Source organism: Lissotriton vulgaris, chromosome 2_1 (assembly GCF_964263255.1).
Source record: "Lissotriton vulgaris chromosome 2_1, aLisVul1.2, whole genome shotgun sequence".
NCBI classification, from domain to species: domain Eukaryota; kingdom Metazoa; phylum Chordata; class Amphibia; order Caudata; family Salamandridae; genus Lissotriton; species Lissotriton vulgaris.
In genome coordinates this window covers 1,228,326,103-1,228,614,460 of record NC_141687.1, presented here as the reverse complement: position 1 = coordinate 1,228,614,460, position 288,358 = coordinate 1,228,326,103, and positions in this window count along the sequence as shown.

Sequence of the window (288,358 nt, the reverse complement as noted above, 5' to 3'; positions counted from 1 at the left end):
TGATAACATGCTATGTACAAGCCATATTCACAAGGCACTACAAGTTATATTCACAAGCCGCTATTCACAAGGAACTCAACAAGTCATAATGATGACATGCTATTCACAAGGCATATTTACAAGGAGCTATTTACAAGGAGCTCAAAAAGTCATATTACACTGAATACATTTCACATTTCACAGCATAAGCAAATGCAGCAAGCCATTTAATAGGCAATTTACAAGCATTTTTCACACACATATGTACAACTGCATTATCACCGAGATGTAATTGGCTCCCTCACGTACTGTCACCCTTCAAGCCTGTCAGTTCAAACACCAAGATGAAAAGCATTTCTTCCACACTGCATAAGTCAGATGCCATGATGTACTGCAATCTCCTTACACTCCAACTGTTCAAGCCCATAGGTCAGGGACTACACCTCACCATGCAATTCACAGACTGTTCCCAGATGTCAAATTTAAAGGGTTTTTAGTCCAAATACATGTCAAGAGCTCCCTCCCACGCAACTTGTGCGAAGCTGCCGACTACGCCAGATGTAACGACCGGATTTTCGGACCAGATAGGATCAGCTCACCAAGACACCACCAACCCAGCCGAAACGTAACCACCTCCCTCCTCAGGACCCATCTATCCAGGCACCTGGGTACCTACCTGAGGATGGGGAACTAGCAATATACAAGCTCATATCATCAAAAACACCACTAAATCTATGGGGATTACTAGGAATACTCACTGATTACTAAGGACATCCATGCCCTACACCACACTCATACCTTATAGTCTCGCGGCAACTCAGACCCAGACTATGCTACCCTACTACTCATAGTGAAGGGGGCAGTTCCAATAACTTACCATTACACACTGACACACTTAGTGCTCTCTCCAACCACAATCTTGTGGGTATACGCACTGTGTCCTCCCAGTGCTCTCACTATTTCATACATACACAAGCCACAATCTTGTGGGTATACACATTGACCACAATCAATGCTCTCATTAACGCCTCTTTCCCTAGCGGCGATCACATTACACACTGACCACCATCAGTGCTCTTACTATTTCATACATACACAAGCCACAATCCTGTGGGTATCCACACCAGTATCCCCCCTGGTGTTTTCATTAACGCCGCCTTACCACGACAATCACTTTCCTATGAATACCTTCAGCTCTCTCTCTCTCTGTTGGGAAGATTCTCTCACTATCCACTAAAGGTACAATACTACAATGTTATGGATCACACAAGAATGGCCAAATTACACGGTGTACAACTTATTCTCTATTTCAAGGGCTCCTCTCTCCCTCATTATTCAGTTACCATTTACCTGATCAGGGGTAGCATCTGTTCATATAATAGTACCTGACTAGAAGAAAAGGTTACCTTTACTGTACAAAAACAAGAGGTACACACTGGTTCACTAAGAACTGGGGTTCCTTTATTAACAATAACATTAACAATATAATACTGCACTATAACACATAGCCTGAAAAGTAAAAGGGGCATAAACACATACACAGATCTGCGGGGTCTATTTATTATAATGGAAAGCTTTATTACTATAACACATCCACATGTAATTGACAGGGACTGTAAATAGCTAAAGAGGGACTGCACACCGCTGAAAGAAAAAGGATTAGCAATACAGTAGGGACAAGGTTAATGTTTAAATGTAAAGCAAACTAATATAACAGGACAGATATCACCTGATTAGTATGAAGTCTTGCTCTAGCTGTCATCTGGGTTCCTCTCTCGTCTGTGCCTTAGCTCGTCTCAGATTCTCTCCTGCACTCTTGGACACGCATCTGCGCTGATCACTCTGCACTGGATTCCTCTCCCCCACGAACTATCTTCACCTTCCAGCTTCAGTCTAATAGTTTCTGCCGCTCTGATAACCGTTCGCTCCACTAGATTCTTCACTATGTCTGATTATCTCAGCTCCAATGTCCAATTCACTCCAGCTGCTCCCACAGACTAATCCACGATATAACTTCAGTCTCTTCCAAAAGGCATCCCTTCAGACTCCAGCTGATCACAACTCCTCCTGATAAGTAACTGCTTCTGACTGCTTTCTTCAGCTCCAAACATCATCTCACTTCTCTCTGTTCAAAACACCATCTGCTCACAACTGCTTCTGACAACTCCAGCAATCATCTGTCTTCTCTCCCTCCAAGCATTAACTGACTTCTCTCTCCAGCTTCAACTGTCTGACTTCTATCTCTGGTTCCAACTCACTGATTGACTTCTCTCTGCTCCAAGCATCGACTAACTGACAAACTGACACTCCTCCTCTTCTGCACTTCGCTAATATGGAATGCTCTCTCCTCATGGGAAGTTCCAGCCAGTATTCTCCTCCCACCAGATCCATGTACGAGGCTCCTTGCTCTAGATGCCCCCACAGTGACCAGCTGCTTGTTTCGTCTAGAGACTTGAGCCCAGGGACACTTCTTGATTAGATTCAGCTCTGGCCGGTTCTCTCCAGTTTGCAAAGGGCGAACAACACCTCATAACTAAAACATCATCTTTACCCTGCAAGCATCTCAGTCTGCAGGGACAGAAAGCAAAATGGAGTCTCTCTAGTTCTGGGCCTTGTAGGCCTGAAAAGGATGAAATAACACTTAGCTCTATCAGAGTACCTACACAAACCATGCCAATATGTAATATAAAGTCAGGACTACAGGATCCACCCTCTACTATAGGTAGGATGATGAAAGGACACATAATTATGTCAAAGCCAATAGGCAATAGATGAATTAGAGTCAAAAATAAGGGATCTATCATCATATAAAGCAGCTATCCTCTAGTTTATGCTTCTAGGTCTGGAAAAGGCCTGAAAAGGACCAACACAAGGCAAGAATAAGGATTCAGGATGGTAGCAAGCTTAAAGTCACCATCACTCAGAAATAGAGCCAAAAACCCAGTCACTACAGAGTCTCACCCACTTCCGGAACTTGGGGCCAAATCCAAACTTGAGTAACACCCCCTCAAGGAAAGGCCAGTGCACCGCGTCAAACGCCTTTTCGGGGTCCAAGGATAAAAACACATGGGGATCTTGACGATTGTGCACCTCCATCAGCCAGTTATGGGTCCTCCTGAGATTCAACCAAGTTGCCCTATGGGGCAGGAAACCTGTTTGATCCAGGTGGACCAGGTCGGGAACTACCCGTTGCAGTCGGAGGGTCAATATTGTCGCCAAGAGTTTAACCTCCACGTTCATGAGTGAGATGGGGCGATACAAAGCGCACTCTTCGGGGGGTTTACCCTGCTTATAGATCGGAACAATTGTGGCCGTCCGCAAGTCGGGCGGTAAGATGCCCTCTTGGGCTGCCCCCTTGAACAGGGCCAACAGGTGGCCACCAAGGAGATCTGCTGTTTTAAAAAAAATTTCAGCAGGAAACCCGTTCGGGCCAGGAGATTTCCCCAGGCGGAGTCTGGTCAAAGCCTCTTTTATATTGGTGATCGTTATCTCACCCTCAAGGCCCAACTGGTCCTCTTCAGATAAAACGGGGGTCTCAATGTTATCAATGTACGTCAGTGTATCTTCTAGCGCTCCCAGATCCCTAGCTTTGTAAAAATCTTCATAATAGGCGGTGAAGGCTTAGACTATCTGGACATCATTCCGCCGAAGCTGCCCCTGCTTATCAAGCACCTGTTCCATCCAGTGGGCATCCTGCTCTTTACGACTTTGCCACGCCAGGAGCTTTTCCGACTTATACCCTACATCGTACAGTCTGTGAAGGGTCGCCAGTGCCTGCGTTTTGGCCTCATCCGTCACCAGGGCCTTGTATTGCTGTTGCTTGTCCAGTAGCAGTCTAAGAGCCTGTGCGTCCCTGTCAGTCACATGCCTGCGCTCTAGCTCTAGAATCTGCGCTTCCAAAGTATTCACCTCTTCCTGCACTTTCCTTTTTCCCAGGCTATTCTATTTTGGGCCCTGTCCCACAGAACTGCCTTGAAAGCTTCCCAGATAACTAACCCTGACGAAGCTGATCCTATGTTTTCCTTGAAGTATACCTTTATATCTGCCCTGAGACCCTTCACTAGGTCCTTATTCTGCAGGTCCCATGCATGCAGCCGCCATCCATCCCCTCTCCCCGATGCACACCCCCCCCAATCGCACCAGAAGAGGTGAATGATCCGAGATACCTCGAACTTGATACTCCGCCATATCCTCCACACTGAGAGCACGTCGCAGCAGGAAGACATAATCTAATCCGAAATACACCCTATGAGCCCCTGAGAAGTACGAGTAGGTGCTAGCGTCCGGATGCAGCCGCCTCCAAACATCCACTAGACCAAGAGTAGAGATGGTTCTAGCTAGGGGAGTTCGTACAGAGTCACCAAGCGGATTCCTTGACTTGTCCCGCAGAGATGACATAACATCATTAAAGTTCCCTCCCACCACCTGTAATGAATCTGATGTGTTCAGTAGGATATCAGTGAAGCCAGACAGAGTTCTAGCCTGTGTTTTCGGTGGCGCATATACTGAGATTATCGTGAGTCTCTGGCGTCCCCTGGTTCCCGTTACTCCCACATAGGTCCCCAGTGGGTCCGTCCATGTCTGAGTAGCCCCTAAGGGTGGTGATTTCTTAATCAGGATAGCAACTCCTCTGGAGCCTGCCGAGTAACCTGCATGAGCCAACACACTGTATGGTCCCCTCGCCAAGAACCCACACCGGGTGCCCTGAAGGTGCGGTTCCTGCAAAAGGACAATATCCGGCCCTACCCTTTTCACTTATGCCAGGACTACCCCCTCTTAACTTTATTGCCCAGGGCGTTCACGTTCCATGTGAGGATCCTGGCACCACCGTTAACCTGGACAGCCGCCCGGGGACTACCCGTCATTGTAGAGGGCATCAGGTGAAAAATACATCTGTGAAAGCAGGAGTAGGGTGTTTAAAACACAGGTGTGTGTGATGGTCCGAACCTTGACATGCCTAAAAAGCGTAACATACAGGCCCAACCAACAGGTAGCCCCCCTCCCTCCTTCCCACCCCTGCAAACATTCAAAATCCCCCTCGCAACCTCCCACCTTCCCACCTCCCTCTCCCCACTGTCCCATCTTCCACTAAACAGCAGAGAATAAGATAATCGGGTTATGGAGGTCTGTCGCCCTCCCTCTCCCAAACACCCCAAAAGAAAGAAGCCCGCTCTCAACCTTCAAAGTCACCACATTCAAAGGTGTGAACAAGAGCAAGCATGAACCAAAATAACAAAAGACCAAAGCAACAATCCAATCGGGGGGGGGGGGGATTGCCAGCTTGCACGCTCCAGGCGAGACAGTATCTAGACTTGGGCGGCCACTTCGGTCCCCTCTTCATGAGTTAGAGTCCTGGAGGTCCCCCGGAAACTCCACAGGTTCTGGCGTGGGCTCCAGGTCCATCTTGTTGATTTTGATTGTCAAAGGATGCAGCGACTGCCCGTCCAACTCTTCCCCTTCGAGGAACCCCGAGGCTCACCCTCCACATCTGAGTGCGATGTCTCCGCCAGGCAAGAGAACCAGGACCCCAAGAGTTGACTAAGGCCAAGGGACCCTTCACTTCATCTTCTCTGTCTTTCAAGTCCAGGTTTGGGGTATGGGGTCGCACCCGGAAGACGTTCTCCACAACCCTGTCTCGACCTCTGCGATTTGGGCGTTCCTCTGGGGCCTCCAGGAGACCTCTCTGCATCAAGTGATTTTTGAGCAGTAGTTGAGGGTCTCGTCAACCGGGGTCATTCCTCCAGCCATTGCTAGGCCTCTTCCGGAGTCAGAAAAAAATGTGTCTTGTCCTTGTAGATCACCTTCAATTTGGCCAGGAATAATAGCATGTACTGAATTTGGAGGGATCTCAATTTTGCTTTCACTGAGTCGTAAGAGTGTCGCTGCCTTTGCACTTCCTATAGTCCGGGAAAATCATTATTTGGGCATTGTCTAGCCGGATTTCCCCACACTTTCTAGCTTCCCTGAGGATCATGTCCCTGTCCAAAAAATTCAGGAAGCGAGCAATGACCAGCCTAGGTCTTGCTCCAGCCGGTGGCTTGGACAGCAGCGCTCGGTGAGCCCTTTCTACGACGAAACAGGTAGAGAATTTATCTTTTGGGAAAGTAAGCAGGAGCCATGAGTGCAGGAACGCCGCCATGTTTGTGCCTTCAATTCCCTCTCTAAAACCTACAAAACGGAGGATGTTGCGTCTTGCCCTGTTTTCTGTGTCATCTACCTTCCATAACAGCTGCTTATACGACGACTGAAGCTCCGCCATACCTTTTCTCACCTTCTGTATTGTGTTTTCGGCCTCCCCCAGTCTTGTTTCCGATTCCCTCACTCTATCAGCCAGATTTCTGAGATCCTGCCGTAGAAGCGTCACTTCCGTGCCCACCATTCCGATCTTGTTCTCCAGGGTTTCGCGGGAGGCATGGATTGCGTTCATCAGCAGGGCGTGTCCGAACTAGTGGCCGCAGAGACTTCATCAGTTGGGGGGGGGGCGAATTGGTATAGCGGTCAAGTGTGCCCAGCCGGGGGTTTCTAGGGTCCTTGTCCTTTATCCTGCCCATAGTGCACTGCGTCGTATCCCACACCTTGAAGGACTTGTCTTCCCAGACGTTTTTCCAGCCCAATGCCCTGCTTTGCCACTCTAGAACCCTCACTAGGCAGTCCCTCGGCCACTACTTGTCAGCATGCTCCATCGCCAAGCCTCCACCTCCACTGCCGACAGGTATTCTCCTCTGCGTTTCTGCCCCAGTTCACCAGCTTGCCCGGACCGCGTTGCCCTCCAAAACTGTGCCACTCATACCTTTTTTTGTTTGTGTTCCTTTGATGTCCCTCAATACACTGCACCGGTTGGAGGCCCCAGCAAGGGGGGGGCAGAGCAGGCCCACCCGGTCCCCACAGGATCATGAGGGGAAATCCGCCACTCCAAACAGGCAGTTTCTGTAGGCCCTCTTCACAGAAGACTCAGGGGGGCCCGTCCTAGAATTTGCCCGAGCTCCACACAGTCCCCCCGGGTGCCAGCTGTGTGAAGGACCGGCAGCTCATCCTTCGTTCCTCTGCTGCGTCGCCGGCACCGTACCACTCCCACTGGGCCCCGCAGACCACGGCTCCAACCCCCGCCTTCTCCTCCGGCAGCGCAGTCCTGGTCGGCAACGAGCGGGAATTCGTACCTCCGCTCCGCTGCTTTCCGTCGTGGCTCCCCCTCCTCCGCGGTGGTGACGATCGGCGTCCCCGGGGCCTCTTGTGCTTTCCCAAGGACACATGGTGGCAAGACAGGGAGACTCTCCGGGGCACCTGCAGCTCTCGATGGGCTCCGACGCCGCCAGCTGCACCGCTTTCGCTCTCAGCAAACCCTGGGCGCCAACTTGGGTCTCGCTAGCGGGCCTCCAGGCCAGCCCACATTGCCGCCAAACATGAGACAGCCACAGCCTCCACTTGCGGTCCTTGGGTGCCGGGGGGGATACTGGACCCCCAGAGATCAAATTGGGTAGGTTTTCGGGACCTTAGGCCCCCTTATCTCATGTCGGATCACTTGCCTCGGCCGGAGCTATGCAGACTTGCGTCTTACTCCGCCATGTTGCTGGCCACGCCCCGTGGATTCATATTGTTAATTCAATGGGTAATAAACTCTGTTCCTAATTCATTGCTGCCAGATAAGTCCATTCAGTTTATGGGTACTGTTGACCAGGTACTCTTGCTCTTTTTTTTTTCTCCTAACAACTGCTTGTTCGTCCTCAATATCACTTTGTTCCGACTGCTCAGAACTTTTGGGGACAGTTGGTGGTACTCATTCTGTTGTTAGGCAAGTTCTCTGAATCTCACCTCTTCTGGGCCAACAGTCTCTGGGTGCTACTCGCTTTCTTGTTGCACTAGGCCCTTCACCAGGGTCTGTTTCTCTCACAGTCAACTTTGTTTCCTTAGATCCTTCAGTACTCTCAGACCCCCCTCAGGCCAAACGAGTGTTCTCCCAGCAGTCTGCTGGTCCCCAACAGCTTGACTAACCTGATCCCTCTGCCTCAGTGTGACCACCAGTACATCAGGAACAGGTGCTGTTGAATCATTAAGGTCACATGGTACTCTGAAAGTGTGGCTTACATGTAATCAGTTTGAGAGACCTCTGAACTTCACAGCGCTGTTGGTCACTAAGATCCTGTGGAAAGACCCTCTCCAGCGTGGTTCCAGACCTATTTCATGCTTTGTTTCTTCACCATTTCCCAGTCAACAGTAAGGGTGGGCGTAGTGGGCTTACGTGAAGCTTCGTGACGTGGGTAGGACGCTACGCCCACCCACACACTTCGCGTAGCCCCACTACGTGCTGCCCGCCTCCCTCCTGCCCTCTTCTACATGCCTCATTTAATTTAAAATACAGTTAAAGTAAATTAAAAGCACTTACCTTATATGCGGCGTACCGGGGCTCCCTCTTCTGCTGACGAGCCGACTTCTTCCAGCCGCATTTCTTGCGAGAAATGCGCCCGCGCATGCGCATTTGGCTGGAAGAAGTTAGAGCGTCAGCAGAAGAGGGAGCCCCGGGACGCCTCAATCCCATTGCCCTCTCTTCTGGCACTCCCCTACATCACAGTCGGATTTCTCACAACCCCCCTCTCCCAACCTACATCCCTTTGCCCGCTCTCCTTGCACTCCCGCTCATCACAAAGAGGCCTCCCCTCTTGCTGAATTCACCCTCAACCAGCCCGGGTCTCCTCCACTCCCCTCCCACTGTCCAACCTCCACGTGATACATGATCCACATTCAGAGCATGTTGCAAAACTCAAGGAAATAAACCAAGTACTTATATCTCTCAAAATTGTCTTTCAAAAACTCATTGAGTCAACCTAAGAGCTGGCACGTGATCTCTCCTCTAACAAGATCTCTAAGAAGACCCCGCATAGGATTTTGTTGAAACCCACAGTCCAGAACTGGAATACCAACCCCTATCCTAATGCCCCAGCTAGAACCTCCAGGACCATGAAGCCTCTCTCAGTACCAGATATTATTCTCTCAGGTTAGAACTGGACCACCACCCCCTACCCGATCACTCAATCTAGACCCTCCAGGTCCTTGAATCCTTTTTCTGAACCAGATACTATCTCCCTGCTCCGATCGTACACCTCTCCACACTCATTCACCTCAGTCCCCTCTAGATCAGCATAAGTAGCCCCACTACCTGCCCCCGGCTCGAACCCTCCTAAGCCATGCTTCTCGAACCCATCCAAAGCATCACACCCAACCCTTACAGAGCACCCAGATTCAACACCAATGCCCTAAACACTAATAATCTCATGCAGATCTCCTTCAGACATCCACCGCTCACTGACAGCCTGCACAAACCGCACCTGAACTGCATGTTACTTAACTGCCGGTCAGCGTTTAAATATGCTGCAGACCTTGGAGATTTCATCCTTGCCCAAGAACTGGACCTCCTTGTCCTCACAGAAACCTGGCTCAACGACTCATCTGGGCCTATCCTTGACATACTAGTCCCTCCCAGCCACAATATTATCAGACTAGACCGCGTCAAGAAAATTGGAGGTGGCATAGCCTGCATCTTCCGCAACTCTCTCACAGCAAAACAATCCTCCTCAGCTAATCTCTCTTCCTGTGAATACTTAGGAATAGACATCCCTAGTGCACACAGACACTTATGCTCCCTTCACATCTTCTACCACCCCCTGATGATAACCTCCCTCTAATTGAACAAACTATGGAAACCATTTCCTCCAACCTGGGCCGTCACTGCCCACAGATCTTCCTTGGTTACTTCAACCTTCACTGGAATGACCTGCATGATCAGGCGGTTAACACTCTCAAGAACTTCCTAACAGACCTCTCCCTATCTCAATTCTGCGACAACTCCACACACAACTTAGACTAGACACTTGATCTAATCATTTCCAACCCCAACACCATTCATCTCGAATCTATTCTTGCCTGTGACTGGTCAGACCATCACTATATCAACTTCTGTATCCTTGAATGCTGGATCCCCAATCGATCACAACCACTTAAGTTAAAACACTGGAAAAGATCGCTTCTCAACACTAGCGCTAATGAGCTCATAGCGCACTGCACTGACTCCCTTCCACCGCCTGCAAACATGACCGACGTGCACGACCTCACTGAGCACTATAACAATGCCATGCTCTCTGCGCTGAATGCTACGGCCCCCCTACAACTAAAAAGAATACCCGCCAAGGATTCCAAACCTTGATTCAACGACAACCTAAACGCGGACAGACGCAGCCTTAGACTAGCTGAACGCACTTGGAGATCCTCTCCCTCCACGGATCTTCTGAAAATCCTTAGACTCAAAAGAAGTAGATACAACAAACTCATTAGAACCACAAACTTTCTTTCTTCAAAGTCCAACTTGACAAAGCAAGAAATCGCCAGAAAAAACTATTTTTAGCTGATTAAAATACAATCCAACAACGCACCCACCCAATCTCAGCAATTCACGCGTCCGCAGCCAAACTGCGAAGCGGTTGCTGACTTCTTCCTAGAAAAGTCGAACAAGATCGAATCTCATCTAAGGTTTACTGCACTCTTGCTCTCACCCCCTCCTGCCTCTCCACGTCCCCACTCAGCCAGTCTGTTTTCTCTCCCAAAAAAACAATGCCTCTTGGAGTCAATTCATATCCCTCAATGACATTACCATCCTCAACACTCTCTTGACCATTAAACCCTCAAACCACTTCAATGACCCTCTCCCCCCCAACTTCTATAAAGAAATGATTGGCTCATTAGCGCCACTCTGGTCCAAGATCATCAATGCCTCTCTCCGCCAAGGCGAGATCCCGGACTGCCTGAAGGAGGGCCTAGTGCTCCCCATCCTTAAAAAACCCTTGGCCGACCCTGAAGACCTGAATAATTACAGACCAATCACAAACATTCCTACCCTGGCTGAACTACTGGAGAAATGTGTTCATGAACAACTGCGTAGACAAATTGAACAATTTCAGCTCCTCGACCAATTTCAATCGGGCTTCCGCACTGGCCACAGTACCGAAACAGCCGTCACTCACATAATGGATGACGCTCTCACTTTACTGGACCAGAATGAAGCCTGCCTATTAATTCTTCTCATCTACATTCGACACTGTCAAGCATGACAATCTTCTCCACCTCCTTGAATGCAGAATGGGACTATCTGGCGCGGTCCTTAAATGGTTTTCCTCTTTCCTCAACAATAAAACTCAAAGAGTCAAATCCAATCAGACTCAATCCAACCCCAGTACCTGCATGCTGGGTGTTCCACAAGGGTCCTCACTCTCCCCACGCTCTTTAACCTTTTCCTGGAACCACTGACTTAAAGCCTCCAACATCCAATATCACATGTACGCCGATGACACCCAACTATGCATGAAAATATCCTACCCCAAAGACATCAATGCTCTCAACGGAACCCTGCTCAAAACCCTAAACTGGCTTACCTCCAACCACCTCAAACTAAATGCCCTCAAGACCGAATTCCTCCTCATTGCACCGGCTAGGCAATCCCCCACGGTTGTGAAATATCTCTCTAATCTCACCGCTCTCAACTGCACACAACACCTCATTAACTCCACGAAATCACTTGGAATTCTGCTTGATAAAAATCTAAACATGCAAGAGCACATCAGAGCATCTACCAAAGGAGCGAACTTTCAGCTGTGCATCCTAAGAAAACTCAAACCCTACCTGACCCATGAGGACTTCAAATCGGCAGTGCAAGCACTGGTCATCTTCAGACTAAACCATGGCAGTGCTACTTTATTCGGACTGCCGAAACTCAGTTTAGCCCCCCCAACAGAGCTTCGCTAAATGCGGCTACGAGACTCATCACGGGTTCCAAGAAGACCAACCACATCTCGCCGGACCTGAAATCACTCAACTGGCTTCCCTTTGAGGCAAGGATCCAATTAAAGACTGCTTGTATGACCCATAGAGCTCTTCACTTTAATACCCCACTCTACCTGGCAAATAAGCTGGAACTTTCGGGGAGCTCCCGGCCCACAAGGAGCACCTTGCTGCTCAAGCCAAAGAAATTCCATAAGCTTAAAACCTACAACCGTACATTCTCAGGCATTGCCCCGAGAATCTGGAACGCCCTTCCAGTGGAGACAAGGCTTATTCCATCCACCTTTGCCTTCACAAGAGAAGTGAAAGCACTACTAACGACGAACATTGCGCTGTTCTAGAAACTTTGCTCCTCTTACCTCGAGACTTTTTGGATATCCTAACTATAACATGTCATCTGTTGTGACCTACTGTTCCCTGCCATAATGTCCCTTTTGTTCTTGTTGTATATTGTTCTAATTTTCTTGCTACTATAGCCTTCTCCCTATTTCCCTCTACTATGTAATTTTGCTCTTGTGGCACATTGACCTACTTGTACCTTTTTGTCTCTTTGAGCTGTGTTCCTATTCCTTCTTCAACCTTATGTAAAGCGCTCTGATACCCACTTGGGTCATGTTCGCGCTATACAAAACTTATAAATAAATAAATAAATAGTGTACATTATTCCAATGCGCGGAGCCTATTGGGAATATAGGCACTTCACTACATGGCGCCCAATGGTTTGGTAAAGCACTAATTTAACGCTAGATACTAAAGCAACTCAGTCGTGCTTTTCTCAGAGAACCCTTTTTTCCGTAATACTCCAATAGACGTCTGGAGTGGGTAAAAGGGATAATAACTGCCAAAGCTGAGTAGGACGAAAAATCCTATGTATTAGCTTTTTGGTTTGTTCAATGTTGAAGGATACAGTGTTCCAAAATATTGGGCACCTTATCTTTGTTTCCTTGAAACTTGCTCTGCAGTTTTCATTAAACAATGTCGAATAACTGCAAACAACACCGAAACTGGTGGAGCTGCGGCTGGTTCAGTCGATGCAGCCTTAAACTATACAGGTTTCCAAGAAACCGACGAGGATGCTATAGCCATTCCTCTAAATTTAAGGAAAGCCATCACTATAAAACTTATAAAACATGGCCTAACATCAAGAGGTGGTAGGGCAGTTGTTGTGATAGAGACACATGAATATGACACGCTTTTACTCTTGCTGGAATTGTCATTCTTTTTAATTGTGCACTAACATGTCCTGAAAATCAACAGGTCACTAATCCTTACCTTGGTTCCTAGGGGCTGTGCGTGGCTGTCTGTCAGCTGATTACATCGCGGGCTTTCAGCGGCCGCGGCTGCCATCTTGGCTTGGGCTGGATCGCCCAACCCCACCCACGCCACTCCCCCCACGCTACTCCTCCATTTAGGAGTGTCTCTGACGCCTCCCCAGCGATTGCGAGCAGCCCGATGGCAGTGGGCTTGCTGGCAGGAGCTGGATGGTTGCATTCCTATTTTTAAACTTGTGCGCTTGTCACGCTGATTGCGAGCGGTGACACGCTTTTACTCTTGGTGGATTGTCATTCTTTTTAATTGTGCACTAACCTGTCCTGAAAATCAACAGGTCACTAATCCTTACCTTGGTTCCTAGGGGCTGTGCGTAGCTGTCTGTCAGCTGATTACATTGCGGGCTTTCAGCGGCCGCGGCCGCCATCTTGGCTTGGGCTGGATCGCCCAACCCCACCCACGCCACTCCCCCCACGCTACTCCTCCATTTAAACGGCCCTCATGTGTCAGCGCAGCGGACGAGCGCAGCGGGCACGCAGTAGGCGCGCCGGAGTCACGCCAGAGTCGAGCCCGTCTGCGCCCGTCCGCGGCAGGCCGGGGCAAGGGGCATCTCCTTATGTCCCCTCGCTCACATATTCCCCTTCCCATCTCCTTTCGTATTGGACTCCTGGATCTATTGGATCTTCCGTCACCGACCTCCTGACTCATCTTGGTCTACTCTCCCTCCCATCCTGCACTCCCCCGTCATCATATCACGGTTGACCTCCGTGCCCACCATCGTCCCGCCTATCCCCCCCCCCTTTCGCCCCTCACACTCCGGTATTCAATACCGCGGCCACGCTCCTAAACACCAGGTCGGCAGTCAATCATCAGTACGAGCTATTCGATTACATCGATACTCACGAACCAGATCTCCTGTTTCTAACGGAGAACTGGTTCAAGGCCGACTCCCTGCCCAACGTTCTAGCTGCACTGCCCCCCTCATACTCTACCATCCGAGCGGACCGACCGGAGGGCAGAAGAGGCGGCGGAGTGGCCTTGATAGCTCGCACTGACCTTCATTTCCAGATCCTCCCCTCCCCCCCCATTCCTGAAGTAGATTGCCTGATAATCCGGTCGAGCTCTCATCTGGCTCCCCTAACTTCTGTTCTCATCTACCGTCCCCCCCACTCCACCCCCTCTTTTGTTTCCAGCCTCCAAGATCTCCTGGCTACACTGGTAGTAAACAACTCGTCAGTGCTAGTTCTAGGCGACCTTAACTTCTGGCCCAATGACCCTGCTGAAAGCTCCCTCTCTAAAGAGTTCACCGATCTTATGACCAGTCTCAACTTTACCCCCCACATTCACAGCCCCACTCACATACAGGGCCACTCGCTCGACCAGGTCTGGACCTTGAATATCCCCATCACACCTCCCCTCATCTCCCCTTGTTCCTGGTCTGACCACTTTTTAATCTCCTTTTCCCTTGCCTTAGCCCCAGCGATTAAGCCTCCTCTCCCTAGGAACACCTGGGTTAGAAAATGGGGCAAAGCCGACATGCCTTCTCTTTGCTCGTCTCTGGCCAAATCCAGTCCTGATCTTTCCGGCCTTGCCGCCCCTGTCCAACTGGCCACCATCAATAACTGGCTGACCCAAGCGGGCGACGAATTCGCTCCCTTGAGGCGGATCACGGTTAAGCGAGCCCATGCTGCCAACCGCTGGTTCACCCTAGATCTCAAGGAGAAGAAACTGGCAGCACGGAGAGCCGAGCGAGCACGGAGAAGAGCGTACTGCCCTGCCCTAAAAGCCACCTATTTATCTGTTCTTAAGATATATAAGCAAGGCATTCTTGACGCCAAGACCGCATTCTACTCTAACAGGATACTGGCAGCGGAGTCCCAATCAAAAGAAATCTTTGCCACGGTGCATGAACTGGCTTCATCCGATAGAGCTACGGCCTCGATCCCCCCTCCCAATCCCTCTGCGATTCGCTCAACGATTTCTTTGTTGAAAAGGTCGCAAAGATTAAGATCAATATCCCTCTTCCATCCTCCACATTCACCAACCCCTCCCCCCCCACCATTCCTAAATTAACTTCCATTCCCCTCTTGACTAAAGCCACACTCCTCCCTCTGCTCCAAAGGGTGAAGTCGGGCTCCCCCCTGGACTTTGCCCCTGCTCACATCCTGAGAGAAATCTTCCTAGCTTGCCCTACCCCGCCTCTCACACTTCTCAACGATTCACTCAGCAATGGGGTTGTCCCTACCCCCCATAAATCTGCGGTCGTCATTCCTATTCTAAAAAAAGCTGGCGCCGACCCATCATCCCCTTCTAACTATCGCCCCATCTCTCTCTTGCCTTACCTGGGTAAGGTCTTAGAAACTCATGTGACCAGCACCCTGAGCACCCACGTGGAGACTAATCACTGCCTCTCCCCTTGCCAGTCGGGCTTTCGGCCCCTCCACTCGACGGAGAAGGTGGTGATCTCAGTGATGGACAGCCTACGCGAGGGCATTGATACCAACCTTCCGCAGGCCCTCATCCTTTTAGACCTGTCCGCCGCTTTTGACATGGTGGACCACTCCATCCTCCTCACCCGTGTCAGGGCGGCGGGCATAGAGGGCCTAGCCTTCGCGTGGCTCGAGTCCTTCCTGAGCGAGAGGGCTCAGGCGGTCCATCTTGCTGGTTTCACTGCCGCCTCCCGCAAGGTAGTGTGTGGTGTTCCCCAGGGCTCTTCACTTTCCCCTCTTTTGTTTAACTTATACATCTACCCCCTCATTTTTATGTTGCAGCAGCACGAGGTCACGGTGTTCAATTACGCCGATGACCTCCAGCTAATCTTTAACCTTTCCCACTCCCCCTCATCCGCCCAGAATGTCCAAACGGTCATGTTGTTCATTCAGGACTGGATGAACTGCAACCACCTCAAACTCAATCCGGACAAGACGGAGTTAGTCTTGACCGGAGGTGGTTGCAGCCCCTGGTCCCCGTCCCACTGGCCCCTCTCACTTGGTGTTCCCCCACTCCCAGTTCCCAAAGTCAAAACTCTTGGTATCCTCCTTAATCTCCAACTTTCTGTTCACTCCCAGGTTAGTTCTGTTGTGTCTTCTTGTTTCTTTTCCCTTAGGACAATCAGGAAGATTTCCCGCTTCTTTTCCCTTCCGGCTCTAAAAATCATAGTGATGGCAATGGTGCTCTCTCGCCTTGATTATGGCAACATAATCTATAATGGCACGCCGGCCTATGCTATTCACCGTCTGCAACTAGTGCAGAACCAAGCTGCCCGCCTGATTCATGGCCTGCCTAAATTTCATCGTGCCACCCCTCTATTGCAGGCACTACACTGGTTGCCTGTGAAAGAGCGAGCCTTATTCAAGCTTGGCTGCCTTACCTTCCAGGCCAAAATGGGCACCGCCCCGGAGTTTATACGCTCTGCCATCAAGCCTTATATGCCGGGTAGAGAGCTCCGCTCCACCCACATGGCACTCCTGACCACTCCTCGATTTAAAAAGAAGAAGGCTGGTGGAACAAAATTTGCGGTCCTCGCCCCTGCGTTCTGGAACTCCCTCCCTGTGGAACTTCGCACTTCACCCTCCTACACAGAGTTCCGGAAAAGTCTTAAAACCCTGCTTTTCTCCCGAGCCTTCGCTGCCTAACTCCCTCTGCTACTGCTGTTGTTTCGCAATCCAAAAAGCGCCATGAAACCGCGTGGTATAAGCGCGCTCAATAAATGTTTTTAAATTCAAATTCAAATTCAAATCACCAGACAGAGGTATTCTATTCATGGATAGTCTTCCCAGAAGCAAATCCAGTAACACATCTGTTTCACTCCTACAAAGATGAACCAACGGAGGAATACATTCCTTTCGAGGATACTGAATTTCCACTCACATACCAGGAGCATGAGCTCTGGTTTAAAGGCGCCCTAAAACATTTAAATCACATTACCAGGCTCGGTCCACGAGGTAGACCAGGAGCAACATGGCCAGTTTTGGTCAGCTATAAACCACATTCTGGCATTGATGACATGTCAGATGTAAACTTACTAGCTCAACTGAAAGAGTTAATCAAATCTATAGACAATTGGTTCAATATGTCATGCGGACTCTCACAGTCCAACCAACAGTAGTTATTCCACAACAAACCTCTCACCAGGGGAATACACTAAAAATTACACCACAGACTTAACACTCAGTCATAGGTAAATTACCTACAAAACGTAAACAAATTCCATTCAGGATAGCTCAGAAAACTACTCACATTAAAGCGGTATTTCCTAATACTAGCCCTCAAGAAAAACACAGGATCTTAACTATCTGTTTACCAATGGGGATCACGTGTGCAAGAAATTGGGGGTACCCCCGACTATAGTTCCTAATTCTGGATAAATCAATCAGTTGAAAACACAATAAATTAGGAACAGGTTAAATTGTGGACTAGAGCTGACATCAGACAATAATAAGTGTATCTAAACAGAAATTCTTGGTACAAAAATATGTATTCTTTATTTGTTATTATTCAGTCATTTGTTTAAAAAAGCAATCATTTTTAGCTGCTATATATATATGTGATAAACTATCTACATATATAACATGCTGTACATTCCAATTCATTTAAAGTTTGTGTTACATTACAGTGGTTGTAGATCCTACTGAACATTGTAATCTAAAACATGGCTAAAGGGTACAGGTTACTACGCGCGTTTTCGGCTGTGAGCCTTCGTCAGGAAGCCATGAGTATTCCAAGAAAACCTATACAAAGAAATATATACATAAAAAATACAATCAGTGTCAGTCTGTATATATCAGTGTCAGTCTAATGTCCTAAACGAATACATTAAAAAAAAGCCGTTAACAGTGTCTATTTATATACAATATTTACAGGTTTTTGGTCAAAACAAGTGGGACACAAAACCGCCTCACTTTCCTTATCTACATATATACAAATGTACAAATCCAGCAACTTAGTACACATCCTGACTAACTCTTTACATAAACTGGTACTTGCACTGAGATCTATGTGTTCTAACGGGGAAGAACAAGGGGGGGAAGAAAGGGGGAGGGGGGAAAAGGAAGAGGGGGGAAGAACGGGAAGAGGACTGTGGGGGAGGGGAGGGCGGATGGGGTTCAGTATGGAGGGAGGGAGAAAAGAAGGGGATAAAAGGGGTGTTTGGGGGTTTGGTTTGGAAATGGGGAAAAGGGGGGAGAAGGGATAGGTAAAAGTTTTGAATGATGGTTATATTGTATAGGTACCTGAAGGTGAGTTGCTGTTATCGAGTGCGGCCTGAAAGGGATATATTGTTACGGAGCAATGATAACTGCAAAGGGAGATGACATAGGGTTCCAATTAGAACAAACGATTAGATCGAGGTTTCTAAAAATTAAAGAGCACAACTATAGTGATGATATTGAAAAGATCTAAGTACCTTATTTGAAGGCGTTTGAAGCTACCGGGGCCATTGATGTAGATCTTACCAGAGTAGTAAACTTTGAATTAATGCTGAGGGGGAAAAAAAGGCATTTGGGTTTGGGAAGAATGGGTATCTCAAAAATGACCAAAATGTTCAGTCTCTGGGAGGGATCACACCCCATCTGGAGGACTGCACCACTTGGAGTAGAAGTCTTTGCTGCTATCTACACTAAAACGCATGGTGTTCCGTCCATGACGGTAATACCAGACATCCAGAAACAGATTCAAAAGGAATACGGGGCAGAGCCTGCTTTACATTTGGGTATGAAACTACTGAAAGATTTCAAACAGGTCTCAGCAATAATATTAGCTAATATTAAAAGAGAAGCAACATCAGTGGCGATCCGCCAGAAGTTAAGGGAATTTGATGTAACAGAACAACCACAAGAATTAGCCAGAATAATTGAAAAATCCTATGAAGAATTAGGTAGAGACAGTTTGGGTGGGAAACCAATTCAACCACAACTGTCCGAAGGTCCTGAAAAGATCTTTTCTAAAAATACTCCTACTCCTTCTAAAAAGAAGTGGGAAAATAGCAACCAAACTTCTAAAGAGAAGCGCTCTCAATCCCGAGGTAGGTCTACTCAAAAGGATTCCTTTGAAAGAAGGTATAAACTCTGGAATAGGGATAATTTGAGAAAACCTGATAGATATCAAGATACTGATACACGTTCCTCTAGCACCTTTCAGACTTCGTCTGAACAGCACAAAACACAATAAGTGTATATGATAGACAGCTGAGATTCTAAATGCACCTTTAATTTATGACATGCCAGCAGAACATACTCTTGTTAATCCTAGAAAGGGGGGTGAGAATATACACCTCCAATAAATCCGATTGATTCAAATGCTCTAGATGCTTTAACTGTTCCCGTTACTATTGGACCTGTTGTACCACTTTACAAATCTGGGTTACAGGTAAATACTGTAGAGGAAGAGCTATTGTTTCTCTGCAAAAACAATACTCGACGAGAGAGATTACTACATGAGAAATATGACCGGATTGGCTCAAAAAAATGATGTAGATATTCAAAAGTAAAAGGTTTTACAGAGATCGTACAGGTTAGACTTTAGTGACAAAGACTTTATGCATCTGAGAGCTCCTGTAATGAAGTTGCATAATAAAAAACTGATGACATTGATTAAGAAATGAAGTGAGAGACAAAAATGGGAAGGCAAATGGTTGAAAAAGAATGCAGACAGTATCCTTGCCTTGCTCATCCTTTCACTTATGCAAGGTGTGGTTCCTCGTGCTTTAAAAGAAGCAGTTGTAATTCTGATTCAAAAGAAAGCTGGCATAGATCCCCAATAGTTAGACAACTATGGACCCATCTTGCTTTTTCCCTACCCTGCAAAAATTCTTAAGGCACATGTAGCCAATCCTCTTTGTTGCAAAAAACACAGTTGATGGGCAGAATGTGGAACAATGTCTTACATTCACCCCAGTACAAAGATCTGGGCCTAAATCCATTGTTTTTTGCACTCCACATCACCCTAGGCCAGACACTGGCTATATGCAAATCAGCCTTGACCCTGTGCCTCATGGGAACAGTCCAGTCCGAACTACCAAGCCATGTCTTTCCTAGACCGGAATCAAGCATCCAAGGACTGGTTTCTGGCTATCAGCCTTCTTCAGGCTGGATAGCTGGACTCCAGTGATGTGGAGAGCCTGGGACTCACGTCTGAGCATACCTAGCCCACTCGGGGTGAAATCCTCTTTGTGCCTTTATTGAAGAGACCAATTTCCTAGAGCTCTATCAAGTAGGATTTTGGCCCTCTCATTCAACTGAATCCGTAATTTTAAATGTTGTGGACAACCTGAAAGAAGGAGCTGACAGGGGGCACACGCAAGCATTGGTCCTACTTGACCTGTTGGCGGCATTCGATACCATGGATCACACAATACTAGCACATAGAATGGTGGCGGCAGCTCTTAAAGGCATAGCATTAGAATGGATGAAATATTTTCTGAAAGATCGTACTCAATCAATTAAGCTTGGCCCCTACAGCTCTGCCATAGTAACCACAAACTGTGGGGTACCACAAGGCTCCTATCTGTCCTCCCCTCTTTTTAACCACTATATTCGGCCCACGATTCATTCCCTCCAACAAATGAAGGTTAATATTTACAATTACGCGGATGACATGCAACTGATTTTTTCAATTGATGATACACAGGAATCAAAGGTATTCTTCCAAAACACTATGTTATACATTAAAGACTGGATAAATCACAACCACCTTAAACTGAACTCTGATAAAACAGAGATAGTCATTTCCAACAGTAGTCTAAACTATTGGACTCCTACTCACTGGCCTAATGCATACGAAGCCCACCAACCCCTAAGAGTGTTGTAAAAAGACTCGACATTCAAATAGATGCTAACCTTTCCATGCAATCCCTGATAAGCATGGTTACGTCATCCTGCTTTTATCAATTGAGAAATTTCCGAAAAATCAGAAGATTCTTCACTAGAGAGGCCAGCATGTTAATCATGATGGCCATGATTCTGTCCAGAATTGATTATGCAAATGCCATCTACATAAGTTTACCTATCAATTAAAACTATTAGCTTCAGTTGATCCAAAATCAAGCTGCCAGAATCATTTTTCAACAACCCAGGCACTGTCATACAAAGCCATTGATGAAGAAGCTTCACGGGCGTACCGTAGTCAGAGGTCCATGTTTCAAACAGGTTGTATTACTTTAAGGCAATCAACAACAGAGGCCCCAAATTTCTTTCTACAAAGACGCATCCATACCTCCCAAAACAGAATCTCAGATCGGTACAAATGAACTTGATGACAGTCCAAAAATTCTAGCGAAAAGAATGAGCGGCTCGCACTTCTCCAAGTTGGGTCCCTAACTTTGGAACTCCATCCTGATTGACATTAGACAGACAGCTGATTTATATGTGTTTTAGAAAAAAAATAAAACCTGGCTCTTCACTCAAGCCTATTGCTAGACACAACTTCTGTGGTGGTTTTTTAACTTAGCGACAAGAGACCTTTGCAAAATTCTATGTCAGGACCGGAGGCTTCAGATTATGCTTTTCTCTCTTCGCTGTTTATTAACATAACATCGCACAACAGCCAGAAAAGCATCAAAACTTGAAATTTTTTTAGTATTCCCAACACAGGAAATATCAGAAAACATCGTAATAACATTGTTTAATAACTACAAATCCCATGAGATCAACATTAGGCAGTCCCTTTTTAGTGTCCATAAATCCCAATATAAGGCGTCCAACCAACGAACTCCTCCTCTTTCTTCGCTGCTTCGCAGCCAGTTAAGTGCTATTCTCCCTCTCTTGCACATTTTGTGTTTGTTGAGGTTTTTATGTTTTTTCTCATATTCTATTAGAATTGACTGTTGCTTTGGGGGGTCTGTGGGGTTTTTTCCCTTCCAGAGCCCCTTCCATCGCGGGGACGCCTTCGCCCCTTACGCGATGTCCCCGTGTATTCCGCGGTGTTGAGTTTGCCGCTAGAGGGCGCCATTGCGTCTCGCCTGCCCGCGCACAGCTTCCGTCTCGCTGATTGGAGCCGGGCTGGGGAGTCGACATCGCAGGTGCCCCGCTGCCGCCTAACCCTGACGCCCTCTTGGGTTGTACTGTCCTGTGCTTGAACGCCCCGGTGGGGTCTGTACTGGTGGTTGTAACCACGTTGAAGCCTGCGGGCGATTTTTCAGCACCTTTTTCCTACATCAGCTTCCGCTGGGGTGTTCCCCGCTCGAGCGCGCTGGGAGGCGGTGAGACCCGGTCTCTGGAGAGAGGGTCGGCGCGCTGTGAAGGCTGGTGCTGCCTTTTGATTGCCCAGTTCCACCGGCCTACAACCCTTGCTAACCTTCGGTTGGCCCACACGTGGCTGTCTGTGTACGCCATCGGAACCCTCAGTTTCCAATTTATTCTCTACTACGTGGTGGACGCCATGGCTGAGGGGTACTATGTCGAGGAGGAGGAGTCACACCAGTACCTCCAAGACGACGAGTTCTATGCGGCTGTGGATCATTCGATTTACCGGTGCGTGCAGGAAATCGTTGGGCCTATGGAGGACAGACTTTCAGCCCGCATTGTCGAAGAATGTGCCAAGTTGGCACCGGCCCTAGGGGGGTCACCCGCCAATGATCCTTGCCGGCCTCCGGCGGCCAAGAAGCCACGTGGGGACGCGGGTCCCAGTGGTTCACAAGGTGTGGACAAGGACGCCTTCGAGCGCCTACACGACGCTTTCCTGGCTAAGGCATCCGGGTCGGCCTCCGAGGCGCCTCCGCCTCAGACCCCTTCAACGCCAGCGGACGTTGTCCCGGCCTCCCCGGGGGGTGTTTCCCCCGCGGATACGGACGACGACGACGACGAGGACTCCGTGCGGTCATGGCGACCGGCGTCCAATTCGACGGAGTTGCCCAAAGACACTTCAGGCATGCTGGACCCGGATGAAATCATGCACCCGCGGTCGGCCGCTTGGGCGCCTGGTGACAAGGTGGCGCAATTTGTAGCGGGCCGCCTCCGCAAGTCCTTGGAGAAGGAGGCGCGCAGCTGTTTGAGGGGCGAATGTCCCCGCCCGACTTTGGATGGGAAGGTGGCCATGACGCCGGAGCTCGATGGGAAAAAGGCCACCTTCATGGCGAAGTTCGTGAAGGACCCCCGGAAGGGGATCGACCGTTCCTGGCGCTCCTGCCAGGACAAGCTCTTGGACACCATTGGCCCCCTCACCAAGATCCTCGATATGGCCGAGGAAGCCAAGGTGTCGGGCAGCGCCATTTGCCCGGAAGTACTGTCCAACTGGGCGCAGAGGGCTGTTATCTTCCTGGGGAATGCCAACTGTGCCCTTTCGACCAAACGGCGTCGGTCGCTGCTGATAAAACTGGATCCCAAGTTGGGCAATTTGGCTTCGTCGGAAGCTGGCGCTGTTGCCCAAGGAGGGCTCTTTGGCGAGCCATTCATAAAAGAACTGGGGAAGTTTGTTTCCACCTTCACCTCCCTGGATAAGGCCCAGTCGACCATCAAGCGGGTCTTCCACCAGCGTTTTTCCCAGGGGGCTGGTCGTGGTAGGGGCCTCATGACCGGCCGTGGTGGTCAGCAACAGCCCGGAAAAGGGCATGGCTCCGGCAGAGGGGGCTACAACTCCTCCGCGAATTACAGCAACTTTTACCCCACCAGAGGTCAGCATTTCAGAGGACGCGGAAACTTCCGGAACGACTCAGGCGGCAACAATTCACACGGTGAGTGTTATCCCTGCGGATCAGGTTGTTATTGGGGGGAGGTTGGCGTGTTTCCCCCAGGTGTGGGTGGCTATTACAGCGGACGCATGGGTCCTTCAGACCGTGCGGGGGTTCCGCATAGAGTTTTACGACCAGCCGCGCCAGGTAGAGCCTCCTCGGCCCATAACGTTTTCTCAATCGGACGCGCTCTTGATCGACGAAGAAGTCTCGGCGCTGCTGCGCAAGGGGGCTATTTGTCGAACAACGCGCCACCCCCGGGGTTTCCTGAGCAATATTTTTCTTGAGGAAAAGGTAGACGGGGGCAGACGACCAGTCATCAACCTCAGGGAGTTCAATGGCTGGGTGGTGTACAACCACTTCAAGATGGAGGGCATCCATCTTTTGAGCGACGTTTTGCTTCCGAACGACTGGATGGTCCGTCTGAACCTCAAGGATGCGTATCTGGTGGTTCCAATTTACCCCCCGCATCGTCGTTTCCTTCAGTTTTGCTGGAAAGACATGGTGTTCGAGTTCAAGGCCCTTCCGTTCGGTCTTTCCTCGGCCCCTTGGTGCTTTACAAAAATTCTGCACCCGGCCATCGAAGCCCTGCGGAGTCAGGGGATTCGGCTGATCGTCTATCTGGACGACATCTTGCTGTTGGGCCAGAACCAGAGCAAGTTGGCCGCTCATCTGTCTTAGACAGTCTCCCTGTTACAAGGTCTGGGGTTTATTGTCAACAGGGAGAAGTCGGTTTTCGCCCCCGCCCAGCAGATGGTGTTCCTGGGCTTTGTGGTGGACTCGGTGAAATCGACTCTCAGTTTGCCGTCTAGAAAGATGGCCAAAATCAAGCATGTGCTTCGGCAAACTATCTCCAAATCGCACACCTCCCTCCGGCAGGTGGCCAGAGTAGTAGGCCTTCTCTCATCGTCCATTCAGGCGATATTCCCGGGCCCTCTTCACTATCGGGCTCTTCAGCGATTGAAAGCGCATCATTTGCGCAGAGGGCTCTCCTACGACCGCTTGATTCCCCTGTCGGTGGAGGTCAAAGAGGAAATGTCTTGGTGGCTCGCCCACATGGAGGCGTGGAACGGCCGCGCGATTTTCGGGTCCGTTCCGGACTTGGTGATTGAGTCCGACGCCAGCAGGTCTGGCTGGGGCGCCCGCTGCGGGGATTTCTCCACAGGCGGCGCTTGGTCGTCCGACAAACAGCGACTTCACATAAACTGCTTGGAACTTCTAGCAGGTTCGTTCGCCGTCCGTTGCTGGACGAGGGACTCAGTGAAGTCATGCGTCCTTCTGCGGATGGACAACGTCTCAGCGGTTCGGTATGTGAACCACTTAGGGGGTCCGCGATCAAGAGCCCTTGCGGACCTGGTGAAAGACTTTTGGGATTATTGTCTCGCCCGTCAAGTCTCGGTTACGGCAGAATACCTGCCGGGTCGGGCCAATCAGGTGGCGGATTGGCACTCGAGATATCTTCGAGACTCCAGCCTGTGGAAGCTGGATGTTCAAGTGTTCCGCTGGCTGGCGGCATGCTGGGGCGTCTGGACTTCCAGCTCCCGAGGTTCTTCAGCTGGAGACCGGACCCCTCGGCGGAAGCGACGGATGCGTTCCTCCAAGACTGGAGTCAGGAACGGCCGTATGCCTTCCCGCCTTTCTCCATGATAGTACGGGCCGCGGCCCAGATTCGCCGTCAGATGGCGGACGTGGTGATGGTGACGCCCGTGTGGAGGTCGCAAGTGTGGTTTCCAGTTCTGCTGGAACTTTCCTGGGATTCTCCAATCCTACTCCCCCGGCTTCCTCGTCTTCTCCTCAATCCAGACGGGGTCCCTCACCATCTCCTCCCGGGTTCTCTCCGCCTCATGGCATGGAGGCTTTCAGGCGACGTTGGTCGCTCCCTGGCCTTTCGAACTCAGCTCAGCACTTTTTGTCCAAGGCCTGGGCAGGCAGCACTGCCAAGAGGTATAGATCGGCTTGGACCAGGTGGGTTCGTTGGTGTCTTCGACGGGATTTGGATCCCATGGTCGCAGGCCTCGTTCCTATCCTGAATTTCCTTGCAGAACTGTCTACCGCCGGCTTAGCATACCGGACGATTAATGCGATACGTTCTGCCATATCTGCGGCTCATGTGCAGCTGGATGGAGTGGCGGTCGGGGAACATCCCCTGGTATGCAGGCTCCTTAGGGGAGTGCGTCTGGCTTTACCACCGGAGCCACGGTATTCCGTCCTGTGGGATGTCAACGTGGTGTTGAACCTTTTTCTTTCCTGGCAGCCTAACAAGTACCTTTCCTTAAAGGAACTGTCAGCTAAACTGGCGATGCTCCTGTGCTTAGTGTCTTGTCGCAGGGTGTCTGACGTGCGTGCCCTTGATGTCACGGCGAGAGCTTTCTCCCCGGATGGGGTGACCTTTACCGTGGGCCGACGCACGAAATCGGCTACGAGGTCTATTTCCTATCCGGCATTTGCAGATGCCCCTAAGTTGTGTGTGGTACAGTGTTTGAAGACCTATGAGGATGTCACAACGGAACTTCGCCCTCCGGGCGAACGGCAGTTGCTGATTGCGCTGCGCAAACCGCACAAGGCTGTCTCTTCCCCCACTATAGCCCGGTGGGTGATGCAGGAAGCTGGTATTGATACAAGGCAGTTCGGAGCTCACTCAGCAAGAGGGGCCATGGCCTCTAAAGCATTTGCCCTTGGGGCACGATTGGAAGACCTCATGCGCGCTGCGGACTGGTCTTCGGATTCCACCTTCAAAAGGTTCTATTTTAAGCCAGTGGTGGATATTGCTAGTTTGGTGGTGGACAAGCTTTAAACAAGCATAATCTGAAGCCTCCGGTCCTGACATAGAATCGAAATTTGCCTAGCTTAGTAACGGTAAGTTTCAATTCTATTAAGGACACGGAGGCGAGGATTATTCCACCCATACCTCCTGCGGAGATCCCGCCCGTACTGGAGTAAGTAATCCGTTTTCCAATTTGCAGTATGGTTACTGTTTTCTTGGGTTGCATGTCGATTGACTTGATGCTCTGCTTTGTTGATTTGCCTTCATGCTTAGCGGGTATGGCTTTGCTCACGCTGTTCTTTTTCCGCCAGGGAATGATGGTGCGAAACGAGATGCTTGAGACTTTGGCCTGACTCGCCACGAAGAAAGAGGAGGAGTTCGTTGGTTGGGCGCCTTATATTGGGATTTATGGACACTAAAAAAAGACTGCCTAATGTTGATCTCATGGGATTTGTAGTTATTAAACAATGTTATTACGATGTTTTCTGATATTTCCTGTGTTGGGAATACTAAAAAAATTTCAAGTTTTGATGCTTTTCTGGCTGCTGTGCGATGTTATGTTAATAAACAGTGAAGAGAGAAAAGCATAACCCTCGCCTCCGTGTCCTTAATAGAATTGAAACTTACCGTTACTAAGCTAGGCAAATTTCGATTCCCCATAACATAGCAGAAGAATCTAGATGCAGACTAGTACTGTAAAGATGCTAAGTAGGAAGGTGAGAGAAATATTTCAGATGGCACAATTGGGGAAATATGTGGCAATGAATTTCAGCCTAACTTTCAATCAATCAACAGCTGCCATGGTATGCCAAAGAACATATAGCAGAACGTGTCACAAAAACTGAGGGCAATGGATATTGAATTCCATTATTTCTAAATGATTGCAATGTTTTGGTGGGTAAACAGAAGCAAAATACACGTCACAATTTGTGGACATTTGAGCATAGTCAGAAATAAAAACAGATTTGGGGGAAATTACTGAACTACAAGCTGGGTTTAGAAATGACGACTCACATTTCACCCAAAAGGGAGCCTATAATTTTGGCCAGTAGGTTGTAAATAGATGGGGCGGTTTTGAGGAACTTCGTTTTAAAAACTAGGCCAGATTGTATGGTGTTTACACAATGAGAGATGTACGAAACCCAAAGAGAAAACCGTGAGATATAGACCATGAGGAAATACTGGATTAGCACAAGCATCAGGGAGATTCCAGGAAGAGGCATTAAGAAGAGACCAGAAACTATGCAATGGTGGTGTAATTTCAGGAATTTCAATTGACAAGTACAATGCAAATTGCCAGAAAATCTGCATTGGGGTGTTCAGAGTATCTTGCCCATCAGACACAACAATAACCAAAAACTCTACACATCATGTAAACAATAAAAAGACTCTTGGTAAGGAAGTCAGGGGGGGGGGGGAATGTAGGGATAAGTTTTTCTTTTCCTATCAGCAATTTAGTGCTGTACTGCACGAACACTGGTCCACCAGAGACACTATGGTTCTAATTCCAAGTGGCCCAATAATCCTGGTGGTTTGGTTAACAGGAATTACTGGCTCTAGTGGGTTTATGAGAGCCACAGTAATGATCAAGAGTATTTCTCCCGGTGATAACATATGCCATGCGAAATAGCAGCTAACACATGTGGGAATCAATATAAAAACACTGATTCCTGTATATTTTCCCCTGGGTTTAGTAAAAGGGAGTAATTTTTACCTCCTACAATTCTCTTCCCAAAGAGTTAAGCGTGCTTCTGGCATTGGTAACCAGTGCCGTTTGGTGGCATACAAAAATGGTGAGGCACACAATCAAGCTCACAAACACACACACACACACACACACACACACACACACAAACACACACAATCAAAATATACCAAGGTCAGGAAGCACCACATTTAACAAATAACAAATAAAAGTTTGACTTACCTTAGCCTGCAGCACCTCAAGTTCTTCAGTTCGTGGCACCAATTCCAACGAGCTGAGATGACATCCCAAAGCAAACTATCTTATCCAATTCAGACGCTGCTTCTCTGGCTGTGAAGCAGCATGAGAGGAGTGTCTGGATTGGCTGGAGCTGGTTGCCTCAGTGCTCCAAAAGGCATTGGAGGCCCGTGCCTGCTCTTCAACCCAGCTGTATGAGACAGGACAGCTTAGTTGTTGAGTTTGAATTGTGCCTATCGGGCTGCCCGTAGCAAGCAAGCCAACCAAACCGACATGCACACTTCAATCTCGAAGGAGTCACTCCTCATTGCTGCCAATCATCAGCAATGACGCACTGGCCCGCCCTCATTCTCCATTCGGCAGAAAGCTGGAAAAATAAAATGGTAATAAAATCATTTGATCACCATCTTTCTGCGCAGCAGTGTGTATGTAGGGCGACTCCTCTGCTCCTATGGAGGAACCGCCACTACAGTAAGGGGAAATATCAGATACAAATCTGGCCTTCTCACATTGGAGTCATAGAGTCTGAACAGGGCCCAGGGGGCATCTTAGCTTGGTACAGCATGGGGTCTGACTTTCACCTACACACATCATTCTGATCAGGCTCAATAATACCTGCTGGATGTGGGTTCCAACTGGATCCCCGTCTTTTCCTGCACTGCTGGGTTCAATAACAAACAGCAATTAACACATTTTCCGAAAGTCTCACATATTGTAACCCTTCCGCTCGTCTGCATCAATTACCCCTAAGCTGGCATTTCGGAAGTATAACCTCCGAAGGCTGGGAACCCCGAGCATCAGCTTGGGGTGCCGCTTTGTTTTTCTCCGATGCCAGATTTCCGATTTCGCCCCCCTCCACCCCCGCACCATCTCACTCTAATGACAGCATCTTGCAGATGGAGGAAGAGCCCGGGTGATGCTTTTCAAAGGACAATCAATTACGCTCGATTGTTTGAACATGACATATCTGCATGCTCAGTGAAATGTACTCTATCAAAAGCAATCATTTTCTGTGTATGTCTCGCGGAGGTGCCTGTCAGAAAGAAGGCGGCGGACATGGTAAAAGCTGCATTTTTCAACACCTGCAGAGCTGGAGAATAACTACCTCTCAGTCAAAGCCGCTGGCACTTTGAGTTGCTTATGTCGCCAAATCTACCTTTGCAGTCTTCACACTTATCTGCAGATGCTGCTAGTGGCATTCTTCTGGCTCGAAGTCCTTTCCCCTTTCATCGCAATAACTGTCAATCGCCAAAGAGGGTTGGCTGAAGTATGAGGGAGAGCATTTATTTATTATTGTACCGATTTATAGTAAGAGGAAGAGTTTAATAGCTGTTCAAAAACTCATCTCTAATTTCCTTATTATAGCCTACTGTGCTATCACCACTCACGTGTCAGGACGGGAATGTCCCCTGCATGGTGTACATTCGTGTCCCTTGCCCTGAGTGTCCGACTGTGAGGGGCTGATGTAAGAAATTGGGTTATTAGTTTTGCAAGATGTGAGGCAGGCGCAAGTAATAGGTACACAATTTCCCCCTACTGGGAACCATGCACCCCACTGTTGCACTCGACTCTCAGGTTAACAAAGGAGAGCAGTCCAAGCCCTGCTCGGGGGAGGTGGCGTGGGCTAGTGATCACCATTTGCTGGCACACAACAATAAATGATTTTCCAGTCATTGCTTTTTCTTTAGAAAAAAGTACATTTATCACACCCACTGCTAAATACTATGCATTAATTTACAAATATATAGAGTAGTTGGAAAATACCTTAGGTGACATTCTGCAATCAAATCACTATACCCCCCCTACCCATAACAAACATGGGCAGGTATCATTTACATGACCCGCAGCGCAAACGTGGTGTCAGTTTTAAAAAAATTCTTCTTGGGAGCTGCTGTAAATCCCACAACCCAAACAATACTTCTTTACTTTGTCAGTGGTGCCACTGCCATCTTGGGGGATACAACAAGCCAAGAAATGTACATGAAAATTAAGCCCCACAGGATATTATGTGGCAATCCCTCATGGAAACAGTGAATATTTAATTATTGGCTCTCCCCTGCTTTCAGGAGAGCTGCATGGTTTTTCTTCTATTGTGAGTGACAGGTCCCACTCAGGCACCCTAACATTTAATTTGCTTGAAGTAGCACGGAGAGGCCACTCCTGTGTTGCCCAAGCAGCTCCCCGCCTGGCCAGCTCTCTTCCTTGCCTGTGCAGGAGCCAGCAGCTATATTCTTCACTGCCTTCTACCAGCAGGGAAAGGATTACATTCCGGTGGTTGCACCACTCCCCCAAGACACGGGCATGAGAAGCAGAGGTGAGGCCACCACCCTTTGTTGGGTGCGATGGCGCTTCCCTGGGTGTACTAAATAGACGGAACCCAACTGCAACATCTGGTAACTGGGTTTGGGGAATTTTGGCACTATACTCATTATAATGTGGCATACCGAAGGCCTAGGCATGTTTCTTGGTGTGAATGAGGTCTTGGGACTGGCCTTGACCTGGAGGGACTCACCAACAGTGCTCTCCTTTGCGACAGTGAACTACTAACCCCCTTCAGAAGTTAGCATACAGAGTAGTGATGGCAGCATACAATGTTTTAGTGAATCGTAAATAGTTAGTCATGGCCTTTCATTTTATCTGTGTCACAGATGAGAGCGACTACCAGTCTATTTGTGTAAAGTTCCATTGTGGCAAGCTAACCCAGGTCCTGGAGATAAAATCCCAGAATATGTATGCTTATGTGATAGTGTGTAGCCTGCACAATGCATACATAGAAGATGTGTGTGTGAGCCAGAGTAAAATATGCCTGTGTGTTCGATTTTGCAAGACCCTGTTGTGTTGACATGCACAAGATAGAGCTGAGGATATTTTCTCAGACAATGGAAGAGGATTGCTGGTATTCGTGAAACTTAGGGGAGGGTACCTAGACACCGAAATGGAAGAGGAGGCGGCAGAGCTTCCCTTGGAAATGCAATCAGGTTATTTTGCCCGAAAGGGCTACTGATTAGACTTCCTGAGCCTGCCATTTGGTAGACAGTGAAGGCAGAGAGGATGCCTGTAGTCCCTCTTGTTCAGAGTATGAAGGGTCCTTTACGTTAGGCAAGCCCTGTGTCTCTCTCCCTAATCACCATCTGTGTGGTAGCCAGTATCCAGTTGCAAAATGCTCACACCCCTTTCTTCCTCTGTTATGGGTGTTCCAATCTGGAGAGAAGTCTTCTCCATAGAGCATCATTCTACACAAAGTCTGGAAGTCAGTCTAAACAGGACGCTTGAGAGAAGATCCAAACTGATTCTGATAATGCAGACAGCGAATACCCATCCCCTGCCTGCTGTACTTGTATAGAAGTTGAGCTGTAGGACCACTGGTTCTTCCAGTTCAACATTCTTTCTGACCAAGGAGGGGAAGCTCCATAGACTACCCAGATGACTGCTGTCCAACAAGAGCTGGTATCTACCGGGCATCCAGCTGCCCAGTGGTAAGGGTACATCACCTACGTCAGAGGTAGACTTCCGAATCGAAACCACATATATAAACTTTTGGAGGAATGGTGGAGGATGGTATCCAAGAACATTTCATTGTACAGGCTTGGCTTGAACTCAAAGAACTTTTTGGTCAAATATCCATGAGTCCCCTGTAAAAAGGGGTTCAAAGACAACCAGTAACCAAAGACCCTTTTATGTTGCCCGGCGGTGTCGCCTCTATGACCCACCAATATTAATCAACGAAGAAGCAGGCGCTGGAGACTGGAAGGCAGGAAACGAGGATTTTATTCTCTCCGGAGGAGAACACATCAATTCAGACAGCAAGTATCATCACGAGGTGCTCTAACCACATTTCTGAGGCCTGGCCTCTTATACTAGGGTTTATGACCTTTATTGCACGTAACACATTCTCGCAACACTTTGATATTTTGAAAGAACATCCTCGGAATCTCCCCTACAGGCCCGTTCCCACATACATTTACAGTTGAATTCCCCACCCTGGTCACAACAGGTGATGATTGTCACGCAGCAGGGCATTCCGCCGATTCACGGAATGCATGGGGTTGATCGGATCTCATAGGGTGGGGGCTTTGATCGGCTCGAGGGTCTTTTGATGGGGAGGGGAAGCTTCCTACTGTACGGGGTAATAAACAGTATCCGCAGGGCCAGGTGGTGGCCTGGGAATAAGGAAGACAAACGGGGACACAGGAAAAAGGGGTTTGCATCAAAAGGATCTGAGACCATGAAAGGAATGAGGGGAGGTGTCGCGCTGGGAACAGGATGGGATTCTGTGGCGGAGCTGCGCTGAAGAGGGGTTTATGACCCAAGGCATGAGAGAGCGGGGGTTGTCAACGTGCGGGGGATGTTTGCGAGGTTAGGAGAGAGGGAGAGAGAGAGAGAGAGAGAGACGCGCTGGCTATCAGCGAGGGGCCGGGAGACCATGATGCTCAAAATGGCTGCTGCTTACGCGCACGAATGGGCTCGAAAGGGGCAAGATGGCGCCGATAATGTTGACGTTTGCAGTCTAATCTTTAACAGTCCTCCCTTTTCAACATATCTTAGCCAACTTGCTTACTCAATGTCAATCTTCATCAAATTCCTAACCTCGGCATCATATATTGCTCTCATATGTTCGTTCCCAAAGTCCACAGTCTTAGGGCAAATACAATTTACGCATAATGTACACAGAGGTGGCAGACATTGAATTCCTAAGCATAGACCGCATATTACAACTACAGGAATCAGGATAATGGTGAATAGCCTCCAGCCCCAGTTCTTAACGGTGCTCCAGAACCAACCACCAAGCGACCATTCTTCTTGTTCTTGGTGGACTTCCGAAGAGAGCCTATGAAGATGTTCGATGGCTTTGTACACTGAGGGTGAGTTGTCCGGTATGTACGTACAGCAGCTGGACCCGATAATGCGGCATGCTCCACCTCGATCCGCAAGAACCACATCCAGGACAAGGCGGTTCTGGAGGGCCACCAAGCGGACCGCTTGAAGTTCAGCGGTGTTGTTAGCAAGGATACCAGCCGTGATGTTCATTGTTGTCTCAACTGCTTGAGTCAGATGTCGGATGGCACGGCTGTTCGCCATCGGGCCCCAGAGGGGGACAAGTCCCTTCATAGCATCGAGGAACTGCGCTCCTGTTGAGTCGGCTTGTTCAATGTCTTTGGCTCGTTTTTGTCTGTGATGATTTGCTGGTGCCACATATGTCGGAGGAAGGATGAAGGAAATGAAACAAGTGCCCCCCCAGCCTTTGGGGAGCCAGGTGTAAGCCTTCGTGCCGCAGACGAAATACGTGTTTGGAGATGCCACAAAGGAAGGTGGGTCGGTGGAGTCCAGAGTTCTGGAAAACCGGCAAGCACTGTGGCCTACCAGCTGAGTCCCAAGCCCTTCCATGCACATGTGGCCGGTGACGTTGATGACTGACAGGGCCACAGTCAGAGTGGCAGCCGTTCGTTTTCGCAGGTAGGAGAAGGTGGTTCTGGTTGGATTATTGAACACTTGCATTTCGATTTGTTCTTTAGCCGGGATGTCCAAGTGGATTGTTTTGTTGGTGGTCTGTGGGCAGAAGTGTGTCTTTGTTCTGTTCCGCCAGACCCCGTGGTAGAAATGCGTTACGGTTTTGCTGGAGGTGGCATTGTCCTTAAAGCTTTCTTGCAGAAGCATCAGCCAAGCAAGACAGGAGCCGTGAACTGAGAAAGGTGAAGGGATGAATGGTATCGAGTGTCCAGTGGCGTGGGGTAGCAACCCACAGATCCAGCAGTTGGTGGCATTGGTGGCGAGGTTGTGCTGGTGAAGTAGTTGTACGAAAGAGTTATTCCAAAATTCCTTTCGCCTCTCTCTGAGTTGGGGAGAGAGCGAAATCAGATAATGTTCCTTCATGGTGGTAGGCTGAGCAGTGGTCAGGAATGTTTCGTGAGCGGGTGCATTTTCTTCCACAATCCAGAGTGTGGTCATGAGGAGAAAGCAGAAAAGGATCGTGATGAAGAGTGCAATTGTCTTTGAGCTGTGGAGTCTGTCTGCTTTTGGGTTTCTGTGGTGGGTATTTCCTGTTGCCTTCATCATCTTCTTATTTGGTGCTTCCATCATCTTCTTATCTGGCGCTTCCATCATCTTCAAGGTGCTCGGTAGCGGGCAGAACCACAGATTTTGTTTTGCTTCTCTCCGGGTAACCCTTGGTAGTGTTTAGGTCACCGTTCTGAGATTTAACTCAGTCCGTGGTCTACTTAGCCGAGGCTCCCTCCTTTCGACGCAGGAAATACCCTTCTCTCGATGGCACAGTGGGATCAGAGAATTTTGAAAGTTCAAGCGTTTCGGTATCAGGATAGCAGGTTAGTGACGGTCGGTCCTTGTTCAGGAGCTCTTCTTGGTTGTCGATGTTTTCGGTCGAGGTCAGGGTCGAGGAGACCTTCTTACAGTGGTGTGCATGCAGCCAGTTGCGTTTTCCCTCCACTCGAAGTGCTGTTCGGGTGGTGATGAGGACTTGCCAGGGGCCCGTCCACCGGGGTTCCAGACTCTTGGCGCGCTGGAAGTTCCGGATCAGGACGAAATCCCCAGGCTGGATGGTGTGTCCGGGACCCCTGGAAGTGTCAGGGATGGCATGCAGCACCTGTTGATGGATAACAGACAGTGTTTTAGTCAACTGGCATAAGTAATCAGACATTAGGACGTCCGGGACGTCATGAATGGAAGTTGGTTTCGGTGCAGACCAGACATTCATAGGCCGGCCGAATACAACCTCGTATGGTGTCAAGTGGTGTTTGGTAGGGGTGGAACGCATTGAGAGCAATGCCAGGGGGAGTGCGTCTGGCCATTTCAGTCCTGTGGTAGCCACTATTTTGGCCAATTTTAGTTTCAGTGTGGCGTTATGTCGTTCAACTAGTCTGGCAGATTGGGGGTGGAAGACTGCGTGGAACTTTTGTTTTACACCCAACCCCTTCAAAATGAGTTGGATAACTTCGGCTACGAAGTGGGGGCCATTGTCGCTCCACAAAATTCGGCAAAGGCCGTAACGGGGGAAAAACTCCTTTAACAGTACTTTTGCTGTGACCATAGCAGTGTTGTCACGGGTTGGGTATGCTTCCACCCATTTGCTAAATGCGCATACCACAACAAGTACATATTTCAGGCCTTGACATCTGTCTATTGGATGTAGTCCATCTGCAGGACTTCAAACGGGTGATTTGGGACCCCAAACCCTCCCCGGGGTACTACAGTTCCTTTTCCGGGATTGTGTTGCAGGCATATCAAGCATTGTTGGACCAGGCGTTTGGCGGACTCTGTGATCTTATCATTGTGCCAAACTCTGGAGACAAGTTCAATCATGGGGGCTGATCCTATGTGGGCAGGGGAGTGTGCCATAGTCAGTATGGGAATCAGATACGAGTCAGGTAGCAACCATTTGTTTGTGTCTTTTGTCCGCCAGCAGCCTTCGTCATCTTTCAATCCCACCCGTGTCCATTCAGTCAGTTCGTGTTGTGTGCTAGCCATTTGAATGTCTCTAATAGTGTCCCTAGCGTCAGACCATTTTTCTGCTTGTGACCTGGTCGCGTACATGCGTGTTGTCGTCCTATTTTCAGCTGTCGTTCGGGCAGTGATGTCGGCTAGTGCATTTCCCTGTCCAATAATGTCTGTCACCCTTTTGTGTGCCTGGCATTTGATGACTGCAAGTTTTTTGGGGAGAAGGACGGCTTCGATCAAGGCGGAGACTAGATCCCCGTGCAAAATGGGGGTGCCGTGTGGGGTCAAGAATCCCCTCTCCCTCCAAAGGAGCCCAAAATGGTGAACCACCCCAAAGGCATACTGGCTGTCGGTGTAAATGTTTGCTGTGGTTCCTGCTGCTAGAATACAGGCCCGTGTCAGGGCAATCAGTTCCGCTGCCTGGGCAGATCGTTGCGTTATGCGGGCTGTCTCGACTACAGTTCGAGCCGTGGTGACTGCATAGGCAGCTGAAGTGGTGCCATCGGGGAGTTTGATGCAAGAACCGTCCACCCACAGCTCTCCGTCGGGGTCGGGAAAGGCCGTGTCTCTGAGGTCAACCCTACTTCTGGTCTGTTCGTCTGTGAGGGTCACACAGTCGTGTACAGGGTGCACATTGGGATCGTTTTCTGGTAAGGGCAGCAGGGTTGCTGGGTTCAGTGTGGTGCATCTCTTCAGAGTGATGTGGGGTGCGAGCAGAGTCAGTTCGTATCCAGTCAGTCGTGCACTCGTCAGGTGTTGCGTTTTGGTTTGGTTTAGGAGGGTGTCAACTGCATGGGGTACCAGTACTGTGAGGGAATTCGAGAGCACGATCCCCTCACTCTGTCGGATAGAGATCGCAGCAGCAGCTACGGCTCGAAGGCAAGCAGGCAGGGCTCTGGCTACAGGATCAAGGGTGGCTGAGAAGTAAGCGCATGGTCGTTGCTTTGAGCCGATGGACTGGGTCAGGACAGATAAGGCGCACCCCTCCCTTTCGTGAGTGTAAAGGGAGAAGGGCTTTGTGTAATCGGGGGTACCCAACACAGGGGCCGAGCAAAGGGCATCTCGTAGTTGCGTGAAGGAAGTCTGACACTCAGGGGTCCAAGGGAGTGGGAAAGGGATATCCTTAGCTAGCAGTGAAAGCAGTGGTTTTACTACGAGGCTAAAGTTGGGTAACCACTGTCGGCAGAAGGAGGTGAGGCCTAGTAGGGAGCGGACCTGTTTCTGGGTCCTAGGGATGGGGGTGTCGAGAATGGTTTGGATTCGGTCAGGAGTCAGTTTCCTTCCGTCTTTGGACAAAAGGTGGCCTAGGTAAGTGACCTGGGGTTGGCAGAATTGCAACTTCTTCTTAGAGACCTTGTGGCCATTTTCTGCAAGGAAGTGCAGGAGTTGAATGGTGGCTGTGACAGCTAGTGGAGTGGTGTCGGCTGCCAAGAGGATGTCATCGACATATTGCACTAACACCACTCCATCGGGTAACTGGACTTGATCCAGTTGTCTCTTGAGGGCTTGGCTGTAGATGCTAGGGCTTTCTGTGTAGCCCTGGGGTGCTCGGCAGAACCTATACGAGCGGGCTTTTAGGGTGAAACCGAAGAGATATCGGCTGTCTGGGTGGATGGGGATGGAAAAGAATGCGTTTTTGAGGTCAATGACAGTGAAGGTGGTGGCAGTGGAGGGAATCAAAGTCAGGATGGTGGTAATGTCCGAGACCACAGGGTACTGGGGTACCACCACTTTGTTGATCTCTCGAAGGTCAATGATGAAGCGGTATGCTTTCTCATCTCCTTCTCCCTGTTTCTTAATGATGGGCAAGATTGGGCTGTTGCAAACGTTGCTAACCACTTCCTCTACCACTCCCGCGTCTATCAGTGATTGGATGATTTCTACCAATGCCTTCTCGCCCTCGGGCGATATCCGATATTGTGGAAGTTTTGGGAGTGTTGCATCTGGTCGAACAGTAATGTGCACTGGGTCAATCATCATGCGCCCTACATCCGAGTCCGTTTTGGCCCACAGATACGGAGGCAGAGTGTCAAGCAGGGAAGTGTCAGCGTCGGTGATGGAAAACATGTGTCTGGGAGGGCAATGTCTAAGCAGAACAGGATTGTCGTAAAGGAAAACTCGGACTCCATCTTGGGAACATCTAATCGTTGCTCGGAAGTGTTTCAATAAGTCAAGTCCCATAATTGCGTTAGGGCTGTTGGAGGAAAGCAAAAACGTAGTGTCAGTGGTGTTGTTTTCTAAGTCAAAGAGGATCGGGGCGGACAAAGGGTTAGTGGAGGGCGTTCCATCGAAACCTGTCGATGTTATTAGTGAGCCAGACAAGGGTGCCCTTGGAATCAGTCGTTTAGATAATGCACTACGTGTTGCGCCAGTGTCTACCAGGAATGGTGACTTTGTACCCAAGACCTTAGCAGTGACATAAGGGCCTTGCTGGTCAACATGGAGCTCGACTGGATCCCTCCCTTGCCCTAGGCAGTCCTATGCAAAGTCATGAACATCATCGTAGTCAGATTGCTGGCATTGGTTCTGTCGGGGTCGATCAAATGGGTTTGGCCTACTTGATCTATCATTAGTTGCGTTGTTTGGGGGCCCTCGCTGTGGTCCCCTATTTCTTGGGTCGCTTGCTGTATCTCTAGGATCTCTATTTCTGATGAGTTCCAAAAGAACTGGGCACTGAGATTTCCAGTGGCCCGTTCCTTTACAGAAAGCACACTGGTCCTCTCTAATGTCTGTACGTCCAATGTGGGGAGTCGAAGTACGGTCTTTGGGAGGTGCAGTTTTAGGGACGTTCATCTGGTGGTTTCCCCGGTATTGGTCTCGTCCCAGAGTCACCCCTTGCAGTTGAGCCATCATCACCCTCTCTTTTAAATCTTTCTTCTTTCTCTCTGTTGTCCTATCGTTTTCGTTTTTCTGATGTTCATAATATTGGGCCATCTGGAGGATAGCCGTAGGTTTGGAGGCTGCCCAACTACTTTCGCTGGCCTGCAGTTTCTGCGAGACCTCCGGTGATAAACCCTTAACGTAATTCTGGACAAACAGATGGTGTCCGGTTGCAGTGGTCAGGTCCTGGCCGCTGTAATCGGAGAACACCGTTTCAAACCGGGAGAAGTATTCCGATACATCCTCCTGAGGTTTCTGGCGACAAGCCGTTACTATCGACCAGTCCACTTTCTTTTCTGGGATCAGGGTTTTTAATTTCTGTACGATTTTATCCGGGAGGTCTAAAATGGCTTTCAAAGGCTTTTGTCCAGGTTCTCGCTGTCTGTCTATGCCATCGAGTTGTGACCAGTTATGTCCAAACAGCTCAGAGTGGTTGACTTTCCGGATTTGTTTCCACACATCAGCTGGTAGACATAACCCGAAAAACAAGTCGATGTCAGCCAGAGTCATAATCGTCGATCCTAGGGCTGTACCCAACTCAGTATAGAAGGCAGTGGGGTTTTTACGTAGGTCAGGCAGAGATTTCCGGAAGGTCAGAATCTCTTGCCGGTCCCATGGTTGGTAGACCCAATTGTACACTACCCGTCCCTTTGCGTCTTTGTTGTTTGCGTCATCGTGAGTCCCTTCACCTCGTGGAGGAACCCAGTAAGGGGCAGCCTCTCGTATCGGCATCATGGTGTTAGATCGTTCAGTCTGTGGTTCGGTTGCTATGGATGTTGTGGATTCGATTTTCGGCTTTTGTTCAGTGAGGTGGCGGAAAACCTCAAGCGTACGCGTAAGGAGGTCCGTCACATCACTCTCACTCTCATCCCCGATATCGACCTTCCGGTACAGAGTCGTTAGGCTCTGGGGACCTTTTTCTTGATATCGGTCCTCGTATGCGTTTAGGACGTGGTAACACAGTTGTACAGTAAAGTGTCGTCTGTGACTCCCTGTATAAGAATTAAACACATCCGTGACGGACTCTTCATCTTCCCTCTTCTCTACCAGTATCTTTGCTATCTTGTCGACCCCTGCTCGCTCATTTTTGTTTAGTCTATATGTTCTTGCAGGACCAACCCTTCGGGCCTCTGGGTCGCCCAACGTTGTCGTTTGCGTAGCATCTAATACAAGGAGTTCAGCCGGCACAGAGGCCATGGGGGCTGAAGCCGTGGTGCTACTCTCGCTTGTACCTGGGGGTAGTGGGTGCTGCGCTAAGGGTTGGGAAGGGGCATATGGAGGGGGCATGTGGATGATCGGAGGACCTAGCAGCAGATCATCGTTGGTTCGCTGTTTCGAGTGTAATTCAGGGTAGAGCGTGGAGGGTGTTCTAACCAGACACTGGCTTGACGTTTCTATTTCTAACTTCTGTTTGGTATCCTCTCTTTCTTTTATCTCTTTCTCTAGTTTCTGGGCCGCTAGGTGGGCTGCTTTCTGCAGCTCTTTTCCCAACCTACTCTCAGTTCTCTTTTTACGTTGTTCGGCTTCCTTTCGCCACATGCCGAAGCTGTCAAGCATAGTGGGCGTCGTCTTGTTTTTACCAAGGGCTGTTTCTAGTGCGTTTATTTTATCGTCTTCAAAGGATCCTACCAGTGGCCACTGACTTTCTGGATCCTTTTTCGTATATTTATGCCACAGCTGGCTATAGGCTATAGCGATTAATCCATGCTTCATGAACATGTCCTTATTAGGGGTGCCTTCCAGCGGAGCCGGATGGTTCATCTCTAATAAGCGGTCCGGGCTAAACAGGCTACTAACCAGGGGGGAGAAGACAGGCATGACGGATCACAATGGGATAATAGTCAGCACTACCTATCTTATCACTGCTTGCAAAGACTAGACAGAATATTTCTATTCTACGTTGTTTGCAGGTAGTGAATACCTCATGAACCAATCTTGAGCAATCAATGTTAGGTCAAAAATAAAAAATCAATATGGTCAATGGGGAGAATAAGTAGGCTTGCAAAGGTCCGCGTCACCTACCCTTTCACTATCTGCAAAGAGGGGACCTAATCTTCCCTGTTTGCAGACAGAGAATCTCCAGAAAACAATCTATAACAGTTAATCAATGGGGGAGGGGCAATTGTTTAGCGGGGGAGAAAGATAGGTCCGACGGATGCGTACCTATCCTTCGCTGTTTATAAAGGGAGAGCCTGTTGTTTCTCCGTTTGCAGACAGCGAATCTCCAAATAAATTAACAAAAAGTAATACTAGTATTTTCTCATCAATTATCAATCACTTTCAATTATCAATCACTTTCGCAATTCGTCGTGTTTACACGACCTTACCCGGACCGCATGGACAGTTTCTTGTCTTCCGAATCCAGCGCCCGATCGTCCTCTTCTCTTCCTAATCCACGTGGCACTCCTGATGGTTCCCAGTCAGGACCGCAGATCACTCGAGAGAGGTCTGTTCGGAACCAGTGAAGTTCGGATGATCGGCTGTCAGACGAGGGTCTATCGGACAGGGTACCTTCCGATCGTTGCAGTCGTTCACTCTGTCGTCAGGACCTCTCCCACTGGATCCACGAGTCGCTGATGGGCCCCACGTTTGGGACGCCAATTGTAAAAAGGGGTTCAAAGACAACCAGTAACCAAAGACCCTTTTATGTTGCCCGGCGGTGTCGCCTCTATGACCCACCAATATTAATCAACGAAGAAGCAGGCGCTGGAGACTGGAAGGCAGGAAACGAGGATTTTATTCTCTCCGGAGGAGAACACATCAATTCAGACAGCAAGTATCATCACGAGGTGCTCTAACCACATTTCTGAGGCCTGGCCTCTTATACTAGGGTTTATGACCTTTATTGCACGTAACACATTCTCGCAACACTTTGATATTTTGAAAGAACATCCTCGGAATCTCCCCTACAGGCCCGTTCCCACATACATTTACAGTTGAATTCCCCACCCTGGTCACAACAGGTGATGATTGTCACGCAGCAGGGCATTCCGCCGATTCACGGAATGCATGGGGTTGATCGGATCTCATAGGGTGGGGGCTTTGATCGGCTCGAGGGTCTTTTGATGGGGAGGGGAAGCTTCCTACTGTACGGGGTAATAAACAGTATCCGCAGGGCCAGGTGGTGGCCTGGGAATAAGGAAGACAAACGGGGACACAGGAAAAAGGGGTTTGCATCAAAAGGATCTGAGACCATGAAAGGAATGAGGGGAGGTGTCGCGCTGGGAACAGGATGGGATTCTGTGGCGGAGCTGCGCTGAAGAGGGGTTTATGACCCAAGGCATGAGAGAGCGGGGGTTGTCAACGTGCGGGGGATGTTTGCGAGGTTAGGAGAGAGGGAGAGAGAGAGAGAGAGAGAGACGCGCTGGCTATCAGCGAGGGGCCGGGAGACCATGATGCTCAAAATGGCTGCTGCTTACGCGCACGAATGGGCTCGAAAGGGGCAAGATGGCGCCGATAATGTTGACGTTTGCAGTCTAATCTTTAACACCCCCACACAACTTGTTGATCGTGCACATTGGCCCAGTAGCTTGATTTTAAAACAGCAGCCTCTGCCTTGTGGATTTTTCCTGGGTCATCCCATAATTTAAGTAAACCTAGCTTCTCGCATCAGCTAAAAACAAACCCCATCCAAGGAGTTTTCATAGCACTTTCCATTTTCATCAAATCCCCTAAGGAATCCCTATACTCTAATAGCTCGGCTTTTGACCCAATGTGAATCCAGTACTAATGTCCTGGATTCGTATTGGGTCAAAATCCGAGCTATTAAGAGTATAAAGCAGTGATACTCAAAGTGTGGCCCAGGGGCTGCATGCAGCCCTCCTGACCTTCACATGAGGCCTCCCAGTTGAATGATCACACTGGGGGCTGAGAGCCATAACAAGTTACAAAGATGTTAATTAAACCCATAAGCGTGTATTTACAAGAACTGAAATAAAAGATAAGAAGCAAATAAGATGTCCTGCACCATTTAATTTTAGGAACACATTCATTTTTCAGACATCTTTCAAGAAAAGTGTAAAAATTAAATCTCTTTAAAATAAAAAAAAAGTGTATTTCATTAGCATGCGTTTCATCTTAGTACATAAGATTATATTAGGACTTTGAACTTTTTTTAAAGTGACAGTTTTTAAAATTAACATAGAAACAGTCATGCCTCCACCCAACCTTGCAACAATAGCAATACTGAACTAATAGACAAGTCAGTGATCACGAGGAACCCTCTGAGTGGTTTTAGTTGTAATTATAGATGGACAACATTACAAGTCAAGTCAAAGAGTTTTATTTGCATAATTAATTAAAATTGTTACAAAATTCTCCTAATAAAATAACAGTGCAAAATGTAATAAAAATACTAAAATATATTGTCTCTCAGCTGCGGTTTTGTTGGGGACAGATGCATGAAGATCTAAAAGTTAGGGTGTCCCTAATAGTCCACCGACGGGTGAACCTCCTGTTCAGTTAGTCCTAGGCGTTTTCTTGCTTCTGCCATAAATTTAACTCCGCTGCAAGCCAGAATTATGGAGGAGCCTCCTAGCCAGCTTGTAACTGCATGTCTGCAAGAACGGATGTTTAATGCATTAAGGATGGGTTTCAATATGAGTTGTCTCTGAATTATCAGGGCCGGACATATACAGAAAAGGTGGACGAGGGTTTCATTTTTGTACCCGCAGAGGCGACATTCTTTCTTCTGGTGGGACTGTTTCCAGGACGGTGAGAGGTCCTTTGAGACGTGCATCCCCATCCGATAGGCTATAAAGGATTTTTTGAGATGGTCACTGAAGTGGGCTACTAGATATGCTAGTGGTTTTGGAGTTGTAAACGAGTTCATAACAGTCCAGCCATGCCGACGTTTTGCCAATGACTCTTTATCCTCCAAAAAGGATTTACCTCATGCTGCTGAGTTGGCTAGTTTGCTTAGACTTGCTTTGTCTGTCCCAGATTTCCAGACTGATTCCAGCTCCAACTTTTCCACACAGAGTTTAAGATACTTTCCCCAGATGTTCGGGGTGTAAGATTCCCCCCGTTTTTTAATTTCCTCCCAGCATAGCCAGTCCAATGTATCAGGGTCTGCAGAGCGAAGTTTATTGCAGAGTTTCACAAAGCCGCTCATGCTCCGGAACTTCTGATTTTGCAGACCAAATTCCAGCCTGACTTGTGAGGCAGAGGTGGATTTTGGCAAGTTGAAGACCGCTTAGTAGATTCTAATTTGTAGCTCATTTAAGAGGTCGGCCTCCTTGCCACACCATGTAGCTAGGCCATAAGATAGAGTGGGCATAATCTGCGCTGCCATTATTTTTAATAGATGGTTGTGGTTAGAGCAATCCATTTTTCTTTTAACGATCGGTGCGCAAAAATTAAAGATTGTGCTTTTGCTTTTAGTGCTGTTTTGTGATCCTTGTAGTTTGCACCTTTCGATATTGTTATTCCCAAGTACTTATAGTACTCTTGTTCTTTCACTATTGTCCCTTGGGCCATCCATTTGTACTTTAACTTTTGCGGGTCTACTAGACGGACCACTTTAGTTTTTTCTTTGTTTAATTCCAGGCTTTCCATTTTTAAGTACGATGTTAATTTGTTGATGGCTCTTTGTAGTCCGATTGGTGTTTTACTCAACAGTACAATATCGTCGGCGTATTGTAGATAGTGTATTGGGTTATTTGCCCAAAGATGGAGGGTGGCTATCTGCTGATTCGATCGCGCTTGTGAGGTCAGAGAGGAAAAGATTAAAGAGGGTGGGGGCTAATACGCAGCCTTGTTTTAGGCCTTCGTGCGTTTGGATGTTCCTGGTTGTATTGCCTCCATTTCCCAGTTTCACTCTTGCCTAGGTGTGGTGGTGTAGGGCTTTGATAGCTTTTAAGAGTTGAAGTGGCAACCCCCAACTCTCTGGTTTTCTCCACAAACGCTCTCTATTCACCCGATCGAAGGCAGACTTGATATCTATAAAACAGGCATATAAGCGGATGCCCTTTGCTACCGCTATGTCCGTTAGGATGGACAGGCAAGTGAGGTTTGTTATTGTTCCCATTCCTTGCCTGAATCCAGTTTGAAATTTTGGCATGATCTTTGTTTCTAATATCCAGGCTTGTAATTCCCTTAAAATGCAGGAGGCGTAGAGTTTGGCCTCTACGTCGATTAAGGATATCAGTCTGAAATGTGTGGGGTTGCGGTGATCGCCATGCTTAAATATGGGATGGATAATGCTGCCTTTCCAGGAGGCGGGTAACTCTGCTTGTTTGTATATTCGGTTGAACATGGGCGTTAGGGTCTCTGACCACAAGTCCGGGTCATGCTTAAAAATTGCGTTTGGAAGCCCATTTGGTCCTGCTACGCCCTCTAACTTTAATCTTAAAATTATCGTCATAAGTTCATTTTTGGTGGTTAGGTCGTCTGGCTCTGATGGCCCCTTCTGGAGTTTTTCCCACTCGGATTCCCTGTATTCCTTGTAGTTCACACATTTCAGTTCCTCCGTGTTATCCTTGACTGCCCCATAGCCGTTGACGTGGCCTGTCACTGTGCTGCTGTATAAAGTTTGCACGTGTCCGGTCCAGGTTTCTGCATCAACCCCGGCTTCTTGTTCGAGTTTTGCCCCTTGGTTAAGCTCATTTATGATGCCCCAGAAGTCCCGGCTGTTAGGGTGTTTGCCTGCAGTTAGAAGTTTGTTCCAGATGGTTTCTTTGTATAGATGCTTTGCGGCCCTCAGTGCCCTCCTGTAGATGCACCTGGCTTCTCTCAGATTGGATTTGTTTGCCACTGACCCCAATGTTTTTTGTCTTGCGACAGGGTGGGCCTCCTTTGCGACCTTTCTTTTTTTTGCTCTTAGGTCCATGTTAAACCAAGGCTCCTTCTTGTTGTTGAGATTTCTGTGAATCCCTGGCCTTGCTTGAAACTTTTGCTGCAGGACCTGAATCATTTGACCCAGTTGGATACTCGGTCTTCCTCCTTTTGTGTTCTTAAGTTGTCCATATGGGCTTTACCTGCGTCTGTAATTTTTCCCAGCCCCTCTCCACGCCATTTTAGTTTCCTCAAGTTGAAGTTTCATGCGTGATGCAACAGGGAGGTCGTTATAGGTGCCGTGCTTGGTACAAAGTTCAGACTTATTATTTGGGGAAAGTGGTCACTTTGTACTCGATGTTCTATAGCAAATGATTCGATACTGGGGATTAACTCATCACTTACTATGGAGTAGTCGAATATTGAATAGATCCTGCCTCTCAAATATGTGACGGCTGCTGGCATATCCCCCTTTGTGTTCCTGTTCAAGATTGACAGTCCATATTCTTTAAGGCTGGATGTTAACTTTTTTCCACCGCCGTTTGCGTTCGTCTTCACCTTCACCTTATTTTGGTCTATGAGGGCGTTGTTAAAATCCCCGTAGATAACCAGTGGGTATTGTGAGTAGGTGTTTTGCATGACCTTAATAAGTGACAGCAAGGTCGCGTGTTTTTCTTTTTGTGACTTTCTGTCAGGATGGATTTAAACATTGAATATCAATATCTTCCACGGTTCAATCCCTGGTAAGGGTGCTTCAGTGATTCTGGTCACTTGGGCCCACTTCAGGCCCACGTCTATCTCCTCAGATGCCCAGTTGTATTTGTGGGTTACGTATGTTGATAATCCACCGCGGGGATGGCCATACTTGGATAGGCTTTCTGCATAAATTTGGTGTTCTTTAAACCCTGGAATCGAGCTCGGTTGTAGTTTCCATGACTCCTGGATCAAAATTATGTCCTGTCGACGGAAAAAGGCTTGTGTTTCTTGATCTTGGGCCATTTCCCGAAAGCCGTGCACATTCCACGAGCAGATTGAAACTGTGGATTTCTTTGTTAGATTAGGCAGGATCATCTCGTTTCGCGGTGTGAAGAGGGAGTTTGGGTCTGGGTTAGGTAGCTTTATTGCTCAGGATGTTAGGTATCCAGGACCAATCCGTTCTGTCGGCCTGATGGAGGCCGATTGATTGTGGTTTGCGACTTGCGCTTAGCGGCTCTGGCGTGGAAGCCCGGGCGCCGCGTAGACAGGATGTAGGTTGCCCTCTGCTCTCTTGTCCCTTGGTTTGATCACGTATGTTAAATTGTAGGGGATAGTGGTACCTCGGGCACTTGTGTCGCGTTATAGATATTCCCCATAATACAAACTGGGATCTTGCAAGGTATATCCTTTCTGCCAAGTCCTTTGATGCCCAAGTTGTAACTGTGTCTTCAATAGCTGCATTATGCACGTTTTGTTGAAATTCGACGGAATGAAGGTCCTGGGTAGTGATTTCTTTTAAGGCCGATATTTCCTTAAACAATTTCAGCAGATTGCCTCTATTAAGAATATCCTGAGCCCTCCTTGTTGGATATTCGGGGATAAAGGTTAGTTTTGAGTCATACGCCTCTGGATGGTTGCCCGGCGGTGTCGCCTCTATGACCCACCAATATTAATCAACGAAGAAGCAGGCGCTGGAGACTGGAAGGCAGGAAACGAGGATTTTATTCTCTCCGGAGGAGAACACATCAATTCAGACAGCAAGTATCATCACGAGGTGCTCTAACCACATTTCTGAGGCCTGGCCTCTTATACTAGGGTTTATGACCTTTATTGCACGTAACACATTCTCGCAACACTTTGATATTTTGAAAGAACATCCTCGGAATCTCCCCTACAGGCCCGTTCCCACATACATTTACAGTTGAATTCCCCACCCTGGTCACAACAGGTGATGATTGTCACGCAGCAGGGCATTCCGCCGATTCACGGAATGCATGGGGTTGATCGGATCTCATAGGGTGGGGGCTTTGATCGGCTCGAGGGTCTTTTGATGGGGAGGGGAAGCTTCCTACTGTACGGGGTAATAAACAGTATCCGCAGGGCCAGGTGGTGGCCTGGGAATAAGGAAGACAAACGGGGACACAGGAAAAAGGGGTTTGCATCAAAAGGATCTGAGACCATGAAAGGAATGAGGGGAGGTGTCGCGCTGGGAACAGGATGGGATTCTGTGGCGGAGCTGCGCTGAAGAGGGGTTTATGACCCAAGGCATGAGAGAGCGGGGGTTGTGAACGTGCGGGGGATGTTTGCGAGGTTAGGAGAGAGGGAGAGAGAGAGAGAGAGAGAGACGCGCTGGCTATCAGCGAGGGGCCGGGAGACCATGATGCTCAAAATGGCTGCTGCTTACGCGCACGAATGGGCACGAAAGGGGCAAGATGGCGCCGATAATGTTGACGTTTGCAGTCTAATCTTTAACACCCCCACACAACTTGTTGATCGTGCACATTGGCCCAGTAGCTTGATTTTAAAACAGCAGCCTCTGCCTTGTGGATTTTTCCTGGGTCATCCCATAATTTAAGTAAACCTAGCTTCTCGCATCAGCTAAAAACAAACCCCATCCAAGGAGTTTTCATAGCACTTTCCATTTTCATCAAATCCCCTAAGGAATCCCTATACTCTAATAGCTCGGCTTTTGACCCAATGTGAATCCAGTACTAATGTCCTGGATTCGTATTGGGTCAAAATCCGAGCTATTAAGAGTATAAAGCAGTGATACTCAAAGTGTGGCCCAGGGGCTGCATGCAGCCCTCCTGACCTTCACATGAGGCCTCCCAGTTGAATGATCACACTGGGGGCTGAGAGCCATAACAAGTTACAAAGATGTTAATTAAACCCATAAGCGTGTATTTACAAGAACTGAAATAAAAGATAAGAAGCAAATAAGATGTCCTGCACCATTTAATTTTAGGAACACATTCATTTTTCAGACATCTTTCAAGAAAAGTGTAAAAATTAAATCTCTTTAAAATAAAAAAAAAGTGTATTTCATTAGCATGCGTTTCATCTTAGTACATAAGATTATATTAGGACTTTGAACTTTTTTTAAAGTGACAGTTTTCAAAATTAACATAGAAACAGTCATGCCTCCACCCAACCTTGCAACAATAGCAATACTGAACTAATAGACAAGTCAGTGATCACGAGGAACCCTCTGAGTGGTTTTAGTTGTAATTATAGATGGACAACATTACAAGTCAAGTCAAAGAGTTTTATTTGCATAATTAATTAAAATTGTTACAAAATTCTCCTAATAAAATAACAGTGCAAAATGTAATAAAAATACTAAAATATATTGTCTCTCAGCTGCGGTTTTGTTGGGGACAGATGCATGAAGATCTAAAAGTTAGGGTGTCCCTAATAGTCCACCGACGGGTGAACCTCCTGTTCAGTTAGTCCTAGGCGTTTTCTTGCTTCTGCCATAAATTTAACTCCGCTGCAAGCCAGAATTATGGAGGAGCCTCCTAGCCAGCTTGTAACTGCATGTCTGCAAGAACGGATGTTTAATGCATTAAGGATGGGTTTCAATATGAGTTGTCTCTGAATTATCAGGGCCGGACATATACAGAAAAGGTGGACGAGGGTTTCATTTTTGTACCCGCAGAGGCGACATTCTTTCTTCTGGTGGGACTGTTTCCAGGACGGTGAGAGGTCCTTTGAGACGTGCATCCCCATCCGATAGGCTATAAAGGATTTTTTGAGATGGTCACTGAAGTGGGCTACTAGATATGCTAGTGGTTTTGGAGTTGTAAACGAGTTCATAACAGTCCAGCCATGCCGACGTTTTGCCAATGACTCTTTATCCTCCAAAAAGGATTTACCTCATGCTGCTGAGTTGGCTAGTTTGCTTAGACTTGCTTTGTCTGTCCCAGATTTCCAGACTGATTCCAGCTCCAACTTTTCCACACAGAGTTTAAGATACTTTCCCCAGATGTTCGGGGTGTAAGATTCCCCCCGTTTTTTAATTTCCTCCCAGCATAGCCAGTCCAATGTATCAGGGTCTGCAGAGCGAAGTTTATTGCAGAGTTTCACAAAGCCGCTCATGCTCCGGAACTTCTGATTTTGCAGACCAAATTCCAGCCTGACTTGTGAGGCAGAGGTGGATTTTGGCAAGTTGAAGACCGCTTAGTAGATTCTAATTTGTAGCTCATTTAAGAGGTCGGCCTCCTTGCCACACCATGTAGCTAGGCCATAAGATAGAGTGGGCATAATCTGCGCTGCCATTACTTTTAATAGATGGTTGTGGTTAGAGCAATCCATTTTTCTTTTAACGATCGGTGCGCAAAAATTAAAGATTGTGCTTTTGCTTTTAGTGCTGTTTTGTGATCCTTGTAGTTTGCACCTTTCGATATTGTTATTCCCAAGTACTTATAGTACTCTTGTTCTTTCACTATTGTCCCTTGGGCCATCCATTTGTACTTTAACTTTTGCGGGTCTACTAGACGGACCACTTTAGTTTTTTCTTTGTTTAATTCCAGGCTTTCCATTTTTAAGTACGATGTTAATTTGTTGATGGCTCTTTGTAGTCCGATTGGTGTTTTACTCAACAGTACAATATCGTCGGCGTATTGTAGATAGTGTATTGGGTTATTTGCCCAAAGATGGAGGGTGGCTATCTGCTGATTCGATCGCGCTTGTGAGGTCAGAGAGGAAAAGATTAAAGAGGGTGGGGGCTAATACGCAGCCTTGTTTTAGGCCTTCGTGCGTTTGGATGTTCCTGGTTGTATTGCCTCCATTTCCCAGTTTCACTCTTGCCTAGGTGTGGTGGTGTAGGGCTTTGATAGCTTTTAAGAGTTGAAGTGGCAACCCCCAACTCTCTGGTTTTCTCCACAAACGCTCTCTATTCACCCGATCGAAGGCAGACTTGATATCTATAAAACAGGCATATAAGCGGATGCCCTTTGCTACCGCTATGTCCGTTAGGATGGACAGGCAAGTGAGGTTTGTTATTGTTCCCATTCCTTGCCTGAATCCAGTTTGAAATTTTGGCATGATCTTTGTTTCTAATATCCAGGCTTGTAATTCCCTTAAAATGCAGGAGGCGTAGAGTTTGGCCTCTACGTCGATTAAGGATATCAGTCTGAAATGTGTGGGGTTGCGGTGATCGCCATGCTTAAATATGGGATGGATAATGCTGCCTTTCCAGGAGGCGGGTAACTCTGCTTGTTTGTATATTCGGTTGAACATGGGCGTTAGGGTCTCTGACCACAAGTCCGGGTCATGCTTAAAAAATTGCGTTTGGAAGCCCATTTGGTCCTGCTACGCCCTCTAACTTTAATCTTAAAATTATCGTCATAAGTTCATTTTTGGTGGTTAGGTCGTCTGGCTCTGATGGCCCCTTCTGGAGTTTTTCCCACTCGGATTCCCTGTATTCCTTGTAGTTCACACATTTCAGTTCCTCCGTGTTATCCTTGACTGCCCCATAGCCGTTGACGTGGCCTGTCACTGTGCTGCTGTATAAAGTTTGCACGTGTCCGGTCCAGGTTTCTGCATCAACCCCGGCTTCTTGTTCGAGTTTTGCCCCTTGGTTAAGCTCATTTATGATGCCCCAGAAGTCCCGGCTGTTAGGGTGTTTGCCTGCAGTTAGAAGTTTGTTCCAGATGGTTTCTTTGTATAGATGCTTTGCGGCCCTCAGTGCCCTCCTGTAGATGCACCTGGCTTCTCTCAGATTGGATTTGTTTGCCACTGACCCCAATGTTTTTTGTCTTGCGACAGGGTGGGCCTCCTTTGCGACCTTTCTTTTTTTTGCTCTTAGGTCCATGTTAAACCAAGGCTCCTTCTTGTTGTTGAGATTTCTGTGAATCCCTGGCCTTGCTTGAAACTTTTGCTGCAGGACCTGAATCATTTGACCCAGTTGGATACTCGGTCTTCCTCCTTTTGTGTTCTTAAGTTGTCCATATGGGCTTTACCTGCGTCTGTAATTTTTCCCAGCCCCTCTCCACGCCATTTTAGTTTCCTCAAGTTGAAGTTTCATGCGTGATGCAACAGGGAGGTCGTTATAGGTGCCGTGCTTGGTACAAAGTTCAGACTTATTATTTGGGGAAAGTGGTCACTTTGTACTCGATGTTCTATAGCAAATGATTCGATACTGGGGATTAACTCATCACTTACTATGGAGTAGTCGAATATTGAATAGATCCTGCCTCTCAAATATGCGACGGCTGCTGGCATATCCCCCTTTGTGTTCCTGTTCAAGATTGACAGTCCATATTCTTTAAGGCTGGATGTTAACTTTTTTCCACCGCCGTTTGCGTTCGTCTTCACCTTCACCTTATTTTGGTCTATGAGGGCGTTGTTAAAATCCCCGTAGATAACCAGTGGGTATTGTGAGTAGGTGTTTGGCATGACCTTAATAAGTGACAGCAAGGTCGCGTGTTTTTCTTTTTGTGACTTTCTGTCAGGATGGATTTAAACATTGAATATCAATATCTTCCACGGTTCAATCCCTGGTAAGGGTGCTTCAGTGATTCTGGTCACTTGGGCCCACTTCAGGCCCACGTCTATCTCCTCAGATGCCCAGTTGTATTTGTGGGTTACGTATGTTGATAATCCACCGCGGGGATGGCCATACTTGGATAGGCTTTCTGCATAAATTTGGTGTTCTTTAAACCCTGGAATCGAGCTCGGTTGTAGTTTCCATGACTCCTGGATCAAAATTATGTCCTGTCGACGGAAAAAGGCTTGTGTTTCTTGATCTTGGGCCATTTCCCGAAAGCCGTGCACATTCCACGAGCAGATTGAAACTGTGGATTTCTTTGTTAGATTAGGCAGGATCATCTCGTTTCGCGGTGTGAAGAGGGAGTTTGGGTCTGGGTTAGGTAGCTTTATTGCTCAGGATGTTAGGTATCCAGGACCAATCCGTTCTGTCGGCCTGATGGAGGCCGATTGATTGTGGTTTGCGACTTGCGCTTAGCGGCTCTGGCGTGGAAGCCCGGGCGCCGCGTAGACAGGATGTAGGTTGCCCTCTGCTCTCTTGTCCCTTGGTTTGATCACGTATGTTAAATTGTAGGGGATAGTGGTACCTCGGGCACTTGTGTCGCGTTATAGATATTTCCCATAATACAAACTGGGATCTTGCAAGGTATATCCTTTCTGCCAAGTCCTTTGATGCCCAAGTTGTAACTGTGTCTTCAATAGCTGCATTATGCACGTTTTGTTGAAATTCGACGGAATGAAGGTCCTGGGTAGTGATTTCTTTTAAGGCCGATATTTCCTTAAACAATTTCAGCAGATTGCCTCTATTAAGAATATCCTGAGCCCTCCTTGTTGGATATTCGGGGATAAAGGTTAGTTTTGAGTCATACGCCTCTGGATGGTTGCCCGGCGGTGTCGCCTCTATGACCCACCAATATTAATCAACGAAGAAGCAGGCGCTGGAGACTGGAAGGCAGGAAACGAGGATTTTATTCTCTCCGGAGGAGAACACATCAATTCAGACAGCAAGTATCATCACGAGGTGCTCTAACCACATTTCTGAGGCCTGGCCTCTTATACTAGGGTTTATGACCTTTATTGCACGTAACACATTCTCGCAACACTTTGATATTTTGAAAGAACATCCTCGGAATCTCCCCTACAGGCCCGTTCCCACATACATTTACAGTTGAATTCCCCACCCTGGTCACAACAGGTGATGATTGTCACGCAGCAGGGCATTCTGCCGATTCACGGAATGCATGGGGTTGATCGGATCTCATAGGGTGGGGGCTTTGATCGGCTCGAGGGTCTTTTGATGGGGAGGGGAAGCTTCCTACTGTACGGGGTAATAAACAGTATCCGCAGGGCCAGGTGGTGGCCTGGGAATAAGGAAGACAAACGGGGACACAGGAAAAAGGGATTTGCATCAAAAGGATCTGAGACCATGAAAGGAATGAGGGGAGGTGTCGCGCTGGGAACAGGATGGGATTCTGTGGCGGAGCTGCGCTGAAGAGGGGTTTATGACCCAAGGCATGAGAGAGCGGGGGTTGTCAACGTGCGGGGGATGTTTGCGAGGTTAGGAGAGAGGGAGAGAGAGAGAGAGAGAGAGACGCGCTGGCTATCAGCGAGGGGCCGGGAGACCATGATGCTCAAAATGGCTGCTGCTTACGCGCACGAATGGGCACGAAAGGGGCAAGATGGCGCCGATAATGTTGACGTTTGCAGTCTAATCTTTAACACCCCCACACAACTTGTTGATCGTGCACATTGGCCCAGTAGCTTGATTTTAAAACAGCAGCCTCTGCCTTGTGGATTTTTCCTGGGTCATCCCATAATTTAAGTAAACCTAGCTTCTCGCATCAGCTAAAAACAAACCCCATCCAAGGAGTTTTCATAGCACTTTCCATTTTCATCAAATCCCCTAAGGAATCCCTATACTCTAATAGCTCGGCTTTTGACCCAATGTGAATCCAGTACTAATGTCCTGGATTCGTATTGGGTCAAAATCCGAGCTATTAAGAGTATAAAGCAGTGATACTCAAAGTGTGGCCCAGGGGCTGCATGCAGCCCTCCTGACCTTCACATGAGGCCTCCCAGTTGAATGATCACACTGGGGGCTGAGAGCCATAACAAGTTACAAAGATGTTAATTAAACCCATAAGCGTGTATTTACAAGAACTGAAATAAAAGATAAGAAGCAAATAAGATGTCCTGCACCATTTAATTTTAGGAACACATTCATTTTTCAGACATCTTTCAAGAAAAGTGTAAAAATTAAATCTCTTTAAAATAAAAAAAAAGTGTATTTCATTAGCATGCGTTTCATCTTAGTACATAAGATTATATTAGGACTTTGAACTTTTTTTAAAGTGACAGTTTTCAAAATTAACATAGAAACAGTCATGCCTCCACCCAACCTTGCAACAATAGCAATACTGAACTAATAGACAAGTCAGTGATCACGAGGAACCCTCTGAGTGGTTTTAGTTGTAATTATAGATGGACAACATTACAAGTCAAGTCAAAGAGTTTTATTTGCATAATTAATTAAAATTGTTACAAAATTCTCCTAATAAAATAACAGTGCAAAATGTAATAAAAATACTAAAATATATTGTCTCTCAGCTGCGGTTTTGTTGGGGACAGATGCATGAAGATCTAAAAGTTAGGGTGTCCCTAATAGTCCACCGACGGGTGAACCTCCTGTTCAGTTAGTCCTAGGCGTTTTCTTGCTTCTGCCATAAATTTAACTCCGCTGCAAGCCAGAATTATGGAGGAGCCTCCTAGCCAGCTTGTAACTGCATGTCTGCAAGAACGGATGTTTAATGCATTAAGGATGGGTTTCAATATGAGTTGTCTCTGAATTATCAGGGCCGGACATATACAGAAAAGGTGGACGAGGGTTTCATTTTTGTACCCGCAGAGGCGACATTCTTTCTTCTGGTGGGACTGTTTCCAGGACGGTGAGAGGTCCTTTGAGACGTGCATCCCCATCCGATAGGCTATAAAGGATTTTTTGAGATGGTCACTGAAGTGGGCTACTAGATATGCTAGTGGTTTTGGAGTTGTAAACGAGTTCATAACAGTCCAGCCATGCCGACGTTTTGCCAATGACTCTTTATCCTCCAAAAAGGATTTACCTCATGCTGCTGAGTTGGCTAGTTTGCTTAGACTTGCTTTGTCTGTCCCAGATTTCCAGACTGATTCCAGCTCCAACTTTTCCACACAGAGTTTAAGATACTTTCCCCAGATGTTCGGGGTGTAAGATTCCCCCCGTTTTTTAATTTCCTCCCAGCATAGCCAGTCCAATGTATCAGGGTCTGCAGAGCGAAGTTTATTGCAGAGTTTCACAAAGCCGCTCATGCTCCGGAACTTCTGATTTTGCAGACCAAATTCCAGCCTGACTTGTGAGGCAGAGGTGGATTTTGGCAAGTTGAAGACCGCTTAGTAGATTCTAATTTGTAGCTCATTTAAGAGGTCGGCCTCCTTGCCACACCATGTAGCTAGGCCATAAGATAGAGTGGGCATAATCTGCGCTGCCATTACTTTTAATAGATGGTTGTGGTTAGAGCAATCCATTTTTCTTTTAACGATCGGTGCGCAAAAATTAAAGATTGTGCTTTTGCTTTTAGTGCTGTTTTGTGATCCTTGTAGTTTGCACCTTTCGATATTGTTATTCCCAAGTACTTATAGTACTCTTGTTCTTTCACTATTGTCCCTTGGGCCATCCATTTGTACTTTAACTTTTGCGGGTCTACTAGACGGACCACTTTAGTTTTTTCTTTGTTTAATTCCAGGCTTTCCATTTTTAAGTACGATGTTAATTTGTTGATGGCTCTTTGTAGTCCGATTGGTGTTTTACTCAACAGTACAATATCGTCGGCGTATTGTAGATAGTGTATTGGGTTATTTGCCCAAAGATGGAGGGTGGCTATCTGCTGATTCGATCGCGCTTGTGAGGTCAGAGAGGAAAAGATTAAAGAGGGTGGGGGCTAATACGCAGCCTTGTTTTAGGCCTTCGTGCGTTTGGATGTTCCTGGTTGTATTGCCTCCATTTCCCAGTTTCACTCTTGCCTAGGTGTGGTGGTGTAGGGCTTTGATAGCTTTTAAGAGTTGAAGTGGCAACCCCCAACTCTCTGGTTTTCTCCACAAACGCTCTCTATTCACCCGATCGAAGGCAGACTTGATATCTATAAAACAGGCATATAAGCGGATGCCCTTTGCTACCGCTATGTCCGTTAGGATGGACAGGCAAGTGAGGTTTGTTATTGTTCCCATTCCTTGCCTGAATCCAGTTTGAAATTTTGGCATGATCTTTGTTTCTAATATCCAGGCTTGTAATTCCCTTAAAATGCAGGAGGCGTAGAGTTTGGCCTCTACGTCGATTAAGGATATCAGTCTGAAATGTGTGGGGTTGCGGTGATCGCCATGCTTAAATATGGGATGGATAATGCTGCCTTTCCAGGAGGCGGGTAACTCTGCTTGTTTGTATATTCGGTTGAACATGGGCGTTAGGGTCTCTGACCACAAGTCCGGGTCATGCTTAAAAAATTGCGTTTGGAAGCCCATTTGGTCCTGCTACGCCCTCTAACTTTAATCTTAAAATTATCGTCATAAGTTCATTTTTGGTGGTTAGGTCGTCTGGCTCTGATGGCCCCTTCTGGAGTTTTTCCCACTCGGATTCCCTGTATTCCTTGTAGTTCACACATTTCAGTTCCTCCGTGTTATCCTTGACTGCCCCATAGCCGTTGACGTGGCCTGTCACTGTGCTGCTGTATAAAGTTTGCACGTGTCCGGTCCAGGTTTCTGCATCAACCCCGGCTTCTTGTTCGAGTTTTGCCCCTTGGTTAAGCTCATTTATGATGCCCCAGAAGTCCCGGCTGTTAGGGTGTTTGCCTGCAGTTAGAAGTTTGTTCCAGATGGTTTCTTTGTATAGATGCTTTGCGGCCCTCAGTGCCCTCCTGTAGATGCACCTGGCTTCTCTCAGATTGGATTTGTTTGCCACTGACCCCAATGTTTTTTGTCTTGCGACAGGGTGGGCCTCCTTTGCGACCTTTCTTTTTTTTGCTCTTAGGTCCATGTTAAACCAAGGCTCCTTCTTGTTGTTGAGATTTCTGTGAATCCCTGGCCTTGCTTGAAACTTTTGCTGCAGGACCTGAATCATTTGACCCAGTTGGATACTCGGTCTTCCTCCTTTTGTGTTCTTAAGTTGTCCATATGGGCTTTACCTGCGTCTGTAATTTTTCCCAGCCCCTCTCCACGCCATTTTAGTTTCCTCAAGTTGAAGTTTCATGCGTGATGCAACAGGGAGGTCGTTATAGGTGCCGTGCTTGGTACAAAGTTCAGACTTATTATTTGGGGAAAGTGGTCACTTTGTACTCGATGTTCTATAGCAAATGATTCGATACTGGGGATTAACTCATCACTTACTATGGAGTAGTCGAATATTGAATAGATCCTGCCTCTCAAATATGTGACGGCTGCTGGCATATCCCCCTTTGTGTTCCTGTTCAAGATTGACAGTCCATATTCTTTAAGGCTGGATGTTAACTTTTTTCCACCGCCGTTTGCGTTCGTCTTCACCTTCACCTTATTTTGGTCTATGAGGGCGTTGTTAAAATCCCCGTAGATAACCAGTGGGTATTGTGAGTAGGTGTTTTGCATGACCTTAATAAGTGACAGCAAGGTCGCGTGTTTTTCTTTTTGTGACTTTCTGTCAGGATGGATTTAAACATTGAATATCAATATCTTCCACGGTTCAATCCCTGGTAAGGGTGCTTCAGTGATTCTGGTCACTTGGGCCCACTTCAGGCCCACGTCTATCTCCTCAGATGCCCAGTTGTATTTGTGGGTTACGTATGTTGATAATCCACCGCGGGGATGGCCATACTTGGATAGGCTTTCTGCATAAATTTGGTGTTCTTTAAACCCTGGAATCGAGCTCGGTTGTAGTTTCCATGACTCCTGGATCAAAATTATGTCCTGTCGACGGAAAAAGGCTTGTGTTTCTTGATCTTGGGCCATTTCCCGAAAGCCGTGCACATTCCACGAGCAGATTGAAACTGTGGATTTCTTTGTTAGATTAGGCAGGATCATCTCGTTTCGCGGTGTGAAGAGGGAGTTTGGGTCTGGGTTAGGTAGCTTTATTGCTCAGGATGTTAGGTATCCAGGACCAATCCGTTCTGTCGGCCTGATGGAGGCCGATTGATTGTGGTTTGCGACTTGCGCTTAGCGGCTCTGGCGTGGAAGCCCGGGCGCCGCGTAGACAGGATGTAGGTTGCCCTCTGCTCTCTTGTCCCTTGGTTTGATCACGTATGTTAAATTGTAGGGGATAGTGGTACCTCGGGCACTTGTGTCGCGTTATAGATATTCCCCATAATACAAACTGGGATCTTGCAAGGTATATCCTTTCTGCCAAGTCCTTTGATGCCCAAGTTGTAACTGTGTCTTCAATAGCTGCATTATGCACGTTTTGTTGAAATTCGACGGAATGAAGGTCCTGGGTAGTGATTTCTTTTAAGGCCGATATTTCCTTAAACAATTTCAGCAGATTGCCTCTATTAAGAATATCCTGAGCCCTCCTTGTTGGATATTCGGGGATAAAGGTTAGTTTTGAGTCATACGCCTCTGGATGTTTGCCATTCTCCTTTTGTGTTGAGCCTGCTTTGCAAAATGACAGGATATGAGCTTGTGTATTGTCTCAAACTTGGAGGATCGTTTCTTGTTCTTTCTGTACTACCTTGGTTGAGGTTGCTGTTTTCTGGGTTGGGGCTATGTTCGTTATCTTCATTTGGGCCGTGTTTTGCTCCCTTCACAGTAGTGAACATTTGCGATCCTTTTCCAGGACAGTATTTCGCATGGGGGTTGGCACGGATTTAATTTCAGGTGCTGCTACTGGTCCATTAGGTTTGTGTGCGTTCCTTTCAGGTGTTGTAATTAGTTGTTGCTCAATAATGATTTTTGAGCCAGGGTTAGAACACTCTTTATGAGTGCATTTTGAGCCCGAACTGTTTTATGCCTCGGCTAATGTCAGTTTGTGTTGCTCACTTTCTCAGGTTTCAGGTTTTAAAGTCTTTATTGCGATTTTTACATCATAAAAGACATCTTATAGCAAAGGAGTATTAAACATACAATAGAAAGAAATAAGTTAAGATCATCATAATTACATAAAACATTTCATCGTTAATAAAGAATTAAACAGTATAATAAAGACCTCATATTTTAAAACCATAAAAAAAAATAAGATCAAGATGCCTGCAAATGTCTGGCTCTTATAACCCATGCCCACCCCAGGTATTTGGCAACACCTATGACTACCACTTCTGAGGTGGTGGTACGTAACGCCCACAAGGCCTCAGCAATCCCTCGAACTTTAAGCTGGCGGCAAATAGGCCTGGTACAGTTTTTTATCAAGTGACTTAGTAATGACGTCCCAGTAAATCTCATAGGAGGGATCCAGTTTGTGAGACAGGAATCTACCTGCTAGGCTAGTGGCATCTGAGCTAATAACAGACTCTCGTTGAACAAAGGCCCAATATAGTGCTTTGAAGTCTTGCTTGGAGGGAAAGATAGTGGACCCTGGGGAGGCCCACAGCTGGTTACAACCCATGTCTTCCAAGATTAGTTTAACTTCACGCAGCCAGGGTATACTACTGGACCCCCAGGCTGATCTTACTTCCTCTAATTCCCTGGCAAAGAGGCTTAAATCTGGGGACATCCAAATGCGTCTCCACAGAGCTACTAGCCGATATCGAGCCATCTCATTGATAGGTTTACAACCCAAGTCCAGACAGAGTGGTTTGGTCGGGGCGGATTGGGGAAGTCCTACTAGTTTACGCATAAATTTGTTTTGGACTTTTACCAAAGATGATAGGTCCATATACCCCCATAAATCAGCCCCGTATAAAATAGCAGAGCTGACCTTCGTATCATAGATCCTAAGAGCGGGTTTAACCCTTTTTGTTAGAGACCTTTTTTGCTCCTGCAGGAGACAACCAGTGAGGCGTGCAAATCTTAGATGAAGTGTGTCAACCTGTGGTTTCCAGCTAAGGCGGTGATCCAGGGTTACTCCTAGATAGGTCATGACCTCTACTTGTTCAAGACTTTTTGCCATTCATGCTCACTGAACTTTTATTGGGGCGGCTTTTAGTTAAGACCATAAATTTGGTTTTGCTCACATTTATTTTCATATCGTTGACCTTGCAAAACTCGTCGAATCTGTTTAATGCGGTTTGCAGGCCACTACGGGTCTTTGAGAGGAGCAAGGTGTCATCGGCGAAGATGAGCATGGGGAACTTAGTCCCACCCAGTGAGGGAGCATTAGAGGGAGGGTCAGCAAAGAACTTCACCACCTGGTCAATAAACAACAAAAAGAGCGTGGGTGCCAACACACAACCCTGACGGACGCCTCAAGTTATGGGGAATCAATCGTCACCTGCCCTTGTCCTCCCCACCTCACCCTGGCAAAGTTGCCCTTGTGTAGTCTTACTACCAGGTCGAGCAATTCCGGCGTCAGTCCCAGGTTTTTCAGGACAGCCCACAGTTTGGCCCTAGGCACAAGGTCGAAGGCCGACTTTAGATCTACAAAGGCGGCATTGATGGATCCGCTGCCCAACAGGACCACCTTCCAGTAAATCTGAAGACCTGGTTGATGGTGCTGGTGCCTGATCTAAAGCCGGCCTGTTGTGGGGAAAGGATACTTTCCATATCCATCCAACCCTGGACTCTGGCAAGGACCATCCTGGCAATGATTTTTTGTAGGGAATCGATTAGGCTTATAGGGCGATAATTGCCCGGGACCGAATGATCCCCTTTTTAGGTTTTGCCTCGCCAAAAAGATGCGCTCTGCGCATCTTTTTCGGCGCAGGCGAAAACCTGATGAGAATTGTAGTGTGCTTTGGCTCGGCCCTCGTCATTCATTGGCTGGCTCCGTAAATGGAGCCTTGCCATTGGATGAGGGGCCTGTCCGTCAATGCCGGACCAGACACGGGGGCGTTCCCGAGATTCTTTGGCTTTTGGCTACGTCAGCCGAAAGCCTCTTCTCGGGAACGCCCCCGAATCTGGTCCGGGATTGAGGGCACCCGCCGGGAAAGGGCATGAAGGTCAAACCAAGCTGCAGGGAGGTATCGCCGGCAGCCCGTCATCCGAGGAGATGGTTGGCTGCAGGGAAAGTAGGAGGCATGAAGATTATACCGAGTGCAGAGTGGTGCTTCAGAGTGGAGCTTCAGAGTGGAGCTTCAGAGTGGAGCTTCAGAGTGGAGCTTCAGAGTGGAGCTTCAGAGTGCAGAGTAGAGCTTCAGAGTGGAGCTTCAGAGTGCAAAGTAGAGCTTCAGAGTGGAGCTTCAGAGTAGAGCTTCAGAGTAGAGCTTCAGAGTGGAGCTTCAGAGTGGAGCTTCAGAGTGGAGCTTCAGAGTGGAGCTTCAGAGTGCAGAGTGGAGCTTCAGAGTGGAGCTTCAGAGTGCAGAGTGGAGCTTCAGAGTGGAGCTTCAGAGTGCAGAGTGGAGCTTCAGAGTGCAGAGTGGAGCTTCAGAGTGCAGAGTGGAGCTTCAGAGTGGAGCTTCAGAGTGCAGAGTGGAGCTTCAGAGTGGAGCTTCAGAGTGCAGAGTGGAGCTTCAGAGTGGAGCTTCAGAGTGCACAGTGGAGCTTCAGAGTGCAGATTCAGAGTGCAGAGTGGAGCTTCAGAGTGCAGATTCAGAGTGGCGCTTCAGAGTGGCGCTTCAGAGTGGAGCTTCAGAGTGGAGCTTCAGAGTGCAGAGTGGCGCTTCAGAGTGGCGCTTCAGAGTGGCGCTTCAGAGTGGCGCTTCAGAGTGGCGCTTCAGAGTGGCGCTTCAGAGTGGCGCTTCAGAGTGGCGCTTCAGAGTGGCGCTTCAGAGTGGAGCTTCAGAGTGGAGCTTCAGAGTGGAGCTTCAGAGTGCAAAGTAGAGCTTCAGAGTGGAGCTTCAGAGTGCAAAGTAGAGCTTCAGAGTGGAGCTTCAGAGTGCAGAGTAGAGCTTCAGAGTGGAGCTTCAGAGTGGAGCTTCAGAGTGGAGCTTCAGAGTGGAGCTTCAGAGTGGAGCTTCAGAGTGGAGCTTCAGAGTGGAGCTTCAGAGTGCAGAGTGGAGCTTCAGAGTGCAGAGTGGAGCTTCAGAGTGGAGCTTCAGAGTGCAGAGTGGAGCTTCAGAGTGGAGCTTCAGAGTGCAGAGTGGAGCTTCAGAGTGGAGCTTCAGAGTGCAGAGTGGAGCTTCAGAGTGGAGCTTCAGAGTGCAGAGTGGAGCTTCAGAGTGGAGCTTCAGAGTGCAGAGTGGAGCTTCAGAGTGGAGCTTCAGAGTGGAGCTTCAGAGCGGAGCTTCAGAGCGGAGCTTCAGAGCGGAGCTTCAGAGTGGAGCTTCAGAGTGCAGAGTGGAGCTTCAGAGTGCAGAGTGGAGCTTCAGAGTGCAGAGTGGAGCTTCAGAGTGCAGAGTGGAGCTTCAGAGTGCAGAGTGGAGCTTCAGAGTGGAGCTTCAGAGTGCAGAGTGGAGCTTCAGAGTGGAGCTTCAGAGTGCAGATTCAGAGTGGAGCTTCAGAGTGCAGATTCAGAGTGGAGCTTCAGAGTGCAGAGTGGAGCTTCAGAGTGCAGAGTGGAGCTTCAGAGTGCAGAGTGGCGCTTCAGAGTGGCGCTTCAGAGTGGAGCTTCAGAGTGGAGCTTCAGAGTGGAGCTTCAGAGTGGAGCTTCAGAGTGGAGCTTCAGAGTGCAAAGTAGAGCTTCAGAGTGGAGCTTCAGAGTGCAGAGTAGAGCTTCAGAGTGGAGCTTCAGAGTGGAGCTTCAGAGTGGAGCTTCAGAGTGGAGCTTCAGAGTGGAGCTTCAGAGTGCAGAGTGGAGCTTCAGAGTGCAGATTCAGAGTGCAGAGTGGAGCTTCAGAGTGCAGAGTGGAGCTTCAGAGTGGAGCTTCAGAGTGCAGAGTGGAGCTTCAGAGTGGAGCTTCAGAGTGCAGAGTGGAGCTTCAGAGTGGAGCTTCAGAGTGCAGAGTGGAGCTTCAGAGTGGAGCTTCAGAGTGCAGAGTGGAGCTTCAGAGTGCAGAGTGGAGCTTCAGAGTGGAGCTTCAGAGTGCAGAGTGGAGCTTCAGAGTGGAGCTTCAGAGTGCAGAGTGGAGCTTCAGAGTGGAGCTTCAGAGTGCAGAGTGGAGCTTCAGAGTGGAGCTTCAGAGTGCAGAGTGGAGCTTCAGAGTGGAGCTTCAGAGTGGAGCTTCAGAGTGGAGCTTCAGAGCGGAGCTTCAGAGCGGAGCTTCAGAGCGGAGCTTCAGAGTGCAGATTCAGAGTGGAGCTTCAGAGTGGAGCTTCAGAGTGTGCAGAGTGGAGCTTCAGAGTGTGCAGAGTGGAGCTTCAGAGTGGAGCTTCAGAGTGCAGAGTGGAGCTTCAGAGTGGAGCTTCAGAGTGGAGCTTCAGAGTGGAGCTTCAGAGTGGAGCTTCAGAGTGGAGCTTCAGAGTGGAGCTTCAGAGTGGAGCTTCAGAGTGGAGCTTCAGAGTGCAGAGTGGAGCTTCAGAGTGGAGCTTCCGAGTGCAGAGTGGAGCTTCAGAGTGGAGCTTCCGAGTGCAGAGTGGAGCTTCCGAGTGGAGCTTCCGAGTGGAGCTTCCGAGTGGAGCTTCCGAGTGGAGCTTCAGAGTGGAGCTTCCGAGTGGAGCTTCAGAGTGGAGCTTCAGAGTGGAGCTTCAGAGTGGAGCTTCAGAGTGGAGCTTCAGAGTGGAGCTTCAGAGTGGAGCTTCAGAGTGCAGAGTGGAGCTTCAGAGTGGAGCTTCAGAGTGCAGAGTGGAGCTTCAGAGTGGAGCTTCAGAGTGCAGAGTGGAGCTTCAGAGTGGAGCTTCAGAGTGCAGAGTGGAGCTTCAGAGTGGAGCTTCAGAGTGGAGCTTCAGAGTGGAGCTTCAGAGTGGAGCTTCAGAGTGGAGCTTCAGAGTGCAGAGTGGAGCTTCAGAGTGGAGCTTCAGAGTGGAGCTTCAGAGTGCAGAGTGGAGCTTCAGAGTGGAGCTTCAGAGTGGAGCTTCAGAGTGGAGCTTCAGAGTGGAGCTTCAGAGTGGAGCTTCAGAGTGCAGAGTGGAGCTTCAGAGTGGAGCTTCAGAGTGCAGAGTGGAGCTTCAGAGTGGAGCTTCAGAGTGCAGAGTGGAGCTTCAGAGTGCAGAGTGGAGCTTCAGAGTGGAGCTTCAGAGTGCAGAGTGGAGCTTCAGAGTGGAGCTTCAGAGTGCAGAGTGGAGCTTCAGAGTGGAGCTTCAGAGTGCAGAGTGGAGCTTCAGAGTGCAGAGTGGAGCTTCAGAGTGCACATTCAGAGTGCAGAGTGGAGCTTCAGAGTGCAGAGTGGAGCTTCAGAGTGCAGAGTGGAGCTTCAGAGTGTCAAGAGCAATGCCAATAGCTCTAACTTTAACAAAGGCAAAACCATTGCATTGTAAATGCTTGTTTAAAAATGGGGAGAATTTCCGCCCCCTTCCAGGACACTGGGATCCGTGCCCCCTTAGCAATGGCATTGGCTATCAAGGTTATGTAGGGAACCCAGAGTTGAAGGTTAGTTGTAAATAGATCGGCCGGGATGGAATCCATCCCTGGCGCTTTCCCACACTGAACCAGACGAAGTGCAGACTCGGTTTCTAAAGAAGTAAAAGTTAGCACTTCGTTATGAGTGTGGATGGAAGTTTCCCACTTGACTTAGCCATTGCAAGATTCCAAATCTGGATCTAAAAACTGGCTAGAATAAAATTCGACCCATGCTTCCACAGACACATGATTAACGGGAATTTGTGATTCTGGGTTCCTGCCCCACTTCACTATTTCCCAAAATTTAACTTGATTAGGGGAGCTACAGGCCTCTAAAAGGTCAGACCAATGGCGTTCATCCCACTCTTTTTTCGCCACCCACTGTACTTTTTTGTACCTTAAGCGTGCCTCTTTTATATCGCTTGTGATCCTGGATTTAACTGCTTTAATTAATTCGCTATGTGCGACTCTGCAGGTTTTATTGTACCATTTTTCTTGACAACCCTGAGCCTTTGCCTTTCCTTGAGTTAATGGAAGGGTTAAAAGGGCCTTAAGTTTGTTAAAACACTGTTCGTGAAGGTCACAGATCTGGTCAATGGCAGCCGTGGTGGAGGGTAGTTTCAAGATGTCGCTCAGGGTCGACGAAGCAACCTCGGTTATATCGTCTAGGATGGAGGGATCCTCCACAAACCTAGACCATTTGAGCCTTCTTCTGTCATTAGTCAAGATGGCATCACCCGTTAGGTATGCAGTGGATTTAGACCCACCGGGGACATCTGGGAGTCTTACACTAAGGGACAATGGATTATGATCGCTTTCTGGGCTAACCATGACTTCCATGTCGGCCAGAAGAGACCAATATTCCATTTTTAACAAAATATAATCTATTCTGCTTTTGCTAACCCCATTGTCAAAAGTGGGTTTGCCGGCCTTATCAGAGGCCGTACGCCCATTGGCTGCTCGCAGACCCCAATCCAGACACAACCCTGCCCAATGTATGGCCGCCTCTGTGGCCCTTTTGATATTATTCAGGGACAGCATCGGGATATTCCACACAATGTCATCCTCCAACCCCAAGTCCTCCCCCGCACTGAGCAAAGGTTCAAAAGTGCAGTTAAGATCCCCTGCTAAAAGGAGGAACTTATCTCTCCCAATCCCTTCAAGGTAAGCATCTAATACATTTAATATGGCTGGACAACGCCCTCCGGGGCGTCCTCGGGCATAGACGTTAATACCTACGACCTCTTGACAATTTTCCTTGCATAATTTAATTCCCAAGAGATCTGGGTAGTCCACTACAATTTCCACTGGTCTATAGCCAATAGACTGTTTGACCCAGATAACTAAGCCCCCTGAGGCTCTACCTTTATGACCCTTCACTGCTGGTTTGAAGAAATTTAAAAACCCACCCTGTGGATTGGATTGGGAGCCCAACTCTCTTGAAACAATAAAATGTCAAAGGTGTCAATAAAGTCTACCCAATCCTCTGAACCCATGCGCCCCTTTAACCCCGCTATATTCCATGAGGCTAGTTTGAGCGACACAGCCTGACTGGGGGGTACAGTGTTATTCTGAGCACATTGAACCACTCCCGAAAAGTCAAACTTGCTAGATTGAGGATCCAACTCCAGAGTAACATTCTTATTAAAAATGGGTGCTGTCCCCAACTCAACATCCTGGGTACCTTGCCCCACAATCGATGCCATGTTACAGACTTCATTAGCCCCACCAACATAATTGCTCGAAACACTCCCGCTCCCAACCACAGGGTAGAGTCAGTCGATACCCTCCAGACCAGAAAGGGATTCGTAGCGGTTAAACAATATAGGATAGTACGGGGTAGAGGGGATTCTATCTGCTTCGAATCCTCTGAATGGTCTTCTTGGAATCATATGGCTGGGGGGGAACTCACAAGATCGTTTGGGATAAAAGAACCCGAGACCTAATGTCTGCACATCATCCAGCCTACCAAAGCTCGCTTCCCTGCGTATAAAATCCACTACCCATGGGTCCTTAAAGGATATGATGATACAGTCCCCTTCTAAGTCCTTAGTAGAGTGGCCCACCCAGTCAACTCTTCTCACATTCAATATAACTGTGGAAGAGGGGGGGGGCGATGTTTGTTTAGCCAAAATACGACTTCATTTTTAAGATCCCGATAGTGTTCAGTTTGGCCCTCCCTGATGGGTGCGACAACTGTTAGGACAATTGTGTATGGGGTGGCTTCAACTGGTAAGTCTGTGCGGGGGGTCCCTGTTTATTGACCTTCGCGGGAGTAATGGAGGGATTGGTGATTCTACTCCCCAAAACTCCATTAATTATTTTGGGTTGTATGGATGTGTTGGAGTCACCCCTCGCTTGAGTTTGGGCTGACTTAACCACAAGCGGCTTAGAGATACTCGATTTGGTGCTAGCCTTCTTTGGGACCTGTGAAGTCGTGGCCACTATGGGTGTGTTGTCATTATTTACAATTCTTCCCCCTACCCCCGTCCCTTCAGGTTTATTCAAGGCTGGCCTCATGGGTGCTGGCTTAGCAGATGCTATGGAAAATAATTCACCTGTAGCCACTGTTCCCCTTGATTTAAAATTACTAGAGGGGATATGATTCGCCAGAGTGCTTTGAGGATTGACTAATTTTTTTAGAAGCCCAGTGTTGATATTAACTAGATTCTCGAGAGCATCCAATTTTGTGGTCATCACTCTAGCTCTTTCCAGAACGGGCAGTAAAAGGGATTTGAATAAAGCTTCTATTTTACCCAACATGCCATCATCACTATTAAGACACATGGGACAGGGATCTGAGGACCCAAAAGGGATGTTGGGAGGACGCAGGGAATCATTCATAACCAAAGCAGGGAGTGGATTAGTAGTTACTTCGGGAGTAATGGTTGAAATGGGTAAGCCATTTATTTTTGGGGTCTTGGTGACACCACCCCTCTCGCGTCTCTTACATCTTTTCCTCTTGCACGAAGAGTTTCTCATGGGGACCTTGTCGAAGGATGAGTCCGTCAGAGATTGACTAGCCAGAAGCACACTATCAGGGCCGGACTGCGAACTGAAAGCAGCCCTGGCAAATTTTTGCAGACCAGCCCCCGTCCGGCACGTAGCGAACGAGAGCAGAGAGGCGGACCACTACTAGGGGGTGAATTTTACAGCACATTTTTCATTACTTATTCAATTGTATCAACTTTAAAAACAGAGTAAATAGTAGAGGATGAGCTTAAAAAGCACCAGGTTACCCACCCAGTCATATGTACCCATAGACATTCTTTCAGAGAGCACCAAAAATAGATACAAGCTATTTGCTGCACTGTGTAAAATTTTCTGTTTGGCTACCTAAATTGCTTTGCCCGGGTCGGATCTGCTGTGGCTCGAGCAAGCGTTAGCACAGCAAACAAAATGTGCGTGCTTTTAGGTCCCACCAAAGCGTGCCCGCTTGCCCCAGATGGTCATCACGAGCCAGGTGTGAGTTCACGTAACCACGGTGCAAATAGTATTCATTCTACCTATTGGCGATTCTGATCAGTCAGATATCTGCCGATAAAAATCTTACTATAGATCAACAGCCAGACACCACTTGTTTATGACATGCACATATCAATAGTCCACGATTTGCACTCCACCGCACGATGTGCACACACCTACAGTAGATGACCCGTACTCACTTATAGTGCGCAAGCTGCACATACCTATATAGGACTAAATGTACATATCTACAGTGCACGATGGGAACACATCATGACATGCACATACCTACAGTGCACAACATGCACACTCATAGTGCACAACATGCAGACACCAACCATACATGACATGCAATCATCTACCATACATAACATGCGCATACCTACAGTGTACAACATTCACATAGCTACAATGCAGGACATGTACACACCTATAGTGCACAACATGCACACACCTACCATACATTACATGCACACGCCTACAGTGCATAACATGCACACACCTATTCTGCATGACAGGCACCCACCTATATTGCACAACATGCACACACATACCGTACATGAGATGTACACACATACAGTGTACAGCATGTACACACCTATAATACACAACAGGCGGACATCTATATACATGCATTCACCACTTGGGTGTGATGTCCAGATATCTATATTGCACGACCTCTAAGGCACTGGACACAGTATGCAGGTGGGTGGTTAGCAGCAAGCACGGGGGTCCAGGGATGTGATTATCAAAGTAAAACATCTTCTACAACAACAAATACAAATTATTAAAACGAAACAGGTGGGTTGCTAGTGCCACTGCCACTAAACACACTTTTGTAAATCAGGGGTGTGAACATCTTTTACGCGTCAGTCAGCCCACAAGCCTGGCAGCACACAACCCTCAACACAATTGCAGCATGCATAGACGAGGACTGTAAGAGTGTCAAATCCCAGTGGCGGGCTCTATGTACTACCGCAAAGGGCACAGCTACTACCGATCAGGGTTTTAAACAAGCCTTATTTCTGGCCAATTTAGACGGTTTTGTTTCTAGCTCATTTATGTGCCAACTGCGCACACTTACTGCTCACTGTATAAGGAAGCTGGAGATTTTTTGTTTATTTGGGTAAAGGAAAGGGGTTTATTCCAAAAGGACAGCCATGCAATCGTGCTCTCCCTGACCCCGCCTGCTCAGCCAGCCTCACCTTATTGTCTACGTAAGTACCACGTCGCATGCACAAAAGCAAACATTTTAATCATTATGATTGTCACGGTTCCTGACGGTGACAATCATCATGATTACAAAAAAAATATTTAGACGGTGCGCAACTCAAGCCACCTAACGCGACCTCGCTTCGCCCTGCTCCCAACAAATCAAATCCACTGGGCACAGGGATTAGAACCAGTAAGGGGACTATGCCTTTTGCTTTATTCCCCGCCCGGTCGCGACGCCCAGCCGCCCAGCCAGTGCTCACTCACAGCCCATGGCCAGTGAGATGTGCATGGGGAGCCGTTATTTTGTATTTCACCTCTGGCACTAGCGGAGGCCTGCCCACTGCCCAGGCCTTACAAATAGGAGCAGGATGGCAGGCCTGACCGACGTATAGGCGGCAGGCCTGCGCACCTGAAACAGTGGCAGATTGTGCCTGTCTGCCCAATGAAATGATCAGGGATTCAATCAGGGTGGCATGCATTGCAAATGCAAAGAAACGAAACGATCACTCACCTGTTGAAACAATTAAACTATGAGGGCTCCAGGCTCCGGTCCAGCCTCGGCATAGTGGCCTCCCTCCTCTGCCTCGCAGCCAGTCACGTGCATTTAAAGCGCGAGCGTGACTCCCAATGCGCTTGCGCATTAACGCCACCGGGCTCCAGACTACACCCGACTCTAAGGGTATGTACCATGGAGTGCTGCGCGCAGACGTGACAGGGGAAACAGAGAGTGGGAGTAGACATCACTGTGCGCGGTCCGCGCATCAAGTGCAGGTGGATATTTTATAAATAAAAAGGCTAAATAATAACATTTGGTTGACACTGAAATCACGGTCAAACAGCAGCTGCATTTTCATGCGCAGATAGAGATAGTTGTTATGCCTGTTTACTCAGACGGTCACGCCGCCCTCAGGGTCCAAATCGGCCCCCAGGAACAAAACCGGCCCCCACCCCATCCAGCCTACGGGGGTTTGCCCGGTGCCCGGCATTACCAGTCCGGCCCTGCACACTATCCTCAGCCCCACTACCGTGTGAATTGCCGGGGTTTGTATCATTATCTGGGGAGATCAGGGACAAGCCCTCCCCCCCCTCCTCACAGTGCCTTACCACCGGAGCTATGACCAAGTGATGACTAGCACTCGGTGCCGGTGCCTCGGGACTTGGTATTGTAGCAAATAAGCCTAATGAAGAACGTTTCCCAATTAACTAGATCAATTGAGAGCCTTTTTTCAACCATAGCTATCTCTTTTTCCAGTATGCCTGTTGCCCTAGTGATAAAGGCGTCCAAAGGCCCAGATACCACCCCCTTGGACGTCTGCAACTGAACAGTTCGTACCTTACCAGAGCGTAGAGACATGATTAATTAAACCAAATGTAAAGTGGTATGATACAACAGATCCAGGGGGGGTGGCCCAACCCAACCTCGCCCGACCACGGACGGCCACAGACGGTCCCGCCTTTGTCCCCACCTTCTCCCGGGACGCTCCCGCGCTCGCCCGCACAGCGGAGATCAACACCCAGGCAGCAACAACAAACCAGTCCTCACTCGACCAGCAGGTAGGCAAAATTAACGTCCCAGGGAGGGCTTGGAAATGTAGATTTTTGAAGGAGTAGGTGGTGGGCGGGGCAAGCAGGGAGAGTGGCCCAGGTGTTAGGGGTCAGGTTGTCAGGGGCTCCTGGGAGATGGAGTCCCTGAACACTCCGCTTGCAGCCCTGCTGCACCAGCCACACAGTCCAATGCAGAACACAATGCCTCAGCCCCTCCTCCTCAGACCCAGCTCACGAGAGGAGCTGCGAAGCGGAACCCGCGAAGCGAGATGTGGGCTTTGATGCACAACACCCAGGCAGCAACAACAAACCAGTCCTCACTCGATCAGCAGGTAGGCAAAATTTCTCCATATTCGGTCACTTGTGTTGGATTCGTGTTTACTCTACCCAGCTCTTGCACTTTTAATTTCTGGTTCAACCTTATGTCCATTCGACTATTGTCGCCTATGGGTGGTGATGGACTCGAGTTGGCTTCTGTCCTCAGGCCTTCGTCTCTTAATGTGTTTAATGGATTTAGTTTGGCGAATGGGTCTGCAAGAATATCCTCACCCATGGGTGACCCATTCAGAAGTTTAGATTTGTCTTCAGAATGAATGTTGATTTTAAATATGGGGAAGATTTTGCCGGGATCTGCTTTTAGTTGCTTCTTGTACTTGAGCCTGGCCTTCCTTGCCCTTGTCCTTTGTCTCTTTGTTGGTTTGTCCTCAGTTAAGGATTGTTTGGTAAGTTGAGTTTCTTCAATGTCTGAGGCTGTTTTACCTAGACCACATTCCTTTGATGATTGTTCTTGGTCCATTCTTTGATTGCTTTTTATAGGGCCATTAATCGGCTTTCTCTTAAACATGGGTAGTATCTCCGGGGTGGGCCTGGTTTCTAGCGCCTGACTTTGACCTCGTGATTGTTTTACCTACCCTAGGATATCCATCAGTATGGCCGGGAGGCTTGCTAGCTTTTCAATAATACTTCCACATCCACAGTTTTGTTGTTGATTACTTGAGCTGGGATTCGGCTCTAATTTCCCCTGAGTTGTTAGAAGCAATGATAGAGAGTCCAGTTTTGCGTTTATGCCTGAGATATGCCTGGCCACTAGTGTAATAAGGTCGATCTGGACTTCCATTTTATTAGATTGGTAATTCAGCACCCTTATTGCTTGCTCTAGGGTGCTTAACAGGGATTGGGTCCATGATGTGGAAGGCTCGTCTTTTGGGATTTTGCTCAGATCCTTGAGATCTAAGACCGACGTGCTCCCCAATGAAATTGTAATTGGCCCAGGCTGAGTGGAATGTAGTTGATTTGCCTGCATAATGATGCTATCGTTTGTGCTTGCTTTTTGTTGGTCTCTTTTTTGCTTTTTTGGTTGAGACCAGCATTCCCGGACTCAGGTGTCGATCATCAAAACCGTAATCTGCTCGAGGTGCTCTCCCTTGTGAATCAATATACTTTGTAATTCTCTCAGTAAGTTCCTCAAGATGAGAATCATTTGGTCGGAAGAGGGGCTTTAACCATGAGTCCCCTTCTTGCCCGGATACGGTGGATGGGTTTTTGTGACCTGTGTTTCTCTCCTGAATGCCCTTATTTGCTGCTGTGTGGTCACTGGCTTCGACTGGCTCCTCGATTGGCGCGCTTTTACTCTAGCCCAACCTGTTATCCTGTGCGGGGCGACTTTCTGTGATGTTATTTACAGCTCCTACTCCCTTGGTTTCGTTTGTGGCTACAGGAGTGTTGGGATGTTGTACCTGGGCGGTTACTAACGCCAGTTTGCCTTGGAGTGGGGGCCTCGAACACGATGGAAAGGATAGACACTCAATTGTGGCGCTTGACATGTTCTGCAGGCTACTCGCCAGTGGAGAAGGAACGTTGGATGGCGCAATGGGGCTTGGTAGCTTGCTGGCCTCCGCCGTTGGTGCATAAATCGCCGCCATTGGGTCTTTAAGGTAAAAGAAGTTTAAGAGTCCTGATTTCCGTCTGGGGACTGATGTTAACTCGGGGGTTGGTGCCGATACCAACCTCTCCCTAGGGTTTGGTTCAGGCCCTGTTTCTGGCGACGTTTTAGCTTCAACTGTTGTCTTTTTAGATTTTTGGGGGGATTTTTTCCTTTCCGTAGGTTGGCGCATTTTCCTCGATCTCATTTCCCCGATCGGGGCCTCGCGATCCTTTTGACCCTGTCTGGGGGACTGGTCGTAAAGGCATATAATTATCTTCGGCGGGGACGAGCGTTGACTGGTGCAAGAGCTTGTCGGGGTCGACGTCGGCTGGGTGTAAACAATGCGTGGATAGGCGGACTACCCGACTGGCTTGCGGGGGGTGGGAGAGGGGGTGCAGCCAGTCGTACAGGTGAAGCAACCCCGGCTTCGGGGGTTCTCTTACTCCAGGACCTCCCCCAACCTCCACTCACGCTGAGCCTCTTACTGCTCTGGGTTGCCGCCGTCCGCTGCTTACTCTGTAGTAATACTCAGCTCAGTGATGTTCAGCTCACGCGTCGTCCTGCGCTTCCCTGGCACTACCTCGGCTTAGTTCTGTAGTTCCATGGCTCGGTTGTGAGGACCTTGTGCCAATGTGCCTGTGTAGAGGGTGCCCTTTTTAGGGTATTTATCCGGGAGTATTGTTTTGTCTAGTGGCTCCTGCCTCGTTAAGACGCAGCGGATTCCGCGCTGGCTGGAATGGGATGAGCGCCCCCAGGCTTCCACCACTTGTTTCTTCCGCTCGCCGCTCGCCGCTCGCCGCCGCAACCCCTCTCCTCTATTACGTTGGCGTGTGGTATTCGGAGATGGCATTGAAGCAGAGTCCCGCTAGGCAGCTGCACACCCTGCCCAGCCTCACTGCAGCTCAGCACAGCACCGCAACAAAGCAGCCCTGCGCGGATTTGCCGCCTCTCCTGGGGCGCTTTATCTCCCTGGGTCCCTGGGTCCCTGGGTCCCGGCTCTGTGGCTCCTTGTTGATCGCTGCTTGCTGCTTGCTTGAGCCCACTCTGCCCGTCGGCCTTTTGGCCTGCCTACACAATACAGCGGCAACACCCGGGTCCGGGACAATGTTGGCGCGGAGGGGCGTTGGTCAGATAGGCAGATGGGAGGCGTTGGAACGATGGAAAGGTGGGGGCGGGCTGGTGCTCCTGCAATGCTCCTGTTCCCTCCTGCGGCGGCTCCTCCCCCACAGGTCCTGGCCGCAGTTGCGACAGTGTTTGCGGCATTTACGGCGGCAGGTTATGGCGGGCTTTTTTCCTCTTTTTGGCGCGGCACCCGGTGTCTGCCTTTCCACGGCTGCAGGCTGAAGGCTGAAGTCTGCGGTGGTGGGGATGCGATGACGATTATTTTTGTCAGCGGCCTCAGCCGCGGAACCCGGCACCCGGCGTCTGCCTTGTCTTGCCTTGGCAGCGGTGTGACAGGCTACGGGCTGCGGGCTTAATTGGCTTTTTTTCGCCGCGGCGGCTGGCTCCACGGGTCACGGCATCTTCCCCGGCGTCTCCCCCGGCCTCCGCGATCCGCAATCCGCAGTCACGGCTTGCTCCTCCTCCTCTCAGGTGAGTCGTCTCTCCTCGCAGTAGCAATTCAAGCTTGGACACAGATGAACAACATTATAATTTAATAACTGAAACACATGGGAAATGTTATACAGCATATATCTTGCAACATGTATTTCAAGGTACTCTTATATGTCAAAATGAAGAAAGAGGAGGCAAAGTGAAATAAGACAATTGCTTAGGATCACACAATTTGGTCAAGTGGGAAAGCCTTGGCTCTTCCTAGATTATATGGTTTCACATTGTGCTATTCTATTTCATTCCAGTTCAATAAGTCACTTCCTTGCTACACTTTCCCAAGGTAGTAACATCAAGCAGAGAAGGCTTACCCCAAGGTGCGGTAGAAGGATTGCGACTTGGATACACCATAACAAAAAGCCACACTGCCACCATGCTGGCATCAATCTGGACCTCAGGCACACCACAGGCCTTACTTTGTGACCCCTGGGAAAACGTTTGTGAGTATTTGTGGTATAGAGAGTAGAGAATAGTTACAATTGTGCCACATCCAAAATACAATTGATACCTAGATCGAGGAATAGTGGAATAAGGGTGTGCTGGCCGGAACTGGGATGAGTTATCATAAAATTACTCTTGTCTATGGCCAGCTTCTGAGTGTCAGCGTTACCCCCAGACTTCAGCTCCAAAGAGTGCTGCATTTTGGGCTTTAGCACAGTATGCCCCAAGAGCCAGGTGACATTGAGCAGGAATGGGCCTGCTTATGCAATCAGAGTATGGATTTTGTACTGTTAAAAGGGAACTTTAGTTAATTTGGGGTTCCAAATTGATTTTGTCATATAATTTGACTTCAAAATATTCAAAACAAAAGACCCTTCAAGAAAATCGCTGGCGATCTTTATAGCGGTAATTTTAGCTGTGCCGTTCCCGAAGACCATATATTTTGTTTTAGTTGCGTAAAGTTCTAAGTCCCTTGCTATGTAGAATTCCAAAAACTTATCACTCAAATTTTAGAGATCCGTAGGCGTATTTGAAATATGTAGTGAATCCTCTGCAAAAAGGAGTATGGGGATTTTCTTACCATTTGGAACAGGAGAGTTGTTCTTACATGCCATTACTTCCTACATAACATCATTAATATACAGAGTGAACAGGGTAGGGGCGAAATTGCACCCCTGGAGAACCATTTGGAGAAAGGGAATGCAAGTAGTCAATTCGCCCCAGCGGACCTGACCATAATTGTTTCCATATAATCTAGCAATAAAATAATCAGATTACCAGGGGCCCCATTTCTGCTAGCAATCTCCAGAGGTTCTCACGGAGAACATGATCGAACGCTGCTCAAAAATCTGTGGTTACTGAGCCTTGCATATTTCCAACATGAGAGAGCAAATCTGAAGACTTGATCGGAGATGCTTTTTTTTGCTTCAAAACCCACCTGGAGTGGGAACAGAATCTACTCAGTGTCTATCCAATATTGCAGGTTGTCACAAACCTGTCTTGAAAAAAATTTCTGCAGATTATCAATTAGGCTTACAGATTGTAATTGGATGGACCTCAGGCGTCACCCTTCTTGAAAACTGGAATTATTTTCTCCTCCTCCAGGTATCTGGGATCCTTCCCCCAGCAGCAATCACATTTAATAAAAGATTAACATAGCAACCCCATGTTTGGGGTTCAGAGTTGTACATATTATCTGGTGTTCTATCTGGTCTGGGAGCTTTCACTGACTTAAGTTGACTAATAGCAGAGAGAGTACCCACTAAGCTGAGAAGTGCCTCAGTGGTCTTACTGGGGGCTAGGTTTAGTGTATCCTCACATAAGGGAACTTGGTGTTGGATGTTTCTTGGGCAAACAGTCTAGAGAAGTGGACAACCCACTTCTCAGGCTGTATGTGATGGTGACGAGTATTCACACTGTCTAAGCTTCCATGTGAGATTATGTGTCGGAAGGAGCTGCTGTCATTTGTTTCACAGCCTGCAACAGATCCTGCCAGTTCTATTCCTCCCAGTCACTTTTGGTTTTAGCAATTACCACTTTATATTTAGTTTGTGCATCAGCAATGCAACCTTTGATAGTCTTTCTTTGCATCTTTTTGGTATATTTGCACTCTGAATTTAAACATTCAGGGTCCCTCACGTGGGTTATCTGTTTGTGATCTATTTTGTTGTGAAATACACTGTAATTTATTATAAAGACATTCATGAATATCTAAGATCGACACCTCAGAGGCAGGGGTTTCTTCATAGTCGAACAGAAAAAACACAAACCAATGACAGATCTTGAAGTTCAATTTACGGTTTGACATTAGCCGAGGCCAGTAGACTCTCCTATAATTGTTAGCTAACATAGGCTCCAGAAAAACAGTGGGACAAGAGGTTAAGGCCCTTTTGAGAGTGTCCACAGTTAGAAATGTGATCAGGAGGTTCTGGTCTCGGTCTATACGAGTTACGACTTTCATATCAGCGATCAGTGGCCATAGCCTTACATTAAGCAAGAGATAATCGATAACACTTGAGTGAGAACCCCTTTTAAATGCCTATAATATTTAAAGATCAGAGTGAGTTCGCCCACTGCATACCCTAAGACTCAGACCCACCATTATAGATGCTAATTGAAGAGCTGCATTGGGAAAATGATTTTGGAATTTTCCAGATATGGATGCTATATCCCATTGTTATTGTTCAGCTTCTTGCTCAATTAGCACACTAATAAATGGTGATGGCTCAAAAAATACATTAAAATCCCCTACAACTATTATTTTGGCTTGTTGCTGATATAGATCAAGTCATTCATCTAGCATGGTTAGAACGGGTGAATCATTACTGGCAGGGACTGAGCTATAATAGACATTAAAGAATGCCATATTCAATCCTGGGGGGAATGTAAGCAAAAGCCCCATTAAGTCAGGGGAATCTAGCTTCCGTAGTGTATGTGAGCATACAGTATTATTTTTTACCAAAATTAGAAGGCCCTCACCCAAATTTCCTTGTAGGCATCACTTCTACACTACATGAGACAAAACCATTTATAATCACTTTTACCACCTTTCTTGAAATAAACAAACATTGTGTTCCCTATTAAGGAGGACCATTCAGAGTCAGTGAGTTTGAACTTGATCTCTGCCAAACTCCATGAAATCATGGAAAAACCTTCCTTCGAATCAGGCATCACTTTGGACTCAATGTATTGAGCAATTTGCTTGTTAGATATCATGCTAGTGCAGATAGGATTTAAGGGTGTTCACTCTGATTTGCAACTCCTGATTTCTATGCTCATTGATGCCAGCACAGTCGGCTATGAATGCAAAAGGTGCCCCGGTTAGATTAACCATTGGGTCAGAATTAACTTGTTGACTAAGTGAATTGATTACAATAAGGCTAGAAACAACATCTCTTACTGTGGGACCAGGTACATTAGATCTTAGAACAGGGGGGAGCCTGGTCTGATCAGAAAAGAGTTTCTAGTTATTGGTGGTAGTCTGCACAGACAGAGGAGACAGTCTTAGCCTGATTTCAGAATTGATAGATACTGGGAGATGACAAGTGCAAAGCACAAAGTTAAAGAGGCCTTCGACCTGGAACTCATTCTTTATTGTCACCAGGAGATAATCAAAATAAGAGTAGACAGTGTTACACTTTTTAGTGTGTTCAATATCAGATCTCCCTATGGAAATGCAATCACAATTGGTTCTGATTCATATAAAACCGTATTTATCAATGATTCGGTGTTCTTGAAAACATCGCCAGCCAATTTAGGTATTGGAGTCAGATAAATTAATCTCCTGTGATTGGCTCCCATAGTGTATGGTCGGTGCCAGTGTTGGACTGAAAAATGCATCTAATCGACTCCTTCTAGCATTGTGCGAGTTAAGTTAGCATTTTCGGCACCATTTTGCATTCAACCGCCATTTTGGACCATGATCGAAAATAAGCTTCTGCTTCATACTGCCTGCCTCAGCAGAAAACAGCCTCGATTATTTCTCTTTATTATTCAAGGTTGATCTTCCCTGCACTAATGAATAGATTGTTCTGTCACTACATGCCTTTCCAAGTAGATAGGCCTACTCCCACTCTCAGAGATACAGGCAGAGTAACCTTGAAACCAAGATAGCATGTACCCAGTCTCAGGATTGTAGCCCATCCTTCTGTACCTTCTTTGTTCATCAGCGCCCAGACTGGAAAATTCCAGTCTGGGCGGGTCTTTAGGGGTGCTGGAAATGTATATCTTGTATTACCATGTTGACGGGGGTCAGTTCCTCTGCAGCAATCCAAGGAGGCTCGTCAGACTGGACTCCACTTGAGTGCATGACTAATAAATAACTTTGGTTTGTATTCTCTACTATCTGACCGACTCTTACTTGTATGAAAGGCTGGGAGGTGGTCGCGAGTGACCCGGGTGGCCCTAATCTGGTCACTTCCTTCAGTTGGCACCCGAACAATGACTCCATCGGTTGAGTGACCCTTCCTTGCCCGAAGACGGGTGAGGGGGACACAGCCACATCGGGTCGGACAGACGGGCCGGAATCACTGCACGAGAGAGTCTCGTATACGAGCTGCCCAGTCTGTCTGACCAGGCGGTGCCTTGGCCAGAAGTCATCCCGGCTTGGGTCCTAAATGGCGAAACCATTGGATCTGATCGTTTGGTCCAAAGAGTCGGCAGTGTAAAATAAATGTGTTTGACCTGTGTGCACCAGGTGAGTTTGCTTTGGTTTTGTTTTGTGGTTATGGCGTTACTTTGGTTTGTGTTTGTTATGGTCTGAGTATCGTTTTTGGACAAGCGCCTGAATTTATTTGAGTTCTTTGTGAACATGATACCATTTTGGTTTGGATTTGGTGAGATCTGAGGACCAACTTTGGGAAGATATTTGCAAATATCTGCTTGGCATAAATAGCGAACAATTTTTCGTTTGAAAAATGCCTTGTTTTAGTAAGTTGTGCTGTGTGAGTTGTTGTTCTGCTGATGCTCGATTAGAAGAGAGTCAGCCTGCGCCTCCGGATGGCACTCCAAAATGGTAAATGTATGTCAAGCACGGCCTTGGCCTTATTATGTTTAGTACATCATGGCACAAATATACGAGGGACAATGCTGAGTTGCAGTGGCCGCTGACAAGCACTTTTGATGAGCAAAAGCATAATTTCCTGCAGGATAAATTGTTTGCGAAAAGAAGTAGGTAGTCAATATTTGATTCCCTTAGAACATGGCAAAATGAAGCTAAACAGAGATGAATGAGAGCAGAAAAGGAGGCCCGAAAGGGAGGGATGCAGACAGTGAATCAGAAAGCTGTTGCATATGATAAAGAGAAGACTGAGAAGGGGATAGAGTGTGCTGACAGGAAGTTTCTATTGCAATGTGAAAAGTCATGTGCTTCGAGAAGTAAACAATGCATTTGTGGAGGAATTTGATAGACACCCGACCTCCACCTCCATACGCTCCGCCGAGAATATACCCTGCCGTGCCACAGCCTCAGTCATCTATCTCTTCTGCCCGTGCTTTTTCTGTTTCTTCTGTTACTGACCCAGCTGCTTTGGCCAAATACTGTTTTGAGACTGAGGGTTGAGGCCCGTTTCCAAGAACAATGGGGTTACACTCTGTGGAATAGGAGTGATGTGTTGTCCCTTAAGACTCAGTTGCCTGACCCTAGGAAAAAACCCACTGCATATTAATAAGGAATTGACTGAGGCTGCTTCATCAACAGTGATGACGCTTGCGGATATTTAAAGGTTCTTTGGTCTGCTGGTGCCGGTTGAAATTTGGAGACATGTGCACACCCAGGTCCACGTTGTGGAATTGGGTGGTACCTGGGATGAGATTAAAGCATGGGATATGGAGAGGAAGCCTGAGGAAAAGCCTAAGGCAGAGATACTAGCTTAGCTTGGACGAAATATTACGTATGTGCACTCTCTCATTCCACCGAGAAAAGTAGATTGGGACAAGTTGACGGCATATCGTCAGATGAAAGATGAAAGTGTGTCAGATTTACAAATAGTGGAGGTGGGAGGGTGCACAACGAAATTGAATTGGTTCAAGATGAAGCTTCAAAGTTCTGGGTGCACTCAGAGGGTGGTGTTATCCGTCTAAACACCTGTAGATATCAGTGCAGTAGTGTATGCGGAACGCCGCAGGTACATCCCCATGTGAGGCACACCAATATGGATCACAAAAAGTGGTTCAATTTTCGTTTGCAGATGTGTATTTATTTCATTTTCGTAGTTTTTTTCTCATATTATTCATTTTTGGATGGTTCAATCTGATATTAACAGCATATCAGAAGACAACATGTGCTGGTAAGCGTTAACGTATGAACTTTAGACTCCAATGCATTTCGGGCATGGGTGCCCTTGGTCACGGAGAGCTGAGGAGGAAGAAAACCAAAAAACGGGTGTAAGGGGGCGGGTGGTAAATGAACGGGTCGGGGAATATATACCAGTGCTATTGGTGTATGGGCTGTCGGACGTAATAGAGTGCTCGAAGCTATAGTGAGGTAAGGGGTATGTGAGGGAAGTATTACCGCCGGTGAAAAGGTCAATACACAAAGGGTACACACACGGTGTTAAATAAAGTCTTACTTCAAAGTTACGCGTGGCGTGCGAAGACGCTGTCTGCCGGTCATCCGCTCGTTGTCTCAAGTGCTCGTGAAACAAGCTGCTAGATATTTACGTGAAAAGCGATTATAGACTCGTGCCCGGTGGGTATGGGGGCCATCTTGGAGTGGTAAAAAAGTGACAAAGTGAAAAATAAGGTGCTGGATAAAAAATACATGCAAGGTGAAAGAAGTGTAAAGGGATATAGGAGACCAGTGAAGCAGCTAAACAGTACATCATAATTACATCACAGGTAACAGCTAAATTCAGTGCGATCATTAAGCCCATGGGGCTTCAATGTTTGTAGTAAGTAAATCCATTCAAGTTCTCTCTTTAGTAACAATTTAGTGTTATCGATGCCTTCTTTCTTGGGTACAATCTCCAAAATTATGAACTTCAATTGGGCGATGGTATGGCGTGCATCGACAAAATGCATGGCAATATTGGACTTTTCCGTTCTCAGTCTGATGTTCGATTTATGCTCGTTAAGACGAGTTTTAATTTTGCGTTCCGTTTTGCCAACGTATAGTTTGCCACACGGGCATTTCAGAGCGTAAATCAGGTTGGTAGAGTCACAAGTGGCATCAACTTGGAGTTTGATGTTGTGCCCTTTCATGGGATGTTGTATCTTGTTGCCTTTAATGACATTGTTGCAGTGATTGCAGTTCAAGCACGGCTGAGTGCCACGACAATGTTTGGGTGAGTCAGTAGGTCTAGCCAGAATTTCTTTAATGTTTCGGCTCCTAGTGTGAGCGAATATGGGTGGTTGATTAAAGATGCCCTGGAAATCAGGTTCATTCTGCAGTATCGGCCAATGCTTCCATATGATCTTTTTGTACGCTGCGCTCGCTGTAGAAAATTTAGACACAAGCACCATGCGTTGCTCTGTGCTTTTTTGGGTCTTAACCAGGCTATCCGGCCTGGATATGTTGGCTACACGGGATTGTGCATGCTGGAGGACGGTGTCGGGATAACCACGTTCCCGAAATCTATCTGACATTTCCCTGATGCGTTTGTCAACAACCGTGTCATCAGATACGATGCGCTTAACGCGCAACATTTGAGAGTAAGGAAGATGTTTTTTCAGAGAACCTTGGTGGAAGCTGGCAAAGTGGAGGGCATTGTTACGATCAGTACTCTTTCTGTGAAGATCAGTGACTAATCCTTCAGGGGTGTTCTTGATGAGGACATCCAGAAAAGCGATGTCGGTTTCACTGATTTGCCAAGTTAGATCGATGCGGGGATCTTTACTATTGACTTCCATGAGAAGATCATGTAGAGATTCTTTAGTGTCTGCCCATAGGGAAAATAGGTCATCGATGTACCGTAAGTACAGTTTGGTGTGATTTTGGAAACTTGAATTGGTGTACAAGTGTTTTGTTTCAAAGTTCTCCATGTATACATTAGCGTATGACGGGGCGGCACAGTTTCCCATCGCCATTCCGGAGAGTTGCAAAAACCACTGGTCATCAACTTTGAAGTAGCTGTGGTACAGAATGAATATCATTAGTTCCATAAGGAACGTTTGCATGTGAGGATCGATGTCACTTTTAAGCAAGATCTGTTCAATTGCTTCAATTCCCCCAGCGTGGGGTATTGACGTGTATAGTGAACTCACATCAGCTGTACAGAACACAAGAGGTTCATGGCTGGAGGTTTGAATGCTGGATAATTTCAGAAGGAAGTCTGTGGTGTCTTTGATATGACTCAATGATTGAGTGACTAAGGGTTGCAAGTACTTATCCAAAAATGTTCCAGTCGTTTCATGAATCGATCGTTTGGTGGACACTATCGGTCTAAATGGAGGGTCCATAAGATTTCTGTGAATTTTCGGACACATGTAGATCGTCGGGCTTTTAGGATGTTCCAGTATGAGATACTTTTTTGTCCGTTCTTCTATCACACCAAATTGGTGTGCTTTATTGACAAGTTCTTTGAGTTGGTTATGGTACTCATTAGTGGGATTATAGTCCAGAGCCATGTAGGTAGTGGTATCTTGGATATGTTCATGAAGTTTGCATGTGTACATTTCACTATCGAGTATAACCAAGGCGCCGCCTTTGTCAGCTTTGGTGAGTTTTATGCTCGGATTATTAGCAAGCGACTTAAGTGTATCTCGGTCTTTGTTGGTTAGATTTTGAGTCTTTCTGGGTACCTTGAAGTTGATCTTTGCCAGATCTTTACGAACAAGCGTTTCAAACAAATCGATGCACTTGTGGCTGGTTGGTGCTTGATAAGTACTCGGGGGTCGTAGACCTTTGAGTTCATCATCTTTAACTGTAGTTGATGGAGGTAATGTGTTATCAAAAAAATGTCTTAGTCTCAATTTACGGGTAAACTTAAAGGTGCTAACTTCAAGTTCCAAGAGATTTGTGGGTGTCGTGGGGATGAATGACGTTCCTTTTTCCAGGAGATTCATTTGATGACTAGAAATCTCTGTTTTGGAAATGTTGATTACGAGGCTACTTTCTTTGGTTTCAGGTCTTTTTTGGCAACTGTACTCCTTGTGGCGGGTGGACTCTTCTCTCTTTCTTTTGACCTTGCTCCGCCTGAGTCTTCGGGTGGATCTGGGCTGATCTCTAAAAAAGGAGAAGAACTAGATGTGGTTTGTTCTTCACTGGTGCTAGGCGCGCTAGCCTGTTGTCTGTTGGGTGGATTTCTGGTATTTGGTGGTCTTCTTGGTGGACGATTGGTCGAGTCGGTGTCGGACGAGGAAGTATCCGTTTGAGGGTTAAATGGTCTGTTACGACGTCTTTGGGCATAGACGTCAGCCCATGAGTAGACCTCATCAAGCTTGTAGTCAAGCCCGTCACGACGGAACTTCCTGACTTTACGTTCATGAATTTCTTTCTGGTATTTATCAAGTATGACTTTGGTTTCATTGAGCATAGTTGTAAGTTCCTCCGGTGTCAGTAAATTCTTGATTTCATTATCGATTTCTTTCATTTCCACCTCCAATTCCTTAAGGATACCAGCTAGTTCTTCTACAATTAATAGTATCTGATCGAGACTACATTTATTCAATATTCCATTCCATTTCTCCAGGAAGGTTTTAGAATTTTTGCAGAGTGACGGCTTTAGTGCGATGCGTAGTCCGCGTGGGATCCTGAGTGCCCGGTGGTAACGCAACAATGTGCTCGCATGGAGCTTCTGGTTTATGTGTCGTTTGGATAAGTAAATTAGCTGCTTTACACATTGCTCCTTGTTCCTAGTGGTGGTGGAGGGACTAATATCTTCCTCGATCAGCGAGTAGATTCGTTCTTTCTCTGATTCATCATAGGCTAACGTATGTGCTCTGGCTTCTGTGCTCTTACTGATGTCATCAAATTGCATGGTTGATGTGTGCTACCCCGCCGTGGGCGGAAATACGAATTGACAAATAGTGGAGGTGGGAGGGTGCACAACGAAATTGAATTGGTTCAAGATGAAGCTTCAAAGTTCTGGGTGCACTCAGAGGGTGGTGTTATCCGTCTAAACACCTGTAGATATCAGTGCAGTAGTGTATGCGGAACGCCGCAGGTACATCCCCATGTGAGGCACACCAATATGGATCACATAAAGTGGTTCAAGTTTTCGTTTGCAGATGTGTATTTATTTCATTTTCGTAGTTTTTTTCTCATATTATTCATTTTTGGATGGTTCAATCTGATATTAACAGCATATCAGAAGACAACATGTGCTGGTAAGCGTTAACGTATGAACTTTAGACTCCAATGCATTTCGGGCATGGGTGCCCTTGGTCACGGAGAGCTGAGGAGGAAGAAAACCAAAAAATGGGTGTAAGGGGGCGGGTGGTAAATGAACGGGTCGGGGAATATATACCAGTGCTATTGGTGTATGGGCTGTCGGACGTAATAGAGTGCTCAAAGCTATAGTGAGGTAAGGGGTATGTGAGGGAAGTATTACCGCCGGTGAAAAGGTCAATACACAAAGGGTACACACACGGTGTTAAATAAAGTCTTACTTCAAAGTTACGTGTGGCGTGCGAAGACGCTGTCTGCCGGTCATCCGCTCGTTGTCTCAAGTGCTCGTGAAAAAAGCTGCTAGATATTTACGTGAAAAGCGATGATGGACTCGCGCCCGGTGGGTATGGGGGCCATCTTGGAGTGGTAAAAAAGTGACAAAGTGAAAAATAAGGTGCTGGATAAAAAATACATGCAAGGTGAAAGAAGTGTAAAGGGATATAGGAGACCAGTGAAGCAGCTAAACAGTACATCATAATTACATCACAGGTAACAGCTAAATTCAGTGCGATCATTAAGCCCATGGGGCTTCAATGTTTGTAGTAAGTAAATCCATTCAAGTTCTCTCTTTAGTAACAATTTAGTGTTATCGATGCCTTCTTTCTTGGGTACAATCTCCAAAATTATGAACTTCAATTGGGCGATGGTATGGCGTGCATCGACAAAATGCATGGCAATATTGGACTTTTCCGTTCTCAGTCTGATGTTCGATTTATGCTCGTTAAGACGAGTTTTAATTTTGCGTTCCATTTTGCCAACGTATAGTTTGCCACACGGGCATTTCAGAGCGTAAATCAGGTTGGTAGAGTCACAAGTGGCATCAACTTGGAGTTTGATGTTGTGCCCTTTCATGGGATGTTGTATCTTGTTGCCTTTAATGACATTGTTGCAGTGATTGCAGTTCAAGCACGGCTGAGTGCCACGACAATGTTTGGGTGAGTCAGTAGGTCTAGCCAGATTTGTTTGAAACGCTTGTTCGTAAAGATCTGGCAAAGATCAACTTCAAGGTACCCAGAAAGACTCAAAATCTAACCAACAAAGACCGAGATACACTTAAGTCGCTTGCTAATAATCCGAGCATAAAACTCACCAAAGCTGACAAAGGCGGCGCCTTGGTTATACTCGTAGTGAAATGTACACATGCAAACTTCATGAACATATCCAAGATACCACTACCTACATGGCTCTGGACTATAATCCCACTAATGAGTACCATAACCAACTCAAAGAACTTGTCAATAAAGCACACCAATTTGGTGTGATAGAAGAACGGACAAAAAAGTATCTCATACTGGAACATCCTAAAAGCCCGACGATCTACATGTGTCCGAAAATTCACAAAAATCTTATGGACCCTCCATTTAGACCGATAGTGTCCACCAAACGATCGATTCATGAAACGACTGGAACATTTTTGGATAAGTACTTGCAACCCTTAGTCACTCAATCATTGAGTCATATCAAAGACACCACAGACTTCCTTCTGAAATTATCCAGCATTCAAACCTCCAGCCATGAACCTCTTGTGTTCTGTACAGCTGATGTGAGTTCACTATACACGTCAATACCCCACGCTGGGGGAATTGAAGCAATTGAACAGATCTTGCTTAAAAGTGACATTGATCCTCACATGCAAACGTTCCTTATGGAATTAATGATATTTATTCTGTACCACAGCTACTTCAAAGTTGATGACCAGTGGTTTTTGCAACTCTCCGGAATGGCGATGGGAAACTGTGCCGCCCCGTCATACGCTAATGTATACATGGAGAACTTTGAAACAAAACACTTGTACACCAATTCAAGTTTCCAAAATCACACCAAACTGTACTTACGGTACATCGATGACCTATTTTTCCTATGGGCAGACACTAAAGAATCTCTACATGATCTTCTCATGGAAGTCAATAGTAAAGATCCCCGCATCAATCTAACTTGGCAAATCAGTGAAACCAAGGAAGGATTTTTTGCCGGGCGCACAGCGTTTTTTAATAAGTTTTTAAGTTTGTGTGGATCTCCAGAGTATCGCCTTCTGTCTGGAGGCGTAATATACTGAAAATAAGGGTTGCACTCTCAACACTGAGAGATGTCCTCTAGGATCCAGAAATGTCCTTGAATCAAGGTTTCACAAAAAGATTATGACTCTACTCCAAAAGTTGTAGTCTGAATATTTTATTCACGTATGTTCATGGCTTGTTATGTTCACAAGCATTTGCTACTGTTCCTGTTCCATTAACATTTTGCACTCATACCATCCCAATGCATTTCGGCATTTCCATTATGCCTTCATCTGGGGATATATTTCTAAAAACGAAGAAATGCTTGTATTTTATATCATGTAAAAAAATGGTTTATAGGCTACCTAATGCATGCTAAATAATTATACATCAGCAAGTTCATGCGGTGTAAATGGTGAACAAACTGGTCTATCACAATAAAGGGTGATATAGCGTGAAAGAAATAATAAAGTCTAAAATGCGAGGAAAAAATAACATGCGCCTTATGTGGCTAACTCGTGCTGTTAGGAAAATAACGCGTGCATTTCAGCTGCTTCACTAACGTAGACGGAGTGCTGTGAATGATGTGAAAGTATAGGCGAGAATTTAACATATGAAATTCCTTAAGCTTGGCATTAATTAAACACCTCGGTGTCTTGCAGATTCCGTGGCTAAGAGAAACGCTTACCGCAAAAGTACAAATGCGCGTCTGTGACGGTGAAGGCTGTAGCTGGGTTCGGCAAAGGTCAGTGACCCGGAACTGAATATACAAAAAAGGTTGCGTGAGGGCGCGACCTGGTAGGGACTGTGTACAAAATAAAATACACAGGTGAAAACGGGTAGGGAGTGCATTAAAAAAGTCGGATATTTAAAGATGGTGAAATGACGTTTTGAATGAAAAACCGGTGGTTTGCTAGAAATGACAATTAATTATGATGCTAAAACTGACATGTAGTATAATAATATTAGGCTATATGAACAAACTAATATGATTAAACATGAATTACAAGCACCCCTTGTTGTAAATCGATTTATTAAAGCAGTTGCATGCGACAATGTATTGCTCTCCAGAAGGTCTTTACAGGAGAATGGGTCCGAATATGGTCAGCTCTAAGCAGTGTCTCTCCAAAGATGCGCCCCTTCTTGCTGAATTTAAGGATGTGCCACCCACTTTGTGGGCCACAGGTGACACGGATGTAGGACTATTGCAAATTCCCCCAATTTCCATTAAGGTTAAAGATTATGCCATTTTGCCTCGTATTCCCCAGTACAAAATTCCACAAGTGGTGGAGCCAGCTTTGCTGAGAATTATACAAGATCTGATTGAGTTGGGAGTGGTTGAAGAGACAGAGGTGAATGTGTTTAATAGTCCTATTCTTCCTGTTCTACAAAAACCATCTTCAGACTCCCCGATGACTGCCCAGATGTTTATCGTTTTGTGATCGATTTGCACTCAGTGAATAAAATAGTGGAAGCTCAGTTCCCGGTGGTCCCTGACATTACTGCACTTCTGAGAATGATTCCTTCCTCTGCTAAATTCTTCTCTGTCATTGATTTGAAAAATGCTTTCTTTAGAATCCCGATCCATCCTGACAGCCGACATTTGTTTGGTTTTAGTCAAGTCAAGTCAAGTCAAAAATTTATATAGCGCACTACATACCCATAGGGTCTCAAGGCGCTTGAGGAAGGGGAAAATTACTTGTCGAATATCCAAGTTTTAAGTTGCTTTCTGAATGCTAGGTGGTTCTGAGTAAGCCGAAGGTGAGTGGGGAGAGAGTTCCAGGTTTTGGCTGCCAGGTAGGAGAAGGATCTACCTCCCATGGTGGCTTTGTTGATGCGGGGAACAGTGGCCAGGGCTTGGTTGGAGGAACGTAGTTGACGGGAGAGGGTGTAGAAAGACATTCGTGTGTTGAGGCATTCGGGTCCGAGATCGTAAAGTGCTTTGTGTGCGTGGGTTAATAGGCGGAAGGTAATTCTCTTATTCACAGGGAGCCAGTGGAGGTTTTTCAGGTGACCAGAGATGTGTTCTTTACGCGGGATATCAAGTATGAGCCTGGCTGAGGCGTTCTGGATGCGTTGGAGTTTTTTCTGGAGTTTTGCGGTGGAACCGGCGTATAGGGTGTTTCCGTAGTCCAGGCGACTCGTAACAAGTGCGTGAGTGACCGTTTTTCTAGTTTCGGTGGGGATCCAGCGAAAAGTTTTTTCAAGCATGCGAAGAATGTTGAAGCAGGATGAAGAGACAGCGTTGACTTGTCTGGTCATTGAGAGTGAGGAGTCCAGGATAAATTGTTTGCGAAAAGAAGTAGGTAGTCAATATTTGATTCCCTTAGAACATGGCAAAATGAAGCTAAACAGAGATGAATGAGAGCAGAAAAGACACCTAGTATATATAGCCAAGCCTTGAAAGCCCAATTGGACTCCCTCACGCTTTACCCAGGTAATGTATTGCTTCAATATGTGAATGACATACTAATAGCTTCGGACATTGAACAGGGATGCAAAAACAGTACCGTTAAGTTGTTGCTGCATTTGGCTCACCATGCACATAAAGTGTCCCTTTCTAAATTTTGATACTGTTGACAGGAGGTCACCTTTTTAGGTCACCTATTGTCCAAGGTGGGTAGGTGATTAATCACTGAGTGTATCAGTGCCATTGTTAAAATGCCTATCCCTAAAACTCAGAGGGATGTGTGCACGTTAATAGGCATAACTTCCTACTGTCACCATTGGATCCCTAATTATTAATTACTAATAAAGCCCTTACTTGCGATAACCACTAAAGATGTGCATGAGCCCCTGACTTGGACGCCTGAATGTCAGCAGTCTTTTGAGCGATTAAAAGTTGTGCTTTGCTCTGCACCTGTGCTTAGTACACCTGATTACCTGAAGCTGTTCATGCTGTATGTACACGAGACAGCTGACTGTGCGCTCTCTGTCTTAACACAGGCGTTTGGAGGTAAGCAATGGCTGTGTGCTTATTTTTCTGCTCTGCTTGATCCAGTCGCCAGAGCCCTGCCAAGCTGTCTAAGAGCAGTCGCGGCTTTGGCCGTCTCCATAAGGCAATCGGACACCCTTTTGAATAAGACCAAGACGCAGCACCTCACTAGTGTGCGTCCGACTCGTTATGAGCTAACTCTCTTTCCCCCTCATATCATGATAAAAAGATGTGCCACTTTGAACCCAGCCACGTTACTAACCCTCTATTCTGAGAGAGAGGAAATTGACATACATGATTGTATTTTTCGGACAGAGGAAGAGATAAAGGGATGGGTAGACCTGACTGATGTTCCCTTAAATGACCCCCGATGGGAACTATATGTCGATGGCTCTTGTTTCAAATTACCATACGGCACCACCACTGCAGCATATGCGCTTACTACACTGCATACGATAGTTGAGACATCACGAGTCCCTTATCAGTCCGCTCAGGCAGCTGAACTGGTCGCCCTTGTTAGTGTTTATGAATTGAGCAAAGGACAGGCTGTTAATATTTGTACTGACAGCCAGTAAGCCTTCAGGTTCACACCTAATTTTGGGCAGCTCTGGGCAGAGAGAGGGTTCCCTACTTTTCATGGGACACATATCCAGCATGGCCCTCTTATACGTAGGCTTATGTCCGCCTTGACGCTTCCTAAGAAATTGGTTATAGTAAAGTGCAGTGTCCACAAGGCAATTACTGATGATGTGGGAAGGTGAAATCATTTGCAGACCAGCCAGCTAAGGAGACAACTAGAACAAAGATGAAGAGGATGTTTGTAGCGAGTCCCGCTAGGTGGGTGCCCGAGGTCACTATGTTTCAGGATACGCTGGACAATGTGAAGGAGATCCAAAGTGAGGCAATGAATGAGGACTTAGCAGTTTGGCAGGAAAGCACATCAAGCTTAGATGAGGATGGTTGTTGGACGGATAAGTCAGAAAAACAGAGATGGATGTTACCAGGTGCATATGTCCTCCCTCTGGTCACTATGGCGCATGGGCCAGCCCACATTAGTGTAAAAAGTATTTGTAGACTTTTAGATCCTGTATGGCAGAATGACAACATTCTCATTGTTGCTGCCCATCTACTTAAATACTGTATGGTGTGCATGATATATACTCCTGGAAAAGGCACCCCTGCACCCCCTTGTAATTTTGCAACCCCTTCCTTTTCGAGGTCTTTCAGATGGATTTTATCGAAATGGAGCGAATCAGCAATCTGAAATATGTGTTAGTGGTTGTTTGTGCATTCAGTAAATGGGTTGAGGCTTACCCTACTAAAGAGAACAAGGCCATGGCGATGGTGAAGGCACTTCTGAAGGAGTTCATCCCTTGGTTCTGTTTGCCCCGTTTGATCTCGAGTGACAACAAAAGCCACTTCAACTCAAAGGTTATCCAGTTGGTGTGTGATGGTTTTCACAGCAAACAAAAATGCCATGCTGCAAACCACCCCCAGTCAGCAGGTCTGGTTGAGAAGTACAATGGTACTCTCAAACTGAAATTGGCAAAGATTCAGGAGAGCACAGGATTGCAGGGGCCATAGGCTTTTCCATGAGCTCTTTTGTCTACAAGAGTTATGGCTCACACTAGAACAGGGTTGTCACCATACGAGGTCGTGTTCTGATGCCCGACGAATGTCTGGGGCTTCCCGCCACTTCAACGGGTTTTGAGAAATTAAATACCCTTTGCTGGTGGATTATCTGTATGAGTTAACTAAAAGCTTGAGTTCTGTTCACCAAAAGGTCCACAAAGCCTTGCCATCAGCACCCGAGGGGCCCGGACATGATATTCAGCCTGGGGATTTTGTGTTAACCAGAAACTTCTAGAGGAAATGAAGCTTGGAGCCTCAGTGGAAGGGGCCTGCGCAGGTGCTCCTCGCCACCCGCACCGCCATGAAGGTGGCCGGTGGGGAGATTGGATACATTCCCAACACTGCAGCAAAGTGCCCCACCTTTACCCCACGACCAATGGGTGCCTGACAGAGTTGGTTACTCTGAAACTGAGCAGGTTCCCCGTTTCGATCCTTTCTCGGATGCCCGGATGACGTGGGCACAAACGGAGGGAGAAAAAGATGCATTGTTGAATGAGGCAGTGCCTCCTGAGATCAGGGCCATCCTTGAGCCCCAGTCTACTGGCCAATCTGTGCTTGAGCCCAAGTCCATTGGCCCCTCTGTGTCTGGGCCATTTTTGCTGACCCCTCTGTTCATGGAGTAGCTAGGTATAATCTGCGCCCCTGATGGAAGAACAGTGCACTAAAGGAAAAGTTAGATTAGCAGAGATGGACATGATAAGTCAGGCAACAGTAGCATAGGGAGAGACAAGATTGGTGCATTGTTTGGACATTGGACAGGATGGCTCGAGCATGCTCCCCTGGGAAAGGGGGGTGTCTTTCCGAGCGCCGTGGGTTTCTTCAAGAGCTGGTCCGACAGCTCCACTGCCGGAGCTCAACAGAGCCAACACTGATGAACAATAGATGTCTACCAGTGAGGCTCTGAAGGACAGTGGGAACATTTGCCACTTCTTGTTTTCTTGTCATTGCCTCCATTGCACGTTCTTTCCTCTGGTTAAAATGTATCCATTTAGTCGGCCCATTATGGAGGAGGGACAGCCATGTGCAGCCCTACGTTTTGGGCAGAATGAGTCTGGTTGGTCCAGTTGGTCTACAAATAGTAAAATAGTTTCTCTGATAGCAGTAATTGGAATAGTATGGTTTCTTGAGGAGACCTATCCTCTGCACTCTTTGATTGGTACAACAGCTGTTCCTCCTGAACACGTTTGTTACTTTGGCCCCCCATAAGGGTAAACACAGAAAAAAGTAAGTAGATAATGTGTTTTTGCAAACGCTCCACCAAGCCCATGATACATCTAACCTTACAGACTATTGGATATATGAACTGCTCCCTTCTGTTACACATAAGGGTGATAGCCTGTTGTTGCTACCTATGTCTTATTTAGGCAGTTGTGAGGGAAGGTTCGAATTGTTCCCTATGGAATACATTCATTATCATTCTTGTACTATGAATATGACATCTGCCAATAGTCTCACAGTGATAAAATATATACGTGTCCACCAAGGATTTACCCCAGGGGAACAAGGGGCCCCCGATACATTATCCCAACAGCCTGCATGAATGTATATGCAAGAGAGAAAAATGTATCATGGCTTTAAAATGAACTGTTGGATTTCCAGGGATTTAAAGTCACTGCATACTTTCGTTCATTTCAGAAGCGCAATATTACTCAGGATGAGGCAAGCTAATGCCAGAAGTCAACACAACAGCTGGGTTTTATGTTAGAGGGTTTGGGAAGGTGAAAGTGGGTGAGAGTAATTGCAACTATACATATACATTGAGCATGAGTAATAGCCCGCCTTTGCTTCCAGCGCATAACATCTACTTTGTTTGTGGATCTCAAGCTTATGTTTGGATTCCTAGGGGATAGTGAGGTGTATGTTACCTCTCCTTCCTCCTTGCTCCAGTGTACATAGCACCTTCCAATTATCATAAGGTCTGTGATTGACAGCGTAGGAGTGCCCATCTGTCTCGAATTAGAACGGTTATTAATAAAGACGACATAGACCAGACAGACACCACTCTGCAGCTGTTCACAGATGCTATGAAGGGTATTTTACCCTTTTGGGGCCCGCTGTCCAATAGCCTTAACATTTGTCAGCTCACCAGAGTTATGGAAGGGGTCATTAATACCACAGCAGGGATTTTTAAAAATATTACAGCTGAGCTCCAGGCTATGAGGAATGTTGCTCTTCAGAACAGGATGGTGTTAGATGTCATCCTTGCTGATCGGGGAGGGGCCTGTCGCATCATTGGCAGCAGTTGCTGTGTGTATATACTGGACCACGCTAATGTATACGCTGCTATACAGAAGTTGCATAGGCTCGCATCTGATATCCACCAAGAGAATGGTACCTGGAGTCTTTCTGGTTGGTTCTGGGGTTTACTAGCATCATGGGGATGTAAGATTCTAATCTTCCTGATAATAAATGCAGGTGTCATTTTCACATGTTGCCTATGGGTACATTGCCTTCCTGCTTGTTGTGCTTACTGTGTTGGAAAATTGACACTCACACTGAAGGCCCCAATACGTGAGGCCAAGTCTACAGCCTGTCCATGACCTTATGTCCATAGTTGAGGGTATTTTTGAATGTTGATAATGTGTGTATTAACATGTAATAATGGTCCTCTAAATATGTGAGCAGTTGTTGGTTTCCTAGCATTAGACAAAATTGTTAGTAAATGCTAAAGGGAGGATCTGTTGGACTGAAAAATGTGTCTAATCGACTCCTTCTAGCATTGTGTGAGTTAAGTTAGGATTTGAGGCACCATTTTGTATTCAGCCGCCATTTTGTATCATGTTTGAAAATAAGCTTCTGCATCATACTGCCTGCCTCAGCAGAAAACAGCCTTGATTGTCTCTCTTTTTTATTCAAGGTTGAGCTTCGCTGCACTTATGAATAGATCATTGTGTCACTGCATGCCTTTCCCAGTAGGTAGGCCTGCTCCCACTCTCAGAGAGATAGGCACAGGCAAAGTAACCTTGAAACCAAGATACCATGTACCCAGTCTCAGGATTGTAGCCCATCCTTCTGTACCTTCTTTGTTCATCAGCGCCCAGACTGGAAAATTCTAGTCTGGGTGGGTCTTTAGGGGCGCTGGAAATGTATATCCTGTATTACCATATTAGTGGGGATCAGTCCCTCTGCAGCAATCCAAGGAGGCTGATCAGACTGGACTCCACTCGAGTGCATGACTAATATATAACTTTGGTTTGTATTCTCTACTGTCTGACCGACTCTTCGTTTGTATAAAAGCCTGGAAGGTGGTCGCAATTGACCCGGGTGGCCCTAATCGGGTCACTTCCTTCAGTTGGCACCCAAACAGGGACTCCATCGGGTGAGTGACCCTTCCTTTTCCGCGGACGGGTGAGGGGGACAGGGCAACGTCGGGCCAGACAGACGGGCCGGAATCGCTGCATGAGAGAGTCTGGTATACGAGCTGGCCAGTCTGTCTGACCGGGCGGTGCCTTGGCCAGAAGTCATCCCGGCTTGGGTCCTGAATGGCAAAACCCTTGGATCTGATCGTTTGGTCTCAAGAGTCAGCAGTGGAAAATAAATTTGTTTGACCTGTGTGCACCAGGTCAGTTTGCTTTTGTTTTGTGGTTATGGCGTTTCTTTGGTTTGTGCTTGTTACGGTCTGAGGATCGCTTTTGGACAAGCGCTTGAATTTGTTTGAGTTCTTTGATACCACTTCGGTTTGGATTTGGTGAGATCTGAGGACCAACTTTGGTAAGATATCTGCAAATATGTGCTTGGCATAAATAGTGAACAATTTTGCGTTTGAAAAATGCCTTGTTTTAGTAAGTTGTGCTGTGTGAGTTGTTGTTCTGCTGATGCTCAATTAGAAGAGAGTCAGCCTGTGCCTCCGGAAGTCACTCCAAAATGTTAAATGTATATCAAGCACGGCCTTGGACCTTTTATGTTTAGTACATTATGGCACAAATATACAATGCCGGCTGGTCAGACTGGACTCCACTCGAGGGTATGACTAATAAATAACTTTGGTTTGTATTTTCTACTGTCTGACCGACTCTTCATTTGTATGGAAGGCTGAGAGGTGGTCGCGAGGGACCCGGGTGGCCCTAATTGGGTCACTTCCTTCATGCCTGTTAGCAAATGGGTCTCCTGCAACAGAGGGAAGAGAATTAGTGGGCCGGTTGAAACCAAATGGGTGAGGGGGAAGAAGATCTTGGACTTTGCTTGGTTTGATAGTTAGCACCAGATAGAGAGTGTATGAGCCCTGCCTGGAACCGCCTAACGAGCGGAACATCGTTCTGTTACTCTGTCCTCTGGTTAAAATAAGTGTATTTACAGGGTGCCTGACTTCCAGGGATGCAACTCGAATTCTGATCCTGAGGAAATGTCTGTTTAGGGATCCAGAGTCTAGTAGGTTTTCCTGCAGTGGGATTTGCTCCAGCAGTAGACCACTGTTATCTTACAGACTTAGGCCTACCATGGCGACTACAGCAGCAGGTGTTAGCAGAATTGTTTTTTTCATTTACAGTTTATTCAATTAGTGTGGCTACTAAACACCTTGGATCATCCAACGATGCAGTGAAGTGAGAGAAAAACCTTCTGAGCCTACAAGTGCTAGAGAGGTGGTAGGGGTAGTGGTAGTGGAGTCAATGTGAATACGATTTACCCTAGCTGTAGAGGGATGTGACAGTTAGGCTAAAGATGCAGCTAGATGTCTCATTAACTAATAAAGAAGAATACCGGTTGGAGCCTGGCACGTTAAGAAAGATATTCATTTTAGGACACAATGGTAACTCACTTATTGAGGGAAAGGATCACTAATAGGAGGCACTCTGAATTCTGGCTCAGTGTCTTGAGTTCCAGTTGGAGTTTTTGGAACACTTTTTCTAAACATTTCCAACACTTTTACAGTAGACACTATGCCTTTGGCCTATTCAGCGTTTAATATTGTCTTGACCTCCTTCATGAAGTGATCAATGTCATCCAGAGTACAATTCCTACTAGCATCTGTATTGGGGCAAAAGTCACCTACAGCAGGTTTCTTTAATTTCTTAGCATTGGCTTAAGGCATTTCTGATGCCTTCTGTGTTCCCATCACTTAGCCACAAAAGTCTGGTATTTAACAATCAGGGGAGTCTGCTGTGAAGCAGGGAGAAAGTAGTGAACTAATGTAACAGATGCAATAAACCTGCAGAATATCAGCGTCAGCATCAGTAAAACTTTAATGGAAGAGGGTAGAACCAGCCCGGCAGGGCTGGTGCTGAGCATGGGTAGTGTGGGCAGCTGCTGAGGGCCTCGTGCTCAGCTAAAAAACAGGGGGGCCGCTTCACTGTGAAATGCCACACTTTCACAGTTAGCCCATTTGCTCCTTCAGCGCTCCCTGCCCCACACAATCACAATTCAAATGCGAGATGTCTTGACCTTGTTGGTCAAGACGAGGTGGCATTCCTGGGGCTGCAGGAGTGGGGGGAAGGGACAAAGAGAATGGGGAAGGCACAGCAGCCAGGCCAGCAATTATGTTGGCTCACAGTCTCAGGGGCGGGGCAGCACCTCTGTTAAGTACCAGGCATTCCCTTTCTGCATTTTGTTTCTAGGTGACAGAAGGCCCCTTTGTTTCCAGGACCAGCCAGACACCGGTAAGAAGAGGTGGGTGAAGGGAGAAGGGAGCAGTCAGATTAACTGGCTTTTGTTAACTTTTGCATCACCCATAGTAAACCTTTTTTATGGGAATGTGCATTTAAAATGTATGTAGAACTGCCGTGGTAGGGCTGTGTTTTACGAAATGCCTCGTTATTGATTTGAGGCCCTGGGGAGGGGGGCCCTCCTTCCCTGGGCATCTAAGCACTAGAGCAAGGTCCAAGTGTGCCCCGCCTTGTATCCATTACTCCCCCTTTCCTTTCCTTGTTTCCCTGTGAAATGGATCCATAAAAGGAAAAAACTTTGCTGGAAAGGTTGTCTGTTTCAGATATTTTTCACATCCAAAGTGCAGCCTCAGGACGGAGAGAAATAAAAAGTTTAAAATGTTAAAAATAACTAAATAAAGCAAGACAGAGTGGGTTGAAATGGAACCAGATTGATTTTATTCACACCCAAACCATATTATCACCACTTTACAGAGTTTGCCAGTGAAGCTCTACTTTTGCATTCTAGTCCTTCTCTGAACAGCATTGTTTTCCCCAGGTGGGGAAGTGCACCATTCCTGGATGTACTGCAATACCTGCTTGATGAGTGGATTGGAAAACAAAATGCATACTGCGGCTCTGCTTATGTTTTGTAAGGATATAAGCAATGGACATTGAAACAGGTCCCTGTAGTCATGTCCTTAACTTTTCATGCAAAAGCACTCATTGATTTCTGAATAATAAGTGCAAAAGCGTTAAGGTAAATATGTGTTCCTTCTCACATTTCACATGCTTTACTTAATCTTGCATTCCCTATGAGTGTTTGCTTTTTCCAGGATGTTGTCACTTTGTTTTTTAGGCAGCATATTGCTCTTGTCTAGTGAGCAATTTGAAATAAGTTGCATCCAGGTGTTTATAGCGGGGAGCAATTGGGTTGTAGTTGAAGGCAGTGCGAGTTTCTCTCAGTGGGGCAGTTTGGTGTTCAGTGGGGAGGGGATGTGGCACTATGGTCAGAGCTGCCGAATTTGTAACTGGGGAACCAGGTTCAGCCTTCATGACCACTCTCCTGAGGGAGCACATTCCCATGCTAGACCATAGACGGCTTCTCCAGACCTTAGAAGCCCTGATGTCTTAGCACCAGCAGGTGGACCCTAGCGGTGGCAAGTGTGGGTAAACCTTGAAGGCCTGTTCACCACAATACATACTGAAGTTCACCACCAGTCATGCGGGCAGGCCTATGAAGCAGCACACCCTAGAGCAACAGGGATTCTGTCACTGAGGTCACAGGACCCTTGAGAAGGGCCAACTCTAGGGCGGTGCGACCGATGTGACCACACTGGGCGACTTTTATTGGGTGGGGGCATCATGCTTGCTAGTATATTATGGTTTTAAAAGTGGTTGCTGCCTCCTTCCTGAAGGCCAACAGTTTTTCGCCAAGTATAAAAAATTCATGATAACTCAGGTGATTAATGTTCTTCCAAGAGAGATATGGAATTTTGACAAGTGGAAGTCTTGACTCATGGAAAGATAGCGCAGAGATTTAACACCTTAAGTGCTGCGCCCGTCCAACGGCCGACGGCACCACTACCTCGGGAGTGCTGCCGTCGGCCGTTGGACGTTCCAACTGCACCTGCGCAATGGAACGTCCAGCACTGGAGCTGGGCGTTCCATAGCTGCTAAGGTGTTAATGTACCTGCTCCAAAGAACATGTACCATGAAGATCACAAAGTACACATAATGTCAATAGGTCAGTGGGTTACTGCTTTTGTCAGTGAGATTATTTTGTTACTTTCAGTTTAATAAGTCAAAATGCTAACATAGAACAATGAGCTATTAACTGTCATCTAAGAGCTGCATGAAAACTGCAAGGTATAAATTAGAGAGTTATGGTTTATCCCCAGTCTTTGATTATCCTAATATTGCAAAAAGGGTTCATTTGGATTAAAATCAATTCTGGTTATTAAAGAGAATCCCCAACCATGGTATTACATTCTAAATTCAGAGTTTGTGTTTCTCCAGACCAATCACTATTAAACTATACTGCCTACTAGTACGATTGTCATGTGACTCCTACACCTTGTAGTCCTTTGTCTTATGTGACATTTCCCATACAGTGATGTACACATGTATGATTGATTGTCTCTGTGTAATGTGTGTGATATATATAGTTCTCTGACACCCTACACTGGTATCAGTGATGCTGTAAATTAAATTAAATTTGCATACAGCCAGGTTCTGAAACTGGGATGGTGCAGTGAGCTAAAAAACGGTGTTGGATCTAGCCCTGATCTCTTGACTGGGTGAGAGCTTTCTGCTTAATTCAGAGACTCTGTCCCTCACCACCCCTTGTTGTAAATCGATTTATTAAAGCAGTTGCATGCGACAATGTATTGCTCTCCAGAAGGTCTTTACAGGAGAATGGGTCCGAATATGGTCAGCTCTAAGCAGTGTCTCTCCAAAGATGCGCCCCTTCTTGCTGAGTTTAAGGATGTGCCACCCACTTTGTGGGCCACAGGTGACACGGATGTAGGACTATTGCAAATTCCCCCAATTTCCATTAAGGTTAAAGATTATGCCATTTTGCCTCGTATTCCCCAGTACAAAATTCCACAAGTGGTGGAGCCAGCTTTGCTGAGAATTATACAAGATCTGATTGAGTTGGGAGTGGTTGAAGAGACAGAGGTGAATGTGTTTAATAGTCCTATTCTTCCTGTTCTACAAAAACCATCTTCAGACTCCCCGATGACTGCCCAGATGTTTATCGTTTTGTGATCGATTTGCACTCAGTGAATAAAATAGTGGAAGCTCAGTTCCCGGTGGTCCCTGACATTACTGCACTTCTGAGAATGATTCCTTCCTCTGCTAAATTCTTCTCTGTCATTGATTTGAAAAATGCTTTCTTTAGAATCCCGATCCATCCTGACAGCCGACATTTGTTTGGTTTTAGTCAAGTCAAGTCAAGTCAAAAATTTATATAGCGCACTACATACCCATAGGGTCTCAAGGCGCTTGAGGAAGGGGAAAATTACTTGTCGAATATCCAAGTTTTAAGTTGCTTTCTGAATGCTAGGTGGTTCTGAGTAAGCCGAAGGTGAGTGGGGAGAGAGTTCCAGGTTTTGGCTGCCAGGTAGGAGAAGGATCTACCTCCCATGGTGGCTTTGTTGATGCGGGGAACAGTGGCCAGGGCTTGGTTGGAGGAACGTAGTTGACGGGAGAGGGTGTAGAAAGACGTTCGTGTGTTGAGGCATTCGGGTCCGAGATCGTAAAGTGCTTTGTGTGCGTGGGTTAATAGGCGGAAGGTAATTCTCTTATTCACAGGGAGCCAGTGGAGGTTTTTCAGGTGACCAGAGATGTGTTCTTTACGCGGGATATCAAGTATGAGCCTGGCTGAGGCGTTCTGGATGCGTTGGAGTTTTTTCTGGAGTTTTGCGGTGGAACCGGCGTATAGGGTGTTTCCGTAGTCCAGGCGACTCGTAACAAGTGCGTGAGTGACCGTTTTTCTAGTTTCGGTGGGGATCCAGCAAAAAGTTTTTTTAAGCATGCGAAGAATGTTGAAGCAGGATGAAGAGACAGCGTTGACTTGTCTGGTCATTGAGAGTGAGGAGTCCAGGATAAATTGTTTGCGAAAAGAAGTAGGTAGTCAATATTTGATTCCCTTAGAACATGGCAAAATGAAGCTAAACAGAGATGAATGAGAGCAGAAAAGACACCTAGTATATATAGCCAAGCCTTGAAAGCCCAATTGGACTCCCTCACGCTTTACCCAGGTAATGTATTGCTTCAATATGTGAATGACATACTAATAGCTTCGGACATTGAACAGGGATGCAAAAACAGTACCGTTAAGTTGTTGCTGCATTTGGCTCACCATGCACATAAAGTGTCCCTTTCAAAATTTTGATACTGTTGACAGGAGGTCACCTTTTTAGGTCACCTATTGTCCAAGGTGGGTAGGTGATTAATCACTGAGTGTATCAGTGCCATTGTTAAAATGCCTATCCCTAAAACTCAGAGGGATGTGTGCACTTTAATAGGCATCACTTCCTACTGTCACCATTGGATCCCTAATTATTAATTACTAATAAAGCCCTTACTTGCGATAACCACTAAAGATGTGCATGAGCCCCTGACTTGGACGCCTGAATGTCAGCAGTCTTTTGAGCGATTAAAAGTTGTGCTTTGCTCTGCACCTGTGCTTAGTACACCTGATTACCTGAAGCTGTTCATGCTGTATGTACACGAGACAGCTGACTGTGCGCTCTCTGTCTTAACACAGGCGTTTGGAGGTAAGCAGTGGCTGTGTGCTTATTTTTCTGCTCTGCTTGATCCAGTCGCCAGAGCCCTGCCAAGCTGTCTAAGAGCAGTCGCGGCTTTGGCCGTCTCCATAAGGCAATCGGACACCCTTTTGAATAAGACCAAGACGCAGCACCTCACTAGTGTGCGTCCGACTCGTTATGAGCTAACTCTCTTTCCCCCTCATATCATGATAAAAAGATGTGCCACTTTGAACCCAGCCACGTTACTAACCCTCTATTCTGAGAGTGAGGAAATTGACATACATGATTGTATTTTTCGGACAGAGGAAGAGATAAAGGGATGGGTAGACCAGACTGATGTTCCCTTAAATGACCCCCGATGGGAACTATATGTCGATGGCTCTTGTTTCAAATTACCATACGGCACCACCACTGCAGCATATGCGCTTACTACACTGCATACGATAGTTGAGACATCACGAGTCCCTTATCAGTCCGCTCAGGCAGCTGAACTGGTCGCCCTTGTTAGTGTTTATGAATTGAGCAAAGGACAGGCTGTTAATATTTGTACTGACAGCCAGTAAGCCTTCAGGTTCGCACATAATTTTGGGCAGCTCTGGGCAGAGAGAGGGTTCCCTACTTTTCATGGGACACATATCCAGCATGGCCCTCTTATACGTAGGCTTATGTCCGCCTTGACGCTTCCTAAGAAATTGGTTATAGTAAAGTGCAGTGTCCACAAGGCAATTACTGATGATGTGGGAAGGTGAAATCATTTGCAGACCAGCCAGCTAAGGAGACAACTAGAACAAAGATGAAGAGGATGTTTGTAGCGAGTCCCGCTAGGTGGGTGCCCGAGGTCACTATGTTTCAGGATACGCTGGACAATGTGAAGGAGATCCAAAGTGAGGCAATGAATGAGGACTTAGCAGTTTGGCAGGAAAGCACATCAAGCTTAGATGAGGATGGTTGTTGGACGGATAAGTCAGAAAAACAGAGATGGATGTTACCAGGTGCATATGTCCTCCCTCTGGTCACTATGGCGCATGGGCCAGCCCACATTAGTGTAAAAAGTATTTGTAGACTTTTAGATCCTGTATGGCAGAATGACAACATTCTCATTGTTGCTGCCCATCTACTTAAATACTGTATGGTGTGCATGATATATACTCCTGGAAAAGGCACCCCTGCACCCCCTTGTAATTTTGCACCCCCTTCCTTTTCGAGGTCTTTCAGATGGATTTTATCGAAATGGAGCGAATCAGCAATCTGAAATATGTGTTAGTGGTTGTTTGTGCATTCAGTAAATGGGTTGAGGCTTACCCTACTAAAGAGAACAAGGCCATGGCGATGGTGAAGGCACTTCTGAAGGAGTTCATCCCTTGGTTCTGTTTGCCCCGTTTGATCTCGAGTGACAACAAAAGCCACTTCAACTCAAAGGTTATCCAGTTGGTGTGTGATGGTTTTCACAGCAAACAAAAATGTCATGCTGCAAACCACCCCCAGTCAGCAGGTCTGGTTGAGAAGTACAATGGTACTCTCAAACTGAAATTGGCAAAGATTCAGGAGAGCACAGGATTGCAGGGGCCATAGGCTTTTCCATGAGCTCTTTTGTCTACAAGAGTTATGGCTCACACTAGAACAGGGTTGTCACCATACGAGGTCGTGTTCTGATGCCCGACGAATGTCTGGGGCTTCCCGCCACTTCAACGGGTTTTGAGAAATTAAATACCCTTTGCTGGTGGATTATCTGTATGAGTTAACTAAAAGCTTGAGTTCTGTTCACCAAAAGGTCCACAAAGCCTTGCCATCAGCACCCGAGGGGCCCGGACATGATATTCAGCCTGGGGATTTTGTGTTAACCAGAAACTTCTAGAGGAAATGAAGCTTGGAGCCTCAGTGGAAGGGGCCTGCGCAGGTGCTCCTCGCCACCCGCACCGCCATGAAGGTGGCCGGTGGGGAGATTAGATACATTCCCAACACTGCAGCAAAGTGCCCCACCTTTACCCCACGACCAATGGGTGCCTGACAGAGTTGGTTACTCTGAAACTGAGCAGGTTCCCCGTTTCGATCCTTTCTCGGATGCCCGGATGACGTGGGCACAAACGGAGGGAGAAAAAGATGCATTGTTGAATGAGGCAGTGCCTCCTGAGATCAGGGCCATCCTTGAGCCCCAGTCTACTGGCCAATCTGTGCTTGAGCCCAAGTCCATTGGCCCCTCTGTGTCTGGGCCATTTTTGCTGACCCCTCTGTTCATGGAGTAGCTAGGTATAATCTGCGCCCCTGATGGAAGAACAGTGCACTAAAGGAAAAGTTAGATTAGCAGAGATGGACATGATAAGTCAGGCAACAGTAGCATAGGGAGAGACAAGATTGGTGCATTGTTTGGACATTGGACAGGATGGCTCGAGCATGCTCCCCTGGGAAAGGGGGGTGTCTTTCCGAGCGCCGTGGGTTTCTTCAAGAGCTGGTCCGACAGCTCCACTGCCGGAGCTCAACAGAGCCAACACTGATGAACAATAGATGTCTACCAGTGAGGCTCTGAAGGACAGTGGGAACATTTGCCACTTCTTGTTTTCTTGTCATTGGCTCCATTGCACGTTCTTTCCTCTGGTTAAAATGTATCCATTTAGTCGGCCCATTATGGAGGAGGGACAGCCATGTGCAGCCCTACGTTTTGGGCAGAATGAGTCTGGTTGGTCCAGTTGGTCTACAAATAGTAAAATAGTTTCTCTGATAGCAGTAATTGGAATAGTATGGTTTCTTGAGGAGACCTATCCTCTGCACTCTTTGATTGGTACAACAGCTGTTCCTCCTGAACACGTTTGTTACTTTGGCCCCCCATAAGGGTAAACACAGAAAAAAGTAAGTAGATAATGTGTTTTTGCAAACGCTCCACCAAGCCCATGATACATCTAACCTTACAGACTATTGGATATATGAACTGCTCCCTTCTGTTACACATAAGGGTGATAGCCTGTTGTTGCTACCTATGTCTTATTTAGGCAGTTGTGAGGGAAGGTTCGAATTGTTCCCTATGGAATACATTCATTATCATTCTTGTACTATGAATATGACATCTGCCAATAGTCTCACAGTGATAAAATATATACGTGTCCACCAAGGATTTACCCCAGGGGAACAAGGGGCCCCCGATACATTATCCCCAACAGCCTGCATGAATGTATATGCAAGAGAGAAAAATGTATCATGGCTTTAAAATGAACTGTTGGATTTCCAGGGATTTAAAGTCACTGCATACTTTCGTTCATTTCAGAAGCGCAATATTACTCAGGATGAGGCAAGCTAATGCCAGAAGTCAACACAACAGCTGGGTTTTATGTTAGAGGGTTTGGGAAGGTGAAAGTGGGTGAGAGTAATTGCAACTATACATATACATTGAGCATGAGTAATAGCCCGCCTTTGCTTCCAGCGCATAACATCTACTTTGTTTGTGGATCTCAAGCTTATGTTTGGATTCCTAGGGGATAGTGAGGTGTATGTTACCTCTCCTTCCTCCTTGCTCCAGTGTACATAGCACCTTCCAATTATCATAAGGTCTGTGATTGACAGCGTAGGAGTGCCCATCTGTCTCGAATTAGAACGGTTATTAATAAAGACGACATAGACCAGACAGACACCACTCTGCAGCTGTTCACAGATGCTATGAAGGGTATTTTACCCTTTTGGGGCCCGCTGTCCAATAGCCTTAACATTTGTCAGCTCACCAGAGTTATGGAAGGGGTCATTAATACCACAGCAGGGATTTTTACAAATATTACAGCTGAGCTCCAGGCTATGAGGAATGTTGCTCTTCAGAACAGGATGGTGTTAGATGTCATCCTTGCTGATCGGGGAGGGGCCTGTCGCATCATTGGCAGCAGTTGCTGTGTGTATATACTGGACCACGCTAATGTATACGCTGCTATACAGAAGTTGCATAGGCTCGCATCTGATATCCACCAAGAGAATGGTACCTGGAGTCTTTCTGGTTGGTTCTGGGGTTTACTAGCATCATGGGGATGTAAGATTCTAATCTTCCTGATAATAAATGCAGGTGTCATTTTCACATGTTGCCTATGGGTACATTGCCTTCCTGCTTGTTGTGCTTACTGTGTTGGAAAATTGACACTCACACTGAAGGCCCCAATACGTGAGGCCAAGTCTACAGCCTGTCCATGACCTTATGTCCATAGTTGAGGGTATTTTTGAATGTTGATAATGTGTGTATTAACATGTAATAATGGTCCTCTAAATATGTGAGCAGTTGTTGGTTTCCTAGCATTAGACAAAATTGTTAGTAAATGCTAAAGGGAGGATCTGTTGGACTGAAAAATGTGTCTAATTGACTCCTTCTAGCATTGTGTGAGTTAAGTTAGGATTTGAGGCACCATTTTGTATTCAGCCGCCATTTTGTATCATGTTTGAAAATAAGCTTCTGCATCATACTGCCTGCCTCAGCAGAAAACAGCCTTGATTGTCTCTCTTTTTTATTCAAGGTTGAGCTTCGCTGCACTTATGAATAGATCATTGTGTCACTGCATGCCTTTCCCAGTAGGTAGGCCTGCTCCCACTCTCAGAGAGATAGGCACAGGCAAAGTAACCTTGAAACCAAGATACCATGTACCCAGTCTCAGGATTGTAGCCCATCCTTCTGTACCTTCTTTGTTCATCAGCGCCCAGACTGGAAAATTCTAGTCTGGGTGGGTCTTTAGGGGCGCTGGAAATGTATATCCTGTATTACCATATTAGTGGGGATCAGTCCCTCTGCAGCAATCCAAGGAGGCTGATCAGACTGGACTCCACTCGAGTGCATGACTAATATATAACTTTGGTTTGTATTCTCTACTGTCTGACCGACTCTTCGTTTGTATAAAAGCCTGGAAGGTGGCCGCAATTGACCCGGGTGGCCCTAATCGGGTCACTTCCTTCAGTTGGCACCCAAACAGGGACTCCATCGGGTGAGTGACCCTTCCTTTTCCGCGGACGGGTGAGGGGGACAGGGCCACGTCGGGCCAGACAGACGGGCCGGAATCGCTGCATGAGAGAGTCTGGTATACGAGCTGGCCAGTCTGTCTGACCGGGCGGTGCCTTGGCCAGAAGTCATCCCGGCTTGGGTCCTGAATGGCAAAACCCTTGGATCTGATCGTTTGGTCTCAAGAGTCAGCAGTGGAAAATACATTTGTTTGACCTGTGTGCACCAGGTCAGTTTGCTTTTGTTTTGTGGTTATGGCGTTTCTTTGGTTTGTGCTTGTTACGGTCTGAGGATCGCTTTTGGACAAGCGCTTGAATTTGTTTGAGTTCTTTGATACCACTTCGGTTTGGATTTGGTGAGATCTGAGGACCAACTTTGGTAAGATATCTGCAAATATGTGCTTGGCATAAATAGTGAACAATTTTGCGTTTGAAAAATGCCTTGTTTTAGTAAGTTGTGCTGTGTGAGTTGTTGTTCTACTGATGCTCAATTAGAAGAGAGTCAGCCTGTGCCTCCGGAAGTCACTCCAAAATGTTAAATGTATATCAAGCACGGCCTTGGACCTTTTATGTTTAGTACATTATGGCACAAATATACAATGCCGGTTGGTCAGACTGGACTCCACTCGAGTGTATGACTAATAAATAACTTTGGTTTGTATTTTCTACTGTCTGACCGACTCTTCATTTGTATGGAAGGCTGAGAGGTGGTCGCGAGGGACCCGGGTGGCCCTAATTGGGTCACTTCCTTCATGCCTGTTAGCAAATGGGTCTCCTGCAACAGAGGGAAGAGAATTAGTGGGCCGGTTGAAACCAAATGGGTGAGGGGGAAGAAGATCTTGGACTTTGCTTGGTTTGATAGTTAGCACCAGATAGAGAGTGTATGAGCCCTGCCTGGAACCGCCTAACGAGCGGAACATCGTTCTGTTACTCTGTCCTCTGGTTAAAATAAGTGTATTTACAGGGTGCCTGACTTCCAGGGATGCAACTCGAATTCTGATCCTGAGGAAATGTCTGTTTAGGGATCCAGAGTCTAGTAGGTTTTCCTGCAGTGGGATTTTTGCTCCAGCAGTAGACCACTGTTATCTTACAGACTTAGGCCTACCATGGCAACTACAGCAGCAGGTGTTAGCAGAATTGTTTTTTTCATTTACAGTTTATTCAATTAGTGTGGCTACTAAACACCTTGGATCATCCAACGATGCAGTGAAGTGAGAGAAAAACCTTCTGAGCCTACAAGTGCTAGAGAGGTGGTAGGGGTAGTGGTAGTGGAGTCAATGTGAATAGAATTTACCCTAGCTGTAGAGGGATGTGACAGTTAGGCTAAAGATGCAGCTAGATGTCTCATTAACTAATAAAGAAGAATACCGGTTGGAGCCTGGCACGTTAAGAAAGATATTCAGGTACTGGATTCTATTCTGGCAGCCCTTGATAACACCAACGTCATTCTGCTTGCAGGGGACCTAAATTGTTGTTTTGAACCTCTACTAGACCCAGGGGACTGTTGGGGTTCTGCGGAGGACGCAGTATGGGGCATACCCGACCTGTTGCTTGTCAAGCCAGTACCTGCCACAGAGGCAGCGGTGAATTGGATGGCCTTTTGTTTAAACAGTGGCTTTCGGGCCTGCAACGGTCGAACAAAATCAGACCAGGGAGCTAACTGCACTTTTGACAACGGGTTAAGACGAAGCCGCATCGATTATATTCTGTTGAAAGTAGGAGACTGGTCCCTGATTGTGGATATGGAGGTAACTCCCCGTCCAGAAAGTGACCATAACCCCCTGACCTTGCAACTAAAGTTGCCAGGACTTGCTAGACTAGTGGAACCCGGTACCTCTCAGACGGGGGACGCCTACCTAACAAACAATAGGAAGAGGGTAAAATGGTCTAAAATTGAGGGGGATGAAATATTGAGAAATAAGGTTACTAGCGTGGTTAATAATACTTATAACAAAATGCTGACCCACGCAGAGATGGGGGATAACCCCGGAAAAGCTGACCTTATTATAAATCTTCACAATCGTTGTTTTGACGATTTAAAAACTCTGCTTTCGCAACCTCGCCGACAGGGAAACAACACAGCATCCACTCGCCCTCATAAATGGTACAACAAAAAATGTAGGGAAGCACACACTGTCCTGGTTAAAGCAGTTAAGTCTCGGAATATGGGTTTGGTGAAAGCGGCCAGATCATCCTATAGGAAAATACAAGGGGAAGCTAAACGGGAGTGGGAGGATAAGTACTGGTCAGACCTTTTGGAAGCCTCCATGTCCAATAACCCCATCAAATTTTGGGAAATAGTCAAGTGGGGGAAGGATTCGGACGGACGCATTCCCACAAACCATGTGCCCCCCAATGAATGGGTGATCTTCTATGCAACCCAGTTCTGTGCAGTGAATTCCATGCCTCCTAGTACTTTAGAGATGACACTCCACCCCACCACCCAAAGCGAGACTATCATCTTCACAGAAGGAGAGGTCGAGCTCGCATTAAATCTTACCATGCGAGGGAAAGCTCCAGGTATGGATCTTATACCCGCCGACTTGTTTAAAGCTAATCCCGCCCTGTGGATACCGTACATTATCACGGTGGCAAACTCTATAGCTGCAGATGCAAGTATACCCAAATCTTGGAAGGGGGCGGAGATCCTGCCGATTTATAAAAAGGGCAATAGGTCTAATCCGGGTAACTACCGCCCGATTAGCCTTATTGACTCCATGCAAAAACTCATCGCTCGCATGGTTCTGGGCAGGGTCCAAGGTTGGATTGAGATGGAGGACATCTTATCCCCAATGCAGGCGGGCTTCAGATCGGGAACCAGCACCATCGACCAGGTGTTCAGATTTTGTCTGATCTACTGGAAGGTGGTGCAGCTTGGCGGCGGTACCATCTTCGCAGCGTTCATCGATCTGAAGTCCGCCTTCGATCTAGTACCGAGGGGAAAACTGTGGGGAGTCTTGAAGACTCTAGGAATGCCAGCAGAACTGCTTGATCTGATAATTAAATTGCATGAGGAGAACTTTGCGAGGGTAAGATGGGGCGGACAGGGCCAAGTGACAGAACCCTTCCCAGTCACCCGCGGTGTCCGCCAGGGTTGCGTATTGGCTCCCACTCTTTTCTTATTGTTCATCGACCAAGTGGTAAAATTCTTTGAATCGTCCCCAACCGATGCCCCTATGCTGGCAGGACAGCGTTTCCCAATGCTCATCTTTGCTGATGACACCTTACTCCTCTCCAGAACACGCAGTGGAATACAGCGGGCCCTGGACCGCTTTGAGGAGTTCTGTGTCATCAGCGATCTTAAGGTGAACGTTGGGAAAACCAAATTCATGGTGCTAACTAAGAACTACCCTGTCCGGAGCACAGTTAGCATGGGTGGAGTCAAACTGGACCAAGTAGAGAATATGACATACTTGGGGGTTATGCTAGATAGTCGCCTGAAATGGAAAACACAAGTTGATGCCCAACATCTTAAGCTTGCCCGACTTACTGGCTGCCTACTCAGTGAGCAAAGGAAATCCATTACCAAGCGGGTTACACCAGTTCTCAAAATTTACGATGCAAAAATCAATCCTGCAATTCTATATGGTGCAGATCTGTGGGGCCATAAGGACCTTACGGGCCTGTTCAAAATACAGTGCAAGTTCCTCCGCAATCTGGTAGGCTTGCCACAGTCGGCCCCCTCCATTCCCCTTTGCTTGGACTTAGGATGTCCCCCAATTAACGAGATGGCCAGATATAGACTGGTTGCCTTTTGGAGGCGCCTATGGACCTCGCCTGACCTTATCCTATTTGCAAATGGGGTAGTAGAAGTTAGGTCAATTAGGGGATCGGAAAAAATTCCCTGGTTCCGAACGGTAAAATCCATCCTGATGGATATGGGTTTAGAGCAGCTTTGGATTTCCCCTGCCACCAGTACTTTCCCAACTAAATTGGCATTCAAAGAATTGTACTGGTCCACGCTCCGTTTGAACAGAATCAATGCCTCTTGCTCTACCAATCTGACTGGTAGGTTCCTCTGTTTTAAGCTGGACCCCACACGGGAACATTATTGGGACACGGTTTCCAAATCCTTAGATAGGAAACTTTTCCACCAGTTCCGGGTGGGCACACTGCCGTTGAATACCTTTACGAAAAACTGGTCTTCAAACACCACGGATCATTGTAAATGGTGCCCAGGCCAGAGGGAAACAGAGGGCCATTTTCTGTTTGCTTGTCCCAGATATCATGCACCAAGGGCTAAATGGCTAAAACCACTTTTCCAGTGCCTGCCCATAAGAAAATCAGAAGAGGCTATCTATGTATTAAAAACTAACACACTAGAAATTATAACAACGTGTATGGCCAAATATTTGGGCTGGGCGTGGATACTCAGGGCAAAACAATAGTTTAAACCTGGATTGTATGAACTTACCTGTAATCCCATTTCCGCCAAAGAAAATTTGTTTCAGGACTGTCTTCAAACTGTTTAATTCTTTTTAATGTATGTGTATTTATTGTCAATTAATTAATGATTGTTATTAACTGTCTTTTATGATTTTTTTTTAAATCGAAATAAAGACTTTAAACCTGAACCTGAAACCTGATATTCATTTTAGGACACAATGGTAACTCACTTATTGAGGGAAAGGATCACTAATAGGAGGCACTCTGAATTCTGGCTCAGTGTCTTGAGTTCCAGTTGGAGTTTTTGGAACACTTTTTCTAAACATTTCCAACACTTTTACAGTAGACACTATGCCTTTGGCCTATTCAGCGTTTAATATTGTCTTGACCTCCTTCATGAAGTGATCAATGTCATCCAGAGTACAATTCCTACTAGCATCTGTATTGGGGCAAAAGTCACCTACAGCAGGTTTCTTTAATTTCTTAGCATTGGCTTAAGGCATTTCTGATGCCTTCTGTTTTCCCATCACTTAGCCACAAAAGTCTGGTATTTAACAATCAGGGGAGTCTGCTGTGAAGCAGGGAGAAAGTAGCGAACTAATGTAACAGATACAATAAACTTGCAGAATATCAGCGTCAGCATCAGTAAAACTTTAATGGAAGAGGGTAGAACCAGCCCGGCAGGGCTGGTGCTGAGCATGGGTAGTGTGGGCAGCTGCTAAGGGCCTCGTGCTCAGCTAAAAAACAGGGGGGCCGCTTCACTGTGAAATGCCACACTTTCACAGTTAGCCCATTTGCTCCTTCAGCGCTCCCTGCCCCACACAATCACAATTCAAATGCGAGATGTCTTGACCTAGTTGGTCAAGACGAGGTGGCATTCCTGGGGCTGCAGGAGTGGGGGGAAGGGACAAAGAGAATGGGGAAGGCACAGCAGCCAGGCCAGCAATTATGTTGGCTCACAGTCTCAGGGGCGGGGCAGCACCTCTGTTAAGTACCAGGCATTCCCTTTCTGCATTTTGTTTCTAGGTGACAGAAGGCCCCTTTGTTTCCAGGACCAGCCAGACACCGGTAAGAAGAGGTGGGTGAAGGGAGAAGGGAGCAGTCAGATTAACTGGCTTTTGTTAACTTTTGCATCACCCATAGTAAACCTTTTTTATGGGAATGTGCATTTAAAATGTATGTAGAACTGCCGTGGTAGGGCTGTGTTTTACGAAATGCCTCGTTATTGATTTGAGGCCCTGGGGAGGGGGGCCCTCCTTCCCTGGGCATCTAAGCACTAGAGCAAGGTCCAAGTGTGCCCCGCCTTGTATCCATTACTCCCCCTTTCCTTTCCTTGTTTCCCTGTGAAATGGATCCATAAAAGGAAAAAACTTTGCTGGAAAGGTTGTCTGTTTCGGATATTTTTCACATCCAAAGTGCAGCCTCAGGACGGAGAGAAATAAAAAGTTTAAAATGTTAAAAATAACTAAATAAAGCAAGACAGAGTGGGTTGAAATGGAACCAGGTTGATTTTATTCACACCCAAACCATATTATCACCACTTTACAGAGTTTGCCAGTGAAGCTCTACTTTTGCATTCTAGTCCTTCTCTGAACAGCATTGTTTTCCCCAGGTGGGGAAGTGCACCATTCCTGGATGTACTGCAATACCTGCTTGATGAGTGGATTGGAAAACAAAATGCATACTGCGGCTCTGCTTATGTTTTGTAAGGATATAAGCAATGGACATTGAAACAGGTCCCTGTAGTCATGTCCTTAACTTTTCATGCACAAGCACTCATTGATTTCTGAATAATAAGTGCAAAAGCGTTAAGGTAAATATGTGTTCCTTCTCACATTTCACATGCTTTACTTAATCTTGCATTCCCTATGAGTGTTTGCTTTTTCCAGGATGTTGTCACTTTGTTTTTTAGGCAGCATATTGCTCTTGTCTAGTGAGCAATTTGAAATAAGTTGCATCCAGGTGTTTATAGCGGGGAGCAATTGGGTTGTAGTTGAAGGCAGTGCGAGTTTCTCTCAGTGGGGCAGTTTGGTGTTCAGTGGGGAGGGGATGTGGCACTATGGTCAGAGCTGCCGAATTTGTAACTGGGGAACCAGGTTCAGCCTTCATGACCACTCTCCTGAGGGAGCACATTCCCATGCTAGACCATAGACGGCTTCTCCAGACCTTAGAAGCCCTGATGTCTTAGCACCAGCAGGTGGACCCTAGCGGTGGCAAGTGTGGGTAAACCTTGAAGGCCTGTTCACCACAATACATACTGAAGTTCACCACCAGTCATGCGGGCAGGCCTATGAAGCAGCACACCCTAGAGCAACAGGGATTCTGTCACTGAGGTCACAGGACCCTTGAGAAGGGCCAACTCTAGGGCGGTGCGACCGATGTGACCACACTGGGCGACTTTTATTGGGTGGGGGCATCATGCTTGCTAGTATATTATGGTTTTAAAAGTGGTTGCTGCCTCCTTCCTGAATGCCAACAGTTTTTCGCCAAGTATAAAAAATTCATGATAACTCAGGTGATTAATGTTCTTCCAAGAGAGATATGGAATTTTGACAAGTGGAAGTCTTGACTCATGGAAAGATAGCGCAGTGATTTAATGTGCCTGCTCCAAAGAACATGTACCATGAAGATCACAAAGTACACATAATGTCAATAGGTCAGTGGGTTACTGCTTTTGTCAGTGAGATTATTTTGTTACTTTCAGTTTAATAAGTCAAAATGCTAACATAGAACAATGAGCTATTAACTGTCATCTAAGAGCTGCATGAAAACTGCAAGGTATAAATTAGAGAGTTATGGTTTATCCCCAGTCTTTGATTATCCTAATATTGCAAAAAGGGTTCATTTGGATTAAAATCAATTCTGGTTATTAAAGAGAATCCCCAACCATGGTATTACATTCTAAATTCAGAGTTTGTGTTTCTCCAGACCAATCACTATTAAACTATACTGCCTACTAGTACGATTGTCATGTGACTCCTACACCTTGTAGTCCTTTGTCTTATGTGACATTTCCTATACAGTGATATACACATGTATGATTGATTGTCTCTGTGTAATGTGTGTGATATATAGTTCTCTGACACCCTACACTGGTATCAGTGATGCTGTAAATTAAATTAAATGCACCTGAGCAAGAATGTGGTTATGGAGACTTGAGGGGCACCGTTAAAGGGTGGTAGTGAGGGAATCCATGGCAGAAGGAGTAATTGGGAGACCAACAAACATGGTCGCACAGGGCTTCACCAGAGCTAAAGCAGGCCAGTACCACTTCCTACAGTTCTAACACCAAATCAAAAACGTTGATTTGAAAACCCCTTGATTCTGCAGCATACCTTCAAGTCAATGTATGATTTAGCGGTGGTCTCAGTTGTTTTAAGTCGTTTTTTATGTATGTACAATCTTCATTTGTTTGCAATGGTGGCTTGTAATTTTGTATTATATGTGTTATGTTTTTGCACATAACATAATTCTGGCGAGTAAAGAGCCCACGCACAAAAAAGATTGTCCTGCGGCTCTTAGTATGTGCGTCTGGGATACTGGTGAGAGGATTTACATTAAAACAAATTACTAAGTATTAATGTCTTCCTAAGGTGGCACAATAATGGCACAGAAAAATTAGGGAGCCTTTTGAAATTTGCGATTATATCCCTGGTGTGAGAGGTTTTCTCTTGTGTAATTTTTTCTTTTCAAAGATCCCGCCCCTCATTTTCTCAACAGGATCTCTCCCCTTTATGAGACAGAACTGGAATTTTAATAATGCACTCATCTGGAAACAATCAGTTAACATGGAGTAAAAAATATCCATCTTTGTGAGACCTGTACCTAGATTTTCCCTTCCATCCAATGTGACAAATGTAATCCATTTAATACAGTTTCAAAATATGTGGACTTATTTCATTTGTATATTTATCCTTTGTCCATGTTACTGACATCCACGCTAGGTCTCTTCAGTGATGCCAAATAAGATCAATAGTCCTGCGATGTCACTTTCTGTGATGTCACTTCTTGTGATGTTACATGCAAATTAGAGGAGCCTCACAACTTCATTTTCACCCGGGCTCCAAAAGTTCTAGGACCGGCCCTGCAGCATGGCATCTGTTGGGCGATCTTCCCCCGGGAGCACGCCTGGGCGCAGGGGCGGCTCTAGGCTCATGGTGACCCTGGGCAGGGAACGTAGGTAGGAGGCCCCGTAAGTGGGGGTCTGGGCGGGACGGAGCTCCTTCCCCCCCCCCCCCCCCCCCACCCCCCCACCAGGAGCCGCCATGCAATATGTATCCACCTCAGAGAAGAATTATATTAAGGATATATATTGGCGTGGTGGCCCCTGGGGTTTGGTGGCCCTGTGCAGGTGCACAGCTTGCACATGCCTAAGGCCGCCCCTGCTGGGTCACATCCTGAGCTGCAGGATCCTTGGTGCACTTTTGAGTGCGTCGTTGACCCACTTTGCCTCTAAGGTGACCGGGGCCGCTGTCCCACCCCAACCTTAGTGAAAGTCCGGCAAGTGCAGGTAAATGCAGGCCGGGGAGACTGCTGCAAACAAACCAGTGCTGTGGAATCCTTGGTGCACTTATGAGCGCATCTTTGACCGGCCTTGCCTCTAAGGTGACTGGGGGCCGTAGTCGCACCCCAACCTCAGTTAAAGTTTGACGAGGGCAGGCAAATGTGGGCCGGGAAAACTTCTTCAAACAAACCCAAGCTGTGGGCTCCTTGGTGCGCTTGTGAGCACGTTATTGCCCTTCAAGCCTTGCTTTGCCTCTAGGCTGACAGGGGAAAGTAATCCCACCCCAGACTTAGTGAAAGTTTAGAGAGAGGGTAAATGTGAGCTGGGAAAAACTCTGCAAACAAACTCCCTGATGCGCTGAATTGAATTGTGTCCGATTGGGCTGCATTACCGCAGCTGACCTGAAAAGTGTCTTGAAGCCGGCCAACTGCTGCCTGCCACGATTGTGACCCAAAGTGGACTGCATCATTCATTGCCTCAACCCCTACACCTTCTCAGGTGAGCCATCGACTCATGATCCAGATGTGTGGTGTTTGAGTACACCATTGCCGTAGGAGAGGACCCTGGGGTGACCTGCAAACTCAGACTTCCAACCAACTCACCATGTGCCCCAGAGATGTCTGGCATTCTGAAGACAGCCTGCAATCCTGACTGTGATCAATGTTGACTTCGCCACATGGCCCTTGCATCTGTTGCTGGGACACAAGTGAAGCGCCAGTGGATCCACAGAGGATGCTTCTACCCAGTGCAACCTGCATCTTGTACGGTGTATTACAGTGTTTAAAGCCTAATAAAGTACTTTCTTTTTTATAAAGGCAAGCACAGGTTTGGACAAACAGTTATTACACTGTTGGGTGTTTGTTGCGTTTGCCCAACCACAGCTGAGTCCAAGTTGTCCCTGCTATCCTGGTGCCTTCCCCTAACGGGGTCAGACACTCGGATAAAAAGTGACCATGGCTCTCTACTCTGTTAACTGCAAATTGAGTTGAGATTTGGGTGCCTATCCTGCAAACGCAATCACTAAAACGACTCAGTTTTGCTTGTGACGTGAGTGCTTTACTACAGCATTAATATACGTGTGCGCTAAAACGACCAATAATTAAGGGTATTTTGCAGATCTCAGTTCTGGACGGCATGGGAAGTCTGGGGAATGAGTTATGATGTTCTAGTTAGGATGTTCTTGTTTTGGCTTGTGCAAACATCGCTAAAGGTTGCAGCGGGAAAGTGCACTATTTACCAAATGTTTTCAATGTACCAGGACGACGTTGTTGTTACACGTGCAATAAATACAGATCGGTTTACCAGGCATGATAACTAAACTATTGTGTAAATCTCCATTGCTGGACAAGGATAGAAATACCTATGCTTATAGATTTTTCACGGACATTTTGCTGAGATCTGGGTGCCCCCATGTTATTCAGCTGAATAAAACTTCTCTCTAGAAGAACAATCTTGCTTAGGAATTTTATACTAAGGGAAATTGCAACTGCTATTCAGGCAGGAGAACCAGCTTCCCCTTTTTATGAGTTTTTTTCCCCAAAAATATTTATTAGATGATAAAGAGACATTTTAGCACAATTTCTTTATTACATTGCTAAAGTTCATTACAGGAAAGCAGGAATCCAGCTACATTCTGAACTACAGCTACATTTCAAAATGGCATAGTAAATTGCTTAACATACATTTTTAACCAGTTACAAGCTGCATAATGGCGTGTTTACTTCTGCAGTATAGGTGCACATTTATTCTAGTGGACCTTTTTCATGCGGAGGCGCAAAAAAGGTTTAAGAGAGGCTTGTGATAAAGATGATAGTGTGTCCAATTTATAAGGAAAACATTGCCATTAACTCTATGTTGTAGGAATATTGCGAGTCATCTTGGAATTCTTTCACTGCATAAACAAGCATGGCCTCCAGATCCATCGCTTATATGGTCACAGACCTTCTCAGCGATTTTCCGCAGTAAATTGCCACTGAACAGTAGAGGGCATTTTCTCCCACATATTATGTGGACCCATCAGCAGCTTGTAAGATAAACAAGTTGGATTGCATGCATTTACTGCAGCGATAACAGTAAGCAGCATTACACTCTTCATACATCCTACTGTGACCAATAAGCAATACCACCACAACGCATTTGGTTTCAGTGCTCCTAGATGTTGAGCTGTTCAAGGCACTGTAAGCTTATTTCTACAGAGTCGAATAAATCTGCAGCACATATGTTTCCGTGCCCCTGGATTCTGTTATAGCGATATTACACGCCACCTCAGAGTTCTGTGACTTGTAAAGAAATGTGGCTTTTGGCTTCTTCCCTGCATTTGCTCAAAGAACTCAGCAGTGACTTTCCCTATCATAATAATGGGTAGTGTGTCGTACCTTATCCCATGTTTTATTGAGCATTATTAACAGTTTGTGGTATCAAAATGATACGCAGCAAATGTAGAGGAGAGGGCACATAATGACTGGTATAATTCTTTTTTTTTTGGTTATGAAGCTCTACATGTCTTCTTTCAGTTACTTCAGAACTCAGGCAAAGATATAGAAAATAGCAGGGTGGGAGGTGAGAGTTTAGACACACTGTAGAGAACCATGCCTGACATTCTTTAATCGCACCCTGAATTCTATGGCGAGACCAGCTGATTCCAATTTTGAATAGATCAATTTTCAAATGTTTTCTGAATTGTATGTGGCTGGGTTTGAATATCAGGGTTGGTTTGTATGCGAAGAGATTTTTATTCTATGCTTTATCTTCAAGAATAAACTTTTGTTGATTCGAAGGACTGGCATTGAGCAAAATGGGCTTGGTGATGTATTGTGAAGGGTCAGTTTTGGATGTTTATATGGCTTTTGCCTCAGTGTGCTTTTTGGAAGGTGTTTATGTTCTTATATTTGATCTTGTTATTAGAACATTGGAATGTTGGAAGCTCCACTGAAAACAGTGCTTCAGGATTCCTATGGCTGGTAGAAGCCCGGAGCTCCAACATCCCAATGTTATCATTCATAGATGTTGTGGTGAATTAATGCCTCAGGGTGCCGAGGGGATTTCAGTCCCATCAGACTCCTTGAAGCCTTTGTTTCATTTGTTGGAACATTCTGCCCTCTAGTGGTGGAATGTTCTAATAGCCTTATAGTTGGACTATACAGACATTAAAGTCCCACTCCCTTGAGAAGGCCCTCGCCTTCGGCTCAGACCTTTGATGGCTGGTATAGCGCGTTAGGGTATACTATAAGACTATATCGAAAGAAACCTTGTGTGACCTGCATGAATTTGAGAGCTACCATGCTAGGAACATTGTCGCGCAAAATAAGAAAAAAATCTTAATTTTTTGGATGTCCGTCTAGAGGTACCGATGGTCAGAGCAGTGCCTCCCTCATATCCTGAGCCGTTGCCAGGTAAGGTGAGGCAGCTTCCTTGGAATATCAAGCCATCGTCTGTCATAGGATGCTCAAGAAGGAAGGAAAATATACACCAAAAGATAGGTGATTATGGTTGTATCGTTTCCAATCATTATTTTTACATGATTATTGAAAATACTACTTTGCTCACATTTTTTTGCTTTTGACTTCTCGCAGTAGCAATTTCTAGGTTGGTCCTGATGAAAGCACGGTTAGATCTTATAACCAATCGTGCTGAAACATGTCGACCACTATAATACTCTAGATATTTATTTGTTGACACTATCTTTGCACTGTTTTTAGCTTGAATTATGAGATACATCAATAAAGTTTAGGTCTCTCATATCTCAATTTTAACCTCACTTTTTCACCCAAGCACTGCACGTCATTCCCATACATGAAAATCACTCTCATTGGGTTAGACCATCTTTGTTTGAACTTGATCAAAACATCCTTGGGCTCCCTATCCTTATGATATTGTGGTAGCCCTTAGAACCACCAGTGTGGTTGAAAAAGAGGAGACCCAGATGATGAAGCATGTCACCAGGTTTGGTGAGTGATGGGAATCCGTAATTTTCTTTAAGATTTTTCTTATTTTGCGCAACACTGTTCTTAGCGTGGTAGCTCTCAGATTCATGCAGGTCACACAAGATTTATTCTAGACCCGTGGATACTTTATGTGTGTTATATTGTGTTATATTGGTAATATTTGGGCAAGGTATCCATGCTGGTCATTAAAATTGCCTCTGACCCTCTCTCGAAAATGTTTTGTGTTTTATATCGAAAGAAAGCCAGTCTGTAACTTTGAAGGACTAACGTAAGGTAATACACAGCTTGGCTTTGTGACTCTGAGATCTTTAGAGTTTAGCAATATTTTTTTGGGTGGAGGCCAGACTACATAATAGTGCAGCAGCTGAGATGCAATAAGATGCAGACTTTCATCACTTAGACTCCATGGTTGGTGTAGAGGCCTGCAGGATTTTTTGAAGGCGAGGTACATGCACGTTTATGTAGACTGTCAGCATTTTGAGTTAGGGAGGGAAAGAGGGTTCTCATCGAAAAGGATGCCCAAGTTGCTTACTTTTGGCCGAGTGGATGTTGAGGTTCCAGGGCTTGAAGACCAAATGGGTAGTCAGTGTCTCTCAGAATTATGGGCTTGGTGCTGTTCATGTAAAGGTAGACTTCATTCATCAAAAAGAACAATCTACCCATAGTGAGTCTGCTGGCATTTCATAATTGAATATATCCTAAATTGCCATATTCATAACGTGGGAAAGGGGACTGATCCTAAACCAATATAGTAAAGGAAAGAGGACTCCTCCCTCGATTCCACAGAAACAGAAAGGGACTAAACCAGAACCCTCGCCCAACAATAGAAAGCGGACTAAGCCAGACTCCACCTACAACAGAAAGGAGACTAAGCCAGAAGACACAAACAACAACAGAAAGAGGACTAAGACAGAAACCCCTATCACAACGGAAAGAGGACTAAGCCAAAAGCCCATACAACAACGGAAAGAGGACAATGCCAGAAGTCCCTACTACAACGGAAAAAGGATTTTTACAGTGGCCATCTGAACATCGGCTTTTATTCTACAGCTCTACTACAGCCTTTTCAACTTCCAACAGCTCTGGATACACACTTGCACTATTCTTAGCTAATGAAAGTGGACTGCCCACACCTGCCCTTGCACTCTGCTTCTCACTGCTCATCTAAGGCAGGCCTTCTTGTTGCAGTAACCCCTTTCCGTAGGCAAACCTTGATTGTAGGGCAGATCTGCGGATTCATCTCGCCACACAAACAGACCACTGGGGCTTCAACATCTTCACTCTCCCCAGCATGGCTGAGCCCTGCTTGACTCTGTTCTAGCTAGCCCCTCCCATAGGGATGCGGATTGACCTAGCCCCCTTCACTCCATCCCAATAGCTCGCCTCCTACCAGACCCCAGCACACCTGAACCCACCCACCTCTAGGCTACCTGCACATACCATCAGAACCTCTCCTTGGCAACTGTCCCCCAGCCTACCAGAACATACCTTTCGTAGAGAGATTGATATTCTCCACCGCCGATCCTCAGAGTTAACATTGAACATCCACAAATCGATTCTTGACCTTAAGCACCTCCTTCACATCACCGAACTCTCCTTCTCTAATTTATGGATCTCACAGAATGCGACCCACATCCCCCTCACGATGCCCCTCCTCCACCCTCTACCACTATCCCTGAGTCACTTGTGCCCTCGTAAGCAACCCTGCCACCTCTCGGAGGAGGAAATTCTTGCTCTCCTCCACTCCTACAAACCTACCCCTGGCACGTCTAATCCCTCAGAACTCACAGAGAAAGAAGTGGCTGACCTCCTCAGTAGCTATGATCCGGCCCTGACAGCCCCTTGCCCCTTAGACCTGTGGGGAGAACACTCCATCTGCACAGTTGAATCTAACCCCAACAGATCTGCAACCTTCCGCATCAGAGGGGTGGTCAATAGCAACCTAGCTAAAGTTCCCACCACCGCTTCTACCTTCGACACCCACTCCTACCCCTCCCTAGCCGGCCTCCTTATAAACTGCCGGTCAGCTGTAAAGCATGCATCTGATATCGCCGACCTCATCCTGAGTCATAAATCGGACCTAGCGATCTTGACTGAATCGTGGCTCAAGGATTCCTCATCGCCCTACCTTGACCGCTTAGTCCCCCCAACTATAACATCATAAGGTTGGACCGGCCTTCAAAATAAAAAAGGGGGTGGCATTGCTTGCATCTACAGCTCCAACCTCCTTGTTACGGAACTGCTGGTAGACCCCACGGACTCCTGTGAATAACTCGCACTCGCCATCTCCAACAATACCTCACAGCTGTGCAAGCTTCAAATTTTTTACCACCCCTCTGGCAAAAACAACACCTTTACGGACCTCCTCATGGAAATCATCACAGCCAAGGTGCCCCCAAACTCTAACGACATTTTCCTTGGCAATTTCAGCTTGCATTGGAACGATCCTAAGGACCCTCAGGTCAATGCCATCCGAGACCTCTTGGCCGATCAAGCCCTTACCCAAGCCTGCTCCCTCCCCACTCATTCAAAAGGTGCCACCTTAGACTGGATCATTGCCAAGGAATCAGCGGTCAAACTTATCTCCATTGATCCGTGTGATTGGTCTGATCACCACGCCATCACATTCCTCCTGCCCAGCACCCACAAATTATGGCCACCTCAACCTGTGATTCCCAAATGAAGGATTAGGGACACCAAGAACCTCAACCACAAGAAACTGGCAGCGCGTAGTGAGTCTGACCTCCCTCCCCACACAGTGTACATCGGTCACCAACCTAGCGGACCATTCCTCCGCCACCATATCTGACATTCTTGATGACCTGGCACCTCTAAAACTAAAAAAAAACAGATCAAGGACAGAAATCCCTGGTTCAGCGGATCCCTCAACAAGGAGAGGAGATTACTTCGACAGACGGAACGAATCTGGAAACAACACCCATCTGCAGCACATCTAAATCTTCTTTGACAGGCCATAAATGCCTACAATAGGAAAATCCTTAGCACTAAAAAAGAATTTTTCAGGATCAAGCTTGAGAACGCCAAAAATTTATCTCGCAAACTGTTTGACTTGGTCAAACACCAATCCAACAAACTACCAAAAACCGCCAAAGAAAAACCTAAACTCCAAATATCAAGCGAGGAATTCTCCTCTTTCTTCTGTGACAAAATCTCTGCCCTAGAAAATGAACTTAAATCCGCAACCCTCCTCCAAAATCAAAATCAACCAGCTCCACCTCTTTCCTCCGCGTTGTCCTCCCTAACCTCACCCAAAAACCTAGCGCACTGGTCTAACTTTAAAACCTATGACGACCACGCTATCTTGAGAATTCTTGCCTCCTTAAAACCGAACAATCACTTTAACGATCCTCTCCCCTCTAACTGCCTAGCTGCCGCCTCTCAGGCTATCATCCCTTCCTGGACCGCAATAATCAATGCCTCCCTCCTACAGGGCTCAATTCCTGTTTCGTTTAAGACTGGCCAAGTTGTCCCATCCTAAAAAAAACACACTGGACCCTGCCTCCGCTGAGAACTACAGACCCATATCCAACATCCCACTCCTTGCCACAGTTCTGGAAAAATGTGTGCAACAGCAGCTAAGCCTACACATCAACAACTTTCACCTGCTAGATGACATCCAATCTGGCTTCAGACCTGGGCACAGCACGGAAACCACCCTCCTCCACATTGTGGATGACGCCCTCCAAGCCCTAGACCTAGGCAAAACCTGTCTCCTAATCCTTCTAGACCTCTCCTTCACCTTTTATACGGTGAACCACAAACTTCTCCTAGAACACCTCAAACGCAGGATGGGATTGAATGGCACCGTCCTTGAATAGGTTAGATCCTTCCTCCAAAACCGCTCACAGAGATTCCTCATCAACGGTGATCTATAAGCTCCCTCTCCGGTTTATGTTGGAGTCCCCCAAGGATCAACCCTCTCCCCCACCCTCTTCAACCTTTACCTTGAACCTCTCACCGAGGTTCTTCGTGCCGCCAACATTTCCTACCTTATGTATCCCGATGATACTCAGGTCTACATAAAAATCTTTTCCCCTGAGGACATTCTCTCCCTTAATGAGGCCATGAAACTGACAGTCCATTGGCTCACTGCCAACCAGCTGAAACTCTACGCAAATAAAACCGAATTTCTTCTGATCTCCCCTCCCAATCCCAATCCAGACATCCAGGAATGGATGAAGACCATCACAGCACTAAACCGCCCTCCTACCATTGTTGACTCTGCAAAATCCCTTGGTATAACCCTTGACGGCAGCCTGAATATGCAAGGCCATAGAAACTCTATGGCTAAAACAGCTAGATTCCACCTGAGCTACCTAAGAAACCTAAAACCCTTCCTCGATGCCTCCGACCTAAAAACGGCAACCCAGGCCCTAGTCATTTCCAGACTTGAATATGGATGCTCTACTCTTTCAGGGCTACCCAAGAACTCTCTGGCCCCATTGAAAGCCTGTCTCAACACTGCTGCCAAACTCCTAATAGGCTCAAGAAAATTTGACCACATCTCTCCCCACCTCAAAGCTCTGAACTGGCTTCCCCTAGAGGCCAGAATACAATTAAAACTAGCCTGCATTACTCGCAAAGCTCTATACTCTAATTCCCCTACATTGCTCGCACAAAAACTCCTGATATCCGGAGGAGCCAAAAACTCCTGATCTGCCAAAGACCTGCTGCTGCAACCAGCATGCTTCAGGAAGAAAAAAACCTACAATCGGGCCTTCTCTGGGGCCGCACCAAGAATCTGGAACTCTCTTCCTACCTCCATAAGAAGACTACCGTCCTTGGCACACTTTAAGAAGGAGACCAAAACCTTCTTAATGGGAAAATACCTCACCTAACAAATACTTCTCAATCACCTCATCGACTTGTTCCACCCTCCTCCTTGGCATTATCCATGACCTCCACGGATGACACATTTTTCTGCACTCCGGGGCATCCCCCCATGAGATGAGACTGCGTGTATATTATACCTACCTGCTTTAATTTTTAACTGCTTTAATTTTTTATCCCGCATGTAGCTTGGACCTTTGACGGCGTGCACCTCCTGTATAATGTGCTTTAATTTTATCCCACATGTAGCTTGGACTTAAGACTGCGCGCTCATCCCTTACAATGTAACCTTGGCTCTCTCAATGTGACCCCTCCGATCCTCACGATTTGTATTCCTCCCCCCAAGCCTGTAAAGCGCTCTGATACCCTCACAAGTCTGGTTCACCCTCTATAAAACTATAAATAAATAAGTTCTTTGGCCTGTTATCCAGTCAGGTCTATTTGCATGTCATCAGCATATGTTTGGTACTGCTAGAATTGCTGAGCCCGGGGACATACATTGATATTAAAGAGAAAGCCCCAGAGAGTTAATCATTGAGGAAAAGCTTGAGAGGCTCGGAATTTTTGGGTTTCAAATGGCCATATACTCACTTTTTAGCTGATATTCATGAAAAATGAATGGACTCACTGTTGGTGAAGCGCAAGGATGCCCACTCTTTACACATCACAGAAAACATGACAATAATGATGTGACACATATAAGTGCAAGTTCATCTTGCACAAGTCTTTTACATAGCACCATGATGTGTGCACGCGTTGTGCCTGACAACACCGTTGTGGAGAGTCTTTACTGTCTAATTTAGTTTCACACATAGAAGGTCTATTAAAGTCGAAGAAAGCTTCCTTTAAACATTTAACATAGGAACAGTTTGCACTAATCCGAGGAGTATTGAATAACCAAATGATTTAGGAATAATAGGATTGATGTTGATTAATAAAGTGACCAACGTGTGATAAGAAATGTATAAGCTTCATTTCAACTAAGATATTTTCAATAACACATGTTATATTACAAGAATGAACATTAGCAATGTATAGTCTATTTAAACACATCCTCTTCTACTTTTTTGCTGACATTACATTCATGAATCCTAATTGTGTGCTACTTTGTCTATGTAACTCGTAGAAATATCGTTATTAGTTCTCAAAAATCATTATGGGTCTAGCATTCTAAAATGAGTCAAATGAAAGAGATTCCTAAATGTAGGCATTAATGGTATACGTATATACTTTCAAAATATAGTTCTAGGTCATACCTACGATTGTTCAATTTGATTATTTATTGTACTCTAATGAAACATTAACTAAAAGTACTAAAGAGTATTCTACTTGTACATGTTTAAAATGCACATGTATGTTAAATGTGCACCATTGAATTAATGTCCTAGATTAGCATTACTTTTAAGGCCTGCATTTTCATTATCACATTTTTATGAAACTGTAGAAGTGTTGTTTCTGCTGACTATCTTTTCTTGCAGGTTTCCACACACAGTTCTAGTTTGAAATAGATAAATGTCTTGTAACGGCAATAGATACACGTCTGAGAAAGGAATTTATGTACAAACACATGGGAAACCTGTGGACCAACAATGGACTGTTGTACTTAAGCCTGAGCGTGTGACTGATATGATGTTCCCATTGGAAATGGGATTATTCTTCACTTTTTCAGAGTGTACCATGCGAATCAACACAGAGAGTGAAACAAATACAATGGACTCCTAAGGATGAGGCATTCAAAGGGGAGTTGCCAACCAACTTTGTCGATTATAATTTATTGTTGCTCTGGCTGAGAAGCAGAGATGACTCCGGACTCCCTTGCAGACTACATACTGAACTTCTATTGCTAAACCACTTTCTGCAGATCTTATGCAGAACCTTCCTTGGACTCCAACCCAAACCATTTCTTAGATCCCACTGCCCCTTGAATGGACTCTTAGAGACAATATCCTTATGTACCGTTATTTCCCCTGAGAGGTGCTTTCCGACCCATTGAAGACTCTTGACCAAACTTCTAAAACTGAATCTGGGGGTTTTACTTATACTGTTTTACCTAATCCCTATCACTTTCTTCAGAGTTGCTTAATCTCTGAACTCTGAGTATTCTTGTGCCTTAGTCTGTGCTCAGAAGATTTAGATTGCTAATGTAAAGAAAAGATAGTCTATGATTATTTTCCGAGCATCAAATATTAATGTTGTAGGTTTTATTTACCTGCCACAGAGTTGTTAGTCTGTGTAATCCTTGTTCCAGGGCTAGGCCTCCCTGTGACTTTCTTGTATCTGTATAGTATGACATTGAGAAGGCTCTACCTTAATATGATTTCTAATCTGTAATAAACACCCTAAATGTGGCTACTGTCTCCCAGTCCTCATTATGTAGCGAAATGGCTGCACTGTTAAATAAATATACACCACTAACTCTATCTTCCCATCAGGGCGTACAAACAAGATCCATCAGAGGACCAAGTTAGAAAGTAAGAAAGAATTTATGATCCAGCTGTAGCAGGGGTAGGGGTAGGGGAAGGATAATACTCTTCTTCCTCAGGGAAACCACAATGTGGGTCCATTATTGAGAGATCAAATCTGATGGATCACTTTATTATGAGTTTAGACATTCCAGTCATCTGTCTGCGTCTTTATAGTAAAACTGAGTGATTTACGATGTTGTAGGCAGGAGAAATTCAAGGAATAGGAAGGCAGCTTTATTGTATAGTAAGAGTCTTCCACTCTTTGTTTGACAATGCAGTTTCTGTATCCCTTGGAGGGTGGAGTCTGGACAGTTTTCTATGAATACTGCAACTGTATTCAAAGGATGAGAATGCAAGCATCTTCAAGGTGTGACCCCAATAATACTGGATTGAACACAAAACAATGTTGAGACTGTGGTGCATGAGAGTTCAATGCAGTGGACAGGTGCTAGCCTTCTCCTTGGTTCGTCTTCTCTATTGGCCAGAAGGGAGAAGGTCATGAATGTTAAGGACTGTGTTGTGTCTAATGCGAGCTCTCCAACCGTTTCTCCAACAAGAGTTACTTATGTTCAATGAAAATCATCCTGAGCTACTAATATTATTAGTGTCTTCATAGTGACCACATCAAACAAGATTACATTAGTGGCCATCATATGCAAGATTGGCAGCAATGATCACCTTATTACAGATTTGCTAGCAGTAATATAAAAAAGGCTCTGTCAAATTGTAGACCCTCTATAAGTCATAGCAGCTGCAATTTACCTTGCACCAAGGTATACATATTGGTATTAAGTCTCCCAAATGGTACATGATTTTTTGTTCAATAATCAGCTTTACATATATTTTGGCTAGTCAACCATTTCCCTCCAAACATCAGATTATGAGTTCTGAAAATACACACATTTTCATCACTAATTCACACTTTTCAATTTTTATATACAAATATTAATTCAACTAAGCAAAAGCTTTTAACTTAGTAGGTTGGGCTGCACACAAGAAAGCTACTTACAAGTAGCTGGAGAGCTACCAGACACAACAAGCTAATCATTGGAGATGCCAGCTTTAAATCATGTTTCACAAGTCCCTGCAATCTGACAACTGTATTCAAATGTGAGGCTCTGTATGGCAAGCATGTGTCTCAGTGCTGACTGAGTATTTATTAGTCCAGTGATAAGGTAAGAGAGTTGGGCACAGGATGTGTCAGACAGGCATATTGGTAAGATGGGCAGTTGATGGTATCTCCATTTCTTGCAGATTTGTGAGGGTGTGTTGATATGATAGCATGTGGGTGCCCTAGATAGGGTGATGAGAAGAAGCCGACCTGGTGCAGCATTGAGTAGTTGTTCTGAGAAGAATTGGTGTGAAGGTTACTGAGGGGCTGAGGCTAGGACAGTGGCAGCAAATACTACAAGTGTTCCAAGTAGAGATGGTGCGTAACGATGAGGACAAGGTAGTGTAGTGTAGTGAGTGACCTACAATATGCAATATTGTGCTGGAGCGCAAGCATGGAGTGAAATGAAATGACTGTTGTTAATTTTAGTTTTTTGAGGTTCTGGAAGATGAATCTGCAGGACAGCAAGTTCCAATTGCCAGCATGTGTCATGTTGGTACAGTTACTGTACTCATTGATTACAAATTTCTGAGATATTGTGCAAGAGAATAGGGCATTAAGACTGTGGCCTCCCTTAACTTCATACATCATGTTTGCGATCAGTCTTGAAGTTGCGGTGCCATGCTTCTGGCTAATGGTGAAAGAGAGCAGTTTGGTCTCAGAGACATATGTCCTCCAGCTAGTGTAAGCACCAGCATTGTGGATATCTGTTTTTTCTCCTCAGACTACCATTCTTAATCTATTTTTTCTGACATTTCTGGAGAGTTAGGTGATAGGGTACTCAATGTAAAAACTCTCTGAACGTGCTAAATTGTATCTTCCACTTCCACTGGCACCCATTATTGTTGGTGTGGGCTCTGCGGATGAGAACAGTGGAATGAAGGGGAGTAGAATGAAGTGGTGTACAGTGGAGTGGTGTAGGGTGTTGTAGAGTAGCATGGCATATAATGTTATACAAGGGAGTCGTGCAGAGTGGAATAATGGAGTAGACTGGAATAGTGTGTCATAGAGTAGAGTGGAGTGGTGTAGAGTGAAGTAGAGTGCCCTAGAGTACAGTGGAAAAAAGGCATGAGAGAAGTAAATTATCATAGAGGGGTGTAGAGTGGAGGGGTATAGAGTGCCATGGACTGTCATGGAGCGGAGGGGCGGAGGGTGGAAGGGCAAAGAGCAGAGAGGCCAAGAGCAGAGTGACTCAGAATGGACTAAAGTCTCATAGAGTAGAGCGTAGGGGCATAGAGTAAACAAAAGCTGTGCAGAATGGTACAGAGTGTGATACTATTTATTTATTTATTTATTTATTATAACGTTTTGTATAGCGCGAACAAGACCCAAGGGTATCAGAGCGCTTCACATAAAGGCAAGTTACACGTTAACGGTGTATGCACAATAATAACAACATACTGGTATGAGGTAGAAAGTTATAAGGTTTGGGTGCATATAGATCTATATACATTCCAAATGTGCAATGTGTGATAAGAGGTAGGTTAAGGCTAAAACTTATATCGTATTCTATTACGCTAACATATAAAGGTAAGGATTATCTGGATTTACCCAGTGTGATAAAATATAAAGTGAAGTGGATATATACGATTGTCTTTACTTGAGGTAGCATTTTGTTTACAGTTTAGTCTCGGTGGAGTCACCAGTCTTATATCGTCTTCTCAACAAAGTTCAGTAATCGGACTGCACTTGATTGTAATCGAACGAGTCTATGTGGAGAATTTCTTCATCATGAAGCTCTTCACTTCCCGTTTAAAAGTTGAGGTATTTTGGATCTTCCTAATTCGTGGGGGGAGTGAGTTCCAAATTCTGGGGGCAGCTCCCGAGAACGCTCTGTCATAGGTTTTCTTCTTTCGGAAGAAGGCTGGCCTCAATAGTAGCTCCTTAGCACTCCTAGCTGGTCTGTTACCTCCTGACAGCTCAATTTTCTTGGCTAGGTATCTCGGCGTGTTGTAGTGGAGCGCTTTATGGGTGATACATGCTATCTTTAGTTGGATTCTGGCTTCAAAGGGTAGCCACTTTAATGCTTTCAAGTGTGGGGATATGTGGTCGAATTTTCTTGATCCCGTGATGAGTCTTGCCGCTGCGTTCAGGCAAGCTTTTAGTGGTGCTGTCGACGTGTTTGGTAATCCGGCTAAGGTGGTGCAGCCATATTCAATCCGAGAGATGACTAGGGATTGGATAGCCAGTTTAAGATCGGCTTCTGAGATGAATGGTTTCAGTTTCCTTAGATAATTCAAATGGAAGCGGGCACTTTTAGCCATTGAGTTAATATGGGTTTTCATGTCAAGATTTTCGTCTAGAGTGATTCCTAGTGATTTAGCTGAGTTGACTAGGGTGGGGGTGCAGTTTAGCGCCGTCACCAGCTTGATCCATTCCTTTATTTCTGCTTGGCTCCTTGTTGGTGAGATTAATAGGAACTCTGTTTTATTAGCATTGAGTTTCAGATGATTGGCCTTTAACCATTGCAATGCCATATTTAAGGTCTCGTTCATTAGCTCAATGTCTTCAAGGGAGGCAATCTTCATATATATCTGCGTGTCGTCCGCATACATGTGATTAAGGGTGGGCGGGCGGCTACGCTCCGTGCACGGAGTGTGCGTAGTGCCGGCTTCTACGCATTTTGCGTAGCAGGCGTAGAATCCGGCACTACGCATGCTCCGCAGACGGAGCGTAGCTGGCCGCCACCCGCCTCCCTCCCGCCCTCCCTAAATACTTTAAATTACATCTGTAAATGAATTAAAAGGCACTTACCTTGCCCGCCGCGTCCCCGGGGCTCGCTCTCTTCGTCGCTTTCGTCTTGGGTAATATTGCGCATGCGCGGGCGGCCGCGCATGCGCATTATTACCCAAGACGGAAGCGACGTAGAGAGGGTGCCGAGGAGACGCGGCGGGCAGCGGCGGGCAGCGGCGGGCAAGGTAAGTGCCTTTTAATTCTTTTACAGATGTAATTTAAAGTATTTAGGGAGGGCGGGAGGGAGGCCTGTGGTGCGTAGTGGGGCTACGCGGAGTGCGGAGGTGGGCGTAGTTTCTCGCCCACTTCACGTAGCTCCGCAAAGCCCCACTACGCCCACTACGCCCAGGGTTACATGTGATAGGATATTTTTGAGTTTCGGAGAATTTCTGTGAGGGGTTCGACATATAGGTTGAACAGGTCAGTTGATAGCGACGATCCTTGTGGAACTCCAATTGAGTTAGGGCATATAGGTGAGATTGATTGGTTGACCAGGAATCGTTGTGTTCTGTTTTGTAAGAAAGACTCGAACCATTTCAGAACCTTTCCCTCCAGTCCCATCCTGTTCCGCAGCCTGGTCAGTAATGCTTCATGATGAGTTGAGTAACAGAGTGGAGTAGAGTGGCATGGAGTGGAGTAGAGTGGCATAGAGAGGGGTAGAGTGGCATAGAATGGAGTAGAGTAACAGAGTGGAGTTTCGTAGAGTGGCATAGCACAGTGTGCAGTAAAACTTTGTAGAAAGGAGTAAAGTGTTGTGGAGTGGATAGCGTATAGTGGAGTTAAGTGGATTGGCATAGAGTCTCAGAGTGAAGTGACGCAGAGTGGTGTATTGGAATAAATAGAGTAGAGTAAAGTGGAGTGGCATAAAGTAGAGTAGAGTAACGTGGCTTAGAGTGGCACGGAGCAGAGTGGCATTGAGTGATAAATAGTAGCATAGAGTGGAGTGGCGTAGAGTAGAGGGGCGTACACTGGCATAGAGTGGCGTGGAGAGAAGAGTTCATGTTGAGGTAGTTCTCTGCCATTACAGACTTCACATTTTCAATTGAAATGACAATTACATGTCCACATACAGTTTTACTGATAAAACTATACAGCACACAAACGATATTGTGTGGAAATTGCATCACCTCATGCATTGATTTGTTTCAATTGTATTCAGAATCACACAAAATATTTCCTTTTTTGTACTTTCCTAATTCTGATATATTCAGAATAATTTGAATGAGTCATTTGCAGACATTTCAATTCTGTTCTTTGCTAGAACAAAGCTTTTCCTTTCACATTCCCAAATTGTCAGATACATCCTCTCATTCCTTCAGAAAAAGAAAAGTAAGCACTAAGCTCCCTGTGCAGCAATCAATTGTGGCAAGATAAGAACAATATATGTAAAGGCTTGCTTACAGAATGCAAGCTCTTGTGGAAGAATACGGTAAACAAGCTATGCTCTACGGGAGGGACAGAGACATGCTCGACAGACTGAAATAAATAAAGACAGCAAATAGAAAGCAAGCACATGTGAGTTACAAACCACAAAGTTAATGGTAAGGAATGGATAGAAAGTGTTCTATAAGTCGCTTTCAGAATGTTCCCTATAAGTCTTTAGTAACCAGACAGCTGTGCTGACTGGAAGGCTGAGTGGAGAGAAAGGAAGGAGTGTATATGAATCAAAGTGTGGGATAAGCCTTTTGAGAAGTGAACACACAAAATGGCTGAGGGGTCCTGTAGACCTCATCTATTTGCTCTGAATTCAAAAAGTCTTATATTCCTTTTTGACTTAGAGGTTGCTTTAGGTCTAAGCAACACCCCCTAAAAATAGGACAGATATGACTTCAAATTTAACCAAGATAAACTAAAGAAACAAAAATATCATGTTAGAGGTTGAGCTAATGAGTGCACATGTTCCTTCAGCATATAGATAATAAAATAATGTTTGATTCCTTCTCTCTGAAATCATGAGCATTTTCATGGGTGGGGAATTTTCAGGTCGCAGTGCTCACTGTACAGTCCAGGCGGTGATGCCCAAGCCAGTCGGGTTTTAGAAAATCTCTGTATTCATGCTATTTGTATCACAGTATGAAACTCCAACAAGGGTGTTTGAGCAGTCCAGTCTGACTACCATTAAGAAATGAATAAACTAGGCTACTCCTTCTTTGAAAAGTTGGCAGGAATGGTCCAGTGAGATCCATTTAACCTTTATAACACATTTGGCACTGACAGGTAATGCCCTTAAATGAGGCATTTCAATAATAAATCTGGTGGGATCAGCCTGTCCTTGAATGCTCCGGGGGCCATGATATAGACTAGTCTGCCATTGATAACCTTTCTGATAAGTATCCCGAAATCTCAGATTTGGCCTTGAATGCCCTTTAGGCAATGATACCATATGCACATCCAGTAAAATAATGTCAGGCATAAACCTGAATCATTCCAGCCAGGTTTTCAAAGAAAGTGTAGCCCAGTTGAACCCCTTTTGAAAGGTCATTGTTTATAGCAGACTGGACATCCCCTGTAAGAGTAGAATGACCTTGAAAAACCCATATTATGTTATGTAACTTGACATTTCTATCTGGTTGCCCTTTTGCATAGATCTGATAAGACAATCAATCGATTGGAGAAGTATTATTTGATAGTGCAATTTATTTTGTTGTGTATCTAGTAGAGATACACACCTAGAGAGCATATTTCCAGTTGGGAACTTTCAAGAATGGGTGCAGTGTGATCGCTCTGGCCTTCAATTCCCATTGGCCATTCTTATAAATTAACCTTTCAAAAAGAAAATCTCAAGAATTGATAAAGCGACATTTGATTGTGATTAATAAATACATGAAGAGGTCGTGGCTTGACTGCAGAAGATGGTAGATGCCACTGTGGATGCTGAGGACCCTGACATTTTAGACAGCCCAAGATTTGCCTGAAACAGTATTCGGAAATGGGGTTAAACCTCAATTTTCTGAGGCAATGTGTTCTATTGTCAAGGCACCCCCCCAATACATCAGAAATATCAGAAATACAGTCAATTAAGTAAATAGGTCCACTCAGTAACTGAGTTCTGGATCAGTGGATTAGTTAAGGCATTTTATTACAAAATTGAAAAGTAAGGCGAAACAGTCAGTGTCATGAAGGTTCTCAATTAATATGGCAATACAGAGAAACGTTTAATCAAAAATAAGTCTAAGTTCCAAGTGGGCAGCAAAATTTGGAGAGAAACAGACAGCATCCCTACTAGAACAAGAAAGACTCTGGCTCACGCCGAAAATTGAGGATTTTCTACATTATTTTTGTACATGAAATTTACAGAACTGCAGAATCACTATGGTGTGCGCAAACATATAATTTCTTCAACAAATCAGAGCACAGACTCATAAAAGGTCATATTGCCCTAACACCTAAGCACTCTCCCAATGCACTAATAATTATTTTGCCCCTTCTATGCTAATGCCTTCGGGAGATTCTGGAACAAATTGATTACATAAACAGCAGTGTGTTTTGTGAATGAATATGGCAGTTATCTGGTAGAAAAAAGCTTGAAGAAATAGTGGCAGTTTTGTGACTAAGAGTTTATTGTACACAGTATGAACAATGAGAATGGAAATAAATACATGATAATCTGCTTGACTAGATGCTGCAGAAACAAGGCAGTGAGAGGTGCAAGGGGAAGACAAAAGTGACAAGGGGGGCATCACTTTTGAAAAAGTCAGAAACAGACCCAAGTTGAGTCCTAGTTAACAAGGGTCAGAAAAAAGCACTTCTACATATCACAGAGAAGCTGTTTCAAAGACGACTACTTTATTTGTGTGTACATGTGTAATCAAGTGTCAAAATACAATCTTTATGTTGTTAATGATTCAAAAATCTATAAACACACAAAAATCCTCAACAGCACTCACTAGAACTCTCAAGCCATACTCCTTTAAAATCGGATATAAGCCTGCCATCAAGCAATACATCTGGCTGAAGCAGTACAAGAAGAGGCCCTTCACACCCAGGAATGTAATATTGGGCAATGTTTCTGCAGCTGTGGTGCGTAGCTTGAGAGCTGGGAAGCATGCAGTGAGACTGCAGATTAAGCATGCAGGTGCTGCAGACATCCTGATGGTTGGTGTTGGAAAGTGCATTATTAGTAGTGGTAAATATCAATCTAACACTGGCAATAAGGCCACTAACACAATATAGGGCTCAGAATAGGTCTCAGAAAATTATTCCAATGCTAAACCCTTGGTATCTTGGCTGCATGCAGACAGGCTTAACTTCAGAGACAGGTTTGTAAAGCATTAAAAAACACCAATTCAGTGAATAATTATGGCACAATACACAATAAAAATTCAACACCAATTTATAAAAATAGGATAAAAAAAATTATCTTTAAAATGACATAAAATGAGAAAAACCCAATGTAGGGAACCGGAGATATGATGTTTTTTAAATATTTAGCACTATATAGCACATTAAAACCTATAGAGCCTTTTGGGACATCTGGTCGAGCTAGACCGGGAAAAGTCAACGTTTCAGGCTGACCGCGATTGAGCCCTGCGCGACTACTTCTTGCGGTAGGTCTCGTTCAAAGATTTTACCTTCTGCCTTAGAGACCTTTCCGGAGCTTTTCTTCCAGCGGTCCAGGTCCCTCAAAGCTCTCAGCCAGTCCAGATCCATTGAGTGTTAGCTGGCTGACCTTGGTATGAACTCACAGTCAAACCTGTGGAAGTCAGACCTCTGTAGCTTTCCAGCGGGACGAACTAGAGATCCAGGCTGGCTCGCAGTTGAAGATGGGCAGCTTGACTCTTGCAGTTGGTCACAGTCACCTTTTCTATGTTCGGACTTAGAAACTTATTCAGAGCTTTTTCTCCAGTGGTCCTTCGATGCTCTTCACCAGCTTGGATTCGGTGAGGGTTCACTGGCTTGGGATTCGACCAGCTCCTGGCCAAACTCTGGAAATTGGACCTCCGGAGCTTTTCAGCAGGGTGAACCTGGAGGGCAGGCTGGCTCGTGATTGAGGGTCCCCTGCTTGGCTAGCCAGGTCGACTCGGTCCACTTATGGAGCTTTTTTCAAAGTTGCACCAAAGTTTTCCAAACGTCTGGAAATTCTTCCTTTCGTTCCTTTAAAAGTCCCAAAGAGTCCAAACTTACTCCAAGGGTCTGGAAGCTCCAAGATGGTGCATGAAAGTTTGGTACTTCAATTCCAACAATCCACTTGGACAAAACCCTTATAAATCCATTGACTAGTGCTCCAGGCTAAGGAGTCTTGGTGGTGATTATGCAGGTGAGCTCTGTGAACCTATAGCTTGCAGGGAGTTTACACTTTCGTCCTTTTGAAGCAGGTTTGATCCACAGGGCTGCAGTTCCAGATTGTGCAGCAGGCACAGTCAATCAGAGTGCAGGGCCTGGTTCGTGCAAATCAAACTTCCAGCATGGACCCTCTCAGATACTTATTCAGTGTTCTCTGGGATCCCACAGGAGTAAGGGTGGGTGTAGTTCGCGAAGTAGCGCTACGCGAAGCTACGCGAAGTGCACTTCGCACTACGCAAACTTCACGTAGCACTACGCGAGCTGCGTAGTAGCATGTTCGCACTGTGCAAGATGTGTTTTCAATGATTGCACAGTGCGGACAAGCATCCGGCACTGTGCAATCATTGAAAACGGCATCTTGCACAGTGCGAGCTGTAGTTTTCTGCTGCTCGAGTAGATTATTACTCGAGCTGCAGCTTTCTCAACGCGAACTGGTAGTTTCTCATTGAGAGCGGTCGCGAGCATGCGCAACCACTCACAATGAGACACCTTACCTCCCCGCGTTGAGAATCTCGCCGGGATGTAATTTTGCTTGCTCGCGGTCGCGAACATGACATTCAGGACCGCGAACAAGCAAAAAATGAGCGTTGCACTACGCTACGCTGCACTACGCGTGTTCGCACTGTGCTACGTGCAGCTTGCGTAGTGCGAAGTTGCGCAAACTTCGCAAACTCCACGAGCGTAGCGTGGTTCTTCGCCCAGGCCTACACAGAAGGGCACTCCCGTGCAATCGGGTGTAGGGCAACAGTGACCATTTTCTCCAAAGTGCGGCACAATGGTCTCCCAGATAATACTATTTCTCCAAAACTCAACATGGCTGAAGTCTCAGCAGAAAAGCAAGAGCTGGCTCATCTTCATAATCTTCCACTCCCTGGCATCTGCACATTCCTTCCTTAAGTCTGCCATCTGGATAGGTTCAGAGGGGAGGGGTGCAAATGAAACTGGTTTCTTCTGCCGGTCTCCTACTCCTTTTGACGATCATGGTGTACAACCCCTCCCCCTTGCTCTGGCATTCCTATACAGCAGAACCCTCTCCTCCCAAAATGGCTCTTTTACCCCAGGGGCTACTTATCACGTAATCAAAACAGCCTGGCTTATCCACGTAACTCTGACCAATCAGGTCAGATCTCTGGAAGGCTGAATTTTGGCTTACAGACAAGAAATTCTTATAACTTCTTGCCTATACATTTTAGGATAAATTCAACACTGACATATTGTTGGCATCAGAGAAGAAGCAGGAGATGAAACTAACAGGGGTCCACCCCACCTGTCTCCCTCTGGACCTATAACTCGATGAGACTTTGTGGGTCTGACCACCGAGCATCGGCCCTCACCCCACAACTGGGCCCTCAGCCTTTGCTTCAGCTCAGAACTTGCCCTGGTTTGTCTCTCCATAGGAATTTGTTCAATAATTTGTCGAGCTTCTTGTGGAAGTTTTCCGTCATGGCTAGGGGGAGCATGCTGAGTGTATAGTTTACCACCGGCGTTACCATCATCTTAATTGTTTCCACCCTGCCCCACCAGCTGATGTATTTGGGTGACCAGAGGTCTAGTCTCTCTGTTATTTTCTTCAAGGTTGCTTCCTCGTTGTGCTCTATGGTGTCTTTTAGGTCCCTCCCAAACAGTAGCCCTAGGTATTTGAGTGGTTTTATTTGCCATGCTTGGCCTGATTGCCCCAGTACAGTTCGTTCATTGGCTTGCACTCTGCTTTGTCCTTGTTGAGCTTGTATCCTGAGGCGGCTGCATATTCTCCTATGGTGTCCATTAGGGCTGAGATTGATGTCTTGGGTTTTGTGGTGGTGATGAGGATGTCGTCTGCTTATGCAGCCAGTTTCACTGTCTTGTCTTTAATTGTGACGCCAGATATGTTCTTGTTGTCCCTAATCATGGCTAGCAGTGGTTCGAGTGCTAGCAGGAAAAGTCCGGGTGATAGGGGGCAGCCTTGCCTCGTGCCTCTTTCTAGTGTCAAAGCTTCTGATGTGCCCCCATTCACCACAACTCTGGCTCTCGGTTTGTTATACAGGGCCATGACCATTGTCCTGTACTTAGTACCCAGGCCAAAATTCTACATGCATGCATCTAGGAAGGGCCAGGATACTCTGTCGAAGGCCTTCTCCGCGTCTAGTGCTATCATGACCGCCTGTTCTGTACTGTGTGTTGTTTGGTTGATGAGGTGGCTGAGCAGTCGTGTGTTGTCCTGTGAAAGTCTGTTTTTGATGTAGCCCACCTGTGCGTTGTGGATGAGTGTTGGTAACACCCTGTTTAGTCTATTTGCCAGTAGTTTTGCGTATATTTTGCAGTCTACGTTGATGAGTGATATAGGTCTGTAGCTTTGTGGAAATTGTGGGACTTTGCCTTCCTTGGGGATTACGATGATATTGGCTTCTGCCACAGATTCCGTCATTCTGCCTCCCTGGATGCAGTGTGTGTACGTTCCTGCCATGGTCGGTCTCAGTTGGCAGAGGAATCTCTTGTAGAAGGCTGTGGTGTATCCATCTGGGCCTGGGGCTTTGTTTGGCTTCAGCTGGTTGACTGCTGCATCAATCTCACCGTCTGTAATGGTCTCTTCGAGTGTCTCTCTTTGCTCATCTGAGAGTGTGGGCAGGTTGATTCTGCGGAGCAGGCTCTCCCCCCATCGTCTTCTAGGCTCTTATCTGCACTGTATAGTTCTTGGTAGAACTGTCTGAAGACCTCTAGGATACCTTTGTTCGTTGTTTGTGATTTGTTGTTTTTGTCCGTTATGGCTGCGATTGCGTGTTGTCTCTGCTTTGCTTTCAGGTACGAGGCCAGTTGTTTCCCCGCTTTGTTGGCTGAGTATAGGTTTATGGCCTTGAATTTGTTTATCCAGCTGCCTGCTCTTTCGCTCAGTATTTTGTTCAGCTCGTATTTTTTCTTTGTTAGGTCTGTTAAGGTGTTTTTGTCTGATAAGTTCGCGCATTGACCTTTCTCTAGGCTTCCTATCTGATCTTCCAATTCTTTTATTTTCTTGTTCCTACCCCTGTTCATTCTGGACTAATACTCGAAAGAACAGAACGCCAAAAACGGCATGTGGGAAGTCCTCGATGCATATCTCGAACAAGCCTGACCACCCCCCCCCCCCTCTCTCCTTTCTTCTTTCGGTTGGGGGGACACCGCGCACAAAGGAATGTTAAACCAGGGAATATATGATACATAACCTGGAGGCAAGTCTGCCCATCCCATACATACCCCCCCCCCTCTTTGTCTTTTTTTTTATTTTTATTTTTTGCATACTCTGTACTGTCTGTGTCTGCTGATATGCATACCTATATTTTAATTAAAAAAATTGGAAATAAAAAGAAGAACTTGCCCTGGTTTAATCCTAACAATGCCCTTTTAGAGCGAGACTGGGAAAGGGGGAGAGGGAAGAGAAAAGGAGTGACCTGGCAAAACACAGACTCAACCACAGCACACGTTTCAATAGAACCAATACCAAGCGCAAGCAGCCCTGATTCCTTCATTAGACATCACAATCAACTATAGCAATTGAACACTAACTGAGGTTGAGAATAAGGGGCTCAACAAAGGTCTTGGTTTCGTACCTACAGAGTATATCTTCAAACTAAAGATGGAGACTACTGAGTTCCGAAGCAAGATAAGATGATTTTATTTTCAGTGACCAATCTCAAGATGAGCTTCATGACACCAACGCGGGATTGCATCCAAAATCCTCTTTTATCCCTCCCTCCTATGAAATAACACCAGGCAGTAGTAACAGCTTCAGTAACATCAGTAAAGGCGAGATGACAGCATTAAAACAACTGGCTAATGATGACACAATTGTGATTAAGCCTGCTGACAAGGGTGGACTATTGTTATCTTTCTGAAATCAATGGACAAGTAGGAGTGTTTGCAGTTACTTAATGACCCCCGCAATTAAGAAAAGTTAGCTAGAGATCTCACCTCAGAGGTTCAGAAGGAGATACAATTCCTAGTGACCAGAGGCCTAGAGACTGATTGCATCACCAAACACAAATCTGAGCTCCTGATTCAAAAAGAGCCTACACTGTGCATGACTATAAATGGCCCACCCCACCCTGAACCAAAGTAGACACTAAGGCAAGGCATTGAGGGCAGGCCCAGACGACCCTTCCAGTTCATTGGCTGTGTAATTGGGCTGCCTATGTTTAGATATCAATATAATGTATGGAATTGCTGAATTCTTTCAGAATGTTGGCATGAATTATGTAATTTGGTGAGGTACTGTGAGACACCTTCCCCCCTGAAAACAAACACCTTAACCGTATCTGGGGACAGAAGGAACACCGCAAGGCCATACTGAGTATAAACAGCAGTGCAACGTAGTCAGTTGGCAATATATTTTACACATTTAAAAGAGAAAAACTAAATGAACGAATCAATCACCAAAGCAATTTCAATATTGTGAATCAAATAGGCTCATAGCACTTTTTCTTGGCTAGGCAAACCAAACACAGGTGTTTCACTCACACTGGATTGCTTGCACCCCTGTCACACTTGTGCACTCACATGGAACTTGCTGTTTTTAGGTCGAGCGTAGCGAAGACACCTCTTGTATACTTTAGTATACTGAATATGTGGACACGAGTCTGACGCGCGCATTTTCCTCTCGGATTTGGCCTCGTTTGTTTATGGCACATGGTTAAGAGATAGGCCAGTGGTGGGTCACTATAACAGATGTGGTACATTGCATGTGATAAGTTCTGCAACCACTACACTGTAAGGATATTTATATATATATTTACTATTCATAATTCCACTTATGTTTATGTCCTAAGATAAGTATGGGTGGAGATTTGTACAGCACATATATAATTACTTTACAATACAGTGGTAAGTTTCTATAATGGATGCAACAATATTGTAGGTTGATATTAACGACCTTGTTAGTGTCTTCAGTAGAGCACGGAAAGTAAATCTTCCTGTACCTTATCCATCTTGCATACAAATAAACAATGGCGTGCCAGACATACATTCGGAAGTGCTCCACATCGACTAATTTGTTTTTTTATTTAACAGTTCATTTTTGATGTTTCCAAGTGCAGCACAGGTATTGATAGTATCCATCCAATTGTATTCAATTCATATACCTCAGACGTTTGAGAGGTTGCTGATTTTTGTAGGGCTCAATCTCGAGAGTCACAGAAGCAGTGTAGCTCATCGAGCCATCTGTCTGGCTATTTAACACATCTCAGGACATGGTCTAATTAATAAATGTTACTCTGGCCTGCCAGCGCTCACTTGATGCAGGTTCACGTTGCTTTTTACTCAAACGGATAGCGAAAAAACGTAAGTCTGGATTTAGTTATAACCCTGACTGCACATTGCATTGATCTTGGAGGGAAATATGCTTTACCATCCGAAACTTGAAAATATAAACCCAACAGTTTGTTGTCAATTGGTCTTCACCACATGGCACTGAGAAAACATTTTAGCCTCATGGGGATAAACAAACAGGAAAATCCATTTACCTCAACTTTCGGCAAATAACATTTTCCAACATTTATACATTGCCATCTTGACCCCTCCCCATGTGCTGCACTATGAAATTATGTTTAAACATTGACAACTATGGCACACTTCATTTAAAAGAACTATAGTCACCACCAAAGCTTCTGCAAGGATACTCTGAGACACAGAAATGAGAAATGCAAGTACACGGGCAGCATGTCTTGAAGTAAAATTCTACTTCCTTGGAAAAGACCAAGAAAGTAATGTAATTCTGTAACATTCTCTTCTCACCTATATGGCCTCAGCAAGACCCTTCCTAGGAATGCAGCTTCATAGAGACTACAGCATTCTAGAAAGAAAAAAACTTTTTGCTTTCGGGGGATCGCTCAATGGAAGCTACACAGATATTATCAACCCGAGCAGTCTTCGAAATGCAAAAAAAGGTATGTATTTCTTTAACATGGCACGCGGAATCACTTCAATTTGGGACATGAATCAAAGCGATACCACATGGCATGGTTAAAGAAAGAAACACCCTGTTTGCATTTTGACCGATGACCAGCCCATAATTGGATGCCAGGGGCATCCATCCAGCAGTTGTTAAAATGCAAAAAAGGGTATTCCTTATTTCTTCAAACATGACATGTGTAATCGCTTCACCTCAGTGAGGCCTTACATTATGCCATTGGGTACACCTTCTGGCTGAGAGTAGCAGAAAGCCAAGTTCCAATGTTTTAATAACAGTTCGTCTGGTGCATCCTGCATTCCACAGGGGGCAGGGAGTTGGTGGAGATGGTAGCTGGCGCATTACGGGGAAGCCTTTAAAGACAGGCTGCAGAAGAGGACTTGAGTGCAAATCTGAGAGCTCTCAAATGGGGCTAGGGTTATAAGGGCCTTAGAGTCAAAGGAGCACAGCCAATTCCTTGTTACCCAGGCTGGGCAGGCTGGGTGCAGAGCAGGCAGGTTGGACGGCCCCAGTGCGTAAAGGTGCTCCCAGCAATCAGGGGCCAACAGCTGGCAGGGGCAAATTCTGGACTGCAAGGCTGCTCTCAAAGTGAGTCTCTGGGGTCTTGATGTCCCTCGGCAGTTGCCGGGTTGTGGTACAGATGGAGACCCAACTGGACTCCGGTACCTCAGGAATTGGTACTGTGTGGCTCCGGTCAGTACTGGTGCCCCCACACTCTGTGGCAAGACAGATTTGACCCTCCAGAGCACGGTTACCTCTTTCTCGTTGGTTGCTGTGTCGGTCGGGCTGGGGAGCTGCAAGTCGATAAACCGGGCTCTGTGGTTTCGGTGTCTGCGGTCTGCCAGGGAGTAGCTCATCTACTTTATGGACCTTCTTATGAAGGCTTGTAGTCCTCTGGGGTTATTAAAGGCCACACGGCAGCAGCCTATGGTAGTTAACCTCAACTGTCGAGTCTTCAGGCAGGGGTATACACCAAAACTCCCCGGCAGGCACTTAGTTCTTGGGTATAGCAGCTCTTCTTTGTACTCTTCGCCTTTTCCGTTGAACATGAAGTTCTGAATTGGGGGGTGCACCTAAATACTCAATTTAGGGGTGTTAAAGGAAGTACCAGGAAGTAGCTAATAGGCCACTTACCTTTAGGGTGACTACACCCTCTATATGACCACTTCCTTGGTAAGTGGGCATAACCCTGACCCTAGTAGGCTATTTCTCTCCAACACAAGATGGAGGATTCTAAAAAGTGGGGTCCACATCCGCAGCCTCACCTTAGGGGTACAGAGTACCAGCATAATTTTCTCATCATGGCCATCATTCGGTTTCTGCTAGCTGGAGAGGCCTGGGTCGCATTTCAAAGGTAGCATGGCCTTTGAAGCTTCCCACCTTGGAAGACAGTTCCTACTTGGACGAGCTGTGTAAACCTCCACCCAGAGCAGGTTTTGGTCCTGGCCTCCAAGACCGCAGGCTCTCACCCTAGGATGCCAGAAACATGTCTAGTGGTGGTAGGCTGGCCAACACCAGTCGGCAACCACACTAGTAGTCATAGGTTTGCAGTGGCACCTTTAAGGTGTCCTTCTGGTGCATTTATTAATAAATCTGACACTGGCATCATAGCAAGTTTATTAGGATGAAATGTTTAGTACCAAACATCTTGGGGTACAGCGAAGCCATCATGGAGCTGGGGAATTCTTAATGACTAGTGTCCATCCAATGTACTTGTTATGACTTCCCTGTTCACTTACAATGTCTAAGAATGGACTTAGACATTGCAGGGTCATAGCTGCTCAGTCAGATACGTCCACACATGGGATATAGTGCACTCTGCCTTCAGACTGTCAGGCCTGCTGTAGAGGTGGCTTACCTATATCTCATGCTGTGTCTTTAGGGATGGCACCCAGGGCCGTTTGCCATGTTTAATCTTCAGTTTTGTCTGCACCAAGACACGTCAGCAGCTATAGCATTTTGCATGAGCTTGGTGAGGGCACCTTTAGGGTGGAACAATTCCAGCTGCAGCCCTTAGGGACCATCTTTAGGTCTAATGCCCTAAGTACCAGGGGGTACTACTTACTACGGGCTTACAAGGGCCTAAGGGGGTTAACAATTGTACAGTTTAGGGAAAGAACACGTACTGGAGACCTGGTTGGCAGGAACCCAGAACACTTTCAGTCAAAATTGCACCAGATGCCAGGCAAATTGTGTGTGTGTATGAGGAGGGGTACTGCAACAAAACCCCAGTGTCCTACATTGTTCATAACACAAATAGAATGCATACTGGATCTTGTACATTTGGCACTTACTTTGAATTTTTTTTAATTCAAAGGGGAGTTTTTTCTTCAGATACACAGGACTTTTATAGGGAGCACATTTGCCCCCAGTCTGGCATACCTCTATGTGCATTGCTTTGAGATAGAATTTATTAAGCATGGGCGGAAAATCCGTTCCGCTCGCGGATTTTGCGGATTTTCGGGAAATTCGCAATCCGCGAGATTCGCGAATCTCCCGCAAAATCCGCAAATCCGCGAGCAGCGGATTTTGCTCGCACTGCTCGCACTGTTCGCGTGAGTTTGCGCCCCGCGAATAAGTGCAAAATTGCAGAAATACGCTCTTAGCAAAACTGAAAGTAACTACTTACCAGGTTCAAAAGTTCAGGCTCATCATTAGTAGCCATTTCCTGTAGTGCTTCCTGAGGGGCCCCTCCAGAGTTCAGTTGCCAGTTGAAACTATTATGTGACCCTGCTCTGAACCTCAGAATAGTTACACATATGCCACAAAGGTCCTGAATTACAGCTAAGGGAGACAAGCAGGAGCCAGGCTGGAAGTTAAAATCCATTAATCAGCCCCTAATTCATTATTGTCAGTTGGGGCAGGGCAGGTGTTGTAACTAATTTTGCAACAATGAAAGCACTTAGCAAGTGCAAAAGATCACTAATCAGGGCGCACTAAGGAAGCAGGTGCCAGCTAAAAAAATATTCTGTGACACATTAATCAGCCCCAAATTAATTCAGGTCACTTGAGGCAGGGAAGGTGTGCTTTGCTTTGCCGAAAATAATGTACACTGGACAACCAGAGGGTGTGGTGATGAAACAGAGGGTGGCATGGGTGGGCCAGAGGGTGGCATGAGTAGTCAGAGAGTGGCAGTGGTGACAGAGAGTGGCAGTGATGAAGAAGAGTGTCCCAAACAGGCTGGACACGTAGAAACAACAAGTTCGCAAAACTTGCGACCCGACAGGTAAGTTCGCAAATTGCGAAATTGTAAAAACCCTCGCGAACTGGCAGAAACACGGGCGAACACAAAAAAAAAAATCCGCAAATTCGCGGGAATTCGCGGATTTTGCGGATTGCGAATCCGCAAATCCGCAAAATTCGCGAACGCGAGATCCGCAAAATTCGCCCATGCTTAGAATTTATACTGCACCAGCACAATCCCTTCTTGGATAAAATAAGGTTGTGGAAAAGGTACATTGACAAAGAGATTTTGATCTGGAAAGGCACCAAGGTAGAGGCCCCTGTATTTTCAGAGTGATTGAATGCCCTTAATCCCTTCTTAAAATTACTATGACAATTTGAGACTTGGAAATACCCTTCCTCTTCCTTCTGATAAAAGCAAAGGATGGACATCTCAAGACAGAGGTGTATTACAAGCCCACTGCCCATAATAATTTGCTCCGCTTTGAAAGCTTTCACCCATGGTCACTCTGGGAAAATCTGATTGTGGGACAGTTCCTCCAGCCTAGACACAACTGTTCAGAATTCAATGAGTCACATGCACTGAAGTTGTCGATGAAGCTGAGCGAGAAAAAATATCCTCCACATCTGATAGTAAGGGCAAATAAGAGAGCTCTGAATAAGAATAGAGGCCAACTTCTGCAGACCTTTGTGAAAGAAAAAGAGAATAGACTTCGCCACTTTCAGTACCCTCTCCAATGCTTTCTAAAAAATCATAAATAAGAACTGGGTAATATTGCAATCAGGTAGCTTAAACTTCATTAACCCATGTACTCATTTAGACGAGCTAAGAACATCTTAGTACACATCCCTCTGAAGAAACCTGCAGGTGTCTCTAATCAAACCACCCTTTGGAACCTACACCTTCATAAGGGCCACTCCCCATGTGATAGATGAGGCATTTGCCCGCTGAGAAAACAAAAGAGGTAGATCTGGGCTTAAGAAATCAATCAGTACTTGGTCCATGCTCATGCTACATGGAAGGTGACATTTGCTGACAGCGATCAAATCAATCAAAATAAAGATAATAAGAGTGAAAATAAAGCCAATAAATGTTAAGTAATAGGCTGGCCAAAAGCTCATTTTAGATTTATTTTTTTTAGAAATCAAAGATCATTACAAGCAGCATGAAACAGTGCATGCAATGTCTAATGCGAGACCTAAAAACTGTTGCATTCAGTTTGCAGTGTATGGGTGAGTTTCTAGCGTAAAATGTAAACAAGCATTGGCATACTCAATAGATCTCGCTTTTGGGACCTTATAAGTGTTTAGCCATGAAACAGTTGATGTTGTTGCACCAAGGATATTGTGCTGCATAACTAATTACTTATAAGGTCCCAAAAGGGAGACCTATAGGTTTAACATATGTATACATATATGTATATGTTTAGATGTATCTATATCTGTAAAAACGAATATATTGATTATTTAAATATGTATATATATTTATTTATTTTAAACATTCCACCTCTACCTTTCCCTCCCCTCTTGAATCATCCCAAACCTTGTGGACTACAGTGAACTCCCAAACATTCTTTCACAACTTTTCTCTATTCCTACCCAATTAATCCTACTACCAGGTGCACAAATGTGTGTGCAGTTTCTAGCTGCTTGGATACAAAGGTTTGTGTGTGGGAAAGCTGGGAGGCGTGTGACAACTACTCAGACATTGCCCGAGGCCTACTGTGGGAATGTAGAGAGGTGTGAAAGCAAGGGTTGAAGGGGGAGTTTGGGGAAGGGAGGGGGTCTGTTCTGGAAAGCAAGTGCTCTGCAGGTGAAAAGTGAGCTGCTGAGTGTAGGTGAGGGTTGTGACAGAACAGGTTGGGGAAAAGAGGAGGGTCTGATCTGCAAAGTCTGTGCCCTGCAGCCAAGAATGGGCTGGCATACACTGCAGCCCAGGGTGTTTGCTATGGGGATGTGGAGGGGTGGGAGAGGTGAAGCTCCGCCAGGAGCAGCCTTGCTGGAGTAGATCAGCGACTCTGCGGTCCCCACGAGTTTCAGAGGGTCCAGGCACTCCACGGCAGGCCACGTACCACCAAGTGCTTGCGGCAGAATGAGGACAGCAGGCAGCCTCCACATCGGGCTGGTATAAACTTGGTCCCTGGCAGGTCAATCATGCTCAGGCCACCACTCACTCAAGTTCAATGGAGGAAGGCAGCTGACCAAGCTGTGTCCGTATAGTCGTCACCGTAAGCCCAAATCTGGCGGGACCACAGATGTCGAAATGGCCTAGGTCTGAGCTGCACTGCAACCCCTGCGCTGCACCCATCGATCCAATTCAGTAGCTAAAGCAATTGTCAGACTCAGCCCACAGAATGGGGCTGCAATATGAGTCCATGGGTGCCCGAGGCCCCCAATTTGTTGAGATAAATAGTGGATTGTAGTCTCCAGCATAGCCTCAGCTGAGTGCAGCAATTTTGCAGCAGGGCTCTTTAGCGCCCCCATATTCCATCTTGTTAGCCTCCAAAATGAAGAAGATATGTGAGAGGTCTTGAGGTGGCTAAACTACTATAAATGCAAGCAGGGCAACAGAAAAGGATTAACATCATCCGAACCAGTGACTGACACTGTCATAATCTGCCTGAGAATGGATCATTCGCTTGAGAATGTCGTTCTTACGCAATCGCTCCGGCTACATAAGAAAGAAAAAGCTGATAAATATATACATCAACATTATAAATCTTTTGACCTAATTTCTATGCAGATCGTCAGTCATTGTGTGCAAATCAGTAGCATGGCATGGTATGCTAAAGGAACTGTCTCCCGCTGGCTTGAAGCAGGCTTTCTTTTGCGACAAGACAGGCTAACGCCCAACATAAATATCTTAACTATAGATGGAAAAAACTATTGAGTGCAGGCTTACCACAGCCCACCAAACCTCACAACAAAGGGCATGAATTCAGCCTCATGTTACAAAATGAAAATCTCTTCCTCCCACAACTCCTCCTTTCGGCACAAGAGCACCATTGTGCATATTTAAATATACAAAATGATGTGTTGTCAGGATTAGAAGACGGGAGAGCATCGGAGCTCCCAGTGCTTCTCAGGCAGATGCAGCAGGTGCCTAAAACACAATGTGACTGCAATGCTGCTGGTGGCAGGCGTCCAGGGAATGCTAGCTACTGGCCATGTAACTTGTGAGAGTGAAGGGGAAAGGTGAGAAAACGTACGCAAGACGCAGGCAGCAAGACTGCCAGGAAAAAAACACAAATGATCAAGACAAGCACTCAGCAGCTGTCATCATAAACAGTACATGATTCCAGTTCCCAAGGGGAAGGGATTAGGGGTATCATTAACGAGCCTGTTCATAGTCTGCCACAAAAATACACTGCAAATAGCACCCAGATTAAACACCCAAAATGAAACACATTATACATATTAATGAAACCAAGCCCATATTTCTTGTCAATAAACGTAACCTCTCCGCAACCTCCGCCTCAAAAAAACATATGTGGGCTGGCAAAGTTAACAACAAAATTCAATTTAGGCGCCTCGTGCCCCTTCCTCGTGTGACCCAAAGGATCTTCAAAATGCACCTTCTAGAAGAATCACTGGTCATTTCCCCATTAACACAAGTCAAACAAGCGCGTTCCTCGCGCTAAAAGGAGGCAGCAGGGGGAGGAGCGAGAGGAGGGGGCGAGTGAAAGCATTTTACTTGCACGAGCGAGCTGTGCACGGAGCGATAATTGCTACCATATGGCACCACGCGCTCCTGCAAGTGAATCGCCACACGTGCACGCGTTGCCTTTGAAGGCAATGGAACACGTGCAAGTTTTTGGTTGAAAAGCCAAAGCCATTGCAAAAGATCTTTTTGCCTATGTAGCGCATGCGCGCTGCGTAGGCGAGACCTAAAAATGGGTGAGGAGGCGAATACAAAATGGATAGCTAGAATCGCCTCTTCAATACTATATCAAGGTGGGCAACTTATCACAACTCTTACGAACTTCGCAAGCAAGTTTCTTGAACATTATTTTAAAAAATGTGTAAAAAACATATCCACGCAAGAGCAGAGTGACCCCATTCCAAATGACGTTCTGATGTGCACATTATCAGTTGTAGATCATCAGGATTTAAGATCTTCCATCTGATGAGGAAATCCAGCAGGCGATCTCTGACGTTTCATCTGACATGACACCCAGCACAAATGGCTTCCTTTTAGAATTTTTTAAGCATTACTGCTAACTGTTTCTCATTTAAAGTCAATTTTCAAAGAAGCCTAAAAAACTTGGTCCCTGTCACACAATCTATGTGGAGCCACAATAACAGTGATCTTGAAACCAAATAAGCCGACAAATGACTGCTCTTCATATCTCCCAATTTCATTATTCAACGGTGAGGCCAAAATTCTTGCAAAGATTTTAGCAAACACATTCACGAAAATAATATGAACCTTACTGCATGGAGAGCAAAATGGCTTCATGCCATACAGGAGTACCCAGCACTGCTTGAGGTACCTGCACATCATACTGACCGTGCTGAGGAGCTACGCAAGACAAGTGCCATGATACTTGTAGACATTTATAAGCCATTTAACATAGTCACTGGCCATTCATGACTCAAACCCTTCGTAATATGAAATTTGGGCCACTCTTTCTCAGATATGTTGGGACCCATTATGCAGCCCCATGGGTGCACATTAGAGTAAACGGAGCCCTCTCCTCCCCATTTCCAAATGAAAGATGCCTGCACTTCCCTCTCTTACTCACCTTAGTGATAGACCGAATGATGGCCATGATGAGAAAATTATGCTGGTACTCTGTATCGGACAGTACTAGCCCATTTAAAGCACTGGGTACTTGCAATAATAAAATACCCTGTAACACTATAGGAACAATATAGCGTCAGTGCCGGTGTATAACACTCTAAAAGAGAAGCCAACTACTGAAAGAATGTGCAGGAATTAAATCTCAAAATTGTATAGATCCTCTGTGATTTATTCCCTCGACCCACCATGAAAGCGACAGAACAAATGTGAACGGTTTCTGGAAAGTGAGAGGGTGAAGGATGGTCTGAGGCAAAAGTGGTTTTGAGATCAGTGACAACCTCCTGCCCCCATTCAGTGTAAATATTTGCTAGATATTATATACAACCCAACAAGGCTTTGGCAAATGGTTACCACTCAGGACCCTGTTGGTTTGTGGTGTAAGACTGTTTCTAGCAGCTTCTTCCATGCAATGTTGGAGTTTATATCAATCATCCAATACAAGTATAAGACACCCTAGTGATAGTGGTGGGAATATCAGTAGAGTTAGACTCTAAAATGATGCTTTCAGGGATCATGGAGATGTGTAGAGGCCCACGAAGCAACCAAACGTTCATGGCACTTGACTTGATAGCAAAGAAGGATCTAGCAAGCTATTGGATAACAGAAGCAGCCCCTACTCTGGAATAGTGAACAAGGGACATGGACTTTTTTGTGAAAACCGAAGAGTCAGTGTTAGAACAAGAGGCTGCAAAAAAAATTCTAAATTATGGGGACAGTAGTGGGGCTATTTTCAAATTGTACTGTAATATTTTAATGGTTGACTTTTCCTAAAAGCTGGTAGAACTCCCTGTCGTATATGGAAAAGTGGGCAGAGGAACTAACGACTTGGTATATTAGAAGTACTGTGACGACTAATGGTCTGGAGCCCTGAGTCAGAGCTCCTATGTCTATGTCGGTTTTTCTGGCCATGTGAAAAGGATAAAAGCCAAAACAGCGTCCTGTGATGTTAAAAAGGAAAGCAAAGAGGGTGGAATCTCTGTGGCATCTGATATCTGAATTTCAAAATGTGACACCAGAATCAATACTGGTATCCCTACTTGGCCAAAATATGGGATTCTAGGCAAACGTTATTTCACAGAGCCTCCTTTTTCTTTATTAACATATATGATAGCACTTTAAAATACTTGAGTTCAGGATGTGTGCTGTAGCTGTATGAGCACCTTGCAGGATTAATTTATTAGACTATCATGTTGCTCCATCTATAATAAGAGTCTAGGCCACTTTTAGTTTTAGCATGACTACTGATTTGCCTCTCAATTCACTAATGGCATTATCAATGGGGGTGAGCCATAAATATTTCTAAGTTCATGTTTAAAAATTATCACTTTTTATTTTTTAAGACTTAAACGCCGTCTTTTTTGGTCGGGTCATAATATCTTCATATCGCAAGATATTTCCAATGCAACAAATGCCCGACATAAAGAATTTCTTACTCTACGTCCTCAGATGAGGCATCTCAACAACCAATATGGAATTCTCCATCCATGTCTCTGTACAATTACTCATGATGGTCGGTTACGTTCCTGTGACGATCCAGAAAAGCTTAAACTTTTTCTCTGTACTCTTTCATCTCATGGCATGGATACTAATAATTGACTTCTCTTCTATTTCAGGATCATCAATTTGTTTCTAAAAAGTCTGACTACTTAATGTTTTTGACTACTCATTTTTATTTATTTCTTTGTACCTAATATCGTGGTCCTTGTCTTCTGGCGATACTATGCTCCTCCCCGTTCAATCTCTTCTCTCTTCACAGATCTGGATGCTACTCCTTGATCTGTTTACTTGCTTCTTCCTTTTGTCTCTTCTCTCTTTTTTCTCTCCTGCTTTTCTACTCTTATCGTTTTTTCTCACTTTTAGTTTTGTTTTTTGGTGAATGTTTTACTTTTTATAATGCATCTTCCTCATCACATAATGATCAATGTCTTTCCTTCTTCTTTGTTGATTATGCAGTTTCGTGTTCCTGTTTCCTCATGTTTCCCCTAATCCAACAACATGGTTAATGTAGTGTTGTGGAATGTTCGTGGTCTGGGTCATCCTGTCAAACATTGAAAGGCATTGTCTCATTTAGCTAAACTTAACACCCAAGTTCCTTTTCTACAGCAAACCCATTGTAATGATGAGAATCTCTTAAACTCAAATGCCAATGGGTTAATCAAATTTTTTTTTCTCCTGCTATTGATCGTCATGGTGGTGTTGCTATATTGTTTTATAAATCTATTAATGCCCAAATACTGACATCAGATTGTGATCCTTATAATCGCTGGGTGATGGTTGATGTTATCATTAATAAAAGACAAATTACATTTTTCAATATTTATGACCCTGTTAAACTTGATCCGGAATTCTGGCAATCTATAAAATTGAAACTCTTATCTATATCCAATTCCAACATTGTGGTTAGGGGTGACTTTAATAACTGGTTGGAATCTTTTTTGAGACAGACAATCCAAATGCAAACTCAAACCAGACAAAACCCACAAATCATTCCAATCTGCCATTTCATCACGACCCCTGTTTGATACATGGAAAACGTGTAATCCAGATTCCTCTGAATGTACTTTTTTTTCTCCTGTACACCCTACTAGATCTCGCATTAATCATATTTTACTCTCCAAATCATTATTACCTTGTCTCCACTCATCTGAAATTGGCTCTATTTTTTATTTCTGACCATGCTCCCATCTCTACCTTTATTGATTTAACTATCAGCACATGCAAACATGGCTGCTGGCGTTTTAACAATCGCCTTTTATCAGATTGCACTTTTATTTCAGAAGCAACCTTTTTTATTAATGCATTTTTTGTTTTTAATAACTCTCTAGACACCTCATTAGACAATAATTGGGATGCTTTTAAAGCATCATTTAGAGCCTTCACAATTGCTTATTCTTCAAAGAAAAAAAAGTTAATGAATGCTAAATATGAAGAAACCCTAACTCTACTTAAAACCTTAGAACACAATTACTACTCATCCAAATCCTCGTCATCATTACAAGAGTTCATTAAAGCTAAATCCACCCTGAATAAAATAGCTACTGTGGATGCCTGTAACATCCTCCTTAAAGTTAAATCGAAATATCACAGGGGCCAAACAAAGCAGGGAAAATGCTAGCGAATTATTTAAAAATCAAATCAAAACGTAAAATTATAGACACAATTCACTCAGAAACAAATAATACTCTCCTCTCATCTGACTCTGATATCATTAGTACATTTCAATCATATTACAATCTCTTATAAACAGAAACTACTAAGCCTTCTCAAGAAGACTTTACTGCTTTTTTCCAAGATATCCCTAAACCTAAAGCTCTCCAGGATATTTTTACAGCACTTGAGGAGGATATTTCTCTTCAAGAATTATCTGACTCTCTCAAATCCCTGAAAAAATCAAATGCTCCAGGCCCTGGTGGCTTTTCAGTTGAATTATTTTTAGCCTTCTCTTCCATTTTTGCCCCTAAACTATTGGAACTTATTAATTCATTTATATCCAATTCTAAGGCATGTGACTCTTTTTTGGAAGCTCTTATTATTGTCATTCATAAACCAGATAAAGATCCCTCCTTTTGCAAAGAAATTCATCCTATTTCACTTTTTTCAAAGGACGTATAGCTTCTGATAATGCCAGAATGTTTTCCAACATTCTCACTCTTAATAAAAAGTATCCATCTCCCTTATTAGCATTATCGTTGGATGCAGAAAAAGCCTTTGATCAAATTAATTGGGATTTCATGATACGAACCTTACAACGGTTTGGTTTTGGCCCTAAATTTATTTCATATGTTAAATTATTATATACAAATCCAAAAGTATGTGTTTTTGTTAATGGTCTTTTTCCTCATATTTTTCTCTCCAAAGATGTACCCGTCAGGGTTGTCCCCTCTCTCCATTACTTTTCTTGTTATGTTTGGAACCCTTCCTCGAACGTAATCCTCTTATTACTGGTTTTCTCTGAAATCCCATCACATTAAACTTTCTGCATATGCAGATGATGTTCTCATATATATGTCCAATCCTGTTTCTTCTCTACCCCCCTTTTTACATGAAATCTCCTAATTTTCTAAGGTTTCAGGTTATAAACTCAATTTCTCCAAGACCAAGATTTTACTCTTAAACCCTTCATGCTATAAACATTTGTTTGATTCTACCAACGTAACCTGGTGTCCTCAAAAAATTTAATATTTAGGCACATGGTTCTCCTCTAACATTTGTGATACACTATCCCATAACTTGACTGCTTTAAAACTTAAAATTACAAATGTAATGCAATCTTGGTCACCCTTGTTTTTATCATGGTGGGGCAGGCTTGACACAATTAAAATGATGATTGTTCCCCAAGTGCTGTTCACATTGTCAATGTTACCATTCAAAGTCCCCAGATATTATTTTACACAGATGAACTCTTTATGTACTAAGTTTCTTTGGAATATTAAGCGTGCATGCATTGCCATATCCAAATTGCTTCGTCCCAAGACCGAGGGGGGTGTCAGATTTCCTGATTTTAAATTATATCATAATGCTTTTCTGATTCGTCAATTTTATGCTATGTCTAAAGACTATCAGGATTTCCCTAAATCTTCTTGGGTCACTGTTGAATGCTCATTGATAAACGATTTTTCAGTACAGGATAGTATATACATGCTCAATTGTACGTTTTTTTCCAAATATCCAATTTTGAAATACTCTCAATATCTTTTACATACACTTTTTCTTTAAGAATTTTGATAAGTATCATTTTTTTATCGCATCCTCATTATGGTTTAATAAACACATCAAATTTCGTCACAAATCATTCTATTACAAACATTGGAAAGAAAAGGGTATTTTTATGTCAATCAAATGATTGTCAATAATATGATCTTATCTTTCCATCAGTTGCAAGAGACCTTTCAATTACCTGGTTCATGTATTCAGAAGTATAACATTCTAGCTCCAATACTACAGAGTTGTTTACAGAATTTCATTTCTCAACCAATTTGGTCTTCTTTCACTCCTGATACTCCCTTGTACCAAGTTTCTTCTGACATTATTCCTAGTGCCTCGTTTATATATAACATTTTATCTACACCCAACTGCACACAACATAAATCAAATATTGAGCTGGAATGGGAAAGGGATCAATCCCAAAAACGGTCTGTTTCTCAATGGGACAAGTTATGGCAAAAACTCTTCAAGACATCCAAAATTGCAAATATTACACAATCCTTATATTTTATTTATAACAGAGTTGTTATTACACCCCTCCTTTTACATAAGTTCAACCATTCGTTCTCATCATCTTGTTGGTCATGTCTTACTGCTGAAGGCTCTTTAATACATTTACTTTACTATTGTCCGAAGGTTCAGGCTTTCTGGAAAGCAGTATGGTCAAAATGTATGTTGATTTTCCCTTATAAGATTCAATTTAATATTCACAATGTATTTTTAGGTACTATGTCGCCTGACTTTGATCAAATTACCTCCAAATCAATTCTATTTGACTTATTTATTGATGTGGCTTTTCAGGTTATATTAACATGTTGGAAAGACAACTCTAAAATATCCTTTTTACTTTGGTAGAATTTAATATGTGATGAAAATAGAATTGCTTCGGTACCTCATGCTTCAATTCATGTTCAAATTAAATCTGATCTACTATGGCTACCATTCACTACTTTTCTATCTTCAGATTCACCTTCTTTTTAGTTTCTTCCTATATTTTCAATATTTCCTCATTTTTTCTTTCTTTTTTGTTTCTTCCCCTTTTTCTAGCTTCTTCTTTTTATATCCACCTTTCTCTCTTTTCTCCTTTCCTTATTTTTTTTAATAAAAACAAACTAAAGAACTTTCTTTCTTTCTTCAGTATTGTATATCCTTTCAGATTTATGCAGTTTCTTAGTATACCAATACGAATGTTATGGCCTATCCTTTAATATGTATTATTTAGTAATCATTATTTAGGACTGTTAGTATAAGTTTTATATATAATTCTTTAATCTTTTATCTTTAATTCACTTGTTTTATAGATGTTATTAACATAAACTTGTATACTCTTATCTTCATCTAAATTGTATGATTATATTTATTCTTCCTGTGTTATGTATATCTAAAAACAATTATAAAAAAAAAATATATATAACTTTTAATAAATGCCTGTCTATGCAGTGGTGTAATCCAATTTACAAAGGTGTAAAGCTTCCACGTGTATGGAAATACATTTAATACACTTTTTCGAATAATAAAGAAACTATATCAGATCAGATAGTCTTTATTCGGTATACAAGAATAAACCATAAAAGCAAACATTCATAATTATGTTAAAATCAGTAAAATTCATAAGGAATTCAAACAGCAAAATAATTGTTGTCACGTCAGAAAAACCTGTTAAAAATGAAAACAGCAAGTATTTGTTTTGCATGTCATAGTAGAGCAATTCATATTCCAGTTTCGTTATTGTGTGCAAAAAGAGCATATATACAATATAGAATAAAATGACCATAGAAGAGTATATATCAGAGTAAACCCCAGTATAGGAGAACAAATGTGCGGAAAAAGTGCTTGGTGCAGTTGTAAACACCAAAGGGTGAACGTTTCTCAATAAACAAGATGTGCCTTAACCCTATTATGCCACTCTGACAACAACAAATACGAAATGCCATTGCTTATTGCCCCACTAGCTTTCTCAGACAGGTAGTGGTAGACAGAAGTTTATAGACCTTCAGGCAAATAAACTCTGTCTGAAGAAGCCGTAAGTTGCACAGGGATGATCCACAACTTCTAATATTCAGACGCTTCAATAAAGGAATTAAAAACTGTTTTGAGGAACAGTATATCATTTGCAACAAAATAAAAAGTGTAAAAGAGACTGGGCTGTTCTTGAATCAAAAGGACAAAGGTCCAAGAGAGAGTCAAATGTGTTAAAAAATATGATAAGCCAAAAAACAAGCCATACCGAATCAGAATATGGTTAAGTAAAACCTTTGTGAGTGGGAGAGAGGAAACATCAAATATGGTTCCATGTTCATGATAATAACGATAGGTAAGAATTTCTTCACACACTTCTTTTCAGACTTATGCACCAGTCACTGTTGGGAAATTATGGCAAAAAGTCATGTTTAAATTACTTTTTGGGAATGAAAACCATTAAAAGTGGGTTATGGTAACAATCTTCTCTCGCCATCAGGGCAAGATGCTCCTTTCATTATTATTATTATTATTATTATTATTATTATGTTTCTTATATAGCGCCAGAATCGACCCCCGAAGGGGTATCTCCGCGCTTGCCTTGGGAACCCGTCCTGGCTTTTCCCTGTGAGATAGCCCCTACAGGGCATCCCCAAGGTGAAAGCCAGGCATCCCGCCACGGGGGGGCCGTTGTGGGGATTAAGCAAGCTTAATGCCCAGAGTTGCAGAGTGTGAACCCAAGATTAGGTCAGGCACCGAAGCGAGAATTATCGAGTCCATGGACATTTGAGCTCCAGACCTTGCCGCATCGGGAATTGAACCCTGGTCCCGGGTCTGACCTCTGCTGCAGGGTCTGCCTGCTCTAACCAGTGAGCCACACTTCTCCACCAAGGATAACCAAGGGAGATTCTGTGCTTTTTTTAACTTTATTTTTATTGATTATCAAAACATAAAGACATATGTTTTATCTGTTAGAGTCGTCATTGGTAGTTACATCATATATACAGTGTTATCATGCAAATCTCACATTCTAATGAACGAAGGTATCTTGCAATGTCATTAACGCCGTACTGTATGCAATACAATACATGTTATACAATTTTCAACAGACCTATCAAGTGTCTAAATGTCCCTTCCATGTCTGTCGAAGCAGCAGGACCTGGCCATCAATCCGCTGTATTCCCTATCCTAGAAAACCAGACGGTGCTAACTTGGTGAGAGTAAGGTGGTGTAAAATCCAGCAGTGCAATATAGAGCCTTATATGACTTATCAGTGTGGAATCCAAATTACCTATCCTCCCAGTGTAACGCTATCTCTCGTTTTGCCAAGAGAAGGCCAAAGGATGCTAGTGTCTGGACTGTTTTATGAAAGTTAACCGTGTAGCCCAACAGTGCTACTTCCGGAATAGGAACCAGTGTGAGCCCAAGAATGTTTCTTAATGTTTTGTGCACCTGTTCCCAGTATGGGCGTATGCGGGGAAAGTTCAGGTCAGATGGGCAAAATCAGCGTGCTGAGGGCCACATTTCCAGCATGTGTGTGGTCTATTGGGGTCAATTTTATGCAGTTTTGCCGGTGTCATCTGAATTCTTTGGAGAAACTTCTAGTGTAATAATTTATGGCGACCGTTCAAGGAAATTACCATTGTGGCTTTACAGCAGATGGTCCAATGGTCGTCCGAAATTGGACGCCCCAGATCAGCCTCCCACTCCGCTCGGAGCCTGTCATCTATGAAGGGATCTGTGCTATGCATAGTTTATAAAGTTTGGAAAGTATGTGTGTTCCACTCTTATTCTCAATGAGGAAAGACAGTGGTGCAAATGAGTCAGGCTCCAGCGGGAAGCCAACGATCATGGCTCTTAATACTGAGAATAGTCTCTTGAGAATGAATTTGTCCATGAACGTGACCTCTTGGAAACGAGCGGCCGAAAAGATATGCCTGCCTGGGTACAAATCACCTATCGTGATAATGTCAAACTTAGTCAATGTGTGTTGCACAATTTTATCACCTGTTATAGGAAGCCAACGGGCATTCGGAAGTGGAAGGGCCATTGAGTATAAAACTGAAGTGCCAGTGTAACGGTGGAGCCAGCTCCAAGCCCAGCTGGTGGTCGAAACCGTTTGTAGGTTGACTGGACTCCTGGGTTCGCCCTTGGGTAAAAAAGCCGCCAGTCGCTTAGGGAGGACAAAATCGGTCTCCGGGCACAGAAATGGAATCCTTGCGTCTGGGTGGTACCAAGCAAAGGTGTAACTATACTTTGCCACTAATTAGTATAAATAAAAGTCCGGCACTCCAAATCCGCCCCTATCATACATTATAGTGAGTATCTTCCACCGAACATGCGGCAGCCCGCCTCCCCACACCAGCCGGATAAGATGGGATCGTAGGGCTAGAAAGAAATTATGTGTGAGGGGCATAGGGATATTATTAAAAAGATATAAAAATGTGGGTAGGACCATCATCTGAATTATAGCGTTTCTGACTGCCATGGACAGAGAGAGTTGTAACCATTTTTCCACCTGAGTCTCCAGCTTCTCAACCGATTGTCCGTAATTAAGGCGCATAATCTGGACCGGGTCCAAGTGTTCGTGGATACCCAGATATTTGAAGGAATCCAAGCACCATTCAAGTGGAAACTCACAATCCCAAGGGGTCGTTCTAGTGGTTAAAGGAAAAATAATTGATTTGTGCCAATTAATACCTAACCCAGAGTACCATCCAAAGCGAATGATTTCCCGGATGAGCGGGGCTAGGTTCAGGAGTGGTTCTCTGACATAGAGAATGGTTTCGTCGGCGTATAATGAAACCAAAAAGGGGGCCTGTATTAAATTGCAGTCTTCTATGGAGATGTTGTTCCTGAAAATGTCCTATTAAAGGGTCCATGGCAAGAATGAATAAAAGGGGCGACAGAGGACATCCCTGACGTGTAGAGCGGGTTAGTGAAAAGGGGCCAGATAAAGTGCGGTTTATGCAAAGCCTTGCCATAGGACGACTATATAATAAGCCTGTAGTGGCTACAAAGCCAGCTGGCATACCCATACCACGCATTATGGATAGAAAGAAGGGCCATGCAAGTGTGTTGAATGCTTTTTCTGTGTCAAGGAGAATAGCGGCAGCAGGAGTTTCGGGATTTATCCTATGCAATACTGTGAACTAGGTCTGCAAATTTAATGAGGTCGAGCGATGTGGGACAAAGCCTGATTGTGCTGGGGAGATAATGAACTCCATTAAATGCGACAGTCTATTAGCTACAATTTTTGCGAGTATTTTATATCTATATTTAATAGCGAAGGAGGTCTGTATGATCCGCAAAGAGAGGGGTCTTTACCGGGCTTAGGAAGAAGAAGAATAACCGCTTTAATGTAGGAGGCAGGATTTGGTTTTGCCAGGGCCTCAGCATATACTTCAATCAAGTTCAGTGCTAGAAGGAGGTTCTGTGCTTTATCTAGAGACTTATATTCATTGATAAAAGACGGATTAAGCAAAGTTTCTTGTTTAACCCATATTGATCTCAATAGCATTAACGGTGCCAATTTAACATGATCAACTAGTGGGACAAGCCCCAAATCTGCTAGACAGAGAAATATAGAAAGACTATCTGGGTCAGACAACAGTCTTCCTAAAAAAAAATTTGGGGACACCTGAAGGACATCCACATTACAGTAACCCCAGATATCTGCTCCATGTGTTGTAATGGCAAGGAATTGTGTGTGGTTGACATTAGTTAAGTCAGCTAGGAGTTTATTGCCCATCTTCTTCACAAATCTAAAAAGGGCCTCAGTAGATTGTTTGAGTCTTTATTTTCTAGTCTTAATCAGGTGAGTCAATGAACATTTAATATTATAGGGGACAACCAGGTATGAGAAGCAGAGCACGCATGAGAGTTTCTCACTGCTGATATATTGAGACTTTAGAGCAGTACATGACTTCCCTGTGACCAGAACATGAGATTTAGTGGTGTTTGTCTTTAAGCCCAAGCCATTCAGGAAAAAGCGCAATCTATTTAATAATTTTTGTAAACTTATTCCTGGTGATGTAGCGGAAATCGTGTTTCGTTTGAAGGGGTGCAATATATTCATATGTGTAGAGCGCACCAGCATATAATCCTTTGTTGTGTTACCGTGAAGTGTTAGAATTCAAAATTTAATAACGTGAAATGTGATGGGTTTAGGCCATTGAATAGGAACCTGTAGAATTATGGTGGGAACTAACTAGCAGAAAACATTAAAGTGAAGAACTCGTGTTGTGCAGCTGAAAATCATTAATTTATTTAATTTTTTTATTAATGTGAAATTTTACATGTGGTGGGCACTGAACATGCCTTATTTCCTATGACATTTCGTGAATCTCATATGCCATTTCTCTTATGTTAGCTGAATTTTTTAAGACTGAAATGCATTACCCTGAGGGCTTTCGCTTTAGTATTAATGGCTGAATTGATGTGTGATGCGGAATTCGTTCTTTCTCACATATTGTGTTGCAGGTGGAAGAAGCGCCCTTGTTGGTAGGAATAATATCTTTGTGTTTTAGTCAGGGAAGGAGAGAAGAAGATATATCGTAAAGTAAAGCAGATAAGGGAAACTGTTGTGTTTTCACACCGGAGAAGCCCGGGGAATCGAGGTCAACATGTTGCAGTTCAGAAACACTGCTATTCCGTGGAAAATTACCTATGAGATTGTGCTCAGAGCAGATGGCGTGACCTCCAAGGACTCTTGGGAAAAATACCTGTAATAATGCGATGTTAGAGTAGGGAAAGTGCCCACTACTTCTCTGCCTTCAGAGAGATATCATTTTAGAACAAGCTCCTTCTCCGTAGCTTTATGCTACATGCACCATTATTGTGGAGAAACTACTTTTGACTGACATCTTTACTTCTTGCTATAGAAGATGCTTAAATAAGAATGCCATTGTGAAGGTAGAGTAGGGATAGATTGATGTTTTATATTTATCAACTCTAGATGCAGGGAAACTTGGACTCATACTTTCGGATCCTCTGCATCCTATTTCTTGAATTAATTGTTTTGTTTATGCTACATTGCTTATACTAGATTCAAAGATTAGGCTTTATGCTGGTTCCAATGTATTTCTACACTCTCATTTTGAGGGATCTCTGTGTTCAGCTATTTTTGGCATTGTAATAAATTAACTAATCTTACGTAGTTGTCTGTGGTTACTATATAAACACAAGGAGATGATCGACAGAGCACTAAACCTTTTCAAACACTCACCCCCAGTCACAGATCTGAGTTAAATCCATCATCCTTCTTTAGCTCACTTTGCCACCCTAGTTTAGACACAGCAATATGCATATCAGTCTTGACCCTGTGCCTCATGGGAACAGTCCAGCCCGAACTGCTAAGCGATGTCTTCCCTGGACCGTAAACAAGCATCCTGGTACTGGTTTTGGGCTAACACCCCTCATCAGCCAGGCTCTCTTAAATCCAGTGGCAAAGCGAGCAAGGGACCCACATCTGGGCATACTCTGCCAACTTAGGGCGAACAAATCAAACACAAGGAGATGATGGACGGAATTTTCTTTTCCCAAGACAGGGGTGTGTTTCACTCATTAAGTGAACCCCCATTCCCCTGGCTAAGTTTGTTGATCCATCACTCATGGATTTTTGTTACACTACGTATACTCAGAAGGGTGAACCTAGCCTTAACCTCCTTCTCCCCCTATTTATGTTTGAGGAGATGGAGGACCACAGGACAGGAATATAAGGACAAATGGGAGTGACAGATGGGACAATGAAGCCAGCTTGTTGGATGGGGTTTTCCCCAAGTGCCCTCCACCTTATAGTCCAAAATAAGGTGAAGAGGGACGAATGTGGGAAGTGTATCAGCTCCAGTGGCTCCAGATCCAGGGGTCGTGGGAATTATATCAGCAGGAGAACGGGGGCAAGAGTGTCTGTCTTGGGAGGTATGAACACAATGGTGTTAATGCTGCTTCACAGTTGCTGGAAGTTCTTACAGTAACCATTACCATTGGCCATGCCATTCCTGTTTATGACTCCGGCCCAACAGGAATCCTTAGTCAGAGACAACCAATACATGCCGAAGGAACCGGTTTGGGAAGAACAGGGACCACAAATGGGAGTTGTCATCCTTTAGTGCCTATGGAATCCAGTACCTCTTTAGCGGCTACGGAGTATGGGTTAGTTCAAGCACCATAAGGCCTATACCTATGGTAAGCATCAGTTCAGACTTGCAAATGTGGGAAATTCCCGTGAGAAGACCAAGTGGCATGAGTCAAGAAGCAAGCACTGGTCACAGAACCCCCGAAAATCAGCACGTTCTAGATGTTGCGGACTTAAAGTCATGGTTAAGGGACCATAATAACAGTAAGGAGCATTAGAATAGTAAGTCGAGTCAGGATACCATCAAGGCTGCAATAAAGGCGAAGTTAGTGGATGTGGTGAGAATGAAGGCAGAATTGGAGGATATCGTCAGTAGATGTCTACCTTTAGACTGGATAAAGACCTATGAGCCAGATGGTTTGAGGGCAAGACAGACACATAAGAAGCTGTCGGAGTTGGCTCAGAGGTATGGGGTGGATTTATCCCAGATGAAGGCATTACAGAGAAATTACAGGCTTAGTTATAGAGACTCAGAGTTAGAGAAAAAGAGGGTGACTGGATTGAGGACGCACATTCAGGAACTGGTAATAGGAATAAGGGCTTGGAGTATGCTGGAAAAGTGAGAAGCGAGGTGGTCAAAGAAGAAGAGCGTAAGGAAGGTAACAGGAGAGAAACCTTGCCCAGGAAGGGGAACGCAGGGAATAGAGGTCTATGTGTTATGGGAAGTGCCTAATGGGGGTATGTGCAGTTCCCTGGAGTTGGGGTTGCAGCGTTCACGAATGATTTCCCCAGATTAAGGGAGAAACCTACTGAGTGGTATAAGGAAGTTGATCGCTTTGTAAAGATCTCAAAGGTGTTGTGGATTGATTTGAATGCGTTGTTCGAAATTGTGGCTCCTAGTGATCTATGGCCTGCCTGTTAGATAGCTGTTGAATGGCTTAGTGCTGAACTAGAGAGGGACTCAGTAACTCATGGTCCTTCGCTCTTGGTCATGAAAAAGTATGATCAGGTGATCACATGGTTGCAGTCCAAAATCGATTGGTTCAAGATAGATCGAATGACCCAGGAGCTTAAAGAATCTGTACATTTCTATTACCAACAGCTGTCACAAGCCTTCAAAGAGTACAGTGGGTTAGATACACTCGACCCAAAAGACTTGGGACAGATTGTGTCCAAATTTCTGACTAGACTGAGGCTGGAGATCAGCCTCATGATCCAACAGCACCTAATCTGTTGGCAAAACAAATCTGTAGGCAACTACTGAGCAATGTCACCAATTACATCCCTCTAGAAGTGGATCCAACAGATGACCTAAGAGACGAAATCTGCGAACTTGTGTCAACGGCAGAAAGAGATGGCTGGATCACAAAAAAGGAGGCAGACTTTTTGACAACTTAGGAGGGACGAGTTCCGTACTTTTATGTACTACCGAAAACCCATAAGAATGTGCTACCTCCCCCTGGGAGACCGATCGCCTCCGGATTGGGTTCACTCCTCGAGCCCCTCTCAAAATATTGTGATTTTTTTCTAAGACATATTATTCAGTCTACCAGCACCTATCTTAAGGACACGAAGAGTTTCCTCTTTTTGCTCAGTACGATCACCTTACCTGACGATCCTTGTTTCCTTGTCTCGATGGACATCAAGAGCTTGTATACCTGCATTCCGCAGGATGAGACCATTAAGGTGGTGAAGGAAGCTTTGGACCGAGTAGTTTGGAATTTTAACACTACCCGTGCCTTCATAGTAGACTGTGCCACCCTTGCCTTGAAACGCAATTTTTTTTAACACGATGGGAAGATCTATCTGCAAGCAACAGGGACTTCGATGGGCAGCACTTTTACCCCATCGGTGGCGGGTCTCTACGTGTTGGATTTTGAGTCCAAACACATCCTTAGCCCAACGAACTCATACGGCAACAACATCATCGTATGGTGACACTATATAGACGACGTGTTTATGATTTGGCAAGGGGAGGAGACCGCACTACTTGACTTTTTCACTAGGGTCAATACCTGCGACGACCATCTGAAATTCACCCATGAGCACTCCTGTGAGAAACTTACTTTTCTGGATGTCAGCATCAGGAGGGAAGGAAACCGGCTTGAGACCATGACTTGTTACAAGCCAACTGCAAAGAACAATTTGCTACATTTCACCAGTTACCATCCCCGGGCCCTACGGGAAAATCTCCCGTATGGGCAGTATCTCAGGATACGACGAAATTGTAGCAACCTTTCCGACTATAAACAGCAAGCAAATGCACTGACTATCAAACTAGAAAATAGAGGGTACCCCAAGGGGATAATAAACAAGAGCCAAAAGAGGGCTAGAAACCAACAAAGGGATGTTTTGTTGGAAGACAACTGCCAAACAGAAAATGGTGAGATCCCCTTAACTTGTGTGACAACTTTTAACTCACTATCAAATGCAGTGAGCAAATGTATCACCAAAAACTGGAGAATTATCACCAGCAACAAGACACACTGGAAGAAGCCTCTCTTCTCGTACAAAAGGGCTACAAGTCTTAAAGACTCCTTGGTCCACACGCGACCAAGGGAAGAGAAAACCAGCAACCTTGCACCGAGTGTTCTTAATGCCTGGGGCTTACCACCAGTCACAGGACACTACCCATGTGGGAATTGCAATGTTTGCCATCTCACTTCCAACACAAAATTTCTGGATCTGACAGACGGCACACGATGGGAACAACGCAGCCACACAAATTGTAACACCACTAATGTTGTGTACCTGATAACCTGCAGATGCAGTCTACAGTACGTGGGGATGACATCTAGACGCATCAAAATCAGAATATGCGAACATCGTAGCAATATACGTTGTAAGAAAGCAAAAACAAAATTGACATCCCACTTCTTACAACTAAATCATACACCTAATGATCTGGAGTGGACAGTATTGGAGCACCTGGAAAATTGTTCGGCGTCCTCTTTGTTCGAGAAGGAACAACGCTGGGTGTACCGTCTTGGCACTAACAGAACTGGTCTCAATGATGATATACCATGGGGCAGTGTGCTAAGAAGATAGATACATCCAGTCTCATAGCATTTTTCTAGCATTTTTTCTGCCACCGTATGACTTTGGGCTATGCTTCATACCCAGCTCTCTACACTTGAGTATCCTCCCGGGTGCAGATACGTAGCATTTTTCCAGCCACCACATGACTTTTTGGCAATGCACTCTACACTTGAGAATCCATCCGGTGCAGTCACTCATTTTTCACATGAGCCCCCCCCCTTTCTGCATCTTCTGTGTTTATATTCATATATAAACAAATGTTTTATTTTGCCTGTTCCAGCACTTATGTTAGACCTTGTGGTGAGACCAGGCTTATTATCATCGGATTTTGGGCCAGTTAGTTATGGGCCCCTTTTTCCGACTGAAACGAAGGTTCACATCCTATTCATATGGATGTCTCACGTCTTATGCGTGAGTTATTGCAGTTGGCCCTGTATTTTTAAAGATCCTGTTTGTAAACCCTGAAAAATTAGATTAAATGTTGTTTATACCTTCAGCTGGGTTTATATACTTGTATGGACAAATTCCCTTGATTAGTCTCCCATGTTTTGTTGAGATCGTACTGGGATTCGAACCCTTACGCTGTAACTAACTTTCCCGTCTATACGGCTTTAAGACATAGGGCGTGGCTGGGATAATGTGATCTCACCCCGATCACGTGAGTAAGTCTGGCCAGTGAGGGTACCATAATACATAAAAACGATCCCACCCTCACTCCGGTATTCCCGGAAGACAGCAGCCGAGAGAGCAGGTATACCGCGGGAGCCGCGAGTGCCGCGAGTGCCGAAGTAAGTCTTTTCTGCCCATATTCTTCCACCAGGTGCACGGGTTCTCCACCTCCCGCGTGCTCATTACATTTGCCTTCCTCTGCCAACAGATAGACACCGCGTGAAGGGGGCCCGCGCTGTCTGAACCGAAGGGGCGTGTTCATGCCTCTTGTGAAGTGAGTTTTTCAGCATTCACGAAGGTTGCTATTGCATCGCATTTTCTCCCGTACAAAAGGGAGAGTTTCCTGGCTTTTCCATGTTTTGATCCTAACAGCACACGCATGACGAAAATCTATAAACACTGTATAACCTTATTGATAGGCATTCACAAATCGATTAGTATATTGCTTGCAACACTATAGGATGAATTAAGTAGCTGAGCAATTACGTGATGCTGGTTCACTTTAAAGGCCAGTTGAATCAGGCTGGCATGGGTGCAATATCTCGTAATCTGGGCAAGCACCTTCCAGTGGATTGTATGTCGAGCAATGCATTTCGCCAAATCCTGAAATGTACAAGACTACCAATAATAACTAACGCATTTGACTAAAGAACTTATTTTTTAAGTTCTTTTATGTGTTTTTGTTTGTCTCTTTTCTCCCTACAGGTTTTTGGTTTATCCCTACAAATCGTAGTGGGTAACTACGGAAACTATCCGGTATTCTCACTTATGATATATTTTTCACATTTTGAGCCTCTCAGGAGGGTACGCCTTAGCGCGCGCACACCACCGGAGGACTTTTGTGTAGGTCCTGACGAATGCTGAGCAAATTGCAACATAAGCAGCAGAAACATGTTGACCAACTTTTGATACTTATTAGGACTCCGGTTCCTTAACTCAGAACCTTGGGTAGTCCGTCCACATTGTTTTTATCCAATGCAGGTTGGCCATTATTATTGATTTTTGTAAAGGTACAACTTCTGCATTTTTTAACACACTTATACACTCATTTATAGTCACCTTCTAATTTGGGCACTGTTACACTCACCACATCCTGCTCCGCTGTAATCAGGCGTTGTAGCACGCTGGGGGGACATTAGGTCACCCCAGCGGGGACCTAATGATGAAGCATGTCACCAACTAGTGGTGAGTGAGGGTCCTTCAAAAAGAAAGGATTTTTCCCCCTCTTTTTAACATTGGGTGATCACGACACCCGGCAGGTTCTATCCTTGGAGGAAGTCCTGTTGGGTATCTATAGGGAGATAGAGAGAATTCACTTTGTATATGCACGTGTGTGAGTTTTGATCACATTTGCAGTACAGAGTGAAATAAAATCAGACCTCACTATCCAATTTTGGTAGCACTTCTTTTCATTTTGTCACTCCTTTGTTGTTAATTTATAATAGATGTTGCTACCCTGAAGAAGACTACTGCATATCATTTTTGTCATAAGATCGGGCATTGGAAGCAAGAGTGTTGCCTTAATCCTGCAAACCAATAACAGGGAGAAGAACTCATACAAATGGTAGATGGTGTGAATCAGTTACAGATAGCGAGGAGGCCAAGATCGTTTAATGCAGGAGTAAATCAGAACCAATTAGTTCAAGTACCTCAACCTCCTAGAATTTTACTGGCCAGGCGGACATATCACCAGATGCCTTTAATGGATTCTCTGGATAAATTGTATCTTGACCCATCCGTATGACGGTGCCTGAGAGGGGAGGAAGACTGTACTCTTGGCACAGCCTTAGAGGTAGACCAGAGTGAACCATATGTAGAAGCAGATGTAGATGGTCATCCCATTACATTCTTGATTGATACTGGTGCTACCCATTCTACTGTGAGATCCACAGTAGCTCCAAACCTGCCCCTCTCGGGAAATCAATCCAAGTCATCAGAGTCTCTAATAAAAGAATGACAAACCCTTTGACGGAAGAGGTGATGGTCAAAATTGTAACCTTCCAGGATCACCATCAGTTCACGTCATTCAAGTTCAGTCTGTCTGTTAGGACGTGACCTGTTATGCAAGTTGAATTGTACCATTTACTGCACGCCAAAGGGAATATAATTTCAGACTAATGACGAGGACAATGCTTTCAAACCAAAACCTTTTGCCTGCCATGTTTTCTTTACCGACGGTGGAAGATATGTCGCTGGATCTCAGAGACACTGCCCAGTGGTATGGGACTTCACAGGAGAAGAGATCAGACTGATTACAAATTAGCCAGTTCACAAACAGGTCAAGCCAAATGTAGAGTTTCCGAGAACACCCCAATACAATTTGATCCAAGAAATGGTGGCAGGGATTACACCTATAATCAAGTCCATGATTGCACAGGGCATTCTAAAGGGGATCAAGGGAAGCCCGTGCAGCTCTCCTATCATGGGATTACAGAAACCTTGTGGGAAATATTGCATTGTCCAAAATCTCAGGAAAATCAATAGCACAGTGATTCCATGTGGGCCCATATTTCGGAATCCCTCTGTGATCCTATTTCAGATTTCTTGCGAAGCTAAATGGTTCATAGTGACGGATCTCTGACAGGCTTTTTTCTTAATCCCATTGCATGGGGAAAACCAAATTTTATTTGCTTTTCGTCTACAGAACTGTGTCTTAACATGGTGTTGTATCCCTCAAGGGTATACTGAAAGTCTATTAATTTTCAAGCAGATCTTGAAAAAGAAACTTGAGAGTCTAATTCTGCCCCGAAACTCAGTGCTGGTCCAATACATTGATAACCTTCTCATCGCGTCCGAGACCCGAGATGCTTGAGGGGCAATACCATTGCCTTACTGAACCATCTTGCTGACATTGGGCATAAAGTGTCCCTGAATAGGCTTCAGTACTGTCTGAATGAAGTACAGTACTTGGGCCGACATTTTGAAAAGGGCAAGAGGAAGGTGTCACCAGAAAGAGTAAAAGCGATCATGAAAATTAATCCACCTATTAACAAGAAAAAGGTCAGAATGTTCTTGGGAATGGTTGGCTACTGCCGACAGTGGATTTCTATTTTTTCCCTGATGGCGAAGCCTTTGCAGGTGCTGACACACAAGTGTTAGATTTGGGGGTCTCTAGTTGGCACAGGTAGGTACTTGTGACAAATAGGGACCCTCGCCTCTAGTCAGGATAAGGGGATTACACTCCTAAAATAACCCCTGCTCACCCCTTTGGTAGCTTGGCACGAGCAGACAGGCCTGATCTCAGAGGCGTTGTGTTAAGCATTTGTGACCACATACAGTAACCCAGTGACAACACTACAAATGGACACTACACAGGTTTTATATAAAAAAATGTGTAGACTTTATATAGAGTTACCACAAGACCATAAACAAAAAAAATACACAATACTGTTACTTCAAGATGGTAGATTTAAGCTTAGTTCAATTCAGTTCTTAGATGCAACACTCTGCATCAATATACCTTAGGTTGCGTTGCGCTTCCACGACAAGCAATGTCGCAGCGAGGGAAATGTGGCAAAGTTCAGGTGCAAAGAAATAAAGACATGAATATCTTCCAGATGCGGCGTGCTTCTCCGGGGATGCAAGAAGTTCTCGGTTCGATGCGTGGACTGCAGCGGCGACATCCTCGTTCTGCGATGCGAGGGTAGCAGCTCCACTTGCGACAGTCTTGTCCCATGATGCGTGAAGCTTCTGCGCGATGCGACAACTACAGCGGCGACATCCACGATGCGACGGCAGCAGCTCCGACGGCGGTGCGCTTCTCGGGGATGCGAGGCGCTTTTCTTCGATACGGTGCAGTGCGACAGTTCCAGCGGTGACACCCTCCCTTGGAGTTGCAATGGCAGGCACAGCGACGGCAACACGCTCCGTACTCGTTGCGAGACTCTTCTCTCGATGCGGTGCAATGCGACAGCTACAGCAGCGACACCCTCCTTCGGAGTTGCGACGGCAGCAGTGACGGCAACACGCATCCTCTTCGTTGTGGCACACTTCTCTCCAATGCGGTGCAGTGTGACAGTTCCAGCGGCGACACCCTCCTTCGGAGTTGTGACAGCAGGCCCAGTGACAGCGAAATGCTTCTTCTCGTTGAGTCGTGCTTCCAGCTCCTTGCGACACGCAGTTCCTCAGATGGCCCAAACACAGCAGCAGGCACTTCCAAAGAACTCTGGTGAGCTGGGGGTGAAGTCTGTTGTCCCTGAGACTTCAGCAGGAGGCAAGCTCTTTTCCAAGCCCTTGAAGATCCTTCACAAGTTGAAAGCAAAGAACACAAAGTTCCTTCCTTTGGCAGTAAGGCAACCACTGCAGACCAATCCCCCAAGCAGCACTTCAGCTTGGGAATAGTCTCTCCTCAGTTTCTTCAGGTTCCTTTCCTCAGTAAAGGTTTCTTCTTGTAGTCCAAAGGGGATCTAATTTCATGGGATTAGGGTCCCAATATTTATACCCCAAAATCCTTTGTTCTCTGAGGAGAGGGGCCTTTGCCCAGTCCAAACCAGTTCTGAAGCACTCTGTTTACCAAACTTCTCCTTTCCTTTCAATGTGCAGGGCAGGCACATCAGACGCCCCACAGGAGGTGGAGCCAGCATTGTGGAAGACAAGTACAGTCCTGGAGCACTTTGTTTACAGGACTCCTTCTCTTCTTTCAGTGTGCAGGGCAGAGACATCAGCCACTCCCCAGGAGGTGGAGCCAGCATTGTGGAAGGCAGGCACAGCCCTATTCAAGGTTCAGGTGCAACTCCTCCCTCCCATCTAGATGCAGATCTCTCTATTCACCACTGGGTGACTCATCCTCTCTCTTGGAATCCCCCAGCCCTGTCACTCACAAAACCAGACAAAGGAATGCACAACCTAGCAGAGGCAGGTGTGAATGGTTAGACAAGCAAATACATACTTTCTAAAAGTGGTATTTGCAAACACAGAATGTTACAACCAACTTCGCGAAAAAAATTATTTTATCATTCTGAGTTCAGGTATACTAAACTTGAATGTCTACCATGTTCTTTGAGACAGTTAGGATTATAAACATGTAATAATCTTACAACCCATTCTGGCCTATGGAGAACAGGTAGCCTTGCAACAGTGAAAAACTAAAATGGCTGTAATTCACTGTTAGGACATGCCACACACATCAGGGCGTGTCCTACCTTATACTTACAATGCACCATGCCAATGGGCCTACCATAGGGGTGACTGACATAAAGAAAAGGGAAGGTTTAGGGACTGGCAAGTGGGTACACTTGCCCAGTCAGTGTGACCGTACCCGACTGCACACAGGTGGCAGACCTTAGACACACTTTACAAGGCTGCTTCTGTGGGTGGCACAACCAGTGCTGCAGGCCCACCAGCAGCCTTTGGATTTACACGCCCTGGGCACACTCAGTGCTCTAGACTATAGTCTGACAAGTAAACCAAATAGCCAAACATGGAACCACTGATTAATACATCAATTTACAATAGGGAGCACTTGCCCTGTGGCACTGAATAGCAGTGGCACAGTGCCCAAAGCATATAACACTAGCAAAAATACTTGAGGCAACAGCAAAAATGGAAGGGAGACCCACGCCAAGGATGCCAGGTCTAACAACAAAGACGTGTGTGATCCAGAACCTTGGGATAACGATTGTCTACTTGCCTTCCTGTAGCTGAGAGCGTGCTTGTGCCACACTCCGGCATCAGGAATGCCTGATTACAACAAAGCGTTTTCACCATTCTGCCATGAGAGGTAAGGTTGTGCTCTATCTGTACTCACCCAGACACATGGAGGTGCCCAGAGACCAGTGGCCTGTTTCACAGCTACTCTAGATCCTGTAGCTTCGGAGTTGCCCGGATGTGTCAAATCCGTTGCTGCAACAAGTGTCAGTATTGAACTATGTGAAAGCATTGTGATGGGTCATCCTCTTATAGTATATGTACCACACTCAGTTGAGCTTCTGAAGACGAGAACCAAGACGCAGCATTTGACAAATAACAGGTTGACAAGGTATGAGCAGGTGCTTCTTGCTGATGAAAACTTTACTCCTAAGCGATGCTTTGTGTTAAATCCTGCTACCTGAAGGACTGGGTTATTTAAGACCCAGCGGTGCCAGGGGACAACACCTGAAACCTTCGTGGGTAACCTGCTCCGGCGTACGAATGACAGAGACACGGGACACTTCTTTCGGCGTCAAAGATTCGAGCTTTATTTACTGCAGGGAACACAGAAGTCACAGCAAGTACAACACGTGCAACTTGGGGAGACTGCTTCAAATTGCTGCAAGTGGGTCGCTCCTTTTATACACGTTTCTTCCATAGGTTTACATGGTACACAAAGGTTTATGGCTTGGTTCCCATAATTATCCCCGAGAGGGGTCGCTTTGGTCACTTTGATACATTCAAGGTCCGGAACATAAGTGCGGAAACATTTGGCGGTTCCCAACTGTAAAAACCCATCTTCCCACCATTAGTACATTCCAATCAGCAATAAAACCGATAGAAGAAGGAACAAGGACAGGTGTAGAGGAAGATGAAGACAGTGGGGAGATTGGAAAGGGTGTAAAAGAGGAGGTGTCGGGAAACACGAGCTACAGGCATCAAAGGGACGTGCCTAATGAGATGCACGGCTGAGACAATAAACCGGCACGGCAAGATGAGCCTCGAGCGGGGCCATCTGCCTTACAGTATCATCCCCCTCGTCATAAAAGACACTTTCAAAGGACATGTGTCTTCCGCAGATATCTTGGGAATCCCAGGGTCACGAAGCGGACAACGTCCGTTCGCTGGCTACTTGAGGGCAAGAGACAAAATGGAAGCCGTATCTAAGATGGAACCCGTGGGTACAGATAGAAAAACCCACGTAACAGACGAACGGTTTAGGTTAACACAGCGAAACTGCATACACCCACTAAACTCGTCATTTGCGGTTCATAGATACCAGACTCGACCATATTCGTGCGAGTCGAAAACACCACTTCAATTGTCACGGAACCTCAGACGCTCCTTTTGCCCTCATGTAGGCAAGCACTAGTCGGAATCATACTCGATATTCATCAGACCATCTAGATGTTGCTGTAACATAACTCTGTCCAATCGAGCTCCTTTGGTAACAGGCGGCTGTCTTATACACGTTGTAGCACAAAGGCCACATAAGGCAGGACCACACTGCACACAAAGGCAACACGTGAACAGGAATGCCACAACAACTCCGATAATCATCAGAATCTTCCAACCCCAAGTCGACATCAGGCCCCAAAACCACCCAAGTAGCGTCCAATCCCCTACGTCCACGTGTATGGACTCAGAGATCTTATGCAACCTTGAGATGGCTTGATAGACAGTCGGAGCGTTATCTGGAATGAAAATACAGCAGCTCGACCCCACCTCGATCTGCTAAGATCACGTCTAAAACCATACGGTTTTGTAACGTCATAAGTCTATCCGCCTGAAGTTCTGTGGTGATATTACCAAGGGCACTGGCAGTAATATTAGCTGTCGATTCTACCACTCGAGTCAACTGTCTCAGGTTCCTACTATTAACCATAGGCCCCCAAAACGGGAGGAAACCCTTGAAAAAGTCTCCTGCCTCTTGACCGGCAGTATCCTCTTCGCTAATTACGCCTCTCACAACTCTAGTCTTGTGATAGTCTGCGTCTACAGTGAACGTCGGAGGCAACAGATTTGCGATAAAACATGAGCCCGCAAAGTCGGAGGGCAACCATGCATACGCACGATCATGGCAGACAAAGTATGTACCCTTGGCAGCCAGAAACACAGGGGATGAGACCATCGGCAGAATGTAATTCTCGGTGCAAGCACTCGCTCCGAGTCGAGCTTTCGATCTTCGGCCACGACCCATTAAACAAAAATTACCAATGTGGGGTACGACCCATATCGGAGGTGAGCTTTTAAGCTGTTTATCACTCGTGAGTGCACTATATTCGACCTTACTCAGGACCCTATAGGCTTGTACCTCTTCCTCCGGAATGAGCGACGGCTCATAGATACCTCTATCTAAGTCTTCTATCGCTATAGACAAAGGCTTGTGATACGAGCCAGGGCCAAAGTAGGGAGAACGTGGCTCTCGACTGGGGTAAGAATCTAGTGCGCTTCGAAACATTGTTTGAAATGCTCGAGCGGAACCCTGGGAACTATACGGTAAAACCAGATATGGAATTCCCCTATCCGTGGTATGTGGCATCAACCCACACACCCAACAATTAGTAGTGTTAACCACTAACTGGTGCTGGTGAAGGAGCTGGATAAAGGAATTATTGCGGAATTCTACACGTCTAGCCTGCTCGTGTTCGGGTAAGATATGAAAAGAATGAGGGGATGCAGTGGAGGTAAGTTTAGGGTCAGAAGTAGGAGTAGGCATGGCAGAAGGTAAGAAGTACGACATCATATAGTACACCCCACCCGCCAATAATGCAGAAACAATCAAAAGCAATATGGATATCTGAAACATAAAACATTTTGTACGACTAAGTTGTTGTAGCTTGAATCTTTGTGCCTGAGCTTCTTCCAAGTCCATGAGCTTTGAAAACGCCATCCCCTACGACCGTCCGCAACGTTTCTTGACGCACTTCATTCTGTGTAGCAGTAGTCAATCCCTAGGAGTTCCCAGGAACCGAAGGTCTATAACCTAGCGTCAAGACCTACTAACCAGAAGGAAGTACACGCGTGGCCCTACGGCCTTTATTTACAGTGTATATGCAAATGTCTCTCAGCTGTGGAAGCAAAAATACATATGAAACGAACCTTCAATATATACAAGAATAATTACAATGATACGGATGTTCAGACTGATCGTGGAAAACGGGATAATGCAATTGCCAAGGGGCAGAACAGAATTTTATTTGTCCTTAGTGCTGGATCGCAAAAAGTATCGAGTTTTCCCAGGACGTGTCTGTTCGTCAAACAAAGGATCCGTTGAAGAAACAGAGTTCTGTTGATCAGTCGAATGTTCTGGTTTTGAGTCTTTTGGTGACAAATGTTCAACAGTGTCTTTCTGCTGCACTGGGGATTCTCCGACAGGTTGTGCGTCGCTGAAAGGTACAAACGCCGGCAATCCTTCGGATTCAGCTGAAGCAATGCCCCTCCTCACCCACGAGTCTGCCGGTAACGGTATAGGAACTTTCTTCGTATGGGTGGCATGCACCCAATTTTTCCGGCCCTCTAAACGAACGGCAGTTCTCGTGGCAAGGAGGACCTGGTAGGGTCCGGTGAACCTGGGCTCCAAGTTCTTCTTACGAGCAAAATTTCTGGTTACCACCCAGTCTCCGGGCTGGAGCTGGTGGCCTGGACCCTCCGTCTGCGTCGGCAATGCTTCGTAAACCTGTTGGTGAATTAACCTCAGTTTAGCAGCCAGATCATGAAGATAGTCAATCAACATTGGGTACTCAAGATCACGGAACACACCCGGTCTAGGGACCCCCCACACATTCGCAGGGCGACCGAACACTATTTCATAGGGACTAAGCCCTACTCGGGAGTGTACGGTTGCCCTTGTTGACAATAAAGCTAAGGGTAAAGCGTCAGGCCACGAAAGACCAGTCGTAGCCTGAATCTTCGCTAGCTTTAGTTTAAGGGTGCCGTTATACCCTTCAACCAAACCAGCTGACTGGGGATGATTGGCGCTGTGGAATTTTTGATTAATTCCAAGGCCTTTGCACACACTCTTCATCACACTCCCCACAAACTCACTTCCGTTATCAGACCATACAACCCGAGGCATTCCGTACCGAGGAAAGTATTCCTTCAGTAGGATTTTTGCAGTTGACAAAGCAGTGTTGTCTTTGAGAGGATAGGCTTCAATCCACCGGGAGAACGTGCAAACCACAACTAAAACGTATTTCAGGTTATTGCATCGCTCCATATTGATGAAGTCTAATTGAATCACCTCAAAGGGACACGAAGGGGGAGCAAAACTACCAGGAGGAGTTGGGGTTCCCTTACCAGGATTGTACAACATACATACCATGCAATTCTTAACCAAACGTTCAGCACATTTCGTGATACCATCATTCTTCCACACAGCAGACAGCAACTTACAAATACCTTTCACGCTAATATGTGCTAACCCATGTGCCATTGTCACAACAGCCAGCACATACGCATCTGGCAACATCCATCTCTTATGTTCCGACAAGTCTACCCAACAACCATTCGCATCCAACTTTCCCGCACTTTCTTTCCACTTCGTCTTTTCAGTCTCGGTGGCCTCATTTTGTATCGCCTTCACACTCTCGATAGTGTCCTCACACATACTAGACTCTGTAGGCCACCTAACCGAACTCGTCACATACATTCGAGTGCTAAGGTTCCGGGCAGTCTCCTTAGCAGTCTCATCTGCAAACGCATTACCACGTCCAACATCATCCGTCACCTTACGATGAGCACTACATTTAACAATCGCTACCTGCTTAGGCAACGTAAGTGCATCCAAAAGATCATTCACAAGTTGGCCATGCTGAATCTTCGTACCATGCGATGTCATAAAACCTCTCTCTCTCCACAACCGTCCAAAACTATGGGCGACGCCAAATGCATATTGGCTGTCGGTAAACACATTCACACGTTTCCCTTTTGCTAACACACACGCTCTAGTAAGAGCAATCAGTTCCGCAGCCTGGGCAGAATTCTGATTCAATCTTGCAGCTTCAACAACAGTATTCAACGTCACAACAGCATACGCAGTAGTGACATCCCCGTTCGGCAATTTAAAATATGAACCATCCACATACAACGTTCCGTCTGGATCTTCTAAAGGGGTGTTTTTAAGGTCCACTCGACCTTTTGTTTCCTCTTCGGTCCTCAAATAACAGTCATGTTCTGCTATTTCATCTGACTCCGTGCTAATTGGTAACAAAGTTGCCGGGTTCAGAACATTGCAACGTTTTATCTGAATATGACTTGCCAGCAGCGTCAACTCGTACCCAGACAACCTCGCACTCGTCAAGTGCTGAGTTTTCGTACGATTTAAAAGAGTATCGACTGCGTGCGGAACCATCACCGTAAGCATATTATCCATGACCAATCCTGCTGATTGTCGGATGGACACCGCAGCTGCCGCCGTTGCTCTCAAACAACTCGGCAATGCTCTAGCTACCGGGTCCAAGGTCGAGGAGAAATATGCACATGGACGTTGCTTACCACCAAAAGGTTGCGTTAAGACACTCAAAGCACAACCTTCCCTCTCGTGAACGTATAATGTGAACGGCTTACTGTAGTCAGGAGTACCTAACACAGGAGCCGAACACAATGAATCACGCAATTCAGAAAAACTCTTCTGACATTCTTCCGTCCATGGTAAAGGAGTTGAAACATCCTTGCACGTAAGAACCACCAATGGTTTCGCTAGCAATGAAAAATTTGGAATCCATTGCCTGCAATACGACGTGATACCTAAAAAGGCACGCACATCTCTTTGGGTTGTTGGCACAGTCATTCGCGCAATTGCTGCAATTCTCTCTGGGGTCAACCGCCTTCCCTCCTTTGACAATAAGTGACCTAGATAGGTTACTTCTTGACAACAATATTGGAGTTTAGAAGGTGACACCTTGTGATGTAAGTCACAGAGATGTTGCAACAACGACACCGTAGCAATTTTGCAAATGTCCTGAGTATCTGCAGCTACCAATAAGTCATCGACATATTGGATTAAGGCCGCACCAGCCGGCAAAGTAAACGCATCCAGTTGACCCTTCAAGGCTTGACTGTAAATCGATGGACTCTCACAGTAGCCTTGAGGAGCGCGTTTAAAACGGAAGCTGCGTCCACCAAGAGAGAAACCGAAAAGGTCTCTGCTCTCTTCTGCAATCGGAATGCTGAAGAACGCATTCTTCAGATCGATCACCGAAAACCAAGATGCAGAAGCTGGAATCAGAGTCAGTAGCGCCGTGATGTCAGGCACAACAGGGAACTGAGGAATCACAATTTTATTTACCTCCCGTAAATCGATAACAAAACGATAAACAGGCGGTTTCAAGGGATCAGTACGTTTCAGAATGGGCAGTACAGGGCTGTTGCACACGTTTCCCCGAGTTTCTTCAATAACGTCTTTCTTGATCAAATCATAGATGATCGCTAACAGTGCTCGTTCACCATCAAGAGAGATGCGATACTGGGGAATACGTGGCAATCGCACATTAGATTTCAACTGAACAACATAAGGGGAGATGTCAAGCAGGCCCACATCATTGGGACCTGTTGCCCATAGAGATGCAGGAAGAGAACTCAATTCCGGTGGAAGCTTATCGAGAGACAAGTACATAGGAGAGACAACCCTCTCTCCTAACGTAAGCTTTACACCCGCAGGAGAACAATACAGAGTTGCATACAGACGTTTTAGCAAATCCAGGCCCAAGAGATTTTCACCACAACCAGTAGTCAAAATCAACGGAGCTTCAAGCTCACGTGGCCCAATTGTAAGGGGCAAAAAGCGTGAAACTGGATTCCTAACGGGGGCGCCAGAGAATCCAACGGAAACATTTGTTAAGCCAGACAAAGGTGCGCCAGGGAGTTTCGAATGCATAATGGAACTTTTCGCTGCACCAGTGTCCAACAGAAAAGGCTCAACGACGCCCGATGTAGCAACTGCGACGTAAGGCCCTCTCTGATCAACCGGAACTGATACCACTCCCTCTCCTTGTCTATGGCTATCCTAGTAATTACTGTCGTCAGTTCCCTGATCGACGTAATAATCGTCTACATTGTACTGCGCAGATCGTCCTTGCGATGATCCACGTTGATCGAAACAGTTATTAGAATTTGATGAGTTATCTGAACAGTCATTTTGGGCATCACGACCTCTACCAGGTGATCTCTGCTGAGAACCACCACGACCTCCTCTAGATGAGTTACCACTATTACGATCATTTAGAACAGGACAATTGAATTTTAAATGACCCTCCTGTCTACAATAGGCACACTGATTGTACCCTAACGAAGATCTTTGAGAAGAGGAGTCATTTCGAGATTGTGATCGATTAGATTGCGACTGCGATCTATTTTGCTGTGAAGCATTCTGATTCGAACGCGGAGGATACGCTTGCTGTAACAACACTTTAGTTTTAAGTTCTTTCGTCTTTTTATCAGCGCGGTCGTTCTCCTCTTTCTCTCTGTTCTCATAATACTGTGCTGTAGCCAATATTTGAGCCGAGGTAGAAACGGCCCACGCACTTTCAGAATTTTTTAACTTATTGCTCAAGTCAGGCAATAAGTTAGAGACAAATTTGTCCACGAACAATCGTTGACCACCCTCAGTGCCCATATCCTGCCCACTATGATCGATGAATGCCTCCTCAAATCTCGTAAAGAAGTCGGAGACACTCTCATCCTTCTTCTGCTTACAAGCTGACAATTTGTCCCAATTCACCCTCATAGCTGGCATAAGAGTTTTCATTAGTGTCATTATTCTCTGAGGGAGAGCAGCAATCAACTGTTCGAGTTTAGCACCACCAGTTTGCAACCCATCCGCCGCTATAATGGCCGCCCAATCACCACCTAGTTCGTTTGCGTGATTTTCCTGACGAATCTTAGCCCATACCGGTTGCGGTACGACATTACCAAACAGCATATCAATGTCGGCAAGATTCATTATCGTATCGTCTACAAGCTGCGACAATTCCTTATAGTACCCTGCAGGATTTTTGCGAGGGTCAGGCAAAGATTGCTTCACCTGTAACACTTCCGATCGTTTCCATGGGAGATGTATCCACACTCTCTGGAAATAGGGTGGAACAATGGGGTTAGCATTAGGATCGCCTGGCATCCACACTGGTGGAACTTCCCGCATGGGAAACTGACCAGACGCATCGAACTGCCTCTCAACGTCCTCGACAAACAAGGCTTGAGGTATAGGAGTGGGACGGAAAGATAACAACCGCTCAACAGCACGTCGAACGTTAGTATCCACTATCAGTCCGTTCGAGAACTGAAGCTGTAGATCAGACAAAGCGGTCAACACCTCGTCAGGTGCATCAGCCGATATCTGATCGCGCAAAACTTTGCACATTTCTTCGAAAACATATCTTTGTGTCGGTACATTGAATTGACAGAACGTATCAAGTACAGCACGTGGAGGATTTCTAAGAGGATGCGTCATCCAACCCATCGCCATATTGTATAGCGAAGCACGTTCCCTGTTACCGGGAAGCTGACTACGTCTCTGAGGACCATCTAAACCAGCGGACCCAAGAACAGGTCCGAGAGAATGAAAGAAGCTAGCCGCAACAGGAGAAGTACGACTACGAGTAGATGGAGAAGTATAGCACAAAGGACTAACAAGAGAAGGAGTAGAGACAGAAGCAACAACAGGAGTTAGTAGAGCAGGAACAGTAGCGGGAGCAGGAGTATGCGGAAGTGGAGGAGCAGTAGGAATAGCAGTAGGCAAAGGAGCAGGAACAGTCGGAAGAACGGGTGCAGGTTGAGGAACAGGCTGAGGAACAGGTGGAGGAACAGGTACAGGGGGAACCACTGGAGCTGCGGTACCCTGAACATACGGAGGTGGCGACTTCATAAGATAAGACATTAGAGGATCCTCAACTGATTCTTCCTTCTTATCCGACTCCGTAGGCAAAACAGGATAGCATTTATCTATGGACATACGCTGTAACCTATCAAACACTTCCTTTTCCTTATCCTCCTTATCACGCTGAAACTGCTCTGCTTTCTTTACAATGGTAACAACACCATCTCTCTGATTACGTTTAGTCTGTCTGATCTCTTTCTGTCGGGCTTCTTTACGCCACAACCGAAAGGCATCAAACATGGCCGGCCTTGACTTTTTCGCAAATAATTTAGCCTCAAGATTATCTAAAATTGGAGTCTCAAAGCTACCATGAGGTGGCCAACTAAGGACACCATCCTTTTTAGTGTACCGAATCCAATATTCATTAAAAGTAATCGGGCCTAGCCCGTGTTTGCTGTAGAGCTCATAAGTGGGAGTTCCAACCGGAGGTATCGGACACGAGTCCTCCAGTCGGGAATCCGTACCACAACGTCTGAAACAACTAAACAAAGTACAGCGACCAGGCATCTTGCACACTAGCCGTGTTTCACAAACTTCAAGGGTTACGGGATTTACCAAGTCCCAGCAAAGAGCAAAAACCCTCGGTTTTTGGCGTCTGCAGTCGTCAAATATCACAACAAAGTACCAAGAACCACAAATGCAATGGAACCATGCAACAACTAAGTAACCACAACCAAGAACTCTGGGAGCGACCCACAAATACTTAACTCAAAGATCGATGGCGTCACCAGGAAGGCCCGTCAATCGTCTCGCTATACCAAGGTCTACGCCAGGCGCCAAAACAGGTCTACAGTCAGGGCAGCAGTCCGTCGCAGCCGTCAGGAGGCGGGAATCTTCGCGGGAAAAGTCTTCGGGCCACTTGTTTCGACAACAGGATCGATGAAGCGGAGTGCACCTTCCCTCGGAGATTTCACACGAAGTTCCTCACGATCGTCGGGCTTGGACCGGTACCACTGATGCAGCCCCACGTTGGGCGCCAACTGAAGGACTGGGTTATTTAAGACCCAGCGGTGCCAGGGGACAACACCTGAAACCTTCGTGGGTAACCTGCTCCGGCGTACGAATGACAGAGACACGGGACACTTCCTTCGGCGTCAAAGATTCGAGCTTTATTTACTGCAGGGAACACAGAAGTCACAGCAAGTACAACACGTGCAACTTGGGGAGACTGCTTCAAATTGCTGCAAGTGGGTCGCTCCTTTTATACACGTTTCTTCCATAGGTTTACATGGTACACAAAGGTTTATGGCTTGGTTCCCATAATTATCCCCGAGAGGGGTCGCTTTGGTCACTTTGATACATTCAAGGTCCGGAACATAAGTGCGGAAACATTTGGCGGTTCCCAACTGTAAAAACCCATCTTCCCACCATTAGTACATTCCAATCAGCAATAAAACCGATAGAAGAAGGAACAAGGACAGGTGTGGAGGAAGATGAAGACAGTGGGGAGATTGGAAAGGGTGTAAAAGAGGAGGTGTCGGGAAACACGAGCTACAGGCATCAAAGGGACGTGCCTAATGAGATGCACGGCTGAGACAATAAACCGGCACGGCAAGATGAGCCTCGAGCGGGGCCATCTGCCTTACAGTTTCATCCCCCTCGTCATAAAAGACACTTTCCAAGGACATGTGTCTTCCGCAGATATCTTGGGAATCCCAGGGTCACGAAGCGGACAACGTCCGTTCGCTGGCTACTTGAGGGCAAGAGACAAAATGGAAGCCGTATCTAAGATGGAACCCGTGGGTACAGATAGAAAAACCCACGTAACAGACGAACGGTTTAGGTTAACACAGCGAAACTGCATACACCCACTAAACTCGTCATTTGCGGTTCATAGATACCAGACTCGACCATATTCGTGCGAGTCGAAAACACCACTTCAATTGTCACGGAACCTCATACCTTGTTACCCATTCCAAGTGCTGATGGGGAAGAATGTGAAGACCATGACTGTCTGGATTTCATTGAACTTTGTACGAAGCCAAGAGCTGACATTGTCAATGAGCCATTGTCTGATCCTGACCAAGCTCTCTTCATTGGTGGTTCATAGTTAAGAGACCATGAAGGAAACCTATGAGCAGCCTTTGCTCTTTCTACCAATCCAGGAGTAGTGGAAGCTGCTTGATTACAGGGAGTTCATTCAACACAAGTCGCTGAAATCATTGCCTTGACACATGCATGTCACGTCTCAGAACAAATCCGAGTCACGATCTATATTGATAGCCAGTACGGTTTTTGTGTGGTTCGTGATTTCAGACAGCTATGGTCACAGAGAGGGTTCTTAACGTCATCTGGGTCCCCAATAAGAAACAGGAGTATGTGAGAAAGCTGTTGGAAGCTTCATAACTGCCAGGGGAAGTGACTGTCTTTAAGTGCGCAGCCCATGGAAAGGGAAATTATTTTGTTACTACTGATAATAAGTATGCTGATGAAGTTGCACGTTACTGTGTTTTTCATGCATGTCTTTTCAATGGAGAATATACTGTCAAGAGATTAGAGAAGTCCGAACTCAACATGATGCTAGCAGCTGCTGACACATGGTATGAAGTGAGGCATTTTCAAATGAACGTTACGGAGGAGAAACAAGCGGGTTGGATCAAAGCAGACTGTGAGAAAGGGAAGGAAGACATTTGGGTGTCAGCTGATGGCAGGGCAGTATTACTAGGTTGTTTGTTGCATCCAATGGCGAGGGTCATTCATGGAGCAGCTCACATAGGGAGGGATGCGATGGTGAGACTGTTCAGGCAGACTTGCTTCATTCCTAGTTTTTGAGTAGTTGCAGAAGCTGTGTATTGTGCGACTGTTGTGTCAACAAATTAATGCTGGAAAGAAGACTGTTGTTGCCTTGAGCCTCATTGGCAATCAAGGGGTCCATTTTAATTGAATCCAAATGGATTTTGTTGAGATGCCTGTGTGTAATGGGTTGAGATACATTCCGATTGTATGTGTGTATCTTTTTCTAATGGGTCGAGGCCTACCCGACTAGGAGGTGTAAAAGCCTCATGGTGGATAAGTTGTTGTTGAGGGATCTCATTCTGAGTTTCCGATTTCCACCTACATTGGAGTCAGCTAGAGGCATACATTTCCACAATGAGGTCATGAAGTGGCTGTGCACTACTCTGAAGGTGGATCAGAAACTACATTGTAGTTACAGGCCAGAATTATTGGGAATGGTGGAGCAAATCAATGGTACCTTGAAATCGAGGTTGGCTAAAGTGTGTGCTTTGACATCTTTGAAGTGGCGTGATGCTTTTCCTTTAGTGCTAATGAGTCTGCGCAGCATCCCTGACAGGAGAACTCGGATGTCGCCTCCCGAAATACTTAAGGGAAGAGTCATGCATTTGCCCGCTGTGCCTGTGTGACCAGGAGCACCGACCCGGTCTCGAGGATAAGAAAATTCTGCTTATGCGTTAGTAAACATCTCCGATGATTTAGTCCTTGACTACTGTAAAGGACTGGCTGACGTGGTTTGTTCTGTGTCTCATCAGGTTGAAGCAGTGAATGCACAGTCTTCAAAAGATCTCTGCCACAACATTAACCCAGTAGATTGGGTTCTCATCGGAAAGCATGTGAGGAAAAACGGTCTTGATTTCCAGTGGCATGGGCCATATCAAGTGATACTGGTGACTACAACTGCAGTGAAGTGTGGTGGAGAGCCAAATTGGGTCCATGCCTCTCACACCCGATGAGTCTTAGGTCCCTCTGATGAAATAGCTCCTCTCCCAGAAGAATTTCCAGCCATGACCCAAGGTTCACAGGAGGGGCAAGCCAAGCTGTGGAGGTACCTGAAGAGGCTGGATAAGCACTAGATTGATCTGAGGGGGGGTCAAGCTACACAAGATCCTTGGAATAGACTCTGAGGGAGACGGTAACATTGCGAGTGACCAAGAGTCTGACTCAGTGGAAGAGACTGGTGTGACAAGTGGTTGTGTGCAGTTAAGGAAGAAAGATGCAGCAGGTGAAACCTGGCCTGCGAGATAGAGAGGAAGGACCCTGAGACTTGCATCTAAAAGAGAACTTGCACCAATAGGTGAAACTTCAGACTCTGATTCAAGTAATACTGAGAAAAACACAGAGAGTGTGAAAAGGCCCAAGCGAGCTTGAGTGCCTTATTAGAGATATTCCTTTCCTGAGTGGACTTATCTGGTTGCAAATGCCATAGAAAGCGAGGGTGATTGTAGTAATAGCTTTAGTTATCATAGAGCCAATATTAAGTTTGCATGAAAGTGAAGGGAATGAGGTGGGGGTGCACAGGACATTCACACCTACTACTGCTGCTCCAAAAGAGGGTAGTGAAAAAGGCATATTCGAGAGAATAGTCGCTACCTTCATGAAGACCTCTCTAAGGGAGATTATACCTTAAATGATTACGCTAGGTTGTTGTACAAGTACGTGGATACTATGGAAGTTAGATATTGTTATGTGTACATGCAATTACCCGTATCGGTAGAAGAGGGGGTAACCTACCATCACTTACCCTTGACTTATGGCATTAGTTCTATTTTAATCTTTAGTATGTTCTATGGAAAAGGTCACTATGTGTACTACTTTTCAATATGGTGTGGTACTTTCAGAAATACCGGTCTATAAACATCTAAATAATACAATGCCCAAAGTAGAGTAGAAATAATGGAAAATCACAGACAGTAACTCTAGACTGCTTAAGCGCAAAGACTTAACTTAATATGCATACAAACAGATATAGAAAAGAAATGTATAGATCAAGTAGAAAATAGACATGGAGGATTAGTTAACAATGTTGAGAACAAGGATAAGGATTCTGATTGGACCAAGGAGGAGTTAGCTCATAAGGCTAAGCGAATGTCTGGTCATGTAGCTTTAGATTGGCAACAGTGAGGAAAGCTTTGCATACCTCAAGCTGAGAGTAGTAACAATTCACTTTTTGTGGGACAGTATGTGTGTGATCCTATATTCTTGGTTAATGGGCCTTGGAAGAAGTTTCTGCAAGAGTCAGTTCGAATAGTACTGGGAGCATATTTCCTGTGCTGGAAGAATGCATATGTTTGGTTGCTGAGCAAATGGTATGGTACTTTTTATGTAGAGGTTGTGTTTCTGAAAATATACCATGTGGATGATTTGGAGTTCTAAAGGAAAAACGAATAGCAGGGACAGGCGCGAACTGAGTGCTGGACAGGTTGTGGGGGATATATTTGGAGCGATAATACCTAGTTTGGGAGTAGCGTTGAATCATATCAAGATTCGAAGGCTGTCTACCATAGTGGATAAGTTATCTGTTAACACTGCTCAGCCTTTACTACTCATGGATGGGGAGATGGTCTCTATAAGGGCGATGGTGATGCAAAACTGCCTTGCATTAGATGTGCTACTTACAAAAGAGGGCAGAGTCTGGCAGATACTGAAGGTCCAATAGTGTTGTTCTTATATCCCTGATAAAAGCAAAGATCTGGAGGGATATATTAGTAACATCGCTGATATACATCAGGAAATACAGGATTTGGCAGCTGAAGGATAAGATTAGTAAAGGATTTGGTGCAGTTGGAAGGTGGTTTACAAATATGGGAAGTGGAATCTTTGGAAACATCCTGAAATCAATAAAGCTATAGTTTGTATTATTGCCTTGGTAGGAATGCTAAGGGCATATAAGTGGCTCAAAGCGAGACACTTGGAGAAATCCTTAAGAGAAACAGAGAGAAGGATGAAAAGACTGTAGGACAGTTACTATGAAAATGTAAGGCGAATGGAGGAGTTCAGGCTGAGAAGATTGGCTACAACATCTGTTTAGACCGGTCTATTCTGCAGGGATGTTTTGAGGATTTTTGTGATGACTCAACGTCATTAGAGGGGGGAACTGATGGAGCGGAAGGCTCATTTCATTTAGGGGTGCATCATAATCATGTGTAAAGTGCACCCACATACAATCTTGTTTTGGGTAAACTTGAAGTGGTAGATTTTCTAAATGTATTAACACAACTAAATGACATATTTTAGGTTACTGGAAAGTAGCATGAAGAATTAACGTAGAAGATTAATGTAACTAGCAGCAAACATTAACATGAATAACTGGGGTTGTGAAGTTGACACTACTTTTATGCTAAATGTGGTCAACAATGATATTTCTTTAGTAGATGTGTTCATTGAAACGCAATAGAGTTTTTCAAATTTGTAATGGTTAAAGTTATACATTCTTCTGTTAGCTAAAGTTGTAGGCCTGAAATGCTAACCCCTGACAAACTCACTATATCTGAATTTCATGTGCACTGTGGAATCTTTTCCCTCCCACGTTTTGCATTACAGGTGGAGAAGTATTCATTAGGCAGAAGTAATATCTTTGTTTTAGCAGCTAGATAAGCAGAGAAAAAGCTACAGTTACATGGGTTGAAGGTGATAGAGATGGAGTCGAATTTGCATGAGAAAAAGCATGGGAACCAAGGACTAATTGTTCCAAAAGATGTATATGGAGAACACTGTGGGAAAACCCGTTCATAACTGTACCTTTTGTGATCTACTGCATTATGAGAATGATACCTGTGAATAACTGATTGTTGAATTTAGGAACAGTGCCCACTTCTTTCTTGCCTTAGGAGATTGTGCATCTCAGGATGAGTTCTTTCTTTTGCAGTATGGATTCATGCTGCATGACCTATTGGATGGTGGAGAGACTTCTTAGGAAGATTTCACATACTGACACCTTTCCTCCTCATTTGAAGTGCTTATGTAAGAATGACATCTTAGTGATAGAGCAGAGATAGATTTGTTGCTTTTCATTCATCAACCCCCGATGAAGGGAAATTTAGATTCAATTTCTGATTCTCTGTATCCTACTTCTTGAATTAATAGTATTGTTCATGCTGCACCATTTAAATTGGATCTGTAGATTTGGCTTAATGCTAATTCCTTTCTATTTCTATACATTCGTGTTGAGGTGCCTTTATGTTAAGTTATTCTTGGTTTTGTAATAAATTAACTAACCTTTTATAGTTGTCTGTGAAATGTTATGCATCAAGTGGAGTTATTGACTAATTGATTGAGTATAAACGATTTTTCTCCCTTTTACACTTGCATGCTGCTCCGTGTGGTGAGAACTGCCCGACTGATTCTGATCTGTTACAGTATTGTGCAATTATCTTTGTATATCTGTCATTTCAGTGACCTGGGACTAGGATTAACTAGACTGGGAGTTATCATATACCAGCTCGTCCTATCCTTTTAGACTATGGTGCCAGTCATAATTTTTAAACATAATATGTTGGAGGACTAAATCTCTTATATTCTATACCAGACTTACCAGATGGCTTATTTATCTGTAAAAAAAATAATATTAAAGATCCGTTTGCCCTGAAAAGTCCTTCTGATAAGAACAAAACGTGTCAGCTGTGTCTCAATCACCTTGATTATGTTTTAAAGACTTCATTAAATAAAGGAAGATACTTGGAAGAATATTTTGTGGACATGGATTCTATATAAATTCTTTGTCTTATTTGTCATGTGGCGCACCTGTGCTATTGTGTGAAAATTGCTGCGAAAAAGAACCATCAGAGTTTTCTGGAGAAGGTTAAGAACTAATGGGGCCTGCACTTACACCCTCAATCGCCACACTCCTCAAGATGTTAGTCAGGAGCTGGGCCCACTAGTTAGGGTTGTCTTGGAAAGGTCCGCTGGTACACCATCAGGGCAAGCGGCCTTGTTTCTCTGAGTGCAATTGAGAGCATGGACTACCTCACTGTAACTATATCATATTTTAACTCTATGGCTCCGATCTACAAAAGTGTCACAGAACTCAGCACAGCAGCTAAAGTTGCTGTGATTGATGTGAGGGAGAGAGCAGGAAAGCACCATATCTACTAAGATATGGCACTATCCTGCTCTCTCCTTAGTGCTGGCGCAAATTAAGGCTGCCAAGCGCAAAGACCACACTTTTGCACCATAGTGCAAAAATATCTGCGTCACGTCTAGCATAGGTTTAGTACTGGAAGAGTAGCCTTCTGGTACAAAATACTATGCTTAGAGTAACTTTAAAAAAAATCCTATTTTGGATGCGTGCTTTACAGTGTAGCACACATGCAAAATGGGAAATGGTAAGGAAAAAGCATTTCCCCTTTTATGCCTGCTTTAAAGTGGTGTCATTTTTTGCTCCAAAACCTTGTCTACTGTTGTTAGTAGATAAGGATTTGCATTTAAAACCTTGGTTGGTGACATTGGAATGGTCATGCAGCACCTATGGAATGCCTGTTTGTTAGTAATGGGGGTCTCTATTTGGCAGAGGTAGGTACCTTTGTCCAAATAGGAACCTTTGCTTCTAGTCAGGGTAAGGAGGATTGTAGAGGGTAAGGTTCCACACTACAATTTACTTCTGGAACACTCTCTGGCAGATTGATCATTGGCTCCCGATTGCCAGTGTAGAGGGAAGAAACATATCACTACAACAATTTATGCAGCACGTTTTGGGTTTTGGGACTCCGGTTCTAAGTTTAGTCTAATCATTACAAAGCCAAAAATAATTGGACAGACAAGCACCTCAAAACGAGGTTGTAAAGATACATTGGAACTATAACAAATGCATACCTATGGACAAAATTAACTCAATGTAGCACAAACAGAATGAAAAACTCAAGAACCATAACACAGGCAATGAGAGCCCTCACATCTAGGTCAGACTTCTTCTGAGGCTCGTAAGTAAAAGCATTAGTCTATCCCTACACTACCTCTAAAGTGGAATCCCTACTTAACATCTTCCCAGGCAAGTTCAGGAAAAAGGTGTCAGCATGTGAAGACTTCCTAAGAAGTACACTCACATTGAATTGGTCAAGTTGCATAAGCTACAGAGCTAATTCTAAGATGCTCCTTCTCCTCTTTGTGTCTCCCCTCCTCTCCCCCTCTCAACCCACGGTGCACTGTCCCTAAATCTAACATCAGAATCACAATACACGCCCATTCAAGTCTCCTGATCGACTCATCCCACTGGACACCCCCAGCTCCCGACACGATGACTTTCATTCCCAGGCCTTCTCCAGCAAGAAAGAACGCTGTCTCTTGTTATCATCTTCCCATACGCTTATTGTATCTTCTCCTTCCCAAGCGTAACCCCTATAACAAAAGCTTTATTCTAACTAAAAACGATGAATTCACCACCTGCAACAGAACGTGAGCAAGCACAAAATCCAACATGCACATGAAATTCAAACTAACTCATTCAACCCCCTTTAGAGAGCATCCAGGGCGAAAAGCATTTCCAGGCCTACAGAAATCGGCCAACATCAGAAAATAGCATACAAGTCTCATAACATTACATATAAATGAACACTTTGACGAACATTTCTAAATCGTCATGTTACATGAGCACATCAAATTTGTCAATACTTGTAAGTGGTGTATACAACATTCTATATGTTACTGCTTTCAAGCAAGCACAAATTATTCTGCAACATTAATTTTTCACATTATGTAGATGTGACTTTAACATATAATTTCCATGTTATTTCAATACATTTCTAACACCCTCATGTGAATACGTCAAATAGTAAATGCATATGCGACCTACTCATAATAATGATGCATCCCTATAAATGAAAAGAACACCATCGCACTCTATCAGTCCCTGCTCTGATGACAAGTGTCATCACAACAAAACACCATCACTGGAGTAAGAACCAACCTAAACAGAAGTGGTAGCCATTCTTCCCTATCGAAATCTTTCTAAGCTTTTGAGATTCTCATAGTGACTGTCCTACAGTCTCTCCATCCTCCTTTCCCGTTCCCTAAGAGATCTCTCTGCTTGTCCTGCCTCATCCCACTTATAGGCCTTTATCATTCCCAGAAAAAGAATCACACAAACCACCACTTTGATAATGGGCTTCAAAGGTAACCAAGAATTCCCTTACCAAGATTCGCAAACCAACTTCCAATCCTTCCAATTCCTTTCCCAACTTTTGTCCATACTCCTTCCGCTACCAATTCATGTGCCTCATGGTGAACTTCATTAACGTTACTTATATACTTCTTCAAATATTTGCTGTTGTCAGGTATGAAGGTGCAACATTGTTCGACCGTCAGCATTTTACAGACTCCGCCACCTTTTGCTAATAAAATATCTAAAGCAAGACGGTTCTGCATCACCATCGCTCTTATCGACACCATCTCTCCATCTACAAGTAACAAAGACTGAGCTGTATTAGCTGACAACTTATCCACAATGGTTGACAACCTTCTAATCTTCACATCATTTAAGAGCACTCCTAAACTAGGTATCATTGCTCCAACTACATCTCCTTCAATCTCTCCTGCACTAGTACCTCTTTTCTCTCTATAATGTCCTCCATCTTCTAAACATTGCAATCTTCGACATGTTAAATCTTTGGAAATGCTATAGCTACATAACATGTACCATACCAATTCAATGGATATCACACATATGCATTCTTCCCATGCACAAAATACACGTTTGGTACACACTTGTACCGCTTCCTTTAAAAACTTCTTTGCAGTTGCTTCAATTGTGAAAATGTAATCTCACACACTCTGTCCCACAAAGATCTTAGCATAATAAGCCTGGACCTGTCTAATGGATAGTTTTCCTCGCTGCTCAAAATTCAAAGCTATTGGACCATAGCTCCCCTTCGCTTTGAGTGCTAACTCCTCCTTGGTCCACTCACATTTCCCTCCTCTACTTTTAAGTTTAGCTGTTAATTGTCTATGTCTATCGTCTACCTGATCTACAAATTTCTTCTCTACATCAGTTAATAAACATGTCAAATTACGGCGATGTGCATAAGCTGTATCTAGTGTAATGGTAGGTATGAAATACTTCCCCAATCTATCTTCCTGCTTGTAATATTTGTAATTGTTAAGGTGCTTGTAAGCTGGAACCTCGGAAAGCATGACATCGTATTTTGAGAAATAAAACTCAATGACGCTTACCGTAAAACATACTAAGCAGTATACTACATGTAATACCATATGCCAAAGGAAGGTGTTGATATTGTATTCTTTCCTCAACCGACGCTGGCAACCACATACACACAACAATCCATCCAACGTATCCACGTACTCATACAGCAGTTTTGCATAAGCATTCAAAGTATAATCACCCTTAGACAAATCTACATGTAACATGTGACTAGTTTGATCTAGCATAGCTTTTTCTGCTCCTAATGTACCCTCTTTTGTGCTAGAAGTGATAGGTGTGGATGTTCCTTGTATTCCCACCCCTCAGCCTCTGCATCCTATGAGACTTTTACAGACACTATGATTACTATAGCTATCACAAGTATCAGCCCCACTATGAGTGTACCTATCACACATTTTGCTCTATAGTTTGGATTTCCAGATTCTTTTACTGAATTCGGTTTAGCACAGCAAAAGGATTTCTTGAGAGTCTCTTTTCTCTGCCTCTGATTACTGCTCAACAAAGTTCACACACAGTTCCTTGGAGTTCCAGAAACCAAACTCAAAGTTTGCGGCACAAATATTTACACCGCTCAAAAGACTTTCCTAGACCTCTTTCTTCTTCTACCGGAAAAGTCCCTAAATGTATTCTTCTTCCACTTAGACCTAGGTTATCTTCTTGAAAGCGAATCTTCATTTACAGTTCATTTAACAGTCTCTCAAAAGCCTAGAACCAATTTCAGCAATGACACACTGTAGGACCTCAAGATGAAATGCTGCAATCTCCTGAGCTGGTGGCTGGTATCCAAAGGTTGGAAAAGACAGATCTTTCAGAACCAAAACCCTCATTCCACTCAAAATTGGAGGATTAGATACAGTCACTGTTAACACTCTGTCTATTTCCAACCCAGGAACATGTAGTTCTCTTTCAATTTTCTGTTCTGGGGTTCTGCTGACAACTCACCAAGTCCTCAGTCTCCCTGTCCCCACTGCTCCCGGCATCTGTAACCACGTAGGTCCACTCTGGGGCAGCGTATCTCTGACAAGGCACCCATGCTCTCCACGATATCCTCACCCCCTCTTGTCTTTGCTCTGTGTCGCTTAGCTCTGATTCAGACGTTTCAGACACAGGGGCAAGATCTCTTTCAGATGTAAGTCTCAGGTTTCGCCTCTTCTATCTCACAGGCCATGATTCTCCTGCATACTCTTCTCTCCTTCTCTGCGCCAGATCACTTTACACACCAGTTCTCTCTGCTGATTTGGACTCAGTATCACTCACAACATTACCATCTCCCTCAGAGTCATCATCTGGGCCTTGTGTAGCGTGTCCCCCTCAGCTTTTTCTGGTGTGTGTCCAGCCTCATCAGCTACCCTCATAGCATGGCTTGTCCTCTCCAGTGGCCTCACAACCACAGCTGGACTTTCTTCAGGGAGAGGAGCTGTTTCCTCCAAGGGTGATGAAACTCTGCGGGTGTGGGAGGTGTATATCCAGTTTGGCAAACCTCCACACTTCACAGCTGTATTTGTCACCAGAATCACTTGATATGGACCTCTCCACCACGCGTCAAGACAGCTCTTTCTTACATGTTTCTTGATGAGTATCCAATCCCCTGGACACAGATTATGGTAGAGATCTTTTGATGTTGGGGCAGTTGCAGCTTTTACCTGGTGAGACACAGAACGCACTACATCAGCCAGTCCTTTGAAATAATCAAGAAATAAATCATCTGTGATATTTTTCAATACCATAAAGGGCACTGCTGGCAATTTCATCGCCTTCCCCATTAGGATCTTGTGGGGCGAAAGACGAGGAGTCCTATCCGGAATGCTACGCACACTCATCAAAACCAAGGGCAATGCATCAGGCTATTTTAGAGACGAAGATGAACAGACCTTTCCATTCACATCTTAAGAGTCCCATTGATTTGCTCCACGAGGCCCGATGCCTCAGGTCTGTAACTACAGTGCAATCTCTGATCAACTTGTAATGCAGTACAGAGCAGACTCATAATCTTACTATGGAAGTGTGAACCTCTATCCAATTCCAATGAGGTTGGAAATCAGAAGCGTGGTATCAATTCTCTGAGTAACAACTTTGCCACTGTGAGACTATCACACCTTCTAGTTGGATATGCTTCCACCCACCATGAGAAAACACACACAACCACCAAAATATACCTCAAGCCATTGCACCTGGGCATCTCTATGAAAGCCCTGAGTGCTAACAAGAAGGGGAATACACTCACCATGGTGGTGGGTTGATCCGCCATTGTTTTGCTTCCTGCTGGGGCCATGTGTTTTGTGCCAGCTGTCTCCCCCGCCTCCGCTGCCTACAACCATCCCAGGTGCGGCCGCTGTGCGGGGAGACCACATCGCCCAGAAGCCCTGGCACCAACGCTCTGGGACACGACCCCTTCGCACCCGGTGGAGCTTAAATTCCAGAACCACCTTCAGCTGAGCAGGAGCCCTGAGTGCTAGCAAGAAGGGGAATACACTCACCAGGGTGGTGGGTTAATCCACCGTTGTTTTGCTTCCTGCTGGGGCCGTGTGTTTTGTGCCAGCTGTCTCCCCCGCCGCCGCTGCCTACAACCATCCCAGGCGCGGCCGCTGTGCGGGGAGACCACATCACCCAGAAGCAAAAGGCACCAATGCTCTGGGACACTCCCCCTTTGCACCCGGTGGAGTTTAAATTCCAGAACCAACTTCAGCTGAGCAGGAGCCCTGAGTGCTAACAAGAAAGGGAATACACTCACCGCAGTGGTGGGTTGATCCGCCGTTGTTTTGCTTCCTGCTGGGGCCGTGTGTTTTGTGCCAGCTGTATCCCCCGCCACCAATGCCTACAACCATCCCAGGCGCGGCCGCTGTGCGGGGAGACCACATCGCCTAGAATCCCAGGCACCAACGCTCTGGCACACGTCCCCTTCACGCCCGGTGGAGCTTAAATTCCAGAACCACCTCACGCATCACGGGACGCGCGCGGGCGGCGCCGGGAGAAGCCCGGGACAAGGGCGGGACCGTCTGTGGCCGTCCGGGGCAGTACGAGGAAGGGCTGGGCCACCCCCTTGATGTCTCCAGCAACCACTACCAGTGATTGGTAACTTTATTGACTTGGTTTGCTATTGTGGACATAATTTACCCCGTGTATTTTATTATTACTCTATCAATCAAAGCTTGTCTCTATTTGTTTAGGCATATCGAGTAGGGACTGTTTATGTTATTATCTTTTACTCCGACCTTTACAACGTGTAATTTAATCTGATTTGAAAAATCCTTGTACAGTGGGGATCCTTCCTCTATTTTTTTTAACTTTCTACGAGCAACATGGGAAAAACTAACAAGACCTCTACCTCACGCCCCATGACTAGGCAGTTAGCAGCTTCCGCCCAAACACTACCTACGCTCACAGCTATAGATAAAATGCTGCAAAAAACGATAGGAGTCGTCTCAACTGCCATTGAAAACACTGAGAGACGTCTCTCCCTTACCCCGGCGATTGCCCCCTCACAGCCTGCAGGGGATTTCTCTGAAATTATAGCTAACCCCTCTGAACACACATCGTTCTTCATGTCATTCTCAGAGTTACCCTGTGCCCAGCAGGATCCGGAAGCCATACCCCCTACAGTAGACCCGCTGTCACATCTAACACCAGGAGGTAGAAAGGCCCCCCCGACCGAGTCATAAACGTAGGAAGCTGAAACCCGTACGTAATCAAGCTAAAAAAGTAGGCTCTACACCGGCTCCACTGCAGTCGGAGCCAGGATCCAATCCCCCTCCTATTGGGCCCCCACTTTGGGCTACTTACTTGTTAAATGATCTTCAGGCCCATATGGAGCAGCTTATTACCTCACACTTTAAAACACGGTCCTCCAGGATCGATAGTCTAGTGACACTTATTAACAATAAAGGCTTGGGGAAAGAACGGGCTACCAGTGTACTGGGGAACCTGGACATAAGAGCAGATCCTGGCCCCAGTTTGGCAAATATCTTAGTTGCCAGGCAGGGTGACAGCATTCTCCCCGCCAATCCTGCACAACCTTTGGAACATGTAGCAGCGAAGAATTCCTCTACAACACCAGTTAACAATGGTATACCCAGGTGTATAAATGCTCTTTCCATCGCACCTGGTAGGTGGACATGTGATCCCTATCCCCCCTTGGTACACCCTGGGTACCAGCATGTAACCGGTAGTACACATACATTTTCTTCTCTCCCTAAACCCCAAGAAAATAACCATATAAAGTCCCCTCCCTGCCCTCAGCTACGCTAGAGGCAGCACCGTACGTGATGGTGCTTACGGGTGTTCCACCACTTGCCAGTGCTCGTGGTGAAACTTTTCCCGAGTTAAAGAACAAGGTCATCTTCTGGCTAAATAGGCACAGACCCCTGATGGGACAGGGCCAGGGGGAGATACTGTTTGTGCGTTGGGTTAACTGGTTGGGGACAAGACCCAAAGATATTGAGGGTGATTGTATAATTGTTAACTTTAGGGATCCTGTAGCTGTTAAACAAATACTGGGGAGTGGTGGCCTAGTTCTCCCAGGTTCTATTAACACTAGTCATTTGGGATATTTTTACTGTCTGAATTGGGTACCGGCCTTGCGGGAATAACTCTCCCCCTCCCTATGCCAATTGTGCACCAGAGAATAATATCCCAGTGGCCAACCGATTCAGGGCTTTGAGTAGTGTGGACTGACTATCGCTACCCTCGGGTGCTCCCACAATGGCCCACTTGGGGGTGAGTCAGGAGGTGGGGGGCCCTAGCAGGGTTGTAGGGTCCATGGTAAAGACCCTCAGTCCAACCGCGCATGGCCTATCTCTTCCAGCTAATAACTCTGCACTCATAGTAGATGGACGGGTGTTGGATTCTCACCTCCGTGCAACACCTATCCCACTTGGCCAAGCGTATTCTAACGTAGCACCCCTAGGGTTAGCGGTCGTTCATCCCACACTGATTGGTTTTTGGAATGTGGCCGGGCTGGGGCTAAAGTTACAAAATCCTGAGTGGGGGAGCTTGTGGATGGCTTTGATCTCTGTTTATTTCAAGAGACTTGGCTTCTGTCTGCTCCTGCGGGGGTAGGATTTGCGTCATACCACAGAGCGGCAGTCCAGGGACTTAGGGGAAGAGCCTCGGGAGGGCTGTGTACGTGGGTGGCAGTCCATCTGGGGTGTGTAGTAAAGGTAATTGATACTAACTGCCTAGACATTCTGTGTATTACACTCACATTCAAAGAGGGGTTGGTACTGGCAGTGATCAATATCTACCTACGTCCTGCCTCTATACAGAAGGGCCTATCTACCCTGGAGGCCATGGAGTTGCTCCGATCTTCCTTCCCCTCTTTTTATCATAAAATTATTGGGGCAGATTTTAATTGTCATTTTGAGCCACTTATGGGGATTCCCCCTGTTACTACAGAAGAGGACTAGTCTTGTTCAATCCCGGAATGTTCCATGTATGCAGTAAAGCGCTTGATGCCGCTGGCACTTGCGATTAACAAGCTGGCTGTAACCTTTTCCCTAAGGGCCTGTAATGGCAGGCTCCTTCCAGATGTACCGGGTGCACGCACCTATAATAGACCAGGGAAAAGTACGACAATTGATTATATCCTGGTCAACGTGGATTTCTGGGTACGACTAAAAGCGTCGATAGTGATCATAATTTATTGTCACTCAAACTAGTTAACCCTTTGGGGAATCATACGCCACAGGATCGAGTAGGGACCTCAACCACTCCAAACTTACTACAAGTAGCGGGAGGCAGGCGTGTCAAGTGGGAGAAGGTGGCCCAAGCACCCGATATGCAAGCAAAGATTTATAACCAGGTAGCACGGAGCCTTAGTAGTGGTTAGCGATCGGTGGAGTCACAAATGTGAGTCCTTATACTCTTCGGCTTTGCAGGCTACCCATAACACGCTATTTTACACACTGGCCGAATTCTTTGTAACCTCCAATATTGGTAGAGTGAGGGCACCCAAGCGAGAGCACTGGTTCAACAAAAGTTGCAGGGAGGCTAAAACTACCCTGATAAAGGAGGTGAAATGGGGTACTCAGCTGACCATCAGAAATGCACGGCTAACCTATAAAAGTCTCACCTGTGCGGCCAAGTCAGAGTGGGAGGCCGACAGATGGGAAAAAATTAGAGCAGCTCTCGATGCCCGTGAGTTCAGGTCCTTTTGGAATCTGGTCCGTGGAGGCTCGGCCACAGGGTCGTCCGTTATTATTCCTAATCTCAGTGAAGACGTGTGGCTTGCTCACTTTAAGCCCCTCTACTCATTAGGGCGTGAGGGCCCTCCGGTAGATTTACACATATCCGCAAGTATTTCTGATCCAGCCTTCGTAAAGGGCAGCATTCACGATAGCTATCCCTTTACGATCCTGGAAATCAAGGCGGCAATTAGGAGCCTGACTCCGGGGAAGGCCCCAGGTCTCGATGAGATCCCCGGGGATCTTTATCGGACCGAGGAAAGGGTGTGGGCACCTTATATTTGCACTTTTTTAAATGCCATTATGCAGGGTTTGGATATCCCCCCGACTTGGCTGGGAGCTGATATCCTACCCATCCACAAGAAAGCCTCTCCCTTGGACCCGGCCAACTACCGCCCCATGGGTTTGATCGACGTCCTCCAGAAACTCTTTGCCTGAGTCCTCCTAACCAGGTTGCAGAGTTGGATGGACGACCACGACATCCTAACCTCCCTGCAGGCAGGTTTCCGGGCAGGGGTTTCTACGATCTGCCAGCTGTTCAGATTACAGATGGTACACTGGAGGAGGGTTATCCTAGGGGAGGGTAGTTTGTATTTGATCTTTGTGGACCTTCGGTCCGCTTTTGACCTGGTCCAGAGGGACAAGCTCTGGGTTATCCTAAATGAGATGGGTACCCCGGCCTATTTGTGTGAGTTACTCAAGCGTATGCACCAGGGCACGTACCCCAGGGTGAGGTTTGGGAGGGGTGGGGAATTGTCTCCCCGTTTCCAGTGGAAAGGGAAGTGAGGCAAGGGTGCGTTTTAGCCCCCACGCTTTTCTCCCTATTCCTTAATGGCTTGATTGCCTTCCTACTGGGAGCAAAAGACCTGGATTCTTCTACCCTAACCGGCCGGAAAATTCCGGCCCTAATGTTCGCCGACGATGCCCTCCTATTGTCAAAATCATTGGGGGGAATTCAGCGCACACTAGAGGCATTTTCCAGTTTTTGTAAACTAAGGAATCTGGAAATTAATTTTACTAAAACCAAGTATATGGTGTATAACATGAAACACCCGAATTGCCCCCACCCGCACCTGGACGGTTTTTAACCGATAATAAAAGCTTTTTGACTGACTGAAATCGAGTTGAATCCTATTAAAGGGTCCCCCGATCTCCCAATGTGTCTCAATGCACAGTCTTTTTCCCAGCATTCATTTGTTGACATGTAACACATCTGTGACACACTGATTCAGCAAATGCACGGAACCGTGGATTAAACCACATCTGTCTGAACACTCTGTCCATGACATCTTTACCAATGTGAACTGCTCCATGAATCTGCCTTGCCATAGGGCTCAACAAGTCATCTGGCAACACTGCTCGACCTTCAGTCAAAACCCAAATACCATCCCCTCTCTTTTCACAATCTGCTTCAATTCAACTAGCTTCTTCCTGTTCTGACACATCCTCCTGCAGATGCTCGACCTCAACCCAAGTGTCCGCTTTGGCTAGCATCATGCTGAGCTCGGTTCTTTCTGTGCTCTCTACTGTGTAATCTGCATTAAAAATGCACCTTTGTTCAGCACAGAAATGTTCAACTTCATCAGCATACCGATTCGCAAGCATGACAAAATCCTCCCCTTCTCATGGGCTGTACATTTTACCACTTTAATTTCCTTTGGACGTTTCAAAACTTGCAACAGTTTCCTCACATATTCCCCATTTCGGATGGGCTATCCCGATGACGTCAAGAATCCTCTCTGCGACCATAGCTGTCCGAAGTCGTGAAACACACCGAACCAATACTGGCTATCGGTGTAGATGGTGACTCAGATCTGATCAGAGACCAAACATGCACGTGTGAAGGCAATGATTTCAGCCACCTGTGCGGAGAGTACTCCTTGTAAACACGGTAGCTTCCACAACTCCAGAAATTGTACAGACAGCAAACGCTGCTCTCAAATACCCTGGATTGTCTCTTAAACATGAACCATCTACAAAAAGAATTTCATTGGACTCAGGCAGAAGTTCATCAACAATGTCAGGTCTCGGTTTAGTGCAAAGTTCAGTCACATCAAGACAGTCATGGTCTTCACAATCTTCAACATCATCAGAATTTGGAACAGGAATCAAAGTAGCAGGATTCAATACAGAGCATCTTTTCAGAGTCACAGTCTCCGAGGCAAGTATGACTTCCTCATGTGTGAGTCTGTTATTGGTCAAATGCTGTGTCTAAGGGCTAGATGTAGGTAAAATAGATTTACCGATTTTTAATTACCGAATTTTACCGATTCAGTAATTAAAAATCGGTAAATCTAAGCTGTGGACATGTAGGTTTTCCAGATGTGCTGGAATACCGAATCGGAAGTATTCGGTATTTACCGATTCGGTAAATACCGAATCGGTAATGCCCATTCATTCCTATGGGCTTTGAAGCCCATAGGAATGAATGGGCATTACCGATTCGGTATTTACCGAATCGGTAAATACCGATTTCCACAAGGGTGCAGGGGGTGTCACTTTGACACCCTCTGGCACCCCCAAAACAGGCTTGGGTGCCATGTGGCAGGCATACATGCCCTAAGGGCAGGTCTGCCTGTCACATGGCATAGGTGTGCATGCACACATGTGCATGCACACCGGAATCGGTATTTTACCATCAAATTGGATTTGATGGTAAAATACCGATTCTGTAAGGCTTCTGGGACTCAGAAGAGTCCCACCTACATCTGGGAGCTTCAGATTCTGTAAATTTACCGAATTTTTATTTTACCGATTCAGTATTTTACCGAATCGGTAAAAAAATGCCCCCTACATACCTCTCACCCATTTACCGATCGGTAACGGCCAAAATCGGCCGTTACCGATCGGTAAATGGTCTGAAACGGCCACCTACATCTGGCCCAAAGTCCTTGTCAACAAAAGCTCTACAGAATGTGGAACATATACAGTAAGTAGATAATCCATCATAAAACTTTCACATCTTTCAATGCTGACACCTGTTGCAGCAACGGATTTGAGACATCTGGGCAACACTGAGGCTACAGGATCTAGGTTAGCCCAAAAATAGCTAACTGGTATAGACTCACCATGTATTTGTTTAAGTACTGACAGTGCACAACCTTCCTTTTCCCAGCAGAATAACGAGAAAGCTCTGTTATAATAAGGCATTCCCAGAGCTGGTACGGGCCACAGGCTTTCTCTCAGCTCCAGAAAGGCGACCAAACAGTTGTTATCCCATGGTACCGGATTATTCACATCCTTGTGTGTCAACCTCTGCAGAGGTTTTGCTTTCAAGGAGAAATTGGGAATCCATTGAAGACAGTAGCCAAGCATTCCCAACAAGATCCTGACTTCCTTTTGCGCTGTAGGCCCAATCATGGTCATGATCGCCTCAATTCGGTCTGGTGACCCCTTCTTCTTGCCCTTCTCAATGCGAGGACCCAAATACTGAAGTTCAGGTAAACAGTACATTATAGGTGATTCTATAATGTAACTTTGTCAATCCTGCAAGCATCTTCTGTTTCTGACGCAATCAACAAGTTGTTTATGTACTGCACGAGAAATGAGTTCTGCGGTAACACTAGACTCTCAAGGTTCTTTTTCAAGATATGATTAAAGATCGAAGGACTCTCAGTATACCCTTGTGGGATACAACACCACATTAACACATGATTTTCCAGACGGAAAGTGAAAAAAAATTGACTGTCCTCATGCAAGGTATCAAAACAAATGTCTGGCACAAATCAATCACCGTGAAACGCTCAGCTTCATAAGCAATCTGGAACAATATCACAGATGGATTTGGTACCACAGGATAACATGGGACCACAATCGTGTTGACCCTTCACAGGTCCTGCACTATCTAGCATTTCCCTCTCGGCCTCTGCAATCTCATAATGGGCGAGTTGCAAGGGCTCCCCATTATTTCCTTCAAAATGTCCTGCTCGATCATGGACTCAATCACTGGTTTGATTCCTGCCACCGTTTCCCGCGTCAGGTTGTATTGGGGCGTTCTTTGAAATTCTGCATTCAATTTGATCTTTATCTTAGCTGGCTTAACCCCTCAAATAAATCTTATCTCTTCTTCTTCCATGAAGTTCCACACCACCGGAGAGACTGAATCCCTCAGGTTGTATGACAGTTCTTCAATTGTCAACAAGGGATATGCTTCCATGTAAAGATTCTGATTCACCAGTTTGAATGCAATGTCATCATCATTGTTCTGTAACTCTATTCCCTTGGGTGTGCAATAGATGGTACAATTCAACTTGTACAAAAGATCACAACACAACAAGCAGACTGGACTGGAATCGCACCCCACAAACTGGTGACGATCCTGACATTTTCCTATTTCCACAGGTATTTCATCTGTCAAGAGTTTAGTCCTTCTCTTATTTGCAACACCTACAACTTGGATTAATTGTCCCAAGAGGGGTAAGTTAGGGAATACTGTAAATCTCACAGTACAATGGGTAGCACCAGTATCAACCAAAAAAGAGATGGGATGACCGTCTACATCTGCTTCTACATACAGTCCTCTCTGGTCTACCTCTAAGACTGTGACAAGGGTACAGTCTTCCTCCCCCTTAGGCACCGTCATTGCAACGGGTCTGTATTAAACTTGCCTGGAGCTTCGATTTAGGGCATCTGCTGGTACACTCGATTCCCCTGCGGAATTCTCAGCGGCTGGGGAACTTGTACCTGTAGACTTAAACTCCTCCCGTGTACAGATCTGGGTCTTATCACAGTATTTACAATCTGAGGTACCTGCACTATCTCTTCATCTTGGACCTGATTAGCTGGACTGGATCTACACTCGTGTTTCCAATGCCTGATCTTGTGACAATAGTGACATGCAGTAGTTTTCTTTACGATACCCAAGTCAATCCCTGCTTAGGATCTAAGGGGTCCCTGCTTCCTTTACCCGCATTATTTGACACATTTTGGGTCCCTCCATGATTGTTTCCCTGTCTCCGTCCCAATGTTCCCCCACTTGACTGCGCTTGGTCTACTCTATCTGTATTTTTCATTTGCACTAGCATTAGCTTATCCTTTAGTTTCCTGTGTTTCCAATCTACCTCATCACAACAGTATCTGGCATATCGCAGACTTTCGTCCACAGACCTATTCTGCCAGCAGATTAAATGTTGCTGAATCATGCCTGTGAAGGGGGGGATAACATACTAGACAGTAGAGGGGAACGGTGCCACCAATGATTAATGGGGTCAGAGAGAGAAGATCCAAAATAAATGTTGGAACGGGGGATCAAAGTGTTGTACATGTTGCCTTCTGTGTTTTTATCTTCAAATAATAGCTGAAACAAAATTGTACACTGCAGCTGACATATGTTTAATAAAAAGATTTTTTTTAATTGTTGCTGAATCATGAAGCAAATTTCTGGCCTTAATCCTAAAACAAATTTGGAAACAAACTGTCCCATGTCCAACCCACTGTACTACTTAAAGGCTTGCAAGAGCTTCTCATAATACACATGCATTGACGCCTTGGGCTCCTGGGTCGTTCTATCAATTTTGACCCAGTCAATATCTTGTGGAGACATTTTTGACTACAACCATGTGATTACCTGCTCATACTTTTTCATAACCACCGGTGAAGGACCATGTGTTATGGGATCACGATATGGTTCTGAAGATTGCCACTCAACAGCTATTTTACAAGTCGACCACAAATCACTCGGTACAACGATGTTAAACAAGGTGTCCAAATCAACCCATAATACTTTTGAAATCTTAACAAAGCGATCAACTTGTGTGTACCATTCAACAGGTTTTTTCCTCAGCCAAGGAAAATCATTTTTAAATGCTGCTAAATCACCCCTGCTACAAGGCACATGCAAAGATCCTCCACTTGGTACCTCTCGCTATGGGTAAACCTCTACTCCTGTTGTTCCCCCTCCTGGAAGCAGCGTATCCCCCATTCCTTTCTTAGCACCCTTTTTCTTGGACCACCTTTCTACCCACTTGTCAAGCATGCTCCATGCACAAATCCCTACAATCATCTCTTGAAAGTGTGTTTTCAATCATATGACTCTTTTCTCCTCCAATTCCTGGTCACTGTAATTTAGCCTATGGCTTCCCTGTAACATTTTTGTCTTTGACAAATCTGCATCAAACAACAGCTCAACTTGCTAATAAAATCTCTATCCTTTCTAAGGGCAAGTTTCCACTTAATATCTCGTCCACTTCCACCTTCAATCTCGCTACATCTAACACTTTAGCTCTTGTGGCAGCCTTGATCGTCCCTTGACTTAATGCAATACTTAGTTCTTCACTTTCGCTGCTCTGATTCCTGTGAGGGTTTCCTTCTGGCGTGCTACTCTGACCACTCTGACTCCCAGAGACTCCCTGATTGACTCCTCCTCCTGATTATCTTCCCGTGGGACCCCTAACCGGAGCTTCCCATCTCCTCAAGTCAGAATGTGAGTCCGCCAATTACACTGACCTGACTGCATTAGATCTAACACAACCTTTGGAATAATCTGCAGTAGCTGGTCATGGAGAATTAGCGCCTACAGGTATCAAAAATAGATGATTTTCCAATTGTTGTAACATTCCATCCGGAACTGACCCCTTCTCCTACTCCAGACTGTGACTGTTCATTGTTCTCCCCTTGATTTGGATCATACGCTGACACTATGGTTCCAATGGTGACCGGTACCATGAGGGCTTTCGGTAACCGCATAGCAGCATTAACTCCATTCATCTCTGCATCTCTTGATGCTTTTATCCTCATTCCTTCCATTCTGGTTGAAATCTTACCCACTCCTCTTGAACTAGGGCTCACCTGCGATTCCCCTCTCTTCTCTGTGAGTGCTTGTTTTCCTTCTTCCGAATCTGGATAATATGATGGAGGATGCTCTGCTAGTTGTTGGATTTCTCCCCAACTGGACCCACACCACGGAAGCGAGGATGGCCCCACTCCTCTACCCCTATTCGGAACGCCACACGCCCTTTGTAAATAGCGTGGCAGCGGACCGAACAAAGGAAGAAGGTAGGAAAAACAAAACAAAGAAAGAGAACCGCCCAAGCTCTTTCTATGTCACAGCTAGATACACTCTGGACTGGAATCTAGGACAAGTCTTCTAACCTGCAGCATAAACAAGACAAGAAACAGAGAAGAGTACATGAGGTTACTCACACTCCCAGTGTCCTCCTACATGTATCCCCCTCCACTACCCTTAATCCTGCCCAACACATCCCCTTTTCCTCCTTACCTGTGTGACATAGGCGGGACGTCCAAAAAGGAGATGTCCCACAGGAATTGGCAAACAAACTCCCAATAGCGAGCGTTTAGGTCAAAATAGGGGAAAAAGTCATGATTCTGACACAAAAAACCCCAAAAATAAATAATGCCAGCTTATTTTGCCGATATGGCATTAATTCGATCCTACTTGTGGCCACAAACTAAAGCGCGTTCTATGAAACGCTAGAAGCAAAACGCTTCGTGAAAACGTCCCAACTTTACACAACGATGCGAAATGGGTACTCAAGAACCTGGAAATCGGCACCGCCGTAGCTCTCACTTCAACTAGGAAGAGCTCCAAAATCACTCGAAAATCAACAAGAAAATGTCCCAAGTCTTGGCTACTCCTCCAAGTACAGAAGCACAGCGTTAGTCTCTCGTTGTTCGCAAATTGCGGGAAGGTGTTCCAGGCAGCTGGTATCCGGACCGCAGAACGAAGCCTCGTTCTGCACCGCTCTGCTCACAGCGGAACAACGCCGGGAAAGAAAGAACGCACCCAACGGGATTGAAAGGTAAATCCCCCCAACTCGTACTGGTATCGGACGAACTCCAACCAGGAAAGAAACCAAGCCCCGATCAATGGCACGGGCACCTAGTTAAGGAGAGAGGAGGAAAGAGGGGGCGGAGGCTACCGAAAGGTAGACACTGAAAGAGGACACTGGTATAGTCAGGCAAGCAAGTAACAGGAAACAAAGAAAAGACTGCCTAATTCCTAACACTAGTAACCTATCTAACAAGCTGTCATCTGTGTCACTATCATCTTCTTCCTTTCTCTTCTGAGCATCTCCTGTTTTTACCAGTAGCAGGAATAGCCTCTCTCCCTCGATAGTATTTACTCTCCATCTCTTCAATAGTGCATCCCATTGTGCATCTTGAAACGCCCGCGTTGATTTTTTCACTCTGTCCTGACTTCGCTCCATTTTCCTTACGTGTGCTGCTCTCATCCATGCATCCAGTGCCTCAAACTGTGTCAGTCTAGGTGGAGGTCGCAATGAAGCCATCACTCCCCTCAACTAGTACAGCATATCTAATATAAATGAACCATAACGTGGAAAAGACAAATCTCTCTCTTTCTCATTAACTTTATGCCAATTTTGAAACCAAACTATGGTATTGAGTCCTACATTCGTGGCCATATAGTGTGCTGGTGTTTACTCAGGTGGTGCTTCCTCACCCACTCAAGTCACTACTCCTCTATCTCACCTGCAAAGGTCACATAATACCCTAAATCATTGCATGATGGAATCAAATTCATTTACCCCCCAGATATTTCCATTCCAACTCCTGAAGGCAATCCACCTATCCCAGTGCGGCTTTACACCTATTGACCTATCGCAGCGAGGCACACCTTGACGCCACTCTTCCTCCTCACACAACAGTTCTCTCTCCTTTAGAATCACTTTCTGCACATTCACGCACTTACTCATAGAATCTCACACCTGCCTGTCTACCAAACGACCGAACAGTTACGCATCAGACTGTCTGCCCACCAACGGCTGGTCAGTCTCACAAGTAATTGTCTGTCTCACCACTGGCAACAATCACCTCAGACCATCAGCCCACAAACAGCCGGACAGTCATATAAACGAATCTATAGGATCCAGTCGCTCAAAATCATTAACACAAAGGCCCACGTCCTGCATTGGCAACTCAAATTGCTTTGGTCTGCCTCTGTGCACTAGCTTTCCATGTGAATATCTAGCTCTCTCACACATGCTTCCCTATTACAAGTGGGTTGTCGATAGTGCTACACAACCCCACTATCACTGATCAGACAATTACAGCACTCAGTGTCTTCTACACCTCAAATCTATCCCTGGATCCTAGGCTACTAATTGAGCCTGACATCAAAATCATATCATATCACATGGACTCGCGCACTCAGTCTGAAACCACATTCACTCAACTCTCAACCGAACTCCGCAAGACATCAAATAATCAAATCACTGCAATCTAAAACAGACATCCCAGTTCATAATCACACCACTGTGAACTGTTGTCCCCGCCGCACCATCATTCTCCATCGGTTTCCAGCAAGTTCCATCGTTCTCCACTCTTGACTTTCTAGACTCTCATTCTTTAGGCTCTTTGGGGTTCTATGACTAGCTTTTCCCACGGTCTAGATCACTCTCTCCCCTACTCCAATAGGAAACCATCCGATATTGCTACCAACTGTTAGGGGTGAGGTTCCACACTACAATTTACTTTTGGAACACTCTCTGGAGGATGAGTTGTTGGTTCCTGATTAGCAGTGTAGAGGAAAGAGACATATCACAACAACAATTTATGCAGCAAGTTACGAGCCCAATAACTCATGACTCCGAAGAATCACAGACTCTAGTTTGACGTTTAGTCTATTTATTACAAAGCCAAAAATAATTGGACATACAAGCACCTCAAGTTGAGGTTGTAAAGATACATTGGAACTGATACAAAGGCAAACCTATGGACAAAATTAACTCGATGTAGCATAAACAGAATGACAAACTCAAGAACCACAACGCAGGCAATGAGAGCCCCCACATCTAGGTCAGACTTCATCTGAGGCTCGTAAGTAAAAGCATTAGTCAATCCCTACACTACCGCCATTTTGGGTGGAGTCGGGTGAGCGGGCTAGTCTTTCAGTCAGGGGGATAAAGGCGGGGAGGTCATGAGCGGGCTTTCCATAGCCTTACAGTCCTACTGAGGCGTGAGCCGGGAGAGACTGTTTTGCAAGTCTAGGTATTAACTAATTTTACTTGGAAGGTGTTTAAACTCTTGGATGTTTTTAATTGTTGTAATGACTTGCCAATTTGCCAAATTTGCACTTACTTGAATAGAAGTTGAGGCGACGCCTTGAAGGGCTTCTCCAGTCCCAGGGGCCGCTCTGAGTCACGGCACTGCCATTTTGGGTGGAGTCGGGTGAGCGGGCTAGTCTTTCAGGCAGGGGGATAAAAATGGCAATAGCGCGAAGGCGCCGCAGGCGTGCCTACGGCAAGCCCGTCTGTGCCCGTTCGCGCCGGTCCCGCGCCTAGCGCCCAAACCCCTGGTCATTTTTCAACAACGGCACAGAACTCGATAATTTATGCTCGAGAGGAACTGCTAATGCTGAAGAAAAGATAAAAAATGTGTTGCTATGCAGCCCTTTACTTAAGGAAAGAACCCAAAACCTGCGATAATTGCAACATACGGCTTAGCTATGAGCTACCGAGCAATTTTAATACTCACACTAAAAAGATTAAGTTGGACAGGAAGGTGGACACCGGGGTTATAGTAGTACTAATTAACGCACTTTCGTTGGTGAAGCACGGTGTTGAGTTAGCGGAGTTGATAGAGATTCATCAAGTAGATATTGCCTTTATAACGGAGACCTCGGCGGACGCAGCCTCTGACCCGGACCTTCACTTTGCGCTCCCCACCCACTATAGAATGATCAGAGCTGACAGAAGGAACAAGAGGGGAGGGGGACTTGGAATTATCGCAAGAGAAGGTTTGAGAATAACGGGAAGTATGAGCAAGGGTTCGCCTGACTGTGAAACTCTGCTGCCTTTCCAGATAAAAATTAATAATAACTATACTTTTAAAGGGTTTCTTTTATATCGCCCGCCTAAAGCCCAAGCTTCGCTGCTGGAAAATATCATTCCTTTTTTAGAGGATAGTGTAAACAGCTCAGAATATACAGTTTTAGGAGATTTTAATTACCATCTGGAAAAGATAGATGACAACAATATCACCACATTTACTGAAGGAATGGCTAGCTTTTCCTTGAGACAGATGGTTAAACAAGGGCCTCACAAGGCAGGACATATACTAGATGGAATGTTTACTTCTAACAACAGGATAGAAGTATTGGAAATCACCCCAGTGACTTGGTCAGATCACAAAGCCATTATATTCATAATACGGGACAACCAGCAACTAATAACACCTCTGACTGCTCCTGGTACAGTTGTTTACCAGGACTGGAGCAAGATTAATGACACAAACTTTCAGACTCAACTAAACCAATTCGAGATTTATGTGTTAACAACATGGTCAACAAAGTAAATTCCCGGATCAAAGCAGCGGTAGACCTAACTGTCCCTAAAAAGAGGCTACGATCAAAAAGGAAAAGGCCATCTGAGCCTTGGTTCACAGATAAACTCAGAGAACAGAAAAAAGTATGCAGAAGATTTGAAAGACTTTGGAGAACCGACTACACAGAGGCAAGGAAAAGAGATTATGCAACTAGTTTATCTGATTATAAAAAAATGATTGTCAAGGAGAAAACTAATTATTTTACTCAAACAATCCTAGAATCTAACAACTCCAGCAAGGAGCTTTTCAATACAGTGAAAAAATTAGCTAAACTTCCTGAGAATCTACAAAATATAGAAAACCCTGAATTCTGCAATATACTTGGAGAATTTTTTACCAACAAAGTGGAGGAAGTGTACAAAACATTCAGAGATAGCATAAATATGGTGGAGATAAAAACGCCTGGTTTTCACTCCTCAGCCAATGTTTCAACCTTCTCTTTTCTCCCTCCAACAGATGAACAGATCGTACAAGTAGTAAAGACAACAAAGGCAGGGGCTCCATCAGGTCCCTGCCCTCCAAAAATCTTTCATTTAGTCCAGAGCTAATTGGTGAACAACTCAGACCAGTTTTCCTAGAAATAACTCAGTCAGGCATTTTCCCAGATTCATGGAAAATGGCTTTGGTTCGGCCATTATTAAAGAAGGCCAATATGGATCTGACAGAACCTAAAGCTATAGGCCAATATCTAGGATTCCTTTCTGCGCTAAAGTGTTGGAAAAGCTGATTAACATGCAGATCATGTCCTTTATCGCAGAGGGTGAACTACTAGATCATTCCCTGTATGGGTTCAGGGAAGGTCATGGAACAGAGACCGTCTTGGTGATGGCAGTAGAAGAATTAAGAAAAACTCTGGATGAGGGAAAGGAGGCCGCCTTGATCCTATTAGATCTATTGGCGGCCTTCGACACGGTCAACCACCAAATTTTGATTGATAGACTTGTTGAACTGGGTTTTCAAGGCAATGCCATTAAGTTACTGACTTCATTTTTAACGAATAGAACATTTTCGGTAGAAATGGATGGTAGGATCTCCAAATCTATTGAGCTGCCATGAGGGGTGCCTCAGGGCTCATCTCTGAGTCCCACACTTTTTAACATTTATGTGGCCCCGCTGGCAGAAATTATTAGACAATGCGGCTTCTTGGTTATATCATATGCCGATGATACACAGGTGGTGATCTCAGTATCAAACAATGTTGAGGAGACGGCTGACCGTTTCAATATTTGTATGCTGCAGAGTAACACTTGGATGCAGAAGAATTGTCTCAAACTGAATAGCGATAAGACAGAGGTTTTGATACTAGGCAACAATACCTCCTTTTGGTCCCCAAAGTGGTGGCCGGACGATTTTGGCGATTGCCCAGTACCCATTTCAAAGGTGAGAAACCTGGGGGTCATATTTGACCAAAGACTGACCTATGAAGGTCAAACTAACAAACTTACCTCCACCTTTTGGGGTATCCTAAAAATCATTAGGAAGATCCGTCCATTTATTCCTATGGATGCTTTAAAAACGGTGGTAACAGCATTAGCTATATCGCGGCTGGACTATGGAAACGCTCTAAATATAGGACTTCAGACACAGCTTCTGCTTAGACTCCAACGGATGCAGAATGCAGTGGCAAGATTAATCTTAGATACCCCTACACATAAACCAGTAACTAATCGACTGAGGGATCTCCACTGGTTGCCAGTAAAGAAAGGAATTATATTTAAGTCTCAGTGTCTTGCATTTAAAGCATTACAGGGAAGAGGACCCCTTTATCTTAGAACACACCTCAGGAAATATGCTCCTCTCAGAAACCTAAGATCAGCACAGGCACACTTATTGGTTGTTCCAAGGTAAAGGCAGCTACGCTGGGGGTGGTGGGGGGGTGGGGGGATGGGGGGAGTTTTGTCGTTGGCACGGCTAAGGTATGGAACTCCCTTCCCTTACAGATAAAAAAAATAGCAACTCCTTGATGTTGTTCAGAAGTCAGCTGAAAACATGGTTGTTTAAAAACTAACTAGCCATACAAAATAAAATTTAGTTGGTACTCTAGCTTCCAGGCTATTTCAGCGCCAAGACGCTCTTGGGCATACGCTGCGCTCTATAAAATGTAAAAACAAATCAAATCACATCTAAAGTGAAATCCCTACTTAACATCTTCCCAGCCAAGTTCAGGAAAATGGTGTCAGCACATGAAGACTTCCTAAGAAGTACACTCACGTTGAATAGGTCAAGTAGCATAAGCTACGGAGCTCGATCTAAGATGCTCCTTCTCCTCTTTGTGTCTCTCCTCTTCTCCTCCTCTCAACCCCCGGGGCACTGTCCCTAATACTAATATCAGAAGCACAAAACATGCCCATTCGGTCTCCTGATCGACTCATCTCACTGGACACATTCTCATAGGTGAATTTCCACTCCACCTCGACACTCCCAGCTCCCGACACGTTGACCTTGATTCCCAGGCCTTCTCCAGTGAGTAAGAACAACGTCTCTCATTATCAGCTTTCCATACTCTCATTGTATCTTCTCCTCCCTAAGCCTAACTCCTAAAACAAAAGTCTTTTTCTAACTAACAACAATGAATGCATCACCTGCAACAGAACGTGAGAAAGAACAAAATCCAGCATGAACATGAAATTTAACCTAGCATATTCAAGCCCCTTTAGAGAGCGTCTAGGGCGAAAAGCATTTCTAGACCTACAGAAATCAGCCAACATAAGAATATGGCATACAAGCCTCATAACATTACATATAAATGAACACTTTACCGAACATTTCTAAATCATCACGTTACATGAGCACATCAAATATGTCAATACTTGTAAGTGGTGTAAACAAAATTCTACATGTTACTGCTTTCAAGCAAGCACAAATTATTCTGCAACATTAATTGTGCACGTTATGTAAACGTGAGTCCAACATATAATTTCCATGTTATTACAATACATATGTAACACCCTCATGTTAATACGACAAACAGTAAATGCAGATGCAACCTACTCATGATTATGATGCATCTCTAGAAAATGAAAAGAGCACCATTGCGCTCTATCAGGATACACACTTTAGATAACCCTGCTCACCCCCTGAGTAGCTTGGCATGAGCAGACAGACTTATCTCAAAGGCAATGTGTAAAGTATTTGTACTTAAAAAACACACAGTAATACAGTGATAACACCACAAATGGACACCACACCAGTTTGGAAAAATAAAGTATCTTTATCTAAACAACTCAACAAGACCAAAACAACAAAAATCCAACATTCATGTATAAGAATGTGACTTTAGAAAAGATTCAACAACTTGGTCCATAGAACATTATGGATGCTTAATTTATCTCAAAGTACATGAAACACTGCGACAAAATCCACAAGGTCAAACAGACTCAGAGTGAGGAAGCGTCGAAAAACAATCGAAATCAGTTCCTGAGACCTTGGGGAGGTGATGTGACAGTTCTGCTGCATGCGGGAGAAGTGATGAGTCAAATCCGGTCATAGGGGGAAGTGCTGCGTCGATTCTTCGGGACGGTTCCAATCTGTGGGGGATGCATCAGAAAAACTTGCAGCACAGGTACAAAGCGTGGAAATGTGGGATGCATTGGCGATCGACGCAGGCGGCATCGAGCGGCGCTGCATCAGTTTCTTTAGCTGTGACCCCTTGATGCATTGGGTTTTGCAGCGGCGACAGGGGCTGCGTCGGTTTCTGCAGCAGCGCGGAGATGTGTGGAGATTCTTCTCGCACAGCGGTGCTTCTGTGGAATTTGCTGAAATTACCGTTAGCATAGCTGAAGTCATTTTGTTTGTGGTATCCATTTTAGTTAAACATGTGTTAGCCATGTGCTTCTTCCGTCTTCACTGTTGCCTGCTTTTCTATTCTACTTGAGTCATCAACTATAGTTAACTCCTTCAGTACTGAGCCAGAGCACTGCGCATGCTCAGAAAAACCTGTAGCTGCTAGAATGCAGCTGTCTTAGACTGTAACTGTCAGGCTGTTTCAACTGATGAAAGCAGTAATGTTTCCCCTCCCACTTTGCTGACCAAGACATATTTGTATGCCCATGTCAGTCAATAACTATTCCTGTATATGCCTGTACCTCCTCTTTGAGTGTCCATGCTTACTCAGCTGTAAACAGAGTATATAGCGCCCTTGGTTTCTGTATTCCTTGAACTACCATGTACAGTGCCCGAGGGTGTTGTATCAATGTAGTCCCGCTCATGAGAGGTTAATAAACGTATTTCTTTGATGTTACATCTTCCGTGCCAATCTCTTCTTCGTTGGTTTTAGAACAAGTGGACTGATAAGGATGATCCTGCACCGGTGGGCCTCTAAAAAGGCTCTATTTTTACACACCACGGCAAAAAAACTGCCACAAGAAGAGCAATGCATCTATTTTCTTGTAGTTGCATTGCTTTTCCAGCTCCCAAAAGCAGGAACAACCTCCAAAGGCCCAACACAGTCACAGGCACCTCATGGCAGGTCGGAAATCCCAGCAAGGAAGTTCCGTGGAGCTGGGGGTGACGTATTTGTGTCCCTGAGACTTCAGAACAGGAGGCCAGCACACACAGGCCCTTGGAGATATTCCTCAAGCAGGGGACACAGCATTCAGCAAAGTCCTTATCCTTTCCTTGGCAGAATCAGCTACTGCAGGCCAACTCCAGACAGCACACAGCAAAGGGGCAGTACTTCTCCTTCAGTTTCTTGTGCTCTTCTCCTTGGCAAAGGTTCCTCTTGGATTCCAGAAATTATCTATAAAGTTCAGGGGGTTTAGGTATAATACTTATACCCCAAAATGTATTTGTTCTCTTTGTGCAATTGTCTTTGAGCCCAGTCCAAACCAGTTCTGTCCTCACTGGTGCAGTATAACCACAGAGGATGGACACAGCATTGTGCAAGGGGGACCGGCCCTATTCAGGTGCAAAAAAATCTCCTCCCACTACTTTAAATTCAGCCAAGGTCTATTCCGCTCAGCTCTGAGTCACTCAGGAAGGGCCAGGCACACCTCAGCCCCCCCCCCTCCTCCCCCCACTCCAGTGGCTGTCTACAGTGAATGCACATCCCCAGCCCCGGTCACTCCAAAACCAGACAGTCAATACATAACCAGGCAGAGGCAGACAGAAGGGTTAAACAAGAACATGCCTACTTTCTAAAAGTGGCATTTTCAAACACAATATGAAAACCATCTTTTTTTAAAGATGTGTTATTAAATTCTGATTTCAGCGAAACTAAACTTTATTTCTCCATCTTGTCCCAATAGGCATTTATGCTTGTAAGATGTTACAAAGCATTTCCCATTTTATCCTATGGGGCAAGACAGCCTTTCAATAGTGAAAAACAAAATTGGCAGTATTTCACTATCAGGACATGTACCAAACACCAGTACATGTCCTACCTTTCACATACACTGCACCGTGCCCAGGGGGGTACCTTGGGCCTACCATAGGGGTGCCTTACATGTAAGAAAAAGGAAGGTTGGATCCTGGCAAGTGGGTGCACTTGCCAAGTCAACATGGCAGTTAAACTGCACAGAGACCCTGCAGTGGCAGGTCTGAGACATCTTTTCAGGGCTACTCATGAGGGTGGCACAATCAGTGCTGCAGTCCCACTAGTAGAATTTGATTTACAGGCCATAGCATACTTCAGTGCACTTTACTAGGGGCTTATCAGTAAATCAAATATGCCAATCCCGGAGAACCAATTGTAACAACAATTTACACAGAGAGCAGTTGCACCTTGACACTGATCAGCAGTGACAAAGTGCCTAAAGCATCTAAGCCAGAAAAAACTAAATTCAGGACAGCGTCAAAAATACAGGAGCTAGAGGCAAAAAGTAAGGGGAAATCATGCCAAAGATGTCAAGTCTAACACCCTTGATATAGAGTAATGTTTTGCTTTATTATGAGGCAACTTTGCACTGGAAAGTAATTTCAAGAAAAAATGTTGTGCAGGTTAACCCAGCATGAAATATTTGTAAATCTGGGCCTTAGTTTATTGCACCATATATATGCAAACATTTTCATGACTTAGCTTGTGCATGGACTCTTAGAGTCCATTGGCCCGGCTCTGGCTCAGCTTGTCCTATTAATTTGACTGAGCGCCCACCTCCATTGGCAGCTCTGTCTTAGTACATTCGACTGTCAGCCATTTGATAAAATTGAGGACTGGAAACTTTGAGCCCTGCCTATTTGGAGTGATTTCACAAGTCTACCATCAAGGTTTCTCATAGCAGAAATGAAGAAGAGAATATGGAGTGGAAATATATTTTGTATAAGTGATCCTAGGGCAGCGACCCCATGACGTTTGTTGTACGTGACCATAGCCTTGAGTTCCCAGGGAGAATTACCAGGATGGCTGGGTAGGGTGATAGCTTTAGAGAGCTTTATGGGGGTCTTTGGGGTATGACACCCCTCATATTCATTCTTGGCTTGGTAGGTGGGTCTGGGGGTCCTGAGCTTGGTCTGCTATGTCTGTATTGGGTTTTCATGCCATGCTCATTTCCTTAAGAGCTTTTCCCTTGTACATATTTTGAAGAGGAAACAAATATATATAGCTACTGGTTTACTAAAAAAATAATAAATCTGCACCCATGGAAGTACTCCTTGAATGGGAGCCAATGTGCTACTTTTTGGAATTCACAAACATTAGCAGTCGTATGCTTGGAATGCTGAGCCAGCCTCAGATTTCCAGCCATCCCCACTGGCTATCAAACACCCAAAATGCAATAGGATGAATGTGTGTAAACAGTATAACCAGTAGAAATCGCTCAGGGTAGCATTCCCACCTTTTGTTTTTGAACCGCTGTGTCTCTCTAGACAGTGGCCCAGATAATGCAAACCAGTGCTGACCCTGTGCCTCTTGGGAACAGTCTATCCTGAACCTCGGTCATCTCACCCTCCACCCTGCAGCCCACTACTTTTTTAGTTGGGAAATTTGAGATTTCTGCACCCCAAATCTCACTGACTATGCTACACTAGGGTGACCTGGCGTCCTGGATTTGCCGGGACAGTCCTGGTTTTTCACCATCAGTCCCAGCAGATTTCAGCTCATGTGCTGGTTTTTAGAGAGGGTCAACTGGAACCAGTGAGACGCACGTTTTGGGTGTTCTAAAGCTGTGCTAGTTAGCAGCTGTTATAAGTAAGCAATTTAATTGACAGGCATGATGCTGGTTTTATAAATTACATTTAATGTATTTTCTTAGTGCCTCTTCTATGTTTATATGTTGCTAAGAGCTGTCATTCTGTACCACTCCGTTGATGTAAAATTGTAGTCCTATTTTTTTCAAAATGTTCCGGTTTTTGGTTCTCATGATCTGGTCACCCTATGCTACACCCCTGTCTACCAGCTTATAAGAATCCACCAAAAACCTACTGTGAGCGGAGGACTACTTTATAGTAAAACACGCTGAAGTGTGAGCCACATGACATATGAAGAACAGTTTTTGAGGGGCATGGTGTGGAAGAGGCCACATCAAAGACTGGATTTGGGGAGTCGAGAAGGCGATGACTGTCAGTCACCAGTGAATGCATGTTCCTCATGGCTCCTCGGGCAGATGCTGTAACATATGTCCCCCATTAGCGGGACAGCGATAATGCCCTTGGGCTGTAAAATCATAATACTCCATTATCTGCGATTTGTTTCCACTAGACAGAGAAGGATTACGGGACGGCTCGGAATGAGTGGAGCAGCCATCTGTCAGGGGAGACGGAGCCTGTGGCCTCAGACTCGGCAGACACTGCTGCAGGTTCTTTGGGTGAGAGGCGGTGGTTCATTTGAGTGAGTGGTTGATTCGCCTGCGCTTCTTTTTGCCCACCGTCACTCTTTCGGATGCAGGGCAGCTTGCAGGCTGCTCTGTACCATCAGGCCCGGCGCAGCCCCAGCGAAGCACTGTCAGCACATGAATCTTGTCAGCATGTTGCAAGTTCACACTGTTCTATTCGTTTCTAGTATTCTAGGCAGAGGCGCAACCCCAGAGCCTGTGTGCGCCTCAGTCTGACACGCCCGGCTGCTGCTGCCTTGACCCGCTGTACTGCCTCGCCTGCCCCGATGCCCAGGTCGGGCCACTGCCACGCACAGCCTTAGGAGCCGTTTATCATACGTGTTAGTGCGGCGGGTTCACAGCCTTCTCCGGCCCACCTGTCCGAGCGGCCTGGCTCTTCCTGCAGACTGGGGACGGCCTCCAGTGACGCGCAGACACAGGGTGGAGAAGCGGCCGGAGAGTGGCACTCGCTTTCACAACTCACAGGATTGTGCTCAGCAGCAGCAGAGCCGTTTTTTGAGGGACAAAGGGAGTGAACGGGTACCGAAAGTTTTTTTTTTTTTAGCACACAAGGGAGATGGTGAGTGGTAAGGAGCAAGATGGGCTTGGGGGTCAGAGATAAGCAGCAAGTGGTGCTGGGAGGTACACACTGCATAACGGCAGGGGGAAGGGAGACACACGGCTTTTGTTTAGGTGTTCTGTACGGCAGCAGATTAAGACTACTTTTAGAGACTACAAGCAGGCAGAAGCCCCCATCATATCAGACAGTCATAGTTTAGTGTCCAAACTAGAACTAGAGCACGCGCAAGGAGTTCATGACAAGGTAATCATAGGTGTTATGAGTAATAAGATCATCCACAAAAGTCGGTATTCTTTCTGTTTTTTTGCTTTATGTGAAAAGATGGTTCTCCTGGCAAAGGAGATCCAGAGAAAACAAAGCCAGCCGATGTGTGTCACAGGTCACATCCTGCATTGACGAAACACGTGTCGGCTGGCTTTGTTTTCTCTGGATCCCCTTTGCCAGGAGAACCATCTTTTCACATAAAGCAAAAACTGAAAGAATATCGACTTTTGTGGATGATCTTATTTCTCATAACACCTATGATTACCTTTTCATGAACTCCTTGCGTGTGCTCTAGTTCTTGTTTGTAAACGTTTGTGGGAGGGGGGGGGGGGGTCCACCCTTCTCCTGTACAGGGGTTCGGGGGTTTCCTTGTTCTAGAAGCACCGTTCTTTACTAATTACTCTTTATATACCAATCGCAACTGATGAGCGCCATTCCCTTCTGAATGCTCTAAAACCCTTCGCAGGACTCTCAGTCATAGTTTAGTGGACACTGAATCCCTCCTGGGTAACCCCAAAAACCCTTGAAGTGCTGCGAATAGCCAGATTCTATATGTAGGTGCTGCAAGGTTAAGAGTAGATTCATACGAGGGTGAGCGTCAGTTTGGGTCCCATGAGGGCAAATGCCTTGAACAGAAGTATCTTCAATGCATAAGTGCTGCCAATACCCTTTGAGGAGGTGGGGACATGACTCCTCTAGGTTGGAGCTGAGCTCATGGCGTTATTCCTTTAACCCAGCCCGTTTCTCCTCTGTTCCTGTGCTTTAAATGGGTAGAAACTGTTCGGTATTCGGTACTGAGTGCCTGCACTTCGTTAATTTGAAAGAGCGAGTGCCTGCACTTCTCAGCCCTGCTGCAATACATTTAATGGGAGTGTACCAGCCCTGTTCAGGAGCAGGACGGTACTCAAAGTCAAGAGTGAGTACCTGCACTTCTATATATCCATTTAAAAGCACTGTGCTGCATTTGTACAGTCTGTTCATAGAAGGCCTCTAAAGATCGTTAATTTTTGCAGGTCATGTATCAGTTTACGGAGAAACCTTGGGGCAGATTTATGAAGGACTTGCGCCGCCGGTGCGTCACTTTTTCCCATGTTAAAAATGACGCACCGGCGGCGCAAGGCCTTCATAAATCTGCCCCCTTGTCTTTATTTCGGTTTCTCATAGGCTCATATGCTAGGGGGCAGCTAGCCAAACCAAGAATGAGTAAGTTACTAAAGGAGTGTGAGTTACCAAATGAGAAAGTCTGTGGTGGTAAGCACACTGCGCTATAGGGGAAAAGATGAGACCCAGATTTTCCATGACTTGCATCTTGTATGCGTTACTTTTTTAACGCAGACCAAACGCAAAGTCTTGGGTTGATATTACAAAGTGTTCCCATGTGTTACTTTCCATCAATGAGGCGTTCCATGGGTGGTCCATGGGCGTCCCATGCATTTACCCATAGATTTTGATGCAAACCATACTTAGAAAGACTTGAAAACATGGATTTGGACCAACATTCTGTACCTCCCCGGAGCTGGCATAACAAGACGAAATCTTTTTAGATGTCCTTGTTTTTTCATCATTGCATGCGACCTGCATTCTGCAAAACACACACATACAGAGTTAATTGTGTTTAAGGCATAGTTATTTGGGCAGGAAGTAACCTCTTCCTGCACAAAAATCGTGCTGACCACAATACACACTTGCACTGTGGCAACTAAATGCTTTTTCCAAGTTGGGAAGGAGAGTAAAAATAGATTCCCAAAAAGATTAAAAAGTTAGCATATGAATATGTACTTTAATGAGCATTTACATCATCCATCATTGGACAGCATTTTCAATCAACATGTGAACCAACCTGATAATAATGGAAAATGAAAACTCAGAAACCACATTGGAGGAAACCACATTATGGAAAACCAATTTTGAGAAAATACAAAAAAACTGAAAATTAGAGGAAACATTTACATTTTTAAAGAAAGATAATTTTAAGAAACAATCTAACATTACTTCAAACGTTGGTGGAGTTTAGGACTTCTGTAACTTTTATTGGGTTCAGGGACAGATAATGTTTAGGTTCAGGGATGGATGAAGTGTAAGGGTGTTGAGGTGTATTAGGGTTCATGGATTTCGGGCTGGTGAGGGTTTTAAGGTTCAATTATGGGTAGCGGGCGGGGTGGTGAAGCATTTTTAAGGTTCAGGAAGGGGTGGTTTTTTGTGTGATGAGGGGTTTTAAGTATTCAGTTATGGGTGTAGTTGCAATGTAGAAAGAGCTTTTTAGGGTTCAGGGGTGAGTAGTGTAGGGCGATGAGAAGTTCTTATCGGTCATGGAAGGCTGGGATTTATGGCCGGTGAGGGTTTTTTAGGGTTCAGGGATGGGGAAAGTTTGAGTGTGCTGAGGTGTTTTAGGAGGCAATGGGATAAGTGGGAATTAGTCATAGAAAGGGGTTTCTAGGGCTCAGGAATTGGTTGAGGTAGTGAGTGATTCTATGGCTCTGAGACAGTAGATTTCTGGGGTTGAATAGGCTTTTAGGCTTCAGGGAGGAGTTTAAGTGGGGTGACGGATTTAGGGGGCAGGGACTGGTTGTGTTTACGGGTTGTGAGGGGTCAACAGAAGATGGTATTTATAGGTGGTGATGGGTCAGCAAATTAAAAACATCTGAAGTAATGATTTGATAATGTAAAAGGTACAAACCAAAAAGTCATTCTATGAATTAGTTTCTATGCAAAGGTAAATGCCATTCATTCTGAACATTTTCATTAAACATTTTAAATGGAATGGTTTCTCAGTAATGGTATTCCATAAAATTGTTTTTCTATGAAATCACATAAAACCAATCAGCCTCAATTAGTAGAGGGTACATGCAACTTTATGGTCCTACTGGCATTTACTTAAAGAAACATATACGATATTCATTCACATATTATATTCATGGCGTGAGAGGGAGACATAGCACAGATCACACGTAAGGCTATTTGGAACAATAAAATGAATTTATATATAGTTTTTATATTTTGAAGTAACGTATATCAATTCCTTTAACATGGTTTCTCCAAAAGAGAGTGAATAAGAGAAGTGTTTGACGAAGTGTTCATGTGTAAGGTGATAAAGAGAGAAAGAAGTCTAAATAATTTCCAGGATATATTTTTTATAGTTGTCACCAGTAGCTCCCAAGAATGGAATCAGCCGAGGTGAGAAAGCCTGTCCGATCGAAACAAATCTTTTGCGCAATGGCAAGTGCCCATTTCATTTAATTTCAGAAATCTTCATTTGGCTATATTCCAAGCCATAAAAGAATACATTTTAAAAGACAAAGAATTTCTAATTTCGAAAAATAAACAATATAATCTATATTTCTAAAAAAGGAAAAAAAGCAATTTACCAATGTCCATGAAAAACTCATGAAATTCATATCACCACCCTAGACACAACAATAATTACATTAAATTTAAAAAATCTACATTCAAGAAGCCATATGGCATCATTTTTAGACATCAATAAATATGTAATGCAAAGATAAGATTTATTGCCAACTCATTTCCCAACAATATTCCTAAGTTGAACTGAAGAGGAGATGTATCTATAAACCATCAGACAAATAAATTCATCCTTTAAAAGCTGGAGATAGTGCAAAGCTGTCTGGCACCTTCTTATTTTTAAGTATTTTAAAAGTGGTATTAAAAAGGTGTGCCTTGAGTTGATGTAAAGATTGCAAAAGAAAATAAAGTGCAACATGCTCTGCTTCGATTGTGAATCACATGGACATACATCCAATCCGGCATCTGTATATAAATTTCGTGGATATGAAACCAGTAGATGTGAGGTTCCAAACCTAAACCTTATAAGGTAGTGTCCATATTTCAGAAAAATTGGTAGCCGAATCCTAGCAAAACATTCCACGGAACATATATATTCAATCCAGGCTAGAAACATAAGTGCCGCTGTTTTGACCCGACTGCTGCGTGAGGTCAATTGGGCCCATCCATGCAGGTCTTCATCAGGACAGTAGAGCGAAAAGAGTAGGGCAACCTAAAATAAGACAACCTAAAATCAGTAACGGATGGGTTTCCATGAGAAAATGGGCTCTCTTAAAACAGAAAAAATTTAACTCAGACCACCAGGGCCGGACTGGGAACCAGAACCGGCCCTGGCAAAGTGCTCGGCCGATGGGGGGTGCCACCAAGCTCTTTTCCAGGGCCGGTTTTTGGCCAATTTTGTTACAGGGCCGAATCGGCCCTGTAACAAAAACGGCCCCCAGCAACCCCCAAACCGGCCCCCCACCTGTTCGGCACACTGGGGGATTGCCCGGTGCCCGCTACGGCCAGTCCGGCCCTGCAGACCACTTACCTACGGTGGTGCATCCACACTGTAGGTGTTCAACTCAGATACACCCTGCTATCTTGGCCAAATGCTCAGGATACAGTGAAAACTCCAAAAACGGTCTAGAATCACACAAAAATCACACAAAAAATCAAATGACACTGTATCAGGGGATGTAGTCTTAATTATCCCCCCAAAAATTACTTGATGCGTAAAAGACCACTTACCTCACTTTGGATGCTGATCATCGTGATTCAGCTGTAAAATGAAATTGCAACGGAGTAGGCAAACCGATTTGGCGTGGTCTCCTTTCTCACTGAATGGGTGATCACGAATCAATCGTAACTGTACCCAAATATAAAAATCTGTCAAAATGCCCTGACTACCAGGTTAAAAGACGTTTAACACAACAGAGTAGAAAAATAAAGCCCCTAGAGGAGCGATCACGCTGTAGGGCTTTCCTCTCTGGTCGTCTGACCCCAACTGACAACTCGGCTGTCTGAATGTGCTTGGACATGCTTTTTGGGGAGGTAATGAGCGTCAGCGTGCACGTCGGGCGTGCACGTTTGCTCAGCAATGGCTCATCCTACGGACCCCGTACATGGCCCAAGTTCAAAGACAAAAATTGGCCAGACAAATGGTGCCTCCCCTCACTTCCTGTTGTTGCCTGATAAAGTGAGATGGAGCTCGGCCGTGCTGGTGTCAGTAGCGCGAGCAAAAACTGGTGGTGGTTCGAGGTTTTAGCATGCTGAAAGTTTGATTTAAAAAACTACTCTTAATAGATCATTTTGTACTTGCTGTTTTTAAAAATACTTTGTGCCTTGCTTTTTTTGCACATCCCTTTTCCACTTACCCTGTTAGTCGTTCGTCCGGTTGAACGGAGGGACGCGACTCCTCCCCCTCATTCCCCTCACTTCCTGTTGTTGCCTGATAAAGTAAGATGGGGGCTCGGCCGCGCTGGTGTGAGCAGCGGGAGCAAAAACTGGTGGTGGTTCGAGGTTTTAGCAAATTGAAAGTTTGATTTAAAAAACTGCTCTTAATAGATAATTTTGTTCTCGCTGTTTTTAAAAATACTGTGTGCCTTGCTTTTTTTGCACATCCCTTTTCCACTTACCCTGTTAGTCGTCGGTCCTCGGTCCGTCACGGCTGCTGGTGCCGGTTGAACGGAGGGACGCGACTCCTCCCCCTCATTCGCCTCACTTCCTGTTCTTGCCTGATAAAGTCAGATGGGGGCTCGGCCGCGCAGAGGACGAGCACAGCGGGCGCACCAAAGGCAAGCCCGTCTGCGCCCGTCGCGGCCGGGATGCGGCCAGCGCCAGCCATGCTGCCGGTGTGAGCGGGGAAATTAAAAGGGTTTACTGGTCCAGGACCGAACTATTGGCTATGAATACAGCCAGGCAGTGTAAGGCAACTAGAACCAACCTGGCAAGCACTGAGCTGCGCCCGGAGTGCCCACTATGTGGCAGGTAATGGGTACCGCCCCCACGGCAGCTTATCCGATTATACTTCATAAGACCTACCTGGCTGTATCCCCTCCCAAGGCACTATTTCAGGCAGGCTTATTGAACTGTAGATCTCCCCCCGGGCATGCTGATGACATTTGGCTGATTCTGGCGGACTCTGAGTGGGATGCCTATTTCTCACAGAAACATGGCTGAAAGATGATAATTTGGCCTCTATTTCTTTAGCTGTCTCTATGGGTTTCAAAATTAGTTTCTCTAATAGAGAGGGAGACAGAAGAGGTGGCGGTGGCTCTTATTTTTAGAGAAAGCTACACCTTAACGTCTTCTATGCCCATTACTATCAAAGGCATTGAGGGTCTTTACTTTTGCCTTTGAGTCAACCCTCAGCTAATGTCAGCCTGGCTGATTATCTACAGACCCCCGGATTGCTCTCTAGAAAGCACATTTGAGCTCTCTGATTACATTGTTCAAAGATCTCTAGCACACCCTCACTTTGTGGTATTGGGTGATTTTAATGTCCATGCAGATAGGCCCAGCTGCCCCCAGGTCGCCCAACCAATTACAACTTTGGAAGCAGCCAACCTAACACAAATAATCTCTGATCCCACTCATAGGGCAGGACATATGCTCAATTAGATTTTTTCAAATATTCAGGAAACAATAGCAGAGACTCCTCAACCTGGTCCGATCACTACCTTTTTCAATAAAAATATCCTCTCATAACCAGGACATTGGTAGACGCTCTTTTAGGCGTAGGCAATGGAAGAATTTATCAGCTGACACCCTAGGCCCTGCCCTGGCAATTAATCCTCCAGCTCTGACTACAAACAGACGCTGTGGCGATGAATCTCTGGATAGAAAAAACTGTGGATGCTATCGCTCCAGCAAAACTGTCTATGTCACGTAGAGAATCACCATCAGCCTCTTGGTTTTCTAAAGCACTGATGGAAGAAAAGAGTAATTGTAAGAGATTGGAGCGATTATGGTGTGTAAACTACTGTGAGTCAGCCAAAGCACGCTATAAAAAAGCCTTCAACAAACTTCATAAATCAATCAAAACGGCCCAAAAATATTTTATTGCCACTTCAATTCAGAAAGCTGAGCAATCGAGCAAAGAAGTCTTTAGGATAGTTCAGTCCTTTTTCAAACCAAGAGTTATCGAGACAGAAGTCAAGTTACCCCGTCGGTGGCACTTTGTGAAGATGTCTCGGATTTCTTTGATGATAAAATTTAAAAAGTGTATGACACCTTTTCAGACCCTGTGGCAACAGTTAGGTCGGATTGGGTTGAGGCCAGTGCACTCGCTCCGTTCTTAGCACAGTTTCGTCCTATTTCACAAAAAGAGGCACTGGAAGAAATAAAAAAATGCAAATCGGGTGCCCCGGATTACCCTTGTCCTCCCAAATTATGGAATGTGATGTCATGCTCTCTGGCAAAAACACTCATCTGGAACACTTCTATTTCTTCAGGGGTGTTTCCCAACTGTTGGAAACATGCCACACTATTCCCCTTGAAAAAAAAAAATAAGGGAGTCTCAGAGGACCTTAGTAATCTTAGGCCTATCTCTCTACTAGCAGCGCCAGGAAAAATTCTTGAGAAAATGGTACAACGCCAACTGAATTGTTTTGTCGAAAATAACACCATTTTGCATGAAACTCAATCCGGTTTTAGATCGGGTTTCAGCCCCGAGACCGCCCTCATTGAGGTGGCAGAGTCGATCAGATGGTCTTTAGATTCAGGGGCATCAGCAATGCTGGTGCTCCTGGATCTATCTGCTGCGTTTGATACTGTCGACCATGCCAGACTCTTGCAGAGACTGGAGGGTACTGGCTTGAAAGACAAAGCGCTGGCCTGGCTACATTTTTACTTAAGCGACCGCTCCCAGAAAGTTGCCTTAGGCCCTTTCTTCTCTAAACCCAAACGCCTCTAGTGTGGGGTCCCGCAGGGATCAGCGTTTAGTCCCTTACTTTTTAATGGCTATTTAGCTCCACTTTTTACTCTGATTGCCAAATGGGGGGTCAAAGCGATTTCATACGCAAACGACACTCAGTTGGTCTTCACCTACTCTGAATTATCTGTGGAAGCATTTAGCAAGTTTAAAGGTTGCCTTCGCGACATAGCTATATGGATGAATACCAACAAATTAAAATTGAACGCAGGCAAGACTGAGGTGGTCTTCTTTGGTAAAGGCCTACGGCCCCGCCTGATTTTTGGTGGCCGTCGGAAATGGGTCCTCCGCCTCTCCCCAGTAGTAGTGCAAAAAACCTGGGGGTGAGATGGGATGATAGCCTTTCTTTTTCTGCCCACGTCCAGCAGGTATCAGCGGGGTGCCTAAACAAACTTAGGATCCTCTGAAAATTTCTTGATCTGCTGCCGGAAGACTGCCGCAAAGTTGTAGTCCATGCGACCGTCACATTGAGGCTAGACTACGCGAACGGCCTATATCTTGGCTTACCAAAATATCTGATCCAGCGATTACAGACCGTGCAGAATGCGGCTACGAGGCTTATTAAACATATTCCTTTCGGACATCATGTCTTTCCACATCTGCGCGGTCTGCACTGGCTGCCAGTGGCTAGCAGGATCAAATTTAGGGCTCTTACCCTAGCTTTTAGGATGCTACACGGTAGCTGTCCTAATTACCTCAAATTGAGACTTCCCCGATACCAGCAGGCGAGGTCTCTTTGCTCAAATTCATTGAACCTGTGAGAGAGCGTAATTTGAATAAAACATATATCCGAGTCATATTTAGAAGCATATTATATAAACGTAGGAATGAAATGTATATCGAACGTGAAGTTGATGCTTATAGCATAAAGTTACCAGATGTGACCAAAGTAATATAGGAAATACATAACTGTATTCACTTTAGAATGTATTAGATTTAGAAGGCCCGTATACGTAGTGGGCTAATATAGAAATGTGTAGAAATGCTTACGAACAGAAGAACGTGCAAAGTAGAATTCATGTACGTGTGTAACTTAAAATGCAGAAACGGCGAGAAATGTAACATGGAGAAATGTGCAGAGAGCATATATATATAACGATGTAACAAATGAGAATATAAAGTTATATTCTATGTATTAAGGTTCATATTCTACGTAATTTGTATTCTATGTAAAATATATTCACATATAGGCAAGGGATTTGCTAAATGCGATCGTATATAAATGTATGTTAAAGGTTATACTGTGTAGAAGAAGTTTGTAGGAATGTTAGAAGAGTTTTAGGTCATTTGTGATTATAATCTGACTGACCAAGGGTTCGCAGGAGTAGTCCGCTGTTGGTAATTTAGTGGGCTCACAGGAGTCGTGAATAGCCTTCACTTGAATGTGCGAGCCAAAGAGTCTAGTTCTTGTTAGATTTAAGGTGACAAATGTCGGACGAAGTTTATTGCCTAAACATGAGAGGAGACGATTGGAATTTGAGTCTTGTTTTGAAATGACCATTCACAGGACCAAATGAGGTTAAAAGTACAGCCGTAAAGAATAAAGTTCTGATAAGGTGATAGATTTTGCTCCGAAAGTGTCAAAGGTAAAGTTGAATGAAGTCACCAGCAAGAAGACGAAGATGGCGTCTAAGGAGAAAGGTCAACTTAACGGACGGCGAAGAGACGAAGCCATGGAAAAAGCTAGAAGATGACCTCACGGGGAAAGTCCGTGGTGGGCGTCGAAGGGGCGTTCCACCCACACTGTGATTGTGTATTTTAGGGACAGCACCCCGGGGAGAAGATAGCGAAGGCGAGGCAAGAGCTCAGCGAATTGCTCAGAGCGAGAGGCAAGTTAGAAAGAGCAGATGACTTGAGCAGATGCGCTGAGAGAGATCAGAGCGCAAGAGAGCAGTAGGCCGAGGACCCTTAGAGAGCGGATGGGTAGGCAGAGAGGGTACTGCTTCTTAAACTTAAGTTACCTTTAGAGGCTAAGAGAGTTTGAACTTCTTTGGGAGTCAAACTGCTGACACCTTTTTAGGGTTCTAGAAACTTGCGAAGTAGGGATGTCACCTAGTATAGAGTAGGGACAGATTTAACTTGATTATTTTTCTCTTTCTGTAGATGACGCAGAAGAACCACTTCATATCGATGCTTTTTAATTTGTTGATTTTGGAACTGACTTTAATTGTATTCGTTTGTAGACTGGGGTTCTTTAGGGAATACATGTTCCTTTTAGTTCCTGTATATTTGATGAATTTGATCCTGAGAGGATTGTATATGCAACTTTTCTTAATTTTATATTAAACCTTTTAAACTTTATCAGTTGTAAGTGGTTCTTCAGAGTGGCGTCAGTTAATGGGGTTTATCTAACCTATGCAGGGGCTGTCTTTTACTCAATGACAGAAATCAAGCGATCCAAAAATGACGAATGAGATAAGTTATCAAATTGATCATAAAAGATATTAAAATCTCATTCCCCGCAGTTGGTAGCAGAGAAAGATGGTTTTCTTCTTGAGGAAGACAACCTAGGTCAGGTTTAGTTTACCCCAAGGTCCCTAGTCATCGACGACCAGAAGAAGAATCCCTGCCGAAGAAGGTGCTGACGGTGCGTCGAGAGAAAAGCAGCAGAGTCGGTCGAGAGTGAGTATAAGGGTCATGCGTTGTAAGATTGCGGTGTTTTATGTTGTTCCTGTGTTGTAATGTCAAGCGGAGTTGAATGCCTGTAGTGTGATTGAGGGAAGGTTGTGAGCGCGCGCAACCGGATAAAATCTTATGTCCAGAGAGGGCTTAAGTGGTTCGGGTGTATCGAACACCCAGAGTAATTTGTCTACCATTTAAAGGGGGTCATGAGGATACCATTGATCGCCCGCAGACCGATGATAGGGGGAGCGTTTGAGTGAGTGTATGAGTAACGCACGCTGGTCGTACGTTTACTGTGTGTAAGTAACCTATCAGTTAAGGTGAGCGTCTGACCGTAAGAGGAAGACGTTTCGCTAGTTGAGGTGACAATTACAGTTAGACTGTGGCCGTACAGTCAGAGAAAAGTGATCGCTTGGACGGAAGTAGTCATTTTTCGGCGTATGAATGAAACGCATGTAAGACCGCGAGACGAGTTGAGAAACGAAGGAAACTGCTGCAGAGGGGACGAGTGACGTCAGCGTAGAGATGCGCTGAGATTGGTCGGTTAGCGTAGAACAGCACTGGGATAGGCTGATTAGCGAGAGTCGCACAGGGATTGGTGGTTTGTCATCGGGACATAAACAAGGAAGAGAATTAATAAGGAACATCGTAGATTATCAAAAATGAAGTGCTTTAAGGGTTTAAGAAAAATCTTTAGGAGGAATAGAAGAAACTTATATGCTGGAGAAGAAGCTCCACCAGAAGGCACACCAGCTTATCATATGGCAGTAAATGTAGGCTTACACTCGATAATGTGGATCTCCGAGTGGAATAGGCTAACGGAAGGGGAAAAGGAACTGACGTTTCCGAGATTCGGAACATTTAAGCTAGACGTGTTGAACCAACTGAAAGCGGTAATGCTTGCAACAAGACCTCTACCGAGGCCAACACAATTCGAAGCACTTAGTGCATGGTTTAGAGCGGCACACGAAAAGAGCGTAAAGAGGCGCCAGGAAAGAGTGAGACGATCAGTAAAGGCGGTACAAGATGCCAAATGGGATGAGGAAGCTAAGAAGTGGAGAGTGCAAAAGATAGAAGCGGACAAACTGTTCACCATGATAGAAGCCACGGGAGAAAAGAAACCTCTAGAGGAGGAAGATGAGGAAAGCGAGACGGAGGAGGATCTGATAGAGAGGCTATTAACAGATAGACCACCTCCGTACAACAGTGAAACCGCAAGTCCCATATTACAGCAAGGGGACGGAGCTAGGTGGGGAGAATATAAATCGATCCCAGTGATGGAGTGGGACTCCAACAAGAGTGAGGAAATACCCCAAGCTAGTTCTGAACAGAGAGTAGTGGGAAGATTCGTGGTCCAGAAGGTGCCAGAGACGCAATGTGCAAGGTCGTACCAAATGCCAGACGCTCTACAAGTACCTGTTACCATAGGCCCTATAGTGTCAATCTACAACCCAGAGGGGGTCCAGCAGGAGGAACAGGCAAGATGGGACAGGGAAAGGGCAGAGATGGAGAATAGGAATAACACGATGAATCCTCAGAGGCAGATACTAGCACCAGTGAGTCGGAGTACCCCATTAGATTCCGCAACGGGTCCCTGGATAGAACAAGGGGGTCAAAGAGGATCAATGGATTTGAGGGGACCAAAACCGAAATCCTATAAGGAATTAAGGGAATATCTGAAAGAATGGGATACTGCCGAAGAGGCTCGGAATAAAAGTTTAGAAACAGGAGCAGAGTGGAGAGACCAGGATAACAAGATCCTCTCTCATTGTGGAGCTGGCGAAAGCAGCCCGGAGTGGGAGAGAGGGAGTCAAGGAAGCAGGGGAGATACTTGCCCTACTACTAGTGGCAATCGGCAAATGTGTAACGACAGGAGTGCAGGGTGTGGGGAAGTGCCTCGCGTCACTTTTAGTGAGGGAGAACGAAGGACGCAGGAATACCGAAACACTTTCAGATGCACACACCATACTCCGGATGAAAATGCGCAACATTGGAATCACGGGAACATGGAGAGTCGTGAAACGTCTCGACATGCCTCCGGTGATTACGGACGGAATCACGGGAACATGGAGAGTCGCGAAGGGTCTCGCCATGCGTCCGGTGAACAAGAACGAAGTCTTGAGAATATAGGGAGTCGCGAAACGTCTCGCCATACATCCGGTGATCACGAACGAGATCGCGGGAGCATGGAGAGCCATGAAGGTCCTTATCGTTTGTTGAGTGATACCAGACAGCAAGCAAGTTACAGTGGTTTAGAACAGCACAGAGGATCTTATCTCGTATCTGGAGAAACCGAGTCAAAAAGACGGAATGTAGGGTTGAGGGATGGAGCATTGTTCCACCACACCCCAAGGGAAGATGGAAAGGCTTGGGATCTAGAGAGGTGGGAACAAAGAGGTGGAAGAAAAATTCCTCATAACTCACCTGTGCTTAGGCGTAGGGCGCATAGTGGAGGTGAGAGGGATGTAAGAGAACAACCTAGGACTGACGTACTGAGAGCTGAAATAAAAGCAAGACGCATAGATGTAATGAGTTTAAAATCAGACTTAGACGAAATAATTGACGGCACAGTGGCATTCGAGAGGTTAGAGCTGTACGCACCAGATGAGATACTGTTCTTATCTAAAGACGTTACTCGGAAAGCGAGAGCAGCTCATGAGAAGTTATCTGAATTGGCAGAAAAGTACATGATAGACATATCGCGAACTAAGGCTTTACAGGCCAACCATAGGCTGAATTGCACGGATCAGGATTTAGATGAGCGCAGAACGATTGGACTAAGAGTACACATAAGGGAATTGGTCATGTGTATTAGAATATGGAGAGATCTGGATAGATGGGAGGAAAGATGGTCCAAGAAGGGATCTGTCAGACGGACTACACTTGTAAAGTCTCAGGATACAGACTTAATGCGAATGGAAGCTTTCCCTTTGCGAGAAATCGCGAACGGAAACTACGTGCATGTACCATGGAGTAGGGGGGATTTAGCGGCATTCACTAATTCCTTCCCGAAGCTTAGAGAAAATCCCGTAGAGTGGTACAAGAAGGTAGAGAGATTCGTGAAGATCTCTAAGGTTCTGTGGATCGATTTGAACACCCTGTTCGATATCGTAGTACCCGGAGATTTGTGGACGGCATGCAAACTTAGCATTGAATGGCCCGCTTGTGAGCCTCCGAGGAATGCACAGACAGGCGGTCCATCAGACAGAGTCATGGAAAAATACGAGAGAGTAATAACATGGCTAAAGGAGAAAGTACCGGTGCAAGACATAGACTGGGTTAAAATAGATCGAACAACTCAGGAGCCTAAAGAGACAGTTCACAAGTTCTATGAGAGGTTACTGAAAGCATTCAAGCAGTACAGTGGATTAGACGTAATGGATCCTAAGGACATAGGACAGTTTGTGTCAAAGTTTGTTCTCGGATTGAGACCAGACATAAGCCTGATGATTCAACAGCATTTAATTTGCTGGCAGAACAAACCTTTAGATGAGATTCTGAGGTATGCAAGGTACTGTAGCGATGAGATAGATTCGATGGCAAAGAAGCTCAAGGAAAAGCTGATGTTAGTACAGATGCAATCAGCTGGAAAGGGTGGACAGCGACAACAAGGAATAGGAACGCCAGCAAAGAAACAGAATAATCAGAGCAGAGATGAGGAAGAAAGACAGAGACCGAGAATGGATATCGCAACACTGAAAAGGACAACCAGGTGTCATCAGTGTAATGAGGTGGGACATTGGAGACGCGAGTGTCCTTATAATATTGAGACAGGGGAATTAGAACAGGAGGAGGAAGAGGTACAGAACAACGTGGTTAAGGGAGCAACAGTCCCAAAGGGAAAGTTTATCAAAGGGGGGACTCAGACTCCTCGAGCCCCGTTTCCTCAACCGCCTCGAATTACGAATGGAGGGAAAACCTATAGACAAATGCCAGTATTCGTAGGAGGAGAAGAATGCTACTACGTTGATCCTCTTACAGGGCAACGAGTGAATAGGGAAGAAGACTGTACTCTAGGAGCAGCCCTGGAAGTAGATCAGAGAGGACCATATGTAGAAGCTGAAGTAGCTGGATGTCCTACGACCTTTTTGGTGGATACGGGAGCCACTAGATCCACGTTGAGATCAGCGGTAGTCCCAGGTCTGCCGATATCAGGAGAGATGATTCAGGTGGTAGGAGTCGCAAACAAGAGGATGACGAATCCTCTGACGGAACCAGTGTCAGTAAAGATAGGGAATTACAGTGACGAACATCAGTTTGTGATCTGTGATTCTAGCCCGGTGTGTTTACTAGGAAGAGATCTGTTGTGTAAACTGAATTGCACAATACATTGCACACCTGAAGGAGTAGAAGTGCAGACCAATGATGAAGATGCCGATTTCAAGGTTGTAAATTCGCAGGAATGCGTGGAACTATATCCTACCTTAACAGTGGAGGAACTTCCACAAGACTTGAGGGAGAAAGTGTCAGCTGAGGTGTGGGATTTTACTGGAGAAGAAATAGGACTGATCAAAGGGGTAGAACCAGTAAAGATCATGGTAAGACCCAATGCTGAGTACCCAAGAACACCACAATATAAGTTGACACCGGAGACGATTGCAGGAATAAAGCCTGTGATCGAATCCATGATTAAACAGGGAATACTGAAGGAGATCGTGGGTAGTCCATGTAACTCCCCGATTATGGGTTTGCAGAAGCCTAGTGGAAAATACAGAATAGTGCAGGATCTTCGAAAGATTAATAATATTGTTGTCTCATGTTGTCCAGTGGTACCGAATCCATCAGTAATATTGTTTCAGATACCGTTCCAAGCTGAATGGTTCACCGTGATAGATTTGTGCCAGGCTTTCTTTTCGATTCCTTTAGATGAAGAGAGCCAGTATCTTTTCGCTTTTAAGCTGGAAGATCGCGTTTTAACATGGTGTCGTATCCCTCAGGGGTATACAGAAAGCCCATCGATTTTTAACCAGCTATTAAAGAGAAATCTTGAGAGTCTAGTACTGCCCAAGAACTCAGTTCTAGTCCAGTACATAGACGACCTCCTAGTTGCGTCAGAAACTGAGGAAGCTTGCAGAGTAGACACCATCACCTTGTTAAATCACTTGGCCGAGAACGGGCATAAGGTGTCTCCAAGTAAATTGCAATATTGTCTTACTGAAGTGCAATACTTGGGCCACAGGATTGAAAAGGGGAAACGGAAGGTGTCTCCAGACAGAATAGAGGCGATTATGAAAATGAACGCGCCTACAACACAAAGAGAGGTCAGGATGTTTCTAGGCATGGTTGGTTATTGTCGGCAGTGGATAGCTAACTTTTCACTGAAGGCAAAACCTTTATCACAACTGACGCACAGAGGAGTGAGTGATCCGGTACCATGGGACAAAGATTGTTTGATGGCGTTTTTACAGCTGAGGGAGGACTTATGTCGCGCCCCGGCTTTAGGAATGCCTGATTACACAAAACCATTTTTGCTTTACTGCTGCGAAAGAGAGGGATGCGCTTTAGCAGTTTTGGCCCAGATTCATGGAGATGCGCGTAGGCCAGTAGCGTATTTTTCGGCTACATTAGATCCAGTAGCCGCAGCGTTGCCCGGATGTCTCAAATCCGTAGCTGCAACGGGTGTCAGCATTGAAAGATCTGAAAGTGTGGTAATGGGACATCAGTTAGTGGTGTACGTACCGCATTCTGTGGAATTGGTAATGACCAGGACTAAGACTCAGCATCTGACGAATAGCAGGCTCACACGCTACGAGCAAGTCATACTGGCTGCCGAGAATGTGACCCTAAAGAGATGCTCCGTCTTGAATCCTGCAACTTTGATGCCACTTCCAAATGATGTGGAGGATGAAATTTGTACAGATCATGATTGCCTTGATGTGACTGAACTATGCACCAAACCGAGACCCGATATCGTAGATGAGCCATTGACTGACCCCGATGAAATTTTCTTTGTTGATGGTTCATGCGTAAGAGACGATATTGGTCAGCTGAGAGCAGCTTATGCAGTTTGTACAATTACCAGAGTTGTAGAAGCCGCTTGCCTGGAAGGAGTACACTCCGCTCAGGTAGCTGAAATTATTGCTTTGACGCGTGCCTGTTTAGCAGGTAACAAAATTCGAGTCACCATATACACCGATAGCCAGTATGGTTTCGGGGTAGTTCACGATTACGGGCAGTTATGGTCTCAAAGAGGTTACATGACCTCCTCGGGTTCTCCCATTAGGAATGGAGAATTCGTGAGACTATTGTTAGAGGCATTGCAAGGCCCGACAGCTATTGCAGTAGTCAAATGTGCTGCGCATACAAAAAATGTAGATTTTGTGTCACAAGGTAACCGCTATGCGGATGAAGTAGCGCGTTACTGCGCAGAACAAGGATATTCTCACACGGATGTGAAAGTGGGGGGAATCCAAGAAAGAACTGAATTGACAATGTTGTTAGATACTGTAGATACGTGGGATGAGCTAAGGAGTGTTCAGGAGAATGCACCAGATGATGAGAAAAAGGGCTGGGAAACAGCTGGGTGTACTAGAAGCGAGATGAACTTTTGGATCTCTGCCGATGGGAGAGCAGTTTTACCAAACGAACTTGTTAGTCCAATGGCAAGGAAATTGCATGGATCAGCACACATAGGTAGAGATGCCATGGTGAGAGTATTTAGACAAACGTGGTTTAATCCTAAGTTTAGAGTAGCGGCAGAAGCAGTATGTCAGCGATGTGCGATTTGTCAGCAACTAAATGTAGGAAAAAGAACACCAGTTACATTGAGTCACATTGGGAGGTCTGGGGGGCCTTTCAATAGAATGCAGCTCGATTTTATAGAAATGCCTAAATGCAACAGACTCAGATACGTTTTAGTGATTGTCTGTATATTTTCTAGATGGGTTGAAGCTTACCCTACACGTAGATGCGATAAGCTTACAGTAGCAAAACTATTACTTAGAGAATTAATACCGAGGTTTGGGGTGCCATCCTCTTTGGAATCGGACAGAGGAACTCATTTCAACAGCGAAATAGTGAAGATGTTGTGCTCAGCTTTGAGTATCGATCAGAAGCTCCATTGCAGTTATCGACCAGAAGCTTCAGGGATTGTAGAGCAAATCAACAGCACAATTAAGTCCAGACTTGCCAAAGTTTGTTCATCAACATCCCTGAGTTGGCCAGACGCACTACCAGTGGTTCTTATGAGCATACGTAGCACACCAGATAGAAAAACAGGTCTCTCTCCACATGAAGTGCTAATGGGGAGAGCTATGAGATTGCCATCGGTTCCAACTGCAGCGTTATTGAACATCACAGACGACTTGATCTTGGACTACTGCAAGGGACTATCTGATGCCATTAATTCTGTGTCCCTCCAGGTCCAGGCTGCAGAGGTTCCATCAGCACAAGACTTGTGCCATGACCTGAGTCCAGGGGACTGGGTTTTGGTGAAAAAGCATGTCAGGAAGAACTGCTTAGACGTGCGTTGGCGAGGACCATTTCAAGTCATACTTGTTACGAACACTGCAGTGAAGTGTGGAGGCCTGCCAAATTGGATACACGCTTCACACACTCGAAGAGTGCCAACACCTCTAGAAGAAACAGCTCCTCTCTCGGATGAGAGTCCAGCGGAAAGCGGAGAAGCCACAGAGGGGGAAAGCCAAGCTGTAGAGGTGATCGAAGAGGCTGAGACTGTGTCAGAACAGGTCGACGAAGGTCAGGACACCAGTGAGACCGAAGTCGCCTCAGGAGAAGAAAGTAACTGGGAGATTGAATCGGATACTGAACAAGCTGAGAGTGACCAAGAGACAAGTCCCAGAACAAGGAGCAGGAGGACAAGGAGTGACAAAGATAGTTGGCCAGAGAGAAGAAGGAGGCCAAGCTTGAAAGCACAACAGGAGAAAACTCTTGTCCCGATCTCCGAAGAATCAGATCAAGAGGAAGAGACTACAGACTCAGGCACTGAGAGTCCAAGAAGATCGAGAAGGGTACGTGTGCCCTGCAGAAGGTACGCCACCCCAGAGTGGACTTATCTAGCAGATGTCTTGGGGACAGAAATCTGGGAGAGTGAAGAACGTGAAAGTAATCGATCTCAATCCATTTGTGGCAGTGGAGATATGGATGTTGACTCCTGGACTCGAGACTGAGGGATTACTGACTTTCACACTTCCCATACCCCCATATTTGAGTCGGATTAAAGATTTAGTGCTAAACAGATTACAATTTCCAACATTTGGTCATCAAATTCCGGAAGAAGAAGAAAAAGTCATTTGTTTTGAATTATTAGAACTTGTTGCGAGAGCTGCAGGTACGAGAATAATTGTGGATGCATAAAGACTGTTGTATATAAGTTATAAAGAAGAAGATAACCTAGCGCCGAGTGGAAAGAAGAATAAAATTAGAAATTACATTTAGAGGACGGAGAAGGGTTAGGGTTGTCTGTTGTTAAAAATAAAGAGACATTGTTGCGAAAAAGAGACTTTGTTGGTAAAGAGCACTTTATAAACTGAGAAGAAAACAAAGCAAACCAAAGACTGGAAAGGAAAAGAAAACTCTTTCGCAAAAGAAAGAGTTACGCTGTTTTTGACAACATGGAGAACGGCAACCCAAACAGAAAAGCCAGATGTATAATAGGTACACTTATAGCTGTAGTAATATTTCTCATAATTACAGTAGTGACAATATCATACATAATAGGACATGAAACTGATAAAGAAATAGCAGATGTAAAGCCTGTCACGACTTTGAAACCTGCTCTTGATGTGAAAAAGGAGGAGAGCAATGTTATCCGGGAAAAAGCGTTACTGGCAGATGAAGCTCGTAGATTACATGTAGACGAGTCACAGGGAAACTTTAGGTCAAACGCATATGCTAAACTATTATACGAATATATCGATGCCATGGAGGCCAAGGATTGCTACGTTTGTATGCAATTGCCGGCTTCTGTAGATGAGGGCATTAGATATCATCATCTCCCACTGACTTATGGGATAACATGTAGTTTACTGCTTAGTATATTTTATGGTAGAGAAGGGTTTGAGTACTACTTTTCAAATTATGATTCGGTACTGCCTGAAGTTCCGAATTATAAACAAATGAATAAGTGGGACTATTATAAAAAGGAGGATAGACTAGCCAAATTCTTCCTTCCTTGGGATACATTAGATACTTCATATGCACGCAGAAATAATCTGACTTGCAAAGTGTCAGAGATTGAGAAAAAATTCATAGCACAAGTAGATGACCGATACAGAAGGCAGAAGATTCTAAAAATGTCAGGACAGTGGAAAACTGATTGGACCGAAGAAGAGAAGGCACATAAAAAGAAGGGTAGCAACGGTCCAATAGCATTGGATAGAACGCAGAAAGGAAAGTTATGTTTAACTCGAAGCAAGACATATTATGAGAGTGTATTTGTAGGTGAAGTAAATTGCGAACATGCTTTTCGATTGGAATACTATACGAAAGATTTCATGAAGGAGATGCAGGTGATTCCTAATGTATATTTTATATGTGGAAGAAATGCCTATGTAAAACTGCCTGACAATTGGTATGGTTCGTGTTACTTGGCAATTGTCTTCCCCAAAATATATCATGCAAAGGATTTAGCGATCATAGAAGGAAAGGCTTCGACAAGAACGAAAAGAGAAGTAGGAGATGCAGAAGTAGTAGGAGACGTATTTGGAGCAATGTTTCCTATGTTAGGTTTAATACTTAACGATGTTAAGATCAGGAGACTAGCTACAGTCGTAGATAGATTGTCTGTAAGTACTGCAAGGTCATTGATGTTAATAGAGGGGGAGATGCAATCGATTAGAGCAATGGTTCTTCAGAATCGACTTGCTCTTGATGTGCTATTAGCAAAAGAAGGCGGAGTTTGCAAGGCTTTGAAGGTCCAGGAATGTTGTACTTATATTCCTGATAATTCAAAACCACTTGAGAGGGTCATAAGAAACATTACACAGATACATCAAGAGATCGAAGATTTGTCAAAAATAAATGTTTGGGAAAAAGTAGGTCATGGAGTAGGAAAGGTTGGAAGTTGGTTTGCCAACCTTGGTAAAGGTATTATATGGTATATATTAAAACCTGTATTAATAGTATTAATTTGTATAATCACATTGTTAGGATTTGTGAAACTATATAAATGGTATAGGACGAACCGGTTACAAAGGTCTATGAGAGAACAAGAAAGGAGATTAGCTGCTTTACAAGATCAACAGTATAAAAGCTTGAGAGCACTTGAAATGATGAAAAGAGGAAATGATGTAACTAGTTCTGTTTAAAGGTGATATTCAAATTGCATTTAGTGATGACTCCTAAAAGTCATCAAAGGGGGGAACTGAGAGAGCGTAATTTGAATAAAACATATATCCGAGTCATATTTAGAAGCATATTATATAAACGTAGGAATGAAATGTATATCGAACGTGAAGTTGATGCTTATAGCATAAAGTTACCAGATGTGACCAAAGTAATATAGGAAATACATAACTGTATTCACTTTAGAATGTATTAGATTTAGAAGGCCCGTATACGTAGTGGGCTAATATAGAAATGTGTAGAAATGCTTACGAACAGAAGAACGTGCAAAGTAGAATTCATGTACGTGTGTAACTTAAAATGCAGAAACGGCGAGAAATGTAACATGGAGAAATGTGCAGAGAGCATATATATATAACGATGTAACAAATGAGAATATAAAGTTATATTCTATGTATTAAGGTTCATATTCTACGTAATTTGTATTCTATGTAAAATATATTCACATATAGGCAAGGGATTTGCTAAATGCGATCGTATATAAATGTATGTTAAAGGTTATACTGTGTAGAAGAAGTTTGTAGGAATGTTAGAAGAGTTTTAGGTCATTTGTGATTATAATCTGACTGACCAAGGGTTCGCAGGAGTAGTCCGCTGTTGGTAATTTAGTGGGCTCACAGGAGTCGTGAATAGCCTTCACTTGAATGTGCGAGCCAAAGAGTCTAGTTCTTGTTAGATTTAAGGTGACAAATGTCGGACGAAGTTTATTGCCTAAACATGAGAGGAGACGATTGGAATTTGAGTCTTGTTTTGAAATGACCATTCACAGGACCAAATGAGGTTAAAAGTACAGCCGTAAAGAATAAAGTTCTGATAAGGTGATAGATTTTGCTCCGAAAGTGTCAAAGGTAAAGTTGAATGAAGTCACCAGCAAGAAGACGAAGATGGCGTCTAAGGAGAAAGGTCAACTTAACGGACGGCGAAGAGACGAAGCCATGGAAAAAGCTAGAAGATGACCTCACGGGGAAAGTCCGTGGTGGGCGTCGAAGGGGCGTTCCACCCACACTGTGATTGTGTATTTTAGGGACAGCACCCCGGGGAGAAGATAGCGAAGGCGAGGCAAGAGCTCAGCGAATTGCTCAGAGCGAGAGGCAAGTTAGAAAGAGCAGATGACTTGAGCAGATGCGCTGAGAGAGATCAGAGCGCAAGAGAGCAGTAGGCCGAGGACCCTTAGAGAGCGGATGGGTAGGCAGAGAGGGTACTGCTTCTTAAACTTAAGTTACCTTTAGAGGCTAAGAGAGTTTGAACTTCTTTGGGAGTCAAACTGCTGACACCTTTTTAGGGTTCTAGAAACTTGCGAAGTAGGGATGTCACCTAGTATAGAGTAGGGACAGATTTAACTTGATTATTTTTCTCTTTCTGTAGATGACGCAGAAGAACCACTTCATATCGATGCTTTTTAATTTGTTGATTTTGGAACTGACTTTAATTGTATTCGTTTGTAGACTGAGGTTCTTTAGGGAATACATGTTCCTATTAGTTCCTGTATATTTGATGAATTTGATCCTGAGAGGATTGTATATGCAACTTTTCTTAATTTTATATTAAACCTTTTAAACTTTATCAGTTGTAAGTGGTTCTTCAGAGTGGCGTCAGTTAATGGGGTTTATCTAACCTATGCAGGGGCTGTCTTTTACTCAATGACAGAAATCAAGCGATCCAAAAATGACGAATGAGATAAGTTATCAAATTGATCATAAAAGATATTAAAATCTCATTCCCCGCACCTGTTACATGCTCCACAAGCCTTGAAGGCTCGACTCAGGGGTAGGACCTTTTCCGTTAGGACGGTAAAACTGTGGAATGACTTACCGCTCTCTATTCGATCTGCAACTTCAGAGACTTGTTCAAGGAATTTACTAAAGACGTGGCTTTTTGCTCAAAAAATCTAAATCACTTTCTTCCCCTCTTACATCTAGCTACTCACTTAGCGCCGGGACACCTCCATGTGAGGTAGCTGTTCGCGCTTTAGAAAATTCTGTATTATTATTATTATTATTATTATGCATCCTTAACAAACAGCAGCACGTAATATGCAAATCATGACTTCGAATACTTGCAGGTTTTAAATCAGTACTTCACTATTTAGATTTGAAAAACTGGGTTTATTTGGATGGTAATATTTACCTTTTGAATGTTGAAAACATTCAGTTTGTATCGTGGGCTATATAATTTGCTGTTTGTTTAAATAGAAACACGTGAACGTACATCTATAGTACTCAAAAGCACATATTCCTACATATTCAGAGTTTGGGTGATAAACACGTTAAAATGTAATTTAAATTCTTCGAAACGTCTGAAGAGACACCTGAGTGCACATTTATGTGTTGCTGAATGTGGATGCAAGGTTTTCTAGATGTACCGCCTCGTCTGACCTTCAACAATTTGCAGTTGGACACTCAGTTCGGAGGAAAATAAATTAATGATCGGTCTGCAGTGTGAGCCGACTCGTGTCTGTCTGAACTAGATGAAAAGCAAGAGTTCTCTCCCCCGCAGGCCAAGGCTCTGCTCACCTTTGGTAAACGAATATACGTGAGCCCTCTATGTCCAGGCGTTAGCGTGCAGCATCAGAACACATTCCAGAAGATTCGATGAGACCAGCCGGGATCCGGTGTAACACAAGAACAGCTGCGGAATCAGAACCCGTTATATTCCAGCACTGCACTTGCCCTCTTCTGCATTCCAGGCCACATTTAGAAAGTGGGGGAATGCTGGAGACATAATGACTGAACTTCAATCAGGTCCCACAAGGGTCAACGGCACTGCCACTTTTTAAAAAATGGGGTTAGGCTGGATGTCCAGTATATAGTCACAGGGCCACTTCATTTTTGGAAGTCTAAAGTCCTTTAGTGGACTTCATGCACATTTTATATAGGCCTGTGCAGAATTTCAATTTCACCAGCGTAATTTTGGTAATTCCACATTACTCTTTGACGCAAAAATACCTATAATTTCACGATATCTCTTGCTTATATAGTTATGAGTAATATGGGGGGAACTCTACTGCCAGAGTGTACCTGTTCGCACTCACTATTCATGTTCTACTGTATTTAGAGGAGAGAGGATACTGCGCACTAAGAAAATAGCCATAAATGAGGAGTGCAATTTGGAGGAAATCCTATCCCAAGGGCACATTTAGCAAGCATTAGCGACTGCTCTTGCGCGGTATTCATGCTCTGTTGCATTTAGCGCTATTTCATAGCACAAAATGCATTCTTGCGCCCATTTTGGATGCATGGAGCCATTTTTGTGCTAAGAACAGCCCTAAACGCAGAATTACTTTTCCTGCATACTTGTGCATAATCTCACTGAATTCTCAGGGAATTCAGTGCGATTACGCTACACTGACACCCAATTTACACTCACCCCTAAGTATAGTGGTCTGCAATGGACAGCCCTCTAGATGTTCATAACCTGCTGGATAAAACCTCCCAATATGCTAGGACGGTGGCGACCCTCAACATTTTGAACAAGTGCAGCACCAAGGCTGGGATCACAAAGTGTCTATATCTAGTAAACATGAAGCTGTTCCATAGAAGTTGGCCCCCATTTGCTTAGCTTCAGCTTAGGTACTTAGAAAGCAGCTGTGTTGATCCAAATAATACTGGCCCAATAGGTTACAGCTACTGCTCATTACAAGAAAACCAAGGAATCAACATTGAATCCAACAATTTGCAAGTGAGTTCAAACCTTTAATTTGCATGTATTTCAAATTGAAATATTAGTGCTTCATATTGTAATCACAAGTGCATTCATTTAAATTCCAATCCAGCATAAAATATTCTCTTTAGGCCCCCATAATTACCACATTTAACTTACTATTGCATAATTGACGGTGACAGCGTTGTTTTGACCAGTGTACGCCTAAAAATTATCATTTAACATTTGCACTAGTCATAGGGAGAATACAACACAGATATCCTTGCATGTGGGTATCTGTTTAAGTGAGAGAAGGACGGAAAATGTAAAAGTTCATGTGAGAAACGAGGTGAGAACGATTTTTAAAGTCACAAGTGTACCGTAAAGTATTGCATTTTATAGAAACTACGCACTTTTATGGTTCTTTTGAACCGAAATTAAATTCTCTGATGATGGGAAAAAGAGAGGACCATGGAAAAAAGAAAGCAGAGTATAAAACAGGATAATGTGTGTGGGAAGCACAATTAAAAGAATGTGCACTGAAAGGATGATTTGAGACGGAAGGCTTTGTGTGTGTGTTAGTGTGAAGGGCAGTATTTCGGTTAGAGATTGTGAATGTGTGTGAGTACAAATGGAATAGTAAGAAGAGCGTTTGGGACATAGAATGACCTTAGAGAGAAGGATGGGAGAACAAGGTGCCGAGTTAGACATTCAATATGATGGTCCATTTGGTTCTCCCTGATACTCGAGTATACACCCGTACTTAACAGTTATCCCCCGCCAATAGGGCACGTGTCCAATTCGTTGTGGCAGCATCTCTTTGTTTTTTTGCTTAGCTGGTCCAGACACTTGACTTATTTCAGTCATGAGCCTGGGTCGTTCTCCACGTAGAAGCTGAAGGGACAGGGACTTTGTTGGCATCAGTTACCAGTAGTCTTTGAGTTTTTCTTGGCAATGTGAAACATCCGCCAACTGGTGATCCCAATGCATGGCCACCCTTCACTTGGCCAACAGTAGCATCATCGCTGTTAGGAGGCAAATGCCAGCCGGAATATCGTTTACATATCCAAGGAGGGCTAGAAGTTGTGTACTCTTCAACGGGAGACCAACACCTAGGCAACACAGCCCAGCACCTCAGTCCAGTATTCAACAAATGCTACAGAGCTCCAGGCAAGGTGTAAAAGTCGGCTTTCATACAACTGCATCTCAAGCAGCGAAAGTCTGGGAGAAGGCCCATCCTGAAGAGGCCAAGGGGAGAATGGCACACTCCCTCTATGGAGAAATTTGTTTTGTTATGTTATGTTAATTTCAATTTATATAGCACCAAATCACAGACAGGTCTCTTAGCACTTGCTTTGGGAACCCGTCATGGCTTTCCCTGCGAGATAACCCCTACTGGGCTACCCCAAGGTGAAGACCAGGCATCCCATCGCGGGGGCCGTAGTGGAGATTAAGCAAGCTATTGCCCAGAGTTGCAGAGTGTGAACCCATGATTTAAGTAGGCACCGAGGCGAGAATTATCAAGTCAGTGGACATTTTGAGCTCAAGACCCTGCCGCGTCGGGAATTGAACCCTGGTCCCGGGTCTGACCTCTGCATCAGGGTCTGCCTCCTCTAACCAGTGAGCCACACTTCTCCACGTGACAATTTAACATGAAGTCGTAGCCTTTAATTTGCAGAGAGCAAATCTGTCAACGAACAGCAATATTTCCATTTCTCCTTGCTTATTTCTCCAGATAGTTCCCCCTGCCATCTCTCCAGCACCTTAAGTTCCCTCACAGGAGCCTTTTTTTGCAGTGTGGTATATCCGCATGTAATTTACTTTTGGGGAGACTGGGAGAAAAGGACACCATCAAGAGTGTGTAATGTGTCTGGTTCCTGCAGGAAACAGGCATGCACGATTTTGTAGGTGCTGCACACTCAATATTATGGGAAATCGGCGAGGGGCGTGCATGCCGCAATAGCCTGCACCTCTTGAAGTGGTAGGAATTCTCCCCTCCCCCCACATTCTAGGTATAGGTCTCCTAGTCCTATATTATGCATCACACAGGTCATCAGCTGGTGTATCACCATTTTTTCTGCAGTAGGGGGAAGCATTGAGGTATTGGAAAGTGGCAGTTCAGAGGACTAGAGACACCCCTTCCCCGCTCGTTGGCACAGCCAGACCCGTGCCCAGACCATACAATGGCTTGTGTCAACAGACTCTCTAGGGCAGGTGGCCTTCCGACAAATCACTGTCAGCAACTGACATGGGTGGGCATTATCCACCTCAAAAGCTGGGTGAGGTAAATATGTTGTGGGTGTAACTAATGGAAAACGTACTGGACTTGTGTGCAATAATAGTATAGTTCCATATCAGGAGAATTTAAACTACTCTGACCAAAGGGCAGGGTTAGAGTCTCTCATGTTAGTCGTGGTTGTCGGCCAGTCCATATTAAGTGTACCAGTAGAGATCGGAGCCGGACCAAAAAATGCCCTAATGAGTGGGATAGGTAGATTGATTAAAACACATAAAAACTTTGGCAGAACTACCATCTTAGCAATGGCCAATCTGCCAGCAAGAGAGAGTGGCAAGTCAAGCCACACAGGGACCCGCTCCTCCTGCCATGCAATTTGCCTGCCGTAATTCTCATGCCAGAGTTGCAACATGTTTCAGCTGATCATTACTCCCAGGTATTTAATCGTGTCTGCCGCTCACTCCAGTGAGTGGTCCATGACAAATCTGTCTGTGGTCTTAAGAGGAAAATCACGGATATGGACAGATTTATCATCACGCCAGTGTGTTCATCAAAAAGTGTAAATGTTCATAATATTGGGGCTATATTTGAAGCAGGGTCTCACACATACACAGTGATGTCATTTGCATATATAGACACCGCAAGCCTGCAGGTCGTGTAGTTAGGCCTCTGTCTGGATTATACTGGCAAACCGCTAGTAGTTCCATTGCAATTGCATAAAGTATGGGGGGAAAGTGGGCACCCTGTTGAGTACCTTTGTGGATTTGTATGGGGTCGGAGATGGTACTACTGCTTTGAAAGCTGGCCATTGGATAAGTATAGAGGAGGCGGACCCAACGTAGGAATAAGGGGCAAATGCCAATGCGCTGCAACAGACCAAATGCCAAGCGCGTCATTCATGACGCGCACCCTTAGGACCTGGCTCCCCGGGCCCCACCTCCGTTTTCTCTTGGTTGGGCGGCCGGCTTGCCCAATGGGCGACCGGCCGCCCCCTCTTTCACTTCCGGGTCAAAGGGGGTAGGCGCTTCCGGAGGGGTGAGAGGGCGGAGACCTTTGGCCTATTTAGGCGCAAATCCCTGTGGCCTCGGTCTCTGTTCCTGTTGCCACTCAGGTCGCCCGGACCTCGCGCCGACACTTCTGACCCCCCCTGGACTGTTTCCCGACCTTTGTTTCGACTCCCACCCACCCGTCCCTTAGTTTAGTGGCTTGAAAGGGGTGTTTTTGCGGTAAAGAGACCTGCAATCAGTGAACAGTGACTAACACAATGGACAGGAGTCCGCCTTGTGCACTCCATAGGCCAGCACTGAGGGGGGAGACGGTAAGCTCTCCGCTGGGAAGAAGTGACCACCGGCTGGGGAGGCTAGGGCGACAGATTTCAAGCCTCCTGGGTCCCTGGGCAGCCTGGTGGTCGAGGGGTGGGCCCTGGTAATGGCGGACAAGGATCAGAGGTTGGGGCCAACCACTCTAAGGGGCAGGTGCACAGCACCTGGCGTAGGATGCTCAGTTGCGAGATGCGAGCCAGAGGGGCCCCTTGGTGCTGGGGGCATGAGGATCAGATCAATCATAAAAGTCATTATTAAAAGTGTGAATCTGAATTATCATTTATGCATGTTATTTGCTTGTCATGTTTATGGATTGTTTGTGATTAAACATGGCGGTTTTTATACCCACGCAAAATCTCTTTGGTGATTTGTATGTGGGATTGCATGTTAGTCAGGGGGAGGCGGGGACATTGCTGGGGGGTCCGGGACCTATAGGAACAGCCATTTCAGGGAGCCAAATGCCTTTATGGCATCAAGGAAAACAGCCACTGCTGGAAACTACAGTTGTAGAGTGTGGAGAAAAGCCAAGAGGGTCTGCAGGTTGTGTCAAGAAAAGCTCACCAGGATGATGCCCGATTGGTCAGGTGTAACAATGTGGGGAGGAGGGAAAGTATCTTTATTTTGAAAATTTCTTTATTGATTTTCAAAATAGTACAGATGCAGATCAAAAGAAATACACAAATAAAAACATAAAAAGAAAGCAGTGCATTGTCCATATCGACAATTTTACAGGAGAAAGCGCACCCACAGGAGCCAGCAACCACCTGTAAAACAGCATTGTAAATCACATTAGAAAGAGAACACATGCATTGAAAAGTAGAAACACTGTCATCACCCTAAGGGATCTGCTATAGATAATGGCCAACACATAATGCTTACAAAATATCAGAACGTAGCACAATATCACTGACATTGATTCCCGCAAATGTTGCACCTTCAGTTCGAACCAGCATCGTTGACAGTATCAATATCCCCGCCAGGTCCACCTGACCGTTCCCGAGCCCAGTCAATAAAGGGCCCCCATATTTCCTTAGGCCTAGAAGCAGGCGGCATGAGTTCCCAGAAGGTAGCTCATTGTGTCTGGCCATACGTGACCTCTCTGATTCAATTTGTGGCAGTAGGCTTTCTCTTCCTACCCCACAGCGGGGCTATTTGGCGCTTGGCGAAGAGTAACAACAGTGCATGTAATTTGCGTTTCTTAAGGTGTGTGTCTTTCACATAGCCCAGCAGAGCCAGTAGCGGGGATGGAGACAGTGCCAACTCCAAGATTTGGTTTATGGCCTCAAATATCGCAGACCAATATTCAGTGATGAGTGGACAGGCCCACGCTATGTGTAAAAAAGTGGCAGCAGCTGCTCCGCAGCGCCAGCAACAGTCATCCTCCTTCAAACCCATTCTATGTAGACTAATGGGTGTCCTGTAATAGCGGTGCATCAATTTGAGATGAATTAATCTAAGTTTATAGTTGGGTGACAGTTCGGTCATCTGGGCACAGCAGTACGACCACTGGTCATCAGTCAAGGGGGAAGGCAGCTCGGCAGACCATTTATGACAAGAGTTTAAAGTAATCAAAGGGGCATCTTTCTGCATGGACCTGTACAGTCTGGTGATGAGCTTACCTGAAGATGGTGTCCGCAAGAGGTTATCCAGAGCATTTAGCGGGGTTGGCTGGGAGGGGAAATCACTAAGTAGTGCCTTGCATGCAGACCGAAGTTTGTGATATAAAAATGCTTCGCCAAAGGGCACTGTTTGGCATTCCTCTGCAACTGGGGGTCCTTGGAACTGTCAGCAAAAGTATGTAAAGATAACTACTGTGCCATCCTATCACTAAGCTCATCTGTAACATTGGGCAACATAGGATTTTGTGCAAGAGGAATAGAGGGGGCATATAGGTCCCTCACTCCCGTCCTTCTCTGCAGGCCATCCCAAGCCCACGGCAGGGTCTCAGATGTGTCAATTTCATCACTAGGCCTCTTATAGGATTGATATATAGCGACCCGAAGAGGAACAGGTGGCACCGCGTCCGCCTCCACCGCCACATGAGGTTGGAATGGCGTCGGATGCACCCAATAATGCAGGACTTGCGCCTGCGCACATAATGCGTACAATTTCATGTCTGACGCACCCAGCCCACCTTGAGCAGTCGGTAGCGACAAAAGGGCCCAGGACACCCGAGCCTGGCCATTCGCCCAGACCAGAGAGACCAATTGAGAATGCAATGACTTGAAAAAAGGGCTAGTGAGTATCTGTGGCAAGTTTACGAAAAGATACAAAAATTTAGGCAAGATAATCATTTTGACTAGTGCGATTTTACCTGCAAGCAACAGTGGGAGTTTGGACCATAAAGTGACCTTGTCCTCCAACCAGTTCATAGCCCTCCCAAAATTTAAGTTCCAAAGGTCTTGTAGGTCTTGGCTAATCCAGACACCCAAATACTTCACTTGGTCCTGTTCCCATTTTAACAGGAATTCCGAGGTCACTGCCTTGGTGTTGTTGGTTAATGGGAATATCACTGATTTTGCCCAATTTATGTTCACCCCAGATAGCCCGCCAAATTTAATTTGTATTTGTATTTGTATTTGTATGGAATATTTATAAAGCGCTAACTGTCGCTCCGAAAGGAGCATCCTGGCGCTGAACATGTGTACAAACCAAATATTAGGGTCTAAATAGCAGCCATTACAAAATTGTTTGACAAACCAAAAATCCACGTTTTTAAGTGCTTCCTGAAGGCGTTTTCCTGTACAAGGGATCTGAGGTCAATGGGCATGGTATTCCAGGCTTTAGAGGCCAATACTGTAAGAGACTTACCGCCTTTAGTTTTAAGCTTAAACCTTGGGATGCTAATTAGATTACCTCCGGACGACCTCAAGCATCTCGAGGGGTCATAGCGAGTAAAACGTCTTGTGAGATATCTCGGGCCTGTCTTATTGAGAGACCTGAAGGCGGTTAGCAAAATCTTGAACAGAATCCTTTTATGTAGGGGTAACCAGTGAAGAGTCGAAAGTGCAGCAGAAGCAGATCCTCTTGATGATTTGAGGACTAATCTTGCTGCCGCATGTTGAACGCTCTGTAATTTTTTTAGCGTAGCTTTTTTTACTCCGGCCATTAGACAGTTGCAGTAGTCCAATCGTGATAGTATTAAGGCCACTGCAACCGACTTTCTAGAGTCCATAGGGAGGAAGTCAATAAACTTTTTAAGGGACTTGATACTGAAACAGCTTCCTGCCGTACTCCTTACATGTTGGTCGAAGGAAAAAGAGGAGTCAAATAGGATCTTTAGATTTCTTGCAGTTTCCACTGAATGGGGCGGAGCAGGTGACTCTTCAGGCCACCAGTCCTTTGGGCAGAAAAGGACCTCTTTACCCAGGGGTAAGATTTCTGTTTTGTTAGTATTGCATCTTAGATGTTTATTTGTCATCCAGCGGAAGATATCCGACAGGCAGTTCCCAAAATTTTGCTCCGCATTGGTAGAATCTTTATCCAAAGACACCACGAGTTGTGTGTCATCGGCATATGATGTAAGCAATATGCTGTATGACTCTATCAGTGCAATAAGAGGGGCCATATAAATATTGAATAGTAAAGGGCTCAAGATGGAGCCCTGTGGCACCCCGGATAATACCTTTTTTTCGTTGGAAAGGAAGGGGCCCAAAGATACCATTTGGGATCTGTTAGTCAAAAAGGATACTAACCAGGTCAAAGCAGCATCTGTTATCCCTATACCTCTCAGTCTATCAATCAAGATTTCATGAGAGATGGTATCAAATGCTGCCGTGAGGTCCAGCAAAATCAGGACAGCCCTTTTCCCCTCGTCCTGCAGAAATTTGATAGAATCAGTGAGCTTAATGAGCGCCATTTCTGTCGAGTGTCTGGGTCGAAAACCGGACTGTTGTGGATGTAGGATGTTATGGGTATCTATAAAGTCTCTTAATTCTTGGTACACTATCTGTTCGGTAATTTTACCCAAGACTGGGAGGAGCGATATGGGACGAAGATTTGATAAATCGGTGGTAGATTTATTATATTTCTTCATTAACGGCTTAACAATAGCCTTTTTCCATTCCTGAGGAACGACCCCTGAGCTCAATGACGAATTAACAATAGCATTAATGGAGGGATTAACTGCATCAATGAAGTGATGGAGTATCAAAGGAGGGCACGAGTCAGAGGGTGCCCCAGACTTACATGCCAAAATGACTTCCCTGGTTTGAAGAAGGGAGGCAGATTGAAAGGCACTCAGGGTATGAGTCATGTTGTTCCCTGTCCCTTGATGACTAGAGGGAGAAATAGGGGAGAGGTCAGGAAAATCCCTCTGGATAATCACAATGTTCTCCTCAAAGAAGTTGCAATTTGATTGCAGAGAGCTGCCAAGGGAGGAATTTTCGTCTGGAAAGCTTTGGGATGGTACACAGACAAAATATCGATTTTTAAATATCGATATGCAAAAATATCGAAGTTTAAATATCGATATACAAAAATATCGAAGGTAAGTAATATCGACAGTCTAAATATCGATATTGGTATGATATCAGTAATATCGAAGTTGTAAATATCGATGTTAATAATATCGAAATTAATAACTTTGATGTTACTAATATCAATTTTTAAATAAATTTAGTGTATATTATATTGTATTTATTATGTTTTATTATTTATTTTTAATGTTATTTTATTAAATATTGTCTTTTACTACTGTAGCGGGTTGTGGGTTTATAGGGGAATAGGGTGGGAAGTAATTGAATTATGTTAAATTAATTATTAATAAGTAGGAATTATTAATTAATTAATTGAGAATTAATTTTTAATTATTTTTAATTAATTTATTAATTGATAAATATGTTCTGTAGCGGGTTATGGGTTTATAGGGGAATAGGGTGGGAAGTAATTTAATAATAATTAATTAATTGATATATGTTTGTACATATTTTAATTAATAATTAATTGGTAATTAATTTCTATTAATTAGTTAATTAATTATTATAGTTTTTTACATATTTATAATTATTAATTAGTTGGTAATTAATTATTATTAATTATTTAATTACATTAATTATAGTAATTTCTTTATATATAATTTATTGTTATTCTTAATTAATTGTGCAAAATAATATTAATTATTAAATTAAATTAATTACAGCAAATGTGCTAATATATTTACTTTATTGTTATTGCTAATTAATAATTAATTGGTAATTAAATAATATTAATTAATTTTGGGTACAGGGGTATTTTTAGGGTTCAGGGTCAGTTTTCAGTTCATGGGTAAAGGGGTATTTTTAGGGTTCAGGGTCAGTTTTCAGTTTTTGGGTAAAGGGGTATTTTTAGGGTTCAGGGTCAGTTTTTAGTTTTTGGGTAAAGGGGTATTTTTTGGGTTCAGGGTCAGTTTTCAGTTCATGGGTAAAGGGGTATTTTTAGGGTTCAGGGTCAGTTTTCAGTTTTTGGGTAAAGGGGTATTTTTAGGGTTCAGGGTCAGTTTTCAGTTTTTGGGTAAAGGGGTATTTTTTGGGTTCAGGGTCAGTTTTCAGTTTTTGGGTAAAGGGGTATTTGTTGGGTTCTGGGTCAGTTTTCAGTTTTTGGGTAAAGGGGTATTTTTAGGGTTCAGGGTCAGTTTTCAGTTTTTGGGTAAAGGGGTATTTTTAGGGTTATGGGTCAGTTTTCAGTTCATGGGTAAAGGGGTATTTTTAGGGTTCAGGGTCAGTTTTCAGTTTTTGGGTAAAGGGGTATTTTTAGGGTTCAGGGTCAGTTTTCAGTATTTGGGTAAAGGGGTATTTTTAGGGTTCTGGGTCAGTTTGAGTTTTTGGGGTACAGGGATATTTTTAGGGTTCAGGGTCATTTTTGGGTTTTTGGGTAAAGGGGTATTTTTAGGGTTTAGGGTCAGTTTTGGGTTTTTGGGGTACAGTCGTACGGGGTAAAAATAAAATAAATTTAAATTAAATCAATTAAATGAAATTAAAAAATATAAAATTACATTAAATTATTAAGTTTTAAATTTATTTTAAATGTATATGTATTAGTTTTAATTTTTTAATTATGTTTTAATATTTTTATTTAATATTTGTAACATTATATGTATTTTATAATTATTTTTACATTATTATTAATACATTTAAAAAAACGATATTTTTAATTTCGATATTTTTGTACTACGATATTATTTTTTCGATATTTTTGTACTTACCTTGTTAGGGATAGGATTCCTATATTTTTGACTTCGATATTTTTGTTCCGATATTTTTGTATTTCGATATTTTTGATTTCGATATTTTGTCAGACATTCCTTTGGGATGAGTAAAGGATTTAACTATAGAAAAGACTGTTTTCTGCTTATGCTGAGCCTCATTGATAGCCTTGATGTAGTGGTCTCTTTTGGCAAGTTTAATACTGGCCAAATAGGATTTCCTTTGTTGGACGTAAGCAGTTTTGGGTGATTGGTCATAAGATTTCCTCCACTTCCGTTCCATTCTCCTACATAGTAGGTGACTTTCTGCGAGCGTCTGTGAAAACCATGGGGCATTCGGTTTTGGCCTGGTAGCCTTATATAGCCTTATATTGGCGTAATGAACTCACGCAACACAATGTTAAGATTACGCTCAGGGTTGATAATATATAATGTTATGTAATACGCATAGAGCGAAATCAACAGACTACGCGCGCTGAAGCCTATCCCCTTATCAGTATTGTGTTGCCGGATGAGTGCAGCCAACGGCTCCATCGTGATGGCAAACAATAAGGGCGAAAGCGGGCAGCCCTGCCTTGTCCCACGCGTTATCCGGAAGGGGTCAGATACAATATTGTTCACCCGCACCCTGGCCATCGGTTCAGTGTACAGTAATTTAATCCACTGGAGAAACATCGGGACGAAACGGCTACTCAAGCAAATCGAAAGTGAGGAGGGAAAAGTATCTTGGTCGCGAGCATGTGAACTTTCATTTTGTTATCCACAATAATCATGGAGAGTGGCCGGTATGAGTCACAGAGTTCAGCTCATTGCTCAGTTTTCAGAATGGGGACTAAGAGAGCCCCACAGACCGAAGGGGGCAGCTGGCCAGTCTCTCTAGACTCCTTGTACATTGCTAGAAGATGTGAGGCAAGGACCTCCAGCAGTCACAGGAACTTGTATATACATCACAGAGTGCCCTACACTGTTTGAAAATGCAAATATCTCATATATAGGCCTTCAATGCCTCCTAGAAGAATGCAGGAGAGGACAAGGAGCCTGAGTTCTGCTCGTAATAAAAGTCAGGCTTCATATTTTGTCCCTAAAAAGGATGTCGCTGAGAATGTTAAGGGGGCACACGAAGGCAAGGCAAGGTTCAGCGCCCCATCTGCCCACAAATGTTAGATCCACTGATTCATGATCCGACAGTGTGCAGGCACAGTGCCTGGCAGCCCATGTATGCAAGCAGGTATGTTTGGAGACAGGCCTGTAATCTATATACAACTGCATACCCTCTGAGGATGTATTACATGTTCTCCATGCCACCTTCCCCTGGGGTGCCTGCCACTCCACAGATTGATTAGCTCTTGATTGTCTGGGAGTTAATGCAGTTCGGTGGTACTCACGAGTGTGGTCACCAGATAGGAGATTTGCCCATATGGGGTTCTAGGACCGCATAAAATCACCTCCCCAAAACACTGCAGGGTGGCCAAGTGCTACAAATCTATTCCAGACCATATCAAACAATTCCAGGGAGTCTGCATTGGATGCCATCCACATCGTAGAAGGATTTCAAGGTATGCCATTGAGGTCCCTTTCTGATAAGAACCGTCACTCCTTGTGGGTAGGTAGTAAGTGGTAACATGAGCTTCCCCTATCCAATTCACCATAGTCATCCTTTAGTGTTTTCTGGTGAATGCATTTCCTGTAGCAGGGCTATGTCTATGGTGTGTCTGCAAAGGTATGCCATTCTCTGTGTAGTATTGGGGTTTATTCACTATAATCTGTCCTTTTTTTTGGAATACCTGGTGAGTTTTGGAATTATCAGGTGGAGTCAGTTGCCTGTGGTTCCTGGACTTGTCTGGATGGTCATTTTGTTTTGGGTCTTATCTTTTGGAATAAAGAAACTTCTTATTGGGGGGGAGGAGCCAAGCAGGCATTCGAAATGGCTGCATAATCGCTCGGCTCCGTGAGCCCTTTCGCCCCACACGACTATCCTGGCGCTTATCTTGAGCTGAGAGAACATACTTTGATAGGAGAAGAACTACGAACACCTACCGCGTGTTCCCGGAGCTCCGGTGTGCAGCGGATCCCTTGAATCGTCCCTGTCTGCTCCGCGGCCTAAGCGGCTACGAGACCGGGGCATTGACTCGGCGGGGTCTCCAGCCACGCCAGTAGCGTCGACGGCCGTTGATGGCGACGAGGAGCCTGCCGCTGGGTGCCGTTGACGTGAAAGACCGCTTCTGGCGGTGACGACCCGTCCGCTTGTTGGCGACTCTTGAGGAACAGTGGGGAGATATTGGACCGGATGGGGCGCTTGACTCTTGCCCCCCCATCCCCAAATTTTGTTGCCCGGGCATAACCAAGGTCTGCCCCCATATAGGCGGGCGGCTCCCGGCCGGGACTTTAGCCTTTTGGTGGCTCTCCTTTCTGGGGCCTGGCCCACAGTTTGTTTGCCCTGGAGACGCGTTCGGTGGAGCCCTCGTGGTGAGGCCTAGTCCCTGAGTGTGGTGAAGAGGGACGGGCCGGCTGGATCAAGATGGCGGCGGATGCACTTCTCTATGACCCGAGTCCAGATCGGATGGCTGATCTACAGGTGGGGCTGAGATGCTCGCATCATACAAAGGAGTTCATTTCCCGGGACGTGATAGTTGCTTTAGCTGTTTTGCACGAAACTATGCTTTGCCATGCCCGAGACTTGGGCGGAAGAATGGACGCCATTGCGGCTTCGCCGTCCTTGGCGGCCACGCCCCGATTCCAAGGGACTGCCGGTGTCCTTGCTGCTGACCCACTGGAGGAAGTTTCGGCTTCACGTAGGCATTGGGGACTGCCTGAGGTCCGTGCTCCTGTGCGGGCCGATTCGATTGCTTATTTGGATGTCACCTTGGGACATTTGCCTTGCCGGCGGCTGGAGATGGAGTGCTGTTTCTCTTTTTAGAATGGAATGGTCGTGTCACAGCGATGGCTGGATTGTGTGACTTTCCTCTCCTGGATGGCGTTGTCACCTGTGAGCTTTGGGAATCTCCCGGGACTGGTGTTGATATCATCTGTTTTTGGCTGTCTACACTTTGACGAGCTTGGATTATCGAACTCTCTCATGGTTGCGTCCCAGCCGGACCCACTTGTACTGTACGGGCTTTTAGGATTGTGCTCTAACTTGATCAGCGAGAGGACTTCTGGCTGTGTTACTGCTAGACAGGGTCAGGGGTGATGTGGGTCATGTCTACTGTTGCTATTATTGTTAGACGGTGCAGTGGGTATGTTCAATTGATATTGTGTTGATACTGTTAAATGTTTCTATCATGAGCGCTATTGTGTAAGATTGTTTTTTGTGATAGCTTATTTTAGTATTGTGTTAAATTTCTTTTTATGTGTATGTTGCTATATGGTTTAATTTTTTTTTACAAACCGAATAAAGCACCTTTTGAATTGATATTGTGTTGTGTTTATACTTGTGGTTGGTTATTCTCCAGTATAGTATTGCTTCCATTCTAGGATTTATGTGGTGTAGGGGTGAAGGGCGGGGCTGGGCGACACGATGAGGGCCCTCCTCCGTTTATTTTCTTCACTTTTCTCCTTTTCTTTCTATATTTCGGGTCTCCATTAGGGCGACAGGCACGCCTGGGGGGGTAGGCCATGACCTTCTGCGGGTGTGCAGGGTGGGGGTAGTGGGATGGGTGTTTGTTTGTTTTTTGTTTCTATGGCCCTTTAGTCTTTCTTTCCCTTTTTAGTGTCGTCGTCGTGCATGCTCTTGGCTATATGTTTGGTGTTGGGGGCGGGGGTTAGGTTTGTTACCCGATGGGGCTGTGACCACCTTTCTCCTGCTTTGTGTATCCTGCCCCCCCGATGACTCCTTCGTATCATTGCTGTTTGCCGATTTCCTGATTTGCACATTGTTGCGGGACTGTGTACGATTGTGCGACACCTTCTTCTTTCTTATTTGGAAAATGAACCTCTCGAATCCTGATTTTCAGCTGTTGTGTATGAATACAAGCTGCGCACTGTTGTCTTTCCCCTGGGGGATACACTGCTTTAACCACACATAATGCTTGCTTGCTTCGCTTCTGTTTAGCGGCCGGCCGGGATGGTTGTAGGCCCATACCTGTAACTACATGCAACATAAATAAAGGTTCAAAAAATAAATAAATAAATAAATAAACTTCTTATTGCCATCAGATCGTGTGTGAAGTCTTTGGAACATGACCAGCTTACTTCCCACAATATTCTACAGTCTGCCTAACCTTTCTAGAGTCATTTGTGTCCCTGAAATTCCATGGCATAAGGGTGATGCTACCTATCACTGCATGGGGGCAGGTGTTGTGGGAGGTCTCAGCATGGAAGTGTCTAATGCTGTGATAATGTGTCCTGCACAAAGCAGTGTATTGTGCATAGGGACTGTGATTAGGAGCTGTATAGTGCTCGGGACTGTTGAACCGATTAAACAAAAAAAAACCACCCAACCCTCTTCAGAATTTCCAAATCTTTGAAGAACCTCCCCCCACCAATGTAACAGCCCAAAAAAAACCAAGGTAGAATCAATTCTGGGGTCAGCATAGGAAGACAGGAATCTATCCAGTCAACGGAGGGGATGGAGGGTCTGGCATGGACTTAGTAGTGGTTGAGTAGGATCAAAATCAGTTGTGATCACTGAGATGACTTCCAAGCTCGGATTCCATCTCTGAGCCTGGGGTGCTCAACCCATGGCAGGTTTGCTGATGAACTTCATGGCAATCTTGGGGTCATTGAAGTTGTTTGCCTTTCCATGTAGCGGAATGCAAAGTTTGGCCAGGTAAAAGAGGGTGTAGGTTAAGCCGTTTTTCGTAAGGAGATGCTTAACAGGAAGGAACTCCCTGCAAGCAGCTTGTACAGTCTGGGTAAAGACAGTTTGGTACCCTGGTAGAGGAGTTAATCCTTTACTCATGCAAAGTGTAGGATCATTTTGCAGTTCCTGTATTGAAGCGGTTGGATCATAATGGGCCACACTGGTGCACCCTTGGCGGGGAGTTGGACCTGAAGGATCGGTGAGCTCTCTCCACATAAAAGAGTGCAGTCAGCTGGTTGCTGAACAGGTTGCAGAGAAATGTTTCAATATAGTTCTTGACCTTAGTCATGGCAATGGTCTCAGGGAGTCCGAGATCTCTGATGTTATTTCTTCTGGACCATGCCTTCCGGACCTACATTTTTGCCTTGATGATTGCAAGGACTTTTACCACCTGAAGAAGACACTCTTTTCTGGTTACTGTTCAGAGTCCGAGACTTGCTGCTCTAATTGTGCTAGGCAGTCATCTTGCTTGTCCAGGTGATTGCTCATTCAGCCCAGAAGACTGGTGAGCGAATCTATTTTGGAATCAATCATTTTAAAGTTGATGTCATCTCTTGGGGCACCTCACCCACATTAGCAGGTGCACATCCCTCTCCTAGCCCAGCCCATCCTCATGTGGCCTAGAGGTCCACCATGTCGAAGGTCAGTTTAAGTTATTGCTTGTCCGCCTTCCCCATTATAAAGGGGATGTAAGTCTGCCTGTGGTGTCCAGGGATCAGCAGCCCTCAAGTAGGCAAGCAAGTCTGCATCAAAAGTATTTAATAGCAGCCCGGCCACACCACATTGACACAGAGGGACATGTGCAGGCAGAGATGTTGTCCCGGGGGCACTACCCAAGGCTCAGTGAGCAATACAAATAAGCCTGTGAGTTCCAGGCCAAGAGTGTGTGAAGGGAAGCCACAACGTGATCCACTGATGGCCCAATAATGTGGGAATGCAAGCTTAACGGGGTTCCTCTCCCCTCCTGTGTCAGAGAACCTATGCAGGCCCACACAGTGATGCAATGTAAAGGGGAGGGGCGCTATTACCAAGGCCCAGTGTGCAGTCCAAGCGATCCCATAGGCTCTAAGCCATCAATATGTAATGGAAGGCCACTTAAGCCCTCTCCGCTGTGGGAGCACAGGTCCAGTGGTCTCCTCTGGGAGGTGGGGGCATGTGCAGACCCCAAATGTAGTGATCCAGGTGTAATAACGATTTACCACCATACAGAGTTGTCCTGGGCGGAGTTGAGTGCTCAATGGTGACACCGCCTATAGTTCACATGGTGCAACTCTAGCCCAAAGTAGCAACCGATCCTACACATGGCCGGCCGTTCGGATCACAAGCTCCACCACTGGGAGGCCAGTGGGTCGAAGGCAGCAGGGTGGCACTCCTCTCTTCTGCCTGCCCCTTTTCAGCCAGGCTCCTGCAGATCCACTAACCTGCCTCATCTGGGGCCCGGTTTGCACCACCAGCTCCCTGTAAGGAGGGGAGCCGGTGCCAACTTTTCTTCAAAGAATGGTCAGGGCAGGTGTGTGCGGCTCCCGCATCATGTCCCTCGATCAGATCCTGGAGGCACACTGGGAGGCCCCAAGTACTGCAGCAAGCACCTGACACAGCAATGTCATGGCCAGCTGCTGCCCCAACTATTGCAACAAGATCGCCATACTCCCTTGATTCAATCTGGATTTCTGACACTCCTAAGATACGGGATTTGTACCTCAAAGTTTATGGATCTATGAATTATCTGGACCATATCTACAGCAGTTTTTTTAGTGTTTTCTCACTCCCTCCTCCATGTGTTTGGGAGCCACGGAGCCTATTGACCCTCCACCATTGATTTGTGAGAGGCCCCTCCATATCCACTCATGGTGCCTCGCCACCCAACACCTCCCACCTTTGTCCTGAGCAAGACCTGCGACTAAGGGTTGGAAGAACCTACAAACCCACAGGGGTCGAAACGTCGACATTTCATAAATGCCAGTCTCTTCAACAGTACTTACTTTACTGTGGAATTGTGAGTTACATGGCAAAATCTGTACATATGCTATGTACTGTGATGAATATCTAATTTTTTTTGGTTTCCTGGCATATGAATAAGCATGGGCGAATTTTGCGAATCTGGCGTTCGCGAATTTTGCGAATTTGCGAACTTGCAATCCGCAAAATCCGCGAATTCTCGCGAATTTGCGGATTTTTTTTTGTGTTCACAAGGATTTCTGCCAGTTCGCGAGGGTTTTGTACCAGTTCGTAATTGGGAACTTACATGTCGGCTCGCAACGGTCGCGATTATGTTGTTTCTACGTCTGGTTCATCATCATCACAGGTTCCCAGCACCCTCTGTTTCACCCCTGCCACCCTCTGTTTCACCCATGCCACCCTCTGGTACATCAATGCCACCCTCTGGTTCATCATCACTGTAGATTATGAGGGGAAAAAGCAAGCACACCTGCCCTGCTTCAACTGACATGAATTAATTTGGGGTTGATGTATTAATGTGTCACTGATTTAAAATTCCAGTCTGGCACCTGCTTCCTTATCTGTAATTTGCTTTCTGTTGCAGTGCAATTTTTTTTCCAGGACCTTTGTGGCCTACTTGTAGCTATTCTATGAGCCTGCTGTGAGGGTCAGAGCAGGGTCATACAATTGTTGCAACTAGCAACTGAACTCTGGAGGGGCCCTAGTCAGGAAGCACTACAGGGAATGGTTACTAATGATGAGTTTGAACTTTTGAACCTGCTGAATGCTTTCACTTTTGCAAAACTCGTTTTTCTGCAGAACAGCATTACAGCAACTGTAATGCCCCAAACAAGCTTACTTGAGAAAGTTGATTTCTAATCCAAAAGTGATCCAAAGAAAGTCAAAAGGCCTCAAATCCAAAAAAGTGCAGGAAAAATTTCAACCTGAGGAGTTAGTCTGATAAAAATCATCATTTTCAGAAGGTCTATGCTGCTTGCTAGTAGATTTCTTGTGCAGAATTGCAATTTTTGTAATTTTGCGAGTGCGAGATTGTTGCTGCCCGCCGCACCTCCATGTTCGCAATTGCGAACTTACACCGCACGCCGAAAAATTGTATCACCAAGAAAAAAAAATCCGCTGCTTGGGAATTTGCGGATTTTCGGTAAATTCGCGAGCGTTCGCGGATTGCAAATTTACCGAAAATCCGCAAAATCCGCAAGCGGAACGGATTTTCCGCCCATGCTTACATATGAATAATATATGCCTGAATGTTTGTTTGTGATATTTTATCACCACTTATACACTGTTTACCTCACTAGAATCACCGTCCTCCCCTTTTCCATGTTTCCCATTTTGCACTGCAACAATGATATTTTTACAAAAATGTATGTCCTTCAATGTCTTTCTGATGAAATGTTAATTAGTTTCAGTGTGATTAAATAATACTGCAACATTGATTTATTCCTGCTTTGATTCTTTTATTTGAATATCATTGTATCCTTTCCCTTTTGACACGATCAATGTTTTAATACTGGGACCACCCTAATATATACTGGCTTGTACCCAGGTATTAGGGATTTTTGGTTTACCCTTTATTTGTAACCTTTTATAAAGTGGGCATTACTTTGCACTTCATGCTCTATGTGCCTGACGGCCTGTCTCAAACACACGTCTGAGGTGGGTGGCAGATACACTTTGTGCATTTCCTCTAGACAGCCACAAGCACAGAAAGGTGAGGCTAATCTGTATTCTGAGAACTCATCTGCATTCTGATGGGTCTTCCTGGGCAGGGAGGAATGGGAGGGGCTGAAATACTTAAAAAGGTAGTGTCCTGTCTACACACAAATCACCGATTTATCACCCACACACACACAAGTAGATAGCCTGGCAGACAGGACTGGGTTGAAAGGGGTCCACCCCAGAGAGATGCTTTGAAGTCACCCCCTACATCAAAGGCGCTTTTGGGTATAAGTACTGGGTCTCTGACTCCCCAAAATCAGACACTTCTGGATATTGAACTGAACCTCGGTCAGAAGCACTGCTGTGATATTTAAAGGACTCATCTTTAGACTGTAGACTTGGAAGGCCTACTTTTCTCTTGTGTTGCCCTGCTGCCAGCTGGTCTCTGAATCTGCAGAAGGAGAGCTGGACTCTGTCTTTTCTCCAAGTGATCTCCAAGGGCTTGTTGGCTTGCCTCCTGTTGCTTGAGACTCATAGAAATCAAAGTCTGCATCCCTGCTCCTGTGCCTAGCTCACTGGAAGTGGCCCAGAAACTTGCACCATAGATTTTTCATCCCTCTCCTGTATGTGTGTGGCAGAACCAGCGATAGAACCGGTTGCGGGAGTAAAACCGACGCATTGCATCGGAATCATTGCTTTACCTCCAGAGATTGATACAGCGGACACTGTATCGCTGCGGCTGGGTGAAATTAATGCATCCCCTCGACTGCGTGACAGATACCGGTGCATCGCTCACCACCTCTTGCCTCCGAACCCTTCTTCGGAACTGATGTATCACCTTCACTGCATGGAAAAGGAGAACACATCTTGTTGTTTACGACCAGGAAAGGTACTATGTTCACTGGGGCTTGTGTGTGTCCTGTAGCTGGCCAGGGCTCCATTGTGGCCAGCCTGAACATTGACTTTGCCTTGGTCCCGCATGATTTAAAGTGACCTTTTAAGCTCTATTTGCTTCTAGGTGCTTTTCTGCATTTATTCCTTTAAAATTCCAAAATCTCAACTTCTATACATTGGATTTTTAACATTTTGGTCTTGTTTTGTTTATAATATAATCTATTTCTATAAACCTGTGTGGAGTCTTTTGTGGTGTATTCATTGTGTTTCTGTGTGAGTGTGTTGCAAAAATACTTCACACATTGCTTCTTTAGATAAGCCTCACTGCTCTGTGCCAAGCTACCAGAGGGTGAGCGAGGGTTATCTTTTAGTGTGTATATAGCTTCCCCTGACTAAGATTGTGGCTTCTGCTTAGACTGGATGCATAGCTCTGCCGACCAGAAATCCAATTTCTAACAGTATCCCTAATGATCTCATCGGTATAATTACAAGAGGCAGACAATGCTCCAAATGCATCCATCCACTCCTGCCAATTTAAAGGTGTTGTTGCTGGTACTATTAGGAAAGGTGCAAAAGATATAACCTTTTTCATTTAATTGCACAATGCAATCCACTACATGGGTAAGTTGTTGCCTGATCAAAAATGATGTATTAAGTTATGTTATATCAAGCCTAATGTGCTGTTTATGTTAATGCAGTTCTAGCAAGCACAATGAGACCGAGCACTTAGTAAGGTTAATATTGACACCTAGACTCAGTTATCTTATTATGCCCAAGCAGGAGTCACGTGTTGAAATGGTTTAATGTCTCAAACTGACCTGTTAGTTAAAAGTTCTGAAAATGTTTTAACCAGTGTGCTCCAGACTCAGTTGAGTCTCTTGATATCCCTGGTGCTCTGTTTAGAAAGATGCCTATTGATGCATATTATAGCATGCAGACACACAGATGTGGTGTGGTAACACATTTGTCTTGATGATGTAGTGAGGTCCTCTTGGACTCACTTTGGTTCTCCATTTTAGTTTTACATTTTATGCGTTTTAGCAGACTTCATTTTATCTATATTATTTTTACATGTTTTATTTCTGAGAAGATCCTGTATTTGCTGCTTGTTTTTAGAAAACCTTTCCTGTGAGGCAATCTGTATATTTTGTTCGGGGCTAAGAACAGAGCAAGAGATCCATATGTTTGCGTTACCCGCTCGGAGACAGCTTTTAGCGTCTGGACACATCATCGCATCAGAGCTGCACCTCTAACACATTTGTTTAATTATATAAACAGTGCACTGTCCCTTCACGGATCAGGGGGTGCTCCAACCATGATGGTCCTAGAACAAAAGCTATGCTCGACATGCAGATCTGCTAACACTGATCTTCCATCAGAAAAGGATCTCCAATTCTACTTCATACCAAGTCATCCAAGTATGGGGGTCTGAAGCTAACCTAAGAGATCGGGCAGAGGGTACACCCACTATGTTCTTAGAGTAGAGGTAGTGTGATTATATATAGAACTCTATGCAAGATTATGATTGTTTCAATTAATGTATTGAATACTTCCTTCATATCTTTCTTATGTTTACTCAGGCCATGCATGAATAGACAATGAAAAGGGGAAAGATCTGGTTTCACGATTCCCTTGGGGATCAGAGTGTCATGTTCGAGGTTGCCAAAATCACCTGCCAGCCCAGGAATGATTTGGGTTTGGATGAGGCACTGTGACCTTGCTAGGAATTGGGTCAACAGTAGTGATGGTTTAGATGGACTCAGTCCCTGTATTCTGACGTCCTGTTGTCCTAATATGCAGTACTGCCTTTTCTAGTGGAGCATTGCAATGTCTGATGCCTGGTTGGGCGTCTGTGTTTGACTAGAGCGTTAAAAACTGCAGAAATTCAGGAACCTGAGTGAGATGCTATTTTCTTTTATGGCTTTATTCTTTTTCTAGCACCGGCTAAATGCTTTAAATAAAATCATGCATCAAATGAAGACAGGTATGTATTCTTCAGTCATTCACAAGCGCAGCACACTCATCCGGAAAGTAAGGGAAATGGGGTGAGTTTCGACCAGCAGCAGCCTGTCTGAAACCCTTGTCACTACTGAAAAGATGTCTATTCTCTCAAGACGTTGAAGTAATTGTGATTTATTTGATATACAGAAGAAGCATTACAGCATTACTGCTTGCTCTCCTCCCAGTGACAGCTGTAAACAGGAGAATCTTAATCTCAAGAATCAAAACTCTTTAACTGTACTTTAACATGGTACTAAGGGAGGATGGCAGAACATACCAATCTCAATAATTAACATCTTAGATCAACCTGACAGTTTTCTACAGGCTCAGTGTGCTCAGAGGAGATAAACTTGCTGCACTGCATTTGTGAAATTTATAGAGCAAGTGAAATACCATTCAAGGGTACAACTCCTTATGTCACAACTACCATCCCTGGGCCATGTGGAAATATACAGCAAACAAATATTTTCAACATCAACACATTGTAATGTAATGTAATGTATGTGGTCTTGTAAAGCGCACTGCTGCCTTGAGGCGTCGTGGCGCTGTAGACCGCTGGGGAACCTGTCCTGGCTATCCCTGTGAGATGATCCCTACTGGGTATCTCCAAGGTGAAACCAGGCATCCCCGGCGAATGTGGGAGGCTGTTGTAGAGATGAGGCAAGCTAATGCCCAGAGTTGCCGAGTGTGATCCCTGGTTAGAGTAGGCAACGAGGCGAGAATTATCGAGTCCGCTGACCCTGGTCCACGACCCTGCCGCGTCGGGAATTGAACCCTGGTCCCGGGCCGTTCTCTATTTCCGGGTCTACCGCCTCTAACCAGTGAGCCACACCACACCTTCCTTGCCCTGTTTGGCTCACCAAGAAAATGTGCTGAACATGACGTTTGTCAGATTTGTAAAGATTTTTTTCCATTATTTATTGTTTTCTTCCTGCAGAAATATATCACTACCAAGGGATGACTTACATTTGTGTTCCCCAGTTTTTCCTGAGTTCGGTAGCATCTGAGATAATTGGGGTTTCATTGCAATTGAGAAAGAATTCACACACTAGTAACCAAGGAATGTTTCTCTTAGGAGAGCTTGCAAGGGAATGACTCTAGTATTTGGGCCAAGGGTCGTCCGGCACCCAGGGACAATCGTAGACAACTCTGAAAACTAGAGACCCAGATAATTCCAGGGTGATATGGCCTACATGAATCCCAGCACATTATATTACCTATATGGCTGTGTAAATAGCAAAGTATAGGTAAACACAATCAACATTTCTTCACTTTTCTGTGACAGAAAACTCCAGAAAGTCTAGGTAAGCTTCCTTACTTTCAATAAAAATGGTATCCCACTTGTTGGTGGGCTGTCAAAGATTTCGCATGCTTCTCTCCATTATGAAAGGTCCAGCCTCACATTTTATGTACTGGTTGTATCAGTAGACATGGGGGAATGCTGGGCGGTTTGCTTTTGCTGCGCCCCACAAATTCTGTAAATTTCTGTCACCGTAATGTGTTTTCTGAACCAAAGTGTGATGTTCTCAGGGCATACCTGGTAAGAAATAGTGGTGACATCCATGTAAGTTACACCTCCCAGGACTCCCTCAGGTGTCCCTGGTGACTTGTTTTCAGAAATATGTTGCGGTGGTAGGTTTCTCTTGTTGTAGGCTGTATAAGTATGCAGCTACATGTTTCTCAAAACCGAACCAATTGTAAGCTTATTTCTTGCACTTTACACGGTCATCTTCTATCCCAATCATTAAGCCTACCCAGACTTCAAGAGTAGAATTTTAATCAGGAAATGTGTGGGAATACAGAATGGTAGGATATTTGCTATTATCTATTGAATGTCCCTAAAGTTTTGATTTCCTATTTTTAGTCAGTGTCCACAAAAACACATTTAAAAAAATCCTCAGAAGCCAGCATTACAAGCCATCTAGAATTCAGAGTGGTTAAATTGAGATTTGCCTAATCTCAGATTATTGGGCTCATTTGGGAATTGCATTTCATTTACCACCAATTTTCAATTCATTAGATTTTTCTTGATAGAGTGAGCTATACTCATTATGCAGTGGAAAAATGTAAATCATATCTTGATTATTGGGTTTAAGTATTGTAGATCTTCCGACAAACTACATACTCTTTCCATCTCTGCAACGTAAGAGATAGACTGACATACCAGTTTAGTATGTTTCAGCACCTGATGTCTGTGTGAAAAGATACAGGTGGAAACCATGTTACACATTTCTCTTTCACAAATTTCTATTCAGTAGTTTTTTGAATAATTTCTTGCGAAATCCCTGATCGAACTGTAAAATATGCCCTTGCTGAATTCAGACTTTTGTCTACTTTTCAGCAATCTATAGCTTTTTGGAATATCCAATGTATTTGACACCAGAGTCTCCCACATTTTGATTATCATATGGCTCCTTGCTGTGGGGTAGACACACAATTCATTCCTTTTTCATATTTTTACACAACTTCATCATATTTGTACACAATATTTGTTGCACAATTTACATATCTGCTCTTGCACAGGCTCTTAAAGCCAAACCAGACCAAGGCTTGGCTCTGGCACAACGTCCCCTGTTAATTTGTTGGCATACCAACCTCTATTTAGTCCTGGCCTCTTGTACTGCCACCATGTCCCTCAATACTGGTCAACCAAAACAAGCGTGGGCGAAGCCAATAGGTCTTGCTTATAGGAGAACTCTTGGCTTTGACAAGTTCTTTTAGCCATGTTTTACAGCAGTACAGCTGCTGTGCAGCACGGCTAGACTTTTTTTTTAAAAAAAGGGCTATTAGGCATCCAGTGCTGACCGTGAGGGGCAATGATCCTTTCTCTTAGTATGGATTATCCTCTGCCTTCACCACAAAACTTTTTTTATTTATCTTATGTCCGAGCTGAAGTTGGCCATGTTGGCCAAACATGAATACAGGGTCAAAAAAGACTAAGCCGAGCAGGGAGCTCAGCACAGCAAAGCGCAGTTTGCATCACAGTACCATCTTGAAAGCTTTGGCGTCTCCTGTGGGCACTTTCTGTCTGGCGCGACAGGAGGGGGCAAGCAACTAAAGGGTGGGTGGAAGGAGCACGTAACAGGGGAGGGGCAGACGGGACAAGCAACAGTGCAGGATGAATCTGGGGATGCAGGGTAAGCAACAATGCGGGGGAAGGGGTAAAATTAACAAGGAAACAAAGTACTTCTGAAAGTGGAGGGTTTCAGGGGTGGATAGAGGTTAAGGGCGGTGAGGGTGACTGGAAGGCTTGGGGTAGGTAACGGTTAAGGGAGACTTGAGGCCTCGTGGTTGGAGGTAAAGGAAGGTGAGGAAGACTTGAGGGTTATGGGGTGGGAAGAGGTAAAGGGAGGCGTGGGTAACTTGAGGATTCAGGGGTGGGTAGAGGTAATGGGAAGTGAGGTTGACTTTAAGGTTCAATGGTAGATAGAGGTAAAGAGAGGTGAAGGTGACCTGAGGGTTCAAGGGTGATAAAAGGTAAAGGGAGGTGAGGGTGAATTGAGGGTTCAGGTGTAGGCAGAGGTACAGTAACAGGAGGCTTAACTAAGTATGTTTTAGAAATTGGTAACATACCACAAAGTTTCATTATTGATAGTTGCATGGAAACAGCTCTTGGAAATAACGGGAAGCGCAAGCTTCAAGTCTGATGTTTTCAAGTTGTTTTGCAAGTAAAAGCAAATAAAAAAACAAACAGAAAAAAACTGCCACAATCAGAGGCAAGAAGAGTGGAAGACCACTAATCAAGAAATCAACCAGTACTTGGTCCATGATCTAGAGAAGAAAAGAAACATTGAGGAAAGGCAAAGCCTGGCACGCTCGCCAGTAATAAGGACGAGAAAATAAGATTGACAATGAAGCCAACCAATGATAATAAGTAAGGGGCTGGCGAAAATCCCCTATTTAGAGTTTTTTTCAGAAACAAAAGATTGTGGCAAGCGACATCTCATGCATGCAGCCTCAGCTGAGACCTAAAAAGGCACAGTGATTACCTACTCCAGATGCCAACTTAACCATAGTGCAACCTAACCAGGTCCACATTAACATTACTTGAAAATGTATATTGTCCTGGATGCATTGTGGAATCCATTTTATTTGCTTGTCCATTATGTGGCACTTGAACATTATATGACATTCGATGATATAAGCGTCCGGGGCGTAGCGCAAGTTCCTGCAGCCCAGGAAGGCCCACCCCTTCAAGCGGGTTCCATTTAATGATTAATGATTATCTGTGAGATATGAGACACCCATGGGCCCCTCATCACTTTTTTTTGGGGGGGGGGCATCATTTTGTGGTAAATCACTGATTGTGAATGCTTAACCCAATATGATGCTTATGATATATGACTATATGCAGCGCATTCTTCATTTTATCTGAGAGTGCCCAGACTTCCAACACTTAGAAGATGGAGCCATGTTTCCTTTTTTTTCTTATTTAAAAACTGAGCCAGAAGCGACTTTTCTCTTACCCAGGGCCATTGCGCGCAGCTTTTCCACTCTGTTTTTTGTCATTAATATCCTATTGCCTTGTGTCCAGGGATGAGCACACCACAGCCAGAGGACCACTCTGGGGCTTTTAGAAAGGATGTAAATGTGACCTCGCTGCCCCTCCGAGACAGAAGATTACACAAGAGAGCGCCGTTCCCTGAGCATTCCCATGCCTTCAAGTCCTTGGCAGTAAACCTGATGTAAACCTAGCTGGCAGCATTACATTAATATTTAAAAGATGGCATTTACAGCATTGAATATGAATTTTGTTACTCGAGATGAGGGCTGGCACAGGAGATGCGAAAGCAGCTTAGCTCCTAAGATGTGCTGTGAATTTAGCTCACATCACTCTATGCTGGGAGCTCTGACCAATACCACGTAAAAAAAGCATAGTCATAGGCACGGTGGCACCTCACAGACATACTTCCAGTAAAGCACACACACACACAAAAAGACACACACAGAAACACATAAAATGAACACAAGATAGATAATGTTTAGATTGACATAAAACATGCCATAATACATGCTCAACAAGGCCCTTTACAACACCGGACCCGCATACGAGAATGAGAGGATGGACCGGAAGGAGCTGTGCGGTCCAGCCGTGCCCCGTCTGCTCACCCTGGACGCGGCTGGACATCAGCGAGTCCGTGGTCCCCGGGGCGCGCTTCCCGCTCGAGAGCGCGCAGGACCCTGATGTGGGGGTCAACTTCATGCAGACCTACAGGCTGGCCCCAACGGGCACTTCACCCTCAGCGTCCAGACAGGGGGAGACAGCACCAAGTAGCCACGGACTCTCATGGACTTCTTTATTTTTTCTTTTGTCCTGGCTGCCATTTTGCTGCTGTTCTCAGCTGCTTTTCTCTGGACCCTGACCGGCCATCTTGTCCATTCCCTCGTCCTTTACCCTTTTCCTTTGTTTCCCCCTTGACGATTCTCAAATGTTTCTTCCCTTTTCTGATTTGCCTTTTCTCCATACCCTAGTATCCCTCCCACCCTCCCTTGGTGTTGTGACTGCGTCCCCCCTCCGACCCCACTTAATGGAACTCTGCTCTACTGATTTTTTTTGTTTTGAGTCTTGACCTGAGAAAATCTACTATGTGTATATATATATGTATAAAGAGATAACTCTAATCACTAGTATATGCAGTAGACGTTTGTACTCTCTACCATTCCTATGTGACTCTTAGAGTATATCCATTTGTATCTCTTCCTTGAGTGACTTTACTACTTGTACATTTGCAATTTTTCTTTCTGTTTGTATTTCTTCCTTGTGTGACTTAACATCTTGTACATGTGCAATTTTTTTCTGTTTGTATCTTTTATGTAACACATGTAATCCTAAGTCCTTATGTTTTGCAACTGGTTCTTATGTAAAGCGCTCTGACACCTTCGGGTAAAGTTCGCACTATTTAAAATCGCATTAAATAAAATAAAATAAAAAATAAAATACCTGAACAGTCACTTCTCCTTTCACTTACCCAAAAGACTCCTGCGATAAGCCCAGCTCTCTTTAGCCACCGTTCCTCGAATCAAAAAGACTAGAACTGGAGGAAAGTCCTTTGCCTACCTCACAGCCAAAGCCTGGATCAACCTACCCATCCACCTCCGGCGATCTCCCACATTGCCCCAGTTCAGGAAGGACCTCGAGACATGGCTCTTCGGATGACCTCAACACACTACAGAGCCGCCCCCCTCCTTCCCAGTGCCTTGAGACCCTCATGGGTGAGTATTTGCACTTTACCAACCCCTGACTGATTGATAATCACAGGGACTAGTTACACATGGCAGAAAATGCCCTCATGCACTTCACATATGCACCTAGAGTCCCATGCAAGCATGCAAACAAAGAGATGCAAACATGCACCATGCTTGCAAAGAAAGCCAACCAGACACCAACAACCACCAAACCCTACCAAAACCTGGCAATTCACATGGAATTCACCACCTCTAGATTATACTGGTCATCCTCATTCGTCACCAATCAGTATCACTTTCCCCAGGTGGGACCCTGCAAATCTAAACAACAACCTGTGGAATGAACCTAGGATCCAATCTCTCACTAGCCGCCATCAGTCTCTGCACAGAACATTTTCAGTATATTACTAGTCTACTGCAGCGGAAGAGGTTGGTGGGTGTGAGAAACCTGAGCCTTCTTAATTCAAGTCAGCTTGTTCTCCAAACATTAAATCCCAAAACGTTGGTGATATGTTCTCTGAACTTGCTCTGCAGTCTTGACTGACAGAGCTGAATTTAGTTCATGAAATTATACTGCACAGAAATTACATTACACATCCAATCTCCAAGAAGGATATGGGCATAATCATGCCAATTAATCAGCGATGAAGCTAATTACAGCTCTTGGTATCCTAATTTATTAGGGAAAACTGTACTCTTTAATCCTAGCTCCACCCATAGCTGGTTAATTCCCGCCTTCCTCCTATCTTGAGGTTTTGACTGGACGAATGATTCTCTTCATGGGCGGATCCTCCATAATGACGGAGGAGCGTCGCCCCACTGGTCAGAGTCACTCACAGAAAAATAAAATGATTTTGAAACAGTGCTATTTTATTTTTCTGTGACGGGCTCTGACTGAGGAGTGCCTCCGGGTTGAGGCTGGAACATGAAAGGGAGGAGTGGTGGGCACTTAGAAGTGCACATGTCGGTTTGGCCAGTCATCTTGGGCATATGCGCACTTCTATTTCTGCAACCCAGCTGTGTTGCACAGCTGGGTTGGAGCAAAGCCGCAGGCTTCCAGGCCCTGTCTGAGTGCCAGACTAGGCCGTTCAGACCAATCCTGGTGCTGCTCTCATAACACAAGAGCAGCGTCTGGTTTGGGTGGGGAGCCTGTGCTTTCCAAGAGACTGCCGGTGCTGAAGCCTCAAGGTGGCTGTTGGCGTCAGGCAGAGAGAGGTACTTTTAAAAAATATATATTTTTACCCTCAATTCCCCCGGCTGTCCTCCCCTCTCCTCCTCACCTTCGCTGTGCGGTGGCAGACGCTGATCCTCTCTGCCTCTGTGATAGGAATGTTTGAATGACATGTAGAACTTGGCCGGAAATAATCATCAGGGAGTGAATCCAATAAGACTCTCTTCCCTTGACCTGAAGGGGCAACATAAAGGGATTTCTCAAGGAATCCCACCCATTATGCCTACTAGTAGCATACTTCATCATAGAGTCCTCGTCCAGACACTTTTGTATCTAGAGGGCTGAACCTTGAACAGCAAAGGTGCTCCAAGGTATGGAGGAGCGAATTAGCTCTGAAGCCGGTTTTGACCTTTGATGTCTGTGTGACAAAAGGGTCAACCAACCTCTAATACTTTATGGGGCATGACAAATACATCTTGTTAATACTGTATTAAGGATAATAATCAGTGATTTTCTATGTGTGGCATGCCTGAATGAGTCAGTGTCATACTTTATGAGAAAAATACAAAATAGTGGAGGATGTTCCAGAATAGTAAGTAGTAGGAGGTAGGTTTATTTTGGTACTAGTCAGTGTTCAGAGTACGTTCAGCCCAATGCTGCTAAAGCCAGTGTACAATCTTTACAAATCTATGAGTCAGCAGGAAGGGACCAAGTATCAGAAATCAGGAAGGCTAAGCTGAGACATTGACAGTAGCCTTAAAGCAGTTGGTAGTAATGTTATGTTTTCCTAGTTGGTAGCGCTCTGCCTACTTCATCTGCCATGATAAGACAATGGGCATGCTATACTACACACTGAGTCAGTATGTCTCTGCTGTGCCACCCTAAATAGTTAGTCGAACGGAATACTAAAATAGCTGGACAAAATAGAAAATATGAACAGATAAGTAGACGGAGGTACATACAAAATATTTGCCAATTTTCTGACGGGCTCGTTCACGTGATGGCGGGGAGTTGCAAGATTGAGCCCATTGCACAGCTCTATTTCTTCTGTCCCCTTTTGTGACCCATCCCCATGGCTGTCAGTGCCACCAAGGGACAGGCAGCCTCCCATTATGAAAAAAGCCCTTCCATCCATCAACATGGAATTCATCTCATTTGAATGATTCTACAAATAGAATCATTAGGTTTGAGATGCCCCACGTGTGGGCCGTTTCACGTGATAGGCAAGGAGAGTGAAGAAATACTCTCTCTCTCTGTTAGACAGTCGTAAAGTCACAGAGTGCCTGACGCCGGCAATATATATCTTCATTCTGCGGATTGCCTTCATTGTGGAATCAGCAATGTCCAGTCTGCTCTGCCATCTGGGGTCTGCTGCAAAAATATGACGTGAAAATAGAAAAGTAAAACCACTGTGATCATGCAGGTGAAGTCCTTTGAACTGCTCTAGTTAAGAGCTGGTAGAGTAGCCCTTTGCAAAAAGCCTGCTGGCTCAGTGTCAATCTCATCTTTCAAAGAAAGTCATGGCTGTTATCCAGTTCATCTCACATTTCTAGCACAGTATTAAGACTTTAGCCTCTGGGGGCGTGGCTTGAGCGCCGTTGCGACATGGCGGCTTTTCCCTGAGCTCCGCTTCGTCGCGAGACTGTGGTGCTGGGAGTGAGCCTTGTACGACTGGTCCCATGTGTTACGACCAGCGTCATGATGAATTGAAGTTGCGGTGAGCAGCTTAGAAGTATTTTCGCCGATCCCGCTGCTCATTTTGTACCTTTTTGCCGTGGCTGTGATTTTCATCAGTGAAATTTTGTGCACGGCGAGGGCGCTCGCGTTTTTTCCTCAATTTGGCGGCCTCTTCCTCATGGATTTCTCATCAAGGAATGATGCATATGGGCGGATGTTTACCTTAAGGACTATATTACCCACAGGTATTTTAATGCTTTATACATTTGGCAACTGGCTTTTTCTCTGAATATGCCATTCACCTTTGCTGCCAGTGTCAATATGTTTTGCAAACCCTGCTATTCTTTTAGAGCATACTTCTGACTGCTCCTTCATCTACTAGTGAGTAGTTACTTTCATAAACCACAATTAAAGGAGCTTGGTTGAGAGATAATTCATTCCGGCAACAATTATTATTTTTGTGAACCTGCCAGCTGATATTGCAATATTTGACCGTCTTCTTTTTCCACCTATTCTTTCATATGATGTCAGTTTTTTGCTGCAGGCTTCTTTTAAGAAGAATTTTTTTTCTTTTTTTTTTGCCATTTTATCTACGTATTTCCTACTATTTTGTGCAGGACTGGTTTGAGTCTCTTTATATTTCTTCACATTTGGAAATATTCATTACTGTGACCTCGTTGACTTAACTTGGAACAAGTTGTTTTCTCACAGCATCACTGTAGGAAGGTGGATATCTGACTACATGGTTACCCCAATTTGTGACTTAGTTGGCCTGGGATCCTGCTAATCAGTGCCCCAGGCTATCTGCTCTCACTGTAAAATGGACTCCATGTACTTTAGGTACATCTCCAATTGGATATTGGGTCACCTTATAAGCCCCTGTACAGTGTACCTTAGGTACCCAGGGCATAGGTGCATCCAAGGCCTACCAGGCTCTGCAGCATGTATTATGCCAACCCAGGCTGTCCATCCACATTGAAACAACTGGCTGATCACTCAGCTGGGGCAAGGTCGTGTAATCACCCATTGCTTAGGTATAATATCCCTGTACCTACCATTACATATAGATACATATATACCAATAAGTCACTCCTATGGCAGGCCTTAACAATCCTGTAGGCAGAGTGCTTGGTTTTATGTGAGATGGTGCTCTAGCATGAGCTGAGCCTGTCTGTAGCTTTTGGAACCATGTCCTTATAGCTGTTCTATGATATAGCCATACCATATACTCTTAAGTGCATTCTAATCCTCGCGGTTGAATGCTAACTTTGGTTTGGCTTTATCAAAACATGTTGTGTAAGGTGTCATACACTTTGGAATACTACCCCCTTGCCAGTTCTGCTGACAGGGGTAGCATTCCACCCATCTAGAGGGAGAAGACATGCTGTTCCTGTTAATCCCGGTTAAAGTTAACCAGAGCCTCAGCATCACAAAATGGATGCTGCTGCCACAGACACAAGTCTGACCTCCTGCTGCTGGGAGTCCTTCGAGCAAGGGAGGCTTGGACAATAGGTTTCCTGTCTTGGGAGGAGTTAGCACCACCACAGACAGGCCATAGTGTATTGGGGCAGGGAGGGCTGAATGAAATGAGACACTGCCTGGGGCACACAAGGTGCTCCATGCATAGTCCGGTTGAAACCAGTTGCTGGGGCACTACAGCCCCAGCTCTTGCGCAAAACTGGACAATGGGAAAGGGGTGTAACCACCCCCTTCCCTGGTCCCACCCATAGGAGGGACCTAGCAGGTAACCCAGCCCCTTTGATTGGTATAAAGGTAGGAGCTGAGTCAAGAGACTTTAGATTTATCCTGAACTGAAACTTGAAACAAAACTCTGGACCTTCGACATTCTATTGCAACTAGAAAACTGAAGAATCTCCCTTGTGGTCAAGGAGTGACCACCCTTTGCAAACAGGCACCATCCAGCGATCTGCAGTTTGCTTTGTCGACACTCCCTCCAGAGCCCGAGCACACAGCCTGACAAGAACCAGACTTCCAGACTTCGTTGAGCCCAATCCACAGCCACAGCAAAGCTGAGACCCGTGGAGGCGACGAGAGACGTGGGACCAGCCCCATCTTGAAAAACCTGCTCATTGCTACTTGTGCAGCTTCTGAGGCACCCTCAAAGTTCTGCATTGGGGATTGAGAAGCTCCAGCCCTGAGCACCTTCTACACCAATGCACAGCCCTCCACACTCCATGAGTGCCGCGTGGGGCCTGCTAGTGTTTTTGAGCTTGACGCGTCTGTCCGGTCACTTGCCCGTTGGCTAGTGCCTCTGTGATGACAACATTTTGAATCTACCCCACTAGCCTGGTTGCTCAAGGGTGGCCCCTGCTTCCCTGAAAAGGAGAAGCCCCCCAGACCTTGCCGGTCTGCAACAGAAGCCATCTTTGATTCCTGTGTGGGTTGCCTTTGCCAAGGCTTGTTGACTCCAATCCAGAAGCCAACACCGTCGACAGCGAGATCCTTTGTGGGACAGTCCTTATCCAGCTCTTGGTTGTCGTCGACACCTCCTGGTCCATGTGGCTGCATAGACAAGCTTCACAAAATCACCTGATTGCTTCACGGCAGCGCCTGGTTCCTTCCTGGTCACTGGCTAGTGACCCAGACTCTGTCCCCTCTGCTTTCAGGTACTCTTCATCCTCAATCAGCCCTTAGATCCAACCGGACACTTCTCTCCTGGTCGCCTGCAGCATCTTTTCACAGGTCTCCATAGGATTCAGCGACAAAATCCGACACACTTTGACACCTATGCACCCGGCTCCTGTGGGTGAGGTAACACGAGTACTCCGGTGCTCCTGTGGGTATTGACTATCCTAGTGTCCTAGTTTTCAGTAGCTTGCTCCTAGTTCATCCGGAAGTGTCCTAAATCAACTAGTTTCCAACTCTTTAGTTACCATTGTATCCCGATGAGAACCCGCGTGTGTGTTTCGACACTGCACACGCTTCCCGTGGGCCTCCTGCTTCCTAACCTTTGGTAGCTCAGTGTAGCCCCAGCGATTCCCTAGGCCCTAGGCCTATTCCTTTTCGTGACGTGGTTCTTATACCACTATTTTATATATATATGGTTTGCAACGCCCCTAGGGCTCGACTGTATTTTGTGCAACTTATTGTATGATAATTATGTATCTTGTTATGTGCTTGTGCCTCTGACCTCATAAAGAGCTCAGAGGGGTTGTGTTAGTAATAAATACATATATATTTTATATATAACCTGTGTGGTGTCCTTTCATTTGGTATTCATGGGGTTACATATGGTAAAACAGCTGGCTTTACATGCCCTCTGAAGTTTTAGCCTAAGACTGCTTTGTCCATGCTACCACTAGGATAGCTGGTCTATAAGGTTGACTTTACAACCATCACCATAAGGGTTGTTTGGACTGATACAGGGTGCCCACTAGAATAGTAGACATCACATATCAGGCCAACTTCTCATAATCACTGTTCGCTGAGTCATTTTATTAAGTCTTTCTTCATCTCCATAAGTGATTTTTCCTCAGTCTTTGTCATGGCTAATGATCTACACAATGCTAGATCTTCCTCAACTGGTACAAAACTAAAGAGACACAAAAATGACCTGTCGTCTCCTATACTCTCCTCGCAGAATGCGGTTTTGGACTCTATATTGGATGAGGTGCGTGGTCTGCAACCCTTTATGGCCACTACTAATGAACGGCTAAAACAGATTGAGGGGAGATGGATGACCATGGAGGCAAAGGTACTGGATCTTGAACAACGTGTTAGTGATATACAGGATGTCTCTTCAAAGATTCCAATGTTGGAACAGGAGATTCATAAGTTAAAAATTCACACTGAGGACCTTGAAAATCGTAATCGCAGGAATAATCTACGCCTTTATGGTCTTCCGGAGAATATTGAAGGGTCTGACATAATTTCTTTCTTGCAAAAATTCCTCCTAGAACTTTTAGATCTCCAGTCATTGTCAACTCCTCTTAATATCCAAAGGGCACAACGTCTGGGATGTCTCCATCCAAATGCTACTAGGCCTCGTGAAATCATCATGCTCTTTCTGGAAATCACCGAATTGATGCAAGTCTTGAAAGCTGTTAGACTCAAACGTCGCCTTATTTGGTCGGGCCACAATATCTTCATATCACAAGATCTTTCAAATGCAACTAACGCCCGACGTAAAGTATTTCTGGCTCTACGACCTCAAATGCGACACCTTAAAATCCAATATGGAATTCTCCATCCTTGTTCCTGCAAGATTACACATAATGGCCGGTCATGTTCCTTTGATGATCCGGAAAAACTTAACCTCTTCCTGTCAGGAACTGCCAAGGCGCCTGCCTAAAAGGTTAACTGACTACATCTCCCAGAAGTCCTGGAGGTGGGCGTGGTACTATATAAGGATGGGTGGGACCGTCCATCACTGTTCGTGATTTTGTGCTAACAGTCGTTTTGAATCCTAGTCTCTGGTTTTCTGCATGCGTTTTCCCTGTTCGTTTCCTGGGGGAACGATAGTTGCTCATTCTGTGTGCTATCGGCGTGTGAGGAAGCCGCGCCTTTGTTTTGATAATCAGCCCGCCTTTCAGACTGCTGCCGGCTGACTCGGAGTTTCCCGGGTAGCGATTGGATTCCAGGGCGTCTCTGTGGCGGGGACTGAAACCAGCGTTCTGGGCTTCTCGATGGTACTGGCTGGAGGCAACTTCAGTGAGTGAGCGGACTTTTGGGACACAATTCAATTCTCTGTAAGTTACAGGGAGCGCAGGACTAAAACGCGCTACCTGTGTTCTTTTGTTAATGCTCTTCGAGGAGCTTATGAAACGGATCCATTATGTATTAACTTGCACGGCTGTGTAGGTTTCTTGTACTTGGCCAGATATAGAGCGGAGCGTTGTGGGGAGACATTTTCTACACGCTACCGTTCCGAAGAAAGTCACTAGTGTCTTTTAAGTTAAGTGCCAAAGCGGAAGGTAGTGGGGCTCTACACCTTGCCGTGTTTGGAGTTTTGAATTCAATTGGGGTCCTGTGGATTATTATCTATTAGAGCGGAGGACAGTAGTAGGAGGCTACGTCTTGCCGTGTCTAAACTAGAACATCTGTTGTTTATTCTTTGGAGAGACTTCAAGCTATTCACTTATTAATTCTTTTTGGATACACTTGGGATTGTGGTGTGTTACGGATGCAGCATATGGATATTATCTAATACAAGGAGGGGTACGTTACAGAAGGAACTAAAGAATACCTATAGGGGTTCTATACGTTACAAGAGTATAACCTGCTTTTTTGTATTCTTCAGGGACCAGAGGTACTGATATCCGAGATATGTTGTAACAGGGAAGAGGTGGAGAACACTTCATTCACAAAGGTGAATCTTACTGATCTGTTTAGCGAGAATGAAATGAGAGTAGGTTAAGTTGTGAATATCTTTAACCTGTGCATTCCTTTTCTTGTCTTTCAGCTATCCCTTCCCTGCAGTCCACTTCCGTCCCCTCCCTGTTCTATTTTTATTTTCCCTCGCCCTATCCCTCGAACACACTGTGTTTTAAGCAACAGTGTGTTGGTGAGGTCGGGAGGTGGAGTTCTATGTGCTACAACCGGATCCTGCAGCGTGGAGCCTGACAGAATCATGAACCCACGAATTGCATTCTGCCTGGTCCGGTTGTTGTACATATGGCCACCTTGGAGGATGTGTTGCATGCTCTGGTTCTAGTTCAACAGGAGCTGGCGTCTTCTAAGGCAGAAACAGCGGCGCTCAAGGATAAGGTAGAGCAGTTATCAAAGAATCCTTTTTCTGCAAGTCCATATCAAATACAGGTCACTGTTCCCCCCCCTATTCCTTTGGCTACCCCAGAAAGGTATGCGGGTGATCCGCGTAAAACACAGGTGTTCTTGACTCAGGTGATGCTTCACTTCTCATGCAAACCAGCCTCTTTCCCCACTAACCACTCAAGGGTGGTGTTTGCTATCTCCTATTTAGTGGGGGACGCTGCCAATTGGGCGGTACCCCTGATAAAGAGAGATGATGCTATATTGTCTAATTGGACAGCATTCAGGGATGAATTTGAAAAAGTGTTTGATCGAAGAGCCACTAACTTTAGCGCAGATAAAGAGTTGTTAACCTTGCGCAAAGGCAGAAGTGACTTGATAACATATCTAATAACGTTTAATCGTTTGGTGGCTGAAGCAGAGTGGCCAGAAGGAAAGAGAATGTCTTTGTTTTATCAGGGGTTAAGGGATGAACTAAAAGATGTGGTGGAGCAGATAGACCCCCAACCCACTACGTGTGTAGACATGGTGAATCTGGTTTTAAGGCTGGATGGTAGACTGACTGAGCGGAGTGGAGACAGGAGAAAATGGGACAAGGGTTATAACCGTACTGTGAGTTTCCCTCCTAGGGCTATGGCTACAGCGGAGGCTGGTTCGGAACCGATGGAGATAGGAGCTATCAGACCCGCTCTGTCTAAAGATGAAAGAGAAAGTAGAAGAGTACAAGGCCTTTGTATGTACTGTGGTAAAAAAGGGCACTATGTACGAGAGTGCCCTTCCAAGCTCAAGACTCCCACTAGTTGGAACAAGAATAAGAGAGTGGCTGTTTCCAATACAGCTAGGGAAACAGACAACTCGTTGGTGCCCTCACCTAGAGAGATCGAGACACCTGATTGTAAACTCACTTACCTAACTTCACATGGGATAGGAGAGACTGAGTCACACTTGGTTCTTACTATGTCCTTAGAGTGTGAGCAGAAAATCCATCAAGTAATGGTTATGTTGGACTCAGGAGCTACAGGTAGTTTTGTCGACAATGGGTTGGTGTCTCGTTTGGCTATACCTAGAGTACCTAGAGACAATCCAGAGGAGGTTTTGGTAGTTGATGGACAGCCCATAAAATCAGGTCTAATAACTGAGAAAACAGCCGAGGTGGTGTTATCTATAGAAGTGTCAGAAGGGAGACATGTGGAAAAGATAGAGTTGAACATTATAGATGCTCCTCAATATGAGATCATATTGGGGATGCCTTGGTTTACGTACCACAACCCTTCTATTGACTGGAAAACCCGAACGGTGCACTTTTTGTCTGGGTATTCTCAGGAACATCTGGTGCCTTATGCATCTTCACCTGTAGCGGTGTTAGCGTGTCAGTTCATGGTGGCTACAGCAGCAGAGAAAGAGGTGGCTCTTCCGAAACAATATGAAGCTTTTCAGGATGTGTTTAGCGAAAGTAGAGCAGAAATACTACCACCACATAGAGAATATGACTGCCGGATAGACTTGGTTGAAGGTGCTACTATTCCAACATGTAGAGTGTATGCCTTGTCGGTACCTGAAACCCCACACTTAAAGGAATATATCGACCATTATGTAAGCATAGGGTTTATAAGACCATCCCGTTCCCCTGCAGCATCTCCCCTTTTCTTTATAGCGAAAGCCAATGGTGACCTGAGAGCCTGTGTGGACTACCGCGTCTTGAATAAAAAACCATTCGTAGCCGATACCCTCTCCCCCTCATTACAGTTTTGATTGACCAAGTGAGGGAAGCTGTGATCTATACTCGCTTGGACTTGCGAGGTGCCTATCACTTGGTCAGGGTTCGTGAGGGGGATGAGTGGAAGACAGCATTCAAGACGCGGTACGGACTGTATGAATATCTGGTCATGCCGTTTGGGCTGTGTAACGCCCCTGCGGCTTTTCAGTTCCTTATTAATGATGTTCTGAAGGAATATATTGATCTGTTTGTAGTTGTCTACATTGACGACATCTTGGTGTTCTCTATGGAGGAAGACAAACATGTGGAACAAGTATGCAAAGTACTGGCTAAATTGAGAGAGCACAGTTTGTTTGTGAAACTCAGCAAATGCGAGTTTGGGGTGTACAGTGTGGAGTTTTTGGGAGTGATGCTCAGCCCACAGGGTCTGCAAATGTCAGAGCGCAAGGTAAAAGCAGTTCGGGACTGGCCAGTTCCAAAAAATGTGAGAGAAGTCCAGAGTTTTTTGGGCTTCGCGAACTACTATCGTCGCTTTATCTTGCATTTTTCACAAATTGCAGTGCCCATCACGAGGCTCTTGAGGAAGGGAACACCTTTTGGGTGGACACTGGAGGCCGGAGAGGCTTTCCAAACTCTCAAGAATTCATTCACTACCGCCCCGGTTCTGTCACATCCTAATTTGGAACATCCATTTGTGATAGAGGCTGATGCTTCGGATGAAGCAATAGGAGCGGTGTTGTCTCAGAGGGATGTCAGTACGGGGCAATTGCACCCTGTGGCCTATCTGTCAAAGAAGTTGAGTTCGGCTGAACTCAACTACACTATAGCAGAAAAGGAACTTTTGTCTATAAGGAGGGCCTTTCAAGAGTGGAGGCAATATCTTTGGGGTGCTCTTCATACCATCACTGTATACAAGGATCATAGAAACCTGCAATATATGTCCTCGGCAAGGCACCTAACTCAACGGCAAATGAGATGGATGCGCTTTTTTGCTGAGTACAACTTTGTGGTCACTTTCCGCCCTGGGTCTGAAAACCGAAAGGCTGATGCCTTATCCCGACAGACACTGCCAATTACGGCGAGAGAGGAAGATAAACAGGCCATCATTCCTACAGGGAAAGTTCTATGTGTGGTGAGGGCTGAGACTTTCCTGGATGACGTAAAGAGTCATGAATATCCTGGAGGCTGGAGGACCTGGGAGCATGGCACCATTGATAGGAAGGTGAGAGACGGGCTGCCATTCCTTCAAGATAGGTTGTTCTTGCCCTCTGTCCCTTTGCAGAAAAAGGCGTTCAGCTGGTGTCATGAGGGGGTTCTAGCAGGACATCCTGGTAAGACCATCGATATCGTCCAAAAACATTTTTGGTGGGCTACTCTGATCAAGGATTTACTTTGTGGGTGGCTCAGTGTGAAATCTGTGCGAGAGCCAAAGGAGTAACCACAAGAAAAGCGGGGAAGCTCATTCCTATGCCTACTCCCAATCAACCTTGGCAGAACATTAGTTTGGACTTTGTGTCAGGTCTTCCGCTTGATCAGGGTTTCTCGGCCGTTTTGGTGGTAGTGGACAGCCTCACCAAAATGGGACACTTCATCCCTTGTAAAAACCTTCCCAATGCGAGCCAAACTGCACAACTGTTGGCCAGTAACATTGTTCGTTTGCATGGGATACCAAAAGTTATTGTTTCAGATAGGGGCCTCAATTTATTGCTCGATTCTGGCGCATGTGGTGTCGAGCCCTGAACATTGAATCTAATCTGTCCACCAGTTTCCACCCACAAACAGACGGGCAGACAGAACGTCTGAATCAAACTTTGAAGAAGTACTTGAGATGTTTCTCTAAGGAAGCTCATGAGTCCTGGGTGGAACTGTTGTGGATGGCTGAGCTGGCCTATAATAATGCGTGGCATAGCTCCACTGGGATGTCTCCCGTCAAAGCTAATTTTGGATATGATGCAAACACGTTGCCTGTTGATATTCCAGCAGATCTCCAAAATCAACCTTCTGTTAAGGAAAAGGTTTTGTTGCTGAGGAAGGTGCACAAGGGGGTGCAGGTGCATTTGAACAAAGCTAAGGAGGTATACAAGAAGTGGGAAGACCGTCGCAGGGTGGAGAGTCGCCAGTATGCGGTGGGTGACAAGGTGTGGCTGTCGACTAAGAACATTCGTTTTAAGCTGCGCAGTGTTTTCCACCCCAGGTACATTGGCCCTTATCCCGTGGTGAAACAGGTGAATCCCGTGACGTACAAACTGAGGCTGCCGGGTGCGCTGAGGATACACCCTGTGTTTCATGTGCAGTTGCTGAAGCCCGCTCTTACATCTCGTAGGGCGGCCCCTCCACCAGTGTTATGTGATGGGGGAATGGAATATGAGGTCAAGTGCATCCGTGACTCTAAGTGGTGCAGGAGTGTGCTTAAGTACTTGGTGTCTTGGAAGGGTTACACCGCTGAAGACGATTCTTGGGAGCTTTGTTCTGATGTGCATGCTCCTAGTGCGGTGTTATCTTTTCACAGGAGGTTTCCTGCTAAGCCTGGTCCTAGGAGGCGCTAGGGACGGGGACATACTGTCAGGAACTGCCAAGGCGCCTGCCTAAAAGGTTAACTGACTACATCTCCCAGAAGTCCTGGAGGTGGGCGTGGTACTATATAAGGATGGGTGGGACCGTCCATCACTGTTCGTGATTTTGTGCTAACAGTCGTTTTGAATCCTAGTCTCTGGTTTTCTGCATGCGTTTTCCCTGTTCATTTCCTGGGGGAACGATAGTTGCTCATTCTGTGTGCTATCGGCGTGTGAGGAAGCCACGCCTTTGTTTTGATAATCAGCCTGCCTTTCAGACTGCTGCCGGCTGACTCGGAGTTTCCCGGGCAGCGATTGGATTCCAGGGCGTCTCTGTGGCGGGGACTGAAACCAGCGTTGAAAATGAAATGAATGAAATGAAATTTGATTTGTAGAGCGCATGGCTGCCCGGAAGCGTCCCAGCGCTTGCTTAGGGAACCCGTCATGGTATTCCCCTGCGAGATAACCCATTACTGGGCATCCCCAAGGTGAAAGCCAGGCATCCCGCTGCGAGGGGCCGTTGTGGAGATTAAGCAAGCTATTGCCCAGAGTTACAGAGTGGGACTCCATGATTGGAATAGGCACCGAGGCGAGAATTGTCAGGTCCGTGGAAATTTGAGCCCAAGACCCGCCGATGCGGGGAATTGAACCCTGGCCCGGGCCAGACCTCTGCATCAGGGTCTGCCGCTCCAACCACTTGAGCCACACTTCTCCACAAGTTCCTTCTGTAACGTACCCCGTTCTGGGCTTCTCGATGGTACCGGCTGGAGGCAGCGTCAGTGAGTGAGCGGACTTTTGGGACATAATTCAATTCTCTGTAAGTTACAGGGAGCGCGGGACTAAAACGCGCTACCTGTGTGCTTTTGTTAATGCTCTTCGAGGAGCTTATGAAACGGATCCATTATGTATTAACTTGCACGGCTGTGTAGGTTTCTTGTACTTGGCCAGATATAGAGCGGAGCGTTGTGGGAAGACATTTTCTACACGTTACCGTTCCGAAGAAAGTCACTAGTGTCTTTTAAGTTAAGTGCCAAAGCGGAAGGTAGTGGGGCTCTACACCTTGCCGTGTTTGGAGTTTTTAATTCAATTGGGGTCCTGTGGATTATTATCTATTATAGCGGAGGACAGTAGTAGGAAGCTACGTCTTGCCGTGTCTAAACTGGAACATCTTTTGTTTATTCTTTAGAGAGACTTCAAGCTATTCACTTATTAATTCTTTTTGGATACACTTGGGATTGTGGTGTGTTACGGATGCAGCATATGGATATTACCTAATACAAGGAGGGGTACGTTACAGAAGGAACTAAAGAATACCTATAGGGTTTCTATACGTTACAAGAGTATGACCTGCTTTTTTGTATTCTTCAGGGACCAGAGGTACTGATATCCGAGATATGTTGTAACAGGGAAGAGGTGGAGAACACTTCATTCACAAAGGTGAATCTTACTGATCTGTTTAGCGAGAATGAAATGAGAGTAGGTTAAGTTGTGAATATCTTTAACCTGTGCATTCCTTTTCTTGTCTTTCAGCTATCCCTTCCCTGCAGTCCCCTTCCGTCCCCTCCTTGTTCTATTTTTATTTTCTCTCGCCCTATCCCTCGAACACACTGTGTTTTAAGCAACAGTGTGTTGGTGAGGTCGGGAGGTGGAGTTCTATGTGCTACAACCGGATCCTGCAGCGTGGAGCCTGACACTTCCTTCATAACCTGACAATCTCATGGCATGGACACTAATACTTGACTTTTCATCTCCTTATGTGTCAAGATTGCTAAGTTGCTTCCAATTAGCTTGCATACTTAGTATTTTTCTGATGCTCTACCGTCTACGTTTTCGTGTGAGGTTTCTGTCTCGCCATTTTCCTCTACCTGATACTATAGCTCATGTCCTATGGCGTCACTATGTCCCTTCCTTCTCGATCTCCCTTCTTTTCGCAGATCTGGATACTGTCCTTTGATCTGCTTGTCGATTTACTACTTCTCTTTCTTTCTTTCTGCCCTTCTCACTCTCACTCATTCTCCTTTTTTTATTGCTCTTGTTTTATGATCAGTATGTATTTGTATCATCACATGCGTGTGTATATTAGTATTCTTTGTCTTTCTGTAACATTTTCCGTTTATAAATTTCCTATGTGGTGTGTTTTTTCTTGTAGCGGTATTCCTGTATCGAATCCATCCGTGTATTACCCTCCGATTCCTCCATTATGTGTAAGTTTGTCACGTGGAATGTTCGGGGTCTTGGGAATCCAGTCAAAAGACAAAAGGTATTGTCTCATTTATTCAAGCTTGATTCTCAGATCTCTTTTCTTCAGGAAACCCATTGTACTGAGGCAGAGCCACTTAAGTTGAAAAGACAATGGGTGGGTCAAATTGTTTATTTTCCTGCATCCAACAAAAAGTAGGGTGTTGCTATACTGTTTCATAAATCATTATCAGTACAAATTCTATCTACATAAAATGATGATGAAGGACGTTGGGTAATGGCAAATGTTTGTTGTCCAAAATAAAAATCTAGTTTTGCTAAATATTTATAGTCCTGTTAAACCAGATCATAAATTCTGAATGACATTAAAATTCTACTTTCTTCAGATAGATCTCATAAAGCATTTCAATCAGCCATTACCTCTCGTTTATTGTATGATGTTTGGAAGACTTGTAACCCTGATTTGCTTGAATATACTTTTCTCTCTAATGTACATCACACTCCCTCTAGAATTGATTATATTTTAGTCAGTAAATCCCTACTCCCTTCCATTCAAACTTCAGAAATTGGCTCAATTTTTATTTCTGACCATGCACCCGTTCATGCTGTGCTAAACCTTTCACTTACCTCCCCTCAATTTAGGCGCTGGAAACTTAATACTTTTTTATTATCAGATACTGTTTTTATCAAAGAAGCTACCACTTTTATTAATGATTTTTTTAGCTTTAATAACCCATTGGATACCTCTGTTCCTACCAATTGGGATGCCTTCAAGGCCTCTTTTCGTGCTTTTACCATTTCATATGTCTCGAAAGAAAAGAAAGTCAGAAGGAAAAAATATAAAGACCAATTACAACATCTTAAAGAATTAGAACATACGTATTTTACATCTAAATCACATGCCACCCTTCATGCATTGATTAAGGCAAAATCTGATCTAAAAAAATTGGCAACAACTGAAGCCTGTAATATTCTGCTTAAAATCAAATCTAAATATCATGGAGGTCAAAATAAAGCGGGTAAGATGTTAGCCAATTATATGAAAATTAAATCTGAACATAAAAATATTGGTCCAGCTCTCAATGAATCTACCAACAAACTGGTCTCATCAGATGAAGACATTGCCAAAGTTTTTCAGGAATACTATAGATCTTTCTATTCCGATGAGACGTTTCCCACTAATCAAAATTTAGATACCTTTTTCTCAGGTCTTCCTTCTCCACCTTCTTTGCCTGATGAATTTAATGCATTAGAAAGAGAAATCACATCTGAAGAGGTGAGTAATGCTATTAAATCTTTAAAAAAGTCAAAAGCCCCAGGAACTGATGGTCTATCTGATGAATTCTATACCACCTTTACCTCCATTTTTATTCCTAAACTTTTGGCCCTTTTTAATTCTTTTATTGCAGATGCCAAAGCGTCCGGCTCTTTTATGGATGCCTTAATCATTATAATTCCTAAACCAGATAAAGACCACTCCTATTGTAAAAATTACCGCCCTATATCTTTAATAAATTATGATTGCAAAATTTTTGCCAAAATTCTTGCATCTCGATTTGAAACCATTATTCTATTATTAATTAAAACTGACCAAGTTGGGTTTGTGAAGGGTAGGTTGGCTTCTGATAATGCTTGAATGCCAATATTATCTCATATGGCAAAAAATATAACTCTCCTCTGGCTGCCCTGTCTTTGGATGCTGAAAAGGCCTTTGACCGTATTAATTAGCAATTTATGTTCACAACTCTCAAATGGTTTGGCTTTGGGCCTTCTTTTATTTCTTATATTAAATTATTGTATTCATGTCCTCGAGCTAGTACTTTTGTTGATAATCACTGTTCCAAATGTTTTTCTCTATCCAGAGGTACAAGGCAGGGATGTCCACTTTCTCCTTTATTATTTGTCTTATGCCTTGAACCTTTCCTGGAGCGTATCCGTGTTAATTCACAGATTGCTGGTTTTAACTACAATTCTATAGAAACTAAAATATCTGCATATGTAGACGATATATTGATTTATATGTCAAATCCCATTGACTCCACTCCACATTTTTTTGGATGAAGTCCGATTATACTCTAGTATTTCTGGTTATAAACGAAATCTTTCAAAAATAGAAGTTTTACCTTTAAATTCCATATGCTACCAATTTATGTTTAATGATACTAATTTTGCCTGGTGTCCTTCAAAAATTAAATATCTTGGTATTTGGTTTTCTTCATCTCTGCCTGCCACAATTAGATACACATTTCATGCGTTACTTACTAAAATCCAATCACTCCTTCTCACTTGGTCCCCCTTGTACCTTTCCTGGTGGGGTAGATTAGATACTATTAAATGATCATTGTTCCTCATGTTTTATACACATTATCTATGTTGCCTATTCGGATTCCCATTTCCTATTTTTCTAAAATTACCTCTGCTTGTATAAAATTTTTGTGTAACAAGAAACATTCACGAATTGCTCTTAGCAAACTTATTCATCCCAAGGATGAGGGTGGTGTCTGTTTTCCAAACTTTAAAGCCTATCATTCGGCTTTTTTGATTAAGCAAGCCTTTGCTTTATCCCATGATTTTGTTGATATTCTTATTCCCAGATGGATTATTTTTGAACGCTCCCTACTAAAAGACTTTTCTTTTCAAAATGTAATTTTTATGTCCAGCAGCACTTTCATATCGAATAACCCTATTTTGAAATACTCCCAGAGTCTATTATTGAACACATTTTCTAACGGTTTCACAATATGGTATAACAAATGTCTTAAATATAAAGGTAAATCATTCTATTAAAAATACTGGAAGGAGAAGGGAATTAGGTTTGTTCACCAATTATTTCACCAAAATTCTGGTATTCCCTTTCATACCCTACAAGTTCAATACCAATTACCTGATTCCTGCATCAATGAATATACCATAATTTTTGATGCATTACAATCACAATTAACCACTTTCAATCTTCCTGTTGATTCACCATCTATAACCCTTCCAACCACTTTTTTATGTATTTTATTTCCTATAAATATACACCTAGATCTGCTCTTGTATATAAATTACTGTTATCAAATGTCACGGAAAGACCCAAATCCCTTATTGAAACTGCATGGGATAAATTGTGGTCTAAGTTATTTAAAGTTTCTGCTGCTGCTCGAATAACCAAATCTTTGTATTTTATTTACAATAGAGATGTTATTACTCCTGTTTGTATTTCTAAATTTTCGCCACCCTCTTCTCCATTATGCTGGTTTTGTTCTAATGAAATGGGCACATTGAAACATCTACTTTATGAGTGTGCAAATGTTTTATCTTTTTGGAAATCTGTTTGGCATATTTGTATAACAATTTTTAAATGTGATCTTACATTATTGTTAAGAAATGTTTTTCTAGGTTCTTCTTCACCAGATGTTGTTGACTCATCTTCTGTTTCCATGTTATTTGACATTTTTATTGCATTGGCCTTTAAAGTTCTCTTATAATCCTGGAAAGGCAACTCTAAAATGTATTTGTTAACTTGGTGGAATTTTATTTGTGATGAGCACACAATTGCTAATGTTTCCTCTCTTTCCCTTTCTCAAAAAATTAAATCTGATCTTCTCTGGCTACCTTTTACAACATATCTTTCTACTCATACTCCCGTACACTAGTTCTCTTTTTCTTCTCTCTATATTCATCTCATATACTATTTTAGACTTTTCTTTCTTTTTCTCTTCTTTTTCTTTTTCTTTCTTTTTTCTCTCTTCTTTTTCCTCTTCTTTTTCTTTCTTTTTCTCTCCAATATTAGATTTATATTTCACCATTATGTTATTTGCTTTAAATATTTTGTAATATGTTATGTATATTTTATGATTGCTTTTTCTTTTATCTTATGTACTTGAAAACTCAATAAAAACTTAAACAAAAAAAAGAATGTAGCCTCTAACGTAGTATCCAATCGTCGACATGACTTAGGCCATTGGAATTTTATATTTTTGGAAAGTGATATTTGGGTACGATTACAATGTTTATGTTGACTACAAAAACACGGGAGCACACAGTGCAGTATTTGAATATTTTAGGAGTTTCCCTATTTGTTTTCCCTTTTAAACCTAGATGTATGACCCACCTTTTTGTCTTGTATTTTTCATTTTTGATGGGGAGGAAAATCCGCTAAGCCCTAATTACAAGAGTTGGGCATGCTTACCTACTGCATACATTTAGGGCATGCGTTTGCATCACACTGCTTTTAAATGTCACTAGCCGCCAATGGCTGAATGTGGTATGTTCAAGGATGGCGGTGAGGCCACCCTGTTTAAACTCCTGATCTCAGCATCAGTTGCAAAAACTGTTTCCACAAAGCCCTGCTTTCTTAGGGGTTTGCTGTTCATCAGATAATGTATTGCTATTTTCTTGGGAGCTGTATAGACACATTACACACTGCATCTTTAAAGTGCGAGGAGTAAAGAAAGAGGTGAAGACTAAGGGCCTCATTTATATCCTGTCAGAGTAAATTAGTCCGTTACCCCAAAGGAAGTGCCAACCGCCAGATTTAAAAATCAGCACCAAGCTGGCAGTCACTCAAAGCATTGGGAGGCACCGACCGACGTGACTGCAGTTCAGTGTTTGGTGCACGGCTCCATCAATATGATAGAGCCTTGCACCAAACTGTCTTTATTTATTCTTTTACTGTCAAAAAGAGAACATTTGAAGCAGAATTTTCTTGTTTAAAATAAAAAGGTAATGTCCCTCTCGCCATGAAAGTCATTTGCCATAGTGAGGGGATATATATATATATATATATATATATATATATATATATATATATATATATATTACCTACTGGCGATAGCCAGTAGGTATATATAGTTAGGATTTT